At 49.1% G+C, this 288,358-nt stretch overlaps 1 protein-coding gene and 3 pseudogenes across 1 annotated transcript; 1 reads left to right on the plus strand and 3 right to left on the minus strand.

Moving 5' to 3' along the window:
• Positions 1-27,872: 27,872 nt before the first annotated feature.
• On the minus strand, positions 27,873-66,598 carry LOC147119805 (uncharacterized; annotated as a pseudogene).
• Positions 66,599-71,299: 4,701 nt separating this feature from the next.
• On the minus strand, positions 71,300-122,756 carry LOC147119806 (uncharacterized; annotated as a pseudogene).
• A 36,400-nt stretch (positions 122,757-159,156) lies between these two features.
• Positions 159,157-160,166, plus strand: LOC147119807 (uncharacterized; annotated as a pseudogene).
• A 7,781-nt stretch (positions 160,167-167,947) lies between these two features.
• LOC147119808 (uncharacterized) lies at positions 167,948-201,790 on the minus strand. Its single transcript, XM_085984149.1, has 2 exons — positions 201,288-201,790; positions 167,948-168,702 (listed from the first exon to the last, which is right to left on the minus strand). Exons 1-2 carry the CDS (start codon positions 201,788-201,790, stop codon positions 168,111-168,113), a joined length of 1,095 nt encoding a protein of 364 aa, XP_085840275.1. The 3' UTR covers positions 167,948-168,110.
• Positions 201,791-288,358: the final 86,568 nt, after the last annotated feature.

Consider the following 288,358-nt stretch of genomic DNA (forward strand, 5'->3'; position numbering starts at 1 on the left):
ATTGTTGGCCCCTGGGCTTGAGTGCCGGGTGCTCATGGAAGGGTGCCATTCGCCCGGAGCATCCCACAGCGCCGGACTGGTTACTTCTTTTTGGCGCCTGACACTCCCTTTGCCAATGTCCCGTCTTTCCGCAGTTATAACAGGGTCCCCTTAGTGGTCCATATCCCCTATCTCCCTGGTTTGCTACCGGATACCTTGGAGATCCCTCAGTCCTCCATGCTGGCGGGTCATTTCTATCTGGGCCTGAGCGGAAAGCGTGGATTTTATCTTTTGGTTGGGGAGAGGATTGATTTTGATCATCCTGCCAAGCCCTGGTCATACGCTTTAAGATCCAGGCCTCATTATGAGTGTCGTCGGTAGGGTCGAAGAGCTTACATGCCCTTTTACCGGAATTGGAGGCATGGGAAATGAGGGACTTAAACCAGGCGGCACGCGGACCATCATCCAGATTGTCGCGGTTCAATGTTCCCATCAGGTTACAGAAAACCACCCACAAGCGTTCCGCATAAGCGCGGGGGTGTTCTTCGTCACCCTGTTTAAAGTTAGCTAGTTCCATAACGGGATTCTTGCTGTTAACTCCTGCGATCCACATTTCAACTATGGTGTCCTGCCCTGTCCTCTGGGTTTGGGGCATGGCCCCGAATATAACGGGTCCCAAACACAAAGTCACTAGTTTCCTCAGCTCTCCCTCATCTAGTCCCTGAGTCTCAGAGACCTGAAGAACCGCGGCCTTCCATAATTCAAAATTAATCTCGCCATCGAACTTGGGTACGTTTTTGGCAATATCATTCAATTGGGAGAGAGTAAAAGGGGTGGCATAATTGATGGGTCCGTTGGGCACATCGCCTACCGCTTGACCGTCGGTCCTTTCCTGTGTCCGAACAGTGACCATAGGGTTCATTGGTAGTGGGGGTGGCGGCTCCTCTGGGGCAGTAGGACCTTTATTATTTCTATAGGGTGGCGGGGAATCGTAGCATGATGGGTCAGGGGGGCCATGGTCCCTTTCTCCTGACCGGTCCTTCTCATAGTTCTGGGCCGCCTCGGCCAGACTTGAGTAGTTGATACCCTCTCCGCACCGTCGGAGAAAGCGCATATTATGCCTCTGTGTGAGGATAATTGTGACTTTAATACTTCTATTTCTTGACGACAGTGGGTATGATCCGTTTTATCGTATTTTTCCCGCTGGTGTGACTGTTGTATGACCTTGAGGGCTGATTTTAAATCCTGACACTTTTCCTCTAGGGCACAGCGATCCCTTGTGGACTCGTCTAGTTGTTCCTGCATTCGGTGTAATTTTTGATTACTTGCTTCGACTGCAGTCATACTAGAGGCCATATGGAGAGTGTGCAATCTTTTATCACTACGTAATTCCTCATTTTCCTTTTGCAAATTTTTAACCTGATTCCGGAGCTGGTCTAAATCAGACTGCAATTGGTTTTGGGTCTGACCCTGACTGTGTGTTAATGCTCGCTTGCTCATTAGTTCGGAGTAACAGGCTGCCATCAGAAAATATTTACATTTTTTTCGTTTCATTTTTCCCTTTTTATTATTTTGCTCAAAGAAGGTCTGACCTCCTTTGAAACTTGGACCGATGATCATCACCACCCAGTCCTTATATTTTCCTACCATTAACTGGTTAAACTGATCTTCCCAATCCTGGGAGGTCTCCCCTTTAGACGTGTCATGTTCCACCATAGTTACTGCTTTAAAACCTTATCCGACTCTAACAGATATTCCTTATCCGACTCTAGCAGATATTCCTTATCCGACTCTAGCAGATATTCCTTATCCGACTCTAACAGATATTCCTTATCCGACTCTAGCAGATATTCCTTATCCGACTCTAGCAGATATTCCTTATCCGACTCTAGCAGATATTCCTTATCCGACTCTAACAGATATTCCTTATCCGACTCTAGCAGATATTCCTTATCCGACTCTAACAGATATTCCTTATCCGACTCTAACAGATATTCCTATCCGACTCTAACAGATATTCCTGTCGCTTGTTCAGCCTCTTACTGTGGTATATTTTGTCCAAAACAAAGTTCTAAAGTCCCATCTGGGTCGCCAATTGTTGCTCAGATTTTGCTAGATGTTCGAAAGATCAAACAAATAGGTTCGCAATTTTCCTTTTAGGGTTCAAATGTAAGTTTGGTCTGAACAAACACACAGGCAATAGATTTCATGTACAAAGATTTATCTTTAACAAATGCTTAACAAACACCGTTCATTATTTAAAGTACAATTCCAAAATATAAGACTCACAACTTATATTGATATTACCCAATTTGGTCCGAGGTGATCAATCTCTGTCCAAACCTCTATGTAGGGTTTCTGTCCCCAGGTCCCTGCTGTCGAGTGTTGCTCCTAGGTCCTCGCTCTCTATCTGGGGTTTTTCCTCCTGGCTCATACTATCCTATAATCTGTCCCATCTCTTTGGTTACACATTTGTTACTGATGATTAGTTTACCCTATTCCACATCCTGTCTCATCTCCTTGATTAGTTTACGTCTTACTTCATTTAACTGGCGTCTGCAGTGACCTCACTCGTGTCTGACGAGGTTACCTATGAGCCCTGTGTTTCAGAACATTCCTGAACCTCTGCATTATTTATCCATTATCCCTTACACATGGTGATTCCTTCACTTTATTTCAGTTTTCTTACATAGCTTCCATTTCCACATAGATCAGGAGTAAAAGTTCTCGATTGGGGAAAGGCCAATTTTAATAGGCTGATATGCGATTTAGCAAAAGTGGACTGGAAACAGCTACTTGAAGGTAAATCAGTGTCAGAGCAATGGGAGGCATTCAAGGAGGAGATAGTGAGGGTTCAGAGCAAGTACTGTATGTTCCCACAAAGAAAAAGGGTGGGACTCCCAAATCTATACAGGATTTGATAAGGCAAAAAATGGATGGTTATGTCAGATACTGAGAGCTAAATGCTGCAGAAAGCCTAGAGGAGTATAGAAAGTGCAGGGTGAAATTAAAAAGGAAACTAGGAAAGTAAAGAGAGGGCATGAAAAATTTTGACAAGTCAAATCAAGGAAAACCCAAAGATGTTTTATAAATACATAAATGCAAGCGGATAACTAGAGTCGGGCCTATTAGAGACCAAAATGGAAGCTTGTGTGTGAAGGCGGAAGACGTGGGTAAGGTTCTTAATGAATATTCTGTGTCTGTCTTCACAAAAGAGAGAGACAATGCAGACATTGTAGTTGAGGAGTGTGAAATATTAGATGAGACAAACATAGTGAGAGAGGAAGTATTAAGGGGTTTAGCATCTTTGAAAGTAGGTAAATCACCAGGCCCGGATGAAATGTATCCCAGGCTGTTAAGAGAAGCAAGGGAGGAAATAACGGAGGCCCTGACCATCATTTTTCAATCCTCTCTGGCTACATGTGTGGTGCTGGAGGACTGCTAACATTGTACCTGGAGGACTGCTAACATTGTACCTTTGTTCAAAAAGGGAGAAAGGGATAGTCTGAGTAATTACAGGCCAGTCAGCCTAACCTTGGTGGTGGGAAAATTGTTGGAAAAATTTCTGAGGGACAGTATTAATCGTCATTTGTCATTTAGAAAGGCACGGATTAATCAAGGACAGTCAGCATGGATTTGTTAAGGGAAGGTCGTGTCTGACTAACTTGATTGAATTTTTTGAGGCGGTAACAAGGAGGGTTGATGAGGGTAGCGCATTTGATGTAGTCTACATGGCTTTTGACAAGTTCCCACATGGCAGACTGGTCAGAAAAGTAAAAGTCCATGGGATCCCAGAGTAAGTGGCAAGTTGGATCCAAAATTGGCTCAGTGGCAGGAAGCAAAAGGTAATGGTCGATGGATGTTTTTGTGACTGGAAGGCTGTTTCTAGTGGGGTTCTGCAGTGCTCAGTACTAGGTCCCTTGCTTATTATGGTATATATCAATGATTTCAACTTCAATGTAGGAAGCATGATTAAGAAGTTTGCAGACGATACAAAAATTGGCCATGTGGTTGATGGTGAGGAAGAAAGCTGTAGACTGCAGGAAGATATCCAGGTCAAGTGAGCTGAAAAGTGGCAAATGGAATTCAATTTGGAGAAGTGTGAGGTAATGCATTTGGGGAGGGCTAACAATGCAAGGGAATACACAATACATGGTAGGGTACTGAGAAGAGTAGAGGAACAAAGGGACCTTGGAGTGAATCCACAGATCCCTGAAGGTAGCAGGACGGGTAGTTAAGGTGGTTAAGAAGCCATACGGGATACTTTCCTTTATTAGCTGAGGCATAGAATATAAGAGGAGGGAGGTTATGCTAGAACTGTACAAAATACTAGTTAGGCCATAGCTAGAGTACTGCTAAAGTTAATACAGTTCTGGTCATAGAAACATAGAAGATAGGAGCAGGAGTAGGCCATTCAACCCCTCGAGCCTGCTCCGCCATTCAATGATATCATGGCTGATCATCCAAATTCAGTACCCTGTCCCTGCTTTCTCCCCATATCCCTTGATCCCTTTAGCCTTAAGAAATATATCGAACTCCTTCTTGAATATATTTAATGAATTGGCCTCAACTGCCTTCTGTGGTATAGAATTCCATAGGTTCACCACTCTCTGGATGAAGAAATTCCTCCTCATCTCTGTCCTAAATGGCTTACCCCTTATCCTTAGACTGTGACCCCTGGTTCTGGACTCCCCGTCCATCGGGAACATCCTTCCTGCATCTAGTCTGTCCAGTCCTGTTAGAATTTTATAAGCTTCAATGAAATCCCCTCTCATTCTTCTAAACTCCAGCGAGTATAAGCCCAATCGACCCAATCTCTCCTCATACGTCATTCCTGCCATCCTAGGTATCAGCCTGGTGAATCTTCGCTGCACTCCCTCCATGGCAAGAACATCCTTCCTCAGATAAGGCGACCAAAACTGCACACAATACTCAAGGTATGATCTCACCAAGGCCCTGTACAACTGCAGCAAGACATCCTTGTTCCTGTACTCGAACCCTCTTGCTACGAAGGCCAACATACCATTTGCCTTCTTAACTGCCTGCTGCACCTGCATGCTTACCTTCAGCGACTGGTGCACAAGTACACCCAGGTCTCATTGCACTTCCCCTTCTCCCAATCTGTTGCCATTCAGATAATAATCTGCCTTCCTGTTTTTGACACCAAAGTGGATAACCTCGCATTTATCCACGTTATATTGCATCTGCCATGCTTCTGCCCAATCACCCAACCTGTCCAAATCATACAGGAGTTTCTCGGCATCCTCCTCACAGCACACACGCCCACCCAGCTTTGTGTCAGCTGCAAACTTGGAGATATTACATTTAGTTCCCTCGTCTAGATCATTAATATATATTGTGAATAGCTGGGGTCCTAGGACCGATCCCTGCGGTACCCCACTAGTCACTGCCTGCCACTCGGAAAAAGACCCATTTATTCCAACTCTTTGCTTTCTGTCTGCCAATCAGTTCTCTATCCAAGTCAATACCTTGCCCCCAATCCCATGTGCTTTAACTTTACACGCTAATCTCTTATGCGGGACCTTATCAAAAGCCTTCTGAAAGTCCAAATACACCACATCCACTGGTTCGCCCTGATCTCTTTTACCAGTTACATCCTCAAAAAAATTCCAGTAGATTAGTCAAGCACGATTTACCTTTTGTAAATCCATGTTGACTTTGTCCGATCCTGTCACTGTTTTCCAAGTGATCTGCTATTACATCTTTTATAATGGACTCTAGCATTACATGATCACCACATTACAGGAAGATGTGATTGCACTAGAGAGGGTACAGGGGAGATTTACGAGGATGTTGCCTGGGCTGGAGAATTTTAGCAATGAGGAAAGATTGGATAGGCTGGGGTTGTTTTCTTGGGAACAGAGGAGGCTGAGGGGAAATTTAATTGAGGTGTATAAAAATATGAGGGGCCGAGATAGAGTGGATAGGAAGGAACTATTTCCTCTAGCAGAGGGGTCAATAACCAGGGGTAAAGATTTAAAGTAATTGGTAGAAGGATTAGAGGGGAGTTGAGGAGAAAGTTTTTCACCCAGAGGGTGGTGGGAGCCTGCAACTCACTTCCTGAAAGGGGGGTAGAGGCAGCAACCCTCATCATATTTAAAAAGTACCTGGATATGCATTTGGAATGCCGTAAACTAGAGTGCAGAGCTGGAAAGTGGGATCAGGCTGGATAGCTGTTTTCGGCCTGCACAGACACGATGGACAGAATGGTCTACTTCTGTGCTGTAAACTTCTGATTCTATGACACCAATCTCCTCCTGTCTGATATAAACCAACCCCACAGTCACTGACACCAATCTCCTCCTGTCTGATATAAACCAACCCCAGTCACTGACACCAATCTCCTCCTGTCTGATATAAACCAACCCCACAGTCACAGACACCAATCTCATCCTGTCTGATATAAACCAACCCCACAGTCACAGACACCAATCTCATCCTGTCTGATATAAACCAACCCTCAGTCACTGACACCAATCTCCTCCTGTCTGATATAAACCAACCCCACAGTCACTGACACCAATCTCCTCCTGTCTGATATAAACCAACTCCACATCACTGACACCAATCTCCTCCTGTCTGATATAAACCAACCCCACAGTCACTGACACCAATCTCCTCCTGTCTGATATAAACCAACCCCACAGTCACTGACACCAATCTCCTCCTGTCTGATATAAACCAACCCCACAGTCACCGACACCAATCTCCTCCTGTCTGATATAAACCAACCCCACATCACTGACACCAATCTCCTCCTGTCTGATATAAACCAACCCCACAGTCACTGACACCAATCTCCTACTGTCTGATATAAACCAACCCCAGTCACTGACAGCAATCTCCTCCTGTCTGATATAAACCAACCCCAAAGTCACTGACAGCAATCTCCTCCTGTCTGATATAAACCAACCGCACATTCATTGACACTAATCTCCTCCTGTCTGATATAAACCAACCCCAAAGTCACTGACAGCAATCTCCTCCTGTCTGATATAAACCAACCCCAAAGTCACTGACACCAATCTCCTCCTGTCTGATATAAACCAACCCCACATCACTGCCATCAATCTCCTCCTGTCTGATATGAACCAACCCCACAGTCACTGACACCAATCTCCTCCTGTCTGATCTAAACCAACCCCACAGTCAGACACCAATCTCCTCCTGTCTGATATAAACCAACCCCAGTCACAGACAGCAATCTCCTCCTGTCTGATATAAACCAACCCCACAGTCACAGACACCAATCTCATCCTGTCTGATATAAACCAAACCCAGTCACTGACACCAATTTCCTCCTGTCTGATATAAACCAACCCCACAGTCACAGACACCAATCTCATCCTGTCTGATCTAAACCAACCCCAGTCACTGACACCAATCTCATCCTGTCTGATATAAACCAACCCCAGTCACTGACACCAATCTCCTCCTGTCTGATATAAACCAACCCCACAGTCACAGACACCAATCTCATCCTGTCTGATCTAAACCAACCCCAGTCACTGACACCAATCTCCTGTCTGATATAAACCAACCCCAAAGTCACTGACACCAATCTCCTACTGTCTGATATAAACCAACCCCAAAGTCACTGACACCAATCTCCTCCTGTCTGATATAAACCAACCCCACAGTCACTGACACCAATCTCCTCCTGTCTGATATAAACCAACCCCACAGTCAGACACCAATCTCCTTCTGTCTGATATAAACCAACCCCACAGTCACTGACACCAATCTCATCCTGTCTGATATAAACCAACCCCACAGTCACTGACACCAATCTCCTACTGTCTGATATAAACCAACTGCACAGTCACTGACACCAATCTCCTACTGTCTGACATAAACCAACCCCAGTCACTGACAGCAATCTCCTCCTGTCTGATATAAACCAACCCCACAGTCACCGACACCAATCTCCTCCTGTCTCATATAAACCAACCCCACATCACTGACACCAATCTCCTCCTCTCTGATATAAACCAACCCCAAAGTCACTGACACCAATCTCCTCCTGTCTGATATAAACCAACCCCAAAGTCACTGACACCAATCTCCTACTGTCTGATATAAACCAACCCCACAGTCACTGACACCAATCTCCACCTGTCTGATATAAACCAACCCCAGTCACTGACACCAATCTCCTCCTGTCTGATATAAACCAACCCCACAGTCACTTACACCAATCTCCTCCTGTCTGATATAAACCAACCCCACAGTCACTTACACCAATCTCCTTCTGTCTAATGTAAACCAACCCCAGTCACTGACACCAATCTCATCCTGTCGGATAGAAACCAACCCCACAGTCACTGACACCAATCTCCTCCTGTCTGATAAAGACCAGCCCCACATCACTGACACCAATCTCCTCCTGTCTCATATAAACCAACCCCAAAGTCACTGACAGCAATCTCCTCCTGTCTGATATAAACCAACCCTCAGTCACTGACACCAATCTCCTCCTGTCTGATATAAACCAACCCCAAAGTCACTGACACCAATCTCCTCCTGTCTGATATAAACCAACCCCAGTCACTGACAGCAATCTCCTCCTGTCTGATATAAACCAACCCCACAGTCACAGACACCAATCTCATCCTGTCTGATATAAACCAACCCCAGTCACTGACACCAATCTCCTCCTGTCTGATATGAACCAACCCCACAGTCACAGACACCAATCTCATCCTGTCTGATATAAACCAACCCGTCGCTGACACCAATCTCCTCCCGTCTGATATAAACCAACCCCACAGTCAACGACACCAATCACCTCCTGTCTGATATAAACCAACCCCAGTCACTGACACCAATCTCCTCCTGTCTGATAAAGACCAGCCCCACATCACTGACACCAATCTCCTCCTGTCTGATATAAACCAACCCCAAAGTCACTGACACCAATCTCCTCCTCTCTGATCTAAACCAACCCCACAGTCACTGACACCAATCTCCTCCTGTCTGATATAAACCAACCCCACAGTCAGACACCAATCTCCTCCTGTCTGATATAAACCAGCCCCACATCACTGACGCCAATCACCTCCTGTCTGATAAAAACCAACCCCACAGTCACCGACACCAATCTCCTCCTCTCTGATCTAAACCAACCCCACAGTCACTGACACCAATCTCCTACTGTCTGATATAAAAACCAACCCCAGTCACTGACAGCAATCTCCTCCTGTCTGATATAAACCAACCCCAAAGTCACTGACACCAATCTCCTCCTGTCTGATATAAACCAACCCCAGTCACTGACAGCAATCTCCTCCTGTCTGATATAAACCAACCCCACAGTCACAGACACCAATCTCATCCTGTCTGATATAAACCAACCCCAGTCACTGACACCAATCTCCTCCTGTCTGATATAAACCAACCCCACAGTCACAGACACCAATCTCATCCTGTCTGATATAAAACAAACCCCAGTCACTGACACCAATCTCCTGCCTGATATAAACCAACCCCACAGTCAGACACCAATCTCCTCCTGCCTGATATAAACCAGCCCCACATCACTGACGCCAATCACCTCCTGTCTGATATAAACCAACCCCACAGTCACTGACACCAATCTCCTCATGTCTGATATAAAACAACCCCACAGTGAGACACCAATCTCCTCCTGTCTGATATAAACCAGCCCCACATCACTGACACCAATCTCCTCCTGTCTGATATAAACCAACCCCAAAGTCACTGACACCAATCTCCTCCTGTCTGATATAAAACAACCCCACAGTGAGACACCAATCTCCTCCTGTCTGATATAAACCAGCCCCACATCACTGACACCAATCTCCTCCTGTCTGATATAAACCAACCCCAGTCACTGACACCAATCTCCTCCTGTCTGATATAAACCAACCCCACAGTCACTGACACCAATCTCCTCCTGTCTGATATAAACCAACCCCACAGTCACCGACACCAATCTCCTCCTGTCTGATATAAACCAACACCACAGTCACCGACACCAATCTCCTCCTGTCTGATATAAACCAACCCCACAGTCACTGACAACAATCTCCTCCTGTCTGATATAAACCAACCCCAGTCACTGACACCAATCTCCTCCTGTCTGATAAAGACCAGCCCCACATCACTGACACCAATCTCCTCCTGTCTCATATAAACCAACCCCAAAGTCACTGACAGCAATCTCCTCCTGTCTGATATAAACCAACCCCACAGTCACAGACACCAATCTCATCCTGTCTGATATAAACAAACCCCACAGTCACTGACAACAATCTCCTGTCTGATATAAACCAACCCCACAGTCACTGACACCAATCTCCTCCTGTCTGATATAAACCAACCTCACAGTCACTGACACCAATCTCCTCCTGTCTGACATAAACCAACCCCACAGTCACTGACACCAATCTCCTCCTGTCTGACATAAACCAACCCCACAGTCACTGACACCAATCTCCTCCTGTCTGATGTAAACCAACCCCAGTCACTGACACCAATCTCCTCCTGTCTGATATAAACCAACCCCACAGCACTGACGCCAATCACCTCCTGTCTGATATAAACCAGCCCCACATCACTGACGCCAATCACCTCCTGTCTGATATAAACGAACCCCACAGTCACCGACACCAATCTGCTCCTGTCTGATCTAAACCAACCCCACAGTCAGACACCAATCTCCTCCTGTCTGATATAAACCAGCCCCACATCACTGACGCCAATCACCTCCTGTCTGATATAAACCAACCCCACAGTCACTGACACCAATCTCCTCCTGTCTGATATAGATACATAGAAAGATAGAAACCAGGAGCAGGAGTAGGCCATTCGGCCCTTCAAGCCTGCTCCGCCATTCAATGAGATCATGGCTGATCATCCAAACCCTTAGCACCCGGCCCCTACACCGACAGCCATCCCACCCAGCCCCAATCCCCGTAACCCAGCGTATTTAATCCCCCCTAATACTAAGGGCCAATTTTTTTTATCATGGCCAATCAACCTACCCCGCACATCTTTGGACTGTGGGAGGAAACCGGAGCACCCGGAGGACCGACCCCAGTCACTGACACCAATCTCCCCCTGTCTGATATAAACCAACCCCACAGTCACAGACACCAATCTCATCCTGTCTGATATAAACCAACCCCACAGTCACAGACACCAATCTCATCCTGTCTGATATAAACCAACCCGTCACTGACACCAATCTCCTCCTGTCTGATATAAACCAACCCCACAGTCACCGACACCAATCACCTCCTGTCTGATATAAACCAACCCCACAGTCACTGATGCCAATCTCCTCCTGTCTGATATAAACCAACCCCACAGTCACAGACACCAATCTCCTCCTGTCTGATATAAACCAACCCCGCAGTCACCGACACCAATCTCCTCCTGTCTGATATAAACCAACCCCACAGTCACTGACACCAATCTCCTCCTGTCTGATATAAACCAACCCCACAGTCACTGACACCAATCTCCTCCTGTCTGATATAAACCAACCCCACAGTCACAGACACCAATCTCATCCTGTCTGATATAAACCAACCCCACATCACTGACACCAATCTCATCCTGTCTGATATAAACCAACCCCACAGTCACTGACACCAATCTCCTCCTGTCTGATATAAACCAACCCCAAAGTCACAGACACCAATCTCATCCTGTCTGATATAAACCAACCCCACAGTAACTGACACCAATCTCCTCCTGTCTGATATAAACAAACCCTCAGTCACTGACACCAATCTCCTCCTGTCTGATATAAACCAACCCCACAGTCACTGACACCAATCTCCTCCTGTCTGATCTAAACCAACCCCACAGTCACTGACACCAATCTCCTCCTGTCTGATATAAAACAACCCCACAGTGAGACACCAATCTCCTCCTGTCTGATATAAACCAACCCCACAGTCACTGACACCAATCTCCTCCTGTCTGATATAAACCAACCCCACAGTCACTGACACCAATCTCCTCCTGTCTGATAAAGACCAGCCCCACATCACTGACACCAATCTCCTCCTGTCTCATATAAACCAACCCCAAAGTCACTGACAGCAATCTCCTCCTGTCTGATATAAACCAACCCTCAGTCACTGACACCAATCTCCTCCTGTCTGATATAAACCAACCCCACAGTCACAGACACCAATCTCATCCTGTCTGATATAAACAAACCCCACAGTCACATGACACCAATCTCCTGTCTGATATAAACCAACCCCAGTCACAGACACCAATCTCATCCTGTCTGATATAACCCAACCCCAGTCACTGACACCAATCTCCTCCTGTCTGATATAAACCAACCCCACAGTCGCTGACACCAATCTCCTCCTGTCTGATATAAACCAACACCAAAGTCACAGACACCAATCTCATCCTGTCTGATATAAACCAACCCCACAGTAACTGACACCAATCTCCTCCTGTCTGATAAAGACCAACCCCACAGTCACTGACACCAATCTCCTCCTGTCTGATATAAACCAACCCCACAGTCAGACACCAATCTCCTCCTGTCTGATATAAACCAGCCCCACATCACTGACGCCAATCACCTCCTGTCTGATAAAAACCAACCCCACAGTCACCGACACCAATCTCCTCCTGTCTGATCTAAACCAACCCCACAGTCGCTGACACCAATCTCCTCCTGTCTGATAAAAACCAACCCCAGTCACTGACAGCAATCTCCTCCTGTCTGATATAAACCAACCCCAAAGTCACTGACACCAATCTCCTCCTGTCTGATATAAACCAACCCCAGTCACTGACAGCAATCTCCTCCTGTCTGATATAAACCAACCCCACAGTCACAGACACCAATCTCATCCTGTCTGATATAAACCAACCCCAGTCACTGACACCAATCTCCTCCTGTCTGATATAAACCAACCCCACAGTCACAGACACCAATCTCATCCTGTCTGATATAAAACAAACCCCAGTCACTGACACCAATCTCCTGTCTGATATAAACCAACCCCACAGTCAGACACCAATCTCCTGCTGTCTGATATAAACCAACCCCACAGTCACTGACATCAATCTCCTCCTGTCTGATATAAACCAGCCCCACATCACTGACGCCAATCACCTCCTGTCTGATATAAACCAACCCCACAGTCACTGACACCAATCTCCTCCTGTCTGATCTAAACCAACCCCACAGTCACTGACACCAATCTCCTCATGTCTGATATAAAACAACCCCACAGTGAGACACCAATCTCCTCCTGTCTGATATAAACCAACCCCACAGTCACTGACACCAATCTCCTCCTGTCTGATATAAACCAACCCCACAGTCACCGACACCAATCTCCTCCTGTCTGATATAAACCAACACCACAGTCACCGACACCAATCTCCTCCTGTCTGATATAAACCAACCCCACAGTCACTGACACCAATCTCCTCCTGTCTGATATAAACCAACCCCAGTCACTGACACCAATCTCCTCCTGTCTGATAAAGACCAGCCCCACATCACTGACACCAATCTCCTCCTGTCTGATATAAACCAACCCCACAGTCACTGACACCAATCTCCTCCTGTCTGATATAAACCAACCCCAGTCACTGACACCAATCTCCTCCTGTCTCATATAAACCAACCCCAAAGTCACTGACAGCAATCTCCTCCTGTCTGATATAAACCAACCCCACAGTTACAGACACCAATCTCATCCTGTCTGATATAAACAAACCCCACAGTCACTGACACCAATCTGCTGTCTGATATAAACCAACCCCACAGTCACTGACACCAATCTCCTCCTGTCTGATATAAACCAACCCGTCACTGACACCAATCTTCTCCTGTCTGATATAAACCAACCTCACAGTCACTGACACCAATCTCCTCCTGTCTGACATAAACCAACCCCCCAGTCACTGACACCAATCTCCTCCTGTCTGATATAAACAAACCCCAGTCACTGACACCAATCTCCTCCTGTCTGATATAAACCAACCCCACAATCACCGACACCAATCTCCTCCTGTCTGATCTAAACCAACCCCACAGTCAGACACCAATCTCCTCCTGTCTGATATAAACCAGCCCCACATCACTGACGCCAATCACCTCCTGTCTGATATAAACAAACCCTCAGTCACTGACACCAATCTCCTCCTGTCTGATATAAACCAACCCCACAGTCAGACACCAATCTCCTCCTGTCTGATATAAACCAACCCCACAGTCACTGACACCAATCTCCTCCTGTCTGATCTAAACCAACCCCACAGTCACTGACACCAATCTCCTCCTGTCTGATATAAACCAACCCCACAGTCACCGACACCAATCTCCTCCTGTCTGATATAAACCAACACCACAGTCACCGACACCAATCTCCTCCTGTCTGATATAAACCAACCCCACAGTCACTGACACCAATCTCCTCCTGTCTGATATAAACCAACCCCAGTCACTGACACCAATCTCCTCCTGTCTGATAAAGACCAGCCCCACATCACTGACACCAATCTCCTCCTGTCTCATATAAACCAACCCCAAAGTCACTGACACCAATCTCCTCCTGTCTGATATAAACCAACCCCACAGTCAGACACCAATCTCCTCCTGTCTGATATAAACCAACCCCACAGTCACTGACACCAATCTCCTCCTGTCTGATCTAAACCAACCCCACAGTCACTGACACCAATCTCCTCCTGTCTGATATAAAACAACCCCACAGTGAGACACCAATCTCCTCCTGTCTGATATAAACCAACCCCACAGTCACTGACACCAATCTCCTCCTGTCTGATATAAACCAGCCCCACATCACTGACACCAATCTCCTCCTGTCTGATATAAACCAACCCCAAAGTCACTGACACCAATCTCCTCCTGTCTGATATAAACCAACCCGTCACTGAAACCAATCTCCTCCTGTCTGATATAAACCAACCCCACAGTCACCGACACCAATCTCCTCCTGTCTGATATAAACCAACCCCACAGTCACCGACACCAATCTCCTCCTGTCTGATATAAACCAACCCCACAGTCACTGACACCAATCTCCTCCTGTCTGATATAAACCAACCCCAGTCACTGACACCAATCTCCTCCTGTCCGATATAAACCAACCCCACAGTCACTGACACCAATCTCCTCCTGTCTGATAAAGACCAGCCCCACATCACTGACACCAATCTCCTCCTGTCTCATATAAACCAACCCCAAAGTCACTGACAGCAATCTCCTCCTGTCTGATATAAACCAACCCTCAGTCACTGACACCAATCTCCTCCTGTCTGATATAAACCAACCCCACAGTCACAGACACCAATCTCATCCTGTCTGATATAAACAAACCCCACAGTCACTGACACCAATCTCCTGTCTGATATAAACCAACCCCAGTCACAGACACCAATCTCATCCTGTCTGATATAACCCAACCCCACAGTCACTGACACCAATCTCCTCCTGTCTGATATAAACCAACCCCACAGTCACTGACACCAATCTCCTCCTGTCTGATATAAACCAACACCAAAGTCACAGACACCAATCTCATCCTGTCTGATATAAACCAACCCCACATCACTGACACCAATCTCATCCTGTCTGATATAAACCAACCCGTCACTGACACCAATCTCCTCCTGTCTGATATAAACCAACACCAAATTCACAGACACCAATCTCATCCTGTCTGATATAAACCAACCCCACAGTAACTGACACCAATCTCCTCCTGTCTGATAAAGACCAACCCCACAGTCACTGACACCAATCTCCTCCTGTCTGATATAAACCAACCCCACAGTCAGACACCAATCTCCTCCTGTCTGATATAAACCAGCCCCACATCACTGACGCCAATCACCTCCTGTCTGATAAAAACCAACCCCACAGTCACCGACACCAATCTCCTCCTGTCTGATCTAAACCAACCCCACAGTCGCTGACACCAATCTCCTCCTGTCTGATAAAAACCAACCCGTCACTGACAGCAATCTCCTCCTGTCTGATATAAACCAACCCCAAAGTCACTGACACCAATCTCCTCCTGTCTGATATAAACCAACCCCAGTCACTGACAGCAATCTCCTCCTGTCTGATATAAACCAACCCCACAGTCACAGACACCAATCTCATCCTGTCTGATATAAACCAACCCCAGTCACTGACACCAATCTCCTCCTGTCTGATATAAACCAACCCCACAGTCACAGACACCAATCTCATCCTGTCTGATATAAAACAAACCCCAGTCACTGACACCAATCTCCTGTCTGATATAAACCAACCCCACAGTCAGACACCAATCTCCTGCTGTCTGATATAAACCAACCCCACAGTCACTGACATCAATCTCCTCCTGTCTGATATAAACCAGCCCCACATCACTGACGCCAATCACCTCCTGTCTGATATAAACCAACCCCACAGTCACTGACACCAATCTCCTCCTGTCTGATCTAAACCAACCCCACACTGACACCAATCTCCTCATGTCTGATATAAAACAACCCCACAGTGAGACACCAATCTCCTCCTGTCTGATATAAACCAACCCCACAGTCACTGACACCAATCTCCTCCTGTCTGATATAAACCAACCCCACAGTCACCGACACCAATCTCCTCCTGTCTGATATAAACCAACACCACAGTCACCGACACCAATCTCCTCCTGTCTGATATAAACCAACCCCACAGTCACTGACACCAATCTCCTCCTGTCTGATATAAACCAACCCCAGTCACTGACACCAATCTCCTCCTGTCTGATAAAGACCAGCCCCACATCACTGACACCAATCTCCTCCTGTCTCATATAAACCAACCCCAAAGTCACTGACAGCAATCTCCTCCTGTCTGATATAAACCAACCCCACAGTCACTGACACCAATCTCCTCCTGTCTGATATAAACCAACCCGTCACTGACACCAATCTTCTCCTGTCTGATATAAACCAACCTCACAGTCACTGACACCAATCTCCTCCTGTCTGACATAAACTAACCCCACAGTCACTGACACCAATCTCCTCCTGTCTGATATAAACAAACCCCAGTCACTGACACCAATCTCCTCCTGTCTGATATAAACCAACCCCACATCACTGACGCCAATCACCTCCTGTCTGATATAAACCAGCCCCACATCACTGACGCCAATCACCTCCTGTCTGATATAAACCAACCCCACAGTCACTGACACCAATCTCCTCCTGTCTGATCTAGATACATAGAAAGATAGAAACTAGGAGCAGGAGTAGGCCATTCGGCCCTTCAAGCCTGCTCCGCCATTCAATGAGATCATGGCTGATCATCCAAACCCTTAGCACCCGGCCCCTACACCGACAGCCATCCCACCCAACCCCTATCCCCGTAACCCCGCGTATTTAATCCCCCCTAATACTAAGGGCCAATTTTTTTTATCATGGCCAATCAACCTACCCCGCACATCTTTGGACTGTGGGAGGAAACCGGAGCACCCGGAGGACCGACCCCAGTCACTGACACCAATCTCCTCCTGTCTGATATAAACCAACCCCACAGTCACAGACACCAATCTCATCCTGTCTGATATAAACCAACCCCACAGTCACAGACACCAATCTCATCCTGTCTGATATAAACCAACCCCAGTCACTGACACCAATCTCCTCCTGTCTGAGATAAACCCACCCCACAGTCACAGACACCAATCTCCTCCTGTCTGATATAAACCAACCCCACAGTCACAGACACCAATCTCCTCCTGTCTGATATAAACCAATCCCACAGTCACAGACACCAATCTCCTCCTGTCTGATATAAACCAACCCCGCAGTCACTGACACCAATCTCCTCCTGTCTGATATAAACCAACCCCACAGTCACTGACACCAATCTCCTCCTGTCTGATATAAACCAACCCCACAGTCACTGACACCAATCTCCTCCTGTCTGATATAAACCAACCCCACAGTCACAGACACCAATCTCATCCTGTCTGATATAAACCAACCCCACATCACTGACACCAATCTCATCCTGTCTGATATAAACCAACCCCACAGTCACTGACACCAATCTCCTCCTGTCTGATATAAACCAACCCCAAAGTCACAGATACCAATCTCATCCTGTCTGATATAAACCAACCCCACAGTAACTGACACCAATCTCCTCCTGTCTGATATAAACAAACCCTCAGTCACTGACACCAATCTCCTCCTGTCTGATATAAACCAACCCCACAGTCAGACACCAATCTCCTCCTGTCTGATATAAACCAACCCCACAGTCACTGACACCAATCTCCTCCTGTCTGATCTAAACCAACCCCACAGTCACTGACACCAATCTCCTCCTGTCTGATATAAAACAACCCCACAGTGAGACACCAATCTCCTCCTGTCTGATATAAACCAACCCCACAGTCACTGACACCAATCTCCTCCTGTCTGATATAAACCAGCCCCACATCACTGACACCAATCTCCTCCTGTCTGATATAAACCAACCCCAAAGTCACTGACACCAATCTCCTCCTGTCTGATATAAACCAACCCCAGTCACTGACACCAATCTCCTCCTGTCTGATATAAACCAACCCCACAGTCACAGACACCAATCTCATCCTGTCTGATATAAACCAACCGCACAGTCACTGACACCAATCTCCTCCTGTCTGATATAAACCAACCCCATAGTCACTGACACCAATCTCCTCCTGTCGGATATAAACCAACCCCACAGTCACCGACACCAATCTCCTCCTGTCTGATACAAACCAACCCCACAGTCACCGACACCAATCTCCTCCTGTCTGATATAAACCAACCCCATAGTCACTGACACCAATCTCCTCCTGTCTGATATAAACCAACCCCACAGTCACCGACACCAATCTCCTCCTGTCTGATACAAACCAACCCCATAGTCACTGACACCAATCTCCTCCTGTCTGATATAAACCAACCCCACAGTCACCGACACCAATCTCCTCCTGTCTGATACAAACCAACCCCACAGTCACCGACACCAATCTCCTCCTGTCTGATATAAACCAACCCCAGTCACTGACAGCAATCTCCTCCTGTCTGATATAAACCAACCCCACAGTCACAGACACCAATCTCATCCTGTCTGATATAAACCAACCCCAGTCACTGACACCAATCTCCTCCTGTCTGATATAAACCAACCCCACAGTCACAGACACCAATCTCATCCTGTCTGATATAAAACAAACCCCAGTCACTGACACCAATCTCCTGTCTGATATAAACCAACCCCACAGTCAGACACCAATCTCCTGCTGTCTGATATAAACCAACCCCACAGTCACTGACATCAATCTCCTCCTGTCTGATATAAACCAGCCCCACATCACTGACGCCAATCACCTCCTGTCTGATATAAACCAACCCCACAGTCACTGACACCAATCTCCTCCTGTCTGATCTAAACCAACCCCACACTGACACCAATCTCCTCATGTCTGATATAAAACAACCCCACAGTGAGACACCAATCTCCTCCTGTCTGATATAAACCAACCCCACAGTCACTGACACCAATCTCCTCCTGTCTGATATAAACCAACCCCACAGTCACCGACACCAATCTCCTCCTGTCTGATATAAACCAACACCACAGTCACCGACACCAATCTCCTCCTGTCTGATATAAACCAACCCCACAGTCACTGACACCAATCTCCTCCTGTCTGATATAAACCAACCCCAGTCACTGACACCAATCTCCTCCTGTCTGATAAAGACCAGCCCCACATCACTGACACCAATCTCCTCCTGTCTCATATAAACCAACCCCAAAGTCACTGACAGCAATCTCCTCCTGTCTGATATAAACCAACCCCACAGTCACTGACACCAATCTCCTCCTGTCTGATATAAACCAACCCGTCACTGACACCAATCTTCTCCTGTCTGATATAAACCAACCTCACAGTCACTGACACCAATCTCCTCCTGTCTGACATAAACTAACCCCACAGTCACTGACACCAATCTCCTCCTGTCTGATATAAACAAACCCCAGTCACTGACACCAATCTCCTCCTGTCTGATATAAACCAACCCCACATCACTGACGCCAATCACCTCCTGTCTGATATAAACCAGCCCCACATCACTGACGCCAATCACCTCCTGTCTGATATAAACCAACCCCACAGTCACTGACACCAATCTCCTCCTGTCTGATCTAGATACATAGAAAGATAGAAACTAGGAGCAGGAGTAGGCCATTCGGCCCTTCAAGCCTGCTCCGCCATTCAATGAGATCATGGCTGATCATCCAAACCCTTAGCACCCGGCCCCTACACCGACAGCCATCCCACCCAACCCCTATCCCCGTAACCCCGCGTATTTAATCCCCCCTAATACTAAGGGCCAATTTTTTTTATCATGGCCAATCAACCTACCCCGCACATCTTTGGACTGTGGGAGGAAACCGGAGCACCCGGAGGACCGACCCCAGTCACTGACACCAATCTCCTCCTGTCTGATATAAACCAACCCCACAGTCACAGACACCAATCTCATCCTGTCTGATATAAACCAACCCCACAGTCACAGACACCAATCTCATCCTGTCTGATATAAACCAACCCCAGTCACTGACACCAATCTCCTCCTGTCTGAGATAAACCCACCCCACAGTCACAGACACCAATCTCCTCCTGTCTGATATAAACCAACCCCACAGTCACAGACACCAACCTCCTCCTGTCTGATATAAACCAATCCCACAGTCACAGACACCAATCTCCTCCTGTCTGATATAAACCAACCCTCAGTCACTGACACCAATCTCCTCCTGTCTGATATAAACCAACCCCACAGTCACAGACACCAATCTCATCCTGTCTGATATAACCCAACCCCACAGTCACTGACACCAATCTCCTCCTGTCTGATATAAACCAACCCCACAGTCACTGACACCAATCTCCTCCTGTCTGATATAAACCAGCCCCACATCACTGACGCCAATCACCTCCTGTCTGATATAAACCAACCCCACAGTCACCGACACCAATCTCCTCCTGTCTGATCTAAACCAACCCCACAGTCACTGACACCAATCTCCTCCTGTCTGATATAAACCAACCCCACAGTCAGACACCAATCTCCTCCTGTCTGATATAAACCAGCCCCACATCACTGACGCCAATCACCTCCTGTCTGATATAAACCAACCCCACAGTCACCGACACCAATCTCCTCCTGTCTCATATAAACCAACCCCAAAGTCACTGACAGCAATCTCCTCCTGTCTGATATAAACCAACCCCACAGTCACTGACACCAATCTCCTGTCTGATATAAACCAACCCCAGTCACAGACACCAATCTCATCCTGTCTGATATAACCCAACCCCACAGTCACTGACACCAATCTCCTCCTGTCTGATATAAACCAACCCCACAGTCACTGACACCAATCTCCTCCTGTCTGATATAAACCAACCCCACAGTCACTGACACCAATCACCTCCTGTCTGATATAAACCAACCCCACAGTCACCGACACCAATCTCCTCCTGTCTGATCTAAACCAACCCCACAGTCACTGACACCAATCTCCTCCTGTCTGATATAGATACATAGAAACAAGGAGCAGGAGTAGGCCATTCGGCCCTTCGAGCCTGCTCCGCCATTCAATGAGATCATGGCTGATCATCCAAACCCTTAGCACCCGGCCCCTACACCGACAGCCATCCCACCCAACCCCTATCCCCGTAACCCCGCGTATTTAATCCCCCCTAACACTAAGGGCCAATTTTTTTTATCATGGCCAATCAACCTACCCCGCACATCTTTGGACTGTGGGAGGAAACCGGAGCACCCGGAGGACGAACCCCAGTCACTGACACCAATCTCCTCCTGTCTGATATAAACCAACCCCACAGTCACAGACACCAATCTCATCCTGTCTGATATAAACCAACCCCAGTCACTGACACCAATCTCCTCCTGTCTGATATAAACCAACCCATCACAGACACCAATCTCCTCCTGTCTGATATAAACCAACCCCACAGTCACTGACACCAATCTCCTCCTGTCTCATATAAACCAACCCCACAGTCACTGACACCAATCTCCTCCTGTCTGATATAAACCAACCCCACAGTCACTGACACCAATCTCCTCCTGTCTGATATAAAACCCCACAGTCATTGACACCAATCTCCTCCTGTCTGATATAAACCAACACCACATCACTGACACCAATCTCCTCCTGTCTGATATAAACCAACCCCACAGTCAGACACCAATCTCCTCCTGTCTGATATAAACCAACCCCACAGTCACTGACACCAATCTCCTCCTGTCTGATAAAGACCAGCCCCACAGTCACTGACACCAATCTCCTCCTGTCTCATATAAACCAACCCCAAAGTCACTGACAGCAATCTCCTCCTGTCTGATATAAACCAACCCCACAGTCACTGACACCAATCTCCTCCTGTCTGATATAAACCAACCCTCAGTCACTGACACCAATCTCCTCCTGTCTGATATAAACCAACCCCACAGTCACAGACACCAATCTCATCCTGTCTGATATAACCCAACCCCACAGTCACTGACACCAATCTCCTCCTGTCTGATATAAACCAACCCCACAGTCACTGACACCAATCTCCTCCTGTCTGATATAAACCAGCCCCACATCACTGACGCCAATCACCTCCTGTCTGATATAAACCAACCCCACAGTCACCGACACCAATCTCCTCCTGTCTGATCTAAACCAACCCCACAGTCACTGACACCAATCTCCTCCTGTCTGATATAAACCAACCCCACAGTCAGACACCAATCTCCTCCTGTCTGATATAAACCAGCCCCACATCACTGACGCCAATCACCTCCTGTCTGATATAAACCAACCCCACAGTCACCGACACCAATCTCCTCCTGTCTCATATAAACCAACCCCAAAGTCACTGACAGCAATCTCCTCCTGTCTGATATAAACCAACCCCAGTCACTGACAGCAATCTCCTCCTGTCTGATATAAACCAACCCTCAGTCACAGACACCAATCTCATCCTGTCTGATATAAACAAACCCCACAGTCACTGACACCAATCTCCTGTCTGATATAAACCAACCCCAGTCACAGACACCAATCTCATCCTGTCTGATATAACCCAACCCCACAGTCACTGACACCAATCTCCTCCTGTCTGATATAAACCAACCCCACAGTCACTGACACCAATCTCCTCCTGTCTGATATAAACCAACCCCACAGTCACTGACACCAATCACCTCCTGTCTGATATAAACCAACCCCACAGTCACCGACACCAATCTCCTCCTGTCTGATCTAAACCAACCCCACAGTCACTGACACCAATCTCCTCCTGTCTGATATAGATACATAGAAACAAGGAGCAGGAGTAGGCCATTCGGCCCTTCGAGCCTGCTCCGCCATTCAATGAGATCATGGCTGATCATCCAAACCCTTAGCACCCGGCCCCTACACCGACAGCCATCCCACCCAACCCCTATCCCCGTAACCCCGCGTATTTAATCCCCCCTAACACTAAGGGCCAATTTTTTTTATCATGGCCAATCAACCTACCCCGCACATCTTTGGACTGTGGGAGGAAACCGGAGCACCCGGAGGACGAACCCCAGTCACTGACACCAATCTCCTCCTGTCTGATATAAACCAACCCCACAGTCACAGACACCAATCTCATCCTGTCTGATATAAACCAACCCCAGTCACTGACACCAATCTCCTCCTGTCTGATATAAACCAACCCATCACAGACACCAATCTCCTCCTGTCTGATATAAACCAACCCCACATCACTGACACCAATCTCCTCCTGTCTGATGTAAACCAACCCCACAGTCACTGACACCAATCTCCTCCTGTCTGATATAAACCAACCCCACAGTCACTGACACCAATCTCCTCCTGTCTGATATAAACCAACCCCACAGTCACTGACACCAATCTCCTCCTGTCTGATATAAACCAACCCCACAGTCACTGACACCAATCTCCTCCTGTCTGATATAAACCAACCCCAGTCACTGACTCCAATCTGCTCCTGTCTGATATAAACCAACCCGTCACTGACACCAATCTCCTCCTGTTTGATATAAACCAACCCCACAGTCACTGACACCAATCTCCTCCTGTCTGATATAAACCAACCCCACAGTCACTGACACCAATCTCCTCCTGTCTGATATAAAACCCCACAGTCATTGACACCAATCTCCTCCTGTCTGATATAAACCAACCCCACATCACTGACACCAATCTCCTCCTGTCTGATATAAACCAACCCCACAGTCAGACACCAATCTCCTCCTGTCTGATATAAACCAACCCCACAGTCACTGACACCAATCTCCTCCTGTCTGATAAAGACCAGCCCCACAGTCACTGACACCAATCTCCTCCTGTCTCATATAAACCAACCCCAAAGTCACTGACAGCAATCTCCTCCTGTCTGATATAAACCAACCCCACAGTCACTGACACCAATCTCCTCCTGTCTGATATAAACCAACCCTCAGTCACTGACGCCAATCACCTCCTGTCTGATATAAACCAACCCCACAGTCACCGACACCAATCTCCTCCTGTCTGATCTAAACCAACCCCACAGTCACTGACACCAATCTCCTCCTGTCTGATATAAACCAACCCCACAGTCAGACACCAATCTCCTCCTGTCTGATATAAACCAGCCCCACATCACTGACGCCAATCACCTCCTGTCTGATATAAACCAACCCCACAGTCACCGACACCAATCTCCTCCTGTCTCATATAAACCAACCCCAAAGTCACTGACAGCAATCTCCTCCTGTCTGATATAAACCAACCCCAGTCACTGACAGCAATCTCCTCCTGTCTGATATAAACCAACCCTCAGTCACAGACACCAATCTCATCCTGTCTGATATAAACAAACCCCACAGTCACTGACACCAATCTCCTGTCTGATATAAACCAACCCCAGTCACAGACACCAATCTCATCCTGTCTGATATAACCCAACCCCACAGTCACTGACACCAATCTCCTCCTGTCTGATATAAACCAACCCCACAGTCACTGACACCAATCTCCTCCTGTCTGATATAAACCAACCCCACAGTCACTGACACCAATCACCTCCTGTCTGATATAAACCAACCCCACAGTCACCGACACCAATCTCCTCCTGTCTGATCTAAACCAACCCCACAGTCACTGACACCAATCTCCTCCTGTCTGATATAGATACATAGAAACAAGGAGCAGGAGTAGGCCATTCGGCCCTTCGAGCCTGCTCCGCCATTCAATGAGATCATGGCTGATCATCCAAACCCTTAGCACCCGGCCCCTACACCGACAGCCATCCCACCCAACCCCTATCCCCGTAACCCCGCGTATTTAATCCCCCCTAACACTAAGGGCCAATTTTTTTTATCATGGCCAATCAACCTACCCCGCACATCTTTGGACTGTGGGAGGAAACCGGAGCACCCGGAGGACGAACCCCAGTCACTGACACCAATCTCCTCCTGTCTGATATAAACCAACCCCACAGTCACAGACACCAATCTCATCCTGTCTGATATAAACCAACCCCAGTCACTGACACCAATCTCCTCCTGTCTGATATAAACCAACCCATCACAGACACCAATCTCCTCCTGTCTGATATAAACCAACCCCACATCACTGACACCAATCTCCTCCTGTCTGATGTAAACCAACCCCACAGTCACTGACACCAATCTCCTCCTGTCTGATATAAACCAACCCCACAGTCACTGACACCAATCTCCTCCTGTCTGATATAAACCAACCCCACAGTCACTGACACCAATCTCCTCCTGTCTGATATAAACCAACCCCACAGTCACTGACACCAATCTCCTCCTGTCTGATATAAACCAACCCCAGTCACTGACTCCAATCTGCTCCTGTCTGATATAAACCAACCCGTCACTGACACCAATCTCCTCCTGTTTGATATAAACCAACCCCACAGTCACTGACACCAATCTCCTCCTGTCTGATATAAACCAACCCCACAGTCACTGACACCAATCTCCTCCTGTCTGATATAAAACCCCACAGTCATTGACACCAATCTCCTCCTGTCTGATATAAACCAACCCCACATCACTGACACCAATCTCCTCCTGTCTGATATAAAACCCCACAGTCATTGACACCAATCTCCTCCTGTCTGATATAAACCAACCCCACATCACTGACACCAATCTCCTCCTGTCTGATATAAACCAACCGCACAGTCAGACACCAATCTCCTCCTGTCTGATATAAACCAGCCCCACAGGCCCAGAAAGATTAAACTCAGCCCGTTACTTGGATTGGACTTGTCTCCATTCCCGTGCCGAGGGGATTGCTGTACCAGACGGGAGGTGCAATATTTGGGGACACTTGATTCTCCACCAATTCCCATTCCCCTTCTTTCTGGTGGATAATGGAGGTGCCACTGTGTGTAATGTGCAAGTCAGTAAGAATTGTCAGCGAGGATTAATTAGCACTTTCTAATTGGAGATGTTAATCAGTGGAACCTTTCAGACACTGAATTCTAGATTTTGTACCAAAGATTAATATAGGATTAAAGTAAAATTAATAATTTTATTGTAAACTAATTTCTGATGAGAATCCCTGAATTAAGCGGAAAGATCACAAACAGCAGTTCTTAAAGGGACACTGCAGCTCGATATCACAATCAGCTTTATATCCAGAATATTAAACTCCAGCCCAGTTATAGGGTTATTAACATCAGCAGAAACAAACAGCAACTGTCAGAATGAACATGATTCAGTCCTGGATGCAATTAACAGCAGCAATAACAGCAGCATCCAACCCCTGCAATCACTTGTGAACTCGCTGGTGTTTCAGTAGGTTGGATAACAGAGTAAATCCCTTCCTACACACTGAGCAGGTGAACGCCCTCTCCCCAGTGTGAACTCGCTGGTGTCTCAGCAGGCTGAATCTCGGAGTGAATCCCTTCCCACCTGCGGAGCAGGTGAACAGCATCTCCCCAGTGTGAACTCGCTGGCGTGTCAGCAGGTGGGATGACTGAGTGAATCCCTTCCCACACATGGAGCAGGTGAACGGCCTCTCCCCAGTGTGAATGTGCCGATGGGTTTCCAGCTGGGATAGATAATTGAATCCCTTCCCACAGTCCCCACATTCCCATGGTTACTCCACAGTGTGGGTGACCTTATGTGTCTCCACGTTGGATGTTCAGTTGAAGCCTCGTTCACACACATGTGTCTGGTTTCTCCCTGCTGTGAATGGTGCAAAGTTTTTCAGGCTGTGTAACTGGTTAAAAAAATTTCCATCCATATTCAAAGGCCGATGATATTCAGGTCCTGATGAATTGAGTGACTCTGTCAGATCTTGACGTGATGTTTGGTTTGAGTTTCCCATCTGCAAATCCTCCCCTTCTAATACCCTGTAAAAGCAGTTTTCAAAAGTCATCACTGTGATTACAGGATAGAAATTCAGAACAGGCAGTTCTGAAGGAATGGGGAGCTGGGACTTGTCCATGAATGTTACCGAAGGTATGAGAACTGAAATAATCTCGCGTTAGAAAGGACAAAAGGCCCAAAAATGGAGCAGTCGCTAACAGGACATCAATTAGTCTCCTCTTATCTTGGAGACATCAAATATCGACACACTGTGTTATTTCAAATATCGACACACTGTGTTATTTCAAATATCAAAATACTAAACTCCAGCCTGGTTACAGGGGTTATTAACATCAGCAGAAACAAACTCCAACTGTCAGAATGTCCGGGCTGTGATTAACAGCAGCAGTGACAGCAGAATCCAACCCCTGCAGTCACTTGTGAACTTGCTGGTGTCTCAACAGGCTGGATGAAGCGATGAATCCTTTCCCACAGTCGGAGCAGGTGAACCGCCTCCCCCCAGTGTGAACACGCTGATGAGTTAGAAGGATGGATGAAGCAGTGAATCCCTTCCCACACTGAGAGCAGGGGAGCGGTCTCTCCCCAGTGTGAACTCACTGGTGTATCAGCAGGTGGGATGACCAAGTGAATCCATTTCCACACATGAAGCAGGTGAACCGCCTCTCCCCAGTGTGAACTCGCTGGTGCGTCAGCAGGTGGGATGAACAGGTGAATCCCTTCCCACACACGGAGCAGGTGAACGTTCCCTCCCCCGTGTGATCTCACTGGTGTCTCAGCAAGTGGGATGAATTATTGAGTCCCTTCCCACACACGGAGCAGGTGAACGGTCTCTCCCCGGTGTGCACTTGCTGGTGAGTTAGAAGGTTGGATGAACAAGTGAATTCCTTCCCACACTCAGAGCAGGTGAATGGCCTCTCCCCAGCGTGAGTGCGATGATGAATTTCCAGATTAGACAGGGAACTGAATCCCTTCCCACAGTCCCCACATTTCCACGGTTTCTCCCTGGTGCGGGTGTCCTTGTGTCTCTCCAGGTTGGATGATCAGTTGAAGCCTTGTCCACACACAGAACACGTGTATGGTTTCTCCCCGCTATGAATGGTGCGATGTTTTTTCAGGCTGTGTAACTGGTTAAAGCTCTCTCCAGTCAGTGTACTGGAACACTCTCACTCGGGTGTGTGTGTCTCGGTGCTCTTCCAGTCACACTGATGTTTGAAATCTTTTCTCACAGACAGAAGAGGCAAACATTTCTCCTTCCACATTCAAAGGCTGATGATATTCAGGTCCTGATGAATCGAGTGACTCTGTCAGATCGTGACATGACGTTTGGTTCGAGATTCCCGTCTGCAAATCCTCCCCTTCCAATACCCTGTAAAAGGAGTTTAAACTCATCACTGTAACTACAGGACAGAAATTCAGAACAGACAGTTCTAGTTTCTAAAGATCATTCTTTCCTCTCGTGTTCCCCCAAAGCTGTAAATCCCCATCCCACACATTGTACCTCCTCCCAGTGCTAAAATCCAAAACTATCACACATCTCAAGACAGTGTGTGTTCTGCTCCGTTTTCTCCCCCAAATCTGGCTGGGTTCAGTTCTGCACGCACTGGTTTCCCTCCCTCTCCTCCCTTGAAGGTGCTGACTCTGGCTGGGTTCAGTTCTACACTTACTGGTTCCCCTCTCCTCCCCTGAAGGTGCTGACTCTGGCTGGGTTCAGTTCCACACTCACTGGTTCTCCTCTCTCTCCTCCCCTGAAGGTGCTGACTCTGGGTGGGTTCAGTTCTACACTCACTGGTTCCCCTCCCTCTTCTCTCCTGAATGTGCTGATTCTGGCTGGGTTCAGTTCTACACTCACTGGCTCCCCTCCCTCTCCTCCCCTGAAGGTGCTGATTCTGGCTGGGTTCAGTTCTACACTCACTGGTTCCCCTCCCTTTGCTTCCCTGAAGGTGCTGACTCTGGCTGGGTTCAATTCACTCACTGGGACCCTGAAGCCCTGCCCTTAGTGGCTCCTTTACAGAGATGGCCACGCATGCGCTCTACCGCTCAATGAAGTAAGAAGGCGACGCATAAACTGCCAGCTTTCCTTTACAAAGATGGCCGCCATTAACCTGGGACTCTTCCCTGGAAAAAGCCTCCGAGCTGGAAACGCGGAACCTGTAGGTTCTCAGTCGGGGCTTGGGGCCTACACCAGGTGTTTACGAAACTCACGCGCCGTGTGTGCTACCTCCCTGCGCCCCGCTGATTTGTAATCCGCGTAAATCGCATCCTCCGCCGCTGTTCGCATCCAACACTGGCCTGGCCCGGATCACAGTGAAACTGCGCATGCTCCAAGTACAGGCGGACACTGCGCACTGGGCTCTTCCAGTGTAAATAGGGTACATTCTCCCCCGCGGGGCATGCTGGGGAACAGCCCACCATTGAAAGCCCCAATTAGTGAATGAAGAATGAGTTTCTGTGATTCCCTTTGAGACAATTCATCAGTAATTCACACAGAAACCCAAGTGCACGGGCACTCTGCCATGGTTCAGTCCTGGATGTGATTAATAACAGAATCCAAACTCCTGCAGTCACATGTGAACTCACTGGAGTCTCAGCAGGTGGGGTGAATTTCTTCCCACACACAGGATATTGAATCAGCCTCGCTCCAGTATCAATGCGCTGATCGTGCATCAGCTGCTTTGAAATTGAAAAGCTTTTCTCACAGTCAGAGTATTTACAGCAACTTTTCTCAATGTGGACACTCTGGAATGTCAACAGTTGGGACAACGGAGTGAATCCCTTCCCACATGTGAAGTATCTAAATGGTCTCTCTCCGGTGTGACTGTGCTGGTGTGTCAGTAAATGGGATGATCAATTAAATCACTTTCCACATACAGAGCAGTGAATGGATTCTCCCCCTTACGAACATGTTAGTGTGAGAATAGATGAGATAAGCAAGTGACCCTCTTTCCACACTCAGCTGGTGAACAGCCTCTCCCCGGTGTGACTGTTTCGATGAGTTTGCACCTCAGACGGGCAACTGAATCCGGTCCCACATTCCCCACATTTACACTAATACAAAAAGAAAATTGTGCAGATGCTGGAAATTTGAAATAAAAACAGAACATGCTGGAGATGCTCAGCGGGTCAGGCATCATCTGTGAAGAGAAACAGCATTAACGTTTCAGGTCGATGACCCTTCATCAGAACTGGAAAAAAGCAGGAAATGGAACAGATTTTTAAACAAGTGTAGGGGCTGGGAAAGTGGGAGGGGATGAAAGAACAAAAGGGAAGGTCTGTGATAGGATGGAAGGCAGGAAAGATATTCAAGGCAAAAGGAGATGGTAATTGGACAGGTTAAGAAACAAAGGATGGCTCTAGACTGCTGAGCATCTCCAGCATTTTCTGTTTTTACCCCACATTTACACTCGTGATTCAGGTGGGTGCACGAGTCTCACAGACTAAACAATTTGTTAAAAGTGGATCGAGGCACAGAACACTTGTCCTGTTTCTCCCCGCTGTGATTGGTGCTTTTTCCTTCTATATCCAAAGGCCGATGATATTCAGGCCCTGATAATCCGGAGAATCTGTAAAATCTTGATGCAATGTTTGGATTCAGTTTCCATCTGCAGATCCTCCCCTTCTAATACTCTCATATGGTGTTTACAACAGAATAGACCTTCAGAACAGATAAATCTAGTTTCTATACAACATCCTTTTCCCTCCTGTCCCTCCTAAACTGTAAATTCCCCATTCTACACACTCTCCCTTCATCCTTACTGTCTAAAAACAACATTCATTACATCATCTGGGATTTTGTGTCTCCCCTTCTCTCCGGAAGCAACTGAATCTGGCTGGGTGCAATTAGTTAACCTCTACATTTTGGTAGGAAGAACGAGGAGAGGCAATATAAACTAAAGGGTACAATTCTATAGGGGGTGCCTGAACAGAGAGACCTGGGGGTTTATGTGCACAAATCATTGAAGGTGGCAGAGCAGGTTGAGAAAGCGGTTAAAAATCTTACGGGATCCTGGGCTTCATAAATAGAGGCATAGAGTACAACAGCAAGGAAGTTATGATGAAATTTTATAAAACACTGGTCCGACCTCTCTGGAGTTTAGAAGAATGAGAGGTGATCTCATTGAAACATACAAGATTCTGAAGGGGATTGACAGGGCAGATGCTGAGAGGTTGTTTCCCCAGATGGTTGTGGATGCTGAATCTTTGAATATATTCAAGGCTGAGATAGATAGATTTTTGGACTCTAGGGGAATCAAGGGATATGAAGATCAGGCGGGAAAGTGGAGTCGATGATCAGCCATAATCTTATTGAATGGCGGAGCAGGCTCGAGGGGCCGTGTGACCTACCCCTGCTCCTAATTCTTATGTTCTTATGAGCTCAACTGGAGTATTGTGTCCAATTCTGGGCACCACACTTTAGGAAGGATTTGTAGGACTTTGAGATGGTGCGGAAAAGATTGGTTCCAGAAAAAATGGTTCCAGGGACGAGGGACTTCAGTTACGTGGATAGACTAGAGAAGCTGGGGTTGTTCTCCTTGGAGCTGAGACGGTTGAGAGGAAATTTGATAGAGGTGTTCATTATCATGAGGGGTCTAGACAGTGTAGATAGAGAGAAGTTGTTCCCATTGGTGTAAGGGTCGAGAACCAGAGGACACTGATTTAAGGTGATTGGCAGATGAACCAAAGGTGACATGAGGAAAAACTTTTTTACACAGTGAGTGGTTAGGATCTGGAACTCACTGCCTGAAAGGGTGGTGGAGGCAGATTCAACTGTGGCTTTCAAAAGGGAATTGGATAAGTACCTGAAGGAAAAATGTTGGCAGGGCTACGAGGAAAGGGTGGGGGAGTGGGACTAGCTGAAGTGCTCTTGCAGAGAGCTGGCATGGACTTGATGGGCCTCCTGCTGGGCTCTAACGAGTCTATGATTCTAGAGCCTCACCATCAGCCGACTCAGTGAGTGTCAGCAGTGACAGCAGTCCAATCCTGCCCTCAATTGACATCCATACACTTCCCAGTTGATGTCACTGGATCTCCATCAAGAGCAGGGGCAGTGCCTGATTCTTACTCTTAGTTAGCCCAGTGGTACTGAGGATAATTATAGCCCCTGAACTGCTGCCTTGTCAGAGATCAACTAACAGCACAGATCAAGGATTGAACTTGGTACCTTCCTAGTCAGTAGCGCAGAGTGTTTTAAAGTGGAAGGGGGAGGGGGAGAACAGAATATTTAGAAAGAAATATCACTCCACCTTTAAACAAAACCTTTGTCACTCTGCAAAATTCTGAAGACTTTCAATATTAAACAAGCAAGTCAAATGGATCATCAAAAATAGTGAGACATTTTAGAGAGACTCAAGTCACTGAAACAGACAGGTTTACAATCACTGCACAGTACAGAAGGAAGTGACTGTTAATGGGAGCTCTGTGAGTGAAGTCCGCCAACACTCAAAGATAAACGGGTCTGTCCCTTTAACTATAAATAGACAGAGAAAGGGGAGTCCCTGTCCCTGTCCCTTTAAATATCTGGCCCATTCCCCCAGGCAGTGGGAGGAGGAACAGCGCGCGGTCTCTTTATATCCTGACCCAGCGGGCCCCGCCGGATGGGCGACCGCAGGGTCCTAAATGCCACAAATGTTATGTCCCTCGGGTTAACAGAACAACTGAAAAGCGCTCACACAAAGTGTTTGTTATATGTGTGAGTGTGTAAACAAATCACATCATTCTTAATGTCTGCGAGTGCATTTCACAGAGATACATTATCTTCACCAATTATTTTTCTGCATTTTATTTCCTTTTATTTAAAATGTAACTTCAGAGTGTTTAATACCTTTAACATTTATAAGAACATAAGAAATAGGAGCAGGAGTCGGCCATTTGGCCCTTCGAGCCTGCTCCGCCATTCAATGAGATCAAGGCTGATCTTCTGCCTCAACTCCATTCACCGGCCCTATCGCCATATCCCTTGATGCCCTTACTAGTCAGAAATCTATCGACTTCTGTTTTGAATATACCCAATGACTGAGCCTCCACAGCCCTCTGGGGTAGAGAATTCCAAAGATTCACCACCCTCTGTGTGAAGAAATTTCTTCTCATCTCAGTCCTGAATGGCCTACCCTTTCTCCTGAGGCTGTGGCCCCTGGTTCTCGACTCCCCAGCCAAGGGAAACATTCTCCCAGCACCATCCTATCAAGCCCTGTAATAATTGTTTATGCTTCAATAAGATCCCCTCTCATTCTTCTGAATTCAAGAGAATACAGGCCTAGTTTACTCAATCTCTCCTCATAAGACAGTCCCGCCATCCCAGGAATCAATCTCGTGAACCTTCGTTGCACTCCCTCTATGGCAAGTATATCCTTCCTTAGGTAAGGAGACCAAAATTGTCCTTAGTACTCCAGGTGTGGTCTCACCAAGGCCCTATATAATTGGAGTAAGACTTCTTTACTCCTGTACTCAAATCCTCTTGTATAGAAGGCCAGCATACCATTTGCCTTCCTAATGGTTTGCTGCACCTGCACATTCACTTTCAGTGACTCATGTACAAGGACACCCAGGTCCCTTTGAGCATCTGCATTCCCCAATTTAGGAAATACTCTGCCTTTCTGTTTTTTCTACCAAAGTGGACAACTTCACATTTATCCACATTATATTCCATCTGCCATGTTCTCGCCCACTCACTGAGCCTGTTGCAATCCCCTTGACATCCTCTTCGCAACTGATACTGCCACCTAGCAGTTATTGATAACCCATTGTCTTGTGGGTTCTTGTTTAGAAAGTGATGTCACACTGACCATTCCGTTCCCAAGGTGAGCCTGTCTGTCCGCAGTATTCAGTGGGAAAGGGGATTAAATCACACCGAGGATGATGAGCAGCCACCCACCAGTCTCTGCACTTTATTGTCCAGTGACCACCTCACCATTACACAGAAGCTCCTGATATAAACTCCAGCGGGTGGTGATTGGTGCAGGGTCAGTGGTGGAGTTCCACAGCGGGAGTGATCCTGGAGTAACCCTTGGATGTTCCGGGTCGTGTATTTTCAGTTATCCTGGTGTCTAACACACACACATCAATAAAATGGGGAATTCCTGGAAACATGCTGCAGGTCCTTCTTTAACTGGAGATCAAATCTCTGTTGTATAATTGTACCAGCAGTTAACAGGCTCCTGTGAACTCCTCCCTCTGCTATTTTAATGCAGACTTTAATCAATTTATTTTAAACGGGTTTATTTTAAATGAGCTAACACCTGCCTTAAAATGGTAGACTCAGGACTGTCACACACACATATTAAATCTTCATGCAATAATTACCAGTCATTTTTAGACTGGAAACTTAACCCTGCCGTTTCACTTTCAGTCAGGAACAGATCGCAGTTTCACACCAATCTCTGATTTGACGGCACGTTTCCAGCATTCACCGTTGTTCTTCCTGACTCTAAACACAGTTGTAAAGGAGCCTTCTGTTCCATGCCTAGGAGCTCTGACCCATGGGAGAGAGCGGCTGGGACACATTCCTTACAGGCCTCAAGATTAACCTGCACGGGGACATTGCTGTCAGTGAAGAGAGGCGAGAAAGACCAAAGTGCCATTTGCACCTCTCAGTGTGGCCCTGAAGGACTGTGTCCAGGCTGTAGTTCTGTTCTTGTAAATAGCTGAGGCCCAAGCACTGCTCCTTGCTGTACCCGACTAGTAAACAGTGACTGGGACCGAACCCCACCATCACACAGCACCTTCAGTATAGGCTCACAGCTCAGAATTACCACTCGGCCAGGTACTGGAGGGCAAACAGTGACTGGGACCAAACCCCACCATCACACAGCACCTTCAGTACAGGCTCACAGCTCAGAATTACCACTCAGCAAGGAACTGGAGGGTAAACAGTGACTGGGACCGAACCCCACCATCACACAGCACCTTCAGTACAGGCTCACAGCTCAGAATTACCACTCGGCCAGGTACTGGAGGGCAAACAGTGACTGGGACCAAACCCCACCATCACACAGCACCTTCAGTATAGGCTCACAGCTCAGAATTACCACTCGGCCAGGTACTGGAGGGTAAACAGTGACTGGGACCGAACCCCACCATCACACAGCACCTTCAGTATAGGCTCACAGCTCAGTATTACCACTCGGCCAGGTACTGGAGGGTAAACAGTGACTGGGACCGAACCCCACCATCACACAGCACCTTCAGTACAGGCTCACAGCTCAGGATTGCCACTCGGCAAGGTACTGGAGGGTAAACAGTGACTGGGACCGAACCCCACCATCACACAGCACCTTCAGTATAGGCTCACAGCTCAGAATTACCACTCGGCAAGGTACTGGAGGGCAAACAGTGACTGGGACCAAACCCCACCATCACACAGCACCTTCAGTACAGGCTCACAGCTCAGAATTACCACTCAGCAAGGAACTGGAGGGTAAACAGTGACTGGGGCCGAACCCCACCATCACACAGCACCTTCAGTACAGGCTCACAGCTCAGAATTACCACTCGGCCAGGTACTGGAGGGCAAACAGTGACTGGGACCAAACCCCACCATCACACAGCACCTTCAGTATAGGCTCACAGCTCAGAATTACCACTCGGCCAGGTACTGGAGGGTAAACAGTGACTGGGACCGAACCCCACCATCACACAGCACCTTCAGTACAGGCTCACAGCTCAGAATTATCACTCGGCAAGATACTGGAGGGCAAACAGTGACTGGGGGCGAACCCCACCATCACACAGCACCTTCAGTATAGGCTCACAGCTCAGAATTACCACTCGGCAAGGTACTGGAGGGCAAACAGTGACTGGGGCCGAACCCCACCATCACACAGCACCTTCAGTATAGGCTCACAGCTCAGAATTACCACTCGGCAAGGTACTGGAGGGCAAACAGTGACTGGGGCCGAACCCCACCATCACACAGCACCTTCAGTACAGGCTCACAGCTCAGAATTACCACTCGGCCAGGTACTGGAGGGCAGTGACTGGGACCGAACCCCACCATCACACAGCACCTTCAGTACAGGCTCACAGCTCAGAATTACCACTCAGCAAGGTACTGGAGGGCAAACAGTGACTGGGGCCGAACCCCAACATCACACAGCACCTTCAGTACAGGCTCACAGCTCAGGATTACCACTCGGCCAGGTACTGGAGGGCAAACAGTGACTGGGGCCGAACCCCACCATCACACAGCACCTTCAGTATAGGCTCACAGCTCAGAATTACCACTCGGCAAGGTACTGGAGGGCAAACAGTGACTGGGGCCGAACCCCAACATCACACAGCACCTTCAGTACAGGCTCACAGCTCAGGATTACCACTCGGCCAGGTACTGGAGGGCAGTGACTGGGACCGAACCCCACCATCACACAGCACCTTCAGTACAGGCTCACAGCTCAGAATTACCACTCAGCAAGGTACTGGAGGGCAAACAGTGACTGGGGCCGAACCCCAACATCACACAGCACCTTCAGTATAGGCTCACAGCTCAGGATTACCACTCAGCAAGGTACTGGAGGGCAGTGACTGGGACCGAACCCCACCATCACACAGCACCTTCAGGAGAGAAAGGGAGAAAATTCCGATCCTGCGATGAATCTGGATTTCAAACAGTGAGGATGTGGCGAGGAGGGGGGTGTGTGTGGGACGGGGGATTTACAGATTAGGAGGGGCAAGAGAGGAAAGAATGTCCCAGAGAAACTAGAACCGTCTGTTCAGAATTTCTATCCTGTACCGACAGTGATGACTTTTGTAAATTATGAAGACAGGTTGCACAGACTAGGCGTCTATTCCCTTGAATATCGAAGATTAAGCGGTGATCTAATTGAGGTGTTTAAGATGATTAAAGGAGTTGATCGGGTAAACAGAGAGAAACTATTTCCTCTGGTGGAGGAGTCCACAGCAAGGGGACATAACCTTAAAATCAGAGCCAGGCCGTTCAGGGGTGATGTCAGGAAGCACTTCTTCACACAAAGGGTACTGGAAATCTGGAACTCTCTCCCCCAAAAACTGCTGCGGCTGGGGGTCAATTGAAAATCTCAAAACTGAGTGTGCGAGATTTTTATTAGTCAAGGGTATTGTTAGTCAAGGGTACTAAGGGTTACGGAACCAAGGCGGTTAAATGGAGCTAAGATAAAGATCAGCCAGAATCTAACTGAATGAGGGAACAGGCTCGATGGGCTGAATGGCCTCCTCCTGTTCCTACTTACAGTGATGACAACTGTAAACAGCTTTTACAGGGTATTAGGAGGGGAGGATATGCAGACAGGATTAATCCTGGGCCCCTCCTGTTCCTATGACAGGCTGAACCAATCACACAGCTCGGTGTCAGATTGAATTATTCCTCTCCAGCCTGTAACACTGAGACTGAAATTCCACTTCCGTGAGCCGGGGGTGGAGGCAGTGCTGGGCACAGAGGGAGCAGCAAACCGGGTTCAGAGTGGGCATGCTGGGATTGCCTTAGACCTGGGTTTTACAGTGAGCATGTGCTGGGGACCAAGCTCATTGACAAACGTATGGATTCCAACCCCTGGGACTGTACATGGGGATTCTAAGCCTGGGACTGTACCTGGGGATTCCAACGCTGGAACTGTACATGGGGATTCCAACACTGGGAATGTGCATGGTGATTCCAAACCCTGGGACTGTACATGGGGATTCCAACCCTCAGACTGTACATGGGGATTCCAGCCCCTGGGACTGTACATGGGGATTCCAACCCTGGGACTGTACATCTGGATTCCAACCCTGGGACTGTACATGGGAATTCGAACCCTGGAACTGCACATGGGGATTCCAAATCTGGGACTGTACATGGGGATTCCAGCCCTGGGACTGTACATGGGTATTCCAACCCTGGGACTGTACATGGGGATTCTAAACCTGGGACTGTACATGGGGATTCCAGCCCTGAAAATGTACATGGGGATTCTAAAAAGAAATACCAACAGAAAATGCTGGAAAAACTCAGCAGGTCAGGCAACATCCATGCAGAGAAATTTGAGTTGTCGTTTCGGGTCGAAACCCTTCTTCAAAACTGGAAAGAAAATGAAATAGATTGAAGGCAAGGCTGCGATCGAACAAAAGAGACAATAAAAGGTATTCGAAGCCAGACGAGATGGTAATAGGCCCGTGGAGACAAAAGGCAGCTGAGATTAGGTGTGAAGTCTACTGGCAGGTAAGAGACAGCTGCCAGGTGAGAGAGAGAAACAAAAGGATAGGAGGGGCGGGGATGGAGGGAGGTGGGGGGAAGGAAGACCCAAAACAAAGGGGTGGAAAAAATTATAAGTAAAAAAGTAATAGGGGCCGAGGTTATGATCTGAAATTGTTGAACTCGATATTGAGGCCGGAAGGCTGCAAAGTGCCTAGTCGGAAGATGAGTTGCTGTTCCTCGAGTTTACGTTGAGCTTCCGTGGAACAATACAAGAGGCCAAGGATGGTGAGGTCCGAGTGGGAATAGAGTGGTGAATTGATTCTAACCCTGGGACTGTACATGGGGATTCCAACCCTGGGACTGTACATGGGGATTCCAACCCTGGGACTGTACATGGGGATTCCAAAACTGGGACTGTACATGGGGATTCTAACCCTGGGACTGCACATGGGGATTCTAACCCTGGGACTGTACATGGGGATTATAACCCTGGGACTGTACATGGGGATTCTAACCCTGGGACTGTACATGGGGATTATAACCCTGGGACCGTACATGGGGATTCTAACCCTGGGACTGCACATGGGGATTCTAACCCTGGGACTGTACATGGGGATTATAACCCTGGGACTGTACACGGGGATTCCAACCCTGGGACCGTACATGGGGATTCTAACCCTGGGACTGTACATGGGAATTCTAACCCTGGGACTGTACATGGGGATTCTAACCCTGGGACTGTACATGGGGATTCCAACCCTGGGACTGTACATGGGGATTCCAACCCTGGGACCGTACATGGGGATTCTAACCCTGGGACTGTACATGGGGATTCTAACCCTGGGACCGTACATGGGGATTCTAACCCTGGGACCGTACATGGGGATTCTAACCCTGGGACTGTACATGGGGATTCTAACCCTGGGACCGTACATGGGGATTCTAACCCTGGGACTGTACATGGCGATTCCAACCCTGGGACTGTACACGGGGATTCCAACCCTGGGACCGTACATGGGGATTCTAATCCTGTTACTGTACACGGGGATTCCAACCCTGGGACCGTACATGGGGATTCGAACCCTGGGACTGTACACGGGGATTCCAACCCTGGGACTGTACATGGGGATTCCAACCCTGGGACTGTACACGGGGATTCCAACCCTGGGACTGTACACGGGGATTCCAACCCTGGGACTGTACATGGGGATTCCAACCCTGGGACTGTACATGGGGATTCCAACCCTGGGACTGTACATGGGGATTCCAACCCTGGGACTGTACATGGCGATTCCAACCCTGGGACTGTACATGGCGATTCCAACCCTGGGACTGTACACGGGGATTCCAACCCTGGGACTGTACATGGCGATTCCAACCCTGGGACTGTACACGGGGATTCCAACCCTGGGACCGTACATGGGGATTCTAATCCTGTTACTGTACACGGGGATTCCAACCCTGGGACTGTACACGGGGATTCGAACCCTGTGACTGTACATGGGGGCCCAGCTCTGGGGCTCTTCTGTTACAATTGTGTGGGATGTTACCTGTATGCTCTGCTTTTACCAGCACCTTCAGGAGAGATGGTGAGAAATCCGAAGCATAGAGAGTCTGAATCAAATCACTGAGTCAATGATTTACTCTCCCGGGCAGTAGGACCCGGTTGGGAACAGTCACTGAAGCCCCGCCCACTCTTTGTTCCTGACCAAAATGTCTGCACATGCGCTTTGCTACTCATTGAATCAAGATGGCAGCCTTTAGCCTGGGCCCGTGACCGGGAAAAGCCCTGAAGCTGCAGACGCGGGACCTTCAGGTTATTATTCGGGGCTTGTGGCATACAGCAGTTGTTTATGAAACCGCCCACCCGCAGGTCCATTACTCCGCTCCATCGGGCCGTTTCTCACCGATTGATGCGGAGCTGCTCTGTAGTCAGTCTCTGTTGTTATATGCACCGCGCATGCTCCAACCCCAGGCGGGAATTGCGCCTGTGCACTGGGCTCCTGTAGTCTGGGTGTGGCACATTCTCCCCCGCGGGACATAGAAACATAGAAGATAGGAGCAGGAGTAGGCCGTTCGGCCCCTCGAGCCCGCTCCGCCATTTAATGAGATCATGGCTGATCATCCAAATTTAGTACCCTGTCCCTGCCTTCTCCCCATATCCCTTGATCCCTTTAGCCTCAAGAAATATATCCAACTCCTTCTTGATTATATTTAATGAATTGGTCTCAACTGCCTTCTGTGGTAGAGAATTCCACAGGTTCACCACTCTCTGGGTGAAGAAACTCCTTCTCATCTCTGTCCTAAATGCTGGGTAAAACCTCAATATTTATACAGAATATTAATCTCCATCCCAGGTAAGATCAGCAGAAACAAACTATAACTGCCAGAATGAACAGTCCCAAGGTTGGAATCCCCATGTACAGTCACAGGGTTGGAATCCCCATGTACAGTCCCAGAGTTGGAATCCCCATGTACAGTCCCAGGGTTGGAATCCCCATGTACAGTCCCAGGGTTAGAATCCCCATGTACAGTCCCAGGGTTAGAATCCCCATGTATAGTCCCAGGGTTGGAATCCCCATGTACAGTCCCAGGGTTGGAAACCCCATGTACAGTCTCAGGGTTAGAATCCCCTTGTATAGTCCCAGGGTTGGAATCCCCATGTACAGTCCCAGGGTTAAAATCCCCATGTACAGTCCCAAGGTTGGAATCCCAATGTACAGTCCCAGGGTTGGAATCCCCATGTATAGTCCCAAGGTTGGAATCCCCATGTACAGTCCCATGGTTGGAATCCCCATGTACAGTCCCAGGGTTAGAATCCCCATGTACAGTCCCAGGGTTGGAATCCCCATGTACAGTCCCAGGGTTGGAATCCCCATGTACAGTCTCAGGGTTAGAATCCCCTTGTATAGTCCCAGGGTTGGAATCCCCATGTACAGTCCCAGGGTTAGAATCCCCATGTACAGTCCCAGGGTTGGAATCCCCATGTACAGTCCCAGGGTTAGAATCCCCATGTACAGTTCCGGAGTTGGAATCCCCATGTACACTCCCAGGGTTAGATTCCCCACGTACAGTCCCAGGGTTGGAATCCCCATGTATAGTCCCAGGGTTAGAATCCCCATGTACAGTCCCAGGGTTGGAATCCCCATGTATAGTCCCAGGGTTAGCCATTGAAATGCCACTTTAGTGAATCAAAAAGGATTTACTGGGAATGCATTGAGCACTGAACCATGTTCATTCTGGCAGTTATACTTTGTTTCTGCTGATCTTACTAACCCCTATACCTGGGATGGAGATTAATATTCTGTATAAATATTGAATAAATCAGCTTTGTATATAACAAATATTATGTATGACTATTTGATTTCTCCATGATAAAAGGAGACTAATTGATGTCCTGTTGCAGACTGTTCCATATTTTGGCCTTTCCTTACTCTACATAAGAACATAAGAAATAGGAGCAGGAGTAGGCCAATTGGCCCCTCGAGCCTGCTCCGCCATTCAATAAGATCATGGCTGATCTGATCCTAACCACCAATCCACTATCACAGAACCATCTCCTGAATCTAACAGAATTAGACACACGAAATAGGAGCAGGATCAGGCTACACGGCCCCTGGGCCCACTCCGCTACCCACAGGGCCATGACCGATCCGAACCTAGACTCATGTCCAAATTCCTGCCCGCTTCCCGTAACCCTTAATTCCCTTTACCTCTAGGAAACTGTCTATTTCTGTTTCAAATTTATGTAATGATGTAGCTTCTACAGCTTTTTGGGGCAGCATATTCCATGGACCTACCACCCTCTGAGTGAAGTAGTTCCTCCTATTTTTATATTCTATCCCCCTAGCAATGAAAGCCAACATTCCATTGGCCTTCTTAATCATTTGCTGCACCTGCATACTAACCTTTTGAGTTTCGTGCACCAGGACCCCCAGATCCCTTTGTACTTCAGTACTTTCCAGTTTCTTGCCATTAAGATAATAACTTGCTCTACGATTTTTCCTGCCAAAGTGCATAACTTCACAATTTCCAGTATTGTATTCCATCTGCCAAATCTCTGCCCACTTACTTAGTCTGTCTATGTCCCCTTGCAGGTTTTTTATGTCCTCCTCACTCACTACTTTCCCTCCCATCTTAGTATCATCTGCAAACTTTGATATGTTACACTCGGTCCCCTCCTCCAAATCGTTAATATAGCTTGTAAAGAGTTGGGGACCCAGCACTGACCCCTGCGGAACACAACTAGTTACTGATTGCCAGTCTGAGAATTAACCATTTATCCCAACTCTCTGCCTTCTGTTAGATAGCCAATCCTCTATCCATGCCAGAATATTACCCCCAATCCCGTGATTTTTTATCTTAAGCAATAATCTTTTGTGTGGCACCTTGTCAAATGCCTTTTGGAAGTCTAAATACACTACGTCCACTGGTTCCCCTTTATCCACCCTATACGTTACTTCCTCAAAGAACTCCAGCAAATTTGTCAAACATGACTTCCCCTTCATAAAACCATGCTGACTTTGTCCTATTAAATTATGATTATCCAAATGTCCTGTTACTGTCTCCTTAATAATGGACTCGAAAATTTTACCTGCCACAGATGTTAGGCTAACCGGTCTATAGTTTCCAGCCTTCTGTCTACTGCCCTTTTTAAATAAGGGTGTTACATTAGCAGTTTTCCAGTCTGCCGGGACCTTTGCCGAGTCCAGGGAGTTTTGGAAAATTATTACCAATGCATCCACAATCCCTACCGCCACTTCCCTCAAGACCCTAGGATGTAAGCCATCAGGTCCGGGTGATTTATCCGCCTTGAGTCCCATTATTTTACCGAGTACCACTTCCTTAGTGATTTTGATCGTGTTTAGCTCCTCCCCCCCTTTAGCCCCCTGTTTGTCCAGTGTTGGGATATTCTTAGTGTCTTCTACTGTAAAGACTGATACAAAATATTCATTCAGTGTTTTTGCCATCTCCATATTTCCCACCATTAATTTCCCGGTCTCATCCTCTAAGGGACCAACATTTACTTTAGCCACCCTTTTTCTTTTTATATAACTATAAAAACTCTTACCATCTGTTTTTATATTTTTTGCTAATTTACTTTCATAATCTATCCTCCCTTTCTTAATCAATCTTTTTGTTATTTTTTGCTGTCTTTTAAAGTTTTCCCAATCCTCTATCCTCCCACTAGATTTGGCTACCTTATATGCCCTTGTTTTTAGTCGAATACTATCCTTAATTTCTTTACTTAGCCACGGATGGCTGTCTTTTCTTTCACACCCTTTTCTTCCCAGTGGAATATATATTTTTTGGAAGTTGTAAAATAACTCCTTAAATGTACACCACTGATCATGTATCGTCTTACCCTTTAATCTATTTTCCCAATCCACTCTACTCAATTCTGCTCTCATACCTTCATAGTCTCCTTTATTCAAGCTTAGCACGCTTGTTTGAGATCCAACCTTCTCACCCTCTAATGTTATGGTCACTCATTCCAAGGGGATCCTTTACTAGGACATTTTTAATTAATCCTGTCTCGTTACACAGGACCAGATCTAAGGTTGCTTGCCCCCTGGTCGGTTCAGTTACATACTGCTCAAGAAACCCATCCCTAATACACTCAATGAACTCATCCTCAAGGCAGCCCTGCCCAATTTGATTTGTCCAATTAATATGATAGTTAAAATCCCCCATAATTATAGATGTTACCTTATTACAAGCCTCAATTATTTCCTGATTGATACTCTGTCCAACAGAGTTGGCACTGTTCGGAGGCCTATAGACTACGCCCACTAGTGTTTTTTTCCCCTTATTATTCCTTACCTCCACCCAAACTGTTTCATTATCCTGATCTTATGACCCAATATCATTTCTCTGTATTACAGTGATTCCTTCCTTTATTAACATAGCCACCCGACCTCCCCTTCCTTCCTGCCTGTCCTTCCTGATCGTTAAATAACCTGGTATGTTTAATTCCCAGGCATTGTCACCCTGCAGCCATGTTTCTGTAATGGCCACAAGGTCATACCGATATGTAGTTATTTGTGCCATTAACTCGTCTATTTTGTTACGAATGCTACGTGCATTCAGATAGAGAACTTTCAAAGATGTTTTGTGACACGTAGTTCCTGCTTTTGCCCTTTTTATTACTTTACCTTTTACTCCATACCTTCTGCCCCTTCCTGACACGCTCTGGTTTTTAATTTCCCCACTGCTACCTAAGTCTATGACCTTCTCTGTTGTCATTTTTATTGTTTGATCTCTAGGAACCTCCCCCCCACTAGTTAGTTTAAAGCCCTCTCTACAGCCCTAGTTATATGATCCACCAGCACTCTAGTCCCAGCACTGGCCAAGTGAAGTCCGTCCCAATGGAACAGCTCCCTCCTGCCCCTGTACTGGTGCCAGTATCCCAGGAAGCAAAACCCATTTCTCCCACACCAGTCTTTGAGCCACGCATTTAACTCTCTAATTTTATTTGTCCTAGCTAAATTAGCTCATGGCTCAGGTACCCTTGTGGTTCTGCTTTTTAATTTGGCCCCTAGCTGCACAAACTCCCTCAGCAGAACCTCCTTCCTTGTCCTATCTATGTCGTTGGTACCAACATGGACCATGACAACTGGATCCTCCCCCTCCCACTCCAAGTTTCTCTCCAGTCCAGAGGAGATGTCCTTAACCCTGGCACCGGGCAGGCAACGCAGCATTCGGGACTCTCGCTCTTGGCTGCAAAGAACTCTATCTATCCCCCTAATGATACTATCCCCTATCACTACAACATTTCTTTTAACTCCCCCCACTTGAATGGCCCCCCGCTCCACGGTGCTGTGGCCAGGTTGCTCATCCTCCCCGCAGTCCCTGTTCCCATCCTCACAGGGAGTAAGAGCCTCGAACCTGTTGGACAAGTGCAAGGGCTGCGGCTCCTCCAACACTACCTCCTGGATCCCCGTACCTGCCTCACTTCTAGTCACACCATCCTGACCCTGGCCACGGACTACATCTGAATTAATTAATCTAATTGGTGTGAATACCTCGTGATACACAGAGTCCAGGTAACTCTCCCCCTCCCTGATGTGTCTCAGTGTTTGAAGCTCGGACTCCAACTCTTCAACACGGAGCCGGAATTCCTCGAGCAGCCAACACTTACTGCAAATGTGATCACCGTGAGCATCAATGGTGTCCACCAGCTCCCACATATTGCAGCAGCAACACATCACCTGATCTCCCATTCTATGTAATTAATTAAATTTATTAATATTATTCTTAAATACCCTCTGCCTCGATTCTTGATGGTGAATATCACACCTTAGAAACTATAAACCAAAGAGATTTAAGCTTAAAAAGGGAGAAATGCTTACCAACCAATCACTTACCTGCTTTTTGGTGACGTCACACTTGGATTACTTTTTACCTCTCTCCTTCCCTCCGAGTTCCAAGATTGGAGATTGGTGAACCTTACCTGGTCTCTGGGGCCTTTTATAGCCCCGCTCTGCCGCTCGGGAGCCTTTATACAGCCGCTCAGCCCGTGATTCTCCGCGATTCTCGCACTGAGGCCTTACCTGGTCTCTGGAGCCTTTATACAGCCGCTCAGCCCGCGATTCCCGCCGATTCTCACACTGAGGCCTTACCTGGTCTCTGGAGCCTTTATACAGCCGCTCAGCCCGCGATTCCCAGCGATTCTCGCACTGAGGCCTTACCTCGGTCTCGGGAGCCTTTATACAGCCACTCAGCCCGCGATTCCCGCTGATTCTCACACTGAGGCCTTACCTGGTCTCTGGGGCCTTTATACAGCCGCTCAGCCCGCGATTCCCGCCGATACTCTAATTGATATCACTTCTCACCTAGTTTGCCTTGTACCACATCAAACCCCAAACCTGTTCCGTTTGAGTACATGGCTTGTGGAGTGTCTCACTCATCTGAACTTCCTTTGAACCACCCCTTTATAGAACTAACTTGCATAAGATTTGAAATCTGTTATTTTCTATACCATTTAACCCTTTTTGGATCCGATTTAGTAAAAACTCCTCCACACATACTGCATGTGATAGCTTTTGAAATGTTCTGATCTTTGTGTGGAGATGCCGGAGTTGGACTGGGGTGGACAAATGTAAGAAGTCACATGACACCAGGTTATCACAGAATCACAGAAACCACAGAAACCCCACAGTGCAGATAGAGGCCATTTCGGCCCATCGAGCCTGCACCAACAGATATCCCACCCGATCCCCGTAACCCCACGTATTTAATCCCCCTAAACACTAAGGGTCAATTTATCATAGCCAATCAACCTAACCTGCACATCTTTGGACTGTGGGAGGAAACCGGAGCACCCGGGGTAAACCCACGCAAACACGGGGAGAATGTGCAAACTCCACACAGACAGTCGTCCAACAGCTTTATTTGAAATCACAAGCTTTCGGAACGCTGCTCCTTCGTCAGGTGAAGTGGAGAAATGCATAAAGACACAGCTTATATAGTCAGAGAATAATGTCAGATGTTTACAGGAATCTTGCCAACTGCCCTTTATCACACCTCGGCAGAGAGATAATCACAGCAATCAAAGGTGTGAATGGTGTCCAAACAGGTCAGTCAGGAAAACATTACATCAAAGAACAATGAGGTGGGGTCACAAGGGGTCAAATATTGCAGATGCTGGGGTTTTCCTGACTGACCTGTTTGGACACCATTCACACCTTTGATTGCTGTGATTATTTCTCTGCCGAGGTGTGATAAAGGGCAGTTGGCAAGATTCCTGTAAACATCTGACATTATTCTCTGATCTTTGTAATTGTCATTGCTGATTTTGATGGTCTCTCTGATTTAATCTCTTGTTATTAACATACTTTGCACTATTTCTTTATTTGAGATAATTGTTTCAAATATCACCAGGCCCCACCAGTAACCACCTGATTCCACCGTCACATCTTCATGCATTACCTGCCCTCACTAGAGATAGTTTCACCACCATGACCATTCCCCATACTGAGGCTCTCTGATTCCCATTTATAGACTCAGTGTAAATGGTCCTGGAATTGGTGTCTCAGTGTAAGTAGTCCACACATAGAGCGGGTTCCCAAGGCCTCTGCCCCACACAGTGCGGGTCCCCGCGCATGGCCAACTGGGTTAGGTTATAAAGAGACCGCGTGCTGTTCCTCCTCCTGCTGCCTGTGGAATGGGGCAGAAATTTAAAGGGACAGGGACTCCCCTTTCTCTGTGCATTTATATTTAAAGGGACAGTCTCATTTATCTTGGAGTGCCAGCAGACTTCACTAAGGGAGTTACCATTAACAGTTGCTCCCTTCTGTACAGTGATTGTACAGCTGTCTATTTCAGTGATTTGAGCCTTTCTACAATGTCTCACTGTTTTCTGACGATCCATTTGACTTGCTTGATTAATTTTCAAAGATTTCAGAATTTTGCAGTGCGACAAAGCTTTCCTTTAAAGATGGAATAGCATTTGTTTCAAAATATTCTGTTCTAACCCTCTCCCGCACCCCGTCACCTCCCTCACTTCAAAACACTCTGCACTACTGATTGGTCTGGTCTGTTAGTTGCTCTTGTAGTGTCCGTGTGTAGATAAAGACACTGAAGACAGGAGTTGGTTCATAGGTATTTACTAAGCAAGTCTGGGGGGGGGTTTCTAAAGGATATACACAATACACAGGCTTATATAGCCAAGTGGCAATTACCGGCATTACGCACACCTGGGGCTCTTAAAGGCACATACACCATAATTGCTCGTAAAGGCACATACACCACAATTCCTCCCCTTCTAGCTAACTAGTACATCATATTTTAAGTAATTATTAATTACATGTTATATGCAAAATAATATACATTGCTGTATTAATTAATTATAAGTTAGTCTCTCAGGAGGCTTCCTGACTCGGTCCAGATAACGCCTCGGGGGTGTAGTAGTTTCTGGTGGTGTAGTCGGTTCTTCTGGCAAGGCTGATTCGGCTTGAAGGCCAGTGTCGGGTTCATCGGGCTCCAGTATCACCGGATCGGAGGTAGATATGGGTATCTCTACTTCATCGTTAGATGTATAGAGTGGTGGTGTAGGTTGTCCCTTTTCGGATGACTTGATGATTTGGTCAGCATGGCGCCTTATTATGCTGTCTCCGATGTCCACGGTATACATCAGTGGTCCTAATCGTGTGCAGATAGTTCCAGGCTGCCATTTCTCGGTACGGTAGTCCCGGGCCAAAACCGGTTGGCCTATCTGGAAGGCCCTAGTTGGCCTTTCATTCATGCCCTGAAACTGCCGGTTCTCCACATCCCTTCGGATGTTGGGCTTGACCAAATCCAGCCGGCATCTTAGGTTTCTATTGTAGAACATCATGGCGGGAGATTGGTTAGTAACCATATGCGTTGCATTCCTATATGCAAATAAGAAGTTATCCACCTTGTGCTGAAGTTTTATGTCTTCATTACCCATGGCCTTGATGGCCTTAGAGTCATAGAGTTTTACAGCACAGAAAGAGGCCCTTCGGCCCATCGTGTCTGCGCCTTCTTGAAGGTCTGGACAAACCTTTCAGCCAATCCATTGGTGGCGGGATGGTATGGGGCGGACGTGTAGTGCTTTACCCCATTGTTCTTTAAGGACTTTCTGAATTCTTCGGACACAAATTGCGGTCCATTATCAGAACATATCTGCTCCAGCAGCCCATTCCTGGCAAATATGGTCCTTAATACTGTGATGGTTTTTTCCGTGGTGGTGGAGGACATCTTTATTACCTCCGGCCACTTGGAGTGTGCATCAACTGCGATTAAGAACATTGAGTCCATAAATGGACCAGCAAAGTCGATGTGCACCCTTTGCCAGGGAGATGAGGGCCACTCCCATGGATGTAGAGGGGCCTGTGGCGGAGCATTTTGGACCTTCTGGCATCCTAGGCAGCTCTTGGTCATGTCTTCGATGTCTCCATCGATACCTGGCCACCATACAAACGCCCTAGCTAGGTTCTTCATTTTCACTCCACCCAGATGCCCCTCGTGAAGCTCCTTTAGCACTTTATCCTGGAGTTTGGGTGGAATCACCACTCTGGATCCACACATCAAGGTTCCTCGGCACACTGACAGCTGTTCTCTTCTTTGCGAGAATGCTGGCAACAGTGGTTCGCCATGTGCTGGCCATCCCTTCACTGTTAAATCGTAGACCCGTGAGAGAGTAGGGTCATTTCTTGTCTCCCTTTCAATGGCAGAATTTGTCACCGGTAGACATTCCACTATGGTAGAGTGGAATATCTCTACTGGGTCTACTGTAGGTGCCTCTTCTATCGTTGGCAACGGTAGGCGTGATAAACCGTCAGCATTCCCATGCTGTTTTGACCCTTTGTATTCAATGTTGTATTGGTGTGCCCCTAGAAAAAGGGACCACCTCTGTAGTCTTTGTGCCGTCATAATGGGGACACCTTTTTTAGGGTTGAATATGGAGATGAGGGGTTGATGGTCAGTCAGCAAGGTAAATTTTTGTCCGTGTAGGTAATGGTTGAATTTCTTCACTCCCCATACCAGGCTGAGTGCTTCCCTGTCTATCTGGGCATAGTTACGCTCAGCTGAGTTCAATGAGCATGACGCAAAAGCTATCGGCCGTTCCGAGCCATCAGGGAATCTATGGGACAATACCGCTCCTATGCCGTAAGGGGATGCATCGCACGCCAGTCTGATTGGTAGTGATGGGTTGTAATGAGCCAAAATTTTCTCGGATGTGATTAAGTCTTTACATTTATGGAAGGCATGTTTACAGTCTTCGTTCCATTTCCAAATCACTCCTGTCTGTAGAAGATCATTAAGAGGGTGTAGAATAGTTGATAAGTTCGGTAAAAATTTACGATAGTAATTTATTAATCCCAGGAATGACCTTAATTGTGAAACATTTTCAGGTGCTGGGGCTTTTATAACTGCTTCAATTTTTTCAGGTGACTTATGCAACCCTTCCTTATTAATTATGTGGCCACAATATGATATCTGATTTTGGAAAAATTCGCACTTGGGGCGATTTGCTCGTAAGCCCCGTTCTTTCAGCCTAGTGAGCACCTGCTCCAAATTGGCAAGGTGCTCGTTGTCGTTTTCTCCTGTTATAAGGATGTCGTCTAGGTAGCATTGAGTCCCCGGAATCCCTTGCAGGACTTGCTCCATAGCTCTTTGCCAGATAGCTGGAGCTGATGCTATTCCAAAAACCAGTCGATTGTACTGGTACAGGCCTTTGTGTGTGTTTATTGTGAGATACTTTTTAGAGGTCTCCTCAACCTCCATCTGTAGATATGCCTGTGCCAAGTCAATTTTTGTGAAACGTTTCCCTCCGGATAGTGAGGCGAAAATATCTTCTATCCTCGGAAGAGGATACTGTACCGTGTGAAGGACCGGGTTTACAGTCACCTTAAAGTCCCCACAGATGCGAATTTTTTTCTGTTCCTCAGAATTATCTTTCAATGTTTTTTTCATGACTGGAACGATGGGTGTTGCCCATTCGCTCCAATCTATTTTGGATAATACGCCTGCCTTTTCCAAATTCTTCAGCTCTGCCTCGACTGCCGGACGTATTGCGTATGGCACTGGTCTTGCCTTAAAAAATTTTGGAATTGCTGTATCTTCCACTTTTATTGAGGCGGTGATGCCTTTCAAGGTTCCTAGTTTCTCTTGAAACACTTCTTTGGCATTGGCCAAGATGTCTTTTAATCGTTCAGGTATGATGTCATCATTGTTTTTTTCCTTACTGGTCACCGTCAGTGCCTGAATGGAGTGCCAGTCTAAACGTATCTTCCTTATCCATTCACGTCCCAACAACGGTGGACCACCATCTTGTAGAATGTATAAATACAACTTTTGTATTTCTTTGCCGTTGTATACCACAGGCACCCTTATTTTTCCTTTGGGGTAGACTTTCTGTCCCGTATATGTTTTTAAGATAATGGATGTGTCTTTTAGAGGTATATGCGAAAATAGCCTCTCGTAATCTCGTCGATTTATTACGGTTAGAGCTGATCCTGTATCTAGCTCCATTTTAACTGGGGACCCTGCTATTGTGAGGGTAACCCAAATGGTTTGGTAATCCTCTTTGGCAAGTACATTATGTAATTTGAGACAGCTTAGTCTCTTGGTCTCTTGTTCCCGGAGTCGCTATCGCTATTCTGGTCTTCGGAGCTATTGTCCGTCATCATTTGTACCTTCCTGTACTTTTCTTTATTGATTTTTTGTTTTCTGTCCGTGGATTTATTTTGTCCAGATTGGCATACCCGTGCAATGTGTCCAATCTTACCACATTGCCTGCATGCTTTGCTCTTGAACCAGCAGTCCCTCTGGTTATGGGTGGATCTGCCGCAGCGATAACATCTTCCGAACTCCTGTGTCATTTTATGGGTGCCGAAGTCCTGTGTCTCTTGTTGTATCTCTGCAGCTCCTTTTGCTGCTGCTTCGTATGATACAGCCATACTGAAAGCTTTGTCCAATGTTAAATCTTTTTCAGAAAGCAGTCTTTTTTGTGTTCCTTCACTTAAGAGACCGCAAACAAATTTGTCTCGAAGATAATCCGATAGTCCTGCTCCGAATTGGCAGTACTTTGATAGCTTTATTAATTCGGTTAGGTAATCAGCGTTACTTTCATTCTTGTGTTGATTTCTCTTGAAGAACTTGAATCGTTCCGCTATCAGCAGCGGTGTTGGGTTTAAATGCTCCTGCAGGGTATCAACAATTTCTTTAAAAGTCTTGTCCTTTGGTTTGGCTGGAGTGATTAAATTTCGTAACAGCCCGTATGTCTTCGCGCCCATTAAGTTCAGAAGTACTGAAGCTTTTTTTTCATCTGTTATTCCATTTGCAGTGCAATAGACCTCTACTCTTTCCACGTATGTGGTCCAATCTTCTATTTCACCATCAAAAGCCTCAATATTACCAGATTTAGGCATTTCAGAAAAGAGATGATGCTTCCCGTGCTTTTTTTTTTTTCTCTCTGTAGCAAAGATATGGCGCTTCCCGCGCTTTCCCGCCGCTGCTACCGATAACAACGCTGTTTTACTGTGGTTTCCGTTTATTCACTGTTGGAGACTCGTTCCCGACGGAGGTCTAAACGCTGACCTGCTTGCCGCGCCGGCCGTCTCTCGAGTGCACCCTCCCAGTCCGTTATTGCTTGCCTCCGATTTCGCTGCCTGTCTCAGCTGTAGAGCCCGCCGCTGGAGCTCCAGCCTGACGCCCAGGAAGGATTAGCGCAGTACCTGTCACCAGCTTGGCCAGCTGGTGAAACCACAGTTTCTATTACTTCCTTGAGTCTTCTGGACGTTGGAGGAATCGATGTCCTTGAGGTGCTGCCGAATTGCAGGTAAGTCCGTTTCCACTTCGTCACCACTGTAGTGTCCGTGTGTAGATAAAGAAACTGAAGACAGGAGTTGGTTCATAGGTATTTACTAAGCAAGTCTGGGGGGGGGTTTCTAAAGGATATACACAATACACAGGCTTATATAGCCCAAGTGGCAATTACCGGCATTACGCACACCTGGGGCTCTTAAAGGCACATACACCATAATTGCTCTTAAAGGCACATACACCACAGCTCTCAGCCAAGGCAGCAGTTCAGGGGTTATAATTGGCCTCAGTACCACTGGGCTAAGTGTAAAAATCAGCCAGTGCTCCTGCACTTGTTGCTGATCCAGTGACCTCAACTGGGAAGTGTATGGATGTCAATTGAGGGCAGGATTGGACTCGGCTGTGATGCCTACCACAGTGGAAATCCTGCTGAGAATCACGGAGTCGGCTGATGGTGAGGCACTAGAGGTTAACTAATGTCTGTGGAATTGCACCCAGCCAGATTCAGAAACATCTGGAGAAAAGGGGAGAAACAAAATCCCAGACAGTGCAAGGAATGTTGTTTTTAGACAGTAAAGATGGAGGGAGTGTATGTAGAATGGGGAATTTACAGCTTAGGAGGGGCAGGAGGAGACGGAATGTTCTATAGAATCTAGAATTATCTGTTTGGAATTTCTATCCTGTATTTAAAGTAACAACTTGTGTAACTACCATTTGCAGGATATTCAAAGGGGAGGATTTGCAATGGGGAAACTCAAACCAAATATCACGTCAAGATGCGACAGAGTCACTCGATTTATCAGGACCTAAATATCATTGGCCTTTGGATATAGAAGGGAAAAACACCAATCACAGCGGGGAGAAACAGGACACATATTCTGTGGGTGGATCCACCTTAAGTAAACCGTCTAGCCTGTGAGACTTGTGCGCCAACCCGAATCAGCGGTGTAAATGTGGGGACTGTAGGATCGCATTCAGTTGCCCATCTGTGGTGTAAACTCATGGATACAGTCACACCGGGGAGAGGCCGTTCACCAGCTGAATGTGGAAACAGATTCACTCAGTCATCTCACCAACTGACAAACTCGCTTGTTCACAATGGGGAGAATCCATTCACTGCTCTGTATGTGGAAAGTGATTCAATCGATCATCCCATTTACTGACACACCAGCAAAGTCACACGGGAGAGAGACCGTTTAGATACTTCACGTGTGGGAAGGGATTCACTCCGTTGTCCCAACTGTTGACACTCCAGAGTGTCCACATTGAGAACAGTTGCTGTAAATACTCTGACTGTGAGAAAAGCTTTCAAAGTTCAAAGCAGCTGATGCACGATCAGCGCATTGATACTGGAGAGAGGCTGATTCAATATCCTGTGTGTGGGAAGAAATTCACCACACCTGCTGAGACTCCAGTGAGTTCACATGTGACTGCAGGGGTTTGGATTCTGTTATTAATCACATCCAGGACTGAACCATGGCAGAGTGCCCGTGCACTTGGGTTTGTGTGTGAATTATTGATGAATTTTCTCTCAATGGAAATCACAGAAACTCATTCTCCATTCACTAATTGGGGCTTTCAATGGCGGGCTGTTCCCCAGCATGCCCCGCAAGGCAGAATGTGCTGCAGGAGCCCAGTGCGCAGGCGCACTGACCACATGGATTTGGAGCATGCGCAGTATCACTGTTCAGAGCCGGGCGAGTGCAATAAGCGGAGAAGCAATTTTACGCCGATTACGAAGCAGCGGGGCGCAGGCTGGTAACGCACCCGGCGGATGGGCTTCATAAGCACCTGGTGTAGGCTGCAAACCCCGAATAATAAACTACAGGTTCCGCGTTTGCAGCTCCGAGGCTTTTTCCCGGTAACAGGTCCAGGTTGACGGCCGCCGTCTTTGTAAAGGAAAGCAGAGGGTTTGTGCGTCAAAATTGCTTCATCGTTTGGTAGATCGCATGCGCAGCCATCTTCATAAAGGAACTAATATTGGGCGGGGCTTCAGGGTCCCAGTGAGTGAACTGAACCCAGCCAGAGTCAGCACCTTCAGGGGAGGAGAGAGAGGGGAACCAGTGAGTGTAGAACTGAAGCCAGCCAGAGTCAGCACCTTCAGGGGAGGAGAGGGAGGGAAACCAGTGAGTCTAGAACTGAACCCAGCCAGAGTCAGCACCTTCAGCAGAGGAGGGGGAGGGGAACCAGTGAGTGTAGAACTGAATCCAGCCAGAGTCAGCACTTTCAGCAGAGGAGGGGGAGGTGAACCACTGGGTGTAGAACTGAATCCAGCCATAGTCAGCACCTTCAGGGGAGGAGAGGGAGGGGAACCAGTGAGAGTAGAACTGAACCCAGCCAGAGTCAGCACTTTCAGCAGAGGAGGGGGAGGTGAACCACTGGGTGTAGAACTGAATCCAGCCATAGTCAGCACCTTCAGGGGAGGAGAGGGAGGGGAACCAGTGGTTGTAGAACTGAACCCAGCCAGAGTCAGCACCTTCAGGGGAGGAGAGGGAGGGGAACCAGTAAGTGATCTGAACCCAGCCAGAGTCAGCACCTTCAGGGGAGGAGAGGGGGTGAGGGGGTTGGAGAGTAGTGGTGAAAGAGGATTTGGGGTGAGAGAGTAGGGGTGAAAGAGGAGTTGGGGTGAGGGGGGTTGGAGAGTTGGGGTGAAAGAGGAGCTGGGGTGAGGGGTTGGAGATGTAAGAAAGGGGCAAATCTTAATTTCTGAGCCTACAAACTAACATGAACTAAATCAGTTGATTCAATTATTAATTGTCGCTTAAAGATTTCATTGTGTTGTTGCTGCCCTTATAATCATGCTTTTAAAACCAATGTAATCTGCCCTGGGAAGAAGCGGTTCGATTTTAAATGCCCGTCTTGGGCCTCCCTTGACTCAGATTTTAAAGTGAGAAACAGACAGCTTGTCTGTGGACACAACTATCAAGGTCAGACGTGGTGCCACTGTGTGGAATGTTAAATCTGCCCAGAATTAATAACATTGGCAAACGGCAAGGACACCATATCTCTACCGATGGAGACATGTTCCCTTTGTGTTGCTGTAACTACCCCAGATATGGGTCTTGATGGTCAGAAACAGCTGATGTCAGGGTGTCGTGAGATGAGGAGCTGACAGGGGCAGGCGGGATCATTAGGGATGGGGCATCCCTGTAATTGGACAGGGCGGTTTCAGGTCTGAGTCAGTGATTGGGTTAACTGGTCCCCACAGGCTGTGCTGGGAAGAAGAAGTATAAGAAGGGCTCTCTGAAACACTTAGGTTGTAGAGGCATTCGACCTGAAGCTTGGGAACATCCACCAGACGCCCCGAGGATGGTTTCGGGTTGGCGGAGGACCCACACCCGTCACACCGGGTGGAAGAGCAAGCCTAAAGACCAGGTCCGATGGGAGTTTGACCTGTGGAAATCGCGTCTTCTACCCAGGGCCCAACGGGTAATATAAACCTTGATTGCACCTTGCTTAACTACTGCTCTGATGCTGTAATGTATAGACTCTCAGTGTCACTGAATATAATTACTGTCACCAATACAGGTCAAGTCAAATCTTTCTGAACTCAGGAGTGAAAGGGTTAATTGGCACAGACCCAGAAACTCAACAAATTGGCGACCGCGGCAGGACGACTTGACAGATAGTAATTAATAAACATTTGGTTCAGTGGAACTGGGCTCCTGAGATCTGTGGCCCAGTAATTTTTCTCGGCCAGGCGATTGATCCAGGAAGGAGAATCTCGGGGGGGGTGTAGGACTAATCTCCTACCAGTAGTTGAGCGACCGGATTGCTGAGCATGGCTAACCTGACAGAGCGTGCCGGGACAAGGAACTTGGGAAGCTGCTCCCTGCCACTGACTTGGTATCATTCCTCGCGAGTCCAGAAGGCCACTCGTACCGAAAAGCGGTTGATTGGGTCCAGAGTCAAATTGACGAGGGCAAGTTCAAATTGGACAAAGGGAAGCGTATATTGGCTTACGCAACCCACCTCTGCACACAGACTTGAGAAAGGAACAGGTGAGAGAGGAGAAGCATAAAGAGCGAGAGAGGTGAAAAGATCTAAGGTGCAAGCTAACCCATCTGAGAACTCAGCAAAGGAAGGGAAAAAACGGAGAATTAGGGAATAAGTTGCTGAGACGACAATTTAAAAGGCGAAAGAAAGAAACTTAAAGTTAAAACCGACACTGAAACTCAGCTTCTGTGCCGAGAAAAATAAAGCCCAAGATTACTGAGTGAAAGGAACCTTAAAGGATGCTGGAATTTCAATGTGTGTTAAAGTGTGGAAGTTTTCCTGACCATGAATGTTTAAGAAGTTACAGTATTCCTTTTGTCTGAAAGTCTGTCTTTAAAAAGCAAAGTATCTGTTGTAACAACAGAACATGCTGGAAATACTCAGCAGGGCAGGCAACATCCATGTAGAGAGAAACAGAGTTAACGTTTCAGAGTTAATGAGTTCATCAGAACTGGAAAAAGCTGGAGCTGTAACATATTAAGCAGGTGCAGAGACGGGGGGGGCGCTTCAAGAGGGGAGGAAGGAATTGAAAGAACATCCTGTACTTTTGTAAGAGGCAGGAAAGATAAAATGTTGCAAATGGGAATGGCAAAAATCATACAGCTTGAAAAATGGGGGCAGGGATTATGATCTGAAATTGTTGAACTTGATGTTGAGTCCAGAAGGCTGTAAAGTGCCCAATCAAAAGATGAGGTGCTGTTCCTCGAGCTTACGTTGAGCTTCATTGGAACAATGTAATAGGCCGAGGACAGAGAGATCAGAGTGGGAGTGAAAGAGAATTAAAGTGACAGGCGACCAGAAGCTCAGGGTCCCCCGTACGGACCGAACGGAGGTGTTCCGCAAAGCGGTCGCCCAATCTGTGCTCGGTCTCCCCAATGTAGAGGAGAGCGCATCGTGAGCAGCGAATACAGTATAAATTGCAAGAAGTACAAGTAAATCGCTGTTTCACCTGGAAGGGGTGTTTGGGGCCCTGGACAGTGGGAAGGGAGGAGGTGAAAGGGCAGGTGTTGCATCTCCTGCGCTTGCACGGGAAGGTGCCAGGCGAAGAAGGGCGGCTTTTAGGGGTGATTGAGGAGTGGACCAGGGTGTCGCGGAGGGAGTGGTCCCTTCGGAATGCTGAAAGGGGAGGTGAGGGGAAGATGTGTTTGGTGGTGGGATCACGTTGGAGGTGGCGGAAATGGCGGAGGATGATATGTTGAATGTGGAGGCTGGTGGGGTGAAAGGTGAGGACAAGGGGAACCCTATCGTAGTTCTGGGAGGGAGGGGAAGGGGTGAGAGCAGAACTGCGGGAAATCCTCGGTTGAGGAAAAAGGAAGACATGTCGGAAGCACTGGTATGGAAGGTGGCATCGTCAGAACAGATGCGGCGGAGACAGAGAAACTGGGAGAATGGAATTGAGTCCTTACAGGAAGCGGGGTGGGAGGAAGTGTAGTCCAGGTAGCTGTGGGAGTCAGTGGGCTTGTAGTGGATGTTTGTCGAAAGCCGATCGCCAGAAATGGAGATGGAGAAGTCAAGAAAGGGAAGGGAAGAGTCGGAGATGGATCATGTGAAGGTGAGGGAAGGGTGGAAATTGGAAGTAAAGTGAATGAACTTATCTAGTACAGGGCGAGAGCAGGAAACGGCACCGATACAATCATCAATGTACTGGAAAAAGAGGTGAGGGAGGGGACCCGAGTAGGACTGGAACAAAGAATGTTCCAGATATCCCATGAACAGGCAGTCATAGCTAGGGCCCATGCGGGTTCCCATAGCAACACCTTTGATTTGGAGGAAGTGAGTAGAGTCAAAGGAGAAGTTGTTCAATGTGAGAACAAGTTCAGCCAGGTGGAGGAGGGTGATGGTGGATGGGGACTGGTTGGGCCTCTGTTCAAGGAAGAAGCGGAGCGCCCTCAGGCCATCCTGGTGGGGGATGGAGGTGTAGAGGGATTGGACATCCATAGTGAAAAGGAGACGGTTGGGGCCAGGAAACTGGAAACTGTTAAAGTGACGGAGGGCGTCGGAAGAGTTGCGAATGTAGGTGGGAAGAGACTGGACAAGGGGAGAAAAAAGAGTCGAGATAGGAAGAGATAAGTTCCATGGGGCAAGAACAGGCTGAAACGATGGGTCTACCAGGGCAATCCTGTTTGTGGATCTTGGGAAGGAGGTAGAAGCGGGCTGTGCGGGGTTGGGGGACTATGAGGTTGGCGGCCATGGAGGGAAGATCTCCAGAGGAGATGAGGTCAGTGACAGTCTTGGAAACAATGGCTTGATATTTGCTAGTGGGGTCATGGTCCAGGGGGAGGTAGGAGGAAGTGTTGGAGTGTTTGCGTTCAGCTTCCGCACGGTAGAGGTCGGTTCGCCAAACAACAACAGCACCACCCTTATCAGCAGGTTTAATGATAATGTTAGGGTTGGATCGGAGAGAATGGAGTGCTGCAAGTTCAGAGGGAGTTAGGTTGGAGAGAGGGGAGCAGAGAAATTGAGACAGCCGATGTCACAGAATCACAGAAACCTCACAGTGCAGATAGAGGCCATTTCGGCCCATCGAGCCTGCACCGACACATATCCCACCCGATCCCCGTAACCCCACGTATTTAGTCCCCCTAACACTAAGGGTCAATTTTTATCATAGCCAATCAACCTAACCCACACATCTTTGGACTGTGGGAGGAAACCGGAGCACCCGGAGAAAACCCACGCAAACACGTCGGCAATTAGCAATGAAAAGATCTAGAGAGGGTAAGAGGCCAGAGGGAGGGGTCCAAGTAGAACGAGAATGTAGAAAGTGGGAGAAAGGGTCAGATGTGCGGGGGTAAGACTCCTGGCCAAAGAAGTGGGCACGGAGACGAAGGCGACAGAAAAAGAGCTCAGCATTGTGCCGAGCTCGAAATTCATTGAGATGGGGGCGTAAGGAGATGAAGCTCAGGCCTTTGATGAGGACTGATTTTTCAGGGTCAGAGAGGGGAAGGTCAGAGGGAATAGTGAAAACACGGCAGAGGGTGAGATTGGAAGAAGGGATGGGATCAGAGGAAAGTGATGGGGAAGAAGGTTCTGGAGGGGCGTTGGTGTCCAAGAGTTGATGAAGCTTGCGATCCTTGACATCGGAAAGGAAGAAAAAAAGTTTTCAGTTGAAGCGTCGGATGAGTCGAAGGATGAAATGGAACTGTGGACCCGGACAGCTTTGAGATAGAGTGCGTCGGTGCTGCTGAAGAGAGAGGTCGAGAGTGTTCATGTGGCGACACGTTATTGGAAAGTGTCTGTTGTTTGTTTTAGCTCCGCCCACTTTCCTGTGCACTGAGCTAAAGGCCGTTTAACCCTTTGTCGTCTTGTCTGGGGTGTTGGGAGTTTTAAGAAAGTGTGAATATGTTGAGTTTGTTCATTCCAATTTCAGATTGTGGGACTAGAAGCAGGGGGAGGCTTTGTGATTTACATTAGAAGTTAAAGACACTGCTGTGGATATATTGTGACTGGGGCAAGTTGGGCCACTCTGAAAGCCCGGCAAGAGTTTGTTTTTACAAAAGATAAGCTTCAGCCTTGGAGTTACTGTCGCTATGTGTCTGATCCTTGGTTTGAAATTTCCAAAGCCCTTTGATTTAATTTGTCTAAATGTGAAAAGCCAATTTGTCTCCAGTTATATTGAGTATTTGTAGTCATTTGGGAAAGTGCCTGACGGTAACGATGAGGTAATTCACTGTTTTCTCTCAGTGTGTGCTATTTTGTTTTATTTTATCTGTTCTGTATTGTGTTTAGTTCATAAAATATTGGTCCGAATTAAATTGGAATTGTTGAAGTTAACTAAGCTCTGTTTTATTCAGTTAATAATGAAGCTTTACTAATGATTTCTGCTGTTTTAACAGATTTTTAATTCCTGAGGAAGTTTTGAAGTGACAAAGACTTCAAAAAAAGAACCAAGTGTTGACTTAAAAAAACTTCTGTTTGTTCACTTGAGTAGTAACGAATTCAATCTTCTGTTTCTAATCATTTTATTCTTCAACTTCAGCATAAAAAGCAATTTACAAGCGGAGTCTAGTCCCAGGTGGAGCACGTGTACCTAGGCCTGGGGATCTCCGTGCTCCCGAACAAAGGACAAAGCTGACATTTATAGACTGTTTTCTGATCAAACTGGAGCCGGCATTGCCTAATATGGTCGCCTCTGGCTCCTGCATAGCCCAGAGACACAAGTCCACATCAACAACACATAGATAAACATCGTGGCCTTGGTACGATGAGCAGAAACCACGAGTTCTGGACTTTCCTTATCCTAACATCAGATTTCTAATCCAAACATTCTACTGTGAATATCGAAGGCTGGTTGGTCGCAAAACACCAGCTGTTGCTCAGTGAAATCTCTCTCTCTCTAATGATACAAACCACATTGTCCCCGATATCGAATGAATTAAACATGAACCCCTTTCGGAAGCTGAATTAACCGGGGTCCATATGCCAACATGTCCCACTTTTTCTGTTTTTTATGGGTTACGTTACCTCTTGGCAAAGTGTTTGATATCCTTCTTTGTCTTTAATAACCCTGGCTTCCTCTTAGCGCCCTTGCTATCTCCTTACCTTTCCTGATATTATCTATATCCCTTATCAACTTCCTTACACAGCAGAACGCAATGACCAGAATCCCTAAAGCTATTATCGGTGCTCTCACCAATCCCATATGTAACAATCTAGCCAAGGACACTACATACTACTTCCCACCATTCATGATTCCCAAGTCTGGGGATTGCCTGTTCTGTCTCTCTATTTGTCTGTATCATTTGCACTGTGTGTTTCTGGGATGTCCTCATTCACTCAATTATGCCCTTTAAAGCCAGAGACAGGGGAGGTATATAGTGTCCCATATGTGGAATGGCTCGACTGGCTTATAAGAACATAAGAAATAGGAGCAGGAGTAGGCCAATCGGCCCCTCGAGCCTGCTTCGCCATTCAATAAGATCATGGCTGATCTGATCCTAACCGCCAATCCACTATCACAGAACCATCTCCTGAATCTAACAGAATTAGACACACAAAATAGGAGCAGGATCAGGCTACACGGCCCCTGGGCCTGCTCCGCCACCCACAGGGCCATGACCGATCCGAACCTAGACTCATGTCCAAATTCCTGCCCGCTCCCCTTAACCCTTAATTTCCTTTACTTCTAGGAAACTGTCTATTTCTGTTTTAAATTTATGTGATGATGTAGCTTCTACAGCTTTTTGGGGCAGCATATTCCATGGACCTACCACCCTCTGAGTGAAGTAGTTCCTCCTCATCTCAGTTTTGAAAGAGCAGCCCCTTATTCTAAGACTATGCCCCCTAGTTCTAGTTTCACCCATCATCGGGAACATCCTCCCCGCTTCCACCCGATCCAACCCCTTCACAATCTTATATGTTTCAATAAGATCGCCTCTCATTCTTCTGAACTCCAATGAGTAGAGTCCCAATCTACTCAACCTCTCCTCATATGTCCATCCCCTCATCCCCGGGATTAACCGAGTGAACCTTCTTTGTACTGACTCGAGAGCAAGTATGTCCTTTCTTAAGTATGGACGCCAAAACTGTACGCAGTATTCCATGTGCGGTCTCACCAATACCTTGTACAACTGAAGCAATACCTCCCTATTTTTATATTCTATCCCCCTAGCAATGAAAGCCAACATTCCAATGGCCTTCTTAATCACTTGCTGCACCTGCATACTAACCTTTTGAGTTTCGTGCACCAGGACCCCCAGATCCCTTTGTACTTCAGTACTTTCCAGTTTCTTGCCAGTAAGGTAATAACTTGCTCTATGATTTTTCCTGCCAAAGTGCATAACCTCACACTTTCCAGTATTCCAGTCCTCCAGAGGCCGTCTCATCTGCAGATAAGTGGCGTTATGATGATGTACCAGTCCCAGCGTTTTAGCACCGATACGCCTGTTTCTCGCTGGAATTAAACGAAAGTGATGTTCTAATACGGGGCATCGGGGTGAACCCACAGTCACATCAGTGGCAGTAGTAGTCACACAAACCTGTCCTTTTCCTTTATACACGCTATCAGGTTGGTCTTCGCCCCATTTACTTATTCCAATCTAGCATTTTGGTGATTCTTTGTCGAGGGTGAACCCACAAGCTGGAACAGTCTGTTGATGGACTACATCACATCTACAAACCCATGTTGTCCCTTTCAGAGTACAACACTGCAGATCTGGTGCTATCCAAGTTCCTCCCTTCTTAATCAGATATCTTGGCTATTCCTCATTCTGTTTATGGATCGGACCAAACTCAGAGTCTTCCCCCATTCCAACCGATTCTACCCGATACACCTTCCAAGGTTTCATTTCATTTCCATTTCTCCTTAACAAAGACAAGACCAATCCCACTGGTCTAATATCTTCATTTCAATCCCCTTCCCCCGGGGCCAGAAACACCATTCCCATTTTCTGCCTCACATCATCGTCTATGTCTTGGTTCCTTTAAACCATTTTCTCTGTTGTTCTTCATGAATAAGCAAAGGGATTTGATTACCCTCGATGCTGTCCAGTCCCTTCTGTACCACATTCTTCACAAATGTAACACAGAGGCTACACACGATGCCTCGAGTAAGGCCTTGATTCTAGCTAGCCTCATTGTTTGACAATAATCTTTTTAATTGCCTCTTCATTACCCCATCGTGTTCCCACATACTTTCTATATCTATTCTGTTTACTCCTGCTAACCTTGCCGTGGCTCCTATTCCCAGCTATCCTGTCAGCTCTCACTTTCTTTGCAATTTAAACTGATTCTCCTTATGTTCCCCATCTTCCTCATCCCTTGGTTCCTGTTTTCTATTCTTTACTAACACATCCTTTACTAATTCTCCTACCATGTTGTCTATTAATTGTGAATATCTCCCTTCACATAATCTAGTTGACAGATTCAAGCTCATGTTTAACACTTTCCATTTCAATTAACAATTTCAAAACGCACATCATTATAAAATACATTTCCTGATTCAATTACTTCTAGTCCATATCATCAATTTTAATTTCACAAACAAATTATGCCCAGAATTTGTGATTTTACAAAGAAGACAAAAGTAACAATTGCGTTTGGATGCGAGTCATGTTTCCTCCCCTTTGAGCAATGGGTCTTGGAAAATAGGATTACACAGGATATACGGCACAGAAACACACCATTCGGCCCAACCAGTCCATGCCGGCGTTTATGCTCCACTCGAGCCTCCTCCCGTCTTTCCCCATCTAACTCTATCAGCATAACCCTCTATTCCCTTCTCCCTCATACGCTTGTCTAGCCTCCCCTTAAATGCATCTATACTATTCGCTTCAACCACTCCCTGTGGTAACGAGTTCCACATTCTCCCCACTCTCTGGGTAAAGAAGTTTCTCCTGAATTCCCGATTGGATTTCTTGGTGACTATCTTATATTGATGGGCTCTAGTTATGCTCTTCCCCACAAGTGGAAACACTCTCTCTCTATCTACTCTATCAAAACCTTTCATAATTTTAAAGACCTCTATTAGGTCACCACTCAGCCTTCTTTTTTCAAGAGAAAAGAGACCCAGCCTGTCCATCCTTTCCTGACAGGTCTACCCTCTCATTTCTGGTATCATCCTTGTAAATCTTCTCTGCACCCTCTCCAGTGCCTCTATATCCTTTGTATAATATGGTGACCAGAATTGTACGCAGTATCCAAGTGTGGTCTAACCAAGGTTCGATACAAGTTTAGCATAACTTCACTACTTTTCCAGTCTATAACAATTCAATTCTATAACAATCGATCCCAATAATTTAACCCAATAGGTTAAAGTCTTAAGTCCAATTCTGTCAGCACACTGCGACATTCGATGTCTGCAGATAACGGGAGATAAATTCTTCAAACTGCTGGATCTCTTGCTCTGCCATCAACCTCTTATCAAACTGGAGCTGGCATTGCCTAATATGGTCGTCTCTGGCTACTGCATAGTCCAGAGACACGAGTCTGCATTTTCTTCAACACACATCAACAACATTAGAAGCAGGTAAAAACACTGTGGCCTTCCTGGGGCAGCACAAACCACTAGTCTGCAGACTTTTCTTATCCCAACATCATATTTCTGATCGAAACATTCTCTGATGAAAATATCCAAGGCCAGTTGGTTACAAACACCAGCTGTTGCTCAGTGAAATCTCTCTCTCTCTAATGATACCAACCACATTTTTCTCGATATCGAATGAACTAAACATGAACACCTTTCAGAAGCTGAATTAACCGAGGTCCATATGTCAACACCCCTCTCATCTTCCATTCACTTCAATTGAAAGGAAACCGACAGATTGGACCAGTCAGGATTTGAAAGATATTTACAACAGATTCTGGATGTTCTTAGAGTTGGGATCTTTCTCTATTCTGTCCACTCGAGGAGTTAGATAACAGACTTTCTCCTGTGAATACAGAGCTGGGGTATTGGGCCGTGATGTGTTCACTTGTTCATCTTGTTGACTCTAAACCTTTGCCAATTATTTGATGTGATCTGTTTACTTGTATGTATTTTTTTTAAATACACTTGCTGAGTGGATTCAAATTTAAATTGAAAGCAGGTTTGCAGACGTGATGCTCTATTCACACATTGAAGGTGAGAGAGATGCTGTGGGACACACGCTAAGTCCAGTAGCTGAAAGTGATTAACAGACTGGGTTTTGTGTTTAGTGATCCCGGGTGTGTTACCGAGACCTTCCCTGGATACCAAGGCTAGGAGAGGCACTCGGGAAGGTATGGGGAGCTGGGACTTGTCCATTAGAGTAACTGAAGGTATGTAAACTGAAATAATCTCGAGTTAGAAAGGAGAAAAGGCCCAAAAATGGAGCAGTCGGTAACACAACATCAATTAGTCTCCTCTTATCTTGGAGACATCAAATATTGGCACACTGTGTTACATGAAATATGAAAATATTAAACTCCAGCCCAGTTACAGGGATTATTATCTGCAGAAACAAACCCCAAATGTCAGAATGAACACGATTCAGTCGGGATGTGATTAACAGCAGCAATAACAGCAGAATCCAACCCCTGCAGTCATTTGTGAACTCGCTGGTGTCTCAGCAGGTGGGATGACTGAGTGAATCTCTTCCCACACTCGGAGCAGGTGAATGGTCTCTCCCCAGTGTGAACTCGTTGGTGTATCATCAGGTGGGATGACTGAGTGAATCCCTTCCCACACTCAGAGCAGGTGAATGGCCTCTCGCCGGTGTGAACTTGCTGGTGTCTCAGCAGGTTGTATGACTGAGTGAATCCCTTACCACACTCAGAGCAGGTGAGAGGTCTCTCCCCGGTGTGAACTCGCTGGTGAATTACAAGGTGGGATGAATGAGGAAATCCCTTCCCACACAGGAAGCAGGTGAACGGTCTCTCCCCAGTGTGAACTCGCTGGTGTGTTCGCAGGGTGGATGACTGAGTGAATCCCTTCCCACACACGGAGCAGGTGAATGCCCTCTCTCCAGTATGAACTCGCTGGTGTGTCAGCAGCTGGGATGAATTAGTGAATCCCTTCCCACACACGGAGCAGGTGAACGGTCTCTCCCCGGTGTGATCTCGCTGGTGTCTCAGCAGGTGGGATGAACGAGTGAATCTCTTCCCACACTCAGAGCAGATGAACGGTCTCTCCCCGTTGTGACAGCGCCAATGAATTTCCAGCTTAGACGGGGAAATGAATCCCTTCCCACAGTTCCCACATTTCCACGGATTCTCCGTGGTGCGGGTGGCCCTGTGTCTCTCCAGGTTGGACGATCAGTTGAAGCCTCGTCCACACACAGAACATGTGCACGGTTTCTCCCCACTGTGAATGGTGCAATGTATTTTTAGGCTGTGTAACTGGTTAAAGCTCTTTCCACAGGCAGTGCACTGGAACACTCTCACTCGGGTGTGTGTGTCTCGGTGCTTTTCCAGTCACACTGATGTTTGAAATCTTTTCCCACAGACAGAACAGACAAACATTTCTCCTTCCACATTCAAAGACTGATGATATTCAGGTCCTGATGAATCGAGTGACTCTGTCAGATCTTGATGTGATGTTTGGTTTGAGTTTCCCGTCTGCAAATCCTCCCCTTCTAATATTCTGTAAAAGGAGTTTACAAAACTCATCACTGTAAGTACAGGACAGAAATTTAGAACAGACAATTCTAGTTTTTATGGAACATTCTTTCCTCTCTTGTTCCTCCAAAGCTGAAAATCCCCTTCCCACACAGTGTCCCTCCTCCCTGTGCTAAAAACCAAACACATTGCACGTACCAAGACAGTTTGTCCTCAGCTCCCAGTTTTCTCCACCAACTCTGGTTGGTTCAGTTCTACACTCACTGGTTCCCCTCCTTCTCCTCCCCTGAAGGGACTGACTCTGGCTGGGTTCAGTTCTACACTCACTGGTTCCCCTCCCTCTCCTCCCCTGAAGGTGCTGACTCTGGCTGGGTTCAGTTCTACACTCACTGGATCCCTTCACTCTCCTCCCTTGAAGGTGCTGACTCTGGCTGGGTTCAGTTCTGCACTCACTGGTTCCCTTCCCTCTCCTCCCCTGAAGGTGCTGACTCTGGCTGGGTTCAATTCCACACTCACTGGTTCCCCTCCCTCTCCTCCCCTGAAGGTGCTGACTCTGTCTGGGTTCAGTTCTACACTCACTGGTTCTCCTCCCTCTCCTCCCCTGAAGGTGCTGACTCTGGCTGGGTTCAGTTCTACACAGTGGGACCCTGAAGCCTCGCCCACTAATGGTTACTTTACAAAGATGGCCGCGCATGCGCGCTACCGCTCGCTGAAGCAAGTTTGCTACACACAAATCTTCAGCTTTCTTTTACAGAGATGGCCGCCGTTAACCTGGGCCTAATACAGGGAAAAAGCCTCGGAGCTGCAAACGCGGAACCTATAGGTTCTCATTCAGGGCTTGCGGCCTACACTAGGTGTTTATGAAGCCCACCTACCGAGTGCGTTACCTCCCTGCGTCCCGCTGATTCGTAATCGGCGCAAAAATCACGTCTCCACGCTCTATCCGCTTCCACTCGCCTGGCTCTGCTCATAGTGACACTGCGCATGCTCCGAATACAGGCGACCACTGCGCCTGCGTACTGAGCTCCTGCACTGTGAATGGGGCACATTCTCTCCCCGCGGGGCTTGCTGGGGAACATTGAAAGCCCCAATTAGTGAATAGAGAATGAGCTTCTGTGAGCCCATTGAGAGAGAATTCATCAATAATTCCGGGCACTCTACCATGGTTCAGTCCTGGATGTGATTAATAACAGAATCCAAACCCCTGCAGTCACATGTGAACTCACTGGAGTCTCAGCAGGTGGGGTGAATTTCTTCCCACACACAGGATATTGAAACATCCTCTCTCCAGTATCAATGCGCTGATCGTGCATCAGCTGATTTGAACTTTGAACGCTTTTCTCACAGTCAGAGTATTCAAAGCAACTGTTCTCAATGTGGACACTCTGGAATGTCAACAGTTGGGACAACTTAGTGAATCCCTTCCCACACGTGAAGTATCTAAACGGTCTCACTCGGGTGTGACTGTGCTGGTGTGTCAGTAAATGGGATGATTGATTGAATCCCTTTCCACATACAGAGCAGTGAACGGATTCTCTCCATTAAGGACATGTTAGTGTGGTAATAGGTGAGATAAGTGAGTGAATCTCTTTCCACACTCACCTGGTGAACAGCCTCTCCCCGGTATGACTGTTTCGATGAGTTTCCACCTCAGACGGGCAACTGAATCCATTCCCACTGTCCCCACAATCACATTGTTGATTCAGGTGGGTGCACAAGTCTCACAGGCTAGACGATTTGTTAAAGGGGGATCCACACACATAACACGTGTGCTGTTTCTCCCCGCTGTGATTGGTGTTTTTTTCTTTCTATATCCAAAGGCCGATGATATTCAGGTCCTCATGAATCCAGTGAATCTGTCAGATCTTGAAGCGATGCTTCGTTTGAGTTTCCATCTGCAGATCCTCCCCTTCTAATACCCTGCAAATGGTGTTTACAACATGATAGAAATTCAGAAGACAAATCTAGTTTCTACAGACATTTTTTCACTCCTGTCCCTCCTGAACTGTAAATTCCCCATTCTACAAACTCTCCCTCCATCCTTACTGTCTAAAAACAACATTCATGAGACCATCTGTGATTTTGTTTCTCCCCTTCTCTCCAGAAGGAACTGAATCTGGCTGAGTGCAACAACAACTTGTATTTATATAGCGCCTTTAATATAGTAAAACGTCCCAAGGTGCTGCACAGGAGGATTATAAGACAAAAAATTGACACCGAGACACATAAAGAGAAATGAGGGCAGATGACCCAAAGATTGGTCAAAGAGGTAAGTTTAAAGGTGCATCTTAAAGGAGAGGTAGCGAGGTGGAGAGGTCTAGGCAAGGAATTCCAGAGCTTAGGGCCGAGGCAACAGAAGGCATAGCCACCAACGGTTGAGCGATTATACTTAGAGATGCTCAAAAGGGCAGATTTAGAGGAGTGCAGATATCTCGGGGTGTTGTGGGGCTGGAGGAGATTAGAGAAATAGGGAGGGGCGAGGCCCTGAAGGGATTTAAAAACAAGGATGAGAATTTTGAAATTGAGGTGCTGCTTAACCGGGAGCCAATGTTGGTCAGCGAGCACAGGGGTATTGGGCGAATGGGACTTGGTGCGAGTTAGGACACGGGCAGCCGAGTGTTGGATGGCCTCAAGTTTACGTAGGGTGGAATGTGGGAGGCCAGCCAGGAGTGCATTGGAATAGTCAAGTCTAGAGGTAACAAAGGCATGGATGAGGGTTTCAGCAGCGGATGAGCTGAGGAAAAGGCAGAAATGGGCGATGTTACGGAGATGGAAATAGGCTGTCTTTGTTATGCTGTGGCTATGTGGTCAGAAGCTCATTTCAGGGTCAAATATGACACCCAAGGTTGTGAACAGTCTGGTTCAGCCTCAGACAGATGTTGCGGAGAGGGATGGAGTCAGTGGCTAGGGAACGGAGTTTGTAGCTGGGACAGAAAACAATGGCTTTGGTTTTCCCAATATTTAATTGGAGAAAATTTCTGGAGTATTGTGTCCAATTCTAGGCACCACACCTTAGAAAAGATGTGAAGGCCTTAGAGAAGGTGCAGAAAAGATTTACAAGAATGCTTCCAGGGACGAGGGACTTCAGTTCCGTGGATAGACTGGAGATCAGATTGTTCTCCTTAGAGCAGAGAAGATTGAGAGGAGATTTGATAGAGGTGTTCAAAATCATGAGGTGTCCAGTCAGAGTAGATAGAGAGAAACTGTTCCCATTGGTGGAAGGGTCGAGAACCAGAGGACACAGATTTAAGGTGATTGGCAGAAGAACCAAAGGTGACATGGGGGAAACTTTTTACGCAGTGAGTGGTTAGGATCGGGAATGCACTGCCTGAAAGGGCGGTGGAGGCAGATTCAATCGTGGCTTTCAAAAGGCAATTGGATAAGAATCTGAAGGGAAAAAAATGTCAGGGCTCTGGGAAAGGGTGGGGGAGTGGGACTAGCTGAGCTGCTCTTGCAGAGAGCTGGCACGGGCTCGACGGGCCAAATGGCCTCATTCTATGCTGTAACCATTCTCTGATTCGAAGGATCGATATAGTTAATCTTCATTTATTCCTATTTTAATAACTTTTGCTGAATGTGGCCCTCGCCAAGGGCCAGGATATCGGATTCAGCCCACCATGGAAAATGAGATTGACTCCTGAGGTAGACAATGTCAACCGGATTCCCCTCATCCCCAACCCAGCAACTTCTTCACAAAACTCAAACAAGTTGGCCTTGTTTGCTGCAAACCATGTTGAATATCTCTAATGGCTCCTTCCCTTTCCCCGTGATCGAAAACAGCATCTCTTAGGATCCCTTCAGGTACCTTCCCTGTGATCGATATCACACTGATGGACCTCTAGTTCCCTGGCTCTGATTTGTCCCCAATTTGGAAAATGGGAGCTACGTGAGCTACCTTCCAATCTCAGGAAGCAATCCCTGACTCTACTGAGCTGAAGACACGGGCAAGGGGCTCACAGAGCACCCGTCCGATCTCTTTAAACACCCTTGGGTGGAAATCATCTGGACCTTACAGGCCTCAAAATTAACCTGCACGGGGACATTGCTGTCAGTGAAGAGAGACGAGAAAGGCCAAAGAGCCGTTTGCCCCTCTCAGTGTGGCCCTGAAGGACTGTGTCCAGGCTGTAGTTCTGTTCCCACTGTACGATCCTCCCCCCAGATTGTCCTTTCTGAGCTCCAGCCAGGTGATGCGAAACACTCAGGTGGGAACGTCAAAAATCCACAACAATGTGTTTAAAGCAAAGCTGATTTATTTGACATATATCCAGAAATTTAAACTCCAGCCAGTTACAGGGGTTATTAACATCAGCAGAAGCAAACTCCAGCTGTCAGTGTGAACATGATTCAGTCCAGGATGCAATTAACAGAAGCAAAAACATCAGAACCCAACCTCTGCAGTCACTTGTGAACTCGCTAGTGTCTCAGCAGGCTGGATGACCGAGAGAATTCCTTCCCACACTCGGAGCAGGTGAACGGTCTCTCCCTGGTGTGAACTCACTGGTGTGTCAGCAGGATAGATTATCGAGTGAATCCCTTCCCACACGCGGAGCAGGTGAACGGACCCTCCCCAGTGTGAACTCGCTGGTGTTTCAGCAGGTGGGATGAGCACATGAATCCCTTCCCACACCCAGAGCAGATTAATCGTCTCTCCCCAGTGTGAACTCGCTGGTGTGTTACCAGGGAGGATGACTGAGTGAATCCCTTCCCACAATCGGAGCAGGTGAACGGCCTCTCCCCAGTGTGAACTCGCTGGTGCTTCGGCAGGTGGGATGAATTACTTAATCCCTTCCCACACACAGAACAGTTGAATGGCCTCTCCCCGGTGTGACTGCATTTGTGTATCGCCAGGTTGGGCGATCGGCTGAAGCCACATCCACACACACAACATGTGTATGGTTTCTCCCCGCTCCGAATGGTGCTTTTTGCTTCCATGTTCAAAGGTCCTGATGAATTGAGCGACCCTGTCAGATCTTGAAATGATGTTTGGATTGTGTTTCCCATCTGCAAATGCTCCCCTTCTAATACCTTGCAAAATTAATTTAAAGCAGGAAAAAGGGAGGGTGAGAGAGAACCCACAAAAACACAAAGGCAGTTTGTGAAATTGAGCTGAATGAATCTGGGAATTTGTGGGGCCGGCACCAGAAAAAATTGACTGTGTGCAGGACTGGGTTCACAGTCACCTTGAAGTCCCCACAGATGCAAACCTTCCTTGGCTCCCCAGGCGTGCTGCTCAATGCTTTCTTCATTACAGGAATGATGGGTGTGGCCCACTCGCTCCAGTCCACCTTAGACAGCACCCCCGAACGCTCCAGACTCTCCAGTTCAGCTTCCACAGCTGGGCGTATCGCGTATGGCACCGGTCTGGCCTTGAAAAATTTTGGGGTTGCGTTATCCTCAATCTTTATGGTTGCCTTTACTCATTTTAGAGTCCCAAGTCCTTGTTGGAACACCTCTTCCGCGTCAGATAGAATTTGTGACAGACGTCCAGGTGCGACGTCATCATCTTTTTTGTCAGTAACAGTTAGTGCCAGAATGGAATGCTAATCCAATTGTAGTCTTCGGATCCATTCACGTCCCAATAATGGTGGTTCTCCATCTCGTAGTATATACATGTATAGTTTCTGTGTATCCTTTCCGTTATATTCAACTGGCACCCTTATTTTTCCTCTGGGGTAGACCTTTTGCCCCGTGTATGTCTTCAATTCAATGGACGTGTCCTTTAAGGGTATGTGTGAGAATAGCCGCTCATAGTCTCGTCGATTCATGACAGTTAGGGCTGATCCTGTGTCCAATTCCATCTTCACTGGAGACCCTGCTATCATGAGGGTGACCCAAATGGTTTGGTGATCTTCTTTTGCGATCACGTTATGTAACTTTAAACAACTTAGTCGCCTGCTCCCGGAGTCCTTATCACTCTCCTGATCTTCTGAACTACTATCTGTCAGTTTCTTTACTTTCCTGTACTGTTCCTTAGTAGTTCTTGTCGTGTTGGTCTTCTTTCCCGACCAGCAGACTCTTGCTATATGTCCCATTTTCCCGCATTGCCTGCATATTTTGTCTTTAAACCAGCAGTCCTTCTGCTCATGGGTTGTTCTGCCGCAGCGATAGCACTTTTCTGCTCCATACGCCATTTCGTTAGCGCTGTATTCTTGTGGTTTCTGTTGTATTTCCGCAACTCCCCGTGCTGCTGCTTTGTAGGATACTGCCACGCTGAAAGCCTGTTCTAGCGTCAGGTCCTTTTTTGAAAGTAGTCGTTTCTGGGTTCCTTCACTCTGGAGCCCGCAGACAAACTTATCCCGTAAGGTGTCTGCCAGTCCTGCTCTGAACTGGCAGTGCTTCGATAACTTGCGTAATTCCGTAAGATAGTCAGCATTGCTTTCATCTTTGTGCTGGTTACTTTTATGGAACTTGAATCTTTCTGCTATCAGCAGTGGTGTAGGGCTTAGATGTTCCTGTAAGATATGAAAAATCTCCTCAAAACTTTTCTCCATTGGTTTAGCTGGGGTAATTAAATTCCACAATAGGCCGTACGTACTCGCGCCTATCAGATTTAATAATACCGATGCCCTCTTTCCATCAGCCACCTCATTTGCCTTGCAGTACACTTCAATTCTTTCCAAATACGTGGTCCAGCCCTCTACCTTGTTGTCAAAAGCAGTGATACTGCCACTTTTCGGCATCTTGGGTGAGTTAAAATGGCGCCTCCCGCACTTTTGCTTCTTCCATAATGGAATAAAATGGCGCCTCCCGCGCTTTTGCTTCTTCCCCAACGGGATAAAATGGCGCCTCCCGCGCTTTTGCTTCTTCCCCTTACTGCCACGCTGCTCCTAGCGTTCTACGGGGTAATGGCGGCGACCCGCAGCTTCAGCGCGTCTCGCTTTCCTTCCCCCCTGTTTAGTTTCTCTCCGCTGTCCTGTTCTCGAGCACCGACCACGCCCTGTGCGCTCCACCCTCTCTCTCTTGTTTTCTTTTCCCGGCGATGCTGCGCGGCCCGAATTGTAGAGCCGCTCGATCGAGCTTGAGCCCGCCGCAGTCCGGAAGGGTCAGCGTGCTACCTGCTACCAGCACGATTCGCTGGAACCACAGTCTCTCCCGCAATTCTCCAAACACCGATGGATTCTTTGGGCGGTTGCCCTCGGTCGACGCCCGTTGCTCAGACTATGACCTTCCAGGACCTTCCTTTCAGGCGAGATCCCCGTGAGATGATGCCACACTGCAGGTGAGTTCGAACTTACTCGTCGCCACTGTAAAGTCCGCGCCTCAATCATACACGGACTTCGGGAGAACTGTTTAACAGGTACTTTACTGAACAAGAGGCAGCTTGATACTGAAACTACAGAAGCCTGCTAGGGCCTTTTATACAGGGGTGGTCACTGCCGGTACTGCAGTCTAAGACCAGTTATTCCCTTAAAGGGACATACACAACAGTTCATCCATGCGCTCTTTAAATGTTTGCCATTGCATATCCACTGTCAACCCTTTAAGTAACATTCCCGAATCCATCCTACCCAACTCGCGCCTCATACCATCATAGTTTCCTTTATTTAAATTCAGGACCCTAGTCTCTGAGTCAACTACTTCACTCTCCATCTTAATGACGAATTCTATCATATTATGATCGTTCCGCCCCAAGAGCCCTCGCATAACAAGATTGCTAATTAATCCTTTCTCATTATATAATACCCAGTCTAAGATGACTTGATCTCTAGTTGGTTCCTCGACATATTGGTCCAGGAAACCATCCCGCATACACTCCAGGAATTCCTCCTCCACAGTATTGTACTACATTGGTTAGCCCAATGTATATGTAGATTAAAGTTGATGCACTATCAATTACTGAGAAAGACTGGAAGTTAAGAGAGTAACAAACAGGCTTTTATTAGCTAAAGAACGAAGGCATGCCTCTCGTGGTCGACCGGTCCTGAATGCCTGGGGAACTGCAGAGCAGCCGCCTTTATACCAGGGCATATGGGTGGAGCCAGGGGCGGAGCCAGCTGAGGCATGCACAGACAGGTACAACAATGGGCAAGAGTGAACAACAGTGAAGTGAACAACAGTGGAGTGAACAACAGTGAACAACAGTGGTTTACCACATTCACCCCTTGCTTAAAAAATGAGTCCGACAGGGTGAAGTGTATTAAAAGTTCGTATAATTAAGTCTTTCTGGGGGTCTTGTATGCCGTCGTGATTGTCGTGGTGACGGCTGAGGTGGTGCAGCTTCTGACGCCGAGTCCCGCGTGGGCCGGAGCACTGGTGTGTCGTCCTCATGGGTGTTGAGTTGGTTGGTGATCAATGACAAGTCACGGGGCCACGGCGTGCCGTCTACAGGGGTTAGGTATGGGTCCGTTGCCGCCGGTGCATTGTGGGTAACGGTGAAGGGCAATGGTAGTGGGTAGTGGGTGATGTTGGTTTCAGGTGCCTCCGAGGGTGCGAGGTCTCGTATGGAGGCTGTGTCCTCCCGCCCGTCCGGGTACGCAACGTAGGCAAACTGAGGGTTGGCGTGGAGGAGGTTGACCCTCTCAACCAGGGGGGCCATTTTATGGGTCCTCACGTGCTTCTGAAGTAGGACGGGCCCTGGAGACATCAGCCATGGTGGTAGCGAGGTCCCCGATGTGGACTTCCTAGGGAAGATGAACATTTTTTTGTGAGGGGTGGCATTAGTGGCAGTACAGAGCAGTGACCGAATGGAGTGGAGCGCATCGGGGAGGACATCCTGCCAGCGGGAGGTTGGAAGGCCCTTAGATTTTAAGGCTAGCAGGGCGGCCTTCCAAACTGTCGCGTTCTCTCTTTCTACCTGTCCGTTCCCCCGGGGGTTGTAGCTGGTGGTCCTGCTCGTGGCAATACCTCTCACGAGCAGGTACTAGCGGAGTTCGTCGCTCATAAACGATGAGCCCCGGTCGCTATGGATATAGCTGGGGAAACCGAACAAGGCGAAGAGGTCGTTCAGGCATTTAATGACCGTAGCACTGGTCATGTCTGGGCAGGGGATGGCAAATGGAAAACGGGAGTACTCGTCGATGATAGTGAGGAAGTACGCGTTGCGGTCAGAGGAGGGGAGGGGCCCTTTAAAATCGACGCTCAGGCGCTCAAAGGGGCGAGTGGCTTTTATCAGGTGTGCTCTGTCTGGCCTATAAAAGTGCGGTTTGCACTCGGCACAGACTTGGCAGTTCCTGGTCATGGTCCTGACCTCCTCGATGGAGTAAGGCAGGTTGCGGGCCTTGATGAAATGGAAGAACCTGGTGACCCCCGGGTGGCAGAGGTCATTGTGGAGGGCCCGCAGTCTATCAACCTGTGCGTTGGCACATGTACCTCGCAATAGAGCATCCGGGGGCTCATTGAGTTTCCCGGGCCGGTACAAGATATCGTAATTGTAGGTGGAAAGTTCAATTCTCCACCTCAAAATCTTGTCGTTTTTGATTTTGCCCCTCTGCTTGTTATTAAACTTAAAAGCAACTGAACGCTGGTCAGTGAGTAGGGTGAATCGTTTTCTGGCCAGGTAATGCCTCCAATGTCGCACAGCTTCCACAATGGCCTGGGCCTCCTTTTTGACAGAGGAGTGTCTGATTTCGGAGCCTTGGAGGGTTCGTGAAAAGAAGGCCACGGGCCTTCCCGCCTGGTTAAGCGTAGCGGCCAGGGCAAAGTCGGATGCATCGCTCTCCACCTGGAAGGGGATGGACTCGTCCACCGCGTGCATGGTGGCTTTAGCAATGTCCTCTTTGATACGGTGGAAGGCTAAGCCGGCCTCTGCCGCCAGGGGAAAAGAGGTGGACTTGATAAGTGGACGGGCTTTGTCCACATAATTAGGGACCCACTGGGCATAGTAGGAGAAAAACCCCAGGCATCTCTTCAGGGCCGTGAGGCAGTGGGGCAGGGGAAGGTCCATAAGGGGATGCATCCGGTCGGGGTCGGGGCCGATGACTCCGTGTTCCACAACACAGCCAAGGATAGCGAGGCGGGTTGTGCGGAATATGCACTTCTCCTTGTTATATGTAAGGTTTAGGAGTTGGGCAGTGCGGAGGAATTTGTCGAGGTTGGCGTCATGGTCCTGCAGGTCATGGCCGCAGATGGTCACATTGTCCAGGTAGGGAAAAGTGGCCTGCAACGCATTCTGGTCGACCATCCGGTCCATCTCCCTTTGGAAAACAGAGACCCCATTGGTGACGCCGAAGGGAACCCGAAGGAAGTGGTAGAGGCGGCCGTTTGCCCCGAAGGCAGTATACTGGCGGTCCTCATAGCGGATAGGGAGTTGGTGATATGCTGACTTAAGGTCAATGGTGGAGAATAAGCGGTATTGTGCGATCTGATTGACCATATCAGATATGCGGGGGAGGGGGTATGTGTCCAGTTGGGTATATCGATTAATTGTTTGGCTGTAGTCAATGACCAGGCGCTGCTTCTCGCCGGTCTTGATGACCACAACCTGGGCTCGCCAGGGGCTGGTGCTAGCTTCAATAATCCCCTCCTTCAGGAGCTGCTCCACCTCAGATTTAATAAAAACTCTGTCACCAGCGCTGTATCGCCTGCTTTTGGTGGCGATGGGCTTACAGTCGTGGGCGAGGTTAGCGAACAACGGGGGGGGGTGACTTTAAGCATGGAGAGGCTGCAAAAGGTGCGCGGCAGGCAATTTGAAAACTGCTGGTTGCAGACTGTGAGTGGGGGAAGGGGTCCACCGTACGCCATCGTGACACTCTTAAGGTGGCACTGAAAATCCAACCCCAGTAGAACGGCAGCGCAGAGATGGGGCAGGACAAGCAGTTTAAAGTTTCTGTACTCTGTGCCCCTCACCGAAAGGGTCACCACGCAGTAGCAGCCGACGTCCGCTGAATGGGACTTGGAGGCCATAGAGACCCGGTGGCGCGCTGGCTGGACCGGGAGAGAGTAACGCTGCACCGTGTCGGGGTGGATAAAGCTCTCCGTGCTCTCGCAGTCAAAAAGGCAGGTGGTGGCGCGGCCATTTACCTTAATGTCCATCATGGACCTGGCTAGTTGGTGAGGTCTAGATTGGTCCAGTGTAACGGAGGCCAGCGTAGGGTCAGGCGTGTCGTTGCAGTCATCAGGTGAGTCGGGGGCCCGTTGCAAAAATGGCAGCCGGAACGGATCACCCATGGTCGAAGGCGTCCAAGATGGCGTCCAAGATGGCGGCGCCCATGATCCACACGCGGCTGGAGGCATACAAGATGGCGTCCAAGATGGTGGCGTCCAAGATGGCGGCCCGCTCGGCCCACACGTGGCACTGCTGGAGTTTGGGGTAGGTTTAGCCTTGCAGACGCTGGCGTAGTGCCCTTTCTTCCCACAACCAGAGCAAGTAGCGTTTTTCGCCGGGCAGCGCGCTCTGGGGTGTTTGGCTTGGCCACAGAAGTAACACTTCGGGCCCCGGGACATCGCTGCAGAAGTTGGGCCATTCGGGGGTGGCGGTCCTACCGTGTCCCAGGATGGCAGCGCCCATGCCACCCACGATGCGGCCGCGTGGTCAGGGGAGTAGGCATCCATATTCCGGTGGGCCACGTCTAGCGAGAGTGCGAGGGCCGTGGCCTTCTTCAGGTCGAGTTTGCCCTGCTCCAACAGTCTCTGCCTGGTGTAGTTGGACCTGAGGCCCGCGACAAAGGCGTCCCGGACAAGTTCCTCCGTGTAAACCGCGGCCGACACCTCTTTACATTTGCAGGCCCGGCCGAGCACCTTCAGCGCCCGTAGGTATACCTCCATCGATTCCCCGGGTTGCTGTTTGCGGGACCCCAGGGGGTGTCTGGCGTAAACCTCATTTACCGGGCGTGCGTACTGTTCTTTAAGGAGGTCGAGAGCACCCTTGTAGGTAGTCGCATCTTGGATGAGCGAATAAGCTTGGTGGTTCACCTTGGAGGTCAGAATTTTTAGTTTGTCGCCATCGTTTTGAGCAGTTTCGACGGAGGCTTCTATGTAAAATTCGAAGCATCGCAGCCAGTGTGCGAACTTCGTAGATGAATCCGCCTCTTGAGGGTCTAGTTCCAGGCGTGCTGGTTTGAGGATTTGCTCCATCGAAAAAAAAGTTTAGCTAATAAAATTGATGCGCTATCAATTACTGAGAAAGACTGGAAGTTAAGAGAGTAACAAACAGGCTTTTATTAGCTAAAGAACAAAGGCATGCCTCTAGTGGTCGACTGGTCCTGAATGCCTGGGGAACTGCAGAGCAGCCGCCTTTATACCAGGGCATATGGGTGGAGCCAGGGGCGGAGCCAGCTGAGGCATGCACAGACAGGTACAACAATGGGCAAGAGTGAACAACAGTGAAGTGAACAACAGTGGAGTGAACAATAGTGAACAACAGTGGTTTACCACAAAAGTCACCCCTGATAACTGCTGTGCGCTTATTGCATGCATCCCTAATTTCCCATTTAATGCCATCCCCAACCTCGGCAGTACTGTTTGGGGGTCTGTATACAACTCTAAGGTTTTCTGCCCCTTGGTATTTCTCAGCTCTACCCATACAGATTCCACATCATCAGAGCTAATATCCTTCCATAATATTGTGTTAATCTTCTCTTTAACCAGCAATGCTACCCCACCCCCTTTTCCTTTTTGCCTGTCTTTCCTGAATATTGAATACCCCTGGATGTTGAGTTCCCAGCCTTGGTCACCCTGGAGCCATGTTTCCGTAATCCCAATCATATCATATCCATTTACATCTATTTGCGCAGCTAATTCATCCACCTTATTACGAATGCTCCTCGCATTAAGACACAAAGCCTTCAGGCTTGTTTTTTTAACACTCTTAGAACTATTATTTACTGTGGCCCTGTTTGATTTAAACCCTTGACTTCTCTGCCTGCCACTTTTGCTTTTCTCCTTCCTGTCTTTTGCTTCTATCCTTGTTTCCCATTCCTCTGTCTACCTGCGCAGGTTCCCAACCCTCTGCCATTTTAGTTTAAACCCTTCCCAACAGCACTAGAAAACACTCCCCCTAGGAAATCAGACCCGGTCCTGCCCAGGTGCAAACCGTCCAGTTTGTACTGGTCGCACCTCCCCCAGAACCGGTTCCAATGTCCCAGGAATTTGAATCCCTCCCCCTTGCACCATTCCTCTAGCCACGTATTCATCTGAAATATCCTTCTATTTCTACTCTGACTAGCACGTGGCACTGGTAGCAATCCTGAGAATACTACCTTTGAGGTCTTATTTTTTAATTTTATCCTAACTCCCTATATTCAGCTTTTAGGACCTCGTCCCTGTTTTTACCTATATCGTTGGTACCTATATGCACCACGACAACTGGCTGCTCACCCTCCCCCTCCAGAATGCTCTGCAGCCGCTCCGAGACATCCTTGACCCTTGCACCAGGGAGGCAACATATCATCCTGGAGTCTCCTTTGCGGCCGCAGAAACGCCTATCTATTCCCCTTACAATAGAATCCCCTATTACTATAGCGCTCCCACTCTTTTTCCTCCTGTCCTGTGCAGCAGAACCACCCACGGTGCCAGGAAGTTGGCTGCTGCTGTCTTCCCCCGATAAGCCATACCCCCCCAACAATATCCAAAGTAGTACATCTGTTTGAGAGGGGGATGGCCACAGCGGACCCCTGCACTACCTGCCTGCACCTACTACTCTGCCTGGCGGTCACCCATTCCCTTCCTGCCTGTGCAGCCTTTACCTGTGGTGTGACCAACTCCCTAAAAATGATATCCACGATGTCCTCAGCATCGCGAATGCTCCAGTATTTCTCTATTCGCAGCTCCAGCACTGCAATGCGGTCTGCCAGTAGCTGCAGCTGGATGCACTTCCCGCACACATGGTCGTCAGAGACACAAGAAGTGTCCCTGATTTCCCACATAGTGCAGGAGGAGCATACCATGGCACCGAGCTGTCCTGCCATGATTTACCATTCAGTTAATTTAAATTAACTTAAATCAAATCAATACCACCAATTACACTACAATTAAATGATATACTCAAGGGCCCTTGGTTACTAGCACTAGAAACGATAACCACAAAAAAATTAAGACCTTCTAAACTTTATAAACTATGAACCTTAACTGTCAAACTATAGAGTAGAATAAATACTCCCCGACCGTACTCACCCAACCAGCTGCTCCCTCCAGCCTGTGTCACGTTTTGAATTGTGACATGGCTCTGGAACACCGCTGCCGGTCTGAGATTGGTAAGCCTCTGAAAGAAAGCCCACAAAAGTGAGTTTAAGTCCTCACTGGGTCTCCGGACTCACTGCTCCCAACACCAGCCTCTGAAAGAAAGCCCGCGAAAGTGAGTTTAAATACTCACTGGGTGTCTGGGCTCACTGCTCCCGACACCAGCCTCTGAAAGAAAGCCCGTGAAAGTGAGTTTAAATACTCACTGGGTCTCTGGTCTCACTGCTCCCGGCACCAGCCTCTGAAATAAAGCCAGCGAAAGTGAGTTTAAATACTCACTGGGTCTCCGGTCTCACTGCTCCCAACACCAGCCTCTGAAAGAAAGCCCGCAAAAGTGAGTTTAAATACTCACAGGGTCTCCGGTCTCACTGCTCCTGACACCAGCCTCTGAATGAAAGCCCGCGAAAGTGAGTTTAAATACTCGCTGGGTGTCCGGTCTCATTGCTCCCGACACCAGCCTCTGTAAGAAAACCTGCAAAAGTGAGTTTAAATACTCACTGAGTCTCCGGTCTCATTGCTCCCAACACCAGCCTCTGGTGGGGGAGTCCACAGCAAGGGGACATAACCTTAAAATCAGAGCTAGGCCGTTCAAGAGTGAAGTCAGGAAGCACTTCGTCACACAAAGGGTACTGGAAATCTGGAACTCTCTCCCCCAAAAACTGCTGCAGCTGGGGGTCAATTGAAAATCTCAAAAATGAGTGTGCTAGATTTTTGTTAGTCAAGGGTACATAGATACATAGATACATACATAGAAGATAGGAGCAGGAGTAGGCCATTCGGCCCTTCGTGCCTGCTCCGCCATTCGATGAGATCATGGCTGATCCTTTAATTCAGTATCCCGTCCCCGCCTTCTCTCCGTAACCCTTAACCCCTTTTGCCCGTAGAAATATATCTAATTCCCTCTTAAATATATTTAATGAGCTGGCGTACACTACCCTCTGTGGCAATGAGTTCCACAGGTTCACCACTCTCTGAGTGAAGAAATTCCCCCTCATCTCTGTCCTAAATGGTTTAGCCCTTATCCTTAAATTATGTCCTCTAGTTCTGTTCTCACCCGCCAAGGGAAACATTCCTTCTGCATCCAGTCTGTCTAGACCTGTCAGAATTTTATACACTTCTATGAGGTCCCCTCTCAATCTTCTAAACTCCAGTGTGTACATCCCTAAACTACATAGTCTCTCCTCATAGGTCATTCCCGCCATTCCTGGTATCAGCCTGGTGAATCGCCGCTGCACCCCCTCCATGGCAAGAACATCCTTCCTCAGATGAGGCGACCAAAACTGTACACAGTACTCGAGGTGTGGTCTCACCAGTGCCCTGTACAGCTGCAGCAAGGTATCCCTGTTCCTGTATTCTAACCCTTTTGCTATGAAGGCCAGCATACCGTTTGCCTTCTTGACCGCCTGTTGCACCTGCATGCTCGCCTTCAGTGACTGGTGTACAAGAACACCCAGGTCTCTCTGTACTTCCCCCTCTCCCAATCTATTGCCATTTAAATAATAATTTGCCCTCCCGTTCCTGCACCCAAGGTGGATAACTTCGCACTTGTCCACATTATAGTGCATCTGCCATTTATCCGCCCAATCGCCCAGTCTGTCCAAATCGCTCTGGAGCTTCCTGGTCTCTTCCTCTGAGCCCACCCCCCCTCCTAGTTTAGTGTCGTCTGCAAATTTGGAAATGCTGCATCCGACTCCCTGATCCAGGTCATTAATGTAAATTGTGAACAGCTGGGGGCCCAGGACAGATCCCTGTGGTACCCCACTTGTTACTGCCTGCCATTCAGAAAATGAGCCGTTTATTCCAACTCTCTGTTTTCTATCTGACAGCCAGTTCCCTATCCACGCCAAAACTTTCCCCTTTATCCCATGAGCCTCAATTTTCCATGCTAATCTTTTATGTGGGACCTTATCGAAGGCCTTTTGGAAGTCCAGGTACACCACATCTACTGGCTCTCCCCCATCTATTCTACCAGTTACTCCCTCAAAAAATTCCAATAGATTAGTCAAGCACGATTTACCCTTTGTAAATCCATGTTGACTCTGTCCTATCCTGTCCCCATTTGCTAAGTGCTCCGCTATTTCATCCTTAATGATGGACTCCAGCATTTTGCCCACAACTGATGTAAGGCTTACAGGTCTGTAATTACCTGCTTTTTCCCTACCCCCCTTTTTGAATAGTGGGGTAACGTTAGCTACCCTCCAATCCATCGGCACTGTTCCCGAGTCTAATGAATTCTGAAAAATCATCCTTAGTGCATCCGCTATCTCTAGGGCCACCTCCTTCAGTACCCTAGGATGCATGTTATCAGGCCCTGGGGATTTGTCCACCTTCAATCCCTTTAGCTTCCTTAACACCATATCCTTAGAGATATTGATTTGCGTCAGTTCCTCCTTTGCCAATGTCCCTATTTTTCCCGATATCCCAGGGAGGTTTTTTGTGTCTTCCTTCGTAAAGACTGACCCAAAGTATGCATTTAGTTGATCTGCCATTTCCTTATTTCCCATTATATATTCCCCCGTATCTGACTGCAATGGACCAACTTTGGTTTTCACCAGTCTTTTCCTTTTGATATATTTATAAAAGCTTTTGGAGTTAGTTTTTATATTTTCCGCCAGCTTGTTTTCGTAAGCTATTTTGCCCCTCTTGATCATGCCCTTTGCCCTCCTTTGCTCTATCTTAAACTGTTCCCAATCTTCCGCTCTGGCGCTTTTTTTGGCTATTTTATACGCCCTATCTTTGGATTTTATGCTGTCTCTAATTTCCCCTGTTATCCACGGTTGAGTCACCTTTTTAGATTTCCTTTTATGCCAGATTGGTATAAACAATTTTTGCAATTTTGTCATTCTATCTTTAAATGTTTGCCATTGTTTATCTACCTCCAGTCCTCCCAGGAACGTTGTCCAATCAGACCTACTCAGTTCCCGTCTCATGGCATCATAATTCCCCTTGTACTAAGGGTTACGGAACCAAGGCAGGTAGATGGAGCTAAGATAAAGATCAGCCAGGATCTAATTGAATGACGGAACAGGCTCGATGGGCTGATGGCTTCCTCCTGTTCCTACTTACTGTGATGACAATTGTAAACAGCTTTTACAGAGTATTAGGGAGGGTAAATATGCAGACAGGATTAATCCTGGGCCCCTCCTGTTCCTATGACAAACTGAACCAATCAAACAGCTCGGTGACAGGTTGAATTATTCCTCTCCAGCCTGTAACTGAGGAAACCTGTAACACTGAGGCTGAAATTCCACTTCCGTGAGCCGGAGATGCAGACAGTGCTGGGCACAGCGGAAGCAGCAAAGTGGGCACGCTGGGATTGCCCTTGACCTGGGATTTACAGTGAGCATGTGCTGGGGACCAAGCTCATTGGTAAACGGATGGATTCCAACCCCTGGGACTGTACATGCGGAGTCCAACCCTGGGACTGTACATGGGGATTCCACTCCTGGGACTGTACACGGGGATTCTAACCCTGGGACTGTACACGGGGATTCTAACTCTGGGACTGTACATGGGGATTCTAACACTGGGACTGTACATGGGGATTCTAACCCTTGGACTATACATCAGAATTCTAACCCTGCGACTGTACATGGGGACATTAACCCTGGGACTGTACATGGGGATTCGAACACTGGGACTGTACATGGGGATGCTAATGCTGGGACTGTACATGGGGATTCCAAACCTGGGACTGTAAATGGGGATTCTAACCCTGGGACTGTACATGGGGATTCCAACCCTGGGACTGTACATGGGGATTCCAATCCTGGGACTGTACATGGGGATTCAAACCCTGGGACCGTACATGGGGATTCAAACACTGGGACTGTACATGGGGATTCTAACCCTGGGACTATACATGGGGATATCAAACCTCGGACTGTAAATGGGGATTCTAACCCTGGGACTGTACATGGAGATTCCAACACAGGGACTGTATATGGGGATTCTACCCCTGGGACTGTACATGGGGATTCTAAACATGGGAATGTACATGGGGATTCCAAACCTGGGACTGTACACGGGAATTCCAACCCTGGGACTGTAAATAGGGATTCCAAACTTGGGACTGTACACAGTGATTCCAACCTAAGGACTGTACACGGGGAATCCAACCCTGGGACTGTACAGGGGGATTCTAACCCTGAGACTGTACGTGGGGATTCTAACCCTGGGACTGTACATGGGGTTTCGAACACTGGAATTGTAAATGGGGATTCTAACCCTGGGACTATACATGGGGATTCCAAACCTGGGACTCTAAATGGGGATTCTAACCCTGGGGCTGTACATGGGGATCCCAACACTGGGACTGTACACATGGGGATTCTAACCCTGGGACTGCAAATGCGGATTCTAACCCTGGGTCTGTACACGGGGATTCCAACCCTGGGACTGTACATGGGGATTCCAAACTTGGGACTGTACACGGGGATTCCAACCTAAGGACTGTACATGGGGAATCCAAACCTGGGACTGTACAGGGTGATTCCAAACTTGGGACTGTACACGGGGATTCCAACCTAAGGGCAGTACATGGGGAATCCAACCTTCGGACTGGACAGGGGTATTCCAACCCTGGGACTGTACACGGGGATTCCAAACCTGCAACTGTACTTGGACATTCCAACTCTGGGACAGTGAATGGGGTTTCTAACCCTGGGACTGCAAATGGGGATTCTAACCGTGACACGGTACATGGGGATTCTAACCCTGGGACTGTACATGGGGATTCTAACACAGCTACTGTACATGGGGGTTCTAACCCTGGGATTGTACATGGGGAGTCCAAACCTGGGACTGTACATGGGGATTCTAACCCTGGGACTGTACATGGGAATTTTAACCCTGGGACTGTACATCGGGATTCCAACTCGGACTGTAAATGGGGATTCTAACCCTGGGATTGTTCATGCGGATTCTAACCCTGGGTCTGTACATGGGGATTACAATCATGGGACTGTACATGAGGATTCCAACTCTGGGACTGTTCATGTGGATACTAACCCTGGGATTGTACATGGGGATTCAAAAACTGGGACTGTACATGGGGATTCTAATCCTGGGACTATACATGAGGATTCCAAACCTGTGACTGTATATGGGGATTCTTACTCTGGGACTGTACATGGCTATTCCAACCTTGGGAAAGCACATGGGGATTCAAACCCTGGGACTGGACACGGGGATTCCAAACTAAGGACTGTACATGGGGAATCCAAACCTGGGACTATACATGGGGATTCTAACACTGGGACTGTACACAGGGATTCCAATCCTGGGACTGTACATGGGGATTCCAACTCTGGGACTGTGAATGGGGTTTCTAACCCTGGGACTGTAAATGGGGATTCTAACCCTGAGGCTGTACATAGGGATGCCAAACCTGGGACTGTACATGGGGATTCCAAAACAGCTACTGTACATGGGGATTACAACCCTAGGACTGTACATGGGGATTCCAAACCTGGGGCTTTAAATGGCGATTCCAGTCCTGGGACTGTACACGGCGATTCCAACCCTGGGACTGTACATGGGGTTTCCAACCCTGGGACTCTACATGTGGATTCTAACCCTGGGATTGTACATGGGGATTTTAACCGTGGGTCTCTACATGGGGATTCCAGCACCTGGGATTGTACATGGGGATTGCAGTCCTGGGACTGTACATGGGGATTCAAACCCTGGGACTGTATATGGGGCTACTTACCCTGGGAATCTACATGGGGATTCAACCCTGTGAATATACATGGGGATTACAACCCTGGGACTCTACATGGGGATTCTAACCTTGGGACTTAACTTGGGAATTCCAGCCCTGGGACTGTACATGGGGATTCCAGCCCTGGGATTTTACATGGGGATTCCAACCCTGGGAGTGTACATGGGAATTCCAACCCAAGGACTGTACATGGGGAATCCAAACCGGGGACTGTGGATGGGGATTCTAACCCTGTGACTGTGCATGGGGATTCCAACCCTGTGACTGTGAATGGGGATTCTAACCCTGGGACTCTACATGGGGATTTTAAGCCTGAGACTGTACATGGGGATGCCCACCCTGGGACTGTACATGGGGACTCCAACCCTGTGACTGTGTATGGGGAATCCAAAGCAGGGACTGTATATGGGGATTCCAAGCATGGAACTATACACGGGTGTTCCAACCCTGGGACTATACATGGGGATTCCAACCCGCGGATTTGACATGGGGTTTCTAACCCTCGGACTGTACATGAGGATTCTAACACAGGCACTGTACATGTGGATTCTAACCCTGGGATTGTACATGGGGATTCTAACCCTGGGACTGGACATGGCGTTTCGAACACTGGGACTGTATATGGGGATTCTAACACTGGGACTATACATGGGGATTCCAAACCTGGGACAGTATACGGGGATTCAACCCCTGGGACTGTACATGTGGATTCTAAACCTGGGAATGTATATGGGGATTCCAATCCTGGGACTGTACATGGGGATACCAAACTTGGGACTGTACATGGGGATTCCAACCCTGGGACTGTACAAGGATTTTCCAACATAAGGACTGTACATGGGGAATCCAACCCTGGGACTGTACATGGGGATTCTAACACTGGGTCTGTACACAGGGATTCCAATCCTGGGACTGTACATGGGGATTCCAACCCTGGGACTGTACACGGGGATTACAACCCTGAGATTGTACTTGGGGATTCATACCCTGGGACTGTACAAGGGATTCCTAACCCTGGGACTGTACGTGGGGATTCTACCCCTCTGACTGTACATGGGGATTCTAGCCCTGGGACTCTACATGGGGATTATATCCCTGGATCTGTACATGGGGATTCCAACCCTTGGATTGTACATGTGGATACTAACCCTAGGTCTGTACATGTGGATTGTTACCCTGGGACTGTTCATGGGGATTATAACCCTGAGACTGTACATGGGGATACTAACCCTGGGTCTGTATATGAGGATTGTAGTCCTGGGATTGTACATGGGGATTCTAACCCTGGGTCTGTACATGGGGATTGCAGTCCTGGGACTGTACACGGGGATTCTAACCCTGGGAATTTACATGGGGTTTCCAACCCTGTGACTGTAAATGGGATTCTAACCCTGGGGATGTGCATGGGGATTCTACCCCTGGGACTGTACATGGGGATTCTAAGCCTGGGACTCTACACGGGGATTCTAACACTGGTAATGTACATGGTAATTCCAACACTGGGACTGTTCATGGGGATCCCAGTCCTGGGACTGTACATGGGGATCCTAACCCTGGGACTGTACAGATGATTCCAACCCTTTGACTGTACTTGGGGTTGCAGTCCTGGGAATGTACATGGGGATTCCAACCCTGGGACTGTACATGGGGATTCTACCCCTGGGACTGTATATGGGGATTCTAAACCTGGGACTGTACATGGGGATTCTAAACCTGGGACTGTACATGTGCATTCCAACCCTGGGACTGTATATGGGGATTCTACCCCTGGGACTGTATATGGGGATTCTAAACCTGGGAATGTACATGGGGATTCCAACCCTGGGACTGTACATGGGGATTCTACCCCTGGGACTGTATATGGGGATTCTAAACCTGGGACTGTACATGGGGATTCTAACCCTGGGTCTGTACATGTGCATTCCAACCCTGGGACTGTACATGGGGAATCCAACACTGGGACTTTACATTCGATTCCAATCCTGGGGCTATACAGGGGGATTCTAACCCTGGGACTGTACGAGGGGATTCTAACCCTGGGACTGTACATGGGGATTCTAACCCTGAGATTGTACATGGGTATTCCAAACCTGGGACTGTACATGGAGATTCTAACCCAGGCACTGTTCATGGGGATTATGACCCTGGGACTGTACATGGGGATCCTAACCCTGGGACTGTACATGGGGTTTGTAACCCTGGGATTGTACACGGTGATTTCAACCCTGGGACTGTACATTGGGATGCTAACCCTGGGACTGTACATGGGGATTCTAACCCTGGGACTTTAAATGGGGATTCTAACCCTCGGTCTGTACATGGTTTTTTTTTACCCTGGGACTGTACATGGGGATTGTAAACTAGGGGGTGTGCATGGGTGTTCCATCCCTGGGACAATACATGGGGATTCTACACCTGGGATTGTACATTGGGATTCTAACACTGGGAATGTACCTGGTGATTCCAAACCTGGGACTACTCATGGGGATTCTACCCCTGGGACTGTATATGGGGATTCTAAACCTGGGGCTGTACATGGGGTTTCTAATCCTGGGACTGTACATATGGATTCCAACCCTGGGACTGTACATGGGGAATCCAACACTGGGACTCTAAAAGGCGATTCCAATCCTGGGGCTATACAGGGGGATTCCAACCCTGGGAATGTGCATGGGGATCCTAACCCTGGGACTCTACATGGGGATTCCAACCCTGGGACTGTACATGGGAATTCCAGTCCTGTAACTGTACATGGGGATTCTAACCCTGGGATTGTAAATCGGGTTTCCAACCCTGGGACTGTACATGCGGATTCTACCCCTGGGACGGTACATGATTATTCTACCCCTGGGACTCTACATGGGGATTCTAACCCTAGGATAGTACATGGGAATTCCAACCTTGGGAATATACATGGGGATTCCAACCCTGGGACTGTACACGGGGATTCCAACCCTGAGATTGTACTTGGGGATTCCAACTCTTGGACTGTGAATGGGTTTTCAAACCCTGGGACTGTAAATGGGGATTCTAATCCTGTGACTGTATATGGTGATGCCAAACCTGGGACTCTTCATGGGGATTCCAACACTGGGACTGTACATGAGAATTCCAACCCTGGGACTGTACATGGGGATTGCAAACCTGGGACTGTACATGGGGATTCCAATCCCTGGACTGCACATGGTGATTCCAACCCTGGGACTGTAAACGGGGATTCTAACACTGGTAATTTACATGGGGATTCTAACACTGGGACTGTAGATGCGGATTCTAACCCTGGGACTGTACATGGGGATTCTAACACAGGTATTGTACATGGGGATGACAACCCTGGGACTGTACATGGGGATTCTAACGCTGGGAATGTACATGATGATTCCAACCCTGGGTCTGTACATGGGGATTCCAACCCTGGGATTGTACATGGGGATTGTGACCCTGGGACTCCTCATGGGTTTTCTAACCCTGGGACTGTACAGGGGATTCAAACCCTGGGACTGTATATGGGGATTCCAACTCTTTGGATTGGACATGGGGATTCTACCCCTCTGAATGTACATGGGGATTCTAACCCTGGGACTGTACATGTGGATTCCAACCCTGGGACTGTACATGGAGTTTAAAAACCTGCGATTGTACATGGGGATTGTAACTCTGGGACTGTACATGGGGATTATAACATTCAACTGCACATGGGGATTCTAACCCTGGGACTGTACATGGGGATTCTGAACCTGGGACTGTACATGAGGATTCCAAACCTGGGACAGCACATGGGGATTGCAGTCCTGGGACTATACATGGGGATTCCAACCCTGGGACTGTACATGGAGACTCTAACCCTGGGACTGTACATGGGGATTCCAAACCTAGGCCTGTACATGGGGACTCTAACCCTGGGGATGTGCATGGGTGTTTCAACCCTGGGACAATACATGGGGATTCTATCCCTGGGAATTTACATGTGGATTCTAAGCCTGGGACTGTACATGGGGATTCCAACTCTGGGAATGTACATGGTGATTCCAAACCTGGGACTGTTCATGGGGATTCCCATCCTGGAACTCTACATGGGGATTCTAAACCTGGGATTGTACATGGGGATTCCAACCCTGGGACTGTACATGGGGATTCGACCCCTGGGACTGTACATGATTATTCTACCACTGGGACTGTACATTGTGATTCCAGCCTTGGGGCTGTAAATGGGGATTCTAACCCTGGCACTGAACATGGGCATTCTAACCCTGGGACTGTACATGGGATTCCCAACCTGGGACAGTACATGGGGATTCCAATCCTGGAACTCCACATGGGGAATCCAACCCTGGGACGCTACATGGGGTTTCTAACCCTGTGAATGTTCATCGGATTTCCAACCCATTGGACTGTTCATGGGGATTCTAACCCTGGGACTGAACATGCGGATTCTAACCTTGGGACTGTACATGAGGATTCTAACCCTGGGACTGTACAGGTGATTCCAACCCTGGGACTGTACATGGGGTTTCCAACCCTGGGATTGTACATGGGGATTGTAACCCTGGACTGCACATGGGGATTCTAACCCTGGGACTGTACATGGGAATCCAACCCTGGGACAGTACATGGGGTTGCCGTCCTGGGACTATACATGGGGATTCCAACCCTGGGACTGGACATGGGGATTCTAATCCTGGGACTGTAAAGTGGTTACCAAACCTGGGACTGTACATCAATTTCCCAACCCTGGGACTGCACATGGGAATTCCAATACTGGGATTGTACATGGGGATTCTACCCCTGGGATTGTACAAGGGGATTCCAAACCTGGGACGATACATGGGGATTCTAACCCTGGGATTTTACATGGGGATTCCAACCCTGGGCCTGTACATGGGGATTCCAACTCTGGGACTGTACATGGGGATTCTAACCCTGGGACTGCATATGTGGATTCTACCCCTGGACTGTACATGGGGATTCTACGCCTGGGACTGTGCATGGGGATTTCAAGCTTGGGACTGTACACAGGGATTCCAACCCTGAGATTATACATGGGTATTCCAACCCTGCGACTGTACATTGGGATTCCAACCCTGGGACTGTGGATAGGGATTCTAAAAGTGAGACTGTACATGGGGATTCTAACCCTGGGACAGTGCATGGGGATATCAAACCTGGGCCTGTACATGGGGACTCTAACACTGGAACTGTACATGGGTATTCCAGCCCTGGGACTGTACATGGAGTTTCCAACCCTGAGGTTGTAGACGGGGATTCCCAACCTGGGAATGTATATGGAGATTCTAACCCTGGGACTGTACAGGGGGATTATGACCCTGGGACTGTACAAGAGGATCCTTACCCCGGGACTGATCATGGGGATTGTAACCCTGAGACTGTACATTTGGATTCCAACCCAGGGAGTGTACTTGAGGATTCTAACCCTGGGACTGTACATGGGGATTCCAACCCTGGGGCTGTACACGGGGATTTCAACCTTGGGACTGTAAATGGGGATTCTATCCCTGGGTCTTTATATGGGGATTCCAACCCTGGGATTGCACATGGGGCTTCTAACCCTGTGTCTCTACATGGGGATTGTTACCCTGGGACTGTACATGGGGATTCTAACCCTGGGTCTCTATATGGGGATTGCAGTACTTGGATTGTACATCGGGATTCCAACCCTGGGACTGTACATGGGGATTCTACCCCTGCGACTGTATATGGGGATTCTAAACCTGGGACTGTACAGGGGGATTCTACCCCTGGGAATGTACATGGGGATTCTAAACCTGGGACTGTACATGGGGATTCTAACCCTGGGACTGTACATGTGGATTCCAACCCTGGGACTGTACATGGGGATTCCAACCCTGGGACTGTACAAAGGTGTTCCAATCCTGGGGCTATACAGGGGGTTTCCAAGCTTGGAACTCTACACGGGGATTCCTATCCCTGAGATTATACATGGGTATTCCAACCCTGGGACTGTACGTTGGGATTCCAAACCTGGGACTGTGGATGGGGATTCTAAAATTTGGACTGTACATGGGGATTCTAACCCTGATACTATACATGGGGATTCCAAACCTAGGCCTGTATATGGGGACTCTAACACTGGGACTGTACATGCGTATTCCAGCCCTGAGCTTGTACACGGGGATTCCAAACCTGAGACTGTGGATGAGGATTTTAACACTGGGACTGTACATGGGGATTCCAACCCTGGGACAGTACTTGGGGATTCCAACCCTGTGTCTGTACATGGAGATTCTAACCCTGGGACTGTACATGGGGATTACGACCCTGCAAATGTACATGGGGATTGTAACCCTGAGATTGTACACAGGGGTTGCAACCCAGGGAGTGTACATGAGGATTCCATCCCTGGGACTGTACTTGGGGATTCCAACCCTGGGACTGTACACGGGGATTTCAACCCTGGGACTGTAATTGGGAATACTATCCCTGGGTCTCTACATGGAGATTCCAACCCTGGTATTGTACATGGGGATTCTAACCCTAGGTCTGTACATGGGGTTTGTGAAATAAAGAATAGATTTGCCTTCCAAAGCTAGGCGTTATTAACTTTTAAATCAGCAGCATATCTTTCCACATCCCGTCCCAACTAAGCTAGAAAAGGACTGAATTTAAGGTAGCCACAACACATCATGTGATCATCAACTACCAATGAGATTACAACACATATCCCAAGGCAGTTAACAAACAACGAATCACAATACTTTTACTAATCAAGGAATAATCGCCACATTCACCCCTCCTTTTAAAATATACTCCAACCTAATAACTTTTACAATTTACAATTAATTATTTACAACTAAACTATGCACGAGAATAAAACTATTTCCATAACACAATACTAAATGAACAACAACAAATACTAACATTACGCATAAGTATTATGTATCTCTCAACTAAAACAATATACTATAATATTTCAACAATTTTTAAAACATTACTATCAATTTAAAAGTCCATTTTCAATCGGTCGACTGGATATCTTGTTCGTGTCGACCTTCTTAACCTTGGTGAAATTCCTTGCCCTCCCACGCCAGAAGGCACAGAAGTATCTTCAACAGGAAGGCTATCCATATACCGATTCTCAACGGTTTCTGGATTAGAAATCCCATCAGAAGATGAACTAGGACGGTCATAAACATCTATCAAAGGCTAACTAATAGAAGTATGTTTATCTGCAATCGGATTGGAAATATTCGTAGTATCTGTAGCAGCATCCACATTATCCAAATCATGACCATTATTAATATTCTCAGAAGAGGGCTGGCCCCCACAAGGAGCCAAGTCTTTAATTGAAACAGTACTTTCTTTCACATCTTGGAATCGAATATGAGCATATTGGGAATTTGCCTCCAACAGCTCCACCTCCTCCACCAAGGGGTCATATTTTGACAATCTAACATGACGTCGAAGCAACACAGGTCCCTGCATAGTAAGCCATGAAGGTACCGAATATCCCGTAGTAGATCTCTGCGGATAGTTAAAGAGCCTTTCATGGGGGATCACATTAGTAGCCGTTGAAAGCAATGATCTAATGGAATGCAGGGCATCAGGCAGCACCATTTCCCACTGTGTATTCTTAAGGTTCCGGGATGTCAACGCCAACATAACTGCCTTCCAGATCACCCCATTGTATCGCTCACACTGTCCATTACCCTGGGGATTATACGGGGTAGTTCTACTAGTAGAAATTCCCCGACTCTGAAGGTATTCCTTCAACTGGGAAGACATAAAAGAACTTCCCTGATCCGAATGGATATACGCAGGCACCCCAAAGATGACAAAAAGTTGAGTCAAACATTTAATAACTGTAGCAGCTGATACATCTGCACAAGGAAAAGCAAAAGGGAACCTTGAAAACTCATCCACAACAGTAAATATATATCAGTTTTGAGTAGTTGAAGGAAGAGGTCCCTTAAAATCAACACTCAAACATTCAAAAGGAGAAGTAGCCTTTATAAGATGAGCTCGTTGAGGCTTAAAGAAATTCGGTTTACACCGAGCACAGATAGAACATGATGAAGTCATCCGCTTGACGTCTTCAACTGAAAAAGGCAAGTTCTTACTGCGTACAAAGTGTATCATCCTCGTAACCCCAGGATGACATAAGGCATTGTGAAGATTAATAAGCGTATCTTCGTGAATCACCGAGCAATAAGCCCTCGACAGTGCATCAGCAGCAACATTATCCTTCCCCGGACGATAAACTATGTCAAAATGGTAACATGCCAACTCAATCCTCCATCTCATTATTTTATCATTTTTAATCTTTCCAAAATGTTTAACATCAAACATAAAGGACACAGATTTTTGATCAGTTACCAACGTGAAATGTCACCCCGATAAATAATGTCTCCATTTATGCAATGCTTCTACTATTGCGTATGCCTCTTTTTCTATTGAGGAATGTCTTTTTTCACTATTATTCAAAGTACGTGAGAAAAAGGCCACAGGTCTTCCATTTTGGTTCAAAGTAGCCCCAATTGCAAAATCCGAAGCATCCGTCTCAATCACAAAGGGAACCTGCTCATCAATGGAATGCACAACTACTCCTAAAATATCCTTTTTAAAATTCTCAAAACATGTCCTGGCCTCCCATGATAGAGGATATGTCGTAACCCGAATAAGAGGCCGGATCTTCTGGGAAAAATTTGCAATCCAATTAGAATAATAAGAAAACAGTCCAACAACTCGTTGCAAAGCCTTAGAATTAGTAGGACAAGGTAAATCGATCAATGGTCGCAGACGTTCTGGATCTGGTTTAATCTTATTTCCCGAAATAATATACCCCAATAGATTTACCTCAGTAGTCGAAAAGATACATTTCTCTTTGTTAAAAGTTAAACCAACTTTTTCCGCAGCTTGAAGGAATCTTTTTAAATTAGAATCATGCTCCACCCTTGATTTGCCACACACTGTGATGTCATCTAAGTATGAAAAAGTGTCAGAGAGGGAGTTATCACTTATAAAAGCATCCATTGCCCGTTGAAAACAAGCAACACCATTAGTAACACCAAATGGTATTCGGCAAAACTGATACAGCTTTCCACCAGCCTCAAAGGCTGTATATGGTTGATCCTTCTTAACAATAGGAATCTGATGATAAGCACTCTTTAAATCAATAGTGCTAAAAACTTTATACTGAGATACTTTATTGATAAGCTCATCAATCTTAGGCAAAGGGTATGCGTCTAATTGAGTATACCTATTAATAGTTTGGGAATAGTCTATCACCATTCGTTTCTTGTGTCTCTCATTAGTCGTGACAACTACCTGTGCTCGCCAAGGCGAACAACTAGGTTCAATGATTCCTTCCAATAAGAGACGTTGAACTTCAGAATTGATAAATTCTCTATCCTGACTACTATATCTTCTTGACTTGGTAGCAATTGGCTTACAATCCGACATCAAATTGGAAAAAAGTGATAATGGAGGAATAGATAAAGAGGTTAATCCACAAATAGATAAAGGTGGCTTAGTCCCTCCAAATGAAAGACTAAGAGACTCGTGTAACTGAAGCACATCATGTCCAATCAAAATATCCGCACAGAGATTAGGCAAAACAGATAGGCATATATCAGTATACGTATTACCTAGAAGAACCATTTTCACAAAGCAACAACCAGCTATTTGTGAAGTAAGGGTCGTCTGAGCCATACACACCTGACACGTAGCAGGCGAAATTTTCAAATGCTTCTCCTTCGCAAACTGAAGACTTATAAAACTCTCAGTACTGCCCGTATCTATAAGGGCCTTCACTTCCAACCCATTAACTTGAGCCGTAACTATAGCTTTGTTTAGGCCATGAGCAAATGCAGCAGAAATTGATGCAATAAACGCCCTATCTAAAGGCTGAATAGTCACAGAAGACGTAGTGGAGGAAGACCCTCTCACACCAGGAGAAGGGAAGGTAATTGAACCTGATGATTTGCACACACGTGCATAATGACCTCTCTTGCCGCATTTACTTCACACAGCCTCCCGAGCAGGACACTTCAGACGAGGGTGCTGGATATTCCCACAAAAATAACACTTCTGAATCCTAGAGGCAACGGCCGCCGAAGTAGAAACTGTTTCAAAATCTAGTAAACCACTCCCATTAAGTCCACATAATTCCTTTTCATCCGAAACTGCCGAAACCATAGTAAACCGATTAAAAAGAGCATAAGAATCCGAACTTCTCTGAGCCACATCCAATGTAGAAGCTTGCTCAAAAGCACTTTTAAGATCCAGAGTCTTATTTTCTAACAACCGCTGACGAATTGATCTAGACAGTAATCCATTAATAAAAGCATCCCGTACCGATTCATCCTTATATTCTTCAGCCGTCACAGCCTTATAATTACAGTCAACACTAAGGCACCGAAGTGCTTGTAAATAAGTATCCAAAGATTCTCCCACCTGCTGCCTACGGGCTGATAGAAGATGACGTGCAAATACCTCATTCTTTGGTTTAACAAAAATCTTTTCCAATGTAGGAATAGCCTCTTCATAAGTTTTACAGTGCAAAATATATTTATATACATCCGGGTCAATGTAGTTGATCGGCATATTCAGCTTATTTAGAGCCTCTTGATCCAACACGCCCAAAAAGTTTTTAAATGTACAATACCAATGTTTCCATTTATCATCCACTCCAGCAGAATTGGGGTCAGCCTTGAATCGTTCTGGTTGAAGATATCGCTCCATTCTAACATAAAGTTAATAAATTGAAATAAAGAATAGATTTGCCTTCCAAAGCTAGGCTTTATTAACTTTAAAATCAGCAGCATATCTTTCCACATCCAGTCCCAACTAAGCTAGAAAAGGACTGAATTTAAGGTAGCCACTACACATCATGTGATCATCAACTACCAATGAGATTACAACACATATCCCAAGGCAGTTAACAAACAACGAATCTCAATACTTTTACTAATCAAGGAATAACCACCACAGTTTGTTACCCTGGGACTGTACATGGGGATTCTAACCCTGGGTCTGTATATGGGGTTTGCAGTCCTGGGATTGTACATCGGGATTCTAACCCTGGGTCTGTACATGGGGATTGCAGTCCTGGGACTGTACATGGGGATTCTCACCCTGGGAACTTACATGTGTATGCCAACCCTGGGACTGTACATCGGGAGTCTAACCCAGAAGCTGTGCATGTGGGTTCCATCCCTGGGACAATATATGGGGATTCTACCCCTGGGAAAGTACATGGGGATTGTAACCCGGTGATTGTACATGTCGATTCTAACCCTGGGACTCTAAATGGGGATTCCAACCTTGGGACTGTACATGGGGAATCCAACTCTGGGACTGAAAATGGGGATTCAAACCCTGGGACTCTACACGGGGATTCCAACCCTAGGACTGTACATCGGGAATCCAACTCTGGGACTGAAAATGGGGAATCCCAAACTGGGACTGTACACGGGCATTCCAATCCTGGGACAGTACATGCTGATTCCAACCCTTCGACTCTACACGGGGATTCTAACCCTGATATTATACATGGGGATTCCAACCCTGGGACTGTTCATGGGGATTCCAACCCTGGGACTGTGTATGGGGATTTTAACACTGGGACTGTACATGGCAATTCTATCCCTGGGAATGTACATCGGGATTACCACCCTGGAATGTGCATGGGGATCCTAACTCTGGGGCTGTACATGCGGATTCTAACCCTGAGATTGTACATGGGGATTCCAACCCAGGGACTGTACACGGGGATTCTAACCCCGGGACTGTACATGGGGATTCCAACCCAGGGACTGTAGATGGGAATTCTAACCATGGGACTGTACATGGGGATTCCAACCCTGGGACTCTACATGGGGATTCTAACACTGGGAATGTTCATGCTAATTCCAACACTGGGACTGTTCATGGGGATCCCAGTCCTGGGACTGTACATGGGGATCCTAACCCTGGGACTGTACAGGGGATTCCAACCCTGTGACTGTACTTGGGGTTGCAGTCCTGGGTCTGTACATGGGGATTCCAACCCTGGGACTGTACTTGTGGATTCCAACCCTGGGACTGAACATGGGGAATCCAACACTGGGACTTTACATTCGATTCCAATCCTGGGGCTATACAGGGGGATTCCAAGCCTGGGACTGTACATGGGGATTCCAACCCTGAGATTATGCATGGGTATTCCAACCCTGAGACTGTACATTGGGATTCCAACCCTGGGACTGAGGAAGGGGATTCTAAAACTGGGACTGTACGAGGGGATTCTAACCCTGGGAGTGTACATGGGGATTCTAACCCTGGCACTGTACATGGGGTTTCCAAACCTGGGACTGTACATGGGGATTGTAACCCTGAGACTGCACATGGGGATTCCAACCCAGGGAGTGTACATGGGGATTCCAACCCTGGTACCGTGTATGGGGATTTTAACACTGGGACTGTACGTGGGTATTACAACCCTGAGATTATACATGGGGATTCCAAACCTGTGACTGTACATGGGGATTCTAACCCTGGGACTGTACATGGGGATTACAACCCTGGGAATGTGCATGGGGATCCTAACCCTGGGACTCTACATGCGGATTCTAACCCTGAGATTGTACATGGGGATTCCAACCCAGGGACTGTACATGGGGATTCTAACCCCGGGAATTTACATGGGGCTTCCAACCCAGGGAATCTACATGGGGATTCTAACCCTTGGATTGTACATGGGGATTCCAACCCTGGGACTCTACATGGGGATTCTAACACTGGGAATGTACATGGTGATTCCAAACCTGGGACTGTTCATGGGGATTCCAGTCCTGGAACTGTACATGGGGATTCTAACCCTGGGATTGTACATCGGGTTTCCAACACTGGGACTGTACTTGGGGATTCTAACCCTAGGATAGTACATGAGGATTCCAACCTTGGGAATGTACATGGTTATTCCAACCCTGGGACTGTACATGGGGATTCCAGTCCTGGGACTGTACACAGGGTTACCAAACCTGGGACTGTACATGGGGTTTCCAAACCTGGGACTGTACATGGGGATTGTGACCCTGGACTGCACATGGGGATTCTAACCCTGAGACTGTACATGGGGATTCCAACCCTGGGACAGTTCATGGGGTTGCAGTCCTGGGACTGTACATGGGGATTCCAACCCTGGGACGGCACATGGGGATTCTACCCCTGGGACTGTATGTGGGGATTGTAAACCTGGGACTGTACATGGGGATTCTAACCCTGGGACTGTACATGTGGATTACAACCCTGGGACTGTACATGGGGAATCCAACACTGGGACTTTACAAGGCGATTCCAATCCTGGGGCTATACCGGGGGATTCCAAGCCTGGGACTGTACACGGGGATTCCAACCCTAAGATTATACATGGGTAATCCAACCCTGGGACTGTACATTGGGATTCCAATCCTTGAACTTTGGATGGGGATTCTAAAACTGGGACTCTACATGGGGATTCTAACTCTGGGACTGTACATCGGGATTTCAAATCTAGACCTGTACATGGGGACTCTAACACTGGGAATTTACATGGGTATTCCAGCCGTGAGATTGTAGACGGGGATTCCAACCCTGGGACAGTGGATGAGGATTCCAACACTGGGACAGATCATGGTGATTCTAACCCTGTGATTGTACACGGGGATTCCAACCCTGGGACTGTACATGGAGATTCTATCCCTGGCACTGTACATGGGGATCCTAACCCTGGGACTGTACATGGGAATTGTAACCCTGAGGCTGTACATGGGGCTTCCAACCCTGGGACTGTTCATGGGGATTCCAGTCCTGGAACTGTACATGTGGATATCAACCCTGGGACTGTAAATGGGGATTCCAGCCATGGGACTGTACATCGGCATTCTAACCCTGGGACTGTACATTGTGTTTCCAACCTTGGGACTGTACATGGGAATTCCAACCCTGGGATTGTACATGGGGATTCTAACCCTGGGACTGTACATGGTGATTCCAACTCTCGGGCTCTATATGGGGATTCTAACCCGGGGACTGTACATGGGGATTCTTACCCTGGGACTGAAAATGGAGATTCCAACCCTGGAATTGTTGATGGGGATTGTAACCCTGGGAAGATACATGGGGATTGTAACCCTGGGACTCTACATAGGGATTTTAACCCTGGGTCTGTACATGTGGATTCTAACCCTGGGACTGTACATGGGGATTCCAACCCTGGGTGTGTACATGTGGATTCTAACCCTGGGACTGTACATGGGGATTCTAAACATGGGACTGTACATGGGGATTTTAACCCTGTGAAGGTACATGGGAATTGTAACCCTGGGACTGTACATGGGGATTGCAGTTCTGGGACTGCACATGGGGATTCCAACCCTGGGACTGTACATGGGAATTCCAACCCTGGGATTGTACATGGGGATTCTAACCCTGGGATTGTACATGGGGATTCCAACTCTCGGGCTCTACATGGGGATTGCAACCCTGGGACTGTACATGGGGATTCCAGCCCTGGGACTGTACATGCGGATTCTAACCCTGGGTCTGTACACGGGGATTCCAACCCAGGACTGTACATGGGGATTCCAACCCTGCAACTGTACATGGGGATTCTAACTCCGGGACTGTACATGGGGATTCAAACCCTGGGATTGTTGATGGGGATTGTAACCCTGGGAAGGTACATGGGGGATTGTAACCCTGGGACTGTACATGAGGATTCCATCCTTGGGACTGTACATGGGATACTAACCCTGAGACTCTCCATGGGGATTCCAACCCTGGGACTGTACATGGGGATCCTAACGCTGGGACTGTACATGGGGATTCCAACCCTGGGACTGTACATGGGGATTCTAACCCTGAGACTGTACATTGGGATACTAACCCTGGGACTCTACATGGGGTTTCTAACCCTGGGACTGTACATGGGGCGTCTTCCGCTGGGACTGTACATGTGGATTCTAACCCTGGGACTGTACATGGGGATTGCAGTCCTGGGACTGCACATGGGGATTCCAACCCTGGGACTGTACATGGGAATTCCAACCCTGGGATTGTACATGGGGGTGCTAACCCTGGGATTGTACATGGGGATTCCAACTCTCGGGCTCTACATGGGGATTCTATCCCTGGGACTGTACATGGGGATTCCATCCTTGGGACTGTACATGGGATACTAACGCTGGGACAGTACATGGGGATTCTAACCCTGGGTTTGTACATGAGTATTCAATCCCTGGGAGAGTACATGAGGATTCCTTCCTTGGGACTGTACATGGGATACTAATCCTGGGACTGTACATGGGGATTCAAACCCTGGGACTATACATCGGGATTCTAACCCTGGGTGTGTACATGTGGATTCTAACCCTGGGACTGTACATGGGGATTCTTAACATGGGACTGTGCATGGGCATTCTATCACTGGGACTGTACATGGGGATCCTAACACTGGGACAGTACTTCGGGATTCTACACCTGGGACTGTACATGGGGATTCCATCACTGGGATTGTACACGGGGATTCCAGCCCTGGGACAGTACATGCGGATTCTAACCCTCGATCTGTACATGGGGTTTCCAACCCTGGGACTGTACATGAGGATTCCAACCCTGGGACTGTACATGGGGATTCCAACGCTGGGACTGTACATGGTGATTGCAGTCCTGGGACTGCACATGGGGATTCCAACCCTGGGACTGTACATGGGAATTCCAACCCTGGGATTGTACATGGGGATTCTAACCCTGGGACTGTACATGGGGATTCCAACTCTCGGGCTCTACATGGGGATTCTATCCCTGGGACTGTACATGGGGATTCTAACCCTGGGACTGTAAATGGAGGTTCCAACCCTGGAATTGTTGATGGGGATTGTAACCCTGGGAAGGTACATGGGGATTGTAACCCTGGGACTCTACATAAGGATTTTAACCCTGGGTCTGTACATGAGTATTCAAACCCTGGGACTGTACATGAGGATTCCATCCTTGGGACTGTACATGAGATACTAACCCTGGGACACTACACGGGGATTCTAACCCTGGGTTTGTACATGTGTATTCAAACCCTGGGAGAGTATATGAGGATTCCATCCTTGGGACTGTACATGGGATACTAATCCTGGGACTGTACATGTGGATTCAAACCCTGGGACTGTACATGGGGATTCTAACCCTGGGTGTGTACATGTGGATTCTAACCCTGGGACTGTACATGGGGATTCTTAACATGGGACTGTACATGGGGATTGTAACCCTGTGAAGGTACATGGGAATTGTAAACCTGGGACTGTACATGGGGTTTCTAACCCTGGGACTGTACATGGGGCGTCTTCTGCTGGGACTGTACATGGGCATTCTATCACTGGGACTGTACATGGGGATCCTAACACTGGGACAGTACTTCGGGATTCTACACCTGGGACTGTACATGTGGATTCTATCACTGGGATTGTACACGGGGATTCCAGCCCTGGGACGGTACATGCGGATTCTAACCCTCGGTCTGTACATGGGGTTTCCAACCGTGGGACTGTACATGAGGACTCCAACCCTGGGACTGTACATGGGGATTCCAACGCTGGGACTGTACATGGGGATTGCAGTCCTGGGACTGCACATGGGGATTCCAACCCTGGGACTGTACATGGGAATTCCAACCCTGGGACTGTACATGGGGCGTCTTCCGCTGGGACTGTACATGGGCATTCTATCACTGGGACTGTACATGGGGATCCTAACACTGGGACAGTACTTCGGGATTCTAAACCTGGGACTGTACATGGGGATTCTATCACTGGGATTGTACACGGGGATTCCAGCCCTGGGACGGTACATGCGGATTCTAACCCTCGGTCTGTACATGGGGATTGCAGTCCTGGGACTGCACATGGGGATTCCAACCCTGGGACTGTACATGGGAATTCCAACCCTGGGATTTTACAAGGGGATTCTAACCCTGGGACTGTACATGGGGATTCCAGCTCTCGGGCTCTACATGGGGATTCTATCCCTGGGACTGGACATGGGGATTCTAATCCTGGGACTGTAAATGGAGATTCCAACCCTGGAATTGTTGATGGGGATTGTAACCCTGGGAAGGTACATGGGGATTGTAACCCTGGGACTCAACATAGGGATTCTAACCCTGGGAATGTACATGAGGATTCCATCCTTGGGACTGTACATGGGATACTAACCCTGGGACTGAACATGGGGGTTCCAACACTGGGACTGTACATGGGGATTCTAATCCTGGGACTGTACATGGGGATTCCAACCCTGGGACTGTACATGGGAATTCTAACCCTGGGACTGTACATAGGGATTCCAACCTTGGGAATGTACATGGGGATTCTAACCCTGGGACTGTAAATGGAGTTTCCAACCCTGGGATTGTACATGGGGATTGTAACCCTGGGAACGTACATTGAGATACTAACCCTGGGTCTTTACATGAGGATTCCAACCCTGGGACTGTACATGGGGATTCCAAAACTGGGACTGTACATGGGGTTTCTAACCCTGGGACTGTAAATGGGGCTTCTACTGCTGGGACTGTACATGGGCATTCTACCACTGGGACTGTACATGGGGATTCTAACCCTGGGACTGTAGTTCAGGATTCTACCCCTGGGACTGTACATGGGGATTCTAACTCTGGGACGGTACATGCAGAATTCAGTCCTGGGACTGTACATGGGCATTCTATCACTGGGACTGTACATGGGGAATCTAACCTTGGGACTGTACATGGGGATTCTACCCTTGGGACTGTAGATAGGGATTCTATCACTGGGACTGTATATGGGGATTCTAACATTGAGACGGTACATGCGGATTCTAGCCCTGGGTCTGTACATGGGGCTTCCAACCCTGGGACTGTACATGCAGATTTCAGTCCTGGGACTGTACATAGGGATTCCACCCCTGGAACTGTACATGGGGTTCCAGCCCTGGGACTGTACATGCGGATTCTAACCCTGGGTCTGTAAATGTGGATTTCAACCCTGGGACTGTATATGGGGATTCAAACCCTGGGACTATACATGGGGATTCAAACCCTGGGACTGTACGTGGGGCTTCTACCCCGGTACTGTACATGGGGATTCTACTCCTGGAACTGTACATGGGGATTCTATCACTGGGACTGTACATGTGTATTCTATCACTGGGACTGTACATGGGGATTCTGACCCTGAGACTGTACATGGGGATTCTAACCCGAGGACTGTACATGGGGATTCTAAAACTGGGACAGTACTTCGGGATTCTACACCTGGGATTGTACATGGGGATTCCATCACTGGGATTGTATACGGGGATTCCAGCCCTGGGACGGTACATGCGGATTCTAACCCTCGGTCTCTACATGGGGTTTCCAACCTTCGGTCTGTACATGGGGGTTCTAACCCTGGGACTGCACAAGAGGATTCCAACCCTGGGACTGTACATTGGGATTCTAACCCTGGGACTGTACATGGGGATTCCAACCCTGGAATTGTTGATGGGGATTGTAACCCTGGGAAGATACATGGGGGATTCTAACCCTGGGTCTGTACATGAGTATACAAACCCTGGGAATGTACATGAGGATTCCATCCTTGGGACTATACATGGGATACTAACCCTGGGACTGTACATGGGGATTCCAACCCTAGGACTGCATATGTGGATTCCAACCCTGGGACTGTACATGGGGATTCTAACCCTGGGACTGTACATGGGGTTTCTAACCGTGGGACTGTACATGGGGCTTCTACCACTGGGACTGTACATGGGCATTCTAACACTGGGACTGTACATGGGGTTTCCAACCCTGGGACTGTAATTCGGGATTCAACCCCTGGGACTGTACATGGGGATTCCAACTCTGGGACTGTACATGGGTCTTCTACCCCTGTGACTGTACTTGGGCATTCTATCTCTGGGACTGTACATGGGGATACGAACCTTGGGACGGTATATGCGGATTCTAACCCTGAGTCTGTACATGGGGATTCGAACCCTGGGACTGTACATGCAGATTTCAGTCCTGGGACTGTACATGGGGATTCCAACGCTGGGACTGTATATGTGGATTCTAACCCTGGGACTGTACATGTGGATTCCAACCCTGGGACTGTACATGGGGATTCTAACCCTGGGACTGTACATGGGGTTTCTAACCGTGGGACTGTACATGGGGCTTCTACCACTGGGACTGTACATGGGGTTTCCAACCCTGGGACTGTAATTCGGTATTCAACCCCTGGGATTGTACATGGGGATTCCAACTCTGGGACTGTACATGGGTCTTCTACCCCTGTGACTGTACTTGGGCATTCTATCTCTGGGACTGTACATGGGGATATGAACCTTGGGACGGTATATGCGGATTCTAACCCTGAGTCTGTACATGGGGATTCGAACCCTGGGACTGTACATGCAGATTTCAGTCCTGGTACTGTACATGGGGATTCCAACCCTGGGAATGTACATGGGGGTTACAGCCCTGGGACTGTACATGCTGATTCTAACCCTGGGTCTGTACATGGGGATTCCAACCCTGGGACTGTACATGTGGATTTCAGTCCTGGGACTGTACATGGGGATTCCAACCCTGGGACTGTACATGGGGAAACCAGCCCTGGGACTGTACATGGGTATTCCAACACTGGGACTGTACATGGGGATTCCAGCCATGGGACTGTACATGGGTATTCTAACCCTGGGACTGTACATGGTGTTTCCAAACCTGGGACTGTAAATGGAGATTATAACCCTGGGATTGTTGATGGGGATTGTAACCCTGGAAGGTATATGGGGATTGTATCCCTGGGACTTTACATGGGGATTCTAACCCTGGGACTGTACATGGGGACTCTAACCCTGGGACTGTACATGGGGATTCTAACCCTGGGACTGTACATGGGGATTCTAACCCTGGGACTGTACATATAGATTCCAACCTTGGGAATGTACATGGGGATTCCAACTCTGGGACTGTACATGGGGATTCTAACCCTGGCACTGTACATGGGAATTCTAACCCTGGGACTGTAAATGGAGATTCCAACCCTGGGATTGTACATGTTGATTGTAACCCTGGTAAGGTACATGGGGATTGTATCCCTGGGACTGTACATGGGAATACTAACCCTGGGACTGTACATGGGGATTCTAAACCTGGGACTGTACATGGGGTTTCTATCCCTGAGACTGTACATGGGGCTTCTACCGCTGGGACTGTACATGGGGATTCTAACCCTAGGACTGCAGTTCAGGATTCTACCCCTGGGACTATACATGGGGATTCTAACTCTGGGACGGTACATGCCGATTTCAGTCCTGGGACTGTACATGGGGATTCCAGCCCTGGGACTGTACATGGGTCTTCTACCCCTGGGACTGTACATGGGCATTCTATCACTGGGACTGTACATGGGGAATCTAACTTTGGGACTGTACATGGGGATTCTACCCTTGGGACGGTACATGAGGATTCTATCACTGGGACTGTACATGGGGATTCTAATCCTGAGATGGTACATGTGCATTCTAACCCTGGGTCTGTAAATGGGGATTCCAACCCTGGGACTGTACATGCGGATTTCAGTCCTGGGACTGTACATGAGGATTCCAACCCTGGGAATGTACATGGGGATTCCAGCCCTGGGACTGTACATGTGGATTCTAACCCTGGGTCTGTACATGCGGTTTCCAATCCTGGGACTCTACATGTGGATTTCTGTCCTCGGACTCTACTTGGGGATTCCAGCACTGGGACTGTACATGGGGATGCCTACCCTGGGACTGTACATGGGGATTCCAGCCCTGGGACTGTACATGGGGATTCCAACCCTGGGACTCTATTGGGAATTCCAACCCTGGGACTATACATGGGGATTCCAACCCTGGGACTGTACACGGGGTTTCTAACTCTGGGACTGTACATGGGGATTCCAACCCTGGGACGGTGCATGGGGACTCCAATTCTGCGATTGTTCATGGGGATTCAACTCCTTCAGGAGAATTGATGAGAAATCTGAAGTGTGGAGAATATAAATCAAATAACTGAGTCAATAATTCACGCTCCCGGACATGAGGACCTGATTGGGAACAGACACTGAATCTCCGCCCACTCTTTGTTCCTGTCCAAAATAGCTGCGCATGCACTTTGCTACTCACTTCATCAAGATGGCGGTGGTAGCCTGGGCCTGTGACCGGGATAAGCCCCGAAGCTGCAAACACGGGACCTTCAGGTTATTATTCAGGGCCTGAGGCCTACACCAGCTTTTTCTGAAGCCTCTGCACCCACCGCTGGTCCATTACTCTGCTCCCTTCGGCTGCATCTCACCGATTTATCCGTCCCTGGTCTGCAGCCTCACTTCACCAGCCATGTGGTGCGTGCATGCTCGGAACCCAGGAGGGTCCCGCCCCTGTGCACTGAGCTCTTGTAATCAGTGTGTGGCACATTCTCCCCCATGGCAAATGTTGGCTAAAAGTTCCGCCATTGTAAGGTTTCCTTCGTGAATATACAGGATTTACTGGGATTGTATTGAGCACTGAACCATGTTCATTCTGGCAGTTAGAGTGTGTTTCTGCTGATCTTAATAACCCCTATACCTGGGCTGCAGATTAATATTCTGTATAATTATTGAATAAATCTGCTTTGTTTCAAAAACATTGTATCGAATATTTGATTTCTCCATGATAAGAGGAGATTAATTTATGTCCTGTTATCGACTGTTCCTTTTTTGGGCCCTTTCTTACTGTAACTTATATCACTGCTCACCTCATTCATCCTCTACCACATCTACCCCGAAGCTTGTTCAGTTTGAGTACATGGCTTGTGGGTGTCATAGACTGAACTGCAGTGTCTCACTGTACACTCATCTGAATTGCCTGCCTGTCTTCCGTGGCCACATTCACACCCAGATGGCCCTGGAGATGGAGCATGCAGTGTCCACCGGCACGCTCGAGTCCTTCTGCGACCGGTGGGTGCTACGGTGACTGGAGTGCATCATTACCCCGCCCAATCAAATATTATTTAAATTAAGTTATGTTTAATGTTGTATTAAGTTACAGTCTATTTGTTTAATCACCAAAATCAGAAGAGTACACTTATTTAAATAAAGGAAACTACGATGGTCTGAGGTGCGAATTAGGTAGGATTGATTGGGGAATGTCACTAAAAGGGTTAACGGTGGATAGGCAATGGCAAACATTCAAAGACCGCATGGATGAACCACAGAATTTGTTCATCCCAGTTTGGCATAAAAATAAAACAAAAAAGGTGACTCAACCGTGGCTAACGAGGGAAATTAGGGATAGCATAAGATCCAAGGAGAGGCCTTATTAATTGGCCAGAAAAAGCAGTAATCCAGAGGATTGGGAGCAGTTTAGGATTCAACAAAGGAGGACAAAGGGATTAATTAAGAAAGGGAAAATAGAATATGAGAGTAAGCTTGCAGGGAACATAAAAACTGACTGTAAAAGCTTTTATAGATATGTGAAGAGAAAAAGATTGGAGAAGTCATGCGTAGGTCCCTTGCAGTCAGAATCCGGGGAATTTATAATGGGGAACAAAGAAATGGCAAACCAATTAAATACATATTTTGGTTCTGTCTTCACAAAGGAGGACACAAATAACCACCCAGAAATGTCGGGGAACATAGGGTCTGAAGAAAGGGAGGAATGGAATGAAATCAGTATTTGTAGGGAAATGGTGTTAGGGAAATTGATGGGATTGAAGGCCAATAAATCCCCAGGGGCTGATAACCTACATCCTGGGGTACTTAAGGAAGTGGCCCTAGAAATAGTAGATGCATTGTTGATCATCTTCCAACATTCGATGGAATCTGGAACAGTACCCATGGATTGGAGGTTAGCTAATGTTACCCCACTATTGAAAAAAGGTGGTAGAGAGAAAACGGGGAATTACAGACCGGTAAGCCTCACATCGGTAGTGGAGAAAATGCTAGAGTCCATTATAAAAGATGTAATAGCAGAGCACTTGGAAAACAGTGACAGGATCGGACAGTCAACATGGATTTACAAAAGGTAAATCGTGCTTGACTAATCTACTGGAATTTTTTGAGGATGTAATAAGTAAAATAGATAAGGGAGAACCAGTGGATGTGGTGTATTTGGACTTTCAGAAGGCATTTGATAAGGTCCCACATAAGAGATTAGCGTGTAAAGTTAAGGCACATGGGATTGGGGGCAAGGTATTGACTTGGATAGAGAACTGGTTGGCAGATAGAAAGCAGAGAGTTGGAATAAACGGGTCTTTTTCCAAGTGGCAGGCAGTGACTAGTGAGGTACCACAGGGATCGTTACTTGGACCTCAGCTATTCACAATATATATTAATGATCTAGACAAGGGAACTAGATGTAATATCTCCAAATTTGCAGATGACACAAAGCTGGGTGGGCGTGTGTGCTGTGAGGAGGATGCCAAGAAACTGCAGGTTGATTTGGACAGGTTGGGTGGTTAGGCAGAAGCATGGCAGATGCAATATAATGTGGATAAATGTGAGGTTATCCACTTTGGTGTCAAAAACAGGAAGGCAGATTATAATCTGAATGGCAAGGTATGCATGCAGGTGCAGCAGGTGGTTAAGAAGGTGATGCGCTATCAATTACTCAAAAGACTGAGGTTAAGCGAGTAACTAACAGGCTTTTATTAACAAGAGAATGAAGGTGTGCCTCGAGTGGTCGACCAGTCCAGAATACAGAGGGACTGTGGAGCAGTCACCTTTATACCTGGACTCGTGGGAGGAGTCAGCCGAGGCATGTACAGACATGTACACAGTGGAATACAAACACTCATACAGGCAGGTATAACAGTGGTTTACCACATTCACCCCTTGTTTAAAAATGAGTCCGGCGGGGTGAAGTGCATTAAAAGTTTGTGTATTGGAGTCCCTCTGGAGGTCTTGTCTGCCGCTGTGATTGACGTGGCGACGGCAGGGGTAGTGAAGCTTCCGGCGTCGAGTCCCGCGTAGGCTGGGGCACTGGTGTGTAGTCCTCGTGGGTGCCGAGCGGGTTGCGGGGCCCAGGCGTGCCGTCTGCTGGGGTTGGGTATTGGATCGTGGGGGGTGGTGGTAGTGGGTAGTGGGTTACTGGGGCCCCCAAGGGTGCGAGGTCTCGTATGGAGACTGTGTCCTCCTGCCCGTCCGGGTACGCAATGTAAGCGTACTGGGGGTTGGCGTGGAGGAGGTCGACCCTCTCAACCAGGGGGTCCGTTTTATGGGTCCTCACGTGTCTTCTCAGTAGGACCGGCCCTGGGGACGTCAGCCATGGCGGTAGCGATGTCCCCGATGTGGACTTCCTTGGGAAGACAAACATTTTCTCATGAGAGGTGGCGTTAGTGGCAGTGCAGAGCAGTGACCGAATAGAGTGGAGCGCATCGGGGAGCACATCCTGCCAGCGGGAGGTCGGAAGGCCCCTAGACTTTAAGGCTAGCAGGGCAGCCTTCCAAACTGTCGCATTCTCTCTTTCCACCTGCCCGTTCCCTCGGGGGTTGTAACTGGTGGTCCTGCTTGTGGCAATACCCCTAGCGAGCAGGTACTGGTGGAGTTCGTCGCTCATAAACGATGAGCCCCGGTCGCTATGGATATAGCTGGGGAAACCGAACAGGGTGAAGAGGTCCTTTAGACATTTAATGACCGTGGCACTGGTCATGTCCGGGCAGGGGATGGCGAACGGGAAACGGGAGTACTCATCAATAATGTTGAGGAAGTACACATTACGGTCGGAGGAGGGGAGAGGCCCTTTAAAATCAACGCTAAGGCGCTCGAAGGGGCGAGTGGCTTTTATCAGGTGAGCCCTGTCTGGTCTATAAAAGTGCGGTTTGCACTCAGCGCAGACTTGGCAGTTCCTGGTCATGGTCCTGACCTCCTCAATGGAGTAAGGCAGGTTGCGGGCCTTGATGAAGTGGAAGAACCTGGTGACCCCCGGGTGGCAGAGGTCATTGTGGAGGGCCCGCAGTCTATCGATCTGCGCGCTGGCGCAGGTGCCACACGATAGAGCATCCGGGGGTTCATTGAGCTTCCCGGGCCGGTACAAGATCTCATAATTGTAGGTGGAAAGTTTGATTCTCCACCTCAAGATCTTGTCGTTTTTGATTTTGCCCCTCTGCTTGTTGTTAAACATAAAAGCAACTGAATGCTGGTCAGTGAGCAGGGTAAATCATTTTCTGGCCAGGTAGTGCCTCCAATGACGCACAGCCTCCACAATAGCCTGGGCCTCCTTCTCAACAGCGGAGTGTCTGGTCTCCGGGCCCTGGCGGGTTCGTGAAAAGAAGGCCACGGGTCTCCCCGCCTGATTAAGGGTAGCGGCCAGGGCAAAGTCGGACGCGTCGCTTTCCACCTGGAAGGGGATGGATTCGTCCACTGTGCGCATGGTGGCTTTGGCAATGTCTTCCTTGATACGGTGGAAGGCTAAGCGGGCCTCTGCCGTCAAGGGAAAAGAGGTGGACTTGATCAGCGGACGGGCCTTGTCCGCATAGTAGGGGACCCACTGGGCGTAATAGGAGAAAAACCCTAGGCACATCTTCAGGGCCTTGAGGCAGTGGGGCAGTGGGAGTTCCATAAGGGGACGCATCCGGTCGGGGTCAGGACCGATGACTCCGTGTTCCACAACACAGCCAAGGATGGCGAGGCGGGTTGTGCGGAATATGCACTTCTCCTTGTTATACGTCAGGTTCAGGAGTTGGGCGGTGCAGAGGAATTTTTCGAGGTTTGCGTCATGGTCCTGCAATTCATGGCCGCAGATGGTCACATTGTCCAGATATGGGAAAGTGGCCTGCAACGCATTTTGATCGACCATCCGGTCCATCTCCCTTTGGAAGACGGAGACCCCGTTGGTGACGCCAAAGGGAACCCTAAGGAAGTGATAGAGGCGGCCGTTTGCCTCAAAGGCAGTATACTGGCAGTCCTCAGGGCGGATAGGGAGCTGGTGGTACGCTGATTTCAGGTCAATGGTCGAGAAGACGCGGTACTGCGCGATCTGGTTGACCATATCAGCTATGCGGGGGAGTGGGTAAGTTTCCAGCAGGGTGTAGCGATTTATTGTCTGGCTGTAGTCGATGACCAGGCGCTGCTTCTCGCCGGTCTTAACGACCACAACTTGGGCTCGCCAGGGGCTGGTGCTGCCCTCAATAATCCCCTCCTTCAGGAGCCGCTCCACTTCGGTTTTGATGAAAACCCTGTCCCCGGCACTGTATCGCCTGCTCTTTGTGGTGATGGGCTTACAGTCGGGGGTGAGGTTAGCAAAGAGTGGGGGGGGGGGGGTGACTCTGAGTGTGGAGAGGTTGCACCTGGTGCGTGGCGGGCAATTTAGAAGCTGCTGGCTGCGGACTGTGAGTGGGGGGAGGGGTCCACCGTACGCCATCGTAACACTTTTAAGGTGGCACTGAAAATCTAACCCCAGTAGGACGGCAGCGCAGAGGTGGGGCAGGACCAGAAGTTTAAAATTATCGTACACGGTCCCGTCTACTACGAGCGTCACCACGCAGTAGCCGCCGATGTTCGCCGACTGGGACTCGGAGGCCATAGAAATCCGCTGGTGCACAGGCAGGACTGGGAGAGAGCAACGCCGCACCGTGTCGGGGTGGATGAAGCTCTCCGTGCTCCCAGAGTCAAAAAGGCAGATTGTTTCGTGACCATTTACCTTAATGTCCATTGTGGACCGGGCCAGTTGGTGCGGTCTCGCTTGGTCCAGCGTAACGGAGGCCAGCATAGGGGTCGGCGTGTCGTTGCGGGTATCAGATGAGGCGGTGTTGGGGGCCAAGATGGCGGCTGGTGTCCAAGATGGCGGCGTCCATGATCCCCATGTGGCTGGAGGCATCCAAAATGGCTGCTGTTCCGGTGGTTCGCACATGGCTGGGGAGGCCCAAGATGGCGGCCCGCACGGCCCACACGCGGCGCTGCTGGAGTTCGGGGTGGCTTTGGCCCTGCAGACGCTGGCGTAGTGTCCCTTCTTCCCGCAGCCCGAGCAGATCGCATTTTTCGCCGGGCAGTGCACTCTGGGGTGTTTGGCCTGGCCACAGAAGTAGCATTTCTGGCCTTGGGACACTGCTGCGGTAGTTGGGCCGTTGCTGGGATGTGGCTGGGGTGGCACGGCGCTATGAGACAGTCCTACCATGTCCCAGGCTGTCGTTCCCCGCGGCGTCCACGGTGCAGAGGAGTAGGCATCCATGCCCCGGTAGGCTGCGTCCAATGATAGTGCGAGTTCAGAGGCCTTGTTGAGGTCGAGGTCACTCTGCTCCAACAGTCGCTGTCGGGTATAATTGGACCTGTGGCCCGCCACAAAAGCGTCCCGGATAAGTTCCTCTGTGTACACGGCGGCCTTTACATCCTTACAACCACAGGCCCGGCCAAGCACAGGCAGTGCCTGAAGGTATTCCTCGGTCGATTCCCCAGGTTGTTGTTTACGACTCCCCAGGAGGTGCCTGGCGTACACCTCGTTCACTGGGCGCGTGTACTGGTCCTTGAGGAGCTTGAGAGCAGCCGTGTACGAGGTCGTGTCCTGGATGACCGAGTACGCTCGGTGGTTCACTTTGGAGATCAGGACATCCAGTTTGTCCTCATCCGATTTGACCGTTGCAGCGGAGGCGATCAGGAATTTTTCAAAGCACTTAAGCCAGTGAGCAAACTTGGTGGATGCGTCCGCCTCCCGATGGTCTAAGTCCAGGCATGCTGGTGTGAGGATCTTCTCCATTATAAAAAAATCTTGTTAATAAAATTGATGCGCTATCAATTACTCAAAAGACTGAGGTTAAGCGAGTAACTAACAGGCTTTTATGAGCAAGAGAATGAAGGTATGCCTCGAGTGGTCGACCAGTCCAGAATACAGAGGGACTGTGGAGCAGTCACCTTTATACCTGGACTCGTGGGAGGAGTCAGCCGAGGCATGTACAGACATGTACACAGTGGAATACAAACACTCATACAGGCAGGTATAACAGTGGTTTACCACAGAAGGCAAATGGTATGTTGGCCTTCATAGCGAGAGGGTTTGAGTACAGGAACAAGGATGACTTGCTACACTTGTACAGGGCCTTGGTGAGACCACATCTTGAGTAGTGTGTGCAGTTTTGGTCACCTTACCAGAGGAAGGATATTCTTGCCATGGAAGGAGTTCAGCGAAGATTCACCAGGCTGATACCTGGGATGGCAGAAATGACGTATGAGGAGAGATTGGGTCGATTGGGCTTGTACCCGCTGGAGTTTAGAAGAATAAGAGGGGATCTCATTGTAACTTATAACATTCTGGCAGGACTGGACAGACTAGATGCAGGGAGAATGTTCCCGATGGTCGGGGAATCCAGAACCAGGGGTCACAGTCTAAGGATAAGGGGTAGGCCTTTTAGGACAGAAATGAGGAGGAATTTCTTCACCCAGAGAGTGGTGAACCTGTGGAATTCTCTACCACAGAAGGCAGTAGAGGCCAATTCATTAAATATATTCAAGAAGGAGTTGGATATATTTCTTAAGGCTAAAGGGATCAAGGGGTATGGGGAGAAAGCAGGTACCGGGTACTGAACTTAGATGATCAGCCATGGTCGCATTGAATGGCGGAGCAGGTTCGAGGGGCCGAATGGCCTACTCCTGCTCCTATCTTCTATGTTTCTATCTGCGTGCCTCTCTTCCGCGGCCACGTTCGCACCCGGATGGCCCTGGAGATGGAGCATACGGTGTCCGCCGGCACGCTCGAGGCCTTCTGCAACTCTACATACTGCTTACCACCATTCATGATTCCCAAGTCTGGGGATTGCCTGTTCTGTCTCTCTATTTGTCTGTATCATTTGCACTGTGTGTTTCTGGGATGCCCTAACCCGCTCAATTATGCCCTTTAAAGCCAGAGACAGGGGAGGTATATAGTGTCCCATATGTGGAATGGCTCGAATGGCTTCATCCTCCAGAGGCCGTCTCATCTGCAGATAAGTGGCGTTATGATGATGGACCAGTACCAGCGTTTTAGCAACGATACGCCTGTTTCTCGCTGGAATCAAACAAAAGTGATGTTCTAGTATGGGGCATCGGGGTGAACCCACAGTCATATCAGTGGCAGTAGTAGTCACACAATCCTGTCCTTTTCCTTTATACCCGCTATCAGGTTGGTCTTCGCCCCATTTACTTATTCCAATCTGGCATTTTGGTGATTCTTTGTCGAGGGTGAACCCACAAGCTAGAACACTCTATTGATGGACTACATCACATCTACAAACCCATGTTGTCCCTTTCAGAGTACAACACTGCAGATCTGGTGCTATCCAAGTTCCTCCCTTCTTAATCAGATATCTTGGCTATTCCTCATACTGTTTATGGATTGGACCAAACTCAGAGTCTTCCCCCATTCCAACCGATTCTACCCGATACACCTTCCAAGGTTTCGTTTCATTTCCATTTCTCCTTAACAAAGACAAGACCAATCCCACTGGTCTAATATCTTCATTTCAATCCCCTTCCCCCGGGGCCAGAAACACCATTCCCATTGGCTGCCTCACATCATCGTCTTTGTCTTGGTTCCTTTAAACCATTTTCTCTGTTGTTCTTCATGAATAAACAAAGGGATTTGATTACCCTCAATGTTGTCCAGTCCCTTCTGTACCACATTCATCACAAATGTCACACAGAGGCTACATACGATGCCTCTAGTAAGGCCTTGGTTCTGGTTAGCCTCATTGTTTGACAATAATCTTTATAATTGCCTCTTCATTACCTCATCGTGTTCCCACGTACTTTCTATATCTATTCTGTTTACTCCTGCTAACCTTGCCGTGGCTCCTATTCCCAGCTATCCTGTCAGCTCTCGCTTTCTTTGCGATTTAAACTGATTCTCCTTATGTTCCCCATCTTCCTCATCCCTTGGTTCCTGTTTTCTATTCTTTACTAACACATCCTTTACTAATTCTCCTATCATGTTGTCTATTAATTGTGAATATCTCCCATCATATAATCTAGTTGACAGATTCAAGCTCATGTTTAACACTTTTGACTTCAATTAACAATTTCAAAATGCACATCGTTCTATAATACAATTCCTGATTCAATTACTTCTAGTCCATTAACACTTGGGTTCTTTTGCTGGATCGGACAGGTAGAGTTCTTTTTATGAGGTGGGATGTCTTTGTTAGTCCCACAAATGATGAGCACCATCAGCGTTTGTACTTGGCAAACCAATAGTTAACATTACTGATCAACATAAGACATTCCTTACTTTAAAATAACCTGCTGTCATTACCTTTTCAGTTTGTATTGAAGTCTTTTACAATGTCCTTGAATGACTTATTGTACGAGTGTGATACTAACTCTTTAACTGAACCCTATTAATTCTTTGACCAATTTAGTGTTTGGGGTCAGGGTGTGTCCCATCCCACCTGGTTCAGGGGAGTCTTCCTGGTCTCCCACATACGGGACTCCCAATCTTCCCAGGGAGCCGCTTTAGGGTTCTTTCTCTATTACCACCGAAATGATGCTTTTGCGAGGCTGTACCTCGGTTTATCACTGATTCCAAACCCAACCGTTTTGAGGTCCTCTGCTTCCTGATGGAGGTGGCCTCTCATGTGGATCCATGTTTTGTTCTGGAGCCTGGAAGGTACGGCCTCCTTGTCTCCCACCTTCAGCTTGGAGCTGATTTGGATACAACCATGGCCACCTTATCCAGACAGAGACAGCCTGACTTTATCTGTTTTTAGCCTCCCTCCAAGCTTTCTTTGTTCAGTACTTAGTGGAGGCCTTGAAACTGACGACCATTCTAGTTGCGAGGAAATCCTAATTTGATCAGCCTTCTCTTTACTTTTAATTGTAATGCCTCTGACAGGTGGCAGTGTGTTTAACTCTCTCCTGATTATTTCAGAGCTGGTTTCTCTATGGAGAATGTGTCGTGGCCTTGATGATTTAAAAAGCTGTCTCACTCTCCTGAGCCACATTAGCCATTTCATGTTGTGCTGCTGTCGATAACTGAGCATGTCTGAGACTCGCTCGTTCACACACACACACACACACACCGGTATCCCAATATCAGGCCACACGTGACATCTGATCCAAGCCATTCTCCAGCTTTCAGGTGATCTGGAGATCTTTGCTCATCTCCCTCTGCATGGTCCCGATGTCTCGGGTAATGGCCAGCCTATCAAATTCAGTTTTCTTCTTGATCAGTACAGGCAATGACACAAACATCTGGAAGAGAAAGCTGATCAATTTCCTGCACTTCCCTAACTTTCACAAGAATTGTCATTAATACCAGATTGTACCCAAGTGATTTATGTCCATTCACCCAAGAACAATGATTGAAGAAAAGTTCCCATTGGGTGGTGTAAATTTCCTGTTTTAATCTATCCTCACTCACTGCCTCTCATTAAATGTTAGTGTTCACCATTTCATTCATGAGCCCCGGTGGAACTTTACTGTCTAATACAATATTATCAGAATATCTTTCAAACATCGATCAAACATTCCCACTTGGCCCAAGTTTGAACCCATTGTGTTTGTTTAATTTTAGTTAACCGAACCTCCTCTTGGACCTTTCATTCCCCAAAATATGCCAGAGAGCGATTCAGTCTGTGAGATGAGGGATGTTAGTTCCCTTTAACACAACCGTCTCCCCCCAGAGACTCCTTTCTGAAGACAGAGTTTGGACAGAACCACACAGACTCGACCTTTTCAAAAATAAAACTAGATTATTCCCGTAAATTTCAGCTAAATTTCCCTTCCCATGTGCTGGAACAGCACCTCTGATCAATTTAAATCGTCAATTTTAATTTCACAAACAAATTATGCCCAGACTTTGTGATTTTACAAAGAAGACAAAAGTAGCAATTGTGTTTGGATACGAGTCATTTATCTTCCCCTTCGAGCAATGTGTTTTGGAAAATAGGATTACACAGGATATACGGCACAGAAACACACCATTCGGCCCAACCAGTCCATACCGGCGTTTATGCTTCACTCGAGCCTCCTCCCGTCTTTCCCCATCTAACTCTATCAGTATAACCCTCTATTCCCTTCTCCCTCATAGGCTTGTCTAGCCTCCCCTTAAATGTATCGATACTATTCGCTTCAACCACTCCCTGTGGTAGCGAGTTCCATATTCTCACCACTCTCTGGGTAAAGAAGATTCTCCTGAATTCCCGATTGGATTTCTTGGTGACTATCTTATATTGATGGGCTCTAGTTATGCTCTTCCCCACAAGTGGAAACACTCTCTCTCTATCTACTCTATCAAAACCTTTCATCATTTTAAAGACCTCTATTAGGTCACCACTCAGCCTTCTTTTTTCAAGAGAAAGGAGACCCAGCCTGTCCATCCTTTCCTGATAGGTATACCCTCTCATTTCTGGTATCATCCTTGTAAATCTTCTCTGCACCCTCTCCAGTGCCTCTATATCCTTTTTATAATATGGTGACCAGAATTGTATGCAGTGCTCCAAGTGTGGTCTAACCAAGGTTCGATACAAGTTTAGCATAACTTCACTACTTTTCCAGTCTATAACAATTCAATTCTATAACAATCGATCCCAATAATTTAATCCAATAGGTTAAAGTCTGAAGTCCAATTTTGTCAGCACACTGCGACATTCGATGTCTGCAGATAACGGGAGATAAATTCTTAAAACTGTTGGATCTCTTGCTATGCCATCAACCTCTTATCAAACTGCATCTGGCATTGCCTAATATGGTCGTCTCTGGCTACTGCACAGTCCAGAGACACAAGTCTGCATTTTCTTCAACACACATCAACAACATTAGAAGCAGGTAAAACACTGTGGCCTTCCTGGGGCAGCACAAACCACTAGTCTCCAGACTTTTCTTATCCCAACATCATATTTCTGATCGAAACATTCTGTGATGAAAATATCCAGGGCCAGTTGGTTGCAAACACCAGCTGTTGCTCAGTGAAATCTCTCTCTCTCTCTAATGATACCAACCACATTTTCCCCGATATCGAATTAACTAAACATGAACACTTTTCAGAAGCTGAATTAACCGAGATCCATCTGCCAACACCCCTCTGTTTACTTGTACGTATTTTTTTAAATACACTTGCTGAGTGAATTCAAATTGAAATTGAAAGCAGGTTTGCAGGCGTGATGCTCTATTCACACATCGAAGGTGAGAGAGATGCTGTGGGACACACGCTAAGTCCAGTAGCTGAAAGTGATTAACAGACTGGGTTTTGTGTTCAGTGAACCCGGGCATGTTACCGAGACCTTCCCTGGATACCAAGGCTAGGAGAGGCACTCGGGAAGGTATGGGGAGCTGGGACTTGTCCATGAGAGTAATCGACGATATGAGAACTGAAATAATCTCGAGTTAGAAAGGAGAAAAAGGCCCAAAGATGGAGCAGTCAGTAACAGGACATCAATTAGTCTTCTCTTAGCTTGAAAACATCAAATATCGACACACTATTATTTGAAATATCAAAATATTAAACTCCAGCCCAGTTATAGGGGTTATTAACATCATCAGAAACAAACCCCAACTGTCAGTGTGAACACGATTCAGTCCGGGATGTGATTAACAGTACCATTAACAGCAGAATCCAACCACTGCAGTTACTTGTGAACTCGCTGGTGTTTCAGTAGGTCGGATGACTGAGTGAATCCCTTCCCACACTCAGTGCAGGTGAACGGTCTCTCCCCGGTGTGAACACGCTGGTGTTTCAGCAGGTTGGATGACTGAGTGAATCCCTTCCCACACACGGAGCAGGTGAACGGTCTCTCCCCAGTGTGAACTCGCTGGTGTTTCAGAAGGTGGGATGAACAAGTGAATCCCTTCCCACACTCAGTGCAGGTGAACGGCCTCTCCCCAGTATGAACTCGCTGGTGTGTCAGCAGGATGGATGACTGAGTGAATCCCTTCCCACACACAGAGCAGGTGAACGGCCTCTCCCCAGTGTGAACTCGCTGGTGTGTCAGCAGGTGGGATGACCGGATGAATCCCTTCCCACACACGGAGCAGGTGAATGGCCTCTCCCCGGTGTGAACTCGATGGTGAATTAGAAGATGGGATGAACAAGTGAATTCTTTCCCACACACGGAGCAGGTGAACGCCCTCTCCCCAGTGTGAACTCGCTGGTGTCTCAGCAGGTGGGATGAAGTAGTGAATCCCTTCCCACACTCTGAGCAGGTGAACGGCCTCTCCCCGGTGTGACTGCGCCGATGAATTTCCAGCTCACATGGGTAACTGAATCCCTTCCCACAGTCCCCACATTTCCACGGTTTCTCCGTGGTGCAGTTGTCTTTGTGTCTCTCCAGGTTGGACGATCGGTTGAAGCCTCGTCCACACACAGACCTCATGCACGGTTTCTCCCCGCTGTGAATGGTGCGATGTTTTTTCAGGCTGTGTAACTGGTTAAAGCTCTTTCCACTGTCAGTGCACTGGAACACTCTCACTCGGGTGTGTGTCTCGGTGCTTTTCCAGTCACACAGGAATCGAGTGACTCTGTCAGATCTTGGCGTGCTGTTTGGTTTGAGTTTCCAGTCTGCAAATCCTCCCCTTCTAATACCCTGTAAAAGGAGTTTACAAAAGTCATCACTGTAAATACAGGATAGAAATTCAGAACAGACAATTCCACTTTTTATGGAACATTCTTTCCTCTCTTGTTCCTCTAAAGCTGTAAATCCCGGTCCCACACATTGTCCCTCCTCCCTGTACTGAAATCCAAACCCATCGCACATCTCAAGACAGTTTTCCCTCTGCTGCCAGTTTTCTGTGTTATTCGTTCATGGATTTTGGGGGTCGCTGGCAAGGCCAGCATTTATTGGCCATCTCTAATTGGTGGTGAGCCACCTTCTTGAGCTGCTTCAATCTGTGTGGTGAAGGTACTCCCACAGTGCTGTTAGGGAGGGAGTTTGAGGATTTTGACCCAGCGATGATGAACATCCCCACTTCTGACCTTATGATGTAGGGAAGGTCATTGATGGAGAAGCTGAGGTTGGTTCAGATAGGATATGGGCCTGATGAACTGCAGGTTCTCATTCGGGGCTAGCGGTCTACACCAAGTGTTTATGAAGCTCACCCGCCAGGTGTGTTACCTCCCTGCGCCCCACTGATTCGTAATCGGTGTAAAATTGCAACTCCGACCTATCTCTGCTTGTCGTACTCACCCGGCTCTGATCACAGAGACACTGCGCATGCTCCAAATACAGGCGGGCACTGTACCTGCTCACTGGGCTCCTCAGTGTGAATAGGGCAAATTCTCCCCTGCGGGGCATGCTGGGGAACATTGAAAGCCTGGAGCTGTGATGATTGACCTCCAACCACAACAACCATCTTCCTTTGTGCTAGATATGACTCCACCCATTGGAGAGTTTCCCCTCCTATTTCCAGTTTTACTGGGGCTCCTTGATGCCACCCTCGGTCAATTTCTCCCCGAACTCTGACTTTGTTCAGTTCTACACCCACTGGTTCCCCTCCCTCTCCTCCCCTAAAGGTGCTGACTCTGGCTGGGTTCAGTTCTACACTCACTGGTTCTCCTCCCACTCCTCCCCTGAAGGTGCTGACTCTGGCTGGGTTAAGTTCTACACTCACTGGTTCCCCTCCCTCTCCTCCCCTGAAGGTGCTGACTCTGGCTGGGTTCAGTTCACTCATTGGGACCCTGAAGCCCCGCCCACTAATGCGTCCTTTACAAAGATGGCTACGCATGCGCTCTACCTTTCGATGAAGCAACGTGTCGGTGCACAAAACCTCAGCTTTTCTTTGCAAAGATGGCGGCCGTTAGCCTGGGCCTGTTCCCAGGAAAAAGCCTCCGAGCTGCAATCGCGGAACCTGTAAGTTCTCATTCGGAGCTGGCGGCCTACACCAAGTGTTTATGAAGCTCACCCTCCGGGTGTGTTACCTCCCTGCGCCCCGCCGATTCGTAATCGGCGTAAAATTGCGACTCCAATCGATCTCTGCTTGTCGTACTCACCCGGCTCTGGTCACAATGACACTGCGCATGCTCCAAATACAGGCGGGTGCTACGCCTGCGCACTGGGCTCCTCCAGTGTAAATAGGCACAGTCTCCCCCGCCGGGCATGCTGGGGAACATTGAAAGCCCCAAACAGGGAATAGAGAATGATTTTCTGTGACCCCATTGAGAGAGAATTCATCAATAATTCACACAGGAGCCCAAGTGCACGGGCACTCTGCCATGGTTCAGTCCTGGATGTGATTAAGAATAGAATCCAAATCCCTGCAGTCACATGTGAACTCACTGGAGGTGGGGTGAATTTCTTCCCCCACACAGGATATTGAAACAACCTCTCTCCAGTAACAATGCGCTGATCGTGCATCAGCTGCTTTGAACTTTGAAAGCTTTTCTCACAGTCAGAGTGTTTAAAGCAACTGTTCTCAATGTGGACTCTGGAATGTCAACAGTTGGGACAACAGAATGAATCCTTTCCCACACGTGAAGTATCTAAATGGTCTCTCTCCGGTGTGACTGTGCTGGTGTGTCAGTAAATGGGATGATCGATTGACTCCCTTTCCACATACTGAATGGATTCTCCCCTTTATGAACATATTTGTGTGCTAATAGGTGAGATAAGCTACTGAATCTCTTTCCACATTCAGCTGGTGAACGGCCTCTTCTTGTTGTGACTGTATCCATGAGTTTCCACCACAGATGGGCGACTGCATTCATTCCCACAATCCCATATTTACACTGTTGACTCAGGCGCATGAGTTTCACAGGCTAGATGATTGTTTGAAGGTGGGTTCATGCCACACAAGTGCCAGGCAATGACTATCTCCAACAAGCGAGAGTCTTACCACCGCCCCTTGACATTCAACGGCATTACCATCGCCAAATCCCCACCATCAACATCCCGGGGGTCACCATTCACCAGAAACTTAACTGGACCAGCCACATAAATACTGTGGCAATAAGAGCAGGCCAGAGGCTGGGAATTCTGCGGCGGGTGGCTCACCTCCTGACTCCGCAAAGCCTTTCCACCATCTACAAGGCACAAGTCAGGAGTGTGATGGAATACTCTCCACTTGCCTGGATGAGTGCAGCTCCAACAACACTCAAGAAGCTCGACACCATCCAGGACAATGCAGCCCGCTTGCTTGGCACCCCAGCCACCACCTTAAACATTCACTCCCTCCACCACCAGTGTACCGTGGCTGCAGTGTGTACCATCTACAAGATGCACTGCAGCAACTCACCAAGGCTTCTTTGGCAGCACCTCCCAAATCTGTGACCTCTACCACCTAGAAGGACAAGGGCAGCAGGTGCATGGGAATTCAACCACCTCCAAGTTCCCCTCCAGGTCACACACCATCCCAACTTAAAAGAATATCGCTCATCCTTCATCATCGTTGGGTCCAAATCCTGGAACTCCCTCCCTAACAGCACTGTGGGAGTACCTTCACCACATGGACTGCAGCGGTTCAAGAAGGCAGCTCACCACCACCTTCTCAATGGCAATGAGGGATGGGCAATAAATGCTGGCCTTGCCAGTGATGCCCATATCCCATAAACAAATTTTAAAAAATACACAGAACACTTGTGCTGTTTCTCCCCACTGTGATTGGTGTTTTTCCTTCTATATCCAAAGGCCAATGATATTCAGGTCCTGATGAAACTGGTCAATCTGTCAGATCTTGAGGTGATATTTTGTTTGAGTTTCCATCAGCAGATCCTCCCCTACTGACACTCTGAAATGGTGTTTACAAATGTTGTTACTTTAAGTGCAGGATAGAAGGTCAGAACAGACAATTCTAGTTTCTATAGAACGTTCTGACCCCTCCTGTCCCTCCTAAGCTATACATTCCCCATTCTACACACTCTGCCTCCATCCTAACTGTCTAAACTCAACATTTATTACACTGTCTGGGATTTTGTTTCTCCCCTTCTCTCCAGAAGGTGCTGAATCTGGCTGGGTGCAATTCCACAGGCATTAGTTAACCTCCAGTGCCTCACCATCAGCCAACTCAGTGAGTGTCAGCAGCATTTCCACGGTGGTATCACAGCCGAGTCAAATCCTGCCCTCAATTAACATCCATACACATCCGAGTTGATGTGACTGGATCTCCATCAAGAGCAGGGCAGTGGCTGATTTTTACACTGATTTGGCCCAGTGGTACTTGTTATGTCCGTGTATAATCAGACACAGACTGCGGAGAACGGTAGAAACGATGTTTACTCACCGTAGCTCAGACTGCAACTGAACTGTACAGATTACTACTCAGCATTATATACAGGTGTGGTCACTGCCGGTACTACAGTATACATGAGCTGTACAAAGTAGTTCCCCCCTTAAAGGTACATACATTACAATTCCTCCCCTTTTAGATTAACAGTACCATAACACTCATTTAACAATTAAATATCAAACTAATTACAATTAACACTTTTAACATGTAACATTAGCTGAAAATAGTCTATTTATAAATTCAGTCTTTGGGGAGGCTTCCTGATCCTTTCTGGATAGTGCCTTTCCCGAGTGTCTTGCTCTTGGTGCGGAGGCGATTCTGGCCCCCTGTCGTCGGTTGGTTCATCAGCTTCCGATGCTACTGTTTCTGGGGTAGATGCGACATGTACGTCGGGTTCATCACCAGGTACGTATGGGCGAGGCATGGGGTTGACTTGTTCCTGTGACTCTAGTATCTGGTCAGCATGGCGTCTCACGATGCTCTCCCCAATGTCCACTGTGTACATTAGTGGGCCCTGCCGTGTGCATATCGTTCCTGGCTGCCATTTTTCTGTTCGGTAGTCGCGGGCCAAGACTGTTTGCCCTACATTGAAGCTCCTTGTTGGCTTCTCGTGGATGTGCTGGAATTGCTTACTCTCAACATCTCTTCATACGTTTAGTCTGAGCAATTCCAGGCAAGATCTTAACCTTCGGTTAAAGAACATCATGGCTGGGGCCTGGTTGGTGACTGCATGTGTCGCATTCCGGTAGGTGAACAGGAAATTGTCCACCTCATGCTGCAGCGGAATGTTGTCATTGTACATAGCCTTTATTGCCTTCTTAAAGGTTTGTACGAACCTCTCAGCCAATCCATTTGTGGCTGGATGATACGGGGCGGATGTGTAATGCCTTACCCATTCCTTTTCAAGAACCTCCGGAACTCTTCGGACACAAACTGTGGTCCGTTGTTGGAGCAAATCTGTTCTGGCAAGCCATTCCTGGCAAAAATGGTCCGTAGGACTGCAATAGTTTTCTCCGTGGTGGTGGAGGACATTTTGATGACCTCAGGCCATTTCGAGTGCGCATCCACGGCTATTAAAAACATTGAGTCCATGAATGGACCAGCAAAATCAATATGCACCCGTTGCCATGGAGATGAGGGCCACTCCCATGGGTGTAGAGGGGCCTGTGGTGGTGCATTTTGGACTCTCTGGCATCCTGAGCAGCTCTTGGTCAGGTCCTCAATTTGTTTATCGATTCCCGGCCACCACACATAAGCCCTGGCTAGGCTTTTCATTTTTACCCCTCCCAGATGACCCTCATGAAGCTCATTGAGCACTCTATCCCTTAACTTGGGTGGAATTACCACTCGGGATCCACACATCAAGGTCCCCCGGCACACTGACAGCTGTTCTCTCCTTGTAGAGAATGCTGGCAACAGTGAGTCGCCATGTGCTGGCCATCCCTTCACCATCAAATCATATACCCGAGAGAGTGTCGGGTCATTTCGGGTTTCCTTTTCGATACAAGCGTTAGTTACCGGTAGGTATTCAACTACAGTTGAATGGAATATTTCGACAGGATCTACTGCTGGTGCTTCCTCCGCAGTAGGCAGTGGCAGGCGTGATAGCCCATCAGCATTTCCATGCTGTTTCGTGCCCTTATATTCAATCTCATAGTGGTGCGCCCCTGGAAAAAGTGACCATCTTTGTAGTCGTTGCGCAGTCATCACCAGAACGCCCTTCTTCGGATTAAAAATGGAGACAAGAGGCTGGTGATCAGTCAGCAAGGTGAATTTCTGCCCGTGCAGATAGTGATTGAACTTTTTCACTCCCCACACTAGGCTGAGGGCCTCCCTGTCAATCTGGGCGCAGTTACGCTCGGCTGAGGTTAGTGATCGTGACGCAAAGGCTATTGGCCTCTCTGAGCCATCCGAGAATTTGTGCGACAGCACCGCTCCAATGCCGTAGGGTGACGCATCACATGCCAACCAAATTGGTAATGCTGGGTTGTAATGGGCCAATACCTCTTTCGATGTGATTAGTGTTTTGTGTTCTGGAATGCTCATCTACATTCGTCACTCCACTTCCATGGCACCCCAGTTTGCAGTAGGGTGTTCAGTGGGTGTAGTATTGTAGACAAATTTGGCAAGAACTTATGGTAGTAGTTTACCAGCCCGAGGAACGACCTCAGTTGTGACACATTTTCCGGTGCTGGAGCCTTGACTACTGCCTCAATCTTCTCTGGGGACTTATGTAACCCCTCTTTATCGATAACGTGGCCACAATACGGGATTTGTTTTCTAAAAAACTCGCATTTGGGGCCGTTGGCTCGGAGCCCATATTCCTGCAATCTAGTGAGCACCTGCTCCAGGTTGGCAAGGTGATCACTGTCATTTTAGCCCGTGACCAGGATGTCGTCCAAATAACACTGGGTCCCTGGGATCCCTTGCAGGACTTGTTCCATTGCCCTCTGCCAAATAGCCGGAGCTGATGCTACCCCGAATACCAGCCGGTTGTATTGGTAGAGACCTTTATGAGTGTTGATTGTGAGGTATTTTTTTGATGATTCTTCTACCTCCATTTTCAGATACGCCTGGGCCAGATCAATCTTAGTGAAGCGTTTCCCTCCAGATAGCGAGGCGAAAATATCTTCAATCCGCGGAAGTGGGTATTGTGCGGTGTGAAGGACCGGGTTCACTGTTACCTTAAAGTCCCCACAGATGTGAACCTTCTTTGGTTCCCCAGACGTGCTGCTCAACGACTTTTTCATCACAGGGACGATGGGTGTAGCCCACTCGCTACAGTCTACCTTGGACAGTACACCTGAACATTCCAGACTCTCCAGCTCTGTTTCGACGGCTGGGCGGATCGCATAAGGCACCGGTCTGGCCTTAAATAATTTGGGGCTTGCATTTTCTTCCATTTTCATCGTCGCTGTCATGCCTTTTAGTGTTCCGAGTTCTTGCTGGAACACTTCTTTCATGTCAGTTAGGATCTTTGACGGTCGCCCAGGTGTGACGTTGTCATCCTTTTTGTCAGCCACAGTCAGTGCCTGTATGGAATACCAATCCAGTTGTATTTCTGGATCCATTCACGTCCCAGTAATGGTGGTCATCCATCTTGCAATACATACAGGTCTAGTTTTGGTGTTTCCTTACCGTTATATATAACGGTCACCCTTATTTTTCCTTTGGGGTAGACTTTTTGCCCCGTGTACGTCTTAAAAATAATTTTTGTGTCTCTCAAGGGTATGTGTGAGAATAGCCGCTTGTAGTCCCGTTGGTTTATGACTGTTAGGGCTGATCCTGTGTCCAATTCCATCTTTACCTGGACTCCTGCTATCTTGAGAGTGACCCAAATGGTTCGGTGATCCTCTGTTGTGATCACATTATGTAGTTTCAGACAACTCAGTTCCCTGCTTTCGGAGTCGTTATCACTCTTTTGTTCGTCTGAACTATTCTCCGTCATCTTATGTACCTTCTGGTACTTTCCTTTGGTAGGTTTCTTATTGCTGGTTTTCTTTCCCGACCTGCAGACTCGTGCTATGTGTTCTACTTTTCCACACTGTCTGCACACTTTGTCTTTGAACCAGCAATCATTCTGGTCGTGTGTTGTTCTGCCGCAACGATAGCACTTCTCTGTTCCGTATGACATTTCGTTTGTGCCATATTCTTGCGGTCTCTGTTGTATCTCTGCAGCGCCCCGTGCTGCTGCTTCATATGATACTGCAATGCTGAAACCTTTTCCAGCGTAAGGTCCTTTTCAGATAAAAGCCGTTTCTGGGTTCCTTCACTTTGAAGCCCACACACAAACTTGTCCCTTAAGGTATCTGCCAGTCCCGCTCCAAACTGGCAATTTTTCGATAGTTTGCGCAGTTCTGTTAAATAATCAGCATTGCTTTCATCCTTATGCTGGTTCCGTTTGTGAAACTTGAATCTTTCTGCTATCAGCAGCGATGTGGGGTTTAAATGTTCCTTTAGTATCGTTACTATGTCTTCAAAACTCTTTTCCATTGGCTTCGTTGGGGTTACTAGATTTCACAGTAAACCATACATCTTTGCACCCATTAAATTCAACAATACCGACGCTTTCTTGTCATCTGACACCCCATTTGCCTTGCAGTACACCTCTATTCGTTCGACATATGTAGTCCAATCTTCGACTTCATTGTCAAATGCGGTGATACTGCCACTCTTCGGCATTTTGGGTGTGGTTTAAAATGGCATCTCCCAAAGGCTTAAAATGGCGTCTCCCGCGCTTTCCTTCCTTCCCCGCTGCTGCCGACGCCGCTCCCGGCGGTTCTCGTGGCAATGGCGGTGCCCTGTAGGTTTTGCGCGCTTCTCTCTCCCTCTCTCCGACGCTGCTCGGCCCCTGAACACCGGCTGCACCCTGTGCGCTCCGCCCTCTCTCTCTCCCCCCCCCGTCGACGCTGCTCGGCCCTTTGCTGTGCCGCTCGGTCGGGCTCTAGCCCGCCGCTGTCCGGGATGGGTCTGCGCACTACCTGTTGCCAGCCCGTTTCGCTGGACCACCTTGACGGGAAAGCCAAGGCTGGCTCTCGACAGCCTCCCCCGCAATTCTCGAGTCTCTGCTGGATGACTGGGCGGTTGCCCGTGGTCGACGCCCGAGTCTCTGGCCTTGACCTCCAATCCACTGATCTCCAGGAACGAATCCCCGGGAGGAGATGCAGAGTTGCAGGTAGGTTCGAACCTGCCTCGTCGCCAATGTTACGTCCGTGTATAATCAGACAGACTGCGGAGAACGGTACAAACGATGTTTACTCAACGTGGCTAAGACTGCAACTGAACTGTACAGATTACTACTCAGCATTATATACAGGTGTGGTCACTGCCGGTACTACAGTATACATGAGCTGTACAAAGTAGTTCCCCTCTTAAAGGTACATACATTACAGTACTGAGGCCAATTATATCCCCTGAACTGCTGCCGTTGCCGAGATCAACTAACAGCCCAGATCAAGGACTGCACTTTGGACCTTCCCAGTCAGCAGTGCAGTGTTTTTAAAGCGGGGGTGGTGGTGGGGCGGGGCGAATGTGGAGGTGGGAAGGGTTAGAAGAGAATATTTTGAAAGAAATGTTACTCCACCTTTAATTGAAACCATTGTCATGTTGCAAAATTCTGAAGACTTTCAATATTAAGCAAACAATTAAAATGGATCATCAAAAATAGTGAGACATTTTAGAAAGGCTCAAGTCACTGAAACAGACAGGTTTACAATCACTGCACAGTACAGGAGGGAGCAACTGTTAATGGAAGCTCTGTTAGTGAAGTCCGCCGACAATCCAAAGATAAACGGGGCTGTCCCATTAAATATAAATATGCAGAGAAAGGGGAGTCACTGTCCCTTTAAATATCTGTCCCATTCCCCCAGGCAGTGGGAGGAGGAACTGTACGTGGTCTCTTTATAACCTAGCCCAGTTGGCGATGTGTAGGGACCTGCTCTGTGTGGAGGCAGGGCCTCGGGAAACCACTCTATGTGCAGACTACTTACACTGAGACACCAAATCCAGGGACTACTTACACTGTGACACCAAATGAAAAAGGATGCGTCTAGTTACACCCGTGTTGTCAATAGTTCTTTCTATCCCAGCCCCTAATCCAAACCCGTTAATAGAAGTTCTGTTAGCCGAGACCTCTGACACTCCAAGACAAAGAAGACTGTCCCTTTAAATATAAATATGCAGAAAAAGGGGAGTCACTGTCCTTTTAAATATCTGCCCCATTCCCCCAGGCAGTGGAAGGAGGAACAGCATGCGGTCTCTTTATATCCTGACCCAGCAGCCTCCGCTGGATAGGCTGCCACATATAGGAACCCCCTCTGTGTGGGGATCACTTACATTGAGACATCAAATCCAGGGACCACTTACACTGTGGCTCCAAATCCAAGCACCACTTACACTGAGACACGAAATCCAGGGACCACTTACAGTGTGACATGAAATCCAGGGACCACTTACCCCCAAGACACCAAATCCAGGGACCACTTACACTGTTACACCAATTCCAGTGAGTACTTACACCGTGACACGAGGTCCAGGGACCACTTACAGTGTGACACCAAATCCAAGGCCCAGTTACACTGTGACACCAAATCTTAGGACCACTTACACTATGACACCAAATGTGGGGACCACTTACACTGTGACACTAAATCCAGGGAGTATTTGCACTGTGACAACAATTCCAGGGACCACTTACACAGAGACACCAAATCCAGGGCTGACTTACAGTGTGACACGAAATCCAGGGATGACTTACACCAAGACACCAATTCCAGGGAGCACTTCCATTGTGACACCAGATCCAGGGACCACTTACACTGTGACACCAAATCCAAGGACAATTTACACTGACATCAAATGCAGGGACCATTTACACCGTGATACCTAATCCAGGGAGTATTTGCACTGTGACACCAATTCCAAGGTCCACTCACAATGTGACACCAAAGCTGGGGACCACTTACTCTGAGACACCGAATCGAGAGACCACTTACACTGTGCCATCAAATCTGGGGAACACTTACAGTGTGACACCAAATCCAGGGACCACTTACGCTGTGACACCGAATCCAGGGCTCATTTACACTGAGTCTATAAATGGGAATCAGGGAGCCTCAGTATGGGGACTGGTCATGGTGGTGAAACCAGCTCCACTGAGGGCAGGTAATGGATGAAGATATGATGTTGGAATCAGATGGTAACTGGTGGGGCCTGGTGACAGGTTATTGTCAGAAGCCCTTTTCAGGCAGGCCGAAGATTGGATGTAAGCAGCACAACACCTGGATTTGCCTTTTCTTGTTCCCAAGTCTAATGACTCTGATGTCTTTTTCTGTGTCAAATGTAGAGATCTGAAAGAAGAAAGGAAATCAGGCTCGGGCCAGAAAGAAGGTTCTTTGAATGAACAATTCATGAGGCTGTTTTCTGACTCATCTGCGTGAGGTTAAAACACCATGAAATGAAAGAGAACATGTCTAGTGACACTGGCGTTGTCAATAGTGGTTTCTATCCCTAATCACAGTCTCATAGCCTAACATCCTAACCCGAACCCCAGCCCCTAAACCCTAATGAAGGATTATTGACAGGGATCACTGGAGGAGCAAAAGACGTGATAAAGGAAGTATTTGAAACAATAATCTTGAATAAAGAAATAGTGCGCAGTATGTCAGTAACAAGAGATTGAACCAACGAGACCATCAAAATCAGCAATGACAATTACAAAGATCAGAACGTTTCAAAGGCGATCGCATGCAGTAGGTGTGGAGGAGTTTTTACTAAATCAGATCCAAAAAGTGTTAAATGATACAGAAAATAACGGATTGCAAATCTTATACAAGACAGTTCTATAAAAGGGTGGTTCAAAGGAATTTTAGATGAGTGTACTCTTTTTTGAGCAACCCTTAAACAAATAAATTGTAACTTAACAAAAATACATTAAATTAAAATTAATAAATTAAATTAAAATTTCATTGGCCGGGCTGATGATGCACTCTAGTCCCCGCAGCACCCGCGGTCGCGGAAGGCCTCAAGCATGCTGGTGGACACCGCGTGCTCCATCTCCAGAGCCACCTGGGCACGAACATGGCCGCAGAAGAGAGACAGGCAATCGGGCTAAACAACCCCCTCGACCGCCCACTGCCTGGACCAGTTGATGGACACTTTGGCCAGGCCTTAAGATGAGTGTACTCTTCTTAGTGGGGTGATTAAACAAATTGTCTGTAACCTAATAAAACTTTAAATAAAACTTAACAAATTAAATTAAGATTTTGTTGGCCAGGGTGATGATGCACTCCAGTGCCCGCGGTGCCCACCGATCACAGAAGGCCTCAAGCGTGCCGGCGGACACCACGTGCTCCATCTCCAGGGCCACTTCAGATAAGTGTAAAGTGAGACACTGCAGTTCAGTCTATGACACCCGGGAGCCATGTACTCAAACAGGACAAGCTAAAAACGAATCATATATTCGATACACTGTCAGTTTGAAACAAAGCTGATTTATTCAATATTTAAACAGAATATCAATCTCAAACCCAGGTATAGGGGATAGGAAGATCAGCAGAAACAAACTCGAACTGTCAGAATGAACATGGGTCAGTGCTCAATGCAATCGCAGTAAATCCTGTTCTATTCACCAATGCAGCCTTTCAATGCCGGGGGTTTTACCCAGCATTCCCCACGAGGAGAATGTGCCGCACCCAGACTACAGGAGCCCAGCGCGCAGGCGCGGGCTCGCCATGGGCTGGAGCATGAGCAGTGTAATCGTCGAGTAGAGAGAATACGTTTTGAGCACCTGATAAATCGGTAAAAAGAGCGGGAGTAATGGACCGGCGGATGGGCGGACAGGCTTCATAAACAACTGGTGTAGGCCATCAGCCCCGATAATAAGCTGAAGGTCCCGCGGAAGCAGCTTCTGGGCTTTTCCTGGTCACAAGCCCAAGACAATGGCCGCCATCTTTGTGCAGGAAGGCGGGAGCATCAGTGCGCCGCCACCTTGATTCAGTGAGTAGCAAAACGCATGCGCGGACATCTTGGCACCAGAACAAAAAATGGGCGGGGCTTCAGTGTCTGTTCCCAACCAGGTCCTGGAGCCCGGGAAAGTAAATCATTCACTCAGTTATTTGATTCAGACTCTCCACACTTCAGAATTCTCAGCATCTCCCTTCAAGGCGCTGGTAAAAGCAGAGCATATGGTTAACATTCCACACAATTGTAATAGAATGCTGAGGAGCTTTTCCCCTTAGTAGAGGGGTCAATAACTAGGGGGCATAGATTCAAGGTAAAGGGCGGGAGGTTTAGAGGGGATTTGAGAAAGAACTTTTTCACCCAGAGGGTGGTTGGAGTCTGGAACTCACTGCCTGAAAGGGTTGTGGAGGCAGAAACCCTCGCAACATTTAAGAAGCATTTGGATGAGCATTTGAAATGCCATAGCATACAAGGCTACGGGCCAAATGCTGGAATATGGGATTAGATTAGACAGGGCTTGATGGCCGGCATGGACACGATGGGCCGAAGGGCCTCTATCCGTGCTGTATTACTCTATGACTCTATGACTCTATAAGAGCCCCAGAGCTGGGCATCTCAATTCAATTTTATTTGTCATATATATGCAGCAGACGTGTGTACTGCACAATGAAATGTTGATTTTTACGAGGCCTCCCAACATTGGAATAAATATGGCATAACAATGATAAAAATACTAATAGAAATACAGTAATAATAAACAAAACAACAGTAATAAATAATAATAAATAATACATTGGTGAGTCTTATGGCCTGGGGGTAGAAGCTGTTTCGAAACCTGCTGGTACGAGACCGTATGCTTCGGTACCTCTTACCGGACGGGAGCAAGGTGAATAGATTGTGGCTGGGGTGGCTCACGTCTTTGATGATTCTCAGGGCCTTCCCCCGGCTCCTCTCGGGGTAGATATCCTGCACAGCAGGTAGTTTAATTCCTATAGTATGTTGTGCAGCTTTCACCACCATCTGTAGAGCCTTGCGGCCTGTGGCGGTGCAGTTGCCATACCAGGTAGTGATGCAGCCGGACAGGATACTCTCGATGGTGCACCGGTAGAAGTTGGTGAGAATCTGGGGGGCCATTCCAAATGTACAGTCCCAGGATAGGAAGCCCCATGTACAGTCCCAGGGTTGGAATCCCAATGTACAGTCCCAGGGTTGGAAGCCCCACCTACAGTCGAAGGGCTGGAATCACCATGTGCATTCCCAATGTTGGAATCACCATGTACAGTCCCAGGGTTGGAATCCCCATGTACAGTCACAGGGTTGGAATCCCCTTGTACAGTCCCAGGGCTGGAATCGCCTTGTACAGTTCCAGGGCTGGAATTCCGCATGTACAGTACCAGGGCTGGAATTCCCATGTACTGTCCCAGGGTTCGAATCCCCGTGTACAGTCCCAGGGTTAGAATTCCTGTGTACAGTCCCAGGGTTAGGATTCCCGTGTACAGTCCCAGGGTTAGCATTCCCATGTACAGTCCCAGGGTTAGAATTCCCATGTACAGTTCCAGGGCTGGAAATCCCAAGTACAGTCCCAGGATTGGAATCCCGATGCACAGTCCCAAGGTTGGAAACCCATGTACATTCCCAGGTTTAGAATCCCCATGTACATTCCCAGGTTTAGAATCCCTTTGCACAATAAAAATTAGAGAAGCGTGCAATAAGGGCACAGCAGTCATCATGGGTGACTTTAATCTACATATAAATTGGGCTAACCAAATTAGTAACAATATTGTGGAGGAGGAATTCCTGGAGTGTTTACGGGATGGTTTCCTGGACCAATATGTCGAGGAACCAACCAGAGATCAGGCCATATTAGACTGGGTATTATGTAACGAGAAAGGACTAATTAACAATCCTGTTGTACGAGGCCCCTTGGGTCGGAGCGATCATAATATGATCGAATTCTTCATTAAGATGGAGAATGAAGTTGTTAACACAGAGACTAGGGTCCTAAATTTAAACAAAGGAAACTACGATGGTCTGAGGCGCGAGTTGGGTAGGATTGATTGGGGAATGTCACTCAAAGGGTTGACGGTGGATAGGCAATGGCAAACATTCAAAGACTGCATGGATGAACTACAGAATTTGTTCATCCCAGTTTGGCATAAAAATAAAACAAAAAAGGTGACTCAACCGTGGCTAACATGGGAAATTAGGGATAACATAAGATCCAAGGAGAGGACATATAAATTGGCCAGAAAAAGCAGTAAACCTGAGGATTAGGAGCTGTTTAGGATTCAACAAAGGAGGACAAAGGGATTAATTAAGAAGGGCAATATAGAATATGAGAGTAAGCTTGCAGGGAACATAAAAACTGACTGTAAAAGCTTTTATAGATATGTGAAGAGAAAAAGATTGGTGAAGTCAAGCATAGGTCCCTTGCAGTCAGATTCAGGGGAATTTATAATGGGGAACAAAGAAATGGCAAACCAATTAAATATATACTTTGGTTCTGTCTTCACAAAGGAGGACACAAATAACCTCCCAGAGATGTTGGGGAACATAGGGTCTGACGGAAGGGAGGAACTGAAAGAAATCAGTATTTGTAGGGAAATGGTGTTAAGGAAATTGATGGGATTGAAGGCCAATAAATCCCCAGGGCCTGATAATCTACATCCTAGGGTACCTAAGGAAGTGGCCCTAGAGATAGCAGATGCATTGCTGATCATCTTCCAACATTAGATGGAATCTGGAACAGTACCCATGGATTGGAGGGTAGCTAATGTTACCCCACTATTCAAAAAAGGTGGTAGAGAGAAAACGGGGAATTACAGACCGGTAAGCCTGACATCGGTAGTGGGGAAAATGCTAGAGTCCATCATAAAAGATGTAATAGCAGAGCACTTGGAAAACAGCGACAGGATCGGACAAAGTCAACATGGATTGACAAAGGGTAAATTGTGCTTGACTAATCTACTGGAATTTTTTGAGGATGTAACTGGTAAAATAGATAAGGGAGAACCAGTGGATGTGGTGTATTTGGACTTTCAGAAGGCTTTCGATAAGGTCCCGCATAAGAGATTAGCGTGTAAAGTTAAGGCACATGGGATTGGGGGTAAGGTACTGACTTGTATGGAGAACTGGTTGGCAGACAGGAAGCAAAGAGTTGGAATAAACGGGTCTTTTTCTGCGTGGCAGGCAGTGACTCGTGGGGTACCGCAGGGATCAGTCCTTGGACCCCAACCATTCACAATATATATTAATGATCTAGACAAGGGAACTAGATGTAATATCTCCAAATTTGCAGATGACACAAAGCTGGGTGGGCGTGTGTGATGTGAGGAGGATGCTGAGAAACTCCAGGATGATTTGGACAGGTTGGGTGACTGGGCAGAGGCATGGCAGATGCAATATAACGTGAATAAATGTGAGGTTATCCACTTTGGTAGCAAGAACAGGAAGGCAGATTATTATCCGAATGGCAATAGATTGGGAGCAGGGGAAGTGCAACGAGACCTGGGTGATCTTGTGCACCAGTCACTGAAGGTAAGCATGCAGGTGCAGCAGGCGGTTAAGAAGGCAAATGCTATGTTGGCCTTTGTAGCGAGAGGGTTTGAGTACAGGAACAAGGATGTCTTGCTACAGTTGTACAGGGCCTTGGTGAGACCACATCTTGAGTATTGTGTGAAGTTTTGGTCGCCTTATCTGAGGAAGGATGTTCTTGCCATGGAAGGAGTTCAGCGAAGATTCACCAGGCTGATACCGGAGATGGCAGGAATGACGTATGAGGAGAGATTGGGTCGATTGGGCTTGTACTCGCTGGAGTTTAGAAGAATGAGAGGGGATCTCATTGAAATTTATAAAATTCTGGCAGAACTGGACAGACCAGATGCAGGAAGAATATTCCCGCTGGTCGGGGAGTCCAGAACCAGGGGTCACAGTCTAACGATAAGGGGTAAGCCATTTAGGACAGAAATTAGGAGGAATTTCTTCACCCAGAGAGTGGTGAACCTGTGGAGTTCTCTACAACAGAAGGCAGTAGAGGCCAATTCATTAAATATATTCAAGAAAGGGTTGGATATATTTCTCAAGGCTAAAGGGATCAAGGAGTATGGGGAGAAAGCAGGGTCGGGTACTGAATTTAAATGATCAGCCATGATCGCATTGAATGGTGGAGCAGGCTCGAGGGGCCGAATGGCCTACTCCTGCTCCTATCTTCTATGTTTCTTTTCCCAGGGTTGCAATCCCCTTGTACAGTCCCAGGGTGGGAATCCACAAGTGCATTACCAGGTTTAGAATCCACTTGTACATTACCAGGATTGGAATCCGCTTTTAGAGTCCAAAGACTGGAATTGCCATGTACAGTCACAGGGTTGGAATCCCCATGTATGGTACCACGGTTGCAATCACCATGTACTGTCCCAGGGTTGGAATCCCTATGCACCGATCCCAGGGTTGGAATCCCCATGTACAGTCCCAGGGCTGGAATTCCCATGTAAAGTTGCAGGGTTGGCATCTCCATGTACATTCCCAGGTTTAGAATTCCCTTGTACATTCCCAGGGTTGGAATTCCCATGTACATTCCCAGGTTTAGAATCCCCTTGTACAGTCCCAGGTATGGAATCCTCATGTACAGTCCCAGGGTAGGAATGCCCATGTAGAATCCCAGGGTTGCAATCCCCATGTCCAGTCCCAGGGTTAGAATCCGCATATACAGTCCCAGGGTTGGAATCCCCATGTACAGTCCCAGAGTTGGAAACCCCATGTACAGTCCCAAGGTATGAATCCCCATGTACAGCCCCAGGGTTGGAATCCCCATGAACAGTCCCAGGATTAGAATCCCCATGTACAGTCCCAGGGATAGAAACCCCATGTACATTCCCAGGATTGGAATCCGCAAGTACAGTCCCAGGGTTGGGATCCCCATGTACAATCCCAGGGTTGGAATCCCCATGTTCATTCCCAGGGTTAGAATCCCCATGTACAGACCCAGGGTTAGAATCCTCATGTACAGTCCCAGGGTTAGAATCCCCATGTACTGTCCCAAGGTTAGAATCTCCAGGTACGCACCCATGGTTCGAATCCCCAGATCCAGTCCCAGGGTTTGACTCCTCATGTTCAGTCCCTGGGTTGCATTCCCCATGTCCAGTCCCAGGGTAAGAAGCCCCATATACAGCCCCAGGGTGGGAATGCCCATGTACAGTCCCAGGGTTAGAATCTGCATATACAGTCCCAGGTTTGGAATCCCCATGTACAGTCCCAGGGTAACAATCCCCATTTACAATCGTAGGGTTAAAATCCCATGTACAGTCCCAGGGTTGGAATCCCCATGTGCAGTCCCAGGGTTGGAATCCCCATGTGCAGTCCCAGGGTTAGAATCCCCATGTACAGTCCCAGGATTTGAAGCCCCAAGTACAGACCGAGGGTTGGAATCCCCATGCACAGTCCCAGGTTTAGAAACCCCATGTACAGTCCCAGGGTTAGAATCCCCATGTACAGTCCCAGGGTTAGAATCCCCATGTACAGTCCCAGGGTTGGAATCCCCATGTACAGTCCCAGGGTTGGAATCCACATGTACAGTCCCAGGGTTAAAATCCCCATGTACAGTCCCAGAGTTAGAATCCCCTTGTACAGTCCCAGGTTTGGAATCGCTATGTATAGTCCCAGGGTTGGAAACCCCATGTACAGTCGCAGGGTTAGAATCCCCATGTACAGTCCCAGGGTTAGAATCCCAATTAACAGACAGAGCGGTAGAATCCCCATGTACAGACCCAGGGCTGGAATCCCCATGTACAGTTCCATGTTTGGAATACTCATGTACAGATCCAGGTTTGGAATCACCATGTACATGCCCAGGGTTGGAATCCCCATGTACAGTCCCAGGTTTAGAATCCCCACGTACAGTCCCAGGGTTGGAAACCCATGTACAGTCCCAGGGTTGGAATCACCATGTACAGTCCCAGGGTTGGGATCCCCATGTACAGTCCCGGGTTTAGAATCCCAATGTACAGACACAGGGTTAAAATCCCCATGTGCAGTCCCAGGGTTAGAATACGAATATAAAGTCCCAGGGCTGGAATCGCCATGTACAGTCCCAGGGTTGGAATACCAATGTACAATCCCAGGTTTTGAATTCCCATGTACAGACCCAGGGCTGGAATCCCCATGTAGAGACCCTGGGTTGGAATCCCCATGAACAGTCCCAGGATTAGAATCCCTATGTACAGACCCAGGGCTAGAATCCCCATCTACATTCCCAGTGTTGGAATCCCCATGTGCAGTCCCAAGATAGAATCCCCGTGTACAGTCCCAGGGTTGGAATCCCCATGTACAATCCCAGGTTGGAATCCCCAATTACAGCCCCAGGCTTAGAATCCCCATGTACAGTCCCAGGGTTGGAAGCCCCATGTACAGTCCCAGCGTTGGAATCCACATGTGCAGTCCCAGGGTTAGAATCCCCATATACAGTCCCAGGGTTGTAATCCCCATGTGCAATCCCAGGGTTAGAATCCCCATGTACAGTGCCAGGGTTGGAATCGCTATGTACAGTGCCAGGGTTGGAATCCTCATGTACAGTCCCAGGTTTAGAATCCCCATGTACAGACCAGGGTTAGAATCCCCATGTACATATTCAGGGTTGGAATCCCGATGTACAGTCCCAGGGTTGGAATCCCTATGTACAGTCCCAGGGCTGCAATCCCAATGTACAGTCCCAGGGTATGAATCCCCATTTGCAGTCCCAGGGTTAGAAACCCGATGTACAGTCCCAGGGTTGGAATACACATGTACAGTCCCAGGGTTGGAATCCCCATGTACAGTCCCAGATTTGGAATCTACATGTACAGACCCAGGGATAGAAACCCCATGTACAGTCCGCGGGTTAGAAACCCCATGTACAGACCAGCGGTGGAATCCCCATGTACATTCCCAGGGTTGGAAGCCCCATGTACAGTCCCAGGGTTGGAAGCCCCATGTACAGTCCCAGGGTTAGAATCCCCATTAACAGACCCAGCGGTAGAATCCCCATGTACAGACCCAGGTCTGGAATCCCCATATACATTCCCAGGGTTGGAATCCCCATGTACAATCCCAGGGTTAGAATCCCCATGTACAGACCCATGACTGGAATCTCCATTTACATTCCCAGTTTTGGAATTGCCATGTACAGTCCCAGGGTTAGAATCCCCATGTACAGACCCAAGGTTGGAATCCCCATGTACAGTCCCAGGGGTGGAATCCCCATGTACAGTCCCAGGGTTTGAAACCACATGTACAGTCCCAGGGTTGGAATCCCCATGTACAGTCCCAGGGTTGGAATCCACATGTACAGACCAGGGTTAGAATCCCCATGTACAGTCCCAGGGTTAGAAACCTAATGTACAGTCCCAGGTTTGAAATCCCCATGTACAGTCCCAGGGTTAGAATCCCCATGTACAGTCCTAGGGTTGGAATCCCCATGTACAGTCCCAGGGTTAGAATCCCCATGTACAGTCCTAGGGTTGGAATCCCCATGTACAGTCCCAGGGTTAGAATCCCCATGTACAGTCCCAGGGTTAGACTCCCCATGTACAGTCCCAGGGTTAGAATCCCCATGTACAGACCCATGGCTGGAATCTCCATTTACATTCCCAGTTTTGGAATTGCCATGTACAGTCCCAGGGTTAGAATCCCCATGTACAGACCCAAGGTTGGAATCCCCATGTACAGTCCCAGGGGTGGAATCCCCATGTACAGTCCCAGGGTTTGAAACCACATGTACAGTCCCAGGGTTGGAATCCCCATGTACAGTCCCAGGGTTGGAATCCACATGTACAGACCAGGGTTAGAATCCCCATGTACAGTCCCAGGGTTAGAAACCTAATGTACAGTCCCAGGTTTGAAATCCCCATGTACAGTCCCAGGGTTAGAATCCCCATGTACAGTCCCAGGGTTGGAATCCCCATGTACAGTCCCAGGGTTAGAATCCCCATGTACAGTCCCAGGGTTAGACTCCCCATGTACAGTCCCAGGGTTAGATTCCCCATGTACAGTCCCAGGGTTGGAATCCCCATGTACAGACCCACGGTTAGAATCCTCATGTACAGACCTGGGTTAGAATCCCCATGTACAGTCCCAATGTTGGAATCCCCATGTACAGTCCCAGGGTTAGAATTCCCATTTACAGTTCCAGGGTTAAACTCCCCATGTACAGTCCGAGGGTTAGACTCCCCATGTAAAGACCAAGGGTTGGAATCCCCATGCACAGTCCCAGGGTTGGAATCCCTATGTACAATCCCAGGGTTGGAATCCCGATGAACAGTCCCTGGTTTAGAATCCCCATGCACAGACCATGGTTAGAATCCCCATGTACAGATTCAGGTTTGAAATCCACATGTACAGTCCCTGGGTTGGAATCCCCATGTACAGTCCCAGGGTTTGAATCCCCATGTACAGACCCAGGGCTGGAGTCCCCATGTACTGTTCCAGGGTTGGAATCCCCTTGTACAGTCCCAGGGTTAGAATCCCCATGTACAGACCCATGACTGGAATCTCCATTTACATTCCCAGTTTTGGAATTGCCATGTACAGTCCCAGGGTTAGAATCCCCATGTACAGACCCAAGGTTGGAATCCCCATGTACAGTCCCAGGGGTGGAATCCCCATGTACAGTCCCAGGGTTTGAAACCACATGTACAGTCCCAGGGTTGGAATCCCCATGTACAGTCCCAGGGTTGGAATCCACATGTACAGACCAGGGTTAGAATCCCCATGTACAGTCCCAGGGTTAGAAACCTAATGTACAGTCCCAGGTTTGAAATCCCCATGTCCAGTCCCAGGGTTAGAATCCGCATATACAGTCCCAGGGTTGGAATCCCCATGTACAGTCCCAGAGTTGGAAACCCCATGTACAGTCCCAAGGTATGAATCCCCATGTACAGCCCCAGGGTTGGAATCCCCATGAACAGTCCCAGGATTAGAATCCCCATGTACAGTCCCAGGGATAGAAACCCCATGTACATTCCCAGGATTGGAATCCGCAAGTACAGTCCCAGGGTTGGGATCCCCATGTACAATCCCAGGGTTGGAATCCCCATGTTCATTCCCAGGGTTAGAATCCCCATGTACAGACCCAGGGTTAGAATCCTCATGTACAGTCCCAGGGTTAGAATCCCCATGTACTGTCCCAAGGTTAGAATCTCCAGGTACGCACCCATGGTTCGAATCCCCAGATCCAGTCCCAGGGTTTGACTCCTCATGTTCAGTCCCTGGGTTGCATTCCCCATGTCCAGTCCCAGGGTAAGAAGCCCCATATACAGCCCCAGGGTGGGAATGCCCATGTACAGTCCCAGGGTTAGAATCTGCATATACAGTCCCAGGTTTGGAATCCCCATGTACAGTCCCAGGGTAACAATCCCCATTTACAATCGTAGGGTTAAAATCCCATGTACAGTCCCAGGGTTGGAATCCCCATGTGCAGTCCCAGGGTTGGAATCCCCATGTGCAGTCCCAGGGTTAGAATCCCCATGTACAGTCCCAGGATTTGAAGCCCCAAGTACAGACCGAGGGTTGGAATCCCCATGCACAGTCCCAGGTTTAGAAACCCCATGTACAGTCCCAGGGTTAGAATCCCCATGTACAGTCCCAGGGTTAGAATCCCCATGTACAGTCCCAGGGTTGGAATCCCCATGTACAGTCCCAGGGTTGGAATCCACATGTACAGTCCCAGGGTTAAAATCCCCATGTACAGTCCCAGAGTTAGAATCCCCTTGTACAGTCCCAGGTTTGGAATCGCTATGTATAGTCCCAGGGTTGGAAACCCCATGTACAGTCGCAGGGTTAGAATCCCCATGTACAGTCCCAGGGTTAGAATCCCAATTAACAGACAGAGCGGTAGAATCCCCATGTACAGACCCAGGGCTGGAATCCCCATGTACAGTTCCATGTTTGGAATACTCATGTACAGATCCAGGTTTGGAATCACCATGTACATGCCCAGGGTTGGAATCCCCATGTACAGTCCCAGGTTTAGAATCCCCACGTACAGTCCCAGGGTTGGAAACCCATGTACAGTCCCAGGGTTGGAATCACCATGTACAGTCCCAGGGTTGGGATCCCCATGTACAGTCCCGGGTTTAGAATCCCAATGTACAGACACAGGGTTAAAATCCCCATGTGCAGTCCCAGGGTTAGAATACGAATATAAAGTCCCAGGGCTGGAATCGCCATGTACAGTCCCAGGGTTGGAATACCAATGTACAATCCCAGGTTTTGAATTCCCATGTACAGACCCAGGGCTGGAATCCCCATGTAGAGACCCTGGGTTGGAATCCCCATGAACAGTCCCAGGATTAGAATCCCTATGTACAGACCCAGGGCTAGAATCCCCATCTACATTCCCAGTGTTGGAATCCCCATGTGCAGTCCCAAGATAGAATCCCCGTGTACAGTCCCAGGGTTGGAATCCCCATGTACAATCCCAGGTTGGAATCCCCAATTACAGCCCCAGGCTTAGAATCCCCATGTACAGTCCCAGGGTTGGAAGCCCCATGTACAGTCCCAGCGTTGGAATCCACATGTGCAGTCCCAGGGTTAGAATCCCCATATACAGTCCCAGGGTTGTAATCCCCATGTGCAATCCCAGGGTTAGAATCCCCATGTACAGTGCCAGGGTTGGAATCGCTATGTACAGTGCCAGGGTTGGAATCCTCATGTACAGTCCCAGGTTTAGAATCCCCATGTACAGACCAGGGTTAGAATCCCCATGTACATATTCAGGGTTGGAATCCCGATGTACAGTCCCAGGGTTGGAATCCCTATGTACAGTCCCAGGGCTGCAATCCCAATGTACAGTCCCAGGGTATGAATCCCCATTTGCAGTCCCAGGGTTAGAAACCCGATGTACAGTCCCAGGGTTGGAATACACATGTACAGTCCCAGGGTTGGAATCCCCATGTACAGTCCCAGATTTGGAATCTACATGTACAGACCCAGGGATAGAAACCCCATGTACAGTCCGCGGGTTAGAAACCCCATGTACAGACCAGCGGTGGAATCCCCATGTACATTCCCAGGGTTGGAAGCCCCATGTACAGTCCCAGGGTTGGAAGCCCCATGTACAGTCCCAGGGTTAGAATCCCCATTAACAGACCCAGCGGTAGAATCCCCATGTACAGACCCAGGTCTGGAATCCCCATATACATTCCCAGGGTTGGAATCCCCATGTACAATCCCAGGGTTAGAATCCCCATGTACAGACCCATGACTGGAATCTCCATTTACATTCCCAGTTTTGGAATTGCCATGTACAGTCCCAGGGTTAGAATCCCCATGTACAGACCCAAGGTTGGAATCCCCATGTACAGTCCCAGGGGTGGAATCCCCATGTACAGTCCCAGGGTTTGAAACCACATGTACAGTCCCAGGGTTGGAATCCCCATGTACAGTCCCAGGGTTGGAATCCACATGTACAGACCAGGGTTAGAATCCCCATGTACAGTCCCAGGGTTAGAAACCTAATGTACAGTCCCAGGTTTGAAATCCCCATGTACAGTCCCAGGGTTAGAATCCCCATGTACAGTCCTAGGGTTGGAATCCCCATGTACAGTCCCAGGGTTAGAATCCCCATGTACAGTCCTAGGGTTGGAATCCCCATGTACAGTCCCAGGGTTAGAATCCCCATGTACAGTCCCAGGGTTAGACTCCCCATGTACAGTCCCAGGGTTAGAATCCCCATGTACAGACCCATGGCTGGAATCTCCATTTACATTCCCAGTTTTGGAATTGCCATGTACAGTCCCAGGGTTAGAATCCCCATGTACAGACCCAAGGTTGGAATCCCCATGTACAGTCCCAGGGGTGGAATCCCCATGTACAGTCCCAGGGTTTGAAACCACATGTACAGTCCCAGGGTTGGAATCCCCATGTACAGTCCCAGGGTTGGAATCCACATGTACAGACCAGGGTTAGAATCCCCATGTACAGTCCCAGGGTTAGAAACCTAATGTACAGTCCCAGGTTTGAAATCCCCATGTACAGTCCCAGGGTTAGAATCCCCATGTACAGTCCCAGGGTTGGAATCCCCATGTACAGTCCCAGGGTTAGAATCCCCATGTACAGTCCCAGGGTTAGACTCCCCATGTACAGTCCCAGGGTTAGATTCCCCATGTACAGTCCCAGGGTTGGAATCCCCATGTACAGACCCACGGTTAGAATCCTCATGTACAGACCTGGGTTAGAATCCCCATGTACAGTCCCAATGTTGGAATCCCCATGTACAGTCCCAGGGTTAGAATTCCCATTTACAGTTCCAGGGTTAAACTCCCCATGTACAGTCCGAGGGTTAGACTCCCCATGTAAAGACCAAGGGTTGGAATCCCCATGCACAGTCCCAGGGTTGGAATCCCTATGTACAATCCCAGGGTTGGAATCCCGATGAACAGTCCCTGGTTTAGAATCCCCATGCACAGACCATGGTTAGAATCCCCATGTACAGATTCAGGTTTGAAATCCACATGTACAGTCCCTGGGTTGGAATCCCCATGTACAGTCCCAGGGTTTGAATCCCCATGTACAGACCCAGGGCTGGAGTCCCCATGTACTGTTCCAGGGTTGGAATCCCCTTGTACAGTCCCAGGGTTAGAATCCCCATGTACAGACCCATGACTGGAATCTCCATTTACATTCCCAGTTTTGGAATTGCCATGTACAGTCCCAGGGTTAGAATCCCCATGTACAGACCCAAGGTTGGAATCCCCATGTACAGTCCCAGGGGTGGAATCCCCATGTACAGTCCCAGGGTTTGAAACCACATGTACAGTCCCAGGGTTGGAATCCCCATGTACAGTCCCAGGGTTGGAATCCACATGTACAGACCAGGGTTAGAATCCCCATGTACAGTCCCAGGGTTAGAAACCTAATGTACAGTCCCAGGTTTGAAATCCCCATGTCCAGTCCCAGGGTTAGAATCCGCATATACAGTCCCAGGGTTGGAATCCCCATGTACAGTCCCAGAGTTGGAAACCCCATGTACAGTCCCAAGGTATGAATCCCCATGTACAGCCCCAGGGTTGGAATCCCCATGAACAGTCCCAGGATTAGAATCCCCATGTACAGTCCCAGGGATAGAAACCCCATGTACATTCCCAGGATTGGAATCCGCAAGTACAGTCCCAGGGTTGGGATCCCCATGTACAATCCCAGGGTTGGAATCCCCATGTTCATTCCCAGGGTTAGAATCCCCATGTACAGACCCAGGGTTAGAATCCTCATGTACAGTCCCAGGGTTAGAATCCCCATGTACTGTCCCAAGGTTAGAATCTCCAGGTACGCACCCATGGTTCGAATCCCCAGATCCAGTCCCAGGGTTTGACTCCTCATGTTCAGTCCCTGGGTTGCATTCCCCATGTCCAGTCCCAGGGTAAGAAGCCCCATATACAGCCCCAGGGTGGGAATGCCCATGTACAGTCCCAGGGTTAGAATCTGCATATACAGTCCCAGGTTTGGAATCCCCATGTACAGTCCCAGGGTAACAATCCCCATTTACAATCGTAGGGTTAAAATCCCATGTACAGTCCCAGGGTTGGAATCCCCATGTGCAGTCCCAGGGTTGGAATCCCCATGTGCAGTCCCAGGGTTAGAATCCCCATGTACAGTCCCAGGATTTGAAGCCCCAAGTACAGACCGAGGGTTGGAATCCCCATGCACAGTCCCAGGTTTAGAAACCCCATGTACAGTCCCAGGGTTAGAATCCCCATGTACAGTCCCAGGGTTAGAATCCCCATGTACAGTCCCAGGGTTGGAATCCCCATGTACAGTCCCAGGGTTGGAATCCACATGTACAGTCCCAGGGTTAAAATCCCCATGTACAGTCCCAGAGTTAGAATCCCCTTGTACAGTCCCAGGTTTGGAATCGCTATGTATAGTCCCAGGGTTGGAAACCCCATGTACAGTCGCAGGGTTAGAATCCCCATGTACAGTCCCAGGGTTAGAATCCCAATTAACAGACAGAGCGGTAGAATCCCCATGTACAGACCCAGGGCTGGAATCCCCATGTACAGTTCCATGTTTGGAATACTCATGTACAGATCCAGGTTTGGAATCACCATGTACATGCCCAGGGTTGGAATCCCCATGTACAGTCCCAGGTTTAGAATCCCCACGTACAGTCCCAGGGTTGGAAACCCATGTACAGTCCCAGGGTTGGAATCACCATGTACAGTCCCAGGGTTGGGATCCCCATGTACAGTCCCGGGTTTAGAATCCCAATGTACAGACACAGGGTTAAAATCCCCATGTGCAGTCCCAGGGTTAGAATACGAATATAAAGTCCCAGGGCTGGAATCGCCATGTACAGTCCCAGGGTTGGAATACCAATGTACAATCCCAGGTTTTGAATTCCCATGTACAGACCCAGGGCTGGAATCCCCATGTAGAGACCCTGGGTTGGAATCCCCATGAACAGTCCCAGGATTAGAATCCCTATGTACAGACCCAGGGCTAGAATCCCCATCTACATTCCCAGTGTTGGAATCCCCATGTGCAGTCCCAAGATAGAATCCCCGTGTACAGTCCCAGGGTTGGAATCCCCATGTACAATCCCAGGTTGGAATCCCCAATTACAATCCCAGTGTTAGAATCCCCATGTACAGTCGCAGGTTTGGAATCCCAATGTACAGCCCCAGGCTTAGAATCCCCATGTACAGTCCCAGGGTTGGAAGCCCCATGTACAGTCCCAGCGTTGGAATCCACATGTGCAGTCCCAGGGTTAGAATCCCCATATACAGTCCCAGGGTTGTAATCCCCATGTGCAATCCCAGGGTTAGAATCCCCATGTACAGTGCCAGGGTTGGAATCGCTATGTACAGTGCCAGGGTTGGAATCCTCATGTACAGTCCCAGGTTTAGAATCCCCATGTACAGACCAGGGTTAGAATCCCCATGTACATATTCAGGGTTGGAATCCCGATGTACAGTCCCAGGGTTGGAATCCCTATGTACAGTCCCAGGGCTGCAATCCCAATGTACAGTCCCAGGGTATGAATCCCCATTTGCAGTCCCAGGGTTAGAAACCCGATGTACAGTTCCAGGGTTGGAATACACATGTACAGTCCCAGGGTTGGAATCCCCATGTACAGTCCCAGATTTGGAATCTACATGTACAGACCCAGGGATAGAAACCCCATGTACAGTCCGCGGGTTAGAAACCCCATGTACAGACCAGCGGTGGAATCCCCATGTACATTCCCAGGGTTGGAAGCCCCATGTACAGTCCCAGGGTTGGAAGCCCCATGTACAGTCCCAGGGTTAGAATCCCCATTAACAGACCCAGCGGTAGAATCCCCATGTACAGACCCAGGGCTGGAATCCCCATATACATTCCCAGGGTTGGAATCCCCATGTACAATCCCAGGGTTAGAATCCCCATGTACAGACCCATGACTGGAATCTCCATTTACATTCCCAGTTTTGGAATTGCCATGTACAGTCCCAGGGTTAGAATCCCCATGTACAGACCCAAGGTTGGAATCCCCATGTACAGTCCCAGGGGTGGAATCCCCATGTACAGTCCCAGGGTTTGAAACCACATGTACAGTCCCAGGGTTGGAATCCCCATGTACAGTCCCAGGGTTGGAATCCACATGTACAGACCAGGGTTAGAATCCCCATGTACAGTCCCAGGGTTAGAAACCTAATGTACAGTCCCAGGTTTGAAATCCCCATGTACAGTCCCAGGGTTAGAATCCCCATGTACAGTCCTAGGGTTGGAATCCCCATGTACAGTCCCAGGGTTAGAATCCCCATGTACAGTCCTAGGGTTGGAATCCCCATGTACAGTCCCAGGGTTAGAATCCCCATGTACAGTCCCAGGGTTAGACTCCCCATGTACAGTCCCAGGGTTAGAATCCCCATGTACAGACCCATGGCTGGAATCTCCATTTACATTCCCAGTTTTGGAATTGCCATGTACAGTCCCAGGGTTAGAATCCCCATGTACAGACCCAAGGTTGGAATCCCCATGTACAGTCCCAGGGGTGGAATCCCCATGTACAGTCCCAGGGTTTGAAACCACATGTACAGTCCCAGGGTTGGAATCCCCATGTACAGTCCCAGGGTTGGAATCCACATGTACAGACCAGGGTTAGAATCCCCATGTACAGTCCCAGGGTTAGAAACCTAATGTACAGTCCCAGGTTTGAAATCCCCATGTACAGTCCCAGGGTTAGAATCCCCATGTACAGTCCCAGGGTTGGAATCCCCATGTACAGTCGCAGGGTTAGAATCCCCATGTACAGTCCCAGGGTTAGACTCCCCATGTACAGTCCCAGGGTTAGATTCCCCATGTACAGTCCCAGGGTTGGAATCCCCATGTACAGACCCACGGTTAGAATCCTCATGTACAGACCTGGGTTAGAATCCCCATGTACAGTCCCAATGTTGGAATCCCCATGTACAGTCCCAGGGTTAGAATTCCCATTTACAGTCCCAGGGTTAAACTCCCCATGTACAGTCCGAGGGTTAGACTCCCCATGTAAAGACCAAGGGTTGGAATCCCCATGCACAGTCCCAGGGTTGGAATCCCTATGTACAATCCCAGGGTTGGAATCCCGATGAACAGTCCCTGGTTTAGAATCCCCATGCACAGACCATGGTTAGAATCCCCATGTACAGATTCAGGTTTGAAATCCACATGTACAGTCCCTGGGTTGGAATCCCCATGTACAGTCCCAGGGTTTGAATCCCCATGTACAGACCCAGGGCTGGAGTCCCCATGTACTGTTCCAGGGTTGGAATCCCCTTGTACAGTCCCAGGGTTAGAATCCCCATGTACAGACCCATGACTGGAATCTCCATTTACATTCCCAGTTTTGGAATTGCCATGTACAGTCCCAGGGTTAGAATCCCCATGTACAGACCCAAGGTTGGAATCCCCATGTACAGTCCCAGGGGTGGAATCCCCATGTACAGTCCCAGGGTTTGAATCCCCATGTACAGTCCCAGGGTTGGAATCCACATGTACAGACCAGGGTTAGAATCCCCATGTACAGTCCCAGGGTTAGAAACCTAATGTACAGTCCCAGGTTTGAAATCCCCATGTACAGTCCCAGGGTTAGAATCCCCATGTACAGTCCTAGGGTTGGAATCCCCATGTACAGTCCCAGGGTTAGAATCCCCATGTACAGTCCTAGGGTTGGAATCCCCATGTACAGTCCCAGGGTTAGAATCCCCATGTACAGTCCCAGGGTTAGACTCCCCATGTACAGTCCCAGGGTTAGAATCCCCATGTACAGACCCATGGCTGGAATCTCCATTTACATTCCCAGTTTTGGAATTGCCATGTACAGTCCCAGGGTTAGAATCCCCATGTACAGACCCAAGGTTGGAATCCCCATGTACAGTCCCAGGGGTGGAATCCCCATGTACAGTCCCAGGGTTGGAATCCCCATGTACAGTCCCAGGGTTGGAATCCACATGTACAGACCAGGGTTAGAATCCCCATGTACAGTCCCAGGGTTAGAAACCTAATGTACAGTCCCAGGTTTGAAATCCCCATGTACAGTCCCAGGGTTAGAATCCCCATGTACAGTCCCAGGGTTGGAATCCCCATGTACAGTCCCAGGGTTAGAATCCCCATGTACAGTCCCAGGGTTAGACTCCCCATGTACAGTCCCAGGGTTAGATTCCCCATGTACAGTCCCAGGGTTGGAATCCCCATGTACAGACCCACGGTTAGAATCCTCATGTACAGACCTGGGTTAGAATCCCCATGTACAGTCCCAATGTTGGAATCCCCATGTACAGTCCCAGGGTTAGAATTCCCATTTACAGTCCCAGGGTTAAACTCCCCATGTACAGTCCGAGGGTTAGACTCCCCATGTAAAGACCAAGGGTTGGAATCCCCATGCACAGTCCCAGGGTTGGAATCCCTATGTACAATCCCAGGGTTGGAATCCCGATGAACAGTCCCTGGTTTAGAATCCCCATGCACAGACCATGGTTAGAATCCCCATGTACAGATTCAGGTTTGAAATCCACATGTACAGTCCCTGGGTTGGAAGCCCCATGTACAGTCCCAGGGTTGGAATCCCCATGTACAGTCCCAGGGTTTGAATCCCCATGTACAGACCCAGGGCTGGAGTCCCCATGTACTGTTCCAGGGTTGGAATCCCCTTGTACAGTCCCAGGGTTAGAATCCCCATGTACAGACCCATGACTGGAATCTCCATTTACATTCCCAGTTTTGGAATTGCCATGTACAGTCCCAGGGTTAGAATCCCCATGTACAGACCCAAGGTTGGAATCCCCATGTACAGTCCCAGGGGTGGAATCCCCATGTACAGTCCCAGGGTTTGAAACCACATGTACAGTCCCAGGGTTGGAATCCCCATGTACAGTCCCAGGGTTAGAAACCTAATGTACAGTCCCAGGTTTGAAATCCCCATGTACAGTCCCAGGGTTAGAATCCCCATGTACAGTCCTAGGGTTGGAATCCCCATGTACAGTCCCAGGGTTAGAATCCCCATGTACAGTCCTAGGGTTGGAATCCCCATGTACAGTCCCAGGGTTAGAATCCCCATGTACAGTCCCAGGGTTAGACTCCCCATGTACAGTCCCAGGGTTAGAATCCCCATGTACAGACCCATGGCTGGAATCTCCATTTACATTCCCAGTTTTGGAATTGCCATGTACAGTCCCAGGGTTAGAATCCCCATGTACAGACCCAAGGTTGGAATCCCCATGTACAGTCCCAGGGGTGGAATCCCCATGTACAGTCCCAGGGTTTGAAACCACATGTACAGTCCCAGGGTTGGAATCCCCATGTACAGTCCCAGGGTTGGAATCCACATGTACAGACCAGGGTTAGAATCCCCATGTACAGTCCCAGGGTTAGAAACCTAATGTACAGTCCCAGGTTTGAAATCCCCATGTACAGTCCCAGGGTTAGAATCCCCATGTACAGTCCCAGGGTTGGAATCCCCATGTACAGTCCCAGGGTTAGAATCCCCATGTACAGTCCCAGGGTTAGACTCCCCATGTACAGTCCTAGGGTTAGATTCCCCATGTACAGTCCCAGGGTTGGAATCCCCATGTACAGACCCACGGTTAGAATCCTCATGTACAGACCTGGGTTAGAATCCCCATGTACAGTCCCAATGTTGGAATCCCCATGTACAGTCCCAGGGTTAGAATTCCCATTTACAGTCCCAGGGTTAAACTCCCCATGTACAGTCCGAGGGTTAGACTCCCCATGTAAAGACCAAGGGTTGGAATCCCCATGCACAGTCCCAGGGTTGGAATCCCTATGTACAATCCCAGGGTTGGAATCCCGATGAACAGTCCCTGGTTTAGAATCCCCATGCACAGACCATGGTTAGAATCCCCATGTACAGATTCAGGTTTGAAATCCACATGTACAGTCCCTGGGTTGGAAGCCCCATGTACAGTCCCAGGGTTGGAATCCCCATGTACAGTCCCAGGGTTTGAATCCCCATGTACAGACCCAGGGCTGGAGTCCCCATGTACTGTTCCAGGGTTGGAATCCCCTTTTACAGTCCCAGGTTTGGAATCGCTATATATAGTCCCAGGGTTGGAAACCCCATGTACAGTCGCAGGGTTAGAATCCCCATGAACAGTCCCAGGGTAAGAATCCCAATTAACAGACACAGCGGTCGAATCCCCATGGACAGAACCAGGGCTAGAATCCCCATGTACATGCCCAGGGTTGGAATCCCCAATTACAGTCCCAGGTTTAGAATTCCCACGTGCAGTCCTAGTATTGGAATCCCCATGTACAGTCCCAGGGTTGGAATCCCCATGTACAGTCCCAGGGTTGGGATCCCCATGTAGTCCCGGGTTTAGAATCCCAATGTACAGACACAGGTTAAAATCCCCATGTGCAGTCCCAGGGTTAGAATACGAATGTGAAGGCCCAGGGCTGGAATCGCCATGTACAGTCCCAGGGTTGGAATCCCCATGAACAGTCCCAGGATTAGAATCCCTATGTACAGACCCAGGGCTAGAATCCCCATTTACAGTCCCAGTGTTGGAATCCCCATGTACAGTCCCAGGTTTAGAATACGAATGTGAAGGCCCAGGGCTGGAATCCCCGTGTACAGTCCCAGGGTTGGAATCCCCATGTACAATCCCAGGGTTGGAATCCCCAATTACAATCCCAGTGTTAGAATCCCCATGTACAATCCCAGGGATAGAATGCCCATGTACAGTCCCAGGGTTAGAATCCCCATGTACAGTCCCAGGTTTGGAATCCCCATGTACAGCCCCAGGCTTAGAATCCCCATGTACAGTCCCAGGGTTGGAAGCCCCATGTACAGCCCCAGGGTTGGAATCCCGATGTACAGTCCCAGGGTTGGAATCCCCATGTGCAGTCCCAGGTTTAGAATCCCTATGCAAAGACCATGGTTAGAATCCCCATGTACAGATTCAGGTTTGGAAGCCCCATGTACAGTCCCAGGGTTGGAATCCCCATGTACAGTCCCAGGGTTGGAATCCCCATGTACAGTCCCAGGGTTGGAATCCCCATGTACAGTCCCAGGGTTGGAATCCCCATGTACAGTCACAGGGTTGGAATCCCGATGTACAGTCCCAGGGTTGGAATCCCCATGTACAGTCCCAGGGTTGGAATCCCCATGTACAGTCCCAGGGTTAGAATCCCCATATACAGTCCCAGGGCTAGAATGCCCATGTACAGTCCCATGGTTAGAATCCACATGTCCAGTCGCAGGGTTGGAATCCCCATGTGCAGTTCCAGGGTTAGAATTACCATGTCAGTCCCAGGGTTAGAATCCCCATGTCCAGCCCCTGGGTTAGAATCCCCATATACAGTCCCAGGGATGGAATCCCCATGTAGAGTCCCAGGGATAGAATCCCCATGTAGAGTCCCAGGGCTGGAATCCCCATGTACATTTCCAGGGTTGGAATCCCCATGTACACTCCCAGGGTTGGAATTCCCATATACAGTCCCAGGGTTGGAATCCCCATGTACAGTCCCAATGTTAGAATCCCCATGGACACTCCCAGGGTTGGAATTCCCATGTCTAGTCACAGGGTTGGAACGCCCATGAGCACCCCCAGGTTTAGAATCCCCATGTACATTCTCAGTGTTAGAATCTCTGTGCACCGTCCCAGGTTTGGAATCCCCATGTAGACTCCCAGGGGTAGAATCCCCATGTAGAGTCCCAGGGCTGGAATCCCCATGTACATTTCCAGGGTTGGAATCCCATGTACAGTCCCAGGGTTAGAATCCCCTTGTTCTGTCGCAGGGTTAGAATCCCCTTATACAGTCCCAGGGTTGGATTTCCCATGTACAGTCCCAGGGTTAGAATTCCCATGTACTGTCCCAGGGATAGAATCCCCATGTAGATTCCCAGGGTTAGAACCCCCATGTACAGTTCCAGTTTTGGAATCCCCATGTGCAGTCCCAGGTTTGGAATCCCCATGTACAGTCCCAGGGTTGGAATCCACATGTACACCCCAGGGTTAGAATCCCCATGTACAGTCCCAGGGTAGGAAGCCTCATGTACAGTCCCAGAGTTGGAAACCCCATGTACAGTCCCAGGGTTGGAATCCCCATGTATAGTCCCATGGTTAGAATCCACATGTGCAGTCGCAGGGTTGGAAAACTCACGTACATTCCCAGGGTTGGAATCCCCATGTACAGTCCCAGGATTCGAATCCCCATGTACAGTCCCATGGTTAGAATCCACATGTACAATCGCAGGGTTGGAATCCCCATGTGAAGTCCCAGGGTTAGAATCCCCATATACAGTCCCAGGATTCGAATCCCCATGTACAGTCCCATGGTTAGAATCCACATGTACAGTCGCAGGGTTGGAATCCCCATGTGCAGTTCCAGGTTTAGAATCCCCATGTACAGTCCCAGGGTTAGAATCCCCATGTGCAGTCCCAGGCTTAGAATCTCCATGCAGAGTCCCAGCGTTAGAATCCACATGTACAGTCCCAGGTTTGGAATCCCCATGTAGAGTCCCAGGGATAGAATCCCCATGTACAGTCCCAGGGTTGGAATCCCCATGTACAGTCCCAGGGTTAGAATCCCCATGTACAGTCCGAGGGTTGGAATCCCCATGTACAGTCTCAGGGTTAGAATCCCCATGTACGGTCCCAGGGTTGGAATCCCCATGTAGAGTCCCAGGGATAGAATCCCCATGTAGAGTCCCAGGGATAGAATCCCCATGTACAGTCCCAGGTTTGGATTCACCATGTACAGTCCAAGGGTTAGAATCTCCACGCACAGTCCCAGGTTTAGAAACCGCATGTACAGTCCCAGGGTTAGAATCCCCATGTACACTCCCAGGGTTGGAATTCCCATGTAGAGTCCCAGGGTTAGAATCCCCTTGTACAGTCACAGGGTTGGATTCCCCATGTACAGTCCCAAGGTTAGAATTACCATGTGAAGTCCCAGGGTTAGAATCCCCATGTACAGTCTCAGGGTGAGAATCCACATGTACAGTCCCAGGGATGGAATCCCCATGTGCAGTCCCAGGGATAGAATCCCCATGTACAGTCCCAGGGTTGGAATCCCCATGTGCAGTCCCAGGGATAGAACCCCCATGTACAGTCCCAGGGTTAGAATCCCCATGTGCAGTCCCAGGCTTAGAATCCCCATGTACAGTCCCAGGGTTAGAATCTCTGTGCACAGTCCCGGGGTTGGAATCCCCATGTACAGTCCCAGGGTTGGAATCCCCATGTACATTTCCAGGGTTAGAATCCCCTTGTTCTGTCGCAGGGTTAGAATCCCCATGTACAGTCCCAGGGTTGGATTCCCCATGTACAGTCCCAGGGTTAGAATTCCCATGCACAGACCCAGGGATGGAATTCCCATGTACAGTACCAGGGTTAGAATTCCCAAGTACAGTTCCAGGGTTAGAATCAACATGTGCAGTCGCAGGGTTGGAATCCCCATGTGCAGTCCCAGGGTTAGAATCCCCATGTACAGTCCCAGGGTTGGATTCCGCATGTACAGTCCCAGGGATAGAATTCCCATCTGGAGTCCCAGGGATGGAATCCCCATGTCGAGTCCCAGGGTTAGAATCCCCATGTGCAGTCCCAGGCTTAGAATCCCCATGTGCAGTCCCTGGGTTAGAATCCCCATATGCAGTCCCAGGGTTGGATTCTCCATGTAGAGTCCCAGGGTTAAAATTCCCATGTACAGTCCCAGGGATGGAATCCCCATGTAGGTTCTCAGGGTTAGAATCCCCATGTACAGTTCCAGTTTTGGAATCCCCATGTACAGTCCCAGGGTTGGAATCCCCATGTAGAGTCCCAGGGATAGAATCCCCATGTACAGTCCCTGGGTTAGAATCCCCATATGCAGTCCCAGGGTTGGAATCCCCATGTACAGTCCCAGGGTTGGAATCCCCATGTAGAGTCCCAGGGTTGGAACCCCCATGTACAGTCCCAGGGTTGGAATCCCCATGTACAGTCCCAGGGTTAGAATCCCCATGTACAGTCCCTTGGTTAGAATCCACATGTACAGTCGCAGGGTTGGAATCCCCATGTGCAGTCCCAGGGTTAGAATCGCCATGTACAGTCCCAGGGTTAGAATCTCCGTGCACAGTTCCGGGGTTGGTATCCCCATGTACAGTCCCAGGGTTGGAATCCCCATGTACATTCCCAGGGTTAGAATCCCCATGTTCTGTTGCAGGGTTCGAATCCCCATGTACAGTCCCAGGGTTGGATTCCCCATGTACAGTCCCAGGGTTAGAATTCCCATGTACAGACCCAGGGATGGAATTCCCATGTACAGTACCAGGGTTAGAATTCCCAAGTACAGTTCCAGGGTTAGAATCCACATGTGCAGTCGCAGGGTTGGAATCCCCATGTGCAGACCCAGGGTTAGAATCCCCATGTACAGTCCCAGGGTTGGATTCCGCATGTACACTCCCAGGGATAGAATTCACATCTAGAGTCCCAGGGATGGAATCCCCATGCAGAGTCCGATGGTTAGAATCCACATGTACAGTCCCAGGGTTGGAATCCCCATGTACAGTCCCAGGGTTGGAATCCCCATGTACAGACCCAGGTTTAGAGTCCCCATGTACAGTCCCAGGGTTGGAATCTCTGTGCACCGTCCCAGGTTTGGAATCCCCATGTAGACTCCCAGGGGTAGAATCCCCATGTAGAGTCCCAGGGCTGGAATCCCCTTGTACAGTCCCAGGGTTGGATTTCCCATGTACAGTCCCAGGGTTAGAATTCCCATGTACAGTCCCAGGGATGGAATCCCCATGTAGATTCCCAGGGTTAGAATCCCCATGTACAGTTCCAGTTTTGGAATCCCCATGTGCAGTCCCAGGTTTGGAATCCCCATGTACACCCCAGGGTTAGAATCCCCATGTACAGTCCCAGGGTAGGAAACCCCATGTACAGTCCCAGGGTTAGAATCCCCATGTATAGTCCCAGGGTTAGAATCCACATGTGCAGTCGCAGGGTTGGAATCCCCATGTGAAGTCCCAGGGTTAGAATCCCCATATACAGTCCCAGGATTTGAATCCCCATGTACAGTCCCATGGTTAGAATTCACATGTACAGTCCCAGGATTCGAATCCCCATGTACAGTCCCATGGTTAGAATCCATATGTACAGTCCCAGGATTCGAATCCCCATGTACAGTCCCATGGTTAGAATCCACATGTACAATCGCAGGGTTGGAATCCCCATGTGAAGTCCCAGGGTTAGAATCCCCATATACAGTCCCAGGATTTGAATCCCCATGTACAGTCCCATGGTTAGAATCCACATGTACAGTCGCAGGGTTGGAATCCCCACGTGCAGTTCCAGGGTTAGAATCCCCATGTACAGTCCCAGTGTTAGAATCCCCATGTACAGTCCCAGGGTTGGAACTCCCATGAGCAGCCCCAGGTTTAGAATCCCCATGTACATTCCCAGGGTTGGATTCACCATGTACAGTCCCAATGTTAGAATCCCCATGTACAGTCCCAGGGTTGGAATTCCCAAATAGAGTCCCAGTCCCGGGGTTACAAACCGCATGTACAATCCCAGCGTTAGAATCTCCTTGTACAGTCCCAGGGGTAGAATCCCCATGTTCTGTCGCAGGGTTGGAATCCCCATGTACAGTCCCAGGGTTGGATTTACCATGTAGAGTCCCAGGGTTGGAATCCCCATGTACAGCCCCAGGGTTGGAATCCCCATGCACAGACCCAGGGTTGGAATCTCCATGTACAGTCCCAGGGCTGGAATCCCCATGTACAGTCCCAGGGTTGGAATTCCTATGTAAAATCCCAGGGATGGAATCCCCATGTAGATTCCCAGGGTTAGAATCCCCATGTACAGTCCCGGGGTTGGAATCCCCATGTACAGTCCCAGGGTTAGAATCCCCATGTACAGTCCCGGGGTTGGAATCCCCATGTACAGTCCCGGGGTTGGAATCCCCATGTACAGTCCCAGGGTTGGAATCCCCATGTACAGTCTCAGGGTTGGAATACTCACGTACATTCCCAGGATTAGAATCCCCATGTACAGTCCCAGGGTTAGAATCTCCACGCACAGTCCCAGGGTTGGAATCTCCACGTACAGTCCCAGGATTCGAATCCACATGTACAGTCCCAGGGTTGGAATCCCCAAGAGCAGTCCCAGGGTTGGAATCCCCATGTACAGTCCCAGGGATGGAATCCCCATGTCGAGTCCCAGGGTTAGAATTCCCATGTACAGTCCCAGGGATGGAATCCCCATGTCGAGTCCCAGGGTTAGAATTCCCATGTACAGTCCCAGGGATGGATTCCCCATGTACAGTCCCAGGGCTGGAATCCCCATGTACAGTCCCAGGGTTAGAATTCCCATGTACAGTTCCAGGGTTGGAAGAGGAGGATTTGCAGACGGGAAACTCAAACCAAACATCACTTCAAGATCTGACAGTCACTCGATTCATCAGGACCTTTGAACATGGAAGCAGAAGGCACCGTTCAGAGTGGAGAGAAACTGTGCACGTGTTGTGTGTGTGGACGAGGCTTCAGCCGATCCTCTGGCCTGTCGAGTCACAAGCGCAGTCACACCGGGGAGAGGCCGTTCACCTACTTCGAGTGTGGGAAGGGATTCATCAGTCATCCCACCCGCTGACACACCAGCGAGTTCACCCTGGGGAGAGCCCGTTCACTTGCTCTGAGTGTGGGAAGGGATTCACTCAGTCATACAACCTACTGAATCACCAGCGACTTCACACCGGGGAGAGGCCATTCACCTGCTCCGAGTGTGGGAAGGGATTCACTCAGTCATCCTACCTGTTGACACACCAGCGCACTCACACCGGGGAGAGGCCGTTCACCTGCTTTGAGTGTGGGAAGGGATTCACTAATTCATCCCACTTGTTGGCACACCAGCATGTTCACACTGACGAGAGACCTCTTAAATGCCAGGACTGCGGAAAGTGCTATAATAGTTCTGGGGAACTGATGTGTCATCATCGTGTTCACACTGACGAGAAACCGTTCAGGTGCTCTCACTGCGGGACTGGGTTCAGGCAATCATCTCACCTCACTGTACACCAGCGCACTCACACCAGGGAGAGGCCGTTCACCTGCTCTGAGCGTGGAAAGGGATTCACTCGGTCATCCACCCTGCTGACACACCAGCGAATTCACACTGGGGAGAGACCATACACCTGCTCTCAGTGTGGGAAGGGATTTACTCGGTCATCCATCCTGCTGAGACACCAACGAGTTCACACTGGGGAGAGGCCGTTCACCTGCTCCGTGTGTGGGAAGGGATTCACTCAGTCATTCAACCTGCTGACGCACCAGCGAGTTAACAACTGACTGCAGGGGTTGGATTCTGCTGTTTTTGCTGCTGTTAATCACATCCAGCACTGAACCATGTTCAGTCTGACAGTTGGGGTTTGTTTCTGCTGATGTTAATAACCCCTGTAACTGAGCTGAAGTTTAATATTCTGGATATAGATCAAATAAATCAGTTTTGCTTTAAACACATTGTTGTGGATTTTTGACGTTCCCACCTGAGTGTTTAGCATCACCTGGCTGGAGCTCAGAAAGGACAATCTGGGGGGAGGATCGTACGGCAGGAACAGACCTATAGCCTGGACACAGTCCTTCAGGGCCACACTGAGAGGGGCAAACGGCACTTTGGTCTTTCTCGTCTCTCTTCACTGACAGCAATGTCCCCGTGCAGGTTAATCTTGAGGCCTGTAAGGAATGTGTCCCAGCCGTTCTCTTCCATGGGTCAGAACTCCTAGGCACGGAACAGAAGGCTCCTTTACAACTGTGTTTAGAGTCAGGAAGAACAACGGTGAATGCTGGAAACGTGCTGTCAAATCAGAGATTGGTGTCAAACTGCGATCTGTTCCTGACTGAAAGTGAAACGCCAGGGTTAAGTTTCCAGTCTAAAAATGATTGGTAATTATTCTATGAAGGTTTAATGTGTTCGTAGAATCATAGAATGGTTACAGCACAGAAGGTGGCCATTCGGCCCATTGAGTCCGTGCCGGCTCTCTGCAAGAACACTTCAGCTAGTCCCACTCCCTCACCCTTCCCTCATAGCCCTGCAAATGTTTGTCCTTCAGGTGCTCATCCAATTCCCTTTTGAAAGCCACGATTGAATCTGCCTCCACCACCCTTTCAGGCAATGCCTTCCCGATCCTAACCACTCACTGCGTAAAAGGTTTTTCCCCATGTCACCTTTGGTTCTTCTGCCAATCACCTTAAATCTGTGTCCTCTGGTTCTCGACCCTTCCGCCAATGGGAACAGTGTCTCTCTATCTACTCTGTCCAGACCCCTCATGATTTTGAACACCTCCATCAAATCTTCTCTCAACCTTCTCTGCTCTAAGGAGAACAACCCCAGCTTCTCCAGTCTATCCACGTAACTAAAGTTCCTCATCCCTGGAACCATTCTTGTAAATCTTTTCAGCACCCTCTCTGAACCTTCACATCCTTTCTAAAGTGCGGTTCCCAGAATTGGACACAGTATTACAGTTGTGGCCAAACCAGTGTTTTATAAAGGTTCATCATAACTTCCTTGCGTTTGTATTCTCTGCCTCTACTTATAAAGCCCAGGATCCCGTAAGCTTTTTTAACCACTTTCTCAACCTGCCCTGCCGCCGTCAATGATTTGTGCTCATAAACCCCCAGGTCTCTCTGTTCATGCACCCCCTTTAGGATTCTACCCTTTAGTTTATATTGCCTCTCCTCATTCTTCCTACCAAAATGTATCATCGCATTTTTCTGCGTTAAATTTCATCTGCCACGTGTCCGCCCACTCCACCAGCCTGTCTCTGTCCTCCTGAAGTCTGTCACTATCTTCCTCACTGTTCACTATACCTCCAAGTTTTGTGTCATCTGCAAATTTTGAAATTCTGCTCTGTACACCCATGTCCAATCATTAATATATATCAAGAAAAGCAGTGGTCCTAGAACCGACCATCAGAGAACACCACTTTATACCTTCCTCCAGTCCAAAAAACAACCGTTCACCACTACTCTCTGTTTTCTGTCACTTAGCCAATTTTGTATCCATGCTGCCACTGTTCCTTTTATTCCATGGGCTTCAACTTTGCTGGTAAGCCTATTATGTGGCTCTTTATCAAACGCCTTTTGGAAATCCATGTACTCTACGTCAACCACATTGCCCTTCTCAACTGTTTCTGTTACCTCATCAAACAACTCAATCATGTTAGTTAAACATGATTTGCCTTTGACAAATCCATGCTAGCTTTCCTTAATTAATCCACACTTGACCAAGTGACTGTTAATTTTGTCCAGCATTATCGTTTCTGCAAGATTCCCCACCATCGATGTTAAACTGACTGGCCTGTAGTTGCTGGGTTTATCCTTACACGCTTTTTTGAACAAGGGTGTAACATTTGCAATTCTCCAGTCCTCTGGCACCACCCCCGTATCCAAGGAGGATTGGAAGATTATGGCCAGTACCTCTGCAATTTTCACCCTTAGCTTCTTCAGCATCCTGGGATGCATCCCATCTGGTCCTGGTGACTTATCTACTTTAAGTACAGCCAGCCTTTCTAGTACCTCCTCTTTATCAATTTTTCTCCCATCCAGTATCTCAACTACCTCCTTTTTCACTGTGACTTTGGCAGCATCTTCCTCCTTGGTAAAGACAGGTGCAAACTACTCATTTAGTACCTCAGCTTGTCATCTGCCTCCATGCATAGGTCTCCTTTTGGTCACTAATCGGACCCACCCCTCCTCTTACTACCCATTTATTATTTATATGCTATAGAAGACTTTAGGATTGCCTTTTATGTTAGCTGCCAGTCCATTCTCATACTCTCTCTTTGCCCCTCTTATTTCCTTAATCACTTCCCCTTTGAACGTTCAATATTCAGCCTGGTTCTCACTTGTATTCTCAACATGACATCTGTCATACTCCCCCTTTTTCTGCTTCATCTTACTCCCTATCTCTTTCGTCATCCAAGGAGCTCTGGCTTTGGTTGTTCTACCTTTTCCCCTCATGTGAATGTACCTTGACTGTACCCAAACCATGTCCTCTATAAAGGCAGCCCTCTGTCCCTGCACACTCTTTAAAACTGTGCCATTATTATGTGTATATTGCCTCTCCCTGTTCCTTCTGCCAAAATGCATCACCTCACACTTCTCTGTATTAAATTCCTTCTGCCACTTGTCTGCCCATTCTGCTAGTCTTTCTATGTCCTGTTGCAGTCGATTGGTATCATCCTCACTTTGCCACACCTCTGAGTTTGGTGTCATTGGCAAACTTAGAAATTATACTTTGTATTCCAATATCCAGGTCATTTATATATATCAAAAAAAGCAGTGGCCCCAGCACTGACCCTTGGGGAAGCACCACGTTCTACCATCCTCCAGTCTGAAAAACAGCCATTTACCACAACTCGCTGTTTTCTGTCCTTAAGCCAATTCCTTATCTAAGCTGCCACTGACCAACCTATTCCATGAGCCTCCATATTGTTAACCAGCCTTCTATGTGCTACTTTGTCAAATGCCTTCCGAAAATCCATGTAGACAACATCTATTGCATTCCCTTCATCGATCCTCCCTGTAACTTCATCAAAAAATTCAATTAGATTAGTCAAACACGATCTGTCTTTTACAAATCCGTGTTGGCTCTCCTTAATGAGCTTAAACCTCTCCAAGTGCCCGTTATATCCAGGAATATTTAGGACCCAATCCTGCCCTTTTTTGAGCCATGTCTCCGTTATCGCCACAACACCATATTTCCATGTGGCTATCTGCGCCTGCAGCTCACCAACCTTATTTACTATGCTTCGTGCGTTTACACACATGCACTGTTAACCTATCTTAGACCTTGTTGTATTCTCTCTTAGTCTGATCCCATCTATTACCTTACTCTGTCTTACTATAATGCTATCTGTCTCTCCCAATCCTTTGTTTCTATTTTCTAATGCTACATCCTGGTGCCCATCCCCCTGCCAAATTAATTTAAACCCTCCCCAACAGCACTAACTTCTCGACTCTCCAGCCAGGGGGGAAAAACCTCTCAATCCCCCCTCAGAATCTCATGTTTCAATGAGATCACCTCTCATTCTTCTAAATTCCCGAGAGTATAGGCCCGATCTACTCAAAACTCTCCTCATAGGACAAGCCTCACATCCCAGGGATCAATCTAGTGAACCTTTGTTGCGCCGCCTCTAAGGCCTGTCTGTCCTTCCTCAGATAAGGAGACAAAAGCTCCAGGTCTGGTCTCACCAAAGCCCTGTACAATTGTAGCAAGACTTCCTCACTCTTGTATTCCAACCCCTTGCAATAAAGGCCAACGTGCCATTTGCCTTCCTAATTACTTGCTGTACCTTCATGCTATCTTTATGTGTTTCCTGTACGAGGACACCTAAATCTCTCTGAACTCCAACATTTAATAGTTTCTCACCGTATCAAAAATATTCTGTTTCTCTACAGTTCCGACCAAAGTGAATAACCTCACGTTTCCCCACATTATACTGCATCTGCCTCCTTATTGCCCACTCACTTATCCTGTCGATATCCCTTTGCAGCCTCTTTGTGTCCTCCTCACAGCTTACTGTCCCACCTAGCTTTGTGTCATCAGCAAACTTGGATACATTGCACTCGGTCCCTTCATCAAAGTCATTGATATAGATTGTAAATAGCTGAGGCCCAAGCACTGATCCTTGCAGCACCCCACTAGTTACAGCCTGACAAACGGAAAATGACCCATTTATCCCCACTCCCTGATTTCTGCCCGTTAACCAATCCTCTATCCATGCTAACATATTACCCCCAACCCCACGAGCCCATATCTTGAGTAGCAACCTTTTATGTGGCACCTTATCGAATGTCTTTTGGAAATCCAAATATACTACATCCACTGGTTCCCCTTTATCTATCCTGCTAGTTACATCCGCAAAAAACTCTAATAAATTTGTTAAACACGATTTACCTTATAAAACCATGTTGACTCTGCCTAATCATGTTATTATTTTCTCAGTGTCCTGTTACCACTTCCTTCACAGTGGATTCCAGCATTTTCCCAATAACTGAAGTCAGGCTAACTGGCCTGTAGTTCCCTGTTTTCTCTCTCCCTCCTTTCTTGAATAGCGGTGTTACATTTGCTACCTTCCAGTCTGCTGGTGCTGTTCTAGAATCTGGGGAATTTTGGAAGATCACAACCAATGCATCCACTATCTCTGCAGCCACCTCTTTTAGAACCCTCAGATGTAGGCCGTCAGGTCATTGGGATTTGTTGGATTTTAGTCCCATTAGTTTCTCAAGTAATTTTTCTCTACTGATATTCATTACTTTAAGTTCCTCACTCTTATTAGCCCCTTGGTTCCCCACTATTTTGGGTCTGCTTTTTGTGTCTTCTACTATGAAGACAGATATACAATATTTGTTTAAAATCTCTGCCATTTCCTTGTTCCTCAATATAATTTCTCTTGTCTCAGCCTTTAAGGGACCAATGTTTACTTTTGCTTCTCTCTTCCTTTTTACTTACTTGTAGAAGCACTTACAATCTGTTTTCATATTTCTTGCTAGTTTACTCTCATTCTATTTTCATGTACTTGAAGAGAACTAATTTGCAATGATATGGGGGAAAGCTGGAGTGTGGGACTACACAGGATAGGAGCAGGAGTAGGCCATACGGCCCCTTGATCCTGCTCCACCATTCAATAAGACCATGGCTGATCTTTGACCTCAACTCTACTTTCACACCTGCTCCGCACATCCCTTGATTCCCTTAATATCTAAAAATCTATTGATCTCAGCCATGAATATACTCAACGACTGAGCATCCACAGCCTTTTGGTGTAGAGAATTTTAAAGATTCACAACCCTCTCACCTCAGTCCTAAATGACCTACCCTTATCCTGAGACAATGCTCCCTAGTTCTAGACTCTCCAGCCCAGGGAAGCAGCCTCTCAGCATCTACCCTGTCAAGCCCTCTCAGAATGTTATATATTTCAATGAGATCACCTCTCATTCTTCTAAACTCCAGAGAGTATAGGCCCATTCTACTCAATCTCTCATCATAGGACAACCCTCTCATCCCAGGAATCAATCTAGTCAACCTTCGTTGCACCCTCTCTAAGGCCTGTATATCCTTCCTTAGGTACAGAGACCAAAAACCTGTCCACAGAACTCCAGGTGTGGTCTCACCAAGGCCCTGTACAATTGTAGTAAGACTTCCTCACTCTTCTATTCCAACCCCCTTGCAATAAAGGCCAACATGCCATTTGCCTTCCTAATTGCTTGCTGTACCTGCAGGCTAACTCTCTGTGATTTGTGTTCGAGGAAACCCAAATCCCTCTGAACCATAGCATTTCATAATTTCTCACCATTTAAAAAATATTGTGTTTTTCTATTCTTCCTGCCAAAGTGAATAACCTCACGTTTCTCCACATTATACTCCATCTGCCACCTTCTTGCCCACTCACTTGTCAATACCCCTTTGCAGCCTCTTTGTGTCCTGCTGGTGGGTGGCTGCTCATTATCCTCGGTGTGATTTAATCCCCTTTCCCACTGAATACTGCGGACAGACAGGCTCACCTTGGGAACGGAATGGTCAGTGTGACATCACTTTCTAAACAAGACCCCACAAGACAATGGGTTATCAATAAATGTTAAAGGGATTCAGCGCTCGGAAGTTACACTGTGACTAAAGGAAATAAAATGCTGATCAATAATGTCTGAAGATAATGATTTCTCTGTGTGGAATGTGCTTACACACATTAAGAATGATGAGCTTTGTACACACACAGCAAACACTGTGAGAATCTTTTCAGTTGTTGCTCTGAACCCGCTGAGAGCTGGTGCACCCGGTGGGCATTAGGACCCTGCGGCCGCACATCCGGCGGTGCTGTGAGGTCACGGTTCCAGGCTCTGTCTCACCCAATCAGTGGGTCCCGCCAAAGCTCAATAGAAAATACTGCAGCAAAAACAATCCTGAACATTCACAAACTGGGAGCAATCGGCACAGCACAACACAAGTGTGAATTAGTAAACTTTAACACAGAGTTTGTCACTAATTAGTGCAAGTGCAGGGCACTATTGCTCACCTTCAGTCCTGTCCCTCAATCCCAGCTCATCTCTGGGGGATTGTTACAAGGTTCACCCCGTCCTTTCAACATAGATATTACCCACCTAATCCCACGTCAATTAGACATTACACACAGCTTCTGACAGTTATTAACAAGACTAGACCTAGGCTTCAAACTATTAAATCAATCAATCATCCCATCCCAACTCATCCCAATGGATAAAACCTCAGACGGTTCCTTAGTAAGGATTCCTCTGGTTCCTCAGCATGTGTGTGTCAGGACACTGAAACCCAGCTTTCTCACAGTCCACTCCTGGAGGCCCCACTCCCTGAGCCTACAACCGTCAGCAGGGTCAGTGGTTGTGTCCCGCAGCAGGAGTGATCCCAGAGTAACTGTCGGGAACGCAACCCGTGGATGTTCCAGGTCGTGTATTTTTAGTTATCCTGGTGTCTAACACACACATCAATAAAACAGGGAATTCCTGGAAACACGCTGCAGGTCCTTCTTTATCTGGAGATCAAATGTCTGTTGTATAATTGTACCAGCAGTTAACAGGCTCCTGTGAACTCCCTCTGCTATTTTAATGCAGACTTTAATCAATTTATTTTTGACGGTTTTATTTTAAATGAGCTAACACCTGCCTTAAAATGGTAGACTCAGGACTGTCACACACACATATTAAATCGTCGTGGAATAATTACCAACCATTTTTAGACTGGAAACTTAACCCTGCCGTTTCACTTTCAGTCAGGAACAGATCGCAGTTTGACACCAATCTCTGATTTGACAACACGTTTCCAGCATTCACCGTTGTTCTTCCTGACTCTAAACACAGTTGTAAAGGAGCCTTCTGTTCCATGCCTAGGAGCTCTGACCCATGGAAGAGAGCGGCTGGGACACATTCCTTACAGGCCTCAAGATTAACCTGCACGGGGACATTGCTGTCAGTGAAGAGAGGCGAGAAAGACCAAAGTGCCATTTGCCCCTCTCAGTGTGGCCCTGAAGGACTGTGTCCAGGCTGTAGTTCTGTTCCCACCGTACGATCCTCCCCCCAGATTGTCCTTTCTGAGCTCCAGCCAGGTGATGCTAAACACTCAGGTGGGAACGACAAAAATCCACAACAATGTGTTTGAAGCAAACGGATTTATTTCACATATATCCAGAATATTAATAACCCCTGTAACTGGGCTGGAGTTTATCAGCAGAAACAAACCCCAACTGTCAGAATGAACACGGCTCAGTCCGGGATGTGATTAACAGCAGCAATAACATCAGAATCCAACCCCTGCTGTCACTTATGAACTCGCTGGTGTCTCAGCAGGTGGGATGACCGAGTGAATCCCTTCCCACACTCAGAGCAGGTGAATGGTCTCTCCCCAGCGTGAACTCGCTGGTGTGTCAACAGGCTGGATGACTGAGTGAATCCCTTCCCACACTCAGAGCAGGTGAACGGCCTCTCCCCGGTGTGAACTCGCTGGTGTTTCAGCAGATCAGTTTTTCTTTTAAATCTCATCTCACAGTCAGAACATTTAAAAGGTCTCTCGTCAGTGTGAACTCGCTGGTGTTGTAGCAGGTTGGATGACCGAGTGAATCCCTTCCCACACTCGAAGCAGGTGAACAGACTCTCCCTGGTGTGAACTCGCTGGTGTGTCAGCAGGCTGGATGACTGAGTGAATCCATTCCCACACTCGGAGCAGGTGAATGGCCTCTCCCCAGTGTGAACTCGTCGATGAATTTCCAGCTCAAACGGGTAATTGAATCGCTTCCCACATTCCCCACATTTACACGGTTTCTCCCCAGTGTGACTACGCTTGTGTCTCGACAGGTCAGAGGATCGGCTGAAGCCTCGTCCACACACAGAACATGTGCACGGTTTCTCCCCGCTCTGAACGGTGCTTTCTGTTTCCATGTTCAAAGGTCCTGGTGAATCGAGTAACTCTGTCAGATCTTGCAGTGATGTTTGGTTTGAGCTTCCCATCTGCAAATCCTCCCCTTCTAACACCCTGTAAAATTAATTTAAAACAGGAAAAAGGGAGAGTGAGAGAGAACCCACAAAAACACAAAGGCAGGTTGTGAAATTGAGCTGAATGAATCTGGGAATTTGTGGGACCGGCACTAGAAAAAAGTGACCATGAAAGCTGCCGGATTGTCGTAAAAACCCAACTGGTTCACTAATGTCCTTCAGGGAAGGGAACCCGCCACCCGGTCTGGGCCTACACAAGACTCTGGCCTCTATGGGAGGAGAGAGCGCGAGGTGGGAGGGGTGAAGGAGAGCGACTTTATACATCTGCAACTTGACTTGAACTTTGACAGCACCTCCCAAACCACGCGACCTCCACCACCTAGAAGGACAAGGGCAGCAGGTGCATGGGAACACCGTCACCTCCCAGTTCCCCTCCAAGTCACACACTATCCTGACTTGGGCATATATCGCCATTCCTATATCGTCGCTGGGGGAAAATCCTGGAACTCCTCACCTAACAGCATTCTGAGAATACCAAAACTGTCCACAGTACTCCAGGTGTGGTCTCACCAAGGCTCAATATAATTGCAGGAAGAATTCTTTACTCTTATACCCCAATGCATTTGTAATAAAAGCTAACTTACCATTTGCTTGCTGTACCTGCATGTTAACTTTCTGTGATTCGTGTACAAGGACACGCAGGTCCCTCTGAATACCAACATTTCCTGGTCTCACTATTTAAAAAATATTCTGCATTTCTATTTTTCCCACCAAAGTGGATAACTTCACATTTCTCCACATTATATTCCATCTGCCACCTTACTGCCCACTCACTTAGTCTATCTATATCCCTTTGCAGACTCTTTGTGTCTCCTCACAGCTTACTGTCCCACCCAGCTTTGTATCGTTAGCAAACTTGGATACATTACACTCGATCCCCTCATCGAAGTCATTGATATGGATTGTAAATAGCTGAGGTCCAAGCACTGATCCTAGCTGTACCCGACACAGCACCTTCAGTATAGGCTCACAGCTCAGAATTACCACTCAGCAAGGTACTGGAGGGTAAACAGTGACTGGGGCCAAACCTCACCATCACACAGCACCTTCAGTATAGGCTCACAGCTCAGAATTACCACTCGGCAAGGTACTGGAGGGCAAACAGTGACTGGGACCGAACCCCACCATCACACAGCACCTTCAGGAGAAAAATCTGAGCCTGCGATGAATCTGGATTTCAAACAGTGAGGATGTGGGGAGGAGGGGGAGTGTGTGGGACGGGGGATTTACAGATTAGGAGGGGCAAGAGAGGAAAGAATGTTCCAGAGATACTAGAACCGTCTGTTCAGAATTTCTATCCTGTACCGACAGTGATGACTTTTGTAAATTATGAAGACAGGTTGCATAGACAGGCATCTATTCCCTTGAATATAGAAGATTAAGCAGTGATCTAATTGAGATGTTTAAGATGATTAAAGGAGTTGATCAGGTAAACAGAGAGAAACTATTTCCTCTGGTGCGGGAGTCCACAGCAAGGGGACATAACCTTAAAATCAGAGCTAGGCCGTTCAGGGGTGATGTCAAGAGGCACTTCTTCACACAAAGGGTACTGGAAATCTGGAACTCTCTCCCCCAAAAACTGCTGCAGCTGAGGGTCAATTGAAAATCTCAAAACTGAGTGTGCGAGATTTTTGTTAGTCAAGGGTACAAAGGGTTACGGAACCAAGGCGGGTAGATGGAGCTAAGATAAAGATCAGCCAGGATCTAATTGAATGAGGGAACAGGCTCGACGGGCTGAATGGCCTCCTCCTGCTCCTACTTAGTGATGACATTTGTAAACAGCTTTTACAGGGTATTAGGAGGGGAGGATATGCAGACAGAATTAATCCTGGGCCCCTCCTGTTCCTATGACAGACTGAACCAATCACATAGCTCGGTGTCAGATTGAATTATTCCTCTCCAGCCTGTAACCAAGGAAACTTGTAACACTGAGGCTGAAATTCCACTTCCGTGAGCCGGAGGTGGAGGCAGTGCTGGGCACAGAGAGGGCAGCAAACCAGGTTCAGAGTGGGCACGCTGGGATTGCCCTTGACCTGGGTTTTACAGTGAGCATGTGCTGCGGACCAAACTTATTGGCAAACGGATGGATTCCAACCCCTGGGACTGTACATGGGGATTCCAACCCTGGGACTGTACATGGTGATTCCAACCCTGGGACTGTACATGGGGATTCTAACCCTGGGATCGTACATGGGGATTACAACCCAGGGACTGTACATGGGGATTCCAACACTGGGACTGTACATGGGGATTCCAACACTGGGACTGTACATGGGGATTCCAACCCTGGGACTGTACATGGGGATGCCAACCCTGGGACTGTACATGGGGATGCCAACCCTGGGACTGTACATGGGGATTCCAACCCTGGGACTGTACATGGGGATTCCAACCCTGGGACTGTACATGGGGATTCCAACCCTGGGACCGTACATGGGGATTCTAAGCCTGGGACCGTACATGGGGATTACAACCCAGGGACTGTACATGGGGATTCCAACACTGGGACTGTACATGGGGATTCCAACCCTGGGACTGTACATGGGGATTCCAACCCTGGGACTGTACATGGGGATGCCAACCCTGGGACTGTACATGGGGATGCCAACCCTGGGACTGTACATGGGGATTCCAACCCTGGGACTGTACATGGGGATTCCAACCCTGGGACTGTACATGGGGATTCCAACCCTGGGACCGTACATGGGGATTCTAAGCCTGGGACCGTACATGGGGATTCCAACCCAGGGACTGTACATGGGGATTCCAACTCTGGGACCGTACATGGGGATTACAACCCAGGGACCGTACATGGGGATTACAACCCAGGGACTGTACATGGGGATTCTAACCCAGGGACCGTACATGGGGATTCTAACCCTGGGACCGCATATGGGGATTACAACCCTGGGACTGTACATGGGGATTCTAACCCTGGGACCATACATGGGGATTCCAACCCTGGGACTGTACATGGGGATTCGAACCCTGGGACTGTACATGGGGATTCCAACCCTGGGACTGCACGTGGGGATTCCAACCCTGGGACTGTACGTGGGGATTCTAACCCTGGGACCGTACATGGGGATTACAACCCTGGGACTGTACATGGGATTCTAACCCTGGGACTGTACATGGGGATTCCAACCCTGGGACCGTACATGGGGATTACAACCCTGGGACTGTACATGGGATTCTAACCCTGGGACCGTGCATGGGGATTCTAACCCAGGGACTGTACATGGGAATTACAACCGTGGGACTGTAGAAGGGGAGCCCGGCTTTGGGGCTCTTCTGTTACAATTGTGTGGGATGTTAACCGTTTGCTCTGCTTTTACCAGCGCGTTCAGGAGAGATGGAAGAGAAATCTGTTTACTCTCACGGGCACTAGGACCCGGTTGGGAACAGACACTGAAGCCCCGCCCACTCTCTGGTCTTGCGCCATGATGGCCGCGCATGCGTTTTGCGACTCACTGAACCAAGATGGCGGCCGTTCGCCTGGGCCTGTAGCCGAGAGAAGCCCCGAAGCTACAAACGCGGGACCTTCAGATTATTATTCGTGGGCTTGCGGCCTTCAGCAGTTGTTCATGAAGCGTCTCCGCCCAGCGGTCGGTCCATTGCTCTGCTCCGTCGGGCCGTTTCTCAACGATTAATGCGGCGCTGCTCTGCACCCACTATCTCCGTCGTTATACGCACTGCGCATGCTCCACACCCAGGTGGGACCCGCGGCTGCGCACTGGGCTCCTGCAGTCTGGGTGCGGCACATTCTCCCCCGCGGGGAATACTTGGTAAAAAGGTCATCGAAGTGTGATGTCACCAGAAAGCAGGTAAGTGATTGGTTGGTGAGTATTTCTCTCTTTTTAAACTTTAACTCTGTGGTTTATAGTTACTAAGGTCTCTCTGGTGTAGCGGGGACTGTTGGTAAACCATTTAACTGTAGTGTAATTGGTGGGATATATTTGATTTAATTTAATTTCAATTAATTAAAGGGTAAGTCATGGCAGAACAGCCCGGCCACGTGGTATGCTCCTCCTGCGCTATGTGGGAACTCAGGGACACTTCCTGTGTCCCTGACAACTATGTGTGCAGGAAGTGTATCCAGCTGCAGCTACTGACAGACCGCATTGCGGCGCTGGAGCTGCGATTGGATGCATACTGGAGCGTTCGCGATACTGAGGACGTCGTGAATAGCATGTTTAGGGAGTTTGACACACCGCAGGTAGAGGTTGGACAGGCAGATAGGGAAGGGGTGACCAACAGGCAGAGTACTAGGCGCAGGCAGTTAGTGCAGGGGTTCCCGGTGGACATCCCCCTCTCAAACTGATATACCGCTTTGGATACTGTTGGGGAGGATGGCTTATCAGAGGAAGGCAGCAGCAGCCAACTTCCTGGCACCAGGGGTGGCTCTGCTGCACAGGACGGGAGGAAAAAGAGGGGTAGAGCTATAGTAATAGGGAATTCTATTGTAAGGGGAATGGATAGGCGTTTCTGCGACCACAAACGAGACTCCAGGATGGTCTGTTGCCTCCCTGGTGCAAGGGTCAAGGATGTCTCAGAGAGGCTGCAAAACATTTTGGAAGGGGAGGGTGAACAGCCAGTTGTCGTGGTGCATATAGGTACCAACGATATAGGTAAAAACCGGGATGAGGGCCTAAAAGCTGAATATAGGGAGTTAGGAAGTAAATTTAAAAATAGGACCTCAAAGGTAGTAATCTCAGGATTGCTACCAGTGCCACGTGCTAGTCAGAGTAGAAATAGAAGGATATTTCAGATGAATACGTGGCTAGAGGAATGGTGCGAGGGGGAGGGATTCAAATTCCTGGGACACTGGAACCGGATCTGGGGGAGGTGGGATCAGTTCAAACCGGACGGTTTTCACCTGGACAGGGCCGGGACCGATGTCCTAGGGGGAGTGTTTGCTAGTGCTCTGGGGGAGGGTTTAAACTAAAATGGCAGGGGGTTGGAAACCTGAGCAGGAGACAGAGGAAAGGGAAACAAGGATAAAAGCAAAAGATAGGAAGGAGAAAAACAAAAGTGACAGTCAGAGAAATCAACGGTTTAAATCAAGCATGGCCACAGTAAATAATAATTCTAAAAGATCTAAGAGCGTTAAAAAAACAAGCCTGAAGGCCTTGTATCTTAATGCGAGGAGCATCCGTAATATGGTGGATGAATTAGCTGCGCAAATAGAGGTAAACGAAAATGATTTGATTGGGATTACGGAAACATGGCTCCAGGGTGACCAAGGCTGGGAACTCAACATCCAGGGGTATTCAATATTCAGGAAAGATCGGCTCAAAGGAAAGGGAGGTGGGGTAGCATTGCTGGTTAAAGAAGGGATTAACACAATTGTAAGGAAGGATATTAGCTCTGATGATGTGGAATCTGTATGGGTAGAACTGAGAAATACCAAGGGGCAGAAAACGTTAGTGGGAGTGGTATATAGACCTCCAAACAGTAATGCAGAGGTTGGGGATGGCATTAAAAGGGAAATTAGAGAAGCGTGCTACAAGGGCACAGCAGTCATCATGGGTGATTTAATCTACATATAGATTGGGCTAACCAAATTAGTAACAATACTGTGGAGGAGGAATTCCTGGAGTGTTTACGGGATGGTTTCCTGGACCAATATGTCGAGGAACCAACCAGAGATCAGGCCATCTTAGACTGGGTATTATGTAACGAGAAAGGATTAATTAGCAATCTTGTTGTACGAGGCCCCTTGGGTCGGGGAGATCATAATATGATTGAATTCTTCATTAAGATGGAGAATGAAGTAGTTGACTCAGAGACTAGGGTCCTGAATTTAAATAAAGGAATGTACGATGGTCTGAGGCACGAGTTGGGTAGGATTGATTGGGGAATGTCACTCAAAGGGTTGACAGTGGATAGGCAATGGCTAACATTCAAAGACCGCATGGATGAACTACAGAATTTGTTCATTCCAGTTTGGCATAAAAATAAAACAAAAAAGGTGACTCAACCGTGCCTAACAAGGGAAATTAGGGAAAGCATAAGATCCAAGGAGAAGACATATAAATTGGCCAGAAAAAGCAGTAAACTTGAGGATTGGGAGCAGTTTAGGATTCAACAAAGGAGGACAAAGGGATTAATTAAGAAGGGGAAAATTGAATATGAGAGTAAGCTTGCAGGGAGCATAAAAACTGACTGTAAAAGCTTTTATAGATATGTGAAGAGAAAAAGATTGGTGAAGTCAAGCGTGGGTCCCCTGCAGTCAGAATCAGGGGAATTTATAATGCGGAACAAAGAAATGGCAGTCCAATTAAATACATATTTTGGTTCTGTCTTCACAAAGGAGGACACAAATAACCTCCCAGAGATGTCGGGGAACATAGGGTCTGATGAAAGGGAGGAACTGAAAGAAATCAGTATTTGTAGGGAAATGGTGTTAGGGAAATAGATGGGATTGAAGGTGGATAAATCCCCAGGGCCTGATAATCTACATCCTAGGGTACTTAAGGAAGTGGCCCTAGAAATAGTAGATCCATTGCTGATCATCTTCCAACATTCAATGGAACCTGGAACAGTACCCATGAATTGGAGGGTAGCTAATGTTACCCCACTATTCAAAAAAGGTGGTAGAGAGAAAACGGGAATTACAGCCTGACATCGGTAGTGGGGAAAATGCTAGAGTCAATTATAAAAGATGTAATAGCAGAGCACTTGGAAAACAGTGACAGGATCGGACAAAGTCAACATGGATTTACAAAAGGTAAATTGTGCTTGACTAATCTACTGGAATTTTTTGAGGATGTAACTGGTAAAATAGATAAGGGAGAACCAGTGGATGTGGTGTATTTGGACTTTCAGAAGGCATTTGATAAGGTCCCACATAAGAGATTAGCATGTAAAGTTAAGGCACATGGGATTGGGGGTAAGGTACTGACTTGGATAGGGAACTGGTCGTCAGACAGAAAGCAAATAGTTGGAATAAACGGGTCTTTTTCCGAGTGGCAGGCAGTGACTAGTGGGGTACCGCAGGGATCGGTCCTTGGACCCCAGCTATTCACAATATATATTAATGATCTAGACAAGGGAACTAGATGTAATATCTCCAAATTTGCAGACGACACAAAGCTGGGTGGGCGTGTGTGATGTGAGGAGGATGCTGAGAAACTCCAGGATGATTTGGACAGGTTGGGTGATTGGGCAAAAGCATGGCAGATGCAATATAACGTGGATAAATGTGAGGTTATCCACTTTGGTGGCAAAAACAGGAAGGCAGATTATTATCTGAATGGCAATATATTGGGAGAAGGAGAAGTGCAACAAGACCTGGGTGTCCTTGTGCACCAGTCGCTGAAGGTAAGCATGCAGGTGCAGCAGGCGGTTAAGAAGGCAAATGGTATGTTGGCCTTTGTAGCGAGAGGGTTTGAGTACAGGAACAAGGATGTCTTGCTGCAGTTGTACAGGGCCTTGGTGAGACCACATCTTGAGTCTTGAGTATTGTGTGCAGTTTTGGTCGCCTTTTCTGAGAAAGGATGTTCTTGCCATGGAAGGAGTTCAGCGAAGATTCACCAGGCTGATACCTGGGATGGCAGGAATGACATATGAGGAGAGATTGGGATGATTGGGCTTGTACTCGCTGGAGTTTAGAAGAATGAGAGGGGATCTCATTGAAACTTATAAAATTCTGACAGGATTGGACAGACTAGATGCAGGAAGGATGTTCCCGATGGTCGGGGAGTCCAGAACCAGGGGTCGCAGTCTAAGGATAAGGGGTAGGCCATTTAGGACAGAAATGAGGAGGAATTTCTTCACCCAGAGAGTGGTGAACCTGTGGAGCTCTCTACCACAGAAGGCAGTTGAGGCCAATTCATTAAATATATAAGACTAAAGGGATCCAGGGGTATGGGGAGAAAGCAGGGACCGCGTACTGAAATTGGATGATCAGCCATGATCGCATTGAATGGCGGAGCAGACTCGAAGGGCCGAATGGCCTACTCCTGCTCCTATCTTCTATGTTTCTATGTTCCTCCTCCCACGGCCTGTGGAATGGGGCAGAAATTTAAAGGGACAGGGACTCCCCTTTCTCTGCATTTATATTTAAAGGGACAGTCTCACTTATCTTGGAGTGCCAGCAGACTTCACTAAGAGAGTTCCCATTAACAGTTGCTCCCTTCTGTACACTGTCTATTTCAGTGACTTGAGCCTTTCTACAATGTCTCACTGTTTATTGACGATCCATTTAACTTGCTTGGTTAATTTTCAAAGATTTCAGAATTTTGCAGTGTGACAAAGCTTTCCTTTAAAGATGGAATAGCATTTGTTTCAAAATATTCTGTTCTAACCCGCTCCCCCACCTGACATCTCCCTCACTTCAAAACACTCTGCTACTGACTGGGAAGGCAACCAAGTTCTATCCTTGATCTGGTCTGTTAGTTGCTCTCAGCCAAGGCAGCAGTTCAGGGGTTATAATTGGCCTCAGTGCCACTGGGCTAAGTGTAAAAATCAGCCAGTGCTCCTGCACTTGCTGCTGATCCAGTGGCCTCAACTGGGAAGTGTATGGATGTTAATTGAGGGCAGGATTGGACTCGGCTGTGATGCCGACCACAGTGGAAATCCTGCTGAGAATCACTGAGTCGGCTGATGGTGAGGCACTAGAGGTTAACTAATGCCTGTGGAATTGCACCCAGCCAGATTCAGAAACTTTTGGAGAAATGGGGAGAAACAAAATCCCAGATTGTGCAATGAATGTTGTTTGTAGACAGTAAGGCTGGAGGGAGAGTGTGTAGAATGGGGAATTTGCAGTTTAGGAGGGACAGGAGGAGACAGAATGTTCTATAGAATCTAGAATTGTCTGTTCTGAATTTCTATCCTGTATTTAAAGTAGCAACTTGTGTAACCACCATTTGCAGGCTATTAGAAGGGGAGGATCTGCAGCAGGAAAACTCAAACCAAGCATTGCGTCAAGATCCGACAGAGTCACTCGATTCATCAGGACCTAAATATCATCAGCCTTTGGATATAAAAGGGTAGAACACCAATCACAGCGGGGAGAAACAGAACACGTGTTCTGTGGGTGGATCCACCTTTAATAAATCGTCTAGCCTGTGACACTCGTACACCCACCCAAATCAACTGTGTAAATGTGGGACTGTAGGATCGCATTCAGTTGCCCGTCTGAGGTGGAAACTCATCGATACAGTCACATCGGGGAGAGGCCGTTCAACAGCTGAATGTGGAAAGAGATTCACTCACTCATCTCGCCAACTGACAAACTAACTTGTTCGCTATGGGGAGTATCCATTCCCTGCTCTATGTGGAAAGTGATTCAATCGATCATCCCATTTACTGACACACCAGCAGTCACACCGGAGAGAGACCGTTTAGATACTTCACGTGTGGGAATGGCTTGACTCCGTTGTTCCAACTGTTGACACTCCAGTGTCCACATTGAGAACAGTTGCTGTAAATACTCTGACAGTGAGAAAAGCTTTCAAAGTTCAAAGCAGCTGATGCATGATCAGCGCATTGATACTGGAGAGAGACTGATTCAATATCCTGTGTGTGGGAAGAAATTCACCCCACCTGCTGAGACTCCAGTGAGTTCACATGTGACTGCAGGGGTTTGGATGCTGTTATTAATCACATCCAGGACTGAACCATGGCAGAGTGCCCGTGCACTTGGGTTTCTGTGTGAATTATTGATGAATTTTCTCTCAATGGGATCACAGAAACTCATTCTCCATTCACTAATTGGGGCTTTCAATGTTCCCCAGCATGCTCCGCGGGGGAGAATGTGCCCAGTGCGCAGGCGCAGTGACCGCCTGGATTTGGAGCATGCGCAATGTCACTGTGATCAGAGCCGTGCGAGAGCTGTAAGTGGGTCGGTTACGCTGTTTTGCACCGATTATGAAGCAGCGGGGCGCAGGGAGGTAATGCACCAGGCGGGTGGGCTTCATAAACACTTGGTGTAGGCCGCAAACCCCGAATAAGAAACTACAGGTTCCGCGTTTGCAGGTGCGGGGCTTTTTCTCGGTAACATGCCTGGGTTAACGGCCGCCATCTTTGTAACGGAAAGCTGAGGGTTTGTGCGTCGCAATTGCTTCATCATGTGGTAGAGCGCATGCGCAGCCATCTTTGTAAAGCAACTATTATTGGGCGGGGCTTCAGGGTCCCAGTGAGTGCAGAACTGAACCCAGCCAGAGTCAGCACCTTCAGGGGAGGAGAGGGAGGGGAACCAGTGAGTGTAGAAATGAACCCAGCCAGAGTCAGCACCTTCAGGGGAGGAGAGGGAGGGGAGCCAGTGAGTGTAGAAATGAACCCAGCCAGAGTCAGCACCTTCAAGGGAGGGGAGCCAGTGAGTGCAGAACTGAACCCAGCCAGAGTCAGCACCTTCAGGGGAGGGGAACCAGTGAGTGTAGAACTGAACAAAGCGAGAGTTGGTGGTGAAACTGGGAGCGGAGATGTGTGATGATTTTGGATTTTAGCACAGGGAGGAGGGACAATATGTGGGACGGGGATTTACAGCTTTGAAAGAACAAGAGAGGAAATAATGTTCCATAGAAATGAGAATTGTCTGTTCTGAATTTCTGTCCTGTACTTCAAGTGATGAGTTTTGTAAACTCCTTTTACAGGGTATTAGAAGGGGAGGATTTGCAGATGGAAAACTCAAACCAACCATCACGTCAAGATCTGATGGAGTCACTCGATTACTCAGGACCTGAATATCATCGGCCTTTAAATGTGGAAGTAGAAATGTTTGTCTGTTCTGTCTGTGGGAAAAGATTTCAAACATCAGTGTGACTGGAAAAGCACTGAGATACACACACCCGAGTGAGAGTGTTCCAGTGCAGAGAGAGCTTTAACCAGTTACACAGCCTAAAAAAATATTGCACCATTCACAGCGAGGAGAAACAGTACACGTGTTCTGTGTGTGGACAAGGCTTCAACTGATCATCCAACCGAGAGAGTCACAAGGACACCCGCACCATGGAGAAACCGTGGAAATGTGGGAACTGTGGGATGGGATTCAATTACCCATCCCAGCTGGAAATTCATCATCGCAGTCACACCGGGCAGAGACCGTTCACCTGCTCCATGTGTGGGAAGGGATTCACACGGTTTCTCGACCTGATGAGACACCAGCATGTTCACACCGGGGAGAGGCCATTCACCTCCTCTCAGTGTGGGAAGGTATTCACTCAGTCATCCAACCTGCTGAAACACCAGCGAGTTCACACTGGGGAGAGGCGGTTCACCTGCTCCATGTGTGGCAAGGGATTCACTCGGTCATCCCACCTGCTGACACACCAGCAAGTTCACAAGTGACTGCAGGGGTTGGATTCTGATGTTATTGCTGCTATTAATCACATCCTGACTGAATCCTGACCATTCTGACAGTTGGAGTTTGTTTCTGATGATGTTAATAACCCCTATAACTGGGCTGGAGTTCGATATTTTGATATTGCAAATAACAGTGTGTCGAAATTTGATGTCTCCAAAATAAGAGGAGACTAATTGATGTCCTGTTACTTACTGCTCCATTTTTGGGCTTTTTCTCCTTTCTAACTTGAGATTATTTCAGTTCTCATACCTTCGGTTACTCTCATGGACAAGTCCCAGCTCCCCATACCTTGCAGAGTGCCTCTCCTAGCCTTGGTATCCAGGGAAGGTCTGAGTAACACATCCGGGATCACTAAACACAAAACCCAGTCTGTTAATCACTTTCAGCTATTGGACAGCGTGTGTCCCACAGCATCTCTCCCACCTTCGATGTGTGAATAGAGCATCACGCCTGCAAACCTGCTTTCAATTTCAATTTGAATCCACTCAGCAAGTGTATTTAAAAGAAAAATACGTACAAATAAACAGATCACAACTCTAAATCTTTGCCAATTATTTGATAAGATGAACAAGTAAACACATCATGGCCCAATACCCCAGCTCTATATTCACAGGCGAAAGTCTGTTATCTAACTCCACGAGTGGACAGAATAGAGAAAGATCCCAACTAAGAACATCTCGAATCTGTTGTAAATATCTTTCAAATCCTGACTGGTCCAATCTGTCGGTTTCCTTTCAATTGAAGTAAATGGAAAATGAGAGGGGTTGAAGAGTAGGGGTGAAAGAGGAGTTGGGGTGAGGGTTTGGAGAGTAGGAGTGAAAGAGGAGTTGGGGTGAGGGTTTGGAGATTCAGGGTGAAAGAGGAGTTGGGGTGAGGGGGGTTGGAGAGTAGGGGTGAAAGAGGAGTTGGTGTGAGGGGATTTGGAGAGTAGGGGTGAAAGAGGAGTTGGGGTGAGGGGTTGGAGATATAAGAAAGGGGATATCTTAATTTCTAAGAGTCCCTACTAACTAACATGAACTAAATCAGTTGATTCAATTATTAATTGTAGTTTAAAGATTTCATTGTGTTGTTGCTGCCCTTATAATCATGTTTTTAAAACCAATGTAATCTGCCCTGGGTAGAAGCGGTTCTATTTTAAATGCCGGCCTTGGGCCTCCCTTGACTCAGATTTTAAAGTGAGAAACAGACAGCTTGTCTGTGGGACACAACTATCAAGGTCAGATGTGGTGCCACTGTGTGGAATGTTAAATCTGCCCAGAATTAAAACATAGGCAAACGGCAAGGACACCATATCTCTACCGATGGAGACATGTTCCCTTTGTGTTGCCATAACTACCCCAGATATGGGTCTTGATGGTCAGAAACAGCTGATGTCAGGGTGTCGTGAGATGAGGAGCTGACAGGGGCAGGCGGGATCATTAGGGACGGGGCATCCCTGTAATTGGACAGGGCGGTTTCAGGTCTGAGTCAATGATTGGGTTAACTGGTCCCCACAGGCTGTGCTGGGAAGAAGAAGTATAAGAAGGGCTCTCTCAAACACTTAGGTTGTAGAGGCATTCGGCCTGAAGCTTGGGAACATCCACCAGACGCCCCGAGGATGGTTTCGGGTTGGCGGAGGACCCACACCCGTCACACCGGGCGGATGAGCAAGCCTGGAGACCAGGTCCGATGGGAGTTTGACCTGTGGAGATCGCGTCTTCTACCCAGGACCCAACGGGTAATATAAACCTTGATTGCGCCTTGTTTAACTACTGCTCTGATGCTGTAATGTATAGACTCTCACTGTCAGTGAATAAAATATAATTACTGTCACCAATACGGGTCAAGTCAAATCTTTCTGAACTCAGGAGTGAAAGGGTTAATTGGCACAGACCCAGAAACTCAACAAATTGCCGACCACGGCAGGACGACTTGACAGATAGTAATTAATAAACATTTTGTTCAGTGGAACTGGGCTCCTGAGATCTGTGGCCCACTAATTTTTCTCAGCCAGGCGATCGATCCAGGAAGGAGAATCTCGGGGGGGGTGTAGGACTAACCTCCTACCAGTAGTTGAGCGATCGGATTGCTGAGCATGGCTAACCTGACAGAGCGTGCCAGGGACAAGGAACATGGGAGGCTGCTCCCTGCCACTGACTTGGTATCATTCCTCGCGAGTCCAGAAGGCGACTTGCACTGAAAAGTGGTCGATTGGGTCCAGAGTCAAATTGACGAGGGCAAGTTCAAATTGGACAAAGGGAAGCGTATATTGGCTTACGCAACCCACCTCTGCACACAGACTAGAGAAAGGAACAGGTGAGAGAGGAGAAGCATAAAGAGCAGGAGAGACAGTGGGAGTGAGAGAGGTGAAAAGATCGGCAAAGGAAGGGAAAAAACCGGGAATTAGGGAATAAGTTACTGAGATGACAATTTAAAAGGCAAAAAAAGGATACTTAAAATTGAAACTGACACTGAAGCTGTCAGCTTCTGTGCCGAGAAAAATAAAGCCCAAGATTACTGAGTGACAGGAACCATAAAGGATGCTGGAATTTCAATTTGTGTGAAAGTGTGGAAATTTTCCTGACCATGAATGTTTAAGAAGTTACAGTATTTCTTTTGTCTGAAAGTCTGGCCTAGAAATTGGGTATAGCCCCGCTTAGGACGTTAGAATTGGCAGAGCGGAAATTTTATAGCCAGACGCAACTTATCCACACCTTGTGCGATACTGGGTTGCAGCGCCCCAAAGGTGATTGAGGCGCGAGTTCAGGCATTACACGGGGCACCTAAGGCGCTAACATGCCGGCGCAACCCAATATCGGGGCGTCCAGCCGCAGCGCAGGTGCTCTCAATTACCCATGACCACGAGACTTCCAGGCGCCGGCCAGCTCTTAAAGGGGTGGGTCAGGCAGCTCCAGCATCCACACTCTGCGCCTTGTAGGCCTGCAAATCGGCGCAGGCCCTTCTCTGGCGCAAAAAACTTGGAGCATATGGAGAGGGTGAGGCAGAGAGCAGAGCGCTTCACCAATGAGTCTCTGGAGGAATTGGTGGCCGCAGTGGAGCGAGATGTCCTCTACCCCGACAATGGCAGGAGGCCTAATCATAAGGACTAGCGATGAGCTTGGAGGGGTGTTTCTCAGAGGGTCAACTCCAGCAGCATGGTGACCAGGAGCCCTGTGCAGTGCAGGAAGAAATTCAACGACCTCACTCGGGTCGTGAGGGTGAGTGGAGTTAATGCCAACTTATGCATCCCTCCATTAGCACCTGACTTTATGGCTACAGGGTGCGCTATGCCCCACTGGCCATCTGTCAGCAAGCACCCATGGCCCTTTCTGGTCACACACATGCACATTTGACTCAGGGCATCATGTAAGGGCTGGTCCACCATGAGGGGCATGAGATGATAACCCAGGGCATCATGTAAGGGCTGTTCCACCATGGGGGGCATGAGATGATAACCCAGGGCATCATGTAAGGGCTGTTTCACCATGGGGGGCATGAGATGATAACCCAGGGCATCATGTAAGGGCTGTTCCACCATGGGGGGCATGAAATGATCATTCAGGGCATCATGTAACATCACTTCCCGTCCTTTGCCCTGCAGGCCAAGCTGGCGAGAAACCGCAAGGAACAGCTTCGCACCGGAGGAGGCCGTCCTCAACTGGAGCCTCTGATGGATCTCAAGGAGAGAGTCCACCAGATTGTGGGAGGACGTCTGAGTGGTCCTGTCACCACTGCAGCTGCCGACCCCATTGTCCACAGCGATGGTAAGGTTCTCTACTATTACAGCTGTCACCTTCCAGTTGTTTCCCCCACCAGCATGCTTTCTCAATGTGGAGCCATGTCATAGCATTGCCACACTGTTGCATCCCTTGCTGCCAAACTGTCCTTTTGCTAAAGCCACTCTTCAACCTCCCTGCTTTCAGATGCTGCATCACCAGCTCGGGAGCCGGCCCCTCAAGCTGCCAGTGCCAGTGCCTCTGGAGGCGACGACCAGGTGGAAGCCGGACCATCCGTGCCAGCCTCAGGGGAGCCACCGCACCTGGAGACTGGGGATAGTAGTTCCATTGAGGGGAGGGGGGAGGGGCTCTGATGAGGAGCCAGTTGCAAAAACCAGCGGCCTGCAGCGACGCTCGGGGGCCGTCTCCCCGGAGGGCGAGGCAGGCCACCATGACTGCTGCACAGAGTGCAGAGGAGGTGCGTAGCCTTGCCGAGATGAGCGCCCAGGCCCGGCTCAGGCACACTGAGCTGATGGCTGCAGTGGGGAGGATGCCTGAGTCGATCAACACACTTGCAAAGAGTGTGCTGGACTTTGGGGCAGCAATGGAAAGGACTGTCCAGGGCTTCGGCCCAGCAATGGAAAGGTCTGTCCAGGGCTTCGGCCCAGCAATGGAAAGGTCTGTCCAGGGCTTGTCCGAGGCAGTGGAAAGGTCTGTCCAGGGCTTGTCCGAGGCAGTGGAAAGGTCTGTCCAGGCCTTGTACGAGGCAGTGGAAAGGAGTGTTCCGGCCTTGTCCGAAGCAGTGGAATGGACTGTCCATGGCTTTTCCGAAGCACTGGCACCTGCCACACAGGTCCTCACTGCTGCCACGCAGTCACTTGCTGGCCTCGTCCACACGCAAATTGAGGCCACGCGAACACTCTCTGCTGCCACCCTAGCTGCATCAGGCAGGATCACCCCAGGCCCTTGCAGCACCACAGCAGGCCATGAATCTGTGGAGCAGTCGATTGTGGCGTATGATCCTGTGCGGCCCCGTCAGAGTGCTAGTGTTTCGGCCGACCACGGTGCAGGTGTCCTCTCTCTGCATGTGAGCAGTCCTGATGCCACCGCTGGCACGTCAGCAGAGCAGCTGCCACCACCTGCGCGGCAGACTGCTAGCAGACATGCCCAGTTGGAGCAGCCTGCTTGCGGGACCTCCAAGCCCAGAGGTCGTCCAGGCCGTCCCTCAGGGGCTTTAGCGCTTCCAGACACTCAGCAGGCGTCCCCCAGCCTTGACGCAGCCACTGGGGTCCAATTACGGAGGAGCTGCAGGGAGGGAAGGGGCTGACCTCGTAAGAGGAGTCGGTCTCCATCAAGGGGTCACCAGTAGAGGGAGGTGCTAAGACGTCTCTTTTTCCGGATTTAAGGCCGTCCACATCTGCTGTGTTTGTTTGTTATGGTTTGGTTAGTTTTGCCGGGTTGCCAGACAGTTATCTGTTAGTTTGTTAGTTATGATTTCTGTTACCATTACGTTGTCATGCTGGAAGGAAGCACTTGTTTGAAAATAAAGAAAACTTTTTATTTACAATCGAGTTGTACACTATTTACAATCATCGAGGCCTTCATAGGCTTACAGCGAACCAGAGGGCGCTGTTCAATTCACAGCCACCATTCCGTCCGAAGGGCCTAGAACCGAGTCCTTATGAGCCTCTGACGAACGGCCCTTCCAGTTTCTGGAGCCCTCCCATCTTCCTCCTCCTCCTCCTCCTCCTGATCCTCCTCGCCCGCATGCTCCTCCTCCTCCTCCTCCTCGTCTGCCTGCTCTGCTGGACCTTGAGGGTCGGCTGGCATTGGCTGGGTGCGTCGAATGGCCAGGTTGTGGAGCATGCAGCAGACAACAACGATACGCGCCACATGCTCTGGTGAGTACTGTAGGGCGCCCCCCCGAATGGTCTAGACAACGGAAACGCTGCTTCAGCACACCAATTGTGTGCTCCACAATGTTCCTGGTGGCCTGATGGCTGTTATTGTAATGCTCTTCTGCCGGGGTGCTGGGCAAACGGAGCGGGGTCATGAGCCATGGGCAGAGAGGATAGCCCTTGTCGCCCAGAAGCCAGCCTCGTGGGTGAGCCGGGGCCTCAAAGGTCAGCCACTGAGGTCTGCCGCAGGATGAACGCGTCATGGCTGCTGCCAGGGAATTGTGCGTTCACTGCCATGATCATCTGCCGGTGATCACAGACCAGCTGCACATTAAGGGAGTGGAACCCCTTTCGGTTACGGAACTCCTCCGGATTCTGTAATGGCGCCCGCAAAGCCACGTGTGTGCAATCAATGGCCCCCTGCACCATGGGGAAGTCCGCAATAGCCGTGAAGCCCTGTACGCGCTCCCCCTGCTTCTCCAGGGTCACAGGGAAGGTGATTAATTCGCGCCTCCTTTTGTAGAGGGCAGCTGTCACTTGCCGGATGCAGCAATGCACTGCAAATTGAGAGATATTTGATATGTCCCCAGCTGCTGCCTGAAACGATCCGCTGGCGTAAAAGTTGAGCGCAACAGTGACTTTCACGGTCACCGACAGAGAGGTCCTGCACCGTATCCGCGGCTGCAGATCTCCAGCAAGCAGGTGGTACAGCTCAGTGACAACATCCTTACCAAATCTGAGCCTTTGCAGACACTGCTCCTCCAACATGGTAAGGTAGGAGACCTGCTGCCTGAAAACCCTGGCAGCGTATGGTCAGATTTGGCGACGTCCATTGGCCCTCCTCCTTCTGGCCAATCCCAGCCCTCTCTCCCTCCGTCTCTGTGCCCTTGCCAGTTGTTCAGCCAGGATGACGTTCCCCTCCAAAGCAGCTCCCATTATTCTGGCCGACGAGTAAGACGTAGTCAGCTTTCTGGATCCAACTGTTCTGGACAGGGCTGAAGGTCCCAAGGGTCCTCTGGCTCAATAAGAACAAGTCTGTGTAACTGAAGGTCTGCAACTCTCTCCAGCAGCGAGTAGTATGGCCAGGCCAAATGGCTGCCGCTTTTATACTAGTGCTGTCCCCTTTAAAGAGCGCCCCCCGAGTCCGAGAAGGACCTGGTAACGTTCCATACAACTGTCACTAATAGCGCCAGGCGGAACGGAGGGGGGCGCCACTGAATTTCCGGTACGGGGCGCCAAAAAGGCGTTGCGAGCGGGCGCAAAGATTTAGCGCCGGCGCTAACAGGCTACTCAATATGGCAGGATGCGCTAGGATCACTGCGCATGTCCGAAAATTGGGTAACGCCCCAAATCTCGGGCTCTTTAGGCGCTAATCGCTGGCGCAACCAACTGAATTTCTAGGCTTCTGTCTTTAAAGAAGTGTCTGTTGTGTTTGTTTTAGCTCCGCCCACTTTCCTGTGCACTGAGCTAAAGGCCGTTTAACCCTTTGTCATCTTGTCTTGGATGTTGGGAGTTTTAAGAAAGTGTGATTATGTTGAGCTTGTTCATTCCAATTTCAGATTGTGGGACTAGAAGCAGGGGGAGGCTTTGTGATTTACATTAGAAGTTAAAGACACTGCTGGGGATATATTGTGACTGGGGCAAGTTGGGCCACTCTGAAAGCCCGGCAAGAGTTTGTTTTTACAAAAGATAAGCTTCAGCCTTGGAGTTACTGTCGCCATGTGCCTGACGCTGGGTTGAAATTTCCAAAGCCCTTTGATTTAATTTGTTTAAATGTGAAAAGCCAATTTGTCTCCAGTTATATTCAGTATTTTTAGTCATTTGGGAAAGTGCCTGAAGGTAACGATGAGGTAATTCACTGTTTTCTCTCAGTGTGTGCTATTTTGTTTTATTTGATCTGTTCTGTATTGTGTTTAGTTCATAAAGTATTGCTCCGAATTAAATTAGAATTATTAAAGTTAACTGAGCCCTGTTTTATTCACAGTTAATAATGAAGCTTTACCAATGATTTCTGCTGTTTTAATGGATTTTTAAATCCTGAGGAAGTTTTGAAGTTACAAAGACTTCAAAAAAAGAACCAAGTGTTGATTTAAACAAACTTCTGTTTGTTCACTTGAGTAGTAATGAATTCAGTCTTCTGTTTCTAATCATTTCATTCTTTAACTTCAGCATAAAAAGCAATTTACAAGCGGAGTCTAGTCCCAGGTGGAGCACGTGTACCTGGGCCTGGGGATCTCCGTGCTCCCGAACAAAGGACAAAGCTGACATTTATAGACTGTTTTCTGATCAAACTGGAGCAGGCATTTGTAATGTATGTACCTTTAAGGGGAGAACTACTTTTTTCAGCTCCTGTATACTGTAGTACCGGCAGTGACCACACCTGTATATAAACCCTGAGTATGGATCTGTACAGTTAGTTTTAGAGTAACCCTCATTCAGTAAACACCTGTTGATTGTTCCCTGCACTCTCTTGTCTAATTATTGAAGGACACAACATCAAGATACACGGGTCTAACATTGGCGACGAGAAGATTCAAACCTACCTGCAACTCTGCATCACCTCCCAGGGATTCGCTCCTGGAGAACAGAGGAAGAAGGAGGCCGAGTCCAGAAGCACGGGCGTCGACCACGGGAAACCCCCCAGTCTTCCAGCGGAGATTTCAGCATCGCAGGGGAGGCTGTCGAGAGCTGGGCTTGGTTCTCCGGTCACGGTGGTCCAGCGAAATGGGCTGGCAACAGGTACTGCGCAGACCCTTCCCGGACAGCGGCGGCTAGAGCCGACCGACGGCACAGGAAAAGGCCGAGCAGCGTCGATGGGGGAAAGAGAGAGGGTAGAGCGCACAGGTCGCAGCCGGTGTTCAGGACCGAGCGGCGTCAACGAGAGGGAGCAGAGCGCAGCCGGTGTTCAAGGGCCGAGCAGCGTCAACGGGAGAGAGAGGCGCGCAGGAAAACGCGCAGAGCGCAGCCGGTGTTCAAGGGCCGAGCAGCATCAATGAGAGAGAGAGGCGCGCAGGAAAACGCGCAGAGAGCAGCCGGTGTTCAAGGGCCGAGCAGCGTCAGCGGGGAAGAAAGGAAAGCGCGGGAGACGCCATTTTAAGCCGCAGCGGGGAAGAAGGGAGAGCGCGGGAGATGCCATTTTGAGCCAGTCTAACCACACCCAGGGATGCCGAAGAGTGGCAGTGTCACAGCGTTCGACAACGAAGTCGAAGATTGGACGACATATGTCGAACGCATAGAAGTGTACTGCAAGGCGAATGAAGTGCCAGATGACAGGAAAGCGCTGGTATTGTTGAATTCAATGGGTGCAAAAACGTATGGCTTACTGCAAAACCTAGTAACCCCAGAGAAGCCAGTGGAAAAGGATTTTGAAAACATAGTGTCAATCCTACAGGACCACTTAAACCCCACACCGCTGCTGATAGCAGAAAGATTTAAGTTTCACAAAAGGAACCAGCATAAAGATGAAAGTAATGCTGAGAATTTAACGGAACTGCGCAAGCTATCGAAACACTGCCAGTTTGGAACGGGACTAGCAGATACTTTAAGGGACAAGTTTGTGTGTGGGCTTCAAAGTGAAGGAACCCAGAAACGACTTCTGTCAGAAAAGGATCTTACGCTGGACAAGGCTTTCAGCATGGCAGTCTCACACGAAGCAGCAGCACGGGGCACGGCAGAGATACAACAGAGACCGCAAGAATATGGCACAAATGAAATGTCATACGGAACAGTGAAGTGCTATCGCTGCGGCAGAACAACACATGACCATAAGGATTGCTGGTTCAAGGACAAAGTGTGCAGACAGTGTGGAAAAGTAGGACACATAGCAGGAGTCTGCAGGTCGGGAAAGAAAACCAGCAGCAAGAAATCTCCACAGGAGAAGTACAAGAAGGTACATAAGGTGACGGAGAGTAGTTCAGACGAACAGAAAAGTGATACAGACTCCGGAAGCAAGGAGCTGGGTTGTCTGAAACTACATAATGTGATCAAAACGGAGGATCACCAAACTATCTGGGTCACGCTCAAGATAGCCGGAGTCCAAGTGAAAACGGAATTGGACACAGGATCAGCCCTAACAGTCATAAACCGTAGGGACTACAAGCGGCTATTCTCACATATACCCTTGAGAGATACAGAGATTGTCTTGAAGACATACACGGGGCAAAAAGTCTGCCCCAAAGGAAAAATAAGGGTGAACATTATATATAACGGCAAGGAAACACCAAAAATGGACCTATATGTATTGCCAGATGGAGGACCACCACTACTAGGACGTGAATGGATCCGGAAGATACAGCTAGATTGGCATTCCATACAAGCACTGACTGTAGATGCCAAAAAGGATGACGACGTCACACCTGGACGACTGTCAAAAATGCTAACTGATGCACAAGAAGTGTTCCAGGAGGGACTCGGAACACTAAAAGGCATAACAGCGATGATCAAAATAGAGGAAAATGCAAGCCCAAAGTTTTTTAAGTCCAGACCGGTACCTTATGCGATCCGCCCAGCCATCGAAGCAGAGCTGGAAGGTTTGGAATGTTCAGGAGTACTGTCCAAAGTGGACTGGAGCGAGTGGGCTACACCCATCGTTCCTGTAATGAAGAGGTCGTTGAGTAATACACCTGGGGAACCAAAGAAGATTCGCATCTGTGGGGACTTTAAGGTGACAGTGAACCCAGTCCTTCACACTGTACAATATCCGCTTCCGCGGATTGAAGATATTTTTGCCTCGCTATCTGGATGGAAACGCTTCACTAAGATTGATCTGGCCCAGGCGTACCTGCAAATGGAGGTAGAAGAAGCCTCGAAACAGTACCTCACGATCAACACTCATAAAGGTCTCTACCAATACAACCGGCTGGCGTTCGGGGTAGCATCAGCTCCGGCTATTTGGCAAAGGGCAATGGATCAAGTCCTGCAAGGGATTCCAGGGACCCAGTGTTATTTGGACGACATCCTGGTCACGGGCGAAAATGACAGTGATCACCTCGCCAACCTGGAGCAGGTGCTCACTAGATTGAAGGAATATGGGCTCCGAGCTAATCGCCACAAATGCGAGTTTTTCCAGAAGCAGATCTCGTATTGTGGCCACGTTATTGATAAAGAGGGGTTACATAAGTCCCCTGAAAAGATTGAGGCAGTAGTCAAGGCTCCAGCACCGGAAAATGTGTCACAACTGAGGTCGTTCCTCGGGCTGGTGAACTACTACCATAAGTTCTTGCCGAATTTGTCTACCGTACTACACCCACTGAACACCCTACTGCAAACGGGGGTACCATGTAAGTGGAATGATGAATGTAAACGAGCTTTCCAGAAGTGCAAAGAATTGATCACTTCAAAAGAGGTGTTGGCTCATTTCAACCCAGCACTACCAATTCGGTTGGCGTGTGATGCATCACCCTATGGCATTGGAGCGGTGCTGTCGCACAAATTCCTGGACGGCTCGAAGAGGCCAGTAGCCTTTGCGTCTCGGTCACTAACCTCAGCCGAGCGTAACTATGCCCAGATTGACAGGGAGGCCCTCAGCCTAGTGTGGGGAGTGAAAAAGTTCAACCACTATTGGCACGGGCAGAAGTTCACCTTGCTGACTGACCACCAACCACTTGTCTCCATCTTTAATCCAAAGAAGGGCGTTCCGGTGATGACTGCGCAACGGCTACAAAGGTGGTCCCTTTTTCTAGGGGCGCACCAATATGAAATCGAGTATAAGGGCACGAAACAGCATGGAAATGCTGATGGGCTATCACGCCTGCCACTGCCTACTGCGGAGGAAGCACCAGCAGTGGACCCTGTCGAAATATTTCATTCGACTATAATTGAACGCTTGCCAGTAACTAACGCTGGTATAGAGAAGGAGACCCGACATGACCCGACACTGTCTCGGGTATATGACTTGATGGTGAAGGGATGGCCAACACATGGCGACTCACTGTTGCCAGCATTCTCATCCAGAAGAGAACAGCTGTCAGTATGCCAGGGGACCTTGATGTGTGGATCCCGAGTGGTAATTCCACCCAAGTTAAGGGAGAGAGTGCTCAATGAGCTTCACGAAGGTCATCTGGGAGGGGTGAAAATGAAAAGCCTTGCTAGGGCTTATGTGTGGTGGCCGGGGATCAATCAGCAAATTGAGGACCTGACAAAGAGCTGCTCAGGATGCCAGAAGGTCCAAAATGCACCACCACATGCCCCTCTACACCCATGGGAGTGGCCCTCATCTCCATGGCAACGGGTGCATATTGATTTTGCTGGTCCATTCATGGACTCAATGTTTTTAATAGCCGTGGATGCGCACTCGAAATGGCCTGAGGTGATCAAAATGTCCTCCACCACCATGGAGAAAACTATTGCAGTCCTACGGACCATATTTGCCAGGAACAGCTTGCCAGAGCAGATTTGCTCTGATAACGGACCACAGTTTGTGTCCGAAGAGTTTCAAAGATTTATGAAAAGGAATGGGGCAAGGCATTACACATCCGCCCTGTATCATCCAGCCACAAATGGATTGGCTGAGAGGTTCGTACAAACCTTTAAAAAAGCAGTAAGGGCCATGTGCGATGATGACATTCCACTGCAGCATAAGGTGGACAATTTCCTGTTAACCTACAGAAATGCGACACATGCAGTCACCAACCAGACCCCGGCCATGATGTTCTTTAACCGAAGGTTGAGATCTCGTCTGGATTTGCTCAGACCAAATGTACGAAGAGATGTTGAGAATAAGCAATTCCAGCACATCAATGAGAAGCCGACAAGGAGCTTCAATGTAGGGCAACCAGTCTTGGCCCGTGACTACTGAACAGAGAAATGGCAACCAGGAACGATATGCACACGGCAGGGGCCACTAATGTACACAGTGGATGTTGGGGAGAACATTGTGAGATGCCATGTTGACCAGATCCTAAAGTCACAGGAACAAGTCAACCCCATGTCTCGCCCATACGTACCTGGTGATGAACCCGACGTACAGGTAGCATCTACCCCAGAAACAGTAGCATCGGAAGCGGATGAACCAACCGACGACAGGGGGCCAGAATCGCCTCCGCACCAAGAGCAAGACACTCAGGAAAGGCGCTATCCAGAAAGGATCAGGAAGCCTCCCCAAAGACTGAATTTATAAATAGACTATTTACAGTTAATGTTGCATGTTAAAAGTGTTAATTGTAATTAGTTGATATTTAATTGTTGAATGAATGTTATGGTACAGTTAATCTAAAAGGGGAGGAATTGTAATGTATGTACCTTTAAGGGGAGAACTACTTTTTACAGCTCCTGTATACTGTAGTACCGGCAGTGACCACACCTGTATATAAACCCTGAGTAGGGATCTGTACAGCTAGTTTTAGAGTAACCCTCATTCAGTAAACACCTGTTGATTGTTCCCTACAGTCTCTTGTCTAATTATTGAAGGACACAACATCAAGATACACGGGTCTAACAGCATTGCCTAATATGGTCGTCTCTGGCTCCTGCATAGTCCATAGACACACGTCCACATCAACAACACACAGATAAACATCGTGGCCTTGGTACGGTGAGCAGAAACCACAAGTTCTGGACTTTCCTTATCCTAACATCAGATTTCTAATCCAAACATTCTATTGTGAATATCGAAGGCTGGTTGGTCGCAAAACACCAGCTGTTGCTCAGTGAAATCTCTCTCTCTCTCTAATGATACGAACCACATTTTCCCTGATAGCGAATGAATTAAACATGAACTCCTTTCAGAAGCTGAATTAACCGGGGTCCATATGCCAACATGTCCCACTTTATTTGTTTTTTATGGGTTACGTTACCTCTTGGCAAAGTGTTTGATATCCTTCTTTGTCTTTAATAATCCTGGCTTCCTCTTGGCGCCTTTGCTATCTCCTTATCTTTCCTGATATTTTCTATGTCCCTTATCGACTTCCTTACACAGCAGAACGCAATGACCAGAATCCCTAAAGCTATTATCGGTGCTCTCACCAATCCCATCGGGAACAATCTAGCCCAAGGATGTAGTTCCACACTAGATACTACTTCCCAACATTCATGATTCCCAAGTCTGGGGATTGCCTGTTCTGTCTCTCTATTTGTCTGCACCATTTGCACTATGTGTTTCTGGGATGCCTATATTCACTCAATTATGCCCTTTAAAGCCAGAGACAGGGGATGTATATGGTGTCCCATATGTGGAATAGCTCGAATGTCTTCATCCTCCAGAAACAGTCTCATCTGCAGATAAGTGGCGTTATGATGGACGAGTCCCAGCGTTTTAGCACCGATACGCCTGTTTCTCGCTGGAATCAAACAAAAGTGATGTTCTAGTATGGGGCATCGGGGTGAACCCACAGTCATATCAGTGGCAGTAGTAGTCACACAATCCTGTCCTTTTCCTTTATACACGCTATCAGTTTGGTCTTTGCCCCATTTACTTATTCCAATCTGGCATTTTGGTGATTCTTTGTCAAGGGTGAACCCACAAGCTGGAACAGCCTGTTGATGGACTACGTCACATCTACAAACCCATGTTGTCCCTTTCAGAGTACAACACTGCCGATCTGGTGCTATCCAAGTTCCCCCCTTCTTAATCAGATATCTTGGCTATTCCTCATACTGTTTATGGATCGGACCAAACTCAGAGTCTTCCCCCATTCCAACCCATTCTACCCGATACACCTTCCAAGGTTTCATTTCATTTCCATTTCTCCTTAACAAAGACAAGACCAATCCCACTGGTCTAATATCTTCATTTCAACCCCCTTCCCCCGGGGCCAGAAACACCATTCCCATTGGCTGCCTCACATCATCGTCTATGTCTTGGTTCCTTTAAACCATTTTCTCTGTTGTTCTTCATGAATAAACAAAGGGATTTGATTACCCTCGATGTTGTCCAGTCCCTTCTGTACCACATTCATCACAAATGTCACACAGAGGCTACACACGATGCCTCGAGTAAGGCTTTGATTCTGGTTAGCCTCATTGTTTGACAATAATCTTTTTAATTGTCTCTTCATTACCCCATCGTGTTCCCACGTACTTTCTATATCTATTCTGTTTACTCCTGCTAACCTTGCCGTGGCTCCTATTCCCAGCTATCCTGTCAGCTCTGAGAAGAAGCACTGAGAGTAGCAAGGGCACAAAATGTCCTCTGGGTGGGGGACTTCAATGTCCATCACCAAGAGTGGCTCGGTAGCACCACAACTGACCGAGCTGGCCGAGTCCTAAAGGACATAGCTGCCAGACTGGGTCTGCGACAGCTGGTGAGGGAACCAACAAGAGGGAAAAACCTACTTGATCTCGTCCTCACCAATCTACCTGTTGCAGATGCATCTGTCCATGACAGCATTGGTGGAAGTGACCACCGCACAGTCCTTGTGGAGATGAGGTCCCATCTTCATGTTGAGGATACCCTCCACCGTGTTGTGTGGCACTACCACCGTGCTAAATGGGACAGATTTCGAACAGATCTGGCAACTCAAAACTGGGCATCCATGAGGCACTGTGGGCCATCAGCAGCAGCAGAATTGCATTGAACCACAATCTGTAACCTCATGGCCCGGCAATTCCCTCACTCTACCATTACCATCAAGCCGGGAGATCAACCCTGGTTTAACGAAGAGTGCAGGAGAGCATGCCAGGAACAGCAGCAGGCATACCGAAAAATGAGGTGTCAACCTGGTGAGGCTATAACACAGGACTACTTGCATGCCAAACAACGGAAGCAACATGCGATAGACAGAGCTAAGCGATCTCACAACTATCGGATCAAATCAAAGCTCTGCAGTCCTGCCACATCCAGTCGTGAGTGGTGGTGGACAATTAAACAGTTAACAGGAGGAGGAGGCTCCAAAAATATCCCCATCCTCAATGATGGTGGAGCCCAGCACATGAGTGCAAAAGACAAGGCTGAAGCATTTGCAACTATCTTCAGCCAGAAGTGCCAAGTGGATGATCCATCTCGGCCTCCTCCTGAGGTCCCCAGCATCACAGATGCCAGTCTTCAGCCCATTCAATTCACCCCACGTGATTTCAAGAAATGGCTGAAGACACTGGATACTGCAAAGGCTATGGGCCCTGACAACATTCCGGCAATAGTACTGAAGACTTGTGCTCCAGAACTAGCTGCGCCCCTAGCCAAGCTGTTCCAGTACAGCTACAACACTGGCATCTACCCGGCAATGTGGAAAATTGCCCAAGTATGTCCTGTCTACAAAAAGCAGGACAAATCCAACCCGGCCAATTACCGTCCCATCAGTCTACTCTCAATCATCAGCAAAGTGATGGAAGGTGTCGTCGACAGTGCTATCAAGCGGCACTTACTCAGCAATAACCTGCTAACTGACACCCAGTTTGGGTTCTGCCAGGGCCACTCAGCTACTGACCTCATTACAGCCTTGGTCCAAACATGGACAAAAGAGCTGAACTCAAGAGGTGAGGTGAGAGTGACTGCCCTTGACATCAAGGCAGCATTTGATCGAGTGTGGCATCACGGAGCCCTAGCAAAACTGAAGTCAATGGGAATTAAGGGGAAAACTCTCCATTGGTTGGAATCATACCTAGCACAAAGGAAGTTGGCTGTGGTTATTGGAGGTCATTCATCTCAATCACATGACATCACTGCAGGAGTTCCTCAGGGCAGTGTCCTAGGCCCAACCATCTTCAGCTGTTTCATCAATGACCTTCCCTCCATCATAAGGTCAGAAGTGGGGATGTTCACTGATGATTGCACACTGTTCAGCTCCATTCGAGACTCGTCAGATACTGACGCAGTCCGTGTCCATATGCAGCAAGACCTGGACAACATTCAGACTTGGGCTGACAAGTGGCAAGTAACAGTCGCACCACACAAGTGCCAGGCAATGACCATCTCCAACAAGCGAGACTAACCATCTCCCCTTGACATTCAATGGCGTTACCATCGCTGAATCCCCCACTATCAACATCCTGGGGGTTACCATTGATCAGAAACTGAACTGGACCAGCCATATAAATACTGTGGCTATAAGAGCAGCCCAGAGGCTGGGAATTCTGCGGCGACTGTCTCACCTCCTGACTCCCCAAAGCCTTTCCACCATCTACAAGGCACAAGTCAGGAGTGTGATGGAATACTCTCCACTTGCCTGGATGAGTGCAGCTCCAACAACACTCAAGAAGCTCGACAACATTCAGGATAAAGCAGCCCGCTTGATTGGCACTCCATCCACCACCTTCAACATTCACTCCCTCCACCACCGGCACACTGTGGCTGCAGTGTGTACCATCTACAAGATGTACTGCAGCAACTCGCCAAAGCTCCTTCAACAGCACCTTCCAAACCCGCGACCTCTACCACTTAGAAGGACAAGGGCAGCAGATGCGTGGGAACATCACCACCTACAAGTTCCCCTCCAAGCCACACACCATCCTGACTTGGACCTGTATCGCTGTTCCTTCACTGTCGCTGGGCCAAAATCCTGGAACTCCCTTCCGAACAGCATTGTGGGTATACCTACACCATATGGACTGCAGCGGTTCAAGAAGGCGGCTCACCACCATCTTCTCAAGGGCAATTAGGGATGGGCACTAAATGCAGGCCTAGCCAGCGACGCCCACATCCCATCAATGAATAAAAAAAAAAAAATGTCACACAGAGGCTACACACGATGCCTTGAGTAAGGCCTTGATTCTGGTTACCCTCATTGTTTGACAATAATCTTTTTAATTGTCTCTTCATTACCTCGTCGTGTTCCCACGTACTTTCTATATCTATTCTGTTTACTCCTGCTAACCTTGCCGTGGCTCCTATTCCCAGCTATCCTGTCAGCTCCCGCTTCCTTTGCCATTTAAACAGATTCTCCTTATGTTCCCCATCTTCCTGATGGTTCTTGTTTTCTATTCTTTACTAACACATCCTTTACTAATTCTCCTACCATGTTGTCTGTTAATTGTGAATATCTCCCTTCACATAATCTAGTTGACAGATTCAAGCTCATGTTTAACACTTTCGATTTCAATTAACAATTTCAAAATGCACATCATTATAAAATACATTTCCTGGTTCAATTACTTCAAGTCCATATCATCAATTTTAATTTTACAAACAAATTATGCTCAGACTTTGTGATTTTACAAAGAAGACAAAAGGAACAATTGGTTTTGGATGCGAGTCATTTATCCTCCCCTTTGAGCAATGTGTCTTGGAAAATAGGATTACACAGGATATACGGCACAGAAACACACCATTCAGCCCCACCAGTCCATGTTGGTGTTTATGCTCCACTTGAGTCTCCTCCCGTCTTTCCCCATCTAACTCTATCAGTATAACCCTCTATTCCCTTCTCCCTCATATGCTTGTCTAGCCTCCCCTTAAATGTATCGATACTATTCACTTCAACCACTCCCTGTGGTAGCGAGTTCCACATTCTCCCCACTCTCTGGGTAAAGAAGATTCTCCTGAATTCCCTATTTGATTTCTTGGTGACTATCTTATATTGATGGCCTCTAGTTATGCTCTTCCCCACAAGTGGAAACATTCTCTCTGTATCTACTCTATCAAAACATTTCATAATTTTAAAGACCTCTATTAGGTCATCACTCAGCCTTCTTTTTTCAAGAGAAAAGAGACCCAGCCTGTCCATCCTTTCCTGACAGGTATACCCTCTCATTTCTGGTATCATCCTTGTAAATCTTCTCTGCACCCTCTCCAGTGCCTCTATATCCTTTTTATAATATGGTGACCAGAATTGTACGCAGTGCTCCAAGTGTGGTCTAACCAAGGTTCGATACAAGTTTAGCATAACTTCACTACTTTTCCATTCTATAACAATTCAATTCTATAACAATCGATCCCAATAATTTAACCCAATAGGTTAAAGTCTTAAGTCCAATTTTGTCAGCACGCTGCGACATTCGATGTCTGCAGATAACGGGAGATAAATTCTTAAAACTGTTGGATCTCTTGCTCTGCCATCAACCTCTTATCAAACTGGAGCTGGCATTGCCTAATATGGTCGTCTCTGGCTGCTGCACAGTCCAGAGACACAAGTCTGCATTTTCTTCAACACACATCAACAACGTTAGAAGCAGTAAAAACACTGTGGCCTTCCTGGGGCAGCACAAACCACTAGTCTCCAGACTTTTCTTATCCCAACATCATATTTCTGATCGAAACATTCTATGATGAAAATATCCAGGGCCAGTTGGTTGCAAACACCAGCTGTTGCTCAGTGAAATCTCTCTCTCTCTCTAATGATACCAACCACATTTTCCCCGATATCGAATGAACTAAACATGAACACTTTTCAGAAGCTGAATTAACCGAGGTCCATATGTCAACACCCCTCTCATCTTCCATTCACTTCAACTGAAAGGAAACCGACAGATTGGACCAGTCAGGATTTGAAAGATATTTACAACAGATTCTAGATGTTCTTAGAGTTGGGATCTTTCTCTATTCTGTCCACTCGAGGAGTTAGATAACAGACTTTCTCCTGTGAATATAGAGCTGGGGTATTGGGCCGTGATGTGCTCACTTGTTCATCTTGTTGACTCTAAACCTTTGCCAATTATTTGATGTGATCTGTTTACTTGTACGTATTTTTTTTAATACATTTGCTGTGTGGATTCAAATTTAAATTGAAAGCAGGTTTGCAGGCGTGATGCTCTATTCACACATCGAAGGTGAGAGAGATGCTGTGGGACACACGCTAAGTCCAGTAGCTGAAATTGATTAACAGACTGGGTTTTGTGTTTAGTGATCCCGGGCGTGTTACTGAGACCTTCTCTGGATACCAAGGATGGGAGAGGCACTCGGGAAGGTATGGGGAGCTGGGACTTGTCCATGAGAGTAACCGAAGGTACGAGAACTAAAATAATCTCGAGTTAGAAAGGAGAAATCTCGGTGGAAGCTGGTTGCTTCTTGTCCCAGCTGCTGTAAAATTTGGGACAAGCAAATTGATGCACTATCAATTGCTACAAAAGACTGGAGATTGAGAAAGTAATAAACAGGCTTTTATTACCAAAGAACAGAGCATGCCTCTTGTGGTTGCCTGGTATCCAAAAGGGCCGGAGGCTTCCGAGCAGCGACCTTTATACCCAGCCATGAGGGTGGAGCCAGGGGCGGAGTCAGCTGAGGCATGCACAGACAAGTACAACAATATGCAAGAGTGAACAACAGTACTAACAGTGAACAACAGTACTAACAACAGTGGTTTACCACACAAATAAAAGTAATTTTCTATGTTTCTATATTTAAGAAGGAGTTGGATATATTTCTTAAGGGTAAAGGGATCAAGGGATATGGGGAGAAGGCAGGGACAGGGTATTGAATTTGGATGATCAACCATGATCTCATTGAATGGCGAAGCAGACTCGAGGGGCCGAATGGCCTACTCCTGCTCCTATCTTCTATGTTTCTAAAAGGCCCAAAAATGGAGCAGTCGGTAACAGGACATCAATTCGTCTCTTCTTATCTTGGAGACATCAAATATCGACACACTGTGTTAGAAACATCGAAGATAGGAGCAGGAGTAGGCCATTCGGCCCCTCGAGCCTGCTCCGCCATTCAATGAGATCATGGCTGATCATCCAAATTCAGTAGCCTGTTCCTGCCTTCTCTCCCTATCCCTTGATCCCTTTAGCCTTAAGAAATATATCTAACTCCTTCTTGAATATATTTAATGAATTGGCCTCTACGGCCTTCTGTGGTAGAGAATTCCACAGGTTCACCACTCTCTGGGTGAAGAAATTCCTCCTCATCTCTTTCCTAAATGGCTTACCCCTTATCCTTAGACTGTGACCCCTGGTTCTGGACTCCCCGTCCATCGGGAACATCCTTCCTGCATCTAGTCTGTCTAGTCCTGTTAGAATTTTATAAGTTTCAATGAGATCCCCTCTCATTCTTCTAAACTCCAGCGAGTATCAACCCAGTCGACCCAATCTCTCCTCATATGTCATTCCTGCCATCCCAGGTATCAGCTTGGTGAATCTTCGCTGCACTCCCTCCATGGCAAGAACATCCTTCCTCAGATAAGGCGACCAAAACTGCACACAATACTCAAAATGTGGTCTCACCAAGGCCCTGTACAACTGCAGCAAGACATCCTTGTTCCTGTACTCAAACCCTCTCGCTACAAAGGCCAACATACCATTTGCCTTCTTAACTGCCTGCTGCATCTGCATGCTTACCTTCAGCAACTGGTGCACAAGGACACCCAGGTCTCATTGCACTTCCCCTTCTCCCAATCTATTGCCATTCAGATAATAATCTGCCTTCCTGTTTTTGACACCAAAGTGGATAACCTCGCATTTATCCACGTTATATTGCATCTGCCATGCTTCTGCCCAATCACCCAACCTGTCCAAATCATACTGGAGTTTCTCGGCATCCTCCACACAGCACACACGCCCACCTAGCTTTGTGTCATCTGCAAATATCGTGTTATTTGAAATATCAAAATATTAAACTCCAGCCCAGTTATAGGGGTTATTAACAACATCAGAGGCAAACTCCAGCTCCAACATGGTTCAGTACTGGATGTGATTAACAGCAGCAAAAGCAGCAAAATCCAACCCCTGCAGTCACTTGTGAACTCGTTGGTGTGTCAGCAGGTGGGATGACTGAGTGAATCCCTTCCCACCCTCAGAGCAGGTGAATGGTCTCTCCCCAGTGTGACCTCGTTGGTGTGTCAGCAGGTTGGAAGAATTCGGGAATCCCTTCGCACACATGGAGCAGGTGAACTGCCTCTCCTCAGTGTGAACTCGCTGGTGAATTCGTAAGTGGGATGAATTAGTGAATCCCTTCCCACACACAGAACAGGTGAACGACCTCTCCCCAGTGTGAACTCGCTGGTGTGTCAGCAGGTTGGATGACTGAGTGAATCCCTTCCCATACACGGAGCAGGTGAACGGCCTCTCCCCAGTGTGAACTTGCTGGTGTTTCAGCAGGGCAGATGACTGAGGGAATCCCTTCCCACACTCAGAGCAGGTGAACGGCCTCTCCCCGGTGTTACTGCGTCGATGAATTTCCAGCTCAGATGGGGAACTGAATCCCTTCCCACAATCCCCACATTTCCATGGTTTCTCCATGTCCTTGTGTCTCTCCCGGCTGGACAATCAGTTGAAGCCTCGTCACACACAGAACACGTGCACGTTTTCTTCCCACTGTGAATGGTGCAATGTTTTTTCAGGCTGTGTAACTGGTTAAAGCTCTTTCTACAGTCAGTGCACTGGAATACTCTCACTCTGGTGTGTGTGCCTCAGTGCTTTTCCAGTCATACTGATGTTTGAAATTTTTCCCAGACAGAACAGATAAACATATCTCCTTCCAAATTCAAAGGCCGATGCTAGTCAGGTCCTGATGAATCGTGTGGCTGTCAGATCTTGACGCGATGTTTGGTTTGAGTTTTCCGTCTTCAAATCCTCCCCTTCTAATACCCTGTAAAAGGAGTTTACAAAACTCATCACTGTAAGTACTGGATAGAAATTCAGAGCAGTCAATTCTGGTTTCTATGGAACATTCTTTCCTCTCTTGTCCCGCAAAGCTGTAAATCCCCATCCCACACATTGTACCTCCTCCCTGTGCTAAAATCCAAACACATCGCACATCTCAAGACTGTTTGTCTTCTGCTCCCAGTTTTCTCCCCCAACTCTGGCTGGGTTCAGTTCTACACTGACTGGTTCCCCTCTCCCTCCCCCCCTGAAGGTGCTGATTCTGGCTGGGTTCAGTTCTACACTCACTGGTTCCCCTCCCTCTCCTCCCCTGAAGGTGCTGACTCTGGCTGGGTTCAGTTCTACACTCACTGGTTCCCGTCCCTCTCCTCCTCTGAAGGTGCTGACTCTGGCTGGGTTCAGTTCTACACTCACTGGTTTCCCTCCCTCTCCTCCCCTGAAGGTGCTGACTCTGGCTGGGTTCAGTTCTACACTGACTGGTTCCCCTCCCTCTCCTCCCCTGAAGGTGCTGACTCTGGCTGGGTTCAGTTCTACACTCACTGGTTCCCCTCTCCCTCCTCCCCTGAAGGTGCTGACTCTGGCTGGGTTCAGTTCTACACTCACTGGTTCCCTTCCCTCTCCTCCCCTGAAGGTGCTGACTCTGGCTGGGTTCAGATCCACACTCACTGGTTCCCCTCCCTCTGGTTAACAAAATTGAGGCTCATGGAACAGGTGGGTCAGTGGCAGCTTCGATAAGAAATTGGCTTAAGGGCAGAAAACAGCGAGTTGTGGTAAATGGCTGTTTTTCAGACTGGAGGATGGTAGACAGTGGTGTTCCCCAAGGGTCAGTGCTGGGGCCACTGCTTTTTTAATATATATAAATGATCTGGATATTGGAATGCAGAGCAGAATTTTTAAATTTCCCGAAGACACCAGACTTGGGGGTCTGGCAAACAGTGATGATGATACCAATCGACTGCAATAGGACACAGAAAGGCTGGCAGAATAGGCAGACAAGTGGCTGATGGAATTTAATACAGAGAAGTGTGAGGTGATGCATTTTGGTAGAAGGAACAGGGAGAGGCAATATACACTTAATGGCAGTTTTAAAGAGTGTGCAGGGACAGAGGGACCTGGGAGTTAATGTACATAGGTCCCTGAAGGTAGCAGGACACATTGAGAGAGTGGTTAACAAAGCGTATGGGATCTTGCGTTTCATAAATAGAGGTATTGAGTACAAAAGTAGAGAAGTTATGCTGAACCTTTATAAAGGGCTGGTTAGGCCACAACTGGAGTATTGCGTCCAGTTCTGGTCACCACACTTTAGGAAGGATGTGAAGGCCCTTGAGAGGGTGCAGAGGAGATTTACCAGATTGGTTCAGGGGAAGGGGGATGTTAGCTACAAAGACAGTTTGGAGAAGCTGGATTTGTTTTCATCAGAGCAAAGGAGGCTCAGGGGTGATTGCATAGAGGTGTACAAGATTATGACGGGTTTGGATAGGCTAGACAGGGAAAGTCTGTTCCCACTAGTTGATGATACAAGGACTAGGGGACACAGATTTATGGGTTTGGGGCAAGAGATACAGGTGGATGTTGTAATGTATGTACCTTTAAGGGAGAGAACTATTTTATACAGCTCCTGTATACTGTAGTACCGGCAGTGACCACACCTGTATAAAAACCCTGAGTAGTGATCTGTACAGTTAGTTCTAGAGTAACTCTCATTCAGTAAACACCTGCTGAATCGTTCCCTGCAGTCTGTTGTCTGATTATTGAAGGACACAACATTAAGATACACGGATCTAACAGATGTGAGGAAAAACTTTTTTACGCAGCGAGTGGTGAGGGCCTGGAACTCGCTGCTGATGAAAGTGGTGGAAGCGGAGACACTCAATGTTTTCAAGGGGAGACTGTATAGGAACTTGAGGGAAATAAACTTGCAGGGCTACGGGGATAGAGCAGGGGAATGGGACTGACTGGATTGCTCTACATAGAGCCAGCATGGACTCGATGGGCCGAATTACCTGCTTCTGTGCCGTTAAGACTATATGACTCCTCCCCTGAAGGTGCTGACGCTGGCTGGGTTCAGTTCTACAATCACTAGTTCCCCTCCCTCTCCTCCCCTGAAGGTGCTGACTCTGGCTGGGTTCAGTTCCACACTCACTGGTTCCCCTCCCTCTCCTCCTCTGAAGGTGCTGACTCTGGCTGGGTTCAGTTCTACACTCACTGGTTTCCCTCCCTTTCCTCCCCTGAAGGTGCTGACTCTGGCTGGGCTCAGTTCTACACTCACTGGTTTCCCTCCCTCTCCTCCCCCGAAGGTGCTGACTCTGGCTGGGTTCAGTTCACTCACTGGTTCCCCTCCCTCTCCTCCCCCGAAGGTGCTGACTCTGGCTGGGCTCAGTTCTACACTCACTGGTTCCCCTCCCTCTCCTCCCCTGAAGGTGCTGACTCTGGCTGGGCTCAGTTCTACACTCACTGGTTTCCCTCCCTCTCCTCCCCTGAAGGTGCTGACTCTGGCTGGGTTGAGTTCTACACTCACTGGTTCCCCTCCCTCTCCTCCCCCGAAGGAGCTGACTCTGACTGGGTTCAGTTCTACACTCACTGGTTCCTCTCCCTCTCCTCACCTGAAGGTGCTGACTCTGGCTGGGTTCAGTTCCACACTCACTGGTTCCCCTCCCTCTCTTCCCCTGAAGGTGCTGACTCTGGCTGGGTTCAGTTCTACACTCGCTGGTTCCCCTCCCTCCCTCCGGTTAACAAAATTGAGGCTCATGGAACAGGTGTGTCAGTGGCAGCTTCGATGAGGAATTGGCTTAAGGGCAGAAAACAGTGAGTTGTGGTAAATGGCTGTTTTTCAGACTGGAGGATGGTGTACAGTGGTGTTCCCCAAGGGTCTGTGCTGGGGCCGCTGCTTTTTTGATATATGTAAATGACCTGGATATTGGGAAGCAGAGCAGTAGAATTGATTGGAGCACAGCAGCTTCTCCTGGAAATGCAAAGCCACGTCCGACAGTGCCACCACCGGTGGGAGGGTGTAATTACAGCATGACACCACACAACCCTGCCACGGCAACCTCTGCAAGACATGCCAGATCATCAACACAGATACAATCATCACACGTGAGGACACCACCCACCAGGTACATGGTACATACTCATGTGACTCAGCCAACGTTGTCTACCTCATACGTTGCAGGAAAGAATGCCCCGGAGCATGGTACATCGGCGAGACCATGCACACACTGCGACAATGGATGAACGGACACCACGCAACAATCGCCAGGCAGGAGTGTTCCCTCCCAGTTGGGGAACACTTCAGCAGTCAAGGACATTCAGCCTCCGATCTTCGGGTAAGCATTTTCCAAGGCAGCCTTCGAGATACACGACAACGCAAAATCGTAGACCAGAAACTGATAGCCAAGTTCCGCACTCATGAGGACGGCCTCAACCGGGATCTTGGGTTCATGTCACGCTACATGTAACCCCACCTGACGTATGGTCATCCAGACTCGAGTCGTCGTTGGCTGGTTCTCTCTACACAGATGCGGCCGGACCTGCTGTGATTTCCAGCAAAAAAAATGTTTTTTGTTTTTCATACAGACCTCAGCATCTGCAACATTTGACCCCTTGTGACCCCACCTCATTGTTCTTTGATGTAATGTTTTCCTGACTGACCTGTTCGGACACCATTCACACCTTTGATTGCTGTGATTATCTCTCTGCCGAGGTGTGATAAATGGCAGTTAGAAAGATTACCTGTAATCATCTGGCATTATTCTCTGACTATATAAGTTGTGTCTTTATACATCTCTCCACTTCACCTGACGAAGGAGCAGCGCTCCGAAAGCTTGTGATTTCAAATAAAACTGTTGGTCTATAACCTGGTGTTGTGTGACTTCTTACATTTGTCCACCCCAGTCCAACACCGGCATCTCCACACCATGGATATTGGAATGCAGAGTAGAATTTCTAAATTTGCTGATGACACCAAACCTGGGGGTCTGGCAAACAGTGAGGATGATACCAATTGACTGCAATAGGACAGAAAGGCTCGCAGAATGGGCACACAAGTGGCAGATGGAATTTAATACAGAGAAGTGTGAGGTGATGCATTTTGGTAGAAGGAACAGGGAGAGGTAATATACACTTAATGGCACAGTTTTAAAGAGTGTGCAGGGACAGAGGGACCTGGGAGTTAATGTGCATAGGTCCCTGAAGGTAGCAGGACATATTGAGAGATTGGTTAACAAAGCATATGGGATCTTGCGTTTCATAAATAGAGGTATTGAGTACAAAAGTAGAGAAGTTATGCTGAACCTTTGTAAAGCACTGGTTAGGCCACAAATAGAGTATTGCGTCCAGTTCTGGTCACCACACTTTAGGAAGGATGTGAAGGCCCTTGAGAGGGTGCAGAGGAGATTTACCAGATTGGTTCAAGGGAAGGGGGATGTTAGCTACAAAGACGGTTTGGAGAAGCTGGATTTGTTTTCATCAGAGCAAAGGAGGTTGAGGGGTGATTTCATAGAGGTGTACAAGATTATGACGGGTTTGGATAGGCTAGACAGGGAAAGGCTGTTCCCACTAGTTGATGATACAAGGACTAGGGGACACAGATTTATGGTTTTGGACAAGAGATACAGGGGGATGTGAGGAAAAACTTTTTTACGCAGCGAGTGGTGAGGGCCTGGAACTCGCTGCTGATGAAAGTGGTGGAAGCGGAGACACTCAATGTTTTCAAGGGGAGACTGGATAGGTACTTGAGGGAAATAAACTTGCAGGGCTATGGGGATAGAGTGGGGGAATGGGACTGACTGGATTGCTCTACGTAGAGCCAGCATGGACTCGATGGGCCGAATTACCTGCTTCTGTGCCGTTAAGACTATATGACTCCTCCCCTGAAGGTGCTGACTCTGGCTGGGTTCAGTTCTACACTCACTGGTTCCCCTCCCTCTCCTCTCCTGGAGGTGCTGACTCTGGTTGGGTGCAGTTCTACACTCACTGGTTCCCCTCTCCCTCCTCCTCTGAAGGTGCTGACAATGACTGGGTTCAGTTCCACACTCACTGGTACCCTGAAGCCTCGCCCACCAATGGTTACTTTACAAAGATGGCCGCATATGCGCTTTACCGCTTGCTGAAGCAAGATTGCGACACACAAATCTTCAGTTTTCCTTTACTAAGATGGCCACCGTTAACCTGGGCTTATTACCAGGAAAAAGCCTCAGTACTTCAAACGCGACACCTGTAGGTTCTCATTCCGGGCTTGCGCCCTACACTAGGAGTTTGTGAAGCCCACCCACCGAGTGCGTTCCCTCCCTGCGCCCCGCTGATTCGTAATCGGCGCAAAAACCGTGTCGCCATCAACTATTCGCTCTCAAGGAACAGCACCTCCTCTTCCGATTAGGCACTTTGCAGCCTTCCGGACTCAATAGCTGAGGGACTTCGTGCTCCCACTGCCACGGGAAGCCATTGTATTGACTCTGAACGCGGCGCTGTATGTATAGCTGACGCGTCCCTATGGGGAACAAGCATTCCATTGTACTTGTTACATATGGCAAATAAATCTAAATCTGAATCTGAATCTGAATCTGAATATCGAGTTCAACAATTTCAGATCATAACCTCGGCCCCTATTACTTTATTACTTATAATTTTTTCCACCCCTTTGTTTTGGGTCTTCCTTCCCCCCCCCCCCCATTCCTTTTGTTTCTCTCTCCCACCTGGCAGCTATCTCTTATCCTGCCAGTACACTTCACACCTAATCTCAGCTGTCTTTTGTCTTCACTGGCCTATTACCATCTCGTCTGGTTTCAAATACCTTTTATTGTCTCTTTTACTTCTTTTGTTCGATCGCAGCCCTGCCTTCGATCTATTTTCTTTTCTTTCCAGTTTTGAAGAAGGGTTTCGACCCAAAACGTCAACTCAAATTTCTCTCCACGGATGTTGCCTGACCTGCTGAGTTTTTCCAGCATTTTCTGTTGTTATTTTTAACTATTCGCTCTCACCACTCGCCTAGCTCTGATCACAGTGACATTGTGCATGCTACAAATACAGGCGGTTACTGCGCCTGCGCACTGGTCTTCTCCAGTGTGAATAGGACAGATTCTCCCCCGCGGGGCATGCTGGGCAACAGCACTGCCATTGAAAGCCCCAGTCAGTGAATGGAGAATGAGTTTCTGTGATCCCATTGAGAGAAAATTCATCAATAATTCCCGGCATTCTGCCATGGTTCAGTCCTGGATGTGATTAATAACAGAATCCAAACCCCTGCAGTCACATGTGAACTCACTGGAGTCTCAACAGGTGGGGTGAATTTCTTCCCACACACAGGATATTGAATCAGCCTCTCTCCAGTATCAATGCGCTGATCGTGCATCAGCTGCTTTGAACTTTGAAAGCTTTTCTCACTGTCAGAGTATTTGCAGCAACAGTTCTCAATGTGGACACTCTGGAATGTCAACAGTTGGGACAACGGAGTGAATCCCTTCCCACACGTGAAGTATCTAAACGGTCTCTCTCTGGTGTGACTGTGCTGGTGTGTCAGTAAATGGGATGATTGATTGAATCACTTTCCACATACAGAGCAGTGAACGCATTGTCCCCATTACGAACATTGATATATCCGGAAAGTGGACCTTGTGATTTGCCAAGTCGACACTTAACCCTTTCCCCCGCAGAGTGGACTAAGGGATATACAAAGTCGATGCTCAGCTACGTACAGATGACAAAGTCGACGCTCAGCTACGTACAGATGACAGACTTCGATTGGCCGTTCAAAACGGTCTTTATTCACAGGCCTGGGGAGAACCTTCTGAGACCCTTCTCAGATCCGACTCCACCGAAGGTTTAGTGAGCTCCATTCTTATACATAATCTTATCACTCACGTCCTGCCCTAGGGGCGGGTTCAAATCTATCAGTCATAGTCTCTAGTATTCCATTATATCCATTGCTTCTACCGTGACATTTTTATGCTTCTCCCCACATCCCGCAGTTAATCATGTTGTTTGCTTGTTTGACTTATTCCAACTCCTTTATCAACGTGGCTTTTTCTTATTTACTCTTGTAGCCTGGAGCCACAGTCGTCCATTGTCTCTGCCAGATGGTCCGGCTCAGTAACAGGTTTTCATAAGATAACAGTTCTTGTTCAATTGGCCTATTGGTCCGAACTATCTCTGCAAAGCACAGATTCTGTCCTAGTAACCTGCTCATGTTACTTCTGCAAGGCAAGCATATTTGTAATTAGTTCCACCAGACTTTGATGCAAGCCATTTTGTCTTTTAGACAACCATGTTGTAGCTTCACAAACAAATGAAGGTCGCCTTGTTACTCAATTCTTATGTATGTTATCTTGTATGTGTGCTGCCCTGTTTGGCTGAATAGGCATCCTCCCCAATCTTCCCACGAGCTGCAGCTGGCTTCGCAGTTTAATTTCCCATCACCTCAAGCTTAGCTGGATAAATGCAATAAATACAGACCTATATACCGTTTAACTCAGGGTATGAATTAATTTGCTACCCCCACCCTGTACACAGGTGCTACATTATACATATTCTGACATAAACTAAAGTATATTAATTTGGTTACTGCACTCCTCCATTTACAGATGCTCCCTGACCACTCACCCATTCTCCTCCATTTACAGATGCTCCCTGACCTCTGACCATTTCTCCTCCATTTACAGATGCTCCCTGACCTCTCACCCTGCCTCCTCCATTTACAGACGCTCCCTGACCACTCACCCTTTCTCCTCCATTTACAGATGCTCCCTGACCACTCACCCTTTCTCCTCCATTTACAGACGCTCCCTGACCTCTCACCCTGCCTCCTCCATTTACAGATGCCCCCTGACCACTCACCCTTTCTCCTCCATTTACAGATGCTCCCTGACCACTCACCCTGCCTCCTCCATTTACAGACACTCCCTGACCACTCAACCTTCCTCCTCCATTTAAAGACGCTCCCTGACCACTCACTCTTTCTCCTCCATTTACAGATGCTCCCTGACCATTCATCATTTCTCGTCTATTTACAGATGCTCCCTAACTGCTCACTTTTTCTCCTCCATTTACAGACGCTCCCTGACTGGAGAAGCTGGGGTTGTTCTCCTTAGAGCAGAGAAGATTGAGAGAAGATTTGATAGAGGTGTTCAAAATCATGAGGGGTCTAGACAGAGTAGATAGAGAGAAACTGTTCCCATTGGCAGAAGGGTCGAGATCCAGAGGATACATATTTAAGGTGATTGGCAGAAGAATCAAAGGTGACATAGGGAAAAACATTTTGGCCCAGTAATTCGGGTCGGTGGCTTGCCGCGCGTGCAAGCCCCTGATATGCACTTACCCGACGCGCTGACATTTCACCTCCAGGGATGCCTGGAATTCGTGTTTGAAAAAGAAGAATCCCGGGCAGCGTCTGACGTCACGACGCCCAGGAGTGCAGCCAGCGCGAAGCCTGGAGCGCGCTGTGCAAGTGAGACGCGCCCCTTGAGGTCTCAGTTTAATAGGACATGCCCCCAATGTTTCTCACAAGCTGCTAAGCATTTTTACATGCAAAGCAGCATTTTAAATAGGTTTTTGGTATTTTTATGAAGCTTTTGGTAACTTTTATAAACTTTTAAAAACGTTTACATTATTTTGAAGAATCTGAAGTAGTTTTAAACAGAATTAAAGCTATTTAAAGACTTTTAAAAGCCCTAAAATAATATTTTTTATTCCATTTATTTATTTACCAATGTCGTCGTCATACGTGTCTTCACACTGTTCCCTTTGGGGAACTGTATGAAGTGGTGGAAGGATTTATGGCCATGATTAACACTCATTCCGTGACCGTAACCATCTTTGAACCAGCCATTAGGGTGGTTAGTCCTATGGCGGGAGGGTTTTACGGGCTCCCACAAGCTATACAAGGAGGGGGGGCCACCCACACCCACGGACGCAAATATCTCATTGGATGTCAACCCAGAATTTAGAGCCGGAGCTCCGACTCCACTTGCCGGGACTGTCTGGAGCGGGGTTCGAAACCCTAACCCCGTCTGGCCCAGCGGCGGGGATCCTACCGCTACGCCAAAGGCCCAATCCGATTAACAACGTGAAATGGCTGGAATGAGCACAATTCACGGCATTAAAAGAACTCACAATTGAACTGATGATGACCTCAGCAATCTCCTCAACGAGGTGGAGGCGCAGCGCCTGCTCATCATTGGTAATGAGAAGTAAAAGGTGCCGCAAAAAGGACAGATGATAGCTTGGTCTTTCAAGTGGCAGCATAGGGCTCCAGTCACGGGGAGGGAAAAGGCGCAGGAAACGTATGGGTGTCACCTTTTGCGCGGAGTGGGCCTTTTGCGTAGCGGTAAGCATCCCCGCCGCTGGGCCAGAAGGAGTAGGGTTTCAAACCCCGCTCCAGACAGTCCCGGCAAGTGGAGTCGGAGCTCCAACTATAAATTCTGGGTGGACATCCAGCGGGATACTTGTGTCCGCGGGTGTGGGTGGCCCCCCCCCTCAGATGGGTTGTGGGAGCCCGTAAAACCCTCACGCCATAGGACTAACCACCCAAATGGCTGGTATGAAGATGGTTATGGTCACGGAAGGAGTGTTAACGTGGCCAGAAATCCTTCCACCACTTCATACAGTTCCCGAAAGGGAACAGTGTGAGGATACGTACGACGATGACCTGTTGCGCAATGCACCTCCTTGGACCCTCAGTCGCAGATGCGAGGGGGCAAATCGTGCAATTGTTAAATTTTTCATTTTATTGACATGTAAAATGTTGGCCCAGTAATTCCCTTCCAAACGCGCGAGTACGGTCGGGGTACTTAGGCGTCTGTCCGGAGGAAATGCTGGTTTTCAGCATGCACAGCGCATGCGGGGAAAACCGGCATTTCCTGTCCTCTGAACGAAGGGGTTCGGAGGCAGAACGCGTGCGACTGTACAGGCAGCGCGTGCGCAGTAAAATTTGTTGCTTTCATTCATGCTTTCAGTGAGGTCAAGTCAATACAACTTACACATGAAAAAAGCATGAGTACAGTTGCTCCAGAGGCTGCGGTTGTTTGGGAAAGGGATTAAAGTTATTTTAAGAAATGCTGAGGTAAGTTTAAAAGTTTATTTTTGTTTTTTAAAACGGGTTTTCAGTACTGTAGGTAGAAGGATCAATTGTGGCTATGTGAATTGAATTTGCTGTGTTTATTAAATGTGAAAATGACTCCAACATTTTTAAGAAAGAAACTTTTCATCAGTAATATATTCTTTTAAGTAATTATGTATGTATGTCTGTATATATTCCTTTGTGTGTATGAATATATTCCTTTACTTATGTGTATGAATGTATGTATTTAATTATGACTTTCAGAGAAAGTAACTTATTGGAAAATCATAATTAAAAACATACATTCATACACATAAGTAAAGGAATATAAAACATACATACATATACGTAAAGGAATATATGCGGACATACATACATACATAATTACTTATTACTGATGAAAAGTTTCTTTCTTAAAAGTGTTGGAAATGTTACATTACTCATTTTAGAACACTCATTCTCACATTCAATTCACACAGCCACAATTGCTCCTTCTACCGACCGTACTGAAAACCCGTTTAAAAAAAAAAAATTAAACTTTAAAACTAACCTCAGCATTTCTTAAAATAACTTTGCTCCCTTTCCCAAACAAAAATATTGCCTTTCAGAAGCTCCACGATAAAATATATCTTCCTCCGCAGCCTTGGACCAACTTTACACATGCTTTTTTCAAGTGTAACTTGTAAGGACTTACCCTCACTGAATCCCTGAATGAAATCGACGAAGTTCACTGCGCACGCGCTGCCTGTGCAGTCGCACGCACTGTGCCTCTGAACCCCTTCGTTCAGAGGACCGGAAATGCCGGCGTTCTTCGCATGCACGGTGTTTCCTGAACGCCGGCATTTCATCCGGCCAGATGCGTGAATACCCAGACCGTACTCACGCATTTGGACCCGAATTACTGGGCCTATATGCAGTGAGTGGTTAGGATCGGGAATGCACTGCCTGAAAGGGTGGTGGAGGCAGATTCAATCGTGGCTTTCAAAAGGGAATTGGATGAGTACCTGAAGGACAAAAATTTGCAGGGCTACGAGGGAAGGGTGGGGGAGTGGGACTAGCTGAAGTGTTCTTGCTGAGAGCCGGCACGGCTCAATGGGCCGAATGGCCACATTCTGTGCTGTAACCATTCTATGATTCTACGAACACGTTAAACCTTCATAGAATAATTACCAATCATTTTTAGACTGGAAACTTAACCCTGCCGTTTCACTTTCAGTCAGGAACAGATCGCAGTTTGACACCAATCTCTGATTTGACAGCACGTTTACAGCATTCACCATTGTTCTTCCTGACTCTAAGCACAGTTGTAAAGGAGCCTTCTGTTCCATGCCTATGAGCTCTGACCCATGGGAGAGAGCGGCTGGGACACATTCCTTACAGGCCCAAGATTAACCTGCACGGGGACATTGCTGTCAGTGAAGAGAGACGAGAAAGACCAAAGTACCGTTTGCCCCTCTCAGTGTGGCCCTGAAGGACTGTGTCCAGGCTGTAGTTCTGTTCCTGCTGTACGATCCTCCCCCCAGATTGTCCTTTCTGAGCACCAACGAGGTGATGCTAAACACTCAGGTGGGAACAACAAAAATCCACAACAATGTGTTTAAAGCAAAGCTGATTTATTTGACGTATATCCAGAATATTAAACTACAGCCCAGTTACAGGGGTTATTAACATCAGCAGAAACAAACCCCAACTGTCAGAATGAACACGGTTCAGTCCGGGATGTGATTAACAGCAGCAAAAACAGCAGAATCCAACCCCGGTCACTTGTGAACTCGCTGGTGTTTCAGCAGGTGGGATGACTGAGCGAATCCCTTCCCACACTGAGAGCAGGTGAACGGTCTCTCCCCAGTGTGAACTCGCTGGTGTCTCAGAAGGTCGGATGACTGAATGAATCGCTTCCCACACAAGGAGCAGGTGAATGGCATCTCCCCAGTGTGAACTCGCTGATGTACAGTGAGGTGAGATGATCGCCTGAACCCAGACCCACAGTGAGAGCACCTGAACGGTTTCTCGTCAGTGTGAACACATTGATGGTACGTCAGTTCCCCGGAACTTTTAAAGCACTTCCCGCAGTCCGGGCATTTAAAAGGTCTCTCGTCAGTGTGAACTCGCCAGTGCTGCAGCAGGTGGGATGAATTAGTGAATCCCTTCTCACACTCAGAGCAGGTGAATGGCCTCTCCCCAGTGTGACTGCGCTTGTGTCTCGACAGGCCAGAGGATCAGCTGAAGCCTCGACCACACAGAGAACACGTGTACGGTTTCTCCCCGCTCTGAACGGTGCTTTCAGCTTCCATGCTCAAAGGTCCTGATGAATCGAGTGACTCTGGCAGATCTTGAAGTGATGTTTGGTTTGATTTTCACGTCTGCAAATCCTCCTCTTCTAACACCCTGCAAAATGAATTTAAAACAGGAAAAAGGGAGGGTGAGAGAGAACCCACAAAAACATAAAGGCAGGTTGTGAAATTGAGCTGAATGAATCTGGGAATTTGTGGGGCCGGCACGAGAAAAAAGTGACCATGAAACCTGCCGGATTGTCGTAAAAACCCAACTGGTTCACTAATGCCCTTCAGGGAAGGGATCCTGCCACCCGGTCTGGGCCTACACAAGACTCTGGTCTCTATGGGAGGAGAGAGAGCGAGGTGGGGGGAGGGGTGAAGGAGAGCAACTTTATACATCTACAACTCGACTAGAACTTTGACAGCACCTCCCAAACACGCGACCTCCACCACCTAGAAGGACAAGGGCAGCAGATGCATGGGAACACCATCACCTCCCAGTTCCCCTCCAAGTCACACACTATCCTGACCTGGGCATATATCGCTGTTTCTACATCGTCGCTGGGTGAAAGTCCTGGAGCTCCTCACCTAACAGCATTCTTCACCACACGGACTGCAGAGGTTCAAGAAGAAAGTCCAGCATCACGTTTTCAATGGGCAACTGGGGACTGGCAATATCTGCTGGCCTTGCTAGTGAGACCCACATCGAATGAATTAAAAAAACTCTTTATATATTAAAAGGATTGAAAGCCTCTACAGAAATACTTGTTCCTAAAACGATAATCTTTTACACTGTATGGACAGTGTCTGTTTAGCAACTTATTCTCCCCTAGAATCTGCCTCCCTTCACAGTCCCACATTGGAAATTGTTGGGTCCCACTGGGCTCAGAAGTACTGGGGGTTAAACCCAGCAGCTTCTTCCCCCTCTCCACTCCAGCTCAAGCTGATGCAACAAGAAAGCCCTACACAGGAGGCCAGGGACCGAGTTCCACATCCACCACCCACCCTGATGCTAACCGGCTCTGAATTGCGCCCTCTGCTGTATAAATGCAAGTTGCTGTGTTTCTTGTCTGGGGGAGGCGCTGCACCCTGGGGTTAATGGGGCTTTAAACTAAATAAGTGTCGGGGTTCTGTACATGGGGATTCTAACCCTGGGACTGTACATGGGGATTCTAACCCTGGGACTGTACATGGGGATTCCAACCCTGAGACTGTACATGGGGATTCCAACCCTGGGACTGTACATGGGGACTCCAAACCTGAGACTGTACATGGAGATTCCAACCTTGGGACTGTACATGGGGATTCCAACCCTGGGACTGTACATGGGGATTCCAACCCTGAGACTGTACATGGAGATTCCAACCCTGGGACTGTACATGGGGATTCCGACCCTGGGACTGTACATGGGGATTCCAACCCTGGGACTGCACATGGGGATTCCAACCCTGGGACTGTACATGGGGATTCCAACCCTGGGGCTGTACATGGGGATTCCAACCCTGGGACTGTACATGGGGATTGCAACTCTGGGATTGTACATGGTGATTCCAACCCTGGGTCTGCACACGGGGATACCAACCCTGGGACTGTGCACGGGGATTCCAACCCTGGGAGTGTACATGGGGATTCTAACCCTAGGGCTGTACATGGGGATTCTAACCCTGGGACTGTACATGGGAATTCTAACCCTGGGACTGGACATGGGGATTCCAACCCCGTGACTGTACATGGAGATTCCAACCCTGTGACTGTACATGGGGATTCTAACCCTGGGACTGTACATGGTGATTCCAACCCTGGGACTGCACATGGGGATTCGAACCCTGGGACTGCACATGGGGATTCCAACCCTGGGACTGTACATGGGGATTCCAAACCTGGGACTGTACATGGGGATTCCAAACCTGGGACTGTACATGGGGATTCCAACCCTGTGACTGTACATGGGGATTCCAAACCTGGGACTCTACATGGAGATTCCAACCCTGGGACTGTACATGGGGATTCCAACCTTGTGACTGTACATGCGGATTCCAACCCTGGGATTGTACATGGGGATTCTAACCCTGGGACTGAACATGGGGATTCCAAACCTGGGACTGTACATGGTGATTCCAACCCTGGGACTGTACATGGGGATTCTAACCCTGGGACTGTATATGGGGATTCCAACCCTGGGACTGCACATGGGGATTCTAACCTGGGACTGTACATGGGGATTCCAACCCTGGGACTGTACATGGGGATTCCAACCCTGGGATTGTACATGGGGATTCCAACCCTGGGACAGTATATGGGGATTCCAGTCCTGGGATTGTGCATGGGGATTCTATCCCTGGGACTGTACATGGGGATTCCAACCCTGGGGCTGTGCATGGGGATTCCAACCCTGAGACTGTGCATGGGGATTCCATCCCTGAGACTGTGCATGGGGATTCCAACCCTGAGACTGTGCATGGGGATTCCAACCCTGGGATTGTAAATGGGGATTCTAACCCTGGGACTGTACATGGGGATTCCAACCCTGGGACTGTACATGGGATTCTAACCCTGGGACTGTAAATGGGGATTCTAACCCTGGGACTGTACATGGGGATTCCAACCCTGGGACTGTACATGGGGATTCAAACCCTGGGACAGTACATGGGAATACTAACCCTGGGACTGTACATGGGGATTCTAACGCTGGGACTGTACATGGGGATTCCAACCCTGGGACTGTACATGAGCATACCAACCCTGGGACTGTACATGGGGATTCTAACCTTGGGACTGTACATGGCGATTCCAACCCTGGGACTTTACATGGGGATTGAAACTCTGGGACTGTACATGGGGATTCAAACACTGTACACGGGGATTCCAACCCTGGGACTGTACATGGGGATTCCAACCCTGGGACTGTACATGGTGATTCTAACACTGGGACTGTACATGGGGATTCCAAACCTGGGACTGTACATGGGGATTCAAACCCTGGGACTGTACATGGGGATTCCAAACCTGGGACTGTACATGGGGATTCTAACCCTGGGACTGTACATGGGGATTCCAACCCTGGGACTGTACATGGGATTCTAACCGTGGGACTGTACATGGGGATTCTAACCCTGGGACTGTACATGGGGATTCAAACCCTGGGACAGTACGTGGGAATACTAACCCTGGGACGGTACATGGGGATTCTAACGCTGGGACTGTACATGGGGATTCCAACCCTGGGACTGTACATGAGGATTCCAACCCTGGGACTGTACATGGGGATTCTAACCTTGGGACTGTACATGGCGAGTCCAACCCTGGGACTTTACATGGGGATTGAAACTCTGGGACTGTACATGGGGATTCAAACACTGTACACGGGGATTCCAACGCTGGGACTGTACATGGGGATTCCAACCCTGGGACTGTACATGGTGATTCTAACACTGGGACTGTACATGGGGATTCCAACCCTGGGACTGTACATGGTGATTCTAACCCTGGGACTGCACATCGGGATTACAACCCTGGGACTGTACATGGGGATTCCAACCCTGGGACTGTACATGGGGATTCCAACCCTGTGACTGTACATGGGGATTCCAACCCTGGGACTGTACATGGGGATTCGAACACTGGGACTGTACATGGGGATTCCAACCCTGGGACTGAACATGGGGATTCCAAACCTGGGACTGTACATGGTGATTCCAACCCTGGGACTGCACATGGGGATTCTAACCCTGGGACTGTACATGGGGATTCTAACCCTGGGACTGTACATGGGGATTCCAACCCTGGGACTGCACATGGGGATTCTAACCTGGGACTGTACATGGGGATTCCAAGCCTGGGATTGTACATGGGGATACCAACCCTGCGACTGTACATGGGGATTCCAACCCTGGGACAGTATATGTGGATTCCAGTCCTGGGACTGTACATGGGGATTCTGTCCCTGGGACTGTACATGGGGATTCCAACCCTGGGGCTGTAAATGGGGATTCCAACCCTGGGACTGTACATGGGGATTCCAACCCTGGGACTGTACATGGGGATTCTAACCCTGGGACTGTACATGGGGATTCCAACCCTGGGACTGTACATGGGATTCTAACCGTGGGACTGTAAATGGGGATTCTAACCCTGGGACTGTACATGGGGATTCAAACCCTGGGTCAGTACATGGGGATTCCAACCCTGGGACTGTACATGGGGATTCCAACCCTGGGACTGTACATGGGGATTCTAACCCTGGGACTGTACATGTGGATTCCAACCCTGGGACTGTACATGGGATTCTAACCGTGGGACTGTAAATGGGGATTCTAACCCTGGGACTGTACATGGGGATTCAAACCCTGGGACAGTACATGGGAATACTAACCCTGGGACTGTACATGGGGATTCTAACGCTGGGAGTGTACATGGGGATTCCAACCCTGGGACTGTCCATGAGGATTCCAACCCTGGGACTGCACATGGGGATTCTAACCTTGGGACTGTACATGGCGATTCCAAACCTGGGACTGTACATGGGGATTCTAACACTGGGACAGTACATGGGAAGTCTAACCCTGGGATTGTACAAGGGGATTCTAACCCTGCGACAGTACATGGGAATTCTAACCCTGGGATTGTACATGGGGATTCCAACGCTGGGAATGTACATGGGGATTCCAACCCTGGGACTGTACATGGGGATTCTAACCCTGGGACTGTACATGGGGATTCCAACCCTGGGACTGCACATGGGATTCTAACCCTGGGACTGTACATGGGGATTCTAACCCTGGGACTGTACATGGGGATTCCAACCCTGGGACTGTACATGGGGATTCTAACGCTGGGACTGTACTTAGGGATTCCAACCCTGGGACTGTACATGGCGATTCCAACCCTGGGACTGTACATGGGGATTCTAACCCCGGGAGTGTTCATGGGGATTCCAACCCCGGGACTGTACATGGGGATTCTAATCCTGGGACTGCACATGGGGATTCCAACCCTGTGACTGTACAGGGGGATTCCAACCCTGGGATTTTACATGGGGATTCTACCCCTGGGGCTGAACATGGGGATTCCAAACCTGGGACTGTACATGGGGATTCCAACCCTGGGACTGCACATGGGGATTCCAACCCTGGGACTCTGCATGGGGATTCCAACCCTGGGCCTGTACATGGGGATTCCAACCCTGGGACTGTACATGGGGATTCCAACCCTGGGACTGTACATGGGGATTCTAACCCTGCGACTATGCTTGGGGATTCCAACCCTGGGACTGTACATGGGGATTCCAACCCTGGGACTGTAAATGGGAATTACAGCCCTGGGACTGTACATGGGGATTGCAAACCTGGGACTGTACATGGGGATTCCAACCCTGTGACTGCACATGGGGATTCCAACCCTGGGACTGTAAATGGGGATTACAGCCCTGGGACTGTACATGGGGATTGCAACCCTGGGTCTGTACATGGGGATTCTAACCCTGGGATTGTACATTGGGATTCCAACCCTGGGACTGTACATGGGGTTTCCAACCCTGGGACTGTACATGGGGATTCCAACCCTGGGACAGTACATGGGGATTCTATCCCTGGGACTGTACATGGGGATTCTAACCCTGGGACTGTACATGGGGATTCCAACCCTGGGACTGTACATGGGGATTCCAGCCCTGGGACTGTACATGGGGATTGAAACTCTGGGACTGTACATGGGGATTCAAACACTGTACACAGGGATTCCAACCCTGGGACTGTACATGTGGATTCTAACCCTGGGACTGTACATGGCGATTCTAATGCTGGGACTGTACATGGGGAATCCAACCCTGGGACTGAACATGGGGATTCCAACCCTGGGACTGTACATGGCGATTCTAACGCTGGGACTGAAAATGGGGATTCCAACCCTGGGACTGTACATGGGAATTCTAACCCTGGGATTGAACATGGGAATTATAACCCTGGGACTGTGCATGGGGTTCCAACTCTGGGAATGTACATGGGGATTCCAACCGTGTGACTGTACATGGGGATTCCAACCCTGAAATTGTACATGGGGATTCTAACCCTGGGACTGAACATGGGGATTCCAAACCTGGGACTGTACATGGTGATTCCAAACCTGGGACTGCACATGGGGATTCCAACCCTGGGACTGTACATGGGGATTCTAACCCTGGGACTGTACATGGGGATTCCAACCCTTGGACTGCACATGGGGATTCTAACCTGGGACTGTACCTGGGGATTCCAACCCTGGGATTGTACATGGGGATACCAACCCTGCGACTGTACATGGGGATTCCAACCCTGGGACAGTATATGTGGATTCCAGTCCTGGGACTGTACATGGGGATTCTGTCCCTGGGACTGTACATGGGGATTCCAAGCCTGGGGCTGTAAATGGGGATTCCAACCCTGGGACTGTACATGGGGATTCCAACCCTGGAACTCTACATGGGGATTCTAACCCTGGGACTGTACATGGGGATTCCAACCCTGGGACTGTACACGGGATTCTAACCGTGGGACTGTAAATGGGGATTCTAACCCTGGGACTGTACATGGGGATTCAAACCCTGGGACAGTACATGGGGATTCCAACCCTTGGACTGTACATGGGGATTCCAACCCTGGGACTGTACATGGGGATTCTAACCCTGGGACTGTACATGGGGATTCAAACCTTGGGACTGTACATGGGATTCTAACCGTGGGACTGTAAATGGGGATTCTAACCCTGGGACTGTACATGGGGATTCAAACCCTGGGACAGTACGTGGGAATACTAACCCTGGGACTGTACATGGGGATTCTAACGCTGGGACTGTACATGGGGATTCCAACCCTGGGACTGTACATGAGGATTCCAACCCTGGGACTGCACATGGCGATTCCAACCCTGGGACTGTACATGGGGATTCTAACCCTGGGACAGTACATGGGAAGTCTAACCCTGGGATTGTACATGGGGATTCTAACCCTGCGACAGTACATGGGAATTCTAACCCTGGGATTGTAAATGGGGATTCCAACGCTGGGACTGTACATGGGGATTCCAACCCTGGGACTGTACATGGGGATTCTAACCCTGGGACTGTACATGGGGATTCCAACCCTGGGACTGTACATGGGATTCTAACCCTGGGACTGTACATGGGGATTCTAACCCTGGGACTGTACATGGGGATTCCAACCCTGGGACTGTACATGGGGATTCTAACGCTGGGACTGTACTTAGGGATTCCAACCCTGGGACTGTACATGACGATTCCAACCCTGGGACTGTACATGGGGATTCTAACCCCGGGAGTGTACATGGGGATTCCAACCCCGGGACTGTACATGGGGATTCTAATCCTGGGACTGCACATGGGGATTCCAACCCTGTGACTGTACATGGGGATTCCAACCCTGGGATTGTACATGGGGATTCTACCCCTGGGGCTGAACATGGGGATTCCAAACCTGGGACTGTACATGGGGATTCCAACCCTGGGACTGCACATGGGGATTCCAACCCTGGGACTCTACATGGGGATTCCAAACCTGGGACTGTACATGGGGATTCCAAACCTGGGACTGTACATGGGGATTCCAACCCTGGGTCTGTACATGGGGATTCTAACCCTGCGACTATGCATGGGGATTCCAACCCTGGGACTGCACATGGGCATTCCAACCCTGGGACTGTAAATGGGAATTACAGCCCTGGGACTGTACATGGTGATTGCAAACCTGGGACTGTACATGGGGATTCCAACCCTGTGACTGCACATGGGGATTCCAAACCTGGGACTGTACATGGGGATTCAAACCCTGGGAGTGTACATGGGGATTCCAACCCTGTGACTGCACATGGGGATTCCAAACCTGGGACTGTACATGGGGATTCTAACCCTGGGAATGTACATGGGGATTCAAACCCTGTGACTGTACATGGGGGTTCCAACCCTGGGATTGTACATGGGGATTCTAACCCTGGGACTGAACATGGGGATTCCAAACCTGGGACTGTACATGGTGATTCCAACCCTGGGAGTGCACATGGGGTTTCTAACCCTGGGACTGTACATGGGGATTCTAAACCTGCGACTGTACATGGGAATTCCAACCCTGGGACTGCACATGGGGATTCTAACCGGGGACTGTACATGGGGATTCCAAACCTGGGACTGTACAAAGTGACTCCAACCCTGGGACTGTACATGGGGATTCCAACCCTGGGACTGTGCATGGGGATTCCATCCCCGGGACTGTACATGGGGATTCCAACCCTGGGACTGTACATGGGGATACCATCCCTGGGACTGTACATGGGGATTCCAGCCTTGGGACTGTACATGGGGATACCAACCCTGGGACTGTAAATGGGGATTCTAACCCTGGGACTGTTCATGGGGATTCCAACCCTGGGACTGTACATGGGGATACCAACCCTGGGACTGTAAATGGGGATTCAAACCCTGGGACTGTACTTGGGGATTCCAACCCTGGGACTGTACATGGGGATTCCAACCCTGGGACTGTACATGGGGATTCTAACCCTGCGACTATGCATGGGGATTCCAACCCTGGGACTGTACATGGGGATTCCAACCCTGGGACTGTAAATGGGGATTACAGCCCTGGGACTGTACATGGGGATTGCAACCCTGGGTCTGTACATGGGGATTCTAACCCTGGGATTGTACATTGGGATTCCAACCCTGGGACTGTACATGGGGTTTCCAACCCTGGGACTGTACATGGGGATTCCAACCCTGGGACAGTACATGGGGATTCTATCCCTGGGACTGTACATGGGGATTCTAACCCTGGGACTGTACTTGGGGATTCCAACCCTGGGACTGTACATGGGGATTCCAGCCCTGGGACTGTACATGGGGATTGAAACTCTGGGACTGTACATGGGGATTCAAACACTGTACACAGGGATTCCAACCCTGGGACTGTACATGTGGATTCTAACCCTGGGACTGTACATGGCGATTCTAATGCTGGGACTGTACATGGGGAATCCAACCCTGGGACTGAACATGGGGATTCCAACCCTGGGACTGTACATGGCGATTCTAACGCTGGGACTGAAAATGGGGATTCCAACCCTGGGACTGTACATGGGAATTCTAACCCTGGGATTGAACATGGGAATTATAACCCTGGGACTGTGCATGGGGTTCCAACTCTGGGAATGTACATGGGGATTCCAACCGTGTGACTGTACATGGGGATTCCAACCCTGAAATTGTACATGGGGATTCTTACCCTGGGACTGAACATGGGGATTCCAAACCTGGGACTGTACATGGTGATTCCAAACCTGGGACTGCACATGGGGATTCCAACCCTGGGACTGTACATGGGGATTCTAACCCTGGGACTGTACATGGGGATTCCAACCCTTGGACTGCACATGGGGATTCTAACCTGGGACTGTACCTGGGGATTCCAACCCTGGGATTGTACATGGGGATACCAACCCTGCGACTGTACATGGGGATTCCAACCCTGGGACAGTATATGTGGATTCCAGTCCTGGGACTGTACATGGGGATTCTGTCCCTGGGACTGTACATGGGGATTCCAGCCCTGGGGCTGTAAATGGGGATTCCAACCCTGGGACTGTACATGGGGATTCCAACCCTGGGACTGCACATGGGGATTCTAACCCTGGGACTGTACATGGGGATTCCAACCCTGGGACTGTACACGGGATTCTAACCGTGGGACTGTAAATGGGGATTCTAACCCTGGGACTGTACATGGGGATTCAAACCCTGGGACAGTACATGGGGATTCCAACCCTTGGACTGTACATGGGGATTCCAACCCTGGGACTGTACATGGGGATTCTAACCCTGGGACTGTACATGGGGATTCAAACCCTGGGACTGTACATGGGATTCTAACCGTGGGACTGTAAATGGGGATTCTAACCCTGGGACTGTACATGGGGATTCAAACCCTGGGACAGTACGTGGGAATACTAACCCTGGGACTGTACATGGGGATTCTAACGCTGGGACTGTACATGGGGATTCCAACCCTGGGACTGTACATGAGGATTCCAACCCTGGGACTGCACATGGGGATTCTAACCTTGGGACTGTACATGGCGATTCCAACCCAGGGACTGTACATGGGGATTCTAACCCTGGGACAGTACATGGGAAGTCTAACCCTGGAATTGTACATGGGGATTCTAACCCTGCGACAGTACATGGGAATTCTAACCCTGGGATTGTAAATGGGGATTCCAACGCTGGGACTGTACATGGGGATTCCAACCCTGGGACTGTACATGGGGATTCTAACCCTGGGACTGTACATGGGGATTCCAACCCTGGGACTGTACATGGGATTCTAACCCTGGGACTGTACATGGGGATTCTAACCCTGGGACTGTACATGGGGATTCCAACCCTGGGACTGTACATGGGGATTCTAACGCTGGGACTGTACTTAGGGATTCCAACCCTGGGACTGTACATGACGATTCCAACCCTGGGACTGTACATGGGGATTCTAACCCCGGGAGTGTACATGGGGATTCCAACCCCGGGACTGTACATGGGGATTCTAATCCTGGGACTGCACATGGGGATTCCAACCCTGTGACTGTACATGGGGATTCCAACCCTGGGATTGTACATGGGGATTCTACCCCTGGGGCTGAACATGGGGATTCCAAACCTGGGACTGTACATGGGGATTCCAACCCTGGGACTGTACATGGGGATTCCAACCCTGGAACTCTACATGGGGATTCTAACCCTGGGACTGTACATGGGGATTCCAACCCTGGGACTGTACACGGGATTCTAACCGTGGGACTGTAAATGGGGATTCTAACCCTGGGACTGTACATGGGGATTCAAACCCTGGGACAGTACATGGGGATTCCAACCCTTGGACTGTACATGGGGATTCCAACCCTGGGACTGTACATGGGGATTCTAACCCTGGGACTGTACATGGGGATTCAAACCTTGGGACTGTACATGGGATTCTAACCGTGGGACTGTAAATGGGGATTCTAACCCTGGGACTGTACATGGGGATTCAAACCCTGGGACAGTACGTGGGAATACTAACCCTGGGACTGTACATGGGGATTCTAACGCTGGGACTGTACATGGGGATTCCAACCCTGGGACTGTACATGAGGATTCCAACCCTGGGACTGCACATGGCGATTCCAACCCTGGGACTGTACATGGGGATTCTAACCCTGGGACAGTACATGGGAAGTCTAACCCTGGGATTGTACATGGGGATTCTAACCCTGCGACAGTACATGGGAATTCTAACCCTGGGATTGTAAATGGGGATTCCAACGCTGGGACTGTACATGGGGATTCCAACCCTGGGACTGTACATGGGGATTCTAACCCTGGGACTGTACATGGGGATTCCAACCCTGGGACTGTACATGGGATTCTAACCCTGGGACTGTACATGGGGATTCTAACCCTGGGACTGTACATGGGGATTCCAACCCTGGGACTGTACATGGGGATTCTAACGCTGGGACTGTACTTAGGGATTCCAACCCTGGGACTGTACATGACGATTCCAACCCTGGGACTGTACATGGGGATTCTAACCCTGGGAGTGTACATGGGGATTCCAACCCCGGGACTGTACATGGGGATTCTAATCCTGGGACTGCACATGGGGATTCCAACCCTGTGACTGTACATGGGGATTCCAACCCTGGGATTGTACATGGGGATTCTACCCCTGGGGCTGAACATGGGGATTCCAAACCTGGGACTGTACATGGGGATTCCAACCCTGGGACTGCACATGGGGATTCCAACCCTGGGACTCTACATGGGGATTCCAAACCTGGGACTGTACATGGGGATTCCAAACCTGGGACTGTACATGGGGATTCCAACCCTGGGTCTGTACATGGGGATTCTAACCCTGCGACTATGCATGGGGATTCCAACCCTGGGACTGCACATGGGCATTCCAACCCTGGGACTGTAAATGGGAATTACAGCCCTGGGACTGTACATGGGGATTGCAAACCTGGGACTGTACATGGGGATTCCAACCCTGTGACTGCACATGGGGATTCCAAACCTGGGACTGTACATGGGGATTCAAACCCTGGGAGTGTACATGGGGATTCCAACCCTGTGACTGCACATGGGGATTCCAAACCTGGGACTGTACATGGGGATTCTAACCCTGGGAATGTACATGGGGATTCAAACCCTGTGACTGTACATGGGGGTTCCAACCCTGGGATTGTACATGGGGATTCTAACCCTGGGACTGAACATGGGGATTCCAAACCTGGGACTGTACATGGTGATTCCAACCCTGGGAGTGCACATGGGGTTTCTAACCCTGGGACTGTACATGGGGATTCTAAACCTGCGACTGTACATGGGAATTCCAACCCTGGGACTGCACATGGGGATTCTAACCGGGGACTGTACATGGGGATTCCAAACCTGGGACTGTACAAAGTGACTCCAACCCTGGGACTGTACATGGGGATTCCAACCCTGGGACTGTGCATGGGGATTCCATCCCCGGGACTGTACATGGGGATTCCAACCCTGGGACTGTACATGGGGATACCATCCCTGGGACTGTACATGGGGATTCCAGCCTTGGGACTGTACATGGGGATACCAACCCTGGGACTGTAAATGGGGATTCTAACCCTGGGACTGTTCATGGGGATTCCAACCCTGGGACTGTACATGGGGATACCAACCCTGGGACTGTAAATGGGGATTCAAACCCTGGGACTGTACTTGGGGATTCCAACCCTGGGACTGTACATGGGGATTCCAACCCTGGGACTGTACATGGGGATTCTAACCCTGCGACTATGCATGGGGATTCCAACCCTGGGACTGTACATGGGGATTCCAACCCTGGGACTGTAAATGGGGATTACAGCCCTGGGACTGTACATGGGGATTGCAACCCTGGGTCTGTACATGGGGATTCTAACCCTGGGATTGTACATTGGGATTCCAACCCTGGGACTGTACATGGGGTTTCCAACCCTGGGACTGTACATGGGGATTCCAACCCTGGGACAGTACATGGGGATTCTATCCCTGGGACTGTACATGGGGATTCTAACCCTGGGACTGTACTTGGGGATTCCAACCCTGGGACTGTACATGGGGATTCCAGCCCTGGGACTGTACATGGGGATTGAAACTCTGGGACTGTACATGGGGATTCAAACACTGTACACAGGGATTCCAACCCTGGGACTGTACATGTGGATTCTAACCCTGGGACTGTACATGGCGATTCTAATGCTGGGACTGTACATGGGGAATCCAACCCTGGGACTGAACATGGGGATTCCAACCCTGGGACTGTACATGGCGATTCTAACGCTGGGACTGAAAATGGGGATTCCAACCCTGGGACTGTACATGGGAATTCTAACCCTGGGATTGAACATGGGAATTATAACCCTGGGACTGTGCATGGGGTTCCAACTCTGGGAATGTACATGGGGATTCCAACCGTGTGACTGTACATGGGGATTCCAACCCTGAAATTGTACATGGGGATTCTTACCCTGGGACTGAACATGGGGATTCCAAACCTGGGACTGTACATGGTGATTCCAAACCTGGGACTGCACATGGGGATTCCAACCCTGGGACTGTACATGGGGATTCTAACCCTGGGACTGTACATGGGGATTCCAACCCTTGGACTGCACATGGGGATTCTAACCTGGGACTGTACCTGGGGATTCCAACCCTGGGATTGTACATGGGGATACCAACCCTGCGACTGTACATGGGGATTCCAACCCTGGGACAGTATATGTGGATTCCAGTCCTGGGACTGTACATGGGGATTCTGTCCCTGGGACTGTACATGGGGATTCCAGCCCTGGGGCTGTAAATGGGGATTCCAACCCTGGGACTGTACATGGGGATTCCAACCCTGGGACTGCACATGGGGATTCTAACCCTGGGACTGTACATGGGGATTCCAACCCTGGGACTGTACACGGGATTCTAACCGTGGGACTGTAAATGGGGATTCTAACCCTGGGACTGTACATGGGGATTCAAACCCTGGGACAGTACATGGGGATTCCAACCCTTGGACTGTACATGGGGATTCCAACCCTGGGACTGTACATGGGGATTCTAACCCTGGGACTGTACATGGGGATTCAAACCCTGGGACTGTACATGGGATTCTAACCGTGGGACTGTAAATGGGGATTCTAACCCTGGGACTGTACATGGGGATTCAAACCCTGGGACAGTACGTGGGAATACTAACCCTGGGACTGTACATGGGGATTCTAACGCTGGGACTGTACATGGGGATTCCAACCCTGGGACTGTACATGAGGATTCCAACCCTGGGACTGCACATGGGGATTCTAACCTTGGGACTGTACATGGCGATTCCAACCCAGGGACTGTACATGGGGATTCTAACCCTGGGACAGTACATGGGAAGTCTAACCCTGGAATTGTACATGGGGATTCTAACCCTGCGACAGTACATGGGAATTCTAACCCTGGGATTGTAAATGGGGATTCCAACGCTGGGACTGTACATGGGGATTCCAACCCTGGGACTGTACATGGGGATTCTAACCCTGGGACTGTACATGGGGATTCCAACCCTGGGACTGTACATGGGATTCTAACCCTGGGACTGTACATGGGGATTCTAACCCTGGGACTGTACATGGGGATTCCAACCCTGGGACTGTACATGGGGATTCTAACGCTGGGACTGTACTTAGGGATTCCAACCCTGGGACTGTACATGACGATTCCAACCCTGGGACTGTACATGGGGATTCTAACCCCGGGAGTGTACATGGGGATTCCAACCCCGGGACTGTACATGGGGATTCTAATCCTGGGACTGCACATGGGGATTCCAACCCTGTGACTGTACATGGGGATTCCAACCCTGGGATTGTACATGGGGATTCTACCCCTGGGGCTGAACATGGGGATTCCAAACCTGGGACTGTACATGGGGATTCCAACCCTGGGACTGCACATGGGGATTCCAACCCTGGGACTCTACATGGGGATTCCAAACCTGGGACTGTACATGGGGATTCCAACCCTGGGACTGTACATGGGGATTCCAACCCTGGGTCTGTACATGGGGATTCTAACCCTGCGACTATGCATGGGGATTCCAACCCTGGGACTGCACATGGGCATTCCAACCCTGGGACTGTAAATGGGAATTACAGCCTTGGGACTGTACATGGGGATTGCAAACCTGGGACTGTACATGGGGATTCCAACCCTGTGACTGCACATGGGGATTCCAAACCTGGGACTGTACATGGGGATTCAAACCCTGGGAGTGTACATGGGGATTCCAACCCTGTGACTGCACATGGGGATTCCAAACCTGGGACTGTACATGGGGATTCTAACCCTGGGACTGTACATGGGGATTCAAACCCTGTGACTGTACATGGGGGTTCCAACCCTGGGATTGTACATGGGGATTCTAACCCTGGGACTGAACATGGGGATTCCAAACCTGGGACTGTACATGGTGATTCCAACCCTGGGAGTGCACATGGGGTTTCTAACCCTGGGACTGTACATGGGGATTCTAAACCTGCGACTGTACATGGGGATTCCAACCCTGGGACTGCACATGGGGATTCTAACCGGGGACTGTACATGGGGATTCCAAACCTGGGACTGTACAAAGTGACTCCAACCCTGGGACTGTACATGGGGATTCCAACCCTGGGACTGTGCATGGGGATTCCATCCCCGGGACTGTACATGGGGATTCCAACCCTGGGACTGTACATGGGGATACCATCCCTGGGACTGTACATGGGGATTCCAGCCTTGGGACTGTACATGGGGATACCAACCCTGGGACTGTAAATGGGGATTCTAACCCTGGGACTGTACATGGGGATTCCACCCCTGGGACTGTACATGGGGATACCAACCCTGGGACTGTAAATGGGGATTCAAACCCTGGGACTGTACTTGGGGATTCCAACCCTGGGACTGTACATGGGGATTCTAACCCTGCGACTATGCATGGGGATTCCAACCCTGGGACTGGACATGGGGATTCCAACCCTGGGACTGTAAATGGGGATTAAAGCCCTGGGACTGTACATGGGGATTGCAACCCTGGGACTGTACATGGGGATTCTAACCCTGGGATTGTACATTGGGATTCCAACCCTGGGACTGTACATGGGGTTTCCAACCCTGGGACTGTACATGGGGATTCCAACCCTGGGACAGTACATGGGGATTCTATCCCTGGGACTGTACCTGGGGATTCTAAACCTGGGACTGTACATGGGGATTCCAACCCTGGGACTGTACATGGGGATTCCAGCCCTGGGACTGTACATGGGGATTGAAACTCTGGGACTGTACATGGGGATTCAAACACTGTACACAGGGATTCCAACCCTGGGACTGTACATGGGGATTCTAACCCTGGGACTGTACATGGCGATTCTAATGCTGGGACTGTACATGGGGATTTCAACCCTGGGACTGTGCATGGGGATTCCATCCCTGGGACTGTACATGGGGATTCCAACCCTGGGGCTGTCCATGGGGATACCATCCCTGGGACTGTACATGGGGATTCCAGCCTTGGGACTGTACATGGGGATACCAACCCTGGGACTGTAAATGGGGATTCTAACCCTGGGACTGTACATGGGGATTCCAACCCTGGGACTGTACATGGGGATACCAACCCTGGGACTGTAAATGGGGATTCAAACCCTGGGACTGTACTTGGGGATTCCGACCCTGGGACTGTACATGGGGATTCCAACCCTGGGACTGTACATGGGGATTCTAACCCTGCGACTATGCATGGGGATTCCAACCCTGGGACTGTACATGGGGATTCCAACCCTGGGACTGTAAATGGGAATTACAGCCCTGGGACTGTACATGGGGATTGCAACCCTGGGACTGTACATGGGGATTCTAACCCTGGGATTGTACATTGGGATTCCAACCCTGGGACTGTACATGGGGTTTCCAACCCTGGGACTGTACATGGGGATTCCAACCCTGGGACAGTACATGGGGATTCTATCCCTGGGACTGTACATGGGGATTCTAACCCTGGGACTGTACATGGGGATTCCAACCCTGGGACTGTACATGGGGATTCCAGCCCTGGGACTGTACATGGGGATTGAAACTCTGGGACTGTACATGGGGATTCAAACACTGTACACAGGGATTCCAACCCTGGGACTGTACATGGGGATTCTAACCCTGGGACTGTACATGGCGATTCTAATGCTGGGACTGTACATGGGGAATCCAACCCTGGGACTGAACATGGGGATTCCAACCCTGGGACTGTACATGGCGATTCTAACGCTGGGACTGAAAATGGGGATTCCAACCCTGGGACTGTACATGGGAATTCTAACCCTGGGATTGAACATGGGAATTATAACCCTGGGACTGTGCATGGTGTTCCAACTCTGGGAATGTACATGGGGATTCCAACCGTGTGACTGTACATGGGGATTCCAACCCTGAAATTGTACATGGGGATTCTAACCCTGGGACTGAACATGGGGATTCCAAACCTGGGATTGTACATGGTGATTCCAAACCTGGGACTGCACATGGGGATTCCAACCCTGGGACTGCACATGGGGATTCTAACCCTGGGACTGTACATGGGGATTCCAACCCTTGGACTGCACATGGGGATTCTAACCTGGGACTGTACCTGGGGATTCCAACCCTGGGATTGTACATGGGGATACCAACCCTGCGACTGTACATGGGGATTCCAAACCTGGGACAGTATATGTGGATTCCAGTCCTGGGACTGTACATGGGGATTCTGTCCCTGGCACTGTACATGGGGATTCCAACCCTGGGGCTGTAAATGGGGATTCCAACCCTGGGACTGTACATGGGGATTCCAACCCTGGGACTGTACACGGGGATTCTAACCCTGGGACTGTACATGGGGATTCCAACCCTGGGACTGTACACGGGATTCTAACCGTGGGACTATAAATGGGGATTCTAACCCTGGGACTGTACATGGGGATTCAAACCCTGGGACAGTACATGGGGATTCCAACCCTTGGACTGTACATGGGGATTCCAACCCTGGGACTGTACATGGGGATTCTAACCCTGGGACTGTACATGGGGATTCAAACCCTGGGACTGTACATGGGATTCTAACCGTGGGACTGTAAATGGGGATTCTAACCCTGGGACTGTACATGGGGATTCAAACCCTGGGACAGTACGTGGGAATACTAACCCTGGGACTGTACATGGGGATTCTAACGCTGGGACTGTACATGGCGATTCCAACCCTGGGACTGTAAATGAGGATTCCAACCCTGGGACTGCACATGGGGATTCTAACCTTGGGACTGTACATGGCGATTCCAACCCTGGGACTGTACATGGGGATTCTAACCCTGGGACAGTACATGGGAAGTCTAACCCTGGGATTGTACATGGGGATTCTAACCCTGCGACAGTACATGGGAATTCTAACCCTGGGATTGTAAATGGGGTTCCAACGCTGGGACTGTACATGGGGATTCCAACCCTGGGACTGTACATGGGGATTCTAACCCTGGGACTGTACATGGGGATTCCAACCCTGGGACTGTACATGGGATTCTAACCCTGGGACTGTACATGGGGATTCTAACCCTGGGACTGTACATGGGGATTCCAACCCTGGGACTGTACATGGGGATTCTAACGCTGGGACTGTACTTAGGGATTCCAACCCTGGGACTGTACATGACGATTCCAACCCTGGGACTGTACATGGGGATTCTAACCCCGGGAGTGTACATGGGGATTCCAACCCCGGGACTGTACATGGGGATTCTAATCCTGGGACTGCACATGGGGATTCCAACCCTGTGACTGTACATGGGGATTCCAACCCTGGGATTGTACATGGGGATTCTACCCCTGGGGCTGAACATGGGGATTCCAAACCTGGGACTGTACATGGGGATTCCAACCCTGGGACTGCACATGGGGATTCCAACCCTGGGACTCTACATGGGGATTCCAAACCTGGGACTGTACATGGGGATTCCAACCCTGGGACTGTACATGGGGATTCCAACCCTGGGTCTGTACATGGGGATTCTAACCCTGCGACTATGCATGGGGATTCCAACCCTGGGACTGCACATGGGCATTCCAACCCTGGGACTGTAAATGGGAATTACAGCCCTGGGACTGTACATGGGGATTGCAAACCTGGGACTGTACATGGGGATTCCAACCCTGTGACTGCACATGGGGATTCCAAACCTGGGACTGTACATGGGGATTCCAACCCTGGGAGTGTACATGGGGATTCCAACCCTGTGACTGCACATGGGGATTCCAAACCTGGGACTGTACATGGGGATTCTAACCCTGGGACTGTACATGGGGATTCAAACCCTGTGACTGTACATGGGGGTTCCAACCCTGGGATTGTACATGGGGATTCTAACCCTGGGACTGAACATGGGGATTCCAAACCTGGGACTGTACATGGTGATTCCAACCCTGGGAGTGCACATGGGGTTTCTAACCCTGGGACTGTACATGGGGATTCTAAACCTGGGACTGTACATGGGGATTCCAACCCTGGGACTGCACATGGGGATTCTAACCGGGGACTGTACATGGGGATTCCAAACCTGGGACTGTACAAAGTGACTCCAACCCTGGGACTGTACATGGGGATTCCAACCCTGGGACTGTGCATGGGGATTCCATCCCCGGGACTGTACATGGGGATTCCAACCCTGGGACTGTACATGGGGATACCATCCCTGGGACTGTACATGGGGATTCCAGCCTTGGGACTGTACATGGGGATACCAACCCTGGGACTGTAAATGGGGATTCTAACCCTGGGACTGTACATGGGGATTCCAACCCTGGGACTGTACATGGGGATACCAACCCTGGGACTGTAAATGGGGATTCAAACCCTGGGACTGTACTTGGGGATTCCAACCCTGGGACTGTACATGGGGATTCCAACCCTGGGACTGTACATGGGGATTCTAACCCTGCGACTATGCATGGGGATTCCAACCCTGGGACTGGACATGGGGATTCCAACCCTGGGACTGTAAATGGGGATTACAGCCCTGGGACTGTACATGGGGATTGCAAACCTGGGACTGTACATGGGGATTCTAACCCTGGGATTGTACATTGGGATTCCAACCCTGGGACTGTACATGGGGTTTCCAACCCTGGGACTGTACATGGGGATTCCAACCCTGGGACAGTACATGGGGATTCTATCCCTGGGACTGTACATGGGGATTCTAACCCTGGGACTGTACATGGGGATTCCAACCCTGGGACTGTACATGGGGATTCCAGCCCTGGGACTGTACATGGGGATTGAAACTCTGGGACTGTACATGGGGATTCAAACACTGTACACAGGGATTCCAACCCTGGGACTGTACATGGGGATTCTAACCCTGGGACTGTACATGGCGATTCTAATGCTGGGACTGTACATGGGGATTCCAACCCTGGGACTGAACATGGGGATTCCAAACCTGGGACTGTACATGGCGATTCTAACGCTGGGACTGCAAATGGGGATTCCAACCCTGGGACTGTATGTGGGAATTCTAACCCTGGGATTGAACATGGGAATTATAACCCTGGGACTGTGCATGGGGATTCCAACTCTGGGAATGTACATGGGGATTCCAACCCTGGGACTGTACATGGGGATTCCAGCTCTGGGACTGCACATGGGGTTTCCAACCCTGGGACTGAACATGGGGATTCCAACCCTGGACTGTAGATGGGGATTCCAACCCTGGGACTGTACATGGGGATTCCAACCCTTGGATTGCACATGTGGATTCTAACACTGGGACTGAACATCGGGATTCTAACGCTGGGACTGTAAATGGGGATTCCAACCCTGGGACTGTACATGGCGATTCTAACGCTGGGACTGTACATTGGGATTCCAACCCCGGGACTGAACATGGCGATTCTAATGCTGGGACTGTACATGGCGATTCTAATGCTGGGACTGTAAATGGGGATTCCAAACCTGGGACTGTACATGGGGATTCCAACCCTGGGACTGTACATGGGGATTCCAAACCTGGGACTGTACATGGGGATTGCAACACTGGGACTGTACATGGCGATTCTAACGCTGGGACTGTAAATGGGGTTTCTAACCCTGGGATAGTAGATGGGGACTCCAACACTGAGACTGTACATGGGGGTTCCAAACCTTGGACTGTACATGGGGATACCAACCCTGGGACTGTACATGGGGACTCCAACCCTGGGACTGTACATGGTGACTCCAACCCTCGGACTGTAGATGGGGATTCCAACCCTGGGACCGTACATGGGGTTTCAAAACGTGGGACTGCACATGGGGATTCTAAACCGGTGACTGTACATGGGGATTCCAAACCTGGGACTGTGCATGGGGATTCCAACCCTGGGACTGTACATGGGGATTCCAACCCTGGGACTGTAAATGGGGATTCAAACCCTGGGACTGTACTTGGGGATTCCAACCCTGGGACTGTACATGGGGATTCCAACCCTGGGACTGTACATGGGGATTCAAACGCTGGGACTGTACATGGGGATTCCAACCCTGGGACTGTACATGAGGATTCCAACCCTAGGACTGTACATGGGGATTCTAACCTTGGGACTGTACATGGCGATTCCAACCCTGGGAATGTACATGGGGATTCCACCCCTGCGACTGTAGATGGGAATTCTAACCCTGGGATTGTACATGGGGATTCCAATGCTGGGACTGTACATGGGGATTCCAACCCTGGGACTGTACATGGGGATTCTAACCCTGGGACTGGACATGGGGATTCCAACCCTGGGACTGTACATGGGATTCTAACCCTGGGACTGTACATGGGGATTCTAACCCTGGGACTGTACATGGGGATTCCAACCCTGGGACTGTACATGGGGATTCTAACGCTGGGACTGTACATAGGGATTCCAACCCTGGGACTGTAAATGGGGATTCAAACCCTGGGACTGTACTTGGGGATTCCAACCCTGGGACTGTACATGGGGATTCCAACCCTGGGACTGTACATGGGGATTCTAACCCTGCGACTATGCATGGGGATTCCAACCCTGGGACTGTACATGGGGATTCCAACCCTGGGACTGTAAATGGGGATTACAGCCCTGGGACTGTACATGGGGATTGCAACCCTGGGACTGTACATGGGGATTCTAACCCTGGGATTGTCCATTGGGATTCCAACCCTGGGACTGTACATGAGGTTTCCAACCCTGGGACTGTACATGGGGATTCCAACCCTGGGACAGTATATGGGGATTCTATCCCTGGGACTGTACATGGGGATTCTAACCCTGGGACTGTACATGGGGATTCCAACCCTGGGACTGTACATGGGGATTCCAGCCCTGGGACTGTACATGGGGATTGAAACTCTGGGACTGTACATGGGGATTCAAACACTGTACACAGGGATTCCAACCCTGGGACTGTACATGGGGATTCTAACCCTGGGACTGTACATGGCGATTCTAATGCTGGGACTGTACATGGGGATTCCAACCCTGGGACTGAACATGGGGATTCCAAACCTGGGACTGTACATGGCGATTCTAACGCTGGGACTGCAAATGGGGATTCCAACCCTGGGACTGTATATGGGAATTCTAACCCTGGGATTGAACATGGGAATTATAACCCTGGGACTGTGCATGGGGATTCCAACTCTGGGAATATACATGGGGATTTCAACCCTGGGACTGTACATGGGGATTCCAGCTCTGGGACTGCACATGGGGTTTCCAACCCTGGGACTGAACATGGGGATTCCAACCCTGGGACTGTTGATGGGGATTCCAACCCTGGGACTGTACATGGGGATTCCAACCCTGGGATTGCACATGTGGATTCTAACACTGGGACTGAACATCGGGATTCTAACGCTGGGACTGTAAATGGGGATTCCAACCCTGGGACTGTACATGGCGATTCTAACGCTGGGACTGTACATTGGGATTCCAACCCCGGGACTGTACATGGCGATTCTAATGCTGGGACTGTACATGGTGATTCTAACGCTGGGACTGTAAATGGGGATTCCAACCCTGGGACTGTACATGGGGATTCCAACCCTGGGACTGCACATGGGGATTCCAAACCTGGGACTGTACATGGGGATTGCAACACTGGGACTGTACATGGCGATTCTAACGCTGGGACTGTAAATGGGGTTTCTAACCCTGGGATAGTAGATGGGGACTCCAACCCTGAGACTGCACATGGGGGTTCCAAACCTTGGACTGTACATGGGGATACCAACCCTGGGACTGTACATGGGGATTCCAACCCTGGGACTGCACATGGTGACTCCAACCCTGGGACTGTAGATGGGGATTCCAACCCTGGGACCGTACATGGGGTTTCTAAACGTGGGATTGCACATGGGGATTCTAAACCGGTGACTGTACATGGGGATTCCAAACCTGGGATTGTGCATGGGGATTCCAACCCTGGGACTGTACTTGGGGATTCCAACCCTGGGACTGTACATGGGGATTCCAACCCTGGGACTGTACATGGGGATTCAAACGCTGGGACTGTACATGGGGATTCCATCCCTGGGACTGTACATGAGGATTCCAACCCTGGGACTGTACATGGGGATTCTAACCTTGGGACTGTACATGGCGATTCCAACCCTGGGACTGTACATGGGGATTCTAACCCTGGGACAATACATGGGAAGTCTAACCCTGGGATTGTACATGGGGATTCCACCCCTGCGACAGTAGATGGGAATTCTAACCCTGGGATTGTACATGGGGATTCCAATGCTGGGACTGTACATGGGGCTTCCAACCCTGGGACTGTACATGGGGATTCTAACCCTGGGACTGTACATGGGGATTCCAACCCTGGGACTGTACATGGGATTCTAACCCTGGGACTGTACATGGGGATTCTAACCCTGGGGCTGTACATGGGGATTCCAACCCTGGGACTGTACATGGGGATTCTAACGCTGGGACTGTACATAGGGATTCCAACCCTGGGACTGTACATGGCGATTCCAACCCTGGGACTGTACATGGCGATTCTAACCCTGGGACTTTACATGGGGATTCCAACCCCGGGACTGTACATGGGGATTCTAACCCTGGGACTGTACATGGGGATTCCAACCCTGGGACTGTACATGGTGATTCCAACCCTGGGACTGTACATGGGGATTCTAACCCCGGGAGTGTACATGGGGATTCCAAACCCGGGACTGTACATGGGGATTCTAACCCTGGGACTGCACATGGGGATTCCAACCCTGTGAGTGTACATGGGGATTCCAACCCTGGGATTGTACATAGGGATTCTACCCCTGGGGCTGAACATGGGGATTCCAAACCTGGGACTGTACATGGGGATTCCAACCCTGGGACTGTACATGGGGATTCCAACCGTGGGACTGTACATGGGGATTCCAACCCTGGGACTGTACATGGGGATTCTAACCCTGCGACTATGCATGGGGATTCCAACCCTGGGACTGCACATGGGGATTCCAACCCTGGGACTGTAAATGGGAATTAGAGCCCTGGGACTGTACATGGGGATTGCAACCCTGGGACTGTACATGGGGATTCCAACCCTGTGACTGCACATGGGGATTCCAAACCTGGGACTGTACATGGGGATTCCAACCCTGGGAGTGTACATGGGGATTCCAACCCTGTGACTGCACATGGGGTTTCCAAACCTGGGACTGTACATGGGGATTCTAAACCTGGGACTGTACATGGGGATTCCAACCCTGTGACTGTACATGGGGATTCCAACCCTGGGATTGTACATGGGGATTCTAACCCTGGGACTGAACATGGGGATTCCAAACCTGGGACTGTACATGGTGATTCCAACCCTGGGAGTGCACATGGGGTTTCTAACCCTGTGACTGTACATGGGGATTCTAACCCTGGGACTGTACCTGGGGATTACAACCCTGGGACTGTACATGGGGATTCTAACCTGGGACTGTACATGGGGATTCCAACCCTGGGACTGTACATGGTGACACCAACCCTGGGACTGTACATGGGGATTCCAACCCTGGGACTGTGCATGGGGATTCCATCCCCGGGACTGTACATGGGGATTCCAACCCTGGGACTGTACATGGGGATACCATCCCTGGGACTGTACATGGGGATTCCAACCTTGGGACTGTACATGGGGATACCAACCCTGGGACTGTAAATGGGGATTCTAACCCTGGGACTGTACATGGGGATTCCAACCCTGGGAGTGCACATGGGGATACCAACCCTGGGACTGTAAATGGGGATTCAAACCCTGGGAGTGTACTTGGGTATTCCAACCCTGGGACTGTACATGGGGATTCCAACCCTGGGACTGTACATGGGGATTCTAACCCTGCGACTATGCATGGGGATTCCAACCCTGGGACTGTACATGGGGACTCCAACCCTGGGACTGTAAATGGGGATTACAGCCCTGGGACTGTACATGGGGATTGCAACCCTGGGACTGTACATGGTAATTCTAACCCTGGGATTGTACATTGGGATTCCAACCCTGGGACTGTACATGGGGTTTCCAACCCTGGGACTGTACATGGGGATTCCAACCCTGGGACTGTACATGGGGATTCTATCCCTGGGACTGTACATGGGGATTCTAACCCTGGGACTGTACATGGGGATTCCAAACCTGGGACTGTACATGAGGATTCCAGCCCTGGGACTGTACATGGGGATTGAAACTCTGGGACTGTACATGGGGATTCAAACTCTGTACACAGGGATTCCAACCCTGGGACTGTACATGGGGATTCTAACCCTGGGACTGTACATGGCGATTCTAATGCTGGGACTGTACATGGGGATTCCAACCCTGGGACTGTAGATGGGGATTCCAACCCTGGGACTGTATATGGCAATTCTAACGCTGGGACTGAAAATGGGGATTCCAACCCTGGGACTGTACATGGGAATTCTAACCCTGGGATTGAACATGGGAATTATAACCCTGGGACTGAACATGGGGATTTCAAACCTGGGACTGTACATGGGGATTCCAACCCTGGGACTGTACATGGGGATTCCAACCCTGGGATTGTACATGTGGATTCTAACACTGGGACTGTACATCGGGATTCTAACGCTGGGACTGTAAATGGGGATTCCAACCCTGGGACTGTACATGGCGATTCTAACGCTGGGACTGTACATTGGGATTCCAACCCTGGGACTGTACATGGCGATTCTGACGCTGGGACTGTACATGGCGATTCTAATGCTGGGAAGGTAAATGGGGATTCCAACCCTGGGACTGTACATGGGGATTCCAACCCTGGGACTGTACATGGGGATTCCAACCCTGGGACTGTACATGGGGATTCCAACACTGGGACTGTACATGGCGATTCTAACGCTGGGACTGTAAATGGGGATTCTAACCCTGGGATAGTAGATGGCGACTCCAACCCTGAGACTGGACATGGGGGTTCCAACCCTTGGACTGTACATGGGGATACCAACCCTGGGACTGTACATGGGGATTCCAATGCTGGGACTGTACATGGTGACTCCAACCCTGGGACTGTAGATGGGGATTCCAACCCTGGGACCGTACATGGGGTTTCTAACCGTGGGACTGCTCATGGATATTCTAAACCGGTGACTGTACATGGGGATTCCAACCCTGGGACTGTGCATGGGGATTCCAACCCTGGAAGTGTACATGGGGATTCCAACCCTGTGACTGCACATGGGGATTCCAAACCTGGGACTGTACATGGGGATTCTAACCCTGGGACTGTACATGGGGATTCCAACCCTGTCACTGTACATGGGGATTCCAACCCTGGGATTGTACATGGGGATTCTAACCCTGGGACTGAACATGGGGATTCCAAACCTGGGACTGTACATGGTGATTCCAACCCTGGGAGTGCACATGGGGTTTCTAACCCTGGGACTGTACATGGGGATTCTAACCCAGGGACTGTACATGGGGATTCCAACCCTGGGACTGCACGTGGGGATTCTAACCTGGGACTGTACATGGGGATTCCAAACCTGGGACTGTACAAGGTGACTCCAACCCTGGGACTGTACATGGGGATTCCAACCCTGGGACTGTGCATGGGGAATCCATCCCCGGGACTGTACATGGGGATTCCAACCCTGGGTCTGTACATGGGGATACCATCCCTGGGACTGTACATGGGGATACCAACCCTGGGACTGTAAATGGGGATTCTAACCCTGGGACTGTACATGGGGATTCCAACCCTGGGACTGTACATGGGGATACCAACCCTGGGACTGTAAATGGGGATTCAAACCCTGGGACTGTACTTGGGGGTTCAAACCCTGGGACTGTACATGGGGATTCCAACCCTGGGACTGTACATGGGGATTCTAACCCTGCGACTATGCATGGGGATTCCAACCCTGGGACTGTACATGGGGATTCCAACCCTGGGACTGTAAATGGGGATTACAGCCCTGGGACTGTACATGGGGATTGCAACCCTGGGACTGTACATGGGGATTCTAACCCTGGGATTGTACATTGGGATTCCAACCCTGGGACTGTACATGGGGTTTCCAACCCTGGGACTGTACATGGGGATTCCAACCCTGGGACTGTACATGGGGATTCTATCCCTGGGATTGTACATGGGGATTCTAACCCTGGGACTGTACATGGGGATTCCAACCCTGGGACTGTACATGGGGATTCCAGCCCTGGGACTGCACATGGGAATTGAAACTCTGGGACTGTACATGGGGATTCAAACACTGTACACAGGGATTCCAACCCTGGGACTGTACATGGGGATTCTAACCCTGGGACTGTACATGGCGATTCTAATGCTGGGACTGTACATGGGGATTCCAACCCTGGGACTGAACATGGGGATTCCAACCCTGGGACTGTACATGGCGATTCTAACGCTGGGACTGAAAATGGGGATTCCAACCCTGGGACTGTACATGGGAATTCTAACCCTGGGATTGAACATGGGAATTATAACCCTGGGACTGTGCATGGGGTTTCCAACTCTGGGAATGTACATGGGGATTCCAACCCTGGGACTGCACATGGGGATTCCAGCTCTGGGACTGCACATGGGGTTTCCAACTCTGGGACTGAACATGGGGATTCCAACCCTGGGACTGTACATGGGGATTCCAACCCTGGGACTGTACATGGGGATTCCAACCCTGGGATTGTACATGTGGATTCTAACACTGGGACTGAACATCGGGATTCTAACGCTGGGACTGTAAATGGGGATTCCAACCCTGGGAATGTACATGGCGATTCTAACGCTGGGACTGTACATTGGGATTCCAACCCCGGGACTGTACATGGCGATTCTAACGCTGGGACTGTACATGGCGATTCTAAAGCTGGGACTGTAAATGGGGATTCCAACCCTGGGACTGTACATGGGGATTCCAACCCTGGGACTGTACATGGGGATTCCAAACCTGGGACTGTACATGGGGATTCCAACACTGGGACTGTACATGGCGATTCTAATGCTGGGACTGTAAATGGGGTTTCTAACCCTGGGATAGTAGATGGGGACTCCAACCCTGAGACTGTACATGGGGGTTCCAACCCTTGGACTGTACATGGGGATACCAACCCTGGGACTGTACATGTGGATTCCAACCCTGGGACTGTACATGGTGACTCCAACCCTGGGACTGCAGATGGGGATTCCAACCCTGGGACCGTACATGGGGTTTCTAAACGTGGGACTGCACATGGGGATTCTAAACCGGTGACTGTACATGGGGATTCCAACCCTGGGACTGTACATGGGGATTCTAACCCTGGGACTGTACATGTTGATTCCAACCCTGGGACTGTACATGGTGATTCCAACCCTGGGACTGTACATGGGGATTCTAACCCCGGGAGTGTACATGGGGATTCCAACCCCGGGACTGTACATGGGGATTCTAACCCTGGGACTGTACTTGGGGATTCCAACCCTGGGACTGTACATGGGGATTCCAACCCTGGGACTGTACATGGGGATTCCAACCCTGTCACTGTACATGGGGATTCCAACCCTGGGATTGTACATGGGGATTCTAACCCTGGGACTGAACATGGGGATTCCAAACCTGGGACTGTACATGGTGATTCCAACCCTGGGAGTGCACATGGGGTTTCTAACCCTGGGACTGTACATGGGGATTCTAACCCAGGGACTGTACATGGGGATTCCAACCCTGGGACTGCACGTGGGGTTTCTAACCTGGGACTGTACATGGGGATTCCAAACCTGGGACTGTACAAGGTGACTCCAACCCTGGGACTGTACATGGGGATTCCAACCCTGGGACTGTGCATGGGGAATCCATCCCCGGGACTGTACATGGGGATTCCAACCCTGGGTCTGTACATGGGGATACCATCCCTGGGACTGTACATGGGGATACCAACCCTGGGACTGTAAATGGGGATTCTAACCCTGGGACTGTACATGGGGATTCCAACCCTGGGACTGTACATGGGGATACCAACCCTGGGACTGTAAATGGGGATTCAAACCCTGGGACTGTACTTGGGGATTCCAACCCTGGGACTGTACATGGGGATTCCAACCCTGGGACTGTACATGGGGATTCTAACCCTGCGACTATGCATGGGGATTCCAACCCTGGGACTGTACATGGGGATTCCAACCCTGGGACTGTAAATGGGGATTACAGCCCTGGGACTGTACATGGGGATTGCAACCCTGGGACTGTACATGGGGATTCTAACCCTGGGATTGTACATTGGGATTCCAACCCTGGGACTGTACATGGGGTTTCCAACCCTGGGACTGTACATGGGGATTCCAACCCTGGGACTGTACATGGGGATTCTATCCCTGGGACTGTACATGGGGATTCTAACCCTGGGACTGTACATGGGGATTCCAACCCTGGGACTGTACATGGGGATTCCAGCCCTGGGACTGCACATGGGAATTGAAACTCTGGGACTGTACATGGGGATTCAAACACTGTACACAGGGATTCCAACCCTGGGACTGTACATGGGGATTCTAACCCTGGGACTGTACATGGCGATTCTAATGCTGGGACTGTACATGGGGATTCCAACCCTGGGACTGAACATGGGGATTCCAACCCTGGGACTGTACATGGCGATTCTAACGCTGGGACTGAAAATGGGGATTCCAACCCTGGGACTGTACATGGGAATTCTAACACTGGGATTGAACATGGGAATTATAACCCTGGGACTGTGCATGGGGTTTCCAACTCTGGGAATGTACATGGGGATTCCAACCCTGGGACTGTACATGGGGATTCCAGCTCTGGGACTGCACATGGGGTTTCCAACTCTGGGACTGAACATGGGGATTCCAACCCTGGGACTGTACATGGGGATTCCAACCCTGGGACTGTACATGGGGATTCCAACCCTGGGATTGTACATGTGGATTCTAACACTGGGACTGAACATCGGGATTCTAACGCTGGGACTGTAAATGGGGATTCCAACCCTGGGAATGTACATGGCGATTCTAACGCTGGGACTGTACATTGGGATTCCAACCCCGGGACTGTACATGGCGATTCTAACGCTGGGACTGTACATGGCGATTCTAAAGCTGGGACTGTAAATGGGGATTCCAACCCTGGGACTGTACATGGGGATTCCAACCCTGGGACTGTACATGGGGATTCCAAACCTGGGACTGTACATGGGGATTCCAACACTGGGACTGTACATGGCGATTCTAATGCTGGGACTGTAAATGGGGTTTCTAACCCTGGGATAGTAGATGGGGACTCCAACCCTGAGACTGTACATGGGGGTTCCAACCCTTGGACTGTACATGGGGATACCAACCCTGGGACTGTACATGTGGATTCCAACCCTGGGACTGTACATGGTGACTCCAACCCTGGGACTGCAGATGGGGATTCCAACCCTGAGACCGTACATGGGGTTTCTAAACGTGGGACTGCACATGGGGATTCTAAACCGGTGACTGTACATGGGGATTCCAAACCTGGGACTGTACATGGGGATTCTAACCCTGGGGCTGTACATGGGGATTCCAACCCTGGGACTGTACATGGGATTCTAACCCTGGGACTGTACATGGGGATTCAAACCCTGGGACTGTACATGGGGATTCCAACCCTGGGACTGTACATGGGGATTCTAACCCTGGGACTGTACATGTTGATTCCAACCCTGGGACTGTACATGGTGATTCCAACCCTGGGACTGTACATGGGGATTCTAACCCCGGGAGTGTACATGGGGATTCCAACCCCGGGACTGTACATGGGGATTCTAACCCTGGGACTGTACTTGGGGATTCCAACCCTGGGACTGTACATGGGGATTCCAACCCTGGGACTGTACATGGGGATTCTAACGCTGGGACTGTACATGGGGATTCCAACCCTGGGAGTGTACATGAGGATTCCAACCCTGGGACTGTACATGGGGATTCTAACCTTGGGACTGTACATGGCGATTCCAACCCTGGGACTGTACATGGGGATTCTAACCCTGGGACAATACATGGGAAGTCTAACCCTGGGATTGTACATGGGGATTCTAACCCTGCGACAGTACATGAGAATTCTAACCCTGGGATTGTACATGGGGATTCCAACGCTGGGACTGTACATGGGGATTCCAACCCTGGGACTGTACATGGGGATTCTAACCCTGGGGCTGTACATGGGGATTCCAACCCTGGGACTGTACATGGGATTCTAACCCTGGGACTGTACATGGGGATTCAAACCCTGGGAATGTACATGGGGATTCCAACCCTGGGACTGTACATGGGGATTCTAACCCTGGGACTGTACATGGGGATTCCAACCCCGGGACTGTACATGGGGATTCTAACCCTGGGACTGTACTTGGGGATTCCAACCCTGGGACTGTACATGGGGATTCCAACCCTGGGACTGTACATGGGGATTCTAACGCTGGGACTGTACATGGGGATTCCAACCCTGGGAGTGTACATGAGGATTCCAACCCTGGGACTGTACATGGGCATTCTAACCTTGGGACTGTACATGGCGATTCCAACCCTGGGACTGTACATGGGGATTCTAACCCTGGGACAATACATGGGAAGTCTAACCCTGGGATTGTACATGGGGATTCTAACCCTGCGACAATACATGAGAATTCTAACCCTGGGATTGTACATGGGGATTCCAACGCTGGGACTGTACATGGGGATTCCAACCCTGGGACTGTACATGGGGATTCTAACCCTGGGGCTGTACATGGGGATTCCAACCCTGGGACTGTACATGGGATTCTAACCCTGGGCCTGTACATGGGGATTCAAACCCTGGGACTGTACATGGGGATTCCAACCCTGGGACTGTACATGGGGATTCTAACCCTGGGACTGTACATGGGGATTCCAACCCTGGGACTGTACATGGTGATTCCAACCCTGGGACTGTACATGGGGATTCTAACCCCGGGAGTGTACATCGGGATTTCAACCCCGGGACTGTACATGGGGATTCTAACCCTGGGACTGCACATGGGGATTCCAACCCTGTGAGTGTACATGGGGATTCCAACCCTGGGATTGTACATGGGGATTCTACCCCTGGGGCTGAACATGGGGATTCCAAACCTGGGACTGTACATGGGGATTCCAACCGTGGGACTGTACATGGGGATTCCAACCCTTGGACTGTACATGGGGATTCCAACCCTGGGACTGTACATGGGGATTCCAACCCTGGGACTGTACATGGGGATTCTAACCCTGCGACTATGCATGGGGATTCCAACCCTGGGACTGTACATGGGGATTCCAACCCTGGGACTCTAAATGGGAATTACAGCCCTGGGACTGTACATGGGGATTGCAACCCTGGGACTGTACATGGGGATTCCAACCCTGTGACTGCACATGGGGATTCCAAACCTGGGACTGTACATGGGGATTCCAACCCTGGGAGTGTACATGGGGATTCCAACTCTGTGACTGCACATGGGGTTTCCAAACCTGGGACTGTACATGGGGATTCTAACCCTGGGACTGTACATGGGGATTCCAACCCTGTGACTGTACATGGGGATTCCAACCCTGGGATTGTACATGGGGATTCTAACCCTGGGACTGTACATGGGGATTCAAACCTTGTGACTGTACATGGGGATTCCAACCCTGGGACTGTACATGGGGATTCTAACCCTGCGACAGTACATGAGAATTCTAACCCTGGGATTGTACATGGGGATTCCAACGCTGGGACTGTACATGGGGATTCCAACCCTGGGACTGTACATGGGGATTCTAACCCTGGGGCTGTACATGGGGATTCCAACCCTGGGACTGTACATGGGATTCTAACCCTGGGACTGTACATGGGGATTCAAACCCTGGGACTGTACATGGGGATTCCAACCCTGGGACTGTACATGGGGATTCTAACCCTGGGACTGTACATGGGGATTCCAACCCTGGGACTCTACATGGTGATTCCAACCCTGGGACTGTACATGGGGATTCTAACCCCGGGAGTGTACATCGGGATTCCAACCCCGGGACTGTACATGGGGATTCTAACCCTGGGACTGCACATGGGGATTCCAACCCTGTGAGTGTACATGGGGATTCCAACCCTGGGATTGTACATGGGGATTCTACCCCTGGGGCTGAACATGGGGATTCCAAACCTGGGACTGTACATGGGGATTCCAACCTTGGGACTGCACATGGGGATTCCAACCGTGGGACTGTACATGGGGATTCCAACCCTGGGACTGTACATGGGGATTCCAACCCTGGGACTGTACATGGGGATTCCAACCCTGGGACTGTACATGGGGATTCTAACCCTGCGACTATGCATGGGGATTCCAACCCTGGGACTGTACATGGGGATTCCAACCCTGGGACTGTAAATGGGAATTACAGCCCTGGGACTGTACATGGGGATTGCAACCCTGGGACTGTACATGGGGATTCCAACCCTGTGACTGCACATGGGGATTCCAAACCTGGGACTGTACATGGGGATTCCAACCCTGGGAGTGTACATGGGGATTCCAACCCTGTGACTGCACATGGGGTTTCCAAACCTGGGACTGTACATGGGGATTCTAACCCTGGGACTGTACATGGGGATTCCAACCCTGTGACTGTACATGGGGATTCCAACACTGGGATTGTACATGGGGATTCTAACCCTGGGACTGAACATGGGGATTCCAAACCTGGAACTGTACATGGTGATTCCAACCCTGGGAGTGCACATGGGGTTTCTAACCCTGGGACTGTACATGGGGATTCTAACCCTGGGACTGTACATGGGGATTACAACCCTGGGAGTGTACATGGGGATTCCAACCCTGGGACTGCCCATGGGGATTCTAACCTGGGACTGTACATGGGGATTCCAACCCTGGGACTGTACATGGTGACTCCAACCCTGGGACTGTACATGGGGATTCCAACCCTGGGACCGTGCATGGGGATTCCATCCCCGGGACTGTAAATGGGGATACCAACCCTGGGACTGTACATGGGGATACCATCCCTGGGACTGTACATGGGGAATCCAACCTTGGGACTGTACATGGGGATACCAACCCTGGGACTGTAAATGGGTATTCTAACCCTGGGACTGTACATGGGGATTCCAACCCTGGGACTGCAAATGGGGATACCAACCCTGGGACTGTAAATGGGGATTCAAACCCTGGGAGTGTACATGGGGATTCCAACCCTGGGACTGTACATGGGGATTCCAACCCTGGGACTGTACATGGGGATTCTAACCCTGCGACTATGCATGGGGATTCCAACCCTGGGACTGTCCATGGGGACTCCAACCCTGGGACTGTAAATGGGGATTACAGCCCTGGGACTGTACATGGGGATTGCAACCCTGGGACTGTACATGGGGATTCTAACCCTGGGATTGTACATTGGGATTCCAACCCTGGGACCGTATATGGGGTTTCCAACCCTGGGACTGTACATGGGGATTCCAACCCTGGGACTGTACATGGGGATTCTATCCCTGGGACTGTACATGGGGATTCTAACCCTGGGACTGTGCATGGGGATTCCAACCCTGGGACTGTACATGAGGATTCCAGCCCTGGGACTGTACATGGGGATTGAAACTCTGGGACTGTACATGGGGATTCAAACTCTGTACACAGGGATTCCAACCCTGGGACTGTACATGGGGATTCTAACCCTGGGACTGTACATGGCGATTCTAATGCTGGGACTGTACATGGGGATTCCAACCCTGGGACTGTACATGGGGATTCCAACCCTGGGACTGTACATGGCGATTCTAACGCTGGGACTGAAAATGGGGATTCCAACCCTGGGACTGTACATTGGAATTCTAACCCTGGGATTGAACATGGGAATTATAACCCTGGGACTGTACATGGGGATTCCAACTCTGGGAATGTACATGGGGATTCCAACCCTGGGACTGTACATGGGGATTCCAGCTCTGGGACTGCACATGGGGTTTCCAACCCTGGGACTGAACATGGGGATTCCAACCCTGGGACTGTACATGGGGATTCCAACCCTGGGACTGTACATGGGGATTCCAACCCTGGGATTGTACATGTGGATTCTAACACTGGGACAGTACATCGGGATTCTAACGCTGGGACTGTAAATGGGGATTCCAAACCTGGGACTGTACATGGCGATTCTAACGCTGGGACTGTACATGGGGATTCCAACCCTGGGACTGCACATGGGGATTCTAACCTGGGACTGTACATGGGGTTTCCAACCCTGGGACTGTACATGGTGACTCCAACCCTGGGACTGTACATGGGGATTCCAACCCTGGGACTGTGCATGGGGATTCCATCCCCGGGATTGTACATGGGGATTCCAACCCTGGGACTGTACATGGGGATACCATCCCTGGGACTGTACATGGGGATTCCATCCTTGGGACTGTACATGGGGATACCAACCCTGGGACTGTAAATGGGGATTCTAACCCTGGGACTGTACATGGGGATTCCAACCCTGGGACTGTACATGGGGATACCAACCCTGGGACTGTAAATGGGAATTCAAACCCTGGGACTGTACTTGGGGATTCCAACCCTGGGACTGTACATGGGGATTCCAACCCTGGGACTGTACATGGGGATTCTAACCCTGTGACTATGCATGGGGATTCCAACCCTGGGACTGTACATGGTGATTCCAACCCTGGGACTGTAAATGGGGATTACAGCCCTGGGACTGTACATGGGGATTGCAACCCTGGGACTGTACATGGGGATTCTAACCCTGGGATTGTACATTGGGATTCCAACCCTGGGACTGTACATGGGGTTTCCAACCCTGGGACTGTACATGGGGATTCCAACCCTGGGACTGTACATGGGGATTCTATCCCTGGGACTGTACATGGGGATTCTAACCCTGGGACTGTACATGGGGATTCCAACCCTGGGACTCTACATGGGGATTCCAGCCCTGGGACTGTACATGGGGATTGAAACTCTGGGACTGTACATGGGGATTCAAACACTGTACACAGGGATTCCAACCCTGGGACTGTACATGGGGATTCTAACCCTGGGACTGTACATGGCGATTCTAATGCTGGGACTGTACATGGGGATTCCAACCCTGGGACTGTACATGGGGATTCCAACCCTGGGACTGTACATGGCGATTCTAACGCTGGGACTGAAAATGGGGATTCCAACCCTGGGACTGTACATGGGAATTCTAACCCTGGGATTGAACATGGGAATTATAACCCTGGGACTGTACATGGGGCTTCCAACTCTGGGAATGTACATGGGGATTCCAACCCTGCGACTGTACATGGGGATTCCAGCTCTGGGACTGCACATGCGGTTTCCAACCCTGGGACTGAACATGGGGATTCCAACCCTGGGACTGTACATGGGGATTCCAACCCTGGGACTGTACATGGGGATTCCAACCCTGGGATTGTACATGTGGATTCTAACACTGGGACTGTACATCGGGATTCTAACGCTGGGACTGTAAATGGGGATTCCAACCCTGGGACTGTACATGGCGATTCTAACGCTGGGACTGTACATTGGGATTCCAACCCTGGGACTGTACATGGCGATTCTAACGCTGGGACTGTACATGGCGATTCTAACGCTGGGACTGTAAATGGGGTTTCCAACCCTGGGACTGTGCATGGGGATTCCAACCCTGGGACTGTACATGGGGATTCCAAACCTGGGACTGTACATGGGGATTCCAACACTGGGACTGTACATGGCGATTCTAACGCTGGGACTGTAAATGGGGATTCTAACCCTGGGATAGTAGATGGGAACTCCAACCCTGAGACTGTACATGGGGGTTCCAACCCTTGGACTGTACATGGGGATACCAACCCTGGGACTGTACATGGGGATTCCAACCCTGGGACTGTACATGGTGACTCCAACCCTGGGGCTGTAGATGGGGATTCCAACCCTGGGACCGTACATGGGGTTTCTAACCGTGGGACTGCACATGGGGATTCTAAACCGGTGACTGTACATGGGGATTCCAACCCTGGGACTGTGCATGGGGATTCCAACCCCGGGACTGTACATGGGGATTCCAATCCTGGGACTGTACATGGGGATACCAACCCTGGGACTGTATATGGGGATTCCAGCCCTGGGACTGTACATGGGGATACCAACCCTGAGACTGTAAATGGGGATTCTAACCCTGGGACTGTACATGGGGATTCCAACCCTGGGACTGTACATGGGGATACCAACCCTGGGACTGTAAATGGGGATTCCAACCCTGGGACTGTACTTGGGGATTCCAAACCTGGGACTGTACATGGGGATTCCAACCCTGGGACTGTACATGGGGATTCCAACCCTGGGCCTGTACATGGGGGATACCAACCCTGGGACTGTAAATGTGGATTCTAACCCTGGGACTGTACATGGGGATTCCAACCCTGGGACTGTACATGGGGATTCCAACCCTGGGACTGTACATGGGGATTCCAACCCTGGGACTGTGTTGAAACGGATTCTTTTGCCCTCAATCTGGTTCAGTTCAAACACTGAGTCGAATACTGGTTGAGTTCAACAGTTGTTTTATTCTGTTGTCCCGGGAGACTTACTCTGATACAGCACAGTTCTGACTCCAGCAGAGTCTCGACAGGTTCCACCAGAGCAAGTAATCTTTCATACAGAGTACCACATTATTATACTTGCTTTTGAGAAGACATTAACACATCTTACAGTCTGCACCAATCCTGAGCTGGGCACGTACACATTTAAATTGATTTCCTGGCCTGGCAGTTTGAAATAAAGAAGTCACATTTCTCTGAATGTTTTATAGTTTAGGAAATATGCGGGTAATGGTTTCACGATCACCTAATCAGTATGGTAATGCGTTTTCTGATCGCCTATTGTCTGTATATCCTCTGCACTCCGCCCTACACTGTTTCCACCAGCAAGGTGTGACATTGTGGGTGCCAGCCATATTTGCAGCCACAGATCAGTTTAGCTTTTCCCGAGTTAACATGATCATCTCTTACAATATGCAAGTGACTCAGCGATGTCGACATTGCACCACCATTTTAGGCTAACAGGATCCTCCATTTTAGATTGACAGGGTCCTTGGCCATGCGAAGCGAGTTGTTACCTTATTTTTGCATTCTATATCCTCATTCCCCCCTTTTATCATTCCATGATAACCATCTAAGGTACCCAGTGATTCTTGGCTTCATCCTACTGGTCCATCTCTATCTTATTGAGTCTATTATACTCCTCCTCCATTAATTCCTTCTCAACTTGCTCCTTTACCATCTCCCTCGCCTCACCCTCTATATTTAGTAATTCAATTTCTTCTTCTGATGATTTCCTTTTTTTTTAATAGTCCATTACAGAAGTCCCATTTAGTCACGTTCCAGGATCCGAAAGCTTTAAGATTCTTGTCTTTGCACTGGAGAATATCTCTTCGGCACATTTCTTCAGTCGATTGAACGCCCCGCCCGCGAGCAGGATAACGCTCAGAAGCAGTAATAAGGTCCTCATCTTGATTCTTGGTGATCAATCAATGCTACTTATTAGCTATTAATCTGGAAAACAAACTGCTTACACAAGATCAAAAGTTAAAAACTTAAAAGTAAAATTTTAAAATTATAAATTAAAATTTTTTATGCACAAATCCCAATGTACAATCAAAAACACTGGGACTGCACATGGGGATTCTAACCCTGGGACTGTACAAGGGGATTCCAACCCTGGGACTGTACATGGGGTTTCCAACCCTGGGACTGTCCATGGGGACTCCAACCCTGGGACTGTAAATGGGGATTACAGCCCTGGGACTGTACATGGGGATTGCAACCCTGGGACTGTACATGGGGATTCTAACCCTGGGATTGTACATTGGGATTCCAACCCTGGGACCGTATATGGGGTTTCCAACCCTGGGACTGTACATGGGGATTCCAACCCTGGGACTGTACATGGGGATTCTATCCCTGGGACTGTACATGGGGATTCTAACCCTGGGACTGTGCATGGGGATTCCAACCCTGGGACTGTACATGAGGATTCCAGCCCTGGGACTGTACATGGGGATTGAAACTCTGGGACTGTACATGGGGATTCAAACTCTGTACACAGGGATTCCAACCCTGGGACTGTACATGGGGATTCTAACCCTGGGACTGTACATGGCGATTCTAATGCTGGGACTGTACATGGGGATTCCAACCCTGGGACTGTACATGGGGATTCCAACCCTGGGACTGTACATGGCGATTCTAACGCTGGGACTGAAAATGGGGATTCCAACCCTGGGACTGTACATTGGAATTCTAACCCTGGGATTGAACATGGGAATTATAACCCTGGGACTGTACATGGGGATTCCAACTCTGGGAATGTACATGGGGATTCCAACCCTGGGACTGTACATGGGGATTCCAGCTCTGGGACTGCACATGGGGTTTCCAACCCTGGGACTGAACATGGGGATTCCAACCCTGGGACTGTACATGGGGATTCCAACCCTGGGACTGTACATGGGGATTCCAACCCTGGGATTGTACATGTGGATTCTAACACTGGGACAGTACATCGGGATTCAAACGCTGGGACTGTAAATGGGGATTCCAAACCTGGGACTGTACATGGCGATTCTAACGCTGGGACTGTACATGGGGATTCCAACCCTGGGACTGCACATGGGGATTCTAACCTGGGACTGTACATGGGGTTTCCAACCCTGGGACTGTACATGGTGACTCCAACCCTGGGACTGTACATGGGGATTCCAACCCTGGGACTGTGCATGGGGATTCCATCCCCGGGATTGTACATGGGGATTCCAACCCTGGGACTGTACATGGGGATACCATCCCTGGGACTGTACATGGGGATTCCATCCTTGGGACTGTACATGGGGATACCAACCCTGGGACTGTAAATGGGGATTCTAACCCTGGGACTGTACATGGGGATTCCAACCCTGGGACTGTACATGGGGATACCAACCCTGGGACTGTAAATGGGAATTCAAACCCTGGGACTGTACTTGGGGATTCCAACCCTGGGACTGTACATGGGGATTCCAACCCTGGGACTGTACATGGGGATTCTAACCCTGTGACTATGCATGGGGATTCCAACCCTGGGACTGTACATGGTGATTCCAACCCTGGGACTGTAAATGGGGATTACAGCCCTGGGACTGTACATGGGGATTGCAACCCTGGGACTGTACATGGGGATTCTAACCCTGGGATTGTACATTGGGATTCCAACCCTGGGACTGTACATGGGGTTTCCAACCCTGGGACTGTACATGGGGATTCCAACCCTGGGACTGTACATGGGGATTCTATCCCTGGGACTGTACATGGGGATTCTAACCCTGGGACTGTACATGGGGATTCCAACCCTGGGACTCTACATGGGGATTCCAGCCCTGGGACTGTACATGGGGATTGAAACTCTGGGACTGTACATGGGGATTCAAACACTGTACACAGGGATTCCAACCCTGGGACTGTACATGGGGATTCTAACCCTGGGACTGTACATGGCGATTCTAATGCTGGGACTGTACATGGGGATTCCAACCCTGGGACTGTACATGGGGATTCCAACCCTGGGACTGTACATGGCGATTCTAACGCTGGGACTGAAAATGGGGATTCCAACCCTGGGACTGTACATGGGAATTCTAACCCTGGGATTGAACATGGGAATTATAACCCTGGGACTGTACATGGGGATTCCAACTCTGGGAATGTACATGGGGATTCCAACCCTGCGACTGTACATGGGGATTCCAGCTCTGGGACTGCACATGCGGTTTCCAACCCTGGGACTGAACATGGGGATTCCAACCCTGGGACTGTACATGGGGATTCCAACCCTGGGACTGTACATGGGGATTCCAACCCTGGGATTGTACATGTGGATTCTAACACTGGGACTGTACATCGGGATTCTAACGCTGGGACTGTAAATGGGGATTCCAACCCTGGGACTGTACATGGCGATTCTAACGCTGGGACTGTACATTGGGATTCCAACCCTGGGACTGTACATGGCGATTCTAACGCTGGGACTGTACATGGCGATTCTAACGCTGGGACTGTAAATGGGGTTTCCAACCCTGGGACTGTACATGGGGATTCCAACCCTGGGACTGTACATGGGGATTCCAAACCTGGGACTGTACATGGGGATTCCAACACTGGGACTGTACATGGCGATTCTAACGCTGGGACTGTAAATGGGGATTCTAACCCTGGGATAGTAGATGGGAACTCCAACCCTGAGACTGTACATGGGGGTTCCAACCCTTGGACTGTACATGGGGATACCAACCCTGGGACTGTACATGGGGATTCCAACCCTGGGACTGTACATGGTGACTCCAACCCTGGGGCTGTAGATGGGGATTCCAACCCTGGGACCGTACATGGGGTTTCTAACCGTGGGACTGCACATGGGGATTCTAAACCGGTGACTGTACATGGGGATTCCAACCCTGGGACTGTGCATGGGGATTCCAACCCCGGGACTGTACATGGGGATTCCAATCCTGGGACTGTACATGGGGATACCAACCCTGGGACTGTATATGGGGATTCCAGCCCTGGGACTGTACATGGGGATACCAACCCTGAGACTGTAAATGGGGATTCTAACCCTGGGACTGTACATGGGGATTCCAACCCTGGGACTGTACATGGGGATACCAACCCTGGGACTGTAAATGGGGATTCCAACCCTGGGACTGTACTTGGGGATTCCAAACCTGGGACTGTACATGGGGATTCCAACCCTGGGACTGTACATGGGGATTCCAACCCTGGGCCTGTACATGGGGGATACCAACCCTGGGACTGTAAATGTGGATTCTAACCCTGGGACTGTACATGGGGATTCCAACCCTGGGACTGTACATGGGGATTCCAACCCTGGGACTGTACATGGGGATTCCAACCCTGGGACTGTGTTGAAACGGATTCTTTTGCCCTCAATCTGGTTCAGTTCAAACACTGAGTCGAATACTGGTTGAGTTCAACAGTTGTTTTATTCTGTTGTCCCGGGAGACTTACTCTGATACAGCACAGTTCTGACTCCAGCAGAGTCTCGACAGGTTCCACCAGAGCAAGTAATCTTTCATACAGAGTACCACATTATTATACTTGCTTTTGAGAAGACATTAACACATCTTACAGTCTGCACCAATCCTGAGCTGGGCACGTACACATTTAAATTGATTTCCTGGCCTGGCAGTTTGAAATAAAGAAGTCACATTTCTCTGAATGTTTTATAGTTTAGGAAATATGCGGGTAATGGTTTCACGATCACCTAATCAGTATGGTAATGCGTTTTCTGATCGCCTATTGTCTGTATATCCTCTGCACTCCGCCCTACACTGTTTCCACCAGCAAGGTGTGACATTGTGGGTGCCAGCCATATTTGCAGCCACAGATCAGTTTAGCTTTTCCTGAGTTAACATGATCATCTCTTACAATATGCAAGTGACTCAGCGATGTCGACATTGCACCACCATTTTAGGCTAACAGGATCCTCCATTTTAGATTGACAGGGTCCTTGGCCATGCGAAGCGAGTTGTTACCTTATTTTTGCATTCTATATCCTCATTCCCCCCTTTTATCATTCCATGATAACCATCTAAGGTACCCAGTGATTCTTGGCTTCATCCTACTGGTCCATCTCTATCTTATTGAGTCTATTATACTCCTCCTCCATTAATTCCTTCTCAACTTGCTCCTTTACCATCTCCCTCGCCTCACCCTCTATATTTAGTAATTCAATTTCTTCTTCTGATGATTTCCTTTTTTTTTAATAGTCCATTACAGAAGTCCCATTTAGTCACGTTCCAGGATCCGAAAGCTTTAAGATTCTTGTCTTTGCACTGGAGAATATCTCTTCGGCACATTTCTTCAGTCGATTGAACGCCCCGCCCGCGAGCAGGATAACGCTCAGAAGCAGTAATAAGGTCCTCATCTTGATTCTTGGTGATCAATCAATGCTACTTATTAGCTATTAATCTGGAAAACAAACTGCTTACACAAGATCAAAAGTTAAAAACTTAAAACTAAAATTTTAAAATTATAAATTAAAATTTTTTATGCACAAATCCCAATGTACAATCAAAAACACTGGGACTGCACATGGGGATTCTAACCCTGGGACTGTACAAGGGGATTCCAACCCTGGGACTGTACATGGGGTTTCCAACCCTGGGTCTGTACATGGGGATTCCAACCCTGGGACTGTACATGGGGATTCCAACCCTGGGACAGTACATGCGGATTCTAACCCTGGGACTGTACATGGGGATTCTACCCCTGGGACTGAACATGGGGATTCCAACCCTGGGACTGTACATGGGGTTTCCAAACCTGGGACTGTACATGGGGTTTCCAACCCTGGGACTGTACATGGGGATTCCAATCCTGGGACTGTACATGGGGTTTCCAACCCTGGGACTGCACATGGGAATTCTAACCCTGGGATTGAACATGGGAATTATAACCCTGGGACTGTACATGGGGATTCCAACCCTGGGACTGCACATGGGGATTCCAACCCTGGGACTGTAGATGGGGATTCCAAACCTGGGACAGTACATGGGGATTCTAACCCTGGGATTGTACATGGGGATTGCAACCCTGGGACTGTACATGTGGATTCTAATGCTGGGACTGTACATGGGGATTCCAACCCTGGGACTGTACATGGGGATTCCAACCCTGGGGCTGTAGATGGTTATTCCAACCCTAGGACTGTACATGGGGATTCCAACCCTGGGACTGTACATGGGGATTCCAACCCTGGGACTGTACATGGTGACTCCAACCCTGGGACTGTACATGGGGATTCCAACCCTGGGACCGTACATGGGATTTCCAACCGTGGGACTGCACATGGGGATTCTAACCCGGTGACTGTACATGGGGATTCCAACCCTGGGACTGATATGGGGAATTCCATCCCCGGGACTGTACATGGGGATTCCAACCCTGGGACTGTACATGGGGATACCATCCCTGGGACTGTACATGGGGATTCCAACCCTGGAACTGTACATGGGGATACCAATGCTGGGATTGTAAATGGGGATTCTAACCCTGGGACTGTACATGGGGATACCAACCCTGGGACTGTAAATGGGGATTCAAACCCTGGTACTGTACTTGGGGATTCCAACCCTGGGACTGTACATGGGGATTCCAACCCTGGGACTGTACATGGGGATTCTAACCCTGCGACTATGCATGGGGATTCCAACCCTGGGACTGTACATGGGGATTCCAACCCTGGGACTGTAAATGGGGATTACAGCCCTGGGACTGTACATGGGGATTGCAACCCTGGGACTGTACATGGGGATTCTAACACTGGGATTGTACATTGGGATTGCAACCCTGGGACTGTACATGGGGATTCCAACCCTGGGACTGCACGTGGGGATTCCAACCCTGGGACTGTAGATGGGGATTCCAAACCTGGGACAGTACATGGGGATTCTAACCCTGGGACTGAACATGGGGATTCCAACCCTGGGACTGTACATGGGGTTTCCAAACCTGGGACTGTACATGGGGTTTCCAACCCTGGGACTGTAAATGGGTATTCTAACCCTGGGACTGTACATGGGGATTCCAACCCTGGGACTGCAAATGGGGATACCAACCCTGGGACTGTAAATGGGGATTCAAACCCTGGGAGTGTACATGGGGATTCCAACCCTGGGACTGTACATGGGGATTCCAACCCTGGGACTGTACATGGGGATTCTAACCCTGCGACTATGCATGGGGATTCCAACCCTGGGACTGTCCATGGGGACTCCAACCCTGGGACTGTAAATGGGGATCACAGCCCTGGGACTGTACATGGGGATTGCAACCCTGGGACTGTACATGGGGATTCTAACCCTGGGATTGTACATTGGGATTCCAACCCTGGGACCGTACATGGGGTTTCCAACCCTGGGACTGTACATGGGGATTCCAACCCTGGGACTGTACATGGGGATTCTATCCCTGGGACTGTACATGGGGATTCTAACCCTGGGACTGTACATGGGGATTCCAACCCTGGGACTGTACATGAGGATTCCAGCCCTGGGACTGTACATGGGGATTGAAACTCTGGGACTGTACATGGGGATTCAAACTCTGTACACAGGGATTCCAACCCTGGGACTGTACATGGGGATTCTAACCCTGGGACTGTACATGGCGATTCTAATGCTGGGACTGTACATGGGGATTCCAACCCTGGGACTGTACATGGGGATTCCAACCCTGGGACTGTACATGGCGATTCTAACGCTGGGACTGAAAATGGGGATTCCAACCCTGGGACTGTACATTGGAATTCTAACCCTGGGATTGAACATGGGAATTATAACCCTGGGACTGTACATGGGGATTCCAACTCTGGGAATGTACATGGGGATTCCAACCCTGGGACTGTACATGGGGATTCCAGCTCTGGGACTGCACATGGGGTTTCCAACCCTGGGACTGTACATGGCGATTCTAACGCTGGGACTGTACATGGGGATTCCAACCCTGGGACTGCACATGGGGATTCTAACCTGGGACTGTACATGGGGATTCCAACCCTGGGACTGTACATGGTGACTCCAACCCTGGGACTGTACATGGGGATTCCAACCCTGGGACTGTGCATGGGGATTCCATCCCCGGGATTGTACATGGGGATTCCAACCCTGGGACTGTACATGGGGATTACATCCCTGGGACTGTACATGGGGATTCCAACCTTGGGACTGTACATGGGGATACCAACCCTGGGACTGTAAATGGGGATTCTAACCCTGGGACTGTACATGGGGATTCCAACCCTGGGACTGTACATGGGGATACCAACCCTGGGACTGTAAATGGGAATTCAAACCCTGGGACTGTACTTGGGGATTCCAACCCTGGGACTGTACATGGGGATTCCAACCCTGGGACTGTACATGGGAATTCTAACCCTGTGACTATGCATGGGGATTCCAACCCTGGGACTGTACATGGTGATTCCAACCCTGGGACTGTAAATGGGGATTACAGCCCTGGGACTGTGCATGGGGATTCCATCCCCGGGATTGTACATGGGGATTCCAACCCTGGGACTGTACATGGGGATACCATCCCTGGGACTGTACATGGGGATTCCATCCTTGGGACTGTACATGGGGATACCAACCCTGGGACTGTAAATGGGGATTCTAACCCTGGGACTGTACATGGGGATTCCAACCCTGGGACTGTACATGGGGATACCAACCCTGGGACTGTAAATGGGAATTCAAACCCTGGGACTGTACTTGGGGATTCCAACCCTGGGACTGTACATGGGGATTCCAACCCTGGGACTGTACATGGGGATTCTAACCCTGTGACTATGCATGGGGATTCCAACCCTGGGACTGTACATGGTGATTCCAACCCTGGGACTGTAAATGGGGATTACAGCCCTGGGACTGTACATGGGGATTGCAACCCTGGGACTGTACATGGGGATTCTAACCCTGGGATTGTACATTGGGATTCCAACCCTGGGACTGTACATGGGGTTTCCAACCCTGGGACTGTACATGGGGATTCCAACCCTGGGACTGTACATGGGGATTCTATCCCTGGGACTGTACATGGGGATTCTAACCCTGGGACTGTACATGGGGATTCCAACCCTGGGACTCTACATGGGGATTCCAGCCCTGGGACTGTACATGGGGATTGAAACTCTGGGACTGTACATGGGGATTCAAACACTGTACACAGGGATTCCAACCCTGGGACTGTACATGGGGATTCTAACCCTGGGACTGTACATGGCGATTCTAATGCTGGGACTGTACATGGGGATTCCAACCCTGGGACTGTACATGGGGATTCCAACCCTGGGACTGTACATGGCGATTCTAACGCTGGGACTGAAAATGGGGATTCCAACCCTGGGACTGTACATGGGAATTCTAACCCTGGGATTGAACATGGGAATTATAACCCTGGGACTGTACATGGGGCTTCCAACTCTGGGAATGTACATGGGGATTCCAACCCTGCGACTGTACATGGGGATTCCAGCTCTGGGACTGCACATGCGGTTTCCAACCCTGGGACTGAACATGGGGATTCCAACCCTGGGACTGTACATGGGGATTCCAACCCTGGGACTGTACATGGGGATTCCAACCCTGGGATTGTACATGTGGATTCTAACACTGGGACTGTACATCGGGATTCTAACGCTGGGACTGTAAATGGGGATTCCAACCCTGGGACTGTACATGGCGATTCTAACGCTGGGACTGTACATTGGGATTCCAACCCTGGGACTGTACATGGCGATTCTAACGCTGGGACTGTACATGGCGATTCTAACGCTGGGACTGTAAATGGGGTTTCCAACCCTGGGACTGTGCATGGGGATTCCAACCCTGGGACTGTACATGGGGATTCCAAACCTGGGACTGTACATGGGGATTCCAACACTGGGACTGTACATGGCGATTCTAACGCTGGGACTGTAAATGGGGATTCTAACCCTGGGATAGTAGATGGGAACTCCAACCCTGAGACTGTACATGGGGGTTCCAACCCTTGGACTGTACATGGGGATACCAACCCTGGGACTGTACATGGGGATTCCAACCCTGGGACTGTACATGGTGACTCCAACCCTGGGGCTGTAGATGGGGATTCCAACCCTGGGACCGTACATGGGGTTTCTAACCGTGGGACTGCACATGGGGATTCTAAACCGGTGACTGTACATGGGGATTCCAACCCTGGGACTGTGCATGGGGATTCCAACCCCGGGACTGTACATGGGGATTCCAATCCTGGGACTGTACATGGGGATACCAACCCTGGGACTGTATATGGGGATTCCAGCCCTGGGACTGTACATGGGGATACCAACCCTGAGACTGTAAATGGGGATTCTAACCCTGGGACTGTACATGGGGATTCCAACCCTGGGACTGTACATGGGGATACCAACCCTGGGACTGTAAATGGGGATTCCAACCCTGGGACTGTACTTGGGGATTCCAAACCTGGGACTGTACATGGGGATTCCAACCCTGGGACTGTACATGGGGATTCCAACCCTGGGCCTGTACATGGGGGATACCAACCCTGGGACTGTAAATGTGGATTCTAACCCTGGGACTGTACATGGGGATTCCAACCCTGGGACTGTACATGGGGATTCCAACCCTGGGACTGTACATGGGGATTCCAACCCTGGGACTGTGTTGAAACGGATTCTTTTGCCCTCAATCTGGTTCAGTTCAAACACTGAGTCGAATACTGGTTGAGTTCAACAGTTGTTTTATTCTGTTGTCCCGGGAGACTTACTCTGATACAGCACAGTTCTGACTCCAGCAGAGTCTCGACAGGTTCCACCAGAGCAAGTAATCTTTCATACAGAGTACCACATTATTATACTTGCTTTTGAGAAGACATTAACACATCTTACAGTCTGCACCAATCCTGAGCTGGGCACGTACACATTTAAATTGATTTCCTGGCCTGGCAGTTTGAAATAAAGAAGTCACATTTCTCTGAATGTTTTATAGTTTAGGAAATATGCGGGTAATGGTTTCACGATCACCTAATCAGTATGGTAATGCGTTTTCTGATCGCCTATTGTCTGTATATCCTCTGCACTCCGCCCTACACTGTTTCCACCAGCAAGGTGTGACATTGTGGGTGCCAGCCATATTTGCAGCCACAGATCAGTTTAGCTTTTCCCGAGTTAACATGATCATCTCTTACAATATGCAAGTGACTCAGCGATGTCGACATTGCACCACCATTTTAGGCTAACAGGATCCTCCATTTTAGATTGACAGGGTCCTTGGCCATGCGAAGCGAGTTGTTACCTTATTTTTGCATTCTATATCCTCATTCCCCCCTTTTATCATTCCATGATAACCATCTAAGGTACCCAGTGATTCTTGGCTTCATCCTACTGGTCCATCTCTATCTTATTGAGTCTATTATACTCCTCCTCCATTAATTCCTTCTCAACTTGCTCCTTTACCATCTCCCTCGCCTCACCCTCTATATTTAGTAATTCAATTTCTTCTTCTGATGATTTCCTTTTTTTTTAATAGTCCATTACAGAAGTCCCATTTAGTCACGTTCCAGGATCCGAAAGCTTTAAGATTCTTGTCTTTGCACTGGAGAATATCTCTTCGGCACATTTCTTCAGTCGATTGAACGCCCCGCCCGCGAGCAGGATAACGCTCAGAAGCAGTAATAAGGTCCTCATCTTGATTCTTGGTGATCAATCAATGCTACTTATTAGCTATTAATCTGGAAAACAAACTGCTTACACAAGATCAAAAGTTAAAAACTTAAAAGTAAAATTTTAAAATTATAAATTAAAATTTTTTATGCACAAATCCCAATGTACAATCAAAAACACTGGGACTGCACATGGGGATTCTAACCCTGGGACTGTACAAGGGGATTCCAACCCTGGGACTGTACATGGGGTTTCCAACCCTGGGACTGTCCATGGGGACTCCAACCCTGGGACTGTAAATGGGGATTACAGCCCTGGGACTGTACATGGGGATTGCAACCCTGGGACTGTACATGGGGATTCTAACCCTGGGATTGTACATTGGGATTCCAACCCTGGGACCGTATATGGGGTTTCCAACCCTGGGACTGTACATGGGGATTCCAACCCTGGGACTGTACATGGGGATTCTATCCCTGGGACTGTACATGGGGATTCTAACCCTGGGACTGTGCATGGGGATTCCAACCCTGGGACTGTACATGAGGATTCCAGCCCTGGGACTGTACATGGGGATTGAAACTCTGGGACTGTACATGGGGATTCAAACTCTGTACACAGGGATTCCAACCCTGGGACTGTACATGGGGATTCTAACCCTGGGACTGTACATGGCGATTCTAATGCTGGGACTGTACATGGGGATTCCAACCCTGGGACTGTACATGGGGATTCCAACCCTGGGACTGTACATGGCGATTCTAACGCTGGGACTGAAAATGGGGATTCCAACCCTGGGACTGTACATTGGAATTCTAACCCTGGGATTGAACATGGGAATTATAACCCTGGGACTGTACATGGGGATTCCAACTCTGGGAATGTACATGGGGATTCCAACCCTGGGACTGTACATGGGGATTCCAGCTCTGGGACTGCACATGGGGTTTCCAACCCTGGGACTGAACATGGGGATTCCAACCCTGGGACTGTACATGGGGATTCCAACCCTGGGACTGTACATGGGGATTCCAACCCTGGGATTGTACATGTGGATTCTAACACTGGGACAGTACATCGGGATTCAAACGCTGGGACTGTAAATGGGGATTCCAAACCTGGGACTGTACATGGCGATTCTAACGCTGGGACTGTACATGGGGATTCCAACCCTGGGACTGCACATGGGGATTCTAACCTGGGACTGTACATGGGGTTTCCAACCCTGGGACTGTACATGGTGACTCCAACCCTGGGACTGTACATGGGGATTCCAACCCTGGGACTGTGCATGGGGATTCCATCCCCGGGATTGTACATGGGGATTCCAACCCTGGGACTGTACATGGGGATACCATCCCTGGGACTGTACATGGGGATTCCATCCTTGGGACTGTACATGGGGATACCAACCCTGGGACTGTAAATGGGGATTCTAACCCTGGGACTGTACATGGGGATTCCAACCCTGGGACTGTACATGGGGATACCAACCCTGGGACTGTAAATGGGAATTCAAACCCTGGGACTGTACTTGGGGATTCCAACCCTGGGACTGTACATGGGGATTCCAACCCTGGGACTGTACATGGGGATTCTAACCCTGTGACTATGCATGGGGATTCCAACCCTGGGACTGTACATGGTGATTCCAACCCTGGGACTGTAAATGGGGATTACAGCCCTGGGACTGTACATGGGGATTGCAACCCTGGGACTGTACATGGGGATTCTAACCCTGGGATTGTACATTGGGATTCCAACCCTGGGACTGTACATGGGGTTTCCAACCCTGGGACTGTACATGGGGATTCCAACCCTGGGACTGTACATGGGGATTCTATCCCTGGGACTGTACATGGGGATTCTAACCCTGGGACTGTACATGGGGATTCCAACCCTGGGACTCTACATGGGGATTCCAGCCCTGGGACTGTACATGGGGATTGAAACTCTGGGACTGTACATGGGGATTCAAACACTGTACACAGGGATTCCAACCCTGGGACTGTACATGGGGATTCTAACCCTGGGACTGTACATGGCGATTCTAATGCTGGGACTGTACATGGGGATTCCAACCCTGGGACTGTACATGGGGATTCCAACCCTGGGACTGTACATGGCGATTCTAACGCTGGGACTGAAAATGGGGATTCCAACCCTGGGACTGTACATGGGAATTCTAACCCTGGGATTGAACATGGGAATTATAACCCTGGGACTGTACATGGGGATTCCAACTCTGGGAATGTACATGGGGATTCCAACCCTGCGACTGTACATGGGGATTCCAGCTCTGGGACTGCACATGCGGTTTCCAACCCTGGGACTGAACATGGGGATTCCAACCCTGGGACTGTACATGGGGATTCCAACCCTGGGACTGTACATGGGGATTCCAACCCTGGGATTGTACATGTGGATTCTAACACTGGGACTGTACATCGGGATTCTAACGCTGGGACTGTAAATGGGGATTCCAACCCTGGGACTGTACATGGCGATTCTAACGCTGGGACTGTACATTGGGATTCCAACCCTGGGACTGTACATGGCGATTCTAACGCTGGGACTGTACATGGCGATTCTAACGCTGGGACTGTAAATGGGGTTTCCAACCCTGGGACTGTACATGGGGATTCCAACCCTGGGACTGTACATGGGGATTCCAAACCTGGGACTGTACATGGGGATTCCAACACTGGGACTGTACATGGCGATTCTAACGCTGGGACTGTAAATGGGGATTCTAACCCTGGGATAGTAGATGGGAACTCCAACCCTGAGACTGTACATGGGGGTTCCAACCCTTGGACTGTACATGGGGATACCAACCCTGGGACTGTACATGGGGATTCCAACCCTGGGACTGTACATGGTGACTCCAACCCTGGGGCTGTAGATGGGGATTCCAACCCTGGGACCGTACATGGGGTTTCTAACCGTGGGACTGCACATGGGGATTCTAAACCGGTGACTGTACATGGGGATTCCAACCCTGGGACTGTGCATGGGGATTCCAACCCCGGGACTGTACATGGGGATTCCAATCCTGGGACTGTACATGGGGATACCAACCCTGGGACTGTATATGGGGATTCCAGCCCTGGGACTGTACATGGGGATACCAACCCTGAGACTGTAAATGGGGATTCTAACCCTGGGACTGTACATGGGGATTCCAACCCTGGGACTGTACATGGGGATACCAACCCTGGGACTGTAAATGGGGATTCCAACCCTGGGACTGTACTTGGGGATTCCAAACCTGGGACTGTACATGGGGATTCCAACCCTGGGACTGTACATGGGGATTCCAACCCTGGGCCTGTACATGGGGGATACCAACCCTGGGACTGTAAATGTGGATTCTAACCCTGGGACTGTACATGGGGATTCCAACCCTGGGACTGTACATGGGGATTCCAACCCTGGGACTGTACATGGGGATTCCAACCCTGGGACTGTGTTGAAACGGATTCTTTTGCCCTCAATCTGGTTCAGTTCAAACACTGAGTCGAATACTGGTTGAGTTCAACAGTTGTTTTATTCTGTTGTCCCGGGAGACTTACTCTGATACAGCACAGTTCTGACTCCAGCAGAGTCTCGACAGGTTCCACCAGAGCAAGTAATCTTTCATACAGAGTACCACATTATTATACTTGCTTTTGAGAAGACATTAACACATCTTACAGTCTGCACCAATCCTGAGCTGGGCACGTACACATTTAAATTGATTTCCTGGCCTGGCAGTTTGAAATAAAGAAGTCACATTTCTCTGAATGTTTTATAGTTTAGGAAATATGCGGGTAATGGTTTCACGATCACCTAATCAGTATGGTAATGCGTTTTCTGATCGCCTATTGTCTGTATATCCTCTGCACTCCGCCCTACACTGTTTCCACCAGCAAGGTGTGACATTGTGGGTGCCAGCCATATTTGCAGCCACAGATCAGTTTAGCTTTTCCTGAGTTAACATGATCATCTCTTACAATATGCAAGTGACTCAGCGATGTCGACATTGCACCACCATTTTAGGCTAACAGGATCCTCCATTTTAGATTGACAGGGTCCTTGGCCATGCGAAGCGAGTTGTTACCTTATTTTTGCATTCTATATCCTCATTCCCCCCTTTTATCATTCCATGATAACCATCTAAGGTACCCAGTGATTCTTGGCTTCATCCTACTGGTCCATCTCTATCTTATTGAGTCTATTATACTCCTCCTCCATTAATTCCTTCTCAACTTGCTCCTTTACCATCTCCCTCGCCTCACCCTCTATATTTAGTAATTCAATTTCTTCTTCTGATGATTTCCTTTTTTTTTAATAGTCCATTACAGAAGTCCCATTTAGTCACGTTCCAGGATCCGAAAGCTTTAAGATTCTTGTCTTTGCACTGGAGAATATCTCTTCGGCACATTTCTTCAGTCGATTGAACGCCCCGCCCGCGAGCAGGATAACGCTCAGAAGCAGTAATAAGGTCCTCATCTTGATTCTTGGTGATCAATCAATGCTACTTATTAGCTATTAATCTGGAAAACAAACTGCTTACACAAGATCAAAAGTTAAAAACTTAAAACTAAAATTTTAAAATTATAAATTAAATTTTTTTATGCACAAATCCCAATGTACAATCAAAAACACTGGGACTGCACATGGGGATTCTAACCCTGGGACTGTACAAGGGGATTCCAACCCTGGGACTGTACATGGGGTTTCCAACCCTGGGACTGTACATGGGGATTCCAACCCTGGGACTGTACATGGGGATTCCAACCCTGGGACAGTACATGCGGATTCTAACCCTGGGACTGTACATGGGGATTCTACCCCTGGGACTGAACATGGGGATTCCAACCCTGGGACTGTACATGGGGTTTCCAAACCTGGGACTGTACATGGGGTTTCCAACCCTGGGACTGTACATGGGGATTCCAATCCTGGGACTGTACATGGGGTTTCCAACCCTGGGACTGCACATGGGAATTCTAACCCTGGGATTGAACATGGGAATTATAACCCTGGGACTGTACATGGGGATTCCAACCCTGGGACTGCACATGGGGATTCCAACCCTGGGACTGTAGATGGGGATTCCAAACCTGGGACAGTACATGGGGATTCTAACCCTGGGATTGTACATGGGGATTGCAACCCTGGGACTGTACATGTGGATTCTAATGCTGGGACTGTACATGGGGATTCCAACCCTGGGACTGTACATGGGGATTCCAACCCTGGGGCTGTAGATGGTTATTCCAACCCTAGGACTGTACATGGGGATTCCAACCCTGGGACTGTACATGGGGATTCCAACCCTGGGACTGTACATGGTGACTCCAACCCTGGGACTGTACATGGGGATTCCAACCCTGGGACCGTACATGGGATTTCCAACCGTGGGACTGCACATGGGGATTCTAACCCGGTGACTGTACATGGGGATTCCAACCCTGGGACTGATATGGGGAATTCCATCCCCGGGACTGTACATGGGGATTCCAACCCTGGGACTGTACATGGGGATACCATCCCTGGGACTGTACATGGGGATTCCAACCCTGGAACTGTACATGGGGATACCAATGCTGGGATTGTAAATGGGGATTCTAACCCTGGGACTGTACATGGGGATACCAACCCTGGGACTGTAAATGGGGATTCAAACCCTGGTACTGTACTTGGGGATTCCAACCCTGGGACTGTACATGGGGATTCCAACCCTGGGACTGTACATGGGGATTCTAACCCTGCGACTATGCATGGGGATTCCAACCCTGGGACTGTACATGGGGATTCCAACCCTGGGACTGTAAATGGGGATTACAGCCCTGGGACTGTACATGGGGATTGCAACCCTGGGACTGTACATGGGGATTCTAACACTGGGATTGTACATTGGGATTGCAACCCTGGGACTGTACATGGGGATTCCAACCCTGGGACTGCACGTGGGGATTCCAACCCTGGGACTGTAGATGGGGATTCCAAACCTGGGACAGTACATGGGGATTCTAACCCTGGGACTGAACATGGGGATTCCAACCCTGGGACTGTACATGGGGTTTCCAAACCTGGGACTGTACATGGGGTTTCCAACCCTGGGACTGTAAATGGGTATTCTAACCCTGGGACTGTACATGGGGATTCCAACCCTGGGACTGCAAATGGGGATACCAACCCTGGGACTGTAAATGGGGATTCAAACCCTGGGAGTGTACATGGGGATTCCAACCCTGGGACTGTACATGGGGATTCCAACCCTGGGACTGTACATGGGGATTCTAACCCTGCGACTATGCATGGGGATTCCAACCCTGGGACTGTCCATGGGGACTCCAACCCTGGGACTGTAAATGGGGATCACAGCCCTGGGACTGTACATGGGGATTGCAACCCTGGGACTGTACATGGGGATTCTAACCCTGGGATTGTACATTGGGATTCCAACCCTGGGACCGTACATGGGGTTTCCAACCCTGGGACTGTACATGGGGATTCCAACCCTGGGACTGTACATGGGGATTCTATCCCTGGGACTGTACATGGGGATTCTAACCCTGGGACTGTACATGGGGATTCCAACCCTGGGACTGTACATGAGGATTCCAGCCCTGGGACTGTACATGGGGATTGAAACTCTGGGACTGTACATGGGGATTCAAACTCTGTACACAGGGATTCCAACCCTGGGACTGTACATGGGGATTCTAACCCTGGGACTGTACATGGCGATTCTAATGCTGGGACTGTACATGGGGATTCCAACCCTGGGACTGTACATGGGGATTCCAACCCTGGGACTGTACATGGCGATTCTAACGCTGGGACTGAAAATGGGGATTCCAACCCTGGGACTGTACATTGGAATTCTAACCCTGGGATTGAACATGGGAATTATAACCCTGGGACTGTACATGGGGATTCCAACTCTGGGAATGTACATGGGGATTCCAACCCTGGGACTGTACATGGGGATTCCAGCTCTGGGACTGCACATGGGGTTTCCAACCCTGGGATTGTACATGTGGATTCTATCACTGGGACTGTACATCGGGATTCTAACGCTGGGACTGTAAATGGGGATTCCAAACCTGGGACTGTACATGGCGATTCTAACGCTGGGACTGTACATGGGGATTCCAACCCTGGGACTGCACATGGGGATTCTAACCTGGGACTGTACATGGGGATTCCAACCCTGGGACTGTACATGGTGACTCCAACCCTGGGACTGTACATGGGGATTCCAACCCTGGGACTGTGCATGGGGATTCCATCCCCGGGATTGTACATGGGGATTCCAACCCTGGGACTGTACATGGGGATTACATCCCTGGGACTGTACATGGGGATTCCAACCTTGGGACTGTACATGGGGATACCAACCCTGGGACTGTAAATGGGGATTCTAACCCTGGGACTGTACATGGGGATTCCAACCCTGGGACTGTACATGGGGATACCAACCCTGGGACTGTAAATGGGAATTCAAACCCTGGGACTGTACTTGGGGATTCCAACCCTGGGACTGTACATGGGGATTCCAACCCTGGGACTGTACATGGGAATTCTAACCCTGTGACTATGCATGGGGATTCCAACCCTGGGACTGTACATGGTGATTCCAACCCTGGGACTGTAAATGGGGATTACAGCCCTGGGACTGTACATGGGGATTGCAACCCTGGGACTGTACATGGGGATTCTAACCCTGGGATTGTACATTGGGATTCCAACCCTGGGACAGTACATGGGGTTTCCAACCCTGGGACTGTACATGGGGATTCCAACCCTGGGACTGTGCATGGGGATTCTATCCCTGGGACTGTACATGGGGATTCTAACCCTGGGACTGTACATGGGGATTCCAACCCTGGGACTGTACATGGGGATTCCAGCCCTGGGACTGTACATGGGGATTGAAACTCTGGGACTGTACATGGGGATTCAAACACTGTACACAGGGATTCCAACCCTGGGACTGTACATGGGGATTCTAACCCTGGGACTGTACATGGCGATTCTAATGCTGGGACTGTACATGGGGATTCCAACCCTGGGACTGTACATGGGGATTCCAACCCTGGGACTGTACATGGCGATTCTAACGCTGGGACTGAAAATGGGGATTCCAACCCTGGGACTGTACATGGGAATTCTAACCCTGGGATTGAACATGGGAATTATAACCCTGGGACTGTACATGGGGATTCCAACTCTGGGAATGTACATGGGGATTCCAACCCTGCGACTGTACATGGGGATTCCAGCTCTGGGACTGCACATGCGGTTTCCAACCCTGGGACTGAACATGGGGATTCCAACCCTGGGACTGTACATGGGGATTCCAACCCTGGGACTGTACATGGGGATTCCAACCCTGGGATTGTACATGTGGATTCTAACACTGGGACTGTACATCGGGATTCTAACGCTGCGACTGTAAATGGGGATTCCAACCCTGGGACTGTACATGGCGATTCTAACGCTGGGACTGTACATTGGGATTCCAACCCTGGGACTGTACATGGCGATTCTAACGCTGGGACTGTACATGGGGTTTCCATACCTGGGACTGTACATGGGGATTCCAACCCTGGGACTGTACATGGGGATTCCAAACCTGGGACTGTACATGGGGATTCCAACACTGGGACTGTACATGGCGATTCTAACGCTGGGACTGTAAATGGGGATACTAACCCTGGGATAGTAGATGGGAACTCCAACCCTGAGACTGTACATGGGGGTTCCAACCCTTGGACTGTACATGGGGATACCAACCCTGGGGCTGTAGATGGGGATTCCAACCCTGGGACCGTACATGGGGTTTCTAACCGTGGGACTGCACATGGGGATTCTAAACCGGTGACTGTACATGGGGATTCCAACCCTGGGACTGTGCATGGGGATTCCAACCCCGGGACTGTACATGGGGATTCCAATCCTGTGACTGTACATGGGGATTCCAATCCTGGGACTGAACATGGGGATTCCACCCTGGGACTGTCCATGGGGAGTCCAACCCTGGGACTGCACATGGGGATTCCAAACCTGGGTCTGTACATGGGGATTCCAACCCTGGGACTGTACATGGGGATTCCAACCCTGGGTCTGTACATGGGGATTCCAACCCTGGGACTGTACATGGGGATTCCAACCCTGGGACCGTACATGGGGTTTCTAACCGTGGGACTGCACATGGGGGTTCTAACCCGGTGACTGTATATGGGGATTTTAACCCTGGGACTGTGCATGGTGATTCCATCCCCGGGACTGTACATGGGAATTCCAACCCTGGGACTGTACATGGGGATACCATCCCTGGGACTGTACATGGGGATTCCAACCCTGGGACTGTACATGGGGTACCAACCCTGGGACTGTAAATGGGGATTCTAACCCTGGGACTGTATATGGGGATTCCAACCCTGGGACTGTACATGGGGATACCAACCCTGGGACTGTAAATGGGGATTCAAACCCTGGGACTGTACTTGGGGATTCCAACCCTGGGACTGTACAGGGGGATACCAACCCTGGGAATGTAAATGGGGATTCCAACCCTGGGACTGTACATGGGGATTCCAACCCTGGGACTGTACATGGTGACTCCAACCCTGGGACTGTACATGGGGATTCCAACCCTGGGACTGTGCATGGGGATTCCATCCCCGGGACTGTAAATGGGGATTCCAACCCTGGGAACGTACATGGGGATACCATCCCTGGGACTGTACATGGGGATTCCAACCTTGGGACTGTACATGGGGATACCAACCCTGGGACTGTAAATGGGTATTCTAACCCTGGGATTGTACATGGGGATTCCAACCCTGGGACTGCAAATGGGGATACCAACCCTGGGACTGTAAATGGGGATTCAAACCCTGGGAGTGTTCATGGGGATTCCAACCCTGGGACTGTACATGGGGATTCCAACCCTGGGACTGTACATGGGGATTCTAACCCTGCGACTATGCATGGGGATTCCAACCCTGGGACTGTCCATGGGGACTCCAACCCTGGGACTGTAAATGGGGATTACAGCCCTGGGACTGTACATGGGGATTGCAACCCTGGGACTGTACATGGGGATTCTAACCCTGGGATTGTACATTGGGACACCAATCCTGGGACCGTACATGGGGTTTCCAACCCTGGGACTGTACATGGGGATTCCAACCCTGGGACTGTACATGGGGATTCTATCCCTGGGACTGTACATGGGGATTCTAACCCTGGGACTGTACATGGGGATTCCAACCCTGGGACTGTACATGAGGATTCCAGCCCTGGGACCGTACATGGGGATTGAAACTCTGGGAGTGTACATGGGGATTCAAACTCTGTACACAGGGATTCCAACCCTGGGACTGTACATGGGGATTCTAACCCTGGGACTGTACATGGCGATTCTAATGCTGGGACTGTACATGGGGATTCCAACCCTGGGACTGTACATGGGGATTCCAACCCTGGGACTGTACATGGCGATTCTAACGCTGGGACTGAAAATGGGGATTCCAACCCTGGGAATGTACATGGGAATTCTAACCCTGGGATTGAACATGGGAATTATAACCCTGGGACTGTACATGGGGATTCCAACTCTGTGAATGTACATGGGGATTCCAACCCTGGGACTGTACATGGGGATTCCAGCTCTGGGACTGCACATGGGGTTTCCAACCCTGGGACTGAACATGGGGATTCCAACCCTGGGACTGTACATGGGGATTCCAACCCTGGGACTGTACATGGGGATTCCAACCCTGGGATTGTAGATGTGGATTCTAACACTGGGACTGTACATCGGGATTCTAACGCTGGGACTGTAAATGGGGATTCCAAACCTGGGACTGTACATGGCGATTCTAAAGCTGGGACTGTACATGGGGATTCCAACCCTGGGACTGCACATGGGGATTCTAACCTGGGACTGTACATGGGGATTCCAACCCTGGGACTGTACATGGTGACTCCAAACCTGGGACTGTACATGGGGATTCCAACCCTGCGACTGTACATGGGGATTCCAGCTCTGGGACTGCACATGCGGTTTCCAACCCTGGGACTGAACATGGGGATTCCAACCCTGGGACTGTACATGGGGATTCCAACCCTGGGACTGTACATGGGGATTCCAACCCTGGGATTGTACATGTGGATTCTAACACTGGGACTGTACATCGGGATTCTAACGCTGCGACTGTAAATGGGGATTCCAACCCTGGGACTGTACATGGCGATTCTAACGCTGGGACTGTACATTGGGATTCCAACCCTGGGACTGTACATGGCGATTCTAACGCTGGGACTGTACATGGGGTTTCCAACCCTGGGACTGTACATGGGGATTCCAACCCTGGGACTGTACATGGGGATTCCAAACCTGGGACTGTACATGGGGATTCCAACACTGGGACTGTACATGGCGATTCTAACGCTGGGACTGTAAATGGGGATACTAACCCTGGGATAGTAGATGGGAACTCCAACCCTGAGACTGTACATGGGGGTTCCAACCCTTGGACTGTACATGGGGATACCAACCCTGGGGCTGTAGATGGGGATTCCAACCCTGGGACCGTACATGGGGTTTCTAACCGTGGGACTGCACATGGGGATTCTAAACCGGTGACTGTACATGGGGATTCCAACCCTGGGACTGTGCATGGGGATTCCAACCCCGGGACTGTACATGGGGATTCCAATCCTGTGACTGTACATGGGGATTCCAATCCTGGGACTGAACATGGGGATTCCACCCTGGGACTGTCCATGGGGAGTCCAACCCTGGGACTGCACATGGGGATTCCAAACCTGGGTCTGTACATGGGGATTCCAACCCTGGGACTGTACATGGGGATTCCAACCCTGGGTCTGTACATGGGGATTCCAACCCTGGGACTGTACATGGGGATTCCAACCCTGGGACCGTACATGGGGTTTCTAACCGTGGGACTGCACATGGGGGTTCTAACCCGGTGACTGTATATGGGGATTTTAACCCTGGGACTGTGCATGGTGATTCCATCCCCGGGACTGTACATGGGAATTCCAACCCTGGGACTGTACATGGGGATACCATCCCTGGGACTGTACATGGGGATTCCAACCCTGGGACTGTACATGGGGTACCAACCCTGGGACTGTAAATGGGGATTCTAACCCTGGGACTGTATATGGGGATTCCAACCCTGGGACTGTACATGGGGATACCAACCCTGGGACTGTAAATGGGGATTCAAACCCTGGGACTGTACTTGGGGATTCCAACCCTGGGACTGTACAGGGGGATACCAACCCTGGGAATGTAAATGGGGATTCCAACCCTGGGACTGTACATGGGGATTCCAACCCTGGGACTGTACATGGTGACTCCCACCCTGGGACTGTACATGGGGATTCCAACCCTGGGACTGTGCATGGGGATTCCATCCCCGGGACTGTAAATGGGGATTCCAACCCTGGGAACGTACATGGGGATACCATCCCTGGGACTGTACATGGGGATTCCAACCTTGGGACTGTACATGGGGATACCAACCCTGGGACTGTAAATGGGTATTCTAACCCTGGGACTGTACATGGGGATTCCAACCCTGGGACTGCAAATGGGGATACCAACCCTGGGACTGTAAATGGGGATTCAAACCCTGGGAGTGTTCATGGGGATTCCAACCCTGGGACTGTACATGGGGATTCCAACCCTGGGACTGTACATGGGGATTCTAACCCTGCGACTATGCATGGGGATTCCAACCCTGGGACTGTCCATGGGGACTCCAACCCTGGGACTGTAAATGGGGATTACAGCCCTGGGACTGTACATGGGGATTGCAACCCTGGGACTGTACAAGGGGATTCTAACCCTGGGATTGTACATTGGGACACCAACCCTGGGACCGTACATGGGGTTTCCAACCCTGGGACTGTACATGGGGATTCCAACCCTGGGACTGTACATGGGGATTCTATCCCTGGGACTGTACATGGGGATTCTAACCCTGGGACTGTACATGGGGATTCCAACCCTGGGACTGTACATGAGGATTCCAGCCCTGGGACCGTACATGGGGATTGAAACTCTGGGAGTGTACATGGGGATTCAAACTCTGTACACAGGGATTCCAACCCTGGGACTGTACATGGGGATTCTAACCCTGGGACTGTACATGGCGATTCTAATGCTGGGACTGTACATGGGGATTCCAACCCTGGGACTGTACATGGGGATTCCAACCCTGGGACTGTACATGGCGATTCTAACGCTGGGACTGAAAATGGGGATTCCAACCCTGGGAATGTACATGGGAATTCTAACCCTGGGATTGAACATGGGAATTATAACCCTGGGACTGTACATGGGGATTCCAACTCTGTGAATGTACATGGGGATTCCAACCCTGGGACTGTACATGGGGATTCCAGCTCTGGGACTGCACATGGGGTTTCCAACCCTGGGACTGAACATGGGGATTCCAACCCTGGGACTGTACATGGGGATTCCAACCCTGGGACTGTACATGGGGATTCCAACCCTGGGATTGTACATGTGGATTCTAACACTGGGACTGTACATCGGGATTCTAACGCTGGGACTGTAAATGGGGATTCCAAACCTGGGACTGTACATGGCGATTCTAAAGCTGGGACTGTACATGGGGATTCCAACCCTGGGACTGCACATGGGGATTCTAACCTGGGACTGTACATGGGGATTCCAACCCTGGGACTGTACATGGTGACTCCAACCCTGGGACTGTACATGGGGATTCCAACCCTGGGACTGTGCATGGGGATTCCATCCCCGGGATTGTACATGGGGATTCCAACCCTGGGACTGTACATGGGGATACCATCCCTGGGACTGTACATGGGGATTCCAACCTTGGGACTGTACATGGGGATACCAACCCTGGGACTGTAAATGGGGATTCTAACCCTGGGACTGTACATGGGGATTCCAACCCTGGGACTGTACATGGGGATACCAAACCTGGGACTGTAAATGGGAATTCAAACCCTGGGACTGTACTTCGGGATTCCAACCCTGGGACTGTACATGGGGATTCCAACCCTGGGACTGTACATGGGGATTCCAACCCTGGGACTGTACATGGCGATTCTAACGCTGGGACTGAAAATGGGGATTCCAACCCTGGGAATGTACATGGGAATTCTAACCCTGGGATTGAACATGGGAATTATAACCCTGGGACTGTACATGGGGATTCCAACTCTGTGAATGTACATGGGGATTCCAACCCTGGGACTGTACATGGGGATTCCAGCTCTGGGACTGCACATGGGGTTTCCAACCCTGGGACTGAACATGGGGATTCCAACCCTGGGACTGTACATGGGCATTCCAACCCTGGGACTGTACATGGGGATTCCAACCCTGGGATTGTACATGTGGATTCTAACACTGGGACTGTACATCGGGATTCTAACGCTGGGACTGTAAATGGGGATTCCAAACCTGGGACTGTACATGGCGATTCTAAAGCTGGGACTGTACATGGGGATTCCAACCCTGGGACTGCACATGGGGATTCTAACCTGGGACTGTACATGGGGATTCCAACCCTGGGACTGTACATGGTGACTCCAACCCTGGGACTGTACATGGGGATTCCAACCCTGCGACTGTACATGGGGATTCCAGCTCTGGGACTGCACATGCGGTTTCCAACCCTGGGACTGAACATGGGGATTCCAACCCTGGGACTGTACATGGGGATTCCAACCCTGGGACTGTACATGGGGATTCCAACCCTGGGATTGTACATGTGGATTCTAACACTGGGACTGTACATCGGGATTCTAACGCTGCGACTGTAAATGGGGATTCCAACCCTGGGACTGTACATGGCGATTCTAACGCTGGGACTGTACATTGGGATTCCAACCCTGGGACTGTACATGGCGATTCTAACGCTGGGACTGTACATGGGGTTTCCAACCCTGGGACTGTACATGGGGATTCCAACCCTGGGACTGTACATGGGGATTCCAAACCTGGGACTGTACATGGGGATTCCAACACTGGGACTGTACATGGCGATTCTAACGCTGGGACTGTAAATGGGGATACTAACCCTGGGATAGTAGATGGGAACTCCAACCCTGAGACTGTACATGGGGGTTCCAACCCTTGGACTGTACATGGGGATACCAACCCTGGGGCTGTAGATGGGGATTCCAACCCTGGGACCGTACATGGGGTTTCTAACCGTGGGACTGCACATGGGGATTCTAAACCGGTGACTGTACATGGGGATTCCAACCCTGGGACTGTGCATGGGGATTCCAACCCCGGGACTGTACATGGGGATTCCAATCCTGTGACTGTACATGGGGATTCCAATCCTGGGACTGAACATGGGGATTCCACCCTGGGACTGTCCATGGGGAGTCCAACCCTGGGACTGCACATGGGGATTCCAAACCTGGGTCTGTACATGGGGATTCCAACCCTGGGACTGTACATGGGGATTCCAACCCTGGGTCTGTACATGGGGATTCCAACCCTGGGACTGTACATGGGGATTCCAACCCTGGGACCGTACATGGGGTTTCTAACCGTGGGACTGCACATGGGGGTTCTAACCCGGTGACTGTATATGGGGATTTTAACCCTGGGACTGTGCATGGTGATTCCATCCCCGGGACTGTACATGGGAATTCCAACCCTGGGACTGTACATGGGGATACCATCCCTGGGACTGTACATGGGGATTCCAACCCTGGGACTGTACATGGGGTACCAACCCTGGGACTGTAAATGGGGATTCTAACCCTGGGACTGTATATGGGGATTCCAACCCTGGGACTGTACATGGGGATACCAACCCTGGGACTGTAAATGGGGATTCAAACCCTGGGACTGTACTTGGGGATTCCAACCCTGGGACTGTACAGGGGGATACCAACCCTGGGAATGTAAATGGGGATTCCAACCCTGGGACTGTACATGGGGATTCCAACCCTGGGACTGTACATGGTGACTCCCACCCTGGGACTGTACATGGGGATTCCAACCCTGGGACTGTGCATGGGGATTCCATCCCCGGGACTGTAAATGGGGATTCCAACCCTGGGAACGTACATGGGGATACCATCCCTGGGACTGTACATGGGGATTCCAACCTTGGGACTGTACATGGGGATACCAACCCTGGGACTGTAAATGGGTATTCTAACCCTGGGACTGTACATGGGGATTCCAACCCTGGGACTGCAAATGGGGATACCAACCCTGGGACTGTAAATGGGGATTCAAACCCTGGGAGTGTTCATGGGGATTCCAACCCTGGGACTGTACATGGGGATTCCAACCCTGGGACTGTACATGGGGATTCTAACCCTGCGACTATGCATGGGGATTCCAACCCTGGGACTGTCCATGGGGACTCCAACCCTGGGACTGTAAATGGGGATTACAGCCCTGGGACTGTACATGGGGATTGCAACCCTGGGACTGTACATGGGGATTCTAACCCTGGGATTGTACATTGGGACACCAACCCTGGGACCGTACATGGGGTTTCCAACCCTGGGACTGTACATGGGGATTCCAACCCTGGGACTGTACATGGGGATTCTATCCCTGGGACTGTACATGGGGATTCTAACCCTGGGACTGTACATGGGGATTCCAACCCTGGGACTGTACATGAGGATTCCAGCCCTGGGACCGTACATGGGGATTGAAACTCTGGGAGTGTACATGGGGATTCAAACTCTGTACACAGGGATTCCAACCCTGGGACTGTACATGGGGATTCTAACCCTGGGACTGTACATGGCGATTCTAATGCTGGGACTGTACATGGGGATTCCAACCCTGGGACTGTACATGGGGATTCCAACCCTGGGACTGTACATGGCGATTCTAACGCTGGGACTGAAAATGGGGATTCCAACCCTGGGAATGTACATGGGAATTCTAACCCTGGGATTGAACATGGGAATTATAACCCTGGGACTGTACATGGGGATTCCAACTCTGTGAATGTACATGGGGATTCCAACCCTGGGACTGTACATGGGGATTCCAGCTCTGGGACTGCACATGGGGTTTCCAACCCTGGGACTGAACATGGGGATTCCAACCCTGGGACTGTACATGGGGATTCCAACCCTGGGACTGTACATGGGGATTCCAACCCTGGGATTGTACATGTGGATTCTAACACTGGGACTGTACATCGGGATTCTAACGCTGGGACTGTAAATGGGGATTCCAAACCTGGGACTGTACATGGCGATTCTAAAGCTGGGACTGTACATGGGGATTCCAACCCTGGGACTGCACATGGGGATTCTAACCTGGGACTGTACATGGGGATTCCAACCCTGGGACTGTACATGGTGACTCCAACCCTGGGACTGTACATGGGGATTCCAACCCTGGGACTGTGCATGGGGATTCCATCCCCGGGATTGTACATGGGGATTCCAACCCTGGGACTGTACATGGGGATACCATCCCTGGGACTGTACATGGGGATTCCAACCTTGGGACTGTACATGGGGATACCAACCCTGGGACTGTAAATGGGGATTCTAACCCTGGGACTGTACATGGGGATTCCAACCCTGGGACTGTACATGGGGATACCAAACCTGGGACTGTAAATGGGAATTCAAACCCTGGGACTGTACTTCGGGATTCCAACCCTGGGACTGTACATGGGGATTCCAACCCTGGGACTGTACATGGGGATTCTAACCCTGCGACTATGCATGGGGATTCCAACCCTGGGACTGTACATGGTGATTCCAACCCTGGGACTGTAAATGGGGATTACAGCCCTGGACTGTACATGGGGATTGCAACCCTGAGACTGTACATGGGGATTCTAACCCTGGGATTGTACATTGGGATTCCAACCCTGGGACTGTACATGGGGTTTCCAACCCTGGGACTGTACATGGGGATTCCAACCCTGGGACTGTACATGGGGATTCTATCCCTGAGACTGTACATGGGGATTCTAACCCTGGGACTGTACATGGGGATTCCAACCCTGGGACTGTACATGGGGATTCCAGCCCTGGGACTGTACATGGGGATTGAAACTCTGGGACTGTACATGGGGATTCAAAAACTGTACACAGGGATTCCAACCCTGGGACTGTACATGGGGATTCTAACCCTGGGACTGTACATGGCGATTCTAATGCTGGGACTGTACATGGGGATTCCAACCCTGGGACTGTACATGGGGATTCCAACCCTGGGACTGTACATGGCGATTCTAACGCTGGGACTGAAAATGGGGATTCCAACCCTGGGACTGTACATGGGAATTCTAACGCTGGGATTGAACATGGGAGTTATAACCCTGGGACTGTACATGGGGATTCCAACTCTGGGAATGTACATGGGGATTCCAACCCTGCGACTGTACATGGGGATTCCAGCTCTGGGACTGCACATGGGGTTTCCAACCCTGGGACTGAACATGGGTTTCCAACCCTGGGATTGTACATGGGGATTCCAACCCTGTGACTGTACATGGGGATTCCAACCCTGGGATTGTACATGTGGATTCTAACACTGGGACTGTACATCGGGATTCTAACGCTGGGACTGTAAATGGGGATTCCAACCCTGGGACTGTACATGGCGATTCTAACGCTGGGACTGTACATTGGGATTCCAACCCTGGGACTGTACATGGCGATTCTAACGCTGGGACTGTACATGGCGATTCTAACGCTGGGACTGTAAATGGGGTTTCCAACCCTGGGACTGTACATGGGGATTCCAACCCTGGGACTGTACATGGGGATTCCAAACCTGGGACTGTACATGGGGATTCCAACACTGGGACTGTACATGGCGATTCTAACGCTGGGACTGTAAATGGGGATTCTAACCCTGGGATAGTAGATGGGAACTCCAACCCTGAGACTGTACATGGGGGTTCCAACCCTTGGACTGTACATGGGGATACCAACCCTGGGACTGTACATGGGGATTCCAACCCTGGGACTGTACATGGTGACTCCAACCCTGGGGCTGTAGATGGGGATTCCAACCCTGGGACCGTACATGGGGTTTCTAACCGTGGGACTGCACATGGGGATTCTAAACTGGTGACTGTACATGGGGATTCCAACCCTGGGACTGTGCATGTGGATTCCAACCCCGGGACTGTACATGGGGATTCCAATCCTGGGACTGTACATGGGGATACCAACCCTGGGACTGTATATGGGGATTCCAGCCCTGGGACTGTACATGGGGATACCAACCCTGAGACTGTAAATGGGGATTCTAACCCTGGGACTGTACATGGGGTTTCCAATCCTGGGACTGTACATGGGGATACCAACCCTGGGACTGTAAATGGGGATTCCAACCCTGGGACTGTACTTGGGGATTCCAACCCTGGGACTGTACATGGGGATTCCAACCCTGGGACTGTACATGGGGATTCCAAACCTGGGCCTGTACATGGGGGATACCAACCCTGGGACTGTAAATGTGGATTCTAACCCTGGGACTGTACATGGGGATTCCAACCCTGGGACTGCACATGGGGATTCCAACCCTGGGACTGTACATGGGGATTCCAACCCTGGGACTGTGTTGAAACGGATTCTTTTGCCCTCAATCTGGTTCAGTTCAAACACTGAGTCGAATACTGGTTGAGTTCAACAGTTGTTTTATTCTGTTGTCCCGGGAGACTTACTCTGATACAGCACAGTTCTGACTCCAGCAGAGTCTCGACAGGTTCCACCAGAGCAAGTAATCTTTCATACAGAGTACCACATTATTATACTTGCTTTTGAGAAGACATTAACACATCTTACAGTCTGCACCAATCCTGAGCTGGGCACGTACACATTTAAATTGATTTCCTGGCCTGGCAGTTTGAAATAAAGAAGTCACATTTCTCTGAATGTTTTATAGTTTAGGAAATATGCGGGTAATGGTTTCACGATCACCTAATCAGTATGGTAATGCGTTTTCTGGTCGCCTATTGTTCAGTTCAGTTCAGTTCAGTTCAAATGCTTTATTGGCATGAAAGTTTACAGAGAACCATATTGCCAAAGCTTACATAGCAAAAAGGTACAGTTTTCCAACATTCTGTAGGTGTCAATCGATTTGACATTTGTTGGGTATATACAATATTACTTTTAAACAATATTAATTTTAAACAGTCTTTCTACTTCATTTGGGACGTTCAATATTAATTTTAAACAGTCTTACTTTTAAACAGTCCTCAGGTTGTGACATGTTGTTACATATTTAGCCCCAAGGTATGGTCTGTCTCCTTCTCCTAGGACTAATCTCAATTTTGACAGATCATCCAATTCCTTGAAATCTGGGGTTGTTTGGCTTAGCTTGTTGAATATTATGTTTCTTGATGTGTTGAATTTTTCGCATTTTAGGAGGAAATGCATTTCAGTTTCAACCTCGCCAGCCAGACATTGATCGCATATTCTATTCTCTCTAGGCTGCCAGGATTTCTTGTATCTGCCTTTTTCAATTTCCAGTTGGTGGTCGCTTAGTCTGTACCTGGTGAGGGTCTGTCTCTGTTTTGTGTCTCTGATGGTCGTGAGTTAGTCTGCCAGTTTATATTCTCTTGTCTGTATATCCTCTGCACTCCGCCCTACACTGTTTCCACCAGCAAGGTGTGACATTGTGGGTGCAAGCCATATTTGCAGCCACAGATCAGTTTAGCTTTTCCCGAGTTAACATGATCATCTCTTACAATATGCAAGTGACTCAGCGATGTCGACATTGCACCACCATTTTAGGCTAACAGGATCCTCCATTTTAGATTGACAGGGTCCTTGGCCATGCGAAGCGAGTTGTTACCTTATTTTTGCATTCTATATCCTCATTCCCCCCTTTTATCATTCCATGATAACCATCTAAGGTACCCAGTGATTCTTGGCTTCATCCTACTGGTCCATCTCTATCTTATTGAGTCTATTATACTCCTCCTCCATTAATTCCTTCTCAACTTGCTCCTTTACCATCTCCCTCGCCTCACCCTCTATATTTAGTAATTCAATTTCTTCTTCTGATGATTTCCTTTTTTTTTAATAGTCCATTACAGAAGTCCCATTTAGTCACGTTCCAGGATCCGAAAGCTTTAAGATTCTTGTCTTTGCACTGGAGAATATCTCTTCGGCACATTTCTTCAGTCGATTGAACGCCCCGCCCGCGAGCAGGATAACGCTCAGAAGCAGTAATAAGGTCCTCATCTTGATTCTTGGTGATCAATCAATGCTACTTATTAGCTATTAATCTGGAAAACAAACTGCTTACACAAGATCAAAAGTTAACAACTTAAAACTAAAATTTTAAAATTAAAAATTAAAATTTTTTATGTACAAATCCCAATGTACAATCAAAAACACTGGGACTGCACATGGGGATTCTAACCCTGGGACTGTACAAGGGGATTCCAACCCTGGGACTGTACATGGGGTTTCCAACCCTGGGACTGTACATGGGGATTCCAACCCTGGGACTGTACATGGGGATTCCAACCCTGGGACAGTACATGCGGATTCTAACCCTGGGACTGTACATGGGGATTCTACCCCTGGGACTGAACATGGGGATTCCAACCCTGGGACTGTACATGGGGTTTCCAAACCTGGGACTGTACATGGGGTTTCCAACCCTGGGACTGTACATGGGGATTCCAATCCTGGGACTGTACATGGGGTTTCCAACCCTGGGACTGCACATGGGAATTCTAACCCTGGGATTGAACATGGGAATTATAACCCTGGGACTGTACATGGGGATTCCAACCCTGGGACTGCACGTGGGGATTCCAACCCTGGGACTGTAGATGGGGATTCCAAACCTGGGACAGTACATGGGGATTCTAACCCTGGGATTGTACATGGGGATTGCAACCCTGGGACTGGACATGTGGATTCTAACGCTGGGACTGTACATGGGGATTCCAACCCTGGGACTGTACATGGGGATTCCAACCCTGGGGCTGTAGATGGGTATTCCAACCCTGGGACTGTACATGGGGATTCCAACCCTGGGACTGTACATGGGGATTCCAACCCTGGGACTGTACATGGTGACTCCAACCCTGGGACTGTACATGGGGATTCCAACCCTGGGACCGTACATGGGATTTCTAACCGTGGGACTGCACATGGGGATTCTAAGCCGGTGACTGTACATGGGGATTCCAACCCTGGGACTGTGCATGGGGATTCCATCCCCGGGACTGTACATGGGGATTCCAACCCTGGGACTGTACATGGGGATACCATCACTGGGACTGTACATGGGGATTCCAACACTGGGACTGTACATGGCGATTCTAACGCTGGGACTGCAAATGGGGATTCTAAACCTGGGATAGTAGATGGGGACTCCAACCCTGAGACTGTACATGGGGGTTCCAACCCTTGGACTGTACATGGGGATACCAACCCTGGGACTGTACATGGGGATTCCAACCCTGCGACTGTACATGGTGACTCCAACCCTGGGACTGTAGATGGGGATTGGAACTCTGGGACCGTACATGGGGTTTCTAACCGTGGCACTGCACATGGGGATTCCAAACCGGTGACTGTACATGGGGATTCCAACCCTGGGACTGTGCATGGGGATTCCAACCCCGGGACTGTACATGGGGATTCCAATCCTGGGACTGTACATGGGGATACCAACCCTGGGACTGTACATGGGGATTCCAACCCTGGGACTGTACATGGGGATACCAACCCTGGGACTGTAATTGGGGATTCCATCCCTGGGACTGTACATGGGGATTCCAACCCTGGGACTGTACATGGGGATTCCAACCCTGGGACTGTACTTGGGGATTCCAACCCTGGGACTGTGAATGAGGATTCCAACCCTGGGACTGTACATGGGGATTCCAACCCTGGGACTGTACATGGGGGATACCAACCCTGGGACTGTAAATGGGGATTCTAACCCTGGGACTGTACATGGGGATTCCAACCCTGGGGCTGTACATGGGGATTCCAACCCTTGGACTGTAGATGGGGATTGCAACTCTGGGACCGTACATGGGGTTTCTAACCGTGGGACTGCACATGGGGATTCCAAACCGGTGACTGTACATGGGGATTCCAACCCTGGGACTGTGCATGGGGATTCCAACCCCGGGACTGTACATGGGGATTGCAATCCTGGGACTGTACATGGGGATACCAACCCTGGGACTGTACATGGGGATTCCAACACTGGGACTGTACATGGGGATACCAACCCTGGGACTGTAATTGGGGATTCCATCCCTGGGACTGTACATGGGGATTCCAACCCTGGGACTGTACATGGGGATTCCAACCCTGGGACTGTACTTGGGGATTCCAACCCTGGGACTGTGAATGAGGATTCCAACCCTGGGACTGTACATGGGGATTCCAACCCTGGCACTGTACATGGGGGATACCAACCCTGGGACTGTAAATGGGGATTCTAACCCTGGGACTGTACATGGGGATTCCAACCCTGGGACTGTACATGGGGATTCCAACCCTGGGACTGTACATGGGGATTCCAACCCTGGGACTGTACATGGGGATTCCAACCCTGGGACTGTACATGCGGATTCTAACCCTGGGACTGTACATGGGGATTCCAACCCTGGGAATGTACATGGGGTTTCCAACCCTGGGACTGTACATGGAGATTCCAACCCTGGGACTGTACATGGGGTTTCCAACCCTGGGACTGCACATGGGAATTCCAACTCTGGGATTGAACATGGGAATTATAACCCTGGGACTGTACATGGGGATTCCAAACCTGGGACTGCGCATGGGGATTCCAACCCTGGGACTGTACATGGGGATTCCAAACCTGGGACAGTACATGGGGATTCTAACCCTGGGGTTGTACATGGGGCTGGCAACCCTGGGACTGTACATGGGGATTCTAACG

The sequence above is a fragment of the Somniosus microcephalus genome, chromosome 4, assembly GCF_052327205.1.
Source record: "Somniosus microcephalus isolate GS21.2 chromosome 4, FLI_Smic_1.0, whole genome shotgun sequence".
In the NCBI taxonomy this organism is placed as follows: domain Eukaryota; kingdom Metazoa; phylum Chordata; class Chondrichthyes; order Squaliformes; family Somniosidae; genus Somniosus; species Somniosus microcephalus.

Excerpts from the sequence above, each read along its gene's own strand:
- LOC147119808 (XM_085984149.1), bottom strand. The coding sequence starts at position 201,790 with ATGGAGAAACCATGGAAATGTGGGGATTGTGGGAAGGGATTCAGTTCC. Across the intron at positions 168,703-201,287 it reads ACACACCAACGAGTTCACAA|CGGGGAGAAACCGTGCACAT; the intron begins GTGACTGCAGGG and ends CACCGTTCAGAG.